The sequence below is a fragment of the Vanacampus margaritifer genome, chromosome 11, assembly GCF_051991255.1.
Source record: "Vanacampus margaritifer isolate UIUO_Vmar chromosome 11, RoL_Vmar_1.0, whole genome shotgun sequence".
NCBI lineage: Eukaryota > Metazoa > Chordata > Actinopteri > Syngnathiformes > Syngnathidae > Vanacampus > Vanacampus margaritifer.
In genome coordinates this window covers 20637469-20925826 of record NC_135442.1, presented here as the reverse complement: position 1 = coordinate 20925826, position 288358 = coordinate 20637469, and the positions used below count along the sequence as shown (strand labels likewise).

The window sequence follows — 288358 nt, the reverse complement described above, 5'->3', positions numbered from 1 at the left end:
GGTAGGACGGCGCTGGGATCCGGTGCCTGTCCACGAGTTGCCTGTTGCGGGCCATCGTGCGGCACAGGGCTTTCCTGGCGTCCTGCCAAACCCTGCGAGCCCGGCGGAGGTGGATATGGACCGAGGGAATGGAAACCTCGCCCTCCTGGGAAGGGAACAACGGGGTTTGATAGCCATAAGCTGTGTTGAACGGGGACAAACCTGTGGCAGAGCACACGAAGGTGTTGTGGGCGTATTCGATCCATGCAAGGTGGGACACCCACGAGGAAGGATACTGATGGCACACACATCGGAGCGCCGCCTCCAAGTCCTGGTTAGCTCTCTCCGTTTGCCCATTTGATTGGGGATGATAGCCCGAAGACAGGCTAGCCGTAGCTCCCAAAGATTTGCAGAATGCCTTCCACACCCGGGACACAAACTGAGGCCCTCTATCGGAGATGAGGTTGGATGGGATCCTGTGGATCCTGAATATGTCCCTTATCAGGATATCCGCTGTCTGCAAAGAGGTGGGCAATCTGGGCAGAGCGATAAAGTGCGGCATTTTGGAGAACCGGTCCACCACAGGATGACAAGCCACCTTTGATGCATGCCCCAACTGCAGCACCTCTTGACGAAGGTGTGCGGGTACAAACAACTTATTTCCAGGGCATGCTACAGGGGTCTGCGTGTTGCTTCCACCACCTTCCGCTCTACCTCCCACTGGAGGGCCCCCAACACTCTGTTCTCTGGTACGATCGTTTCGGGTGGAGACCCTTCGGCGGCTGGACCATGCATGCGGGACAAGGCATCCGGCCGGCTTGGTATATCCGGTATTGAGTCTCTGAGCGGACCGGAGGTACGCCAAGTTTTTGTGGTCCGTGAAGATCTGGAAGGGTTCCGCCGCGCCCTCCAGCCAGTGCCTCCACTCCTGTAATGCAAAACTGATGGCCAGCAGCTCACGGTTGCCCACATCGTAGTTGCGCTCCACCTGGTTGAGCTGACGAGAGAAGAAGGCGCAGGGATGCAGCCTCTGGTCAACTGGGGACCGTTGGGACAACACTGCCCCCACTCCCATCTCTGAAGCATCAACCTCAACAACAAATGGAAGAACCTCATTAGGGTGTGTCAAAACCGATGTTCTGCTAGGTTTCTAGAGAAAATCAAAATGTCGTCAAGGTAAACAAAACAAGTAGTAGTTAAGCATGTCACGCAAGACGTCATTAATAAAACATTGAAATACTGCAAGAGCGTTTGAAAGACCAAAAGGCATAACCAAATACTCAAAATGCCCAATGGGCGTTTTAAACGCTGTTTTCCATTCGTCGCCCTCCCTTATCCTAACCAGCTGGTAGGGACTGCGAAGGTCTAATTTGGTAAACACCGTAGCAGAATGTAATGGTGCAAATGCTGACTCCATTAGTGGCAATGGGTATTTGTTTTTAATTGTTATGTCATTCAGACCACGGAAATGCAAGGGCGTAGAGTCTTGTCTTTTTTTCTCAACGAAGAAAAATCCTGCCCCTAGCGGCGATTTGGAAAGCCGAATAAGCCCGGCAGCCAGCGACGTTGTGACATATTCCTTAAGGGCTTGAAGTTCCGGCTTGGCTATTTGGTACAGGCGTGTACTAGGCAGCGGTGCGCCAGGAACCAATTCTATAAACGCAATCTTAAGGTCGATGCGGGGGGAGAGACAAGGCCCGGTCTTTACTAAAAACTTCCCGTAAGTCGTGGTATTCCGCTGGCACATTTTCCAGGTTAGTAGGTTCTATTGTTGCTTAAACTGGGCCACGGTGGTAGTTTACCGCTGACTGCAGGCAATGTGAATGACAAAACACACTCCATCTCTCTAACCTAGGCATGCCCCAGTTTATGTCAGGGTTGTGTCTAGCCAGCCAAGTCAGACCCAGGACCACTGGGGCTGAACGGGAGGGCATAATGAAAAACTGTCTAGTTTCCACGTGATTTCCCGACAAACGCATGTGTAGACTTTCCGTTCTATGCGTAATCACCCCCAAGAGGCGCCCGTTGAGGTCATACATTTCCTTGGTTTTATCAAGTCTAACCACAGGACATTTCAAGATGTTGACAATTTTCGGGTCAAATATATAATCGTCCGCCCCAGAGTCCACCAAAGCCGTCATCTTTATGTTCACCCCACCCCATGTCATTTCTCCTGACAATTGTAGCCTTTTAGTGTCTAACTTGCTATTTGGGTCACATGATCCCGTGGACTGGGAGTACTCACACTGGTTGTTGCGTTGGGGTTGAACGGTTGTGGCTGGATCGGGTGCGACGTCCCGACGTCTATCAGGCCGCCTCTGACATGTGGCCGATTGGTGACCGGGCCGTCCACAATATAGGCACGACTGATTCCTCCACCGGTTCCTGCGTTCCGCCACAGAGAGCTGTCCTACCCCCAGCTGCATAGGCTCGATGCCATCTCCAGTAGGAGGGCGTCGCCACAAAGCGTCAGGAGGCGAGGCGCTGAAGAAGCACCCCGCGGACGTGGTTGAAGACGGCTGAGCAGCCGTGTCTGCCGCCTCAGGTCGTCGCCCCCCTCCCCCCTCTTCCATTCCCGCTGCCGCTCCCGCAATCTGTTGTCCAAACAAATGGCCAGGTTGATGAGTTCCTCCAGACCGGATGTCTCGTCCCTTGCAGCCAGCTCGTCCTTGATTCATGGGCTTCCTTTTACTGGGTGGTCGAAGACGTTTTCTAAGTTCCGACAGGAAGGCGGGCAATGAAGCTCGGAGCTCCGGATTGGCTTTACTGACTGCCATCGCCCATAATGCCGCCTGGCCGTCAAGTAGGGTCATTACGAAGGCGACCTTGGGGCCATCGTTCGGGAAGGTTTGTTGATCAAGAACCAGACTACACTGGTGAATGAATTGGTCACCCCCACCAATGTCGCCAGAGTAGCGGGGAGGATCGGGAATATTGGGTTCCCGAAGGACAAAGTTACCAGCCGATTGGGACGCGGAGGAGACAGGTGACGCCCCGGCTGGTCGTAATCCGTCCGCAGCCGTGGAGTCCGACCTCCGCTCCACCTTCAAGGTAAGAGACCCGATCTGAGCGGTTAGCGTCGACATGGCTTCCTTCAGTTCACGGAAGAATTGCTGGTGCTGTCCAAGTAAGCGCCCATGGCTGGCCATGGCCTGGCCTAGGCTGTTGGGGTCTGCGGGGTCCATTCTGGTCGGGTTATTCTGTCACGGTTACGGAGTGGAGGACCCAAATGCAGGAAGGTAGGAGAGCCACGGCAGGGATGCAGGTAACTTAAGTTTAATCAAAAACAGGAAAACACAAAATCACGCCAGAGGGCGGATAAAACAGGGAGGAGTGTGGATTACAAAGTAGCTCCACAGAAAAACGCTACTAGTCAAAACACTAGTGGTGTCCACAGCACCCGGAAAGATTGCAGCTAGAACGGTAGCAGAATCACAACATCAGGTCTGGTGAGTAGCATCACGGAGTAATAACCCAACACTCCTCTCTTTTGCTGCCAGGCTTTTATTTTGGCCTGATGACCTAATGGGCAGCAGGTGTGTTTGGCAGGATCCGCCCTCCAGCTGTTTCCCCAGCAACTGCAAGGGAAAACAGAAACAGCTGAAAACCAAACATGACAGAAAATGAACTAAAAGTTTTAATTGGGACCAAATTATGACACTTGAAGATGTGGAGAAGTGCTGCCAAGCGATGCATGCAGCCATCACACAACTAGTGGACAAATTTACAATTCAAATAAAGAGTAAAGGAAAAGAACATACTTTGCCTTGGCATCACAAAGTGAGATTTGGCTCTGAAGAAGTATTTTCAGCCAAATCTTATTAATGATCATCAATTATTCAAAAGTTTAAGAAACAAAGTAGTACACGAACTTAGGAAAGCTCAAATATTATACTAACCTCATAAGCAATGCAAAAAGCAACAATAATTTCTTGTGGAAACATTTAAATAATTTGACGAAAAAAACAGCAAAGTCAAAACCAATTAGAGAACTTACCATGAATGGCAAACGTGTTAATGATTCTGCTACCATGGCAAATGAATTTAACACTTCATACAGTCGGTGAAATAAATAATAAAACATTTTGAGGAAATTGAAACAGTATGCAGATCACCACAACTACCTTCTACTGACTTCTTCTGTATAGGGGAAGGAAATGAGTTAGAAGTCACTCAGATCATATAAAACAATCTAATTCCAAATCAAATGATATCTATAACATGAATTATTGTTTGCTTAAGCGTTTCTGTAATGCGGGGGTGGGCACATGGTCCTCAAGGGCCGGAGTCTTGCAGGTTTTGGATGTTTCCCTTCTCCAACACAGCTGATATATGATCAGCTAATCAGCAAGCTCTGCATAAGCCTGATAACGATCTTGTTGATTGGAATCCGCTTGTTTTGGAAGAGGGGAAACCACCAAAACTTGCAGGACCCCGGCCCTCGAGGACCGAGTGTGCCCACCTCTGCTGTAATGTGTTAGTAAAACAATTTACATACCTCGTCAATTTATTTATAAGATAATGCAAATTTTCCAATGACTGGAAGGAAGCAGTAATCATACCAATACTCAAATCAGGGGGCCAGGAATACACGTGCAACTACCAGCCAATATAAATTTTACCTGTACTATCTAAAATTAAATGAACTAATAAACTAAAATTAAATAAACTAGTTAATTATCTGGAAAACAAACATCTCCTCCACCCTCAGCAGTTCGGCTTTAAAACTGGATACTAATCGGAAATAGCAAAAAAAATCAAAAAAATCATTGGACAAGGGTGAGGTAGTGGGGGCTTCATTCCTCGATCCTAAAAAAGCTTTTGAAACAGTTAACAACTCTTTGCTTTTGGCCAAAATGCCTCAATTTAACATCTCTCTGGAGGCAGTGGAATGGTTTGCCTCTTTCCTCCAGGACAGGAAACAATGTGTGAAAGTTGCTCAGGAGAAATCTTCACTCGTAGGTAATTGTATGGGCTTACCTCAGGGCTCTGTTCTGGGGCCTCTGCTGTTTGGTCTGTTCATAAATGACCTGCCTTCTGCTTATCCAGGTGTCCGCTGCCAGCTCTATGCGGACAATGCTGTTTTTTATGGACCTGCCAAGACACCAGAGCAAGCTGCAAAAATTCTGTCTGCATGCATGGCTGAGGTTAACTTGTGGCTCATTCAAAATAACTTGGTCCTTAACCTCACAAAGACAGTCACTATGTGCTTCTCTATAAAAAAATAAAAAATAAAATTAAAATAAAAAATCCCGGAACAAAATTTTAAAGTAGTAAAATTAGACATTACAAATTGTAAATGAATTTAAATATCTTGGGCTAATTCTGGGCCCTCATTTAAGGTTTGACAAGCACATAAAAAAATATCTAAAACAATACAAAGTAACTTAAATTGTTTTAAACTTATTGTAAAGTACATTCCTACTCGGGCTGCTGAGTTTCACACATATCTCCTACTGCATAACAACATGGGCCCAGACTGCTCCTTCAGCCATACAGCGAATTAGCTCAATAAAAATCATGAACAGAAAACCAATACGTTTCCATCACTGTCACATTCTTAGAAAACATAACTTGCAAGTTTTGACAGCTTTAGTAATTTGTGTTTTCTTAAGTTGTTCTTTAAATGTTTTCATAACCTTGCTCCCGAACCGCTTAGGACATTTATCCAGAGACCAAACAGCAACAATATAATAACACGAGGAACATTGACCCAGCTGAGATGCTCTTTCAAATCAAAAATGTTATTTACAATATGTTCTATTCAGCCCCACTAGTCTAAACATGGTACTCTGATTATAATCGCGTTTGCGGAATATGAATAAAGAAGCAAAATACGCCCATTTTTATCCATCTCAGGGGGCAGCTATTTAGGGTTGAGCTTGCAAACATGACTGAACCCAGAAAACAGGTGAACCGTGATTGGTCACGAACAATAATATGTTAACGATACCGTTAGTCAGCTGGGATAGGGTTTGGCTCACCGTGACTATTGAGAGCAAGCACTGTAGAAAATAAATTAGTGCTGTCAAAGTTAAAGCATTAACTGATTAATTAACCACAAAAAAATATCGCATTGATCATGAATTAAAAGATTAATCGCACTAATAATTTTGACTATAGATGATCCTTCAGCGTTAAAGCGGATCGCTATGTTTAAGGTAACACAGGTTGTGTTTGAGCAATAAACATAATTACATGCATTAAAGTAAAGCATTTAATAAATGTTTGCGTATGACATTTAGAATATTCGTTCATGTCAAAATATTGGGGTCATTTTAAATTATGTAAGTAATTAAATGATTAGAAAAAGAGGAGGATGAGCGTGTCCAGTGGATCCAAAAATGTTGAAGACGTCCTCATAACATTTCTTGTCCAAAGAATTAACACATAACCGGTGCTCTTCAAATTTGGCGGGGAAAATTTTTGATAAAAAAGCCTTTTTAGTTAAGCGATTAGTCATGATTAATCAAAATTCTAAGATGTGATTTTGAAATTTAATCGTTTGACAGCTCTAAAATAAATGGATGAATGATTCTTGTTTTGATAGTGTCATAATACTATAACTTGTTATTTATTTAGTGTTTTTTTTTCTCTTGGTGCACAAACTGACAAATGCGATGATGTTGATGCATCACACGGAAGTCCACATTTTCCCTCCGAAGATTCTATAACTTCCCTCCACGCTGCCAACTAATAAAGACTGATCTTCCACTCCTGATCGATTCATGAGACTCAGCCGCTGCATCATAATCAAAGTTGCTTGCAAACTTCTCGCTGTTGTGCAGTTGTTGTGTTGTTGTGTAGCTGGTCAGGGCGCCGTGACTCATTAGTCTTAAGAGGCGCAGTAAACAAAGCCAAGTGGCAGTGACAGCTCTGCAGGGCCGCTTGGCGTGGGCGAGGATGTCCCTTTCAATCAGGGGTCCTGTCAGGGATCTCGCTAATTGAAATCCTCACCTTTGTTTGCTTTGAACGACACACAAGTGACACGCTTTTGCCTTAACTACAAAACTGTCGCATCTTGTCGTACCCCCCCCGCTGATTTTCAGATTCAAGTATTTGAATTTTAACCTTAACTACCTCAGCTAGTGTGCATCAGATGTCATCGGACTAATCACAACAACAAACTATTAGAAACTCCATGGGGTGATGGATGGATGGATAGATAGATAGATAGATAGATAGATAGATAGATAGATAGTGTGTGTGTGTGCAATAAAAATATATATTTTTGCTTAGTGAAAAAAAGATAAATATATATATATATATATATATATAAATAGAGAAGACAAAAAAATCCATATTTCCACTTAATAAGGATTGACCAACTGGTTTCCATTTCTAGATAATCAACATTACGAATGCTGTTAGCCACCACAAATAACAGTACAATGTCAGTGTAATTAAGTATTTTTTTAGCGCTCTTAATTGGCCATTGAACATGGTTTCGGGAAGACGTTGCGTTGGTGTCGGTCGCAATAGTTTGTGACGGCAATATGAACAGCGAACACACGTTCTGCAAGACGGGTCAAGTCAGCGAACACGCCGCGGCACGCTGCTGGGAAACACTTCAAAATGAAAAGTGTTCCAAGGCATTGATCTCCATATATTAGTTGGTAATTTAATGTTTATTTTGAAGTTGGTCCTGTCAAATATTACCCACAATGTTAACTGTTTACTTCACTGTAAAATCACTCATAGGCAAAAATAACTAATATTACTCCAAAGTCCCAGAGTCCCTTTCAGTAGTTGTGAGAGTGTTGTTTGTTTGTGTCTACATGACTGTATTTTACTACTCTCCGGTAAACAAATCATGCACACTGGAAGGAGCCTCAATGAATTATTCACATTGCAAAAACTTTTTAATTATTTACATTCTATTAAATTATATTGTTACATGTTTAAAAAAATGAATAAAGTAAAAATAAAAATACACATTTTTTTTGTCCTGCCCTTGCTTTTCCTCGTGTACTAATGGTGGATGGATCTATCCAAATACAGTTTCAATAATACCGATACGGATTTTGGTATTGATATTGATCAATTTCGGTGCCATGGGATCAATGCTTGATTTTGTGTTTCTCTCCTGTATGCACTGCTGCAGATTTAGCGAGAAGGTAATGGAGCTGACTGCATCTGTGCGGTAGCTTCTCACTACCTACAACTTAAGTGCTGCTCTGGGGGGTCACAGCACGGAGCAAGCACACTTTGCCGCCCCTCCCCTCCTTTTGTTTTGATGTAGTGCCGCCCTTCACTTGAGCAGCGCCAGCTTAACAAGCAAGTAGACTCAGCCAGCTTGATTCAGCCAGCCAACAGCATGCGCATTGCAAATTAAAGAAGCACACAAAGGCGTGTGCCGCTGTACATTCAGGTTGAAAATGATACATTATAAATCTGCAACATTTGTAAAAAGGTGCTACAACATTGTGGAAGCACAACTAATTTATTTAAACATCTAAGAAATCACCTATTACAAAATAACGAACACCAAGAACAGAGAGAGAGAAGATACATTTTCCACCCCCTGCAGCCTCTTTATCCTGAGAGCTTAAAGGGCATTTTAGTCTGGCAGACAACATCCAGGTCAGTAATAAGTGAAAGTAATATGTTATTAAGTCATCCTCAGCTTTAACTCATGTTAAAAAAGCGCCACTGGCTATTTGCTAGTTATGCCATGTTCTGTATCTGCCTACTGGTGATGCAATTTCCCTTCTGTCCACAGTCTTGTCTGATTCGTTGGTGGGCGGAGCCTCCTAGTCGCAAATGACCTCAAATATAATGATTGTGGAAATAATTTGACAACGATTATTATTGAAAATTTTACTAAGACTAAAGTGTGGTGTAAGCAGGATTTGAACTAGGTAGTCGGTGATGGCAGGTAAGTACACTAACCACTGACCTGCTGAAAGTCATGGCACAGTGCGTGTCTATGTTGAAAATTGCTGTACAAAGCTGAAAGCTAAGATCGACGCTGAATGGGGCTATGTGTGTTATATCATTTAAGTGAAATTATAATGCATTCTCCTATATGATAGTCAGCTTGTATACATTTACATCATTTAGCATATTGGCCATGGATATAGCTGCAATGTACAGTCGGAGGTGGGATTCAAACCCACAAACTCCGGGCTATTAGACAATGCACTTTACCAACGGCGCCACCCAGCAGTATGAGACTACAGGTAATGATGATAAGTTGCATGTATGGAAAAGGGCCTGGAAAGTGACTAAAATGATCAATCTCTGTCCCATTGAAAGTGAATGGGGAAAAGTTGATATTAAACATTAAATTGTGCGAATACAGTAAGTAATGTGAAATCAGACGCTATATTCCCAAGTAGGTTTGAATTTTTTAAGCAAATTGAAATTTGAACGGTGTAAATCTAAAATAGAAAGAATTATGTGGGAGTTATTGCCCGGCAAAAAAGTGTGGAGAACAAAATGCTATAAGTATAATGAAGGTTAGAAATAATAAGTGTGAATGCTATTTCAACATTCACACAATTAAGAAAAAAGGAAATAAACATTATGCAATTGTCCTAAACAATGTGAAATAGACATCAGATGTAGCTAGTGTATTACGTTTAGGTGATACTTCGTGTGTGTGCGTGTCTTCTTGAGTCTGATAGCTGAGGGTAAGAAGCTGTTCATGTGGTGTGAGGTTATGATCTGAATGGACCTTGGCCTCCTGCCTGAGGGGAGAGGGTCAAACAGGCTGTGTCCAGGGGCAGTACGGTGAGCTGTAATTCGACCTGCATGCTTTCTGGTCCTGTTGTAGTGTAGTGGATAGTGTGTTTACCCCATAAGAAGTAGGGTGTGGGTTCCTGACCTGCTGTGGTGCTTTTTTTTTTTTCTTCTCCTCCTTCTTTCCTCTAACCTCTCTGCTCCCCTCCTCTTCCACAATTTATTGCGGCAAGGACCCGTTTTATTGCAAATGTTTATTCAAGAATTAACGGTTTGCATGACCAAACGCAGAGATCTAGCAGCCCGTGAAATTTAGAGTCCATTTAAAAAATCGGCTTAAAACCTGTCTGTATGTTTCGTGGGCAATTTTTTTATTTTTTATTTTAATCTGTATGTTTCGTGGCCGTTGCGCGAAGAAGCCGGCTCGGACGACGCCATGAGAAGGGCGCGGCAGCCACAGGGGGAGAGGTGGTGTTTTACAGAATCGAGCGTTTGACTTCCAGGTAAGAAAAATAGCCACTGAAATAACTTATATTTCATAAGAAATTACATCGCGATTGTGTCAAAGGTAGGATTTCATCATTATATGCCTATAGTTAACTGTGGAAGGGCTTAAAATACCATGGTGTAGTCCCTTTAAATGAACATACCCAATATTACAATTTGTGTGTCAATGTAAAGTATATGAGCATTCTCTCCAACTATATTCATATTGCATTTGATCAAAAATGTAATTTACAATTGAATGCTCTTATAAGAGCACGATCAGTGTTTATCAGAACATGTATGTGAACATAAAATGGGCACACACAAAAAGGACAAAATGGAATCAATAAGCAAATGTACATTAAATGGGAGAAGACATTTTATATTTAACAAGACACCAAATGAAGTAAAGCCAACGAGATCATAACACTGTGCGTCCTGTTATTACTCTTATTTTGAAGTGTGTTCTCACCACTTCTGGTGCACATCTGAGCTGACTGACGCAAACCTGAAGAGAGTAACGGTAATCGTAGGAGACTTTCCCATCATGCTTTGTTGCTGTTACTTGTAACACTTGTGATTTGCCTTTTATGAGTTGTTTTTGTACATACAAGGTTTATTATAGTTACAGTGTTATTGTTTCTATTCGTGTATTAAAGGTTTGCTACTTTTGGTATTAAATTATTGTAACTTGGTTTAACTAGGGTCGTGAGCATAACCCTTTAAGAGCGGTGGGGTAAACCCTGAAGTGGTCACCAGCCCATTGCAAGGTACACATAAACAAACGTATCACACTCTCTCACACATCCAACAGACAATTTAGTCTTCAATCAACCTACCATGAATGTTTTAGAAGTGGAACGTAGGAGGAGACCAAACTACATGGAGGATAAACACAAGATGTCAAACTGTGAGGCAGATGTACAGTGGTACCTCGATTTAACGGACTAATTGGAGGAAGGGGTCGTTCATTAGAGCTGATTGTCCATACAATAGTTTGTGTTCTAAAAAACTAAAACAAAAAGCAAAAAAACATACAGTGCAAAATTATTGTTTTGTATTTTTTCGGGCAATGCTAGGCTAATGTCCAAGCTAACATGGTTGCTACTAGACTTTACAGCGATCTGATCGGCTGAATGGAGATCGGACGATATTTAGAATTTTATGCGAATTCAGGTATCGGCTGTATTTTCTTAATTTGCCTGATTGATCAATAATCTCATTGATAAGCTCCACGAAATAAGGCATTACTTGTTATATTTAATGTTTATCAGCATTTTTTGAAGAACTGAAGGAATATTAAATCACTATATTAAGTGTAATCTTTGCGTGTCCAAAATAATTGTATTCAGGATCTGATGAAGAAGTTTTCCTGCAAGAATTTATTTAGAGGCCTCTAAAGACACAGTCAGAATATCACATCAGAATGCAACGTGATGATTCCAAGTGTGTGACAATTTACAGAACATCGACACATTTATACAAAAAAGCTAAAAGGTTCCTCCTCCTGGCTCATGATTGAACAAAGGGCAGACATGTCATCTCCTAGATTGAACAAAGGTGTAAGGTTGATGGTAAACAGACATCTTTATACAGTTCCCCTTCTTGATTGGGGGAACAGAAGTAATCAAAATCTGACCCCAGACCTTCAGTCCCTAAATGACAAGAGACTCTGACACATCATGCACATTGCCCCTCTAACAGCATTTGAGGGTACAAAGATCAAATTAAGTTCACAAAATCATTACTCCACTGTATTCTATTAAACACTCATGATTATATCACATCTATATGTCTATAAGTAAATTCAAAAACAGTAAACCCACAAATTAAAAATATCAAATGTCTTCAGAACACATTTCAATTGCTGCAAATTATATGTGAACTGTAGAGTAAATATAAAAAATGCACACACAAAAAAATGGAAATAGATATATAGCTCCATCTTCTGATCGAACAGGTGATTGGTCGTCCGAAAAATCGATCAATCATCGATTGATCGTCCGAAAAATCGATCAATCGTCGATTGATCGTCCGAAAAATCCAAATTGTGTAAAGCCTTTGTGTTAAGTATTTTATAAACGAACAAATATCGACCCTATTTCTGTGTGGACATGGCCTAAGAGAACAGCTGTTAATAAGCCACCCGACCCTCTGAATTGTAAGGCAGACGTACCAACCACTAGGTAATTGTGCTGCCCTGTAGATGAATAATTCCTGAATGTTAAAATATTGGTTGAAAATATGTGTACAATTTTGACCGCACCGCCACAAATGGCTGAATATTCAACATCAACCGTGATCTTGCTTCAAGTCAGGGGATACGTTGAAGATGGTGAACATCAATTTGGCGTTTGACCTCAACCATCTTATGTCAAAAATTATGCAAAATCAATACCATTTGACAAAAATCAATAATTCCTAATAGGTAGAGAATGATTGGAAAATGACAGATGTTGGTGGGATGATAGCCAACGTGAACACATTTGTTCTGGGACTGCTGTTATCGCAGCCATCTTGTTTTGACTATCAAAAGCAGCATTGTTCTTGAAAGCTGGATGAGCATCTGTGCTGCACAAGATCTTTAGAATTGTGCACATGCTGTAGCCTACATAATTTGCTGGTGTTCTGTTCAATCATCATAAAGTACAATTGACTGTGTAGACAACGTATGCATTATAAAGCCTTGTTACAATTAGCTAACAAGTGCTCTGTGATGTGCTAATAGCTAATCAATGGCTCTCGAGCGCTGTGTGCAAAGGATCAAATTCCATCCTCGTAGGACGAAATGGCTTAAATCCTTTAAATTCTTTCTACATTAGCATTGTTTCAAGATCAATTCACTCTTGTCCGCATACATAACCGCTCCACTTAAAGCTGAATACCTCATTAAAACCCCTACTTTTTTCCCTTTATTTAAATCAGTGCTGTAAAACTATATCAAGTCAAGAATGCTGTTGATTTTGGATATCATGAGATGCCAAATTAGTTAAACAGGTGCAATGCCAAACGTGCCAGGATGAGGGTCCTTTGTAAGATCAAGAAGCGTACTGGTTTTGCAGCTGAGAGAATCTTCTCAAAGGAAACAGTTTTTAATGTTCAATGAGTTCAAAACCAGAATGTCTTCTTTTGGACACACGCAAGTCTTGAAATGCTTCTGTGTGTACGAGATTTGTTTGAGGAACGAAGCCGGCTTTGCTTCCGTCTGGACGGGGCCTAAAAGTGCATTTAAGATGACTGACATGGTTCTTAATATGGTGGTGTGAGAAAACTTCTAGGTTATGGTCAAAGCATCAAGAAGCTCATTATGCCACAATTAATATAAACTATTGTTATGGAGTTGAATTGCAAAGCCTATCTTAACACAACTAATCAGAAGATATGAAGTGCACCTGAATTCATTTCTCACACCTGGTGAGAATCAGACTAGCTGAGGTAGATGTTCCCTTTTTCTCAGTTAATGGGTTGTCACAGACTTGTATAACAACCTGAGGTTCTTATATACGGCCATGTAGTATGTCCTGAGGGACATCTGTAACCTTTGGTGTCATAGAGTGCCACTTTTCAATCCTGCTTTTCTCACTGTGTCTGGTTGCTAGAGGGGCTTAAAATCCAAAGGATGGACTGGAAGAAGTCCACAATGGTTGACAGAATGCCTTCCAAAGTTCAGAAATGAACTGTGACCAAGATCAAGTTGAAAGGGGTGCCCTGGATGCCCAAATTTTTTCTTAAACGTGTATTTGGGCGATAACGTGACCATTTTTGGACAAACGGCCTAACGTTGAGGATGTGAATTGCCAGATGGATACAGCAAGCCCAATGAATGAATGAAATCCAGGGCAATATTTACCGATTTGCTGGGAAGTAGGTGCATAACACCAGCTGGAGGGCGATGCGAAGGCTTGTTGCAGGTGAAGGCAGGGCAAGTAGAAATGAATTATTTAATGTCTTCATTTAAACTTTTGTTTTTGCTGTAAGATGGGTCTCACCTGTGTTTTTTCTTGTTTGCTCTTGAGGGACTGAGGTGAGGACGGAGGTGCGCATCTGGGAGCAATTGGTAATTAGCTCCCAGGCTCAAGCGCTGCATGCACACTAGAAAGATGCCAGATCGTTCCTTTTGTCCTTTGTTGTAGGGCTGTCACTAACAAATCATTTTAGAAGTCATCCTATTGATTATTCAAATAATACCCCACTGCTCTCACACACACACGCACGCACACACACACACACCGGAATTCATAGTAGTTACAGAAAACTGTATTTTTCCAATGACCGAACATTGGTTACAGCTGTCGGAAATATGGTTTTAAAATTATATATTAACTCTTTCACTGCCACTGACGTTAAATGACGTCAAGTAAAAACCTACGGAGCGCTGCCAATGACGTTAAATGACGTCATCCAATTATTAGTATTATTTTTTTTGAAACGGGTAGAGGGAACCCTTCCGCATCTGTGGTGAAAGTTTCCAGCCGGTCTGTTGTGCCTAATGACTATTTTTGGCCCCTAGAGGGCAGCGATGACTCTCTTTTGACAAGATCGGGTGGGCGTCAGTAGAGGCGGAGCTAGAGCGTTGAGCAGGAGCTGAGAATGAAAGACAAAGGAAAAATGGCGACCGGTTGCGAGCAGCTCACGCCCGAGCCGTTTTTTTCAAAGACCAAAAGCATCGACTAACGCTAAAGAGCACATTGATGACGACGATGATCATCATCGTGGATGATGATGGTGGTGACTCCGTGGATGGAAAGCATTGACGCGGCAGTAGGAGACGTGGGGGGGGGGGGGGGGGGCTAGATGGCTCAGGAGGAAACGGACAAGGAGCCCGTTTGCAAGCAGCTCTACACTTACAAGACGAAAGACATCGACCAACGCTAAAAGAGCACATTGATGACGACGATGATCATCATCGATGATGAAGATGGTGAATCCGAGGTTGACGGCGAAATTGGAAGCGCTGACGCGGCGGCTATGACGGCGTCGTAACGCGGAGCACAACCGAGCATGTTCAGGCGGACATTCAATCGGACGACGGAGAGTGCCCCGAGTCCAATGCATATTCATCAGAGGAGTGTGTACAGTCTGCTACTTGCTATTTATTCCCCGGAAAAAAAGGCCGTCAAGAAAGTGTAACGTTTGCACGCGAAACGGACAAATGCGAAAGTGAAACTAATCTGTTGTGCGAGTCCTGGCACGCAGGGGAGCGTTACAAAAAGAAAAACTGTATTTGAAACATCCACATAATTATAAGTAGTACCAAAGTTGCACACATTTGTAAATAGTTAGCGAAATTGTTTTTGTCAAATTGTTACACTGTTGAATGGAAATAAATGTATTTTGCAAACTAAAAACACTTTTTCATTGTTGGTGAAAGCGTTTTACAGAAGTAAAGCACTATTTAGGTGTTTGTGGCATCATTCATGGACAAAAAGAAGTGTACAATTCACTAGAGTGCATGAAATAACATCGTTTCACAAAAAGCTCTTTTTCTCCGCTTTTTGTTTCAAAACAGAGCATTTCGGTGAAAGTAACCATTTTCTATTGTTGATTACTGAAGAACGGAATAAGGTAGAAACAAACAAAGAAAAGGAGCTATGGTACCTCCCTACATTTGGTGTGTACCAACCACAGAAGCCCCATCAGACACAGATGGTCAGCATCATGTTGGATTTGTCATCGCATTATCAAAACTAGCTCCCCGTCCTGCTCACACCATCCCACTCCTGGAGCTTTGTGTAGCTGTATTACCTGTGGAGCTATATGAGCTAATCAAAGATGAGATGGAGGGCTGGGTTTAAAATATCGATATATCGATATCAAATCAATATTGCTTTTTATAGCCCAATATCGATTCATAAAACCAAGTATCGATACTTTTAATACGGCTTTTTCTGGTAAATTACATGTGCCGAGGCGAGCACCTACTTGTTCAAAACCTCGTGTGAGTGTTGTTCTAATGTGCCCTTCTGTTAATCAGAGTACTCCAAAAGGAGCCCAGTGCTCACAAAGAAAGGAAACAGCTCAAGCATGAGCTGCTCCGAGCTGCTGATTGCTATATAACTTTAAAAATGGGCTGCGTTTTACCGCTAGCGGATCGCATCGCGGGTCCCCCTAGAAAAATACACACATGCAAACACACACTGTTTTGCACTATGGAAAAACTTTTCTTTTTGCAGTAGTTTTAAATGGCTTACCTTAACTAAAATTCTGCGCCACTTTGGAGCCAAAAGTCGAATCCTGATTATTTACTGTGCATCTTGCTGCTATAAATAGTAAATAAGTCATACTACACTATAACTTACACAAGACTACGGAATACTTCTTCTACTTCCATTTGATGGTTGTCAAATACTTTTGATTCAATAGCGCCCTCTTCTTTAGCATAGATAACTATGGCCATGAAGAAGTCCACTGGCGGTAATGAACGACTTCTTCTTTCTTATCGCGGTTGACAGGTGATTTTGGTGCATTACTGCCACACATTATTAAACGGAGTGCATGCATGTGGCAGTAATTAAACTGTACATTAAATGAAAGAAAAAGAAAAAGACTGAACACAAATACCCCCCAAAGAAGTAATGTAAGAAATTAGACATAAAAACACAAAATGTGGATGCATAATTATGCGCTATGACTGTGTCTCTTATGTCATTTGTTTTTATTTATTTATTAACCACTGGAACCTTAGCATAAAAACCATCATAGGAATGTGAATGTGAGTGTTTTTGCCACTTGATTTACATAGTGCTGTAGATGTAATTGATTTTCAATTATTGTTTATGTTTTGATCAGTTCATGTTAAATAAAATATACATGATTAATGTAAGTGCATTAGATTCAATTATAAATGTAAATATTCATTGTCATGTTTTGGTTTTCAATTGTTTCTGTTTTCCCTTGCCGTTGCTGGGGAAACAGCTGGAAGGCGGATCCTGCCAACACACCTGCTGCCCATTAGGTCATCAGGCCAAAATAAAAGCCTGGCAGCAACAGAGAGGAGTGTCGCTATTGCTCCGTGACGCTACTCACCATACCTGACTTTTTGATACTGCTACCTTTCTAGCGGCGATTTTTCTTGGTGTTGTGGACTAGTGAAGGGAAAATGAAGCATCATGAAGCAATGAGGCCTTCCATCCAACTGCTTCGCTCCTGGGCCGAAGCATCATGAGGCTTCATTTGCTCTATTGTGCCATCATGTGGACAATAAATGTCATGACAGACAGAGTGATTAAAATGATACCATAGATTTGATGGGGTCAAAAGGGTAGGGAGTTGTGATGTGAATGAATGTGCGTGTGGTACTTGAAAGAATGATTGCTCTATTTGTTTGTTTTTTTAGACATTGACATATAAACAAAGAACACATTTCATTCATTTTTATTTAGGAAAACTAGCATTTCCAAAGTTTTGGGCTTCAAACGGTTTCTTCTTTTACATAGGATTTCTCCTGCTTTTGAAAATATTCTCTCGCAAGGGACGGATGAGGCCGGGGTACAGAGGAAGGTAATTGCTAGTTTGTAGAGGTTTGGGTAGAGATGTTTGTGCAGCTCCCAGTAGTCCAGAGGGTTTGACACCCTGCTTATGTTCGGTTCCCCCAGGTAAGTGTGGACCTCCACAGTCGCATCTGCATCACTCTGGGTCCTCGCCTGGGTCCTCCTCTGCATGACTGTGTGGTCCAATCGCCGCCACAGTTTGTCACCTAAGACACAACAAACAGACTAACAGCCAACAGGCAGTTCTGGCTGCCCATCGCAGAGATGGGAGCAAAAGAATGCCTTATCCCACAATAATGCACTGCCACTCATTTCCCATTGCTCAATTAACACATTAGAATGTGTCGAATATTACCTTGCGCCACAGGCTGGGAAGCTTCTGATGTGCCCGGTTGTGTTAATGAAGAGGAGGAGGGGGAAGATGCCCTTTGCCAGATCACTGTCGCACATTCAGCTGTGAGCCTCCTCTCAGCCTCTTGTGCTTTATTGGGGCTAAAGAAGCCTATCTTCTTGTACCTGCAAATGACAATGAGACTCATTGCAGTTGTGAACTGTTCAACAAGAGGCAGTTGCTCATTTGTTGGTACTAGTAGACAGATGAGAAAAACAGACAACTGATACAAACCTGGGATCCAGCAGTGTTGCCAGTGACATGATGCTCATGGCTTGGAGGTTGTAGAGCTTGTCCCTCAGTTGCTTTTTAAGACACTCAGCCATTGCTTTGCTCTGCTCAATTTGTATGGCTCCCATGTCATCCTCCAAGGTGTGGTGCAGCATGGCCAAAAGTGGTATGACCTTGGACCCAGACACTCTCCTCTCCTCTGAGAGCTCTACGGTGGCATCATTGAATGGGGACAGCACCTGCAGACTCTCAGAAATGAGCCTCAACTGGTGGGATGTGAGTGGGGTAATGTCAGTGTCAAGACCTGCCAGGGCTGCTCCTACGGCTTCCCTGAGGTTGTACATCCGCTGCAGCATGTGGAAGGTGCTGTTCCAGCGTGTCTCCACCTGAAAATAAAAGGTCATTATTGTTTGAAAGGAGAGTGGAAGCAGTTATGGATGTCAAGTTACCTCTTGAATGAGCTTCAGCACAGGCTCTGTAGGCTTCATTTGCTCCTGCACCTGTGTCAGCCTTGTCTATAAAAAAATAAAATGGGAAACAAAACATTATTAAAGTCATTCAGCATGTAATAAAGGAATTCACCTTTGCAGTCGTACTGCTTTTGAAGTAGCCAACTATACTCCTACACTGAAGACGGATGTCAGACAGCTCAGTGTTCTCTGCCAGAGCCTTCTTCACTATGAGATTTAATGTCGGGCACATGCAGCCATGTTGGCTGCACCATCTGTCACAAGGCACGTAACTTTGGTGGCAATGCCCCATTGTGCCATGAGTGCCGATTTAACGGCAGCCATGTTCTCAGCTGTATGGCGGTCAGGGAAATGGAGCACACCTAACACAGCTGAGTGCAGAGAGGTTTGCTCATCAATGAAATGACAAGTGACTGCCAGGTATGCATCTGTGTTTATGCTGGTCCACATGTCTGCTGTAATGCTCACTGCAGAGGACCTTGCCACAAGCTCTTTGGCCTTCTCCTTTGCCTGCTGGTACCTTTCCTCCACCATGGCTTTCAAAGTCTAAAGGAAAGCAGTAATAACACTATTGGAAGAGCAGTTATAGGGGGGAATGGGGAATAATGATTCATGTGCTCTCATACACACCTGCCTGGTGGGGAGAACATATGTAGGGTCGAAAGCTTGGATAAGCTTCCTGAACCCTGTGTCCTCCACAAAACTGAAGGGCTGGCAATCTTCAATGACCATGTTGATCAATGCCTCCACTGCATTCTTATCTACTGCAAACAGAAACAGAGTAGGCCTATTAATGATAGATGTCATTCATTTAATCTGTCACATTTCAAATATACATGGTGGCTATGCTGTTTTTTCATTGCATGTTGAAAAATGGCTTACCTGGGCGTGGTACTATTGGAGTTGTCTCCTTATTTTCATGCAGGGCCCTATAATGCCTCGACATGGATGAAGTGTTGTCTTGGTATCCAAGATCTTTGGAACAAAGTTTACACTTCGCCTTTTGAAATACCAGCAAGTAGAAGAAAGACATTAAAACGAGGGATACACTGTGTCACAACAATTCACAATATATATTCACACTGGTTATTATAATTTGTACCTTGTTGTCACAACAATTCACAATATATATTCACACTGGTTATTATAATTTGTACCTTGTTGTCACAACAATTCACAATATATATTCACACTGGTTATTATAATTTGTACCTTGTTGTCACAACAATTCACAATATATATTCACACTGGTTATTATAATTTGTACCTTGTTGTCACAACAATTCACAATATATATTCACACTGGTTATTATAATTTGTACCTTGTTGTCACAACAATTCACAATATATATTCACACTGGTTATTATAATTTGTACCTCTTTAGGAGAGATCTGCTCGAAATGATCCCAGACAGGGGATGTTCTCTTCTTTGTCGTTGCGGGTGCGTCCATTGCAAAGCGAATCCGATTAAGGTTTGAAGATGCGAGTTGGGTGTGTCAGTGTCACCTGGAGCTCATTGTCGTCTCGGTGCGCCATTTTATGTCGAATCACCCGCGAAACTATGTGTTGGCGATGACGTAGGAAGCCCGTCTCGCGACGCTTCGGACGTAGCAACGCGCGTTCCGAGGCTTCGGGCGTGGCCACAAGCGTTCCAAGGCTTCGGGCGTGGCCACAAGCGTTCCGAGGCTTCTGAACCAACGCGTAACCAACACATGCCTCGATGCGCGCTTTGCAGATTTTTTTCCCGGTTTACTCGGCACAGTTGGGCACATCACTATTGTGGACACCACTAAGAATTTGACTAGTAGCGTTTTTCGTTGATCTACTTTGTATCCCACACTCCTCTCTGTTTTATCCGCCCTCCGGCGTGATCTTGTGTTTTCTTGTTTTTGCCCACGACGTACACTGTTTTTGTAGTCGTCGCCTTTTGTTGAGGAAGCTTTTTGTCCACGTGCTGTCCTCTTTCCCTAACGATGGCGCCAAGGTCGCCTTCGTATTGAGCCTACTTTCCGGCCAGGCAGCATTATGGGCGATGGCAGTCAGTAAAGCCAATCCGGAGCTCCGAGCTTCATTGCCTGCCTTCCTGTCGGAACTCAGAAACGTCTTCGACACGGTAAAAGGAAAGGAAGCAGGCAGCCGCTTGCTAGACCTCAAGCAAGCCGACTTGTCAGTGGCTGAATATTCTATCTCGTTCTGGGTTTTTGGCCGCCGAGAGCCGTTACGGCGAAGCGGCGCTGTGTGGGATTTTCCGGCGGGGCCTCAGCTCGTCAGCCAAGGACGAGCTGGCTGCGCGGGACGAGACATCCGGTCTGGGGGAACTGATCAACCTGGCCATTCGATTGGACAATAGATTGTGGAGCGGCAGCGGGAGCGGAAGGATGAGCGACGACCTGCGGCAGCAGACACGGCTGCTCAGCCGTCTTCAACCACGTCCACGGGGCGCTCCTTGGGCGCCTGGCCTCCCGACGCTTTGTGGCGACGCCCTCCTGCGGGAGATGACATCGAGCCTATGCAGCTGGGAGGAGGACGGCTCTCTGCGGCGGAGCGCAGGAAACGGATGAGGAATCAGGCGTGCCCATATTGCGGACAGCCCGGACACCGATTGGCCACATGTTGAAGGCTGCCTGGTAAACGTCTGGACGTTGCACCCACTCCAGCCACAACCGTTCAACCCCATCGCAACAACCAGTGTGAGTACTCCCAGTCCACGGGATCATGTGACACAAATAGCAATTTAGACACTAAAAGACTACAATTGTCAGGAGAGATGACATGGGGTGGGGTGAGCATAAAGATGACGGCTTTGGTGGACTCTGGGGCGGATGATTGTATTGTCGACCCAAAAATTGTTAACACCTTGAAATGTCCTGTGGTTAGACTTGATAAAACCAAGAAAATGTATGACCTCAACGGGCGCCTCTTGGGGGTGATTACGCATAGAACGGAGAATCTACACATGCGTTTGTCGGGAAATCACGTGGAAACTAGACAATTTTTCATTATGCCCTCCCAGTCAGCCCCAGTGGTCCTGGGTCTGACTTGGCTGGCTAGGCACAACCCTGACATAAACTGGGGTATACCTAGGTTAGAGAGATGGAGTTTGTTTTGTCACTCACATTGCCTGCAGTCAGCGGTAAACTCCCACTGTGGCCCAGTTAAAGCAACAATAGAATCTATTAACCTTGAAAATGTGCCAGCGGAATACCACGACTTGCAGGAAGTTTTTAGCAAAGACCGGGCCTTGTCTCTACCTCCGCATCGGCCTTATGATTGCGCTATAGAATTGTTTCCTGGCGCACCGCTGCCTAGTACACGCCTGTACCAAATAGCCAAGCCGGAACTTCAAGCCCCTAAGGAATATGTTACAACGTCGCTGGCTGCCGGTCTTATTCGGCCTTCCAAATTGCCGCTTGGGGCAGGATTTTTCTTCAACGAGAAAAAAGATAAGACTCTACGTCCTTGCATCGATTTCCGTGGTCTTAATGACATAACAATTAAAAACAAATACCCATTGCCACTAATGGAGTCCGCATTTGCACCATTACATTCCGCTACGGTGTTTACCAAATTGGATCTTCGCAGTGCCTACTATCTGGTTAGGATAAGGGAGGGCGACGAATGGAAAACAGCGTTTAAGACACCCATTGGCCATTTTGAGTATTTGTTTATGCCTTTTGGCCTTTCAAACGCCCCCGCAGTATTTCAGTGTTTTATTAACTCTTTGACCTTTAATAACGTTTAGTAAAATCCAAATGAGTGCCGCCAAAAACATTAAAAGACGTTAACTATGTTTTTTTTTTTTTGGGGGGGGAAACGGGTGGAGGAAAGCCTTGGCCAGCTGTGCTGAAAGTATCAAGCAGATCGAGTTAGTATAATGGCTATTTATGGGCACTAGATGGCAGCGATGACTCTCTTTGGACAAGATCGGGTAGGCGTCAGTAGAAGACGTGAGGCGGAGCTAGAGTGTTGAGGGGAGAATGGCTGAGGAAGCGAAAATGGCGACCGGTTGCAAGCAGCTCACGCTTGACCATTTTTTTTCAAAGACGAAAAGCATCGACCAATGCTAAAGAGCACATTGATGATGATGATGGTGACTCTGAGGTTGACACTGAAGTTGGAAGCGTTGACGTGGCGGCTTCGATCACGTCGTAAAGCCTCACCGGCTAGCAATGCTAACGCCGCAAAACGTGGCGCACAAACGAGCACTTCTGCACAGGCGGACGTTCAATCGGACGATGAAGAGTACCCCGAGTCCAATGCATATTCATCGGAGGAGTGGGTACAGTCTGATCACGGAGAAGACACTGGTTCTGGACTACGATGCCACCATGAATGGAGTGGATAAGATGGATCAGAACATCTCTTACCACCCGGTATAGGAACTGAAGGACATGAGGAAGCCAGACGTAACACCAGGTCACCGTATCATGATCCTGAGAGTAGACTTGATGACAACATGGCCAAACACACTGCAGTATATACCTGCTACTCCCCGGAAAAAAGGCCGGCAAGAAAGTGTAGGGTCTGCACGCGAAGGGGCAATCGCAGTGAAACTAATCTGTGGTGCAAATCCTGTGTTACAGAAAAAAAAAACATAGTTGAAACATCCACACAATTGTAAATAGTACCACAGTTGCACACATTTGTAAATAGTTTGCCAAATTGTTTTGTCAAATTGTTACACTGTTGAATGTAAATAAACGTATTTTGCTATCAAAAAACACTTTTTCATTGTTGGTGGTAGTGTTTTACAGAAGTTAAACACTGTTTAGGTGTTTGGCATCATTCATGGAAAAAAAAAAAGTGTCAAATTCACTGGAGTGCATGAAATAATATTGTTTCACAAAAAGCTTGATTTCTCCGTATTTCGGTCCAAAACAGAGCATTTGGGCGAAACAAACCTATTTTCTATTGTTGATTACTGATAAACTGAATAAGGTAGAAACAAACTTTTTTTTCCGATGAAAGATGAGAGTTCAATCTTTCATTTGGTAGTATCTGTGTTTCCATAGTCCAAACACAAAATTTTCTGTGGACCTTGAAAGATCAGTCAAAATGCTTAAATCAGCTGGCACCCACATGTTCTCTTTTCTGAAAATGCTTGGCAGTCAAAGAGTTAATGACGTCTTGCGTGACATGCTTAACCACTTTTGTTTCGTTTACATTGATGATATTTTGATTTTCTCCAGAAACCTCGCAGAACATCAGCAACACGTCCGGCTGGTTTTGGAGCAACTGCTGGAAAACCGGCTATGTGTAAAGGCAGAAAAGTGCGCATTTCACACCCGTTTGGTGCAGTTTCTCAGATATATTGTGGAGGAGGGCCAATTAAGAGCTGACCCGACCAAAATCCAGGCCGTGGTCGAGTGGCCAACTCCTACCTCAAGGAAGCATTTACAGAGGTTCCTGGGGTTCTCTAATTTCTACCGTCGTTTTATCCGCAACTACAGTACGAAAGCGGAACCTCTGACTAGGCTTACATCTACTAAGTTTCCGTTTATTTCGACTCAGCAGGCCGAGGCCGCCTTTGTTAAAATGTAAACATTATTTTCATATTCGCCGGTTTTGCCACACCCTAATGAGGTTCTCCCATTTGTTGTCGAGGTTGATGCTTCAGAGACAGGAATGGGGGTGTAGAGCTGGGGAGGTACGGTCGGCCAAATAAAAAAGCACAAAACAAACAAACAGAAAGGCTGCGAAAGATGAACCCGCGAGAAACAAGGAAACACTGTACAGTATTCACAATTTCACCAGAGGGTTTTACATGTACATTTCAAACCGTGTCGCGCAAATCAGACAAGCTACCAACTCCAACCAGTGGTACTACATACCAACACATCTTAACCTTGCTAATCACACCACAAAGCTAATACCAGCAACCCAGACTGTATCTGGGCAAATGCTTCACAGGACCAGACTTCATGTATCAAGCAACCCAGTTAAGACACTTAGATCAGATACCTTCTCACTCATCGAGCCAGGAGCTGATGTTAAGATCCGCTCTGAGGTCACTACTTTGGCAACCAAGTTGTCAGCAACCCTGTTGGGCTCACACCATTTTGAAAGATGTTCAAGTTGGAAGAAAATCTGATGCATCATTGCCAAGCTTGTCCACGTCAAAAGAAAGTCAGACAGTGATGAAGAGAGAGATTGGAAATGCTTCTCAGAAATTCCCACTTCAAAAGAAAGATCACAAGCTTAAGTCGTAGTCATCAAATGTGTACAGCAGGAAGTTTTCCGTGAAAAAGTGAAATGTCTTATAGCCAACGAAGCTTGCCCGAAGGAGAGTGTCTTAAAAAAAACTCATACCAGTGTTGGACAAAGATCGTCTGATTCGTGTTGGGGGTCGCCTGTCCTCTGCCGATCTGACAAAAGAAGAGCGTCATCCACTAATCTTGCCACTCTCTCATCATATTTCCACCTTACTGGTCAGACACTTCCATGTGCAATTAGCTCACCAAGGAAGACAGTTCAGAGATGGAGCCATAAGAGCAACTGGATATTGGATAATTGATAATTGGTAGCAAGCGTTTGGTTTCCGCTGTTATTTACAAATGTGTCACCTGCTGCAAACTGAGAGGGAAATTTCAAACCCAGAAAATGGCAGACCTACCAGCTGAGAGACTCATCCCTGAACCCCCATTCACATCTGTTGGCCTTGACATATTTGGACCATGGTCTATTACAACACGACGGACAAGAGGAGGAGCTGCCAACAGCAAACGTTGGGCTGTTCTTTTCACGTGTTTGTCTACCAGAGCGGTGCATATCGAGTTGGTTGAAGCTCTCACATCAGACAGTTTTATTAACGCACTGAGGAGATTTTATTCCATTCGTAGTCCAGCAAAACTTCTGAGATCAGACAGAGGAACCAACTTTGTAAGTGCATGTAAGGAGCTAGGACTTACCTTAGTGGAATCAGGGGTCAAGAAGTATCTTGGTTATTTAATCCACCTCATGCTCCTCACATGGGCGGCAGCAGGGAAAGGCTCATCGGAGTAGTACAACTGATTCTGGATACAATGTTTCTATGAATGGGACCAACGCCATTGACACATGAAGTCCTGGAGACATTTATGGCAGAGGTGACGGCAATAATAAACGCACGTCCACTCGTGTCCATTTCTACAGACCCAGATAGACAGACCGATGCTCCCTACTCAGAAGATGAATGCTCTGTCTCCTCCCTCTGGAAAGTATGACACAAACCAAATGTATGAAAAGCAGTGGAAGCGGGTTCATTGTCTTGCTGACACATTTTGGAAGAGATGGGAAGGAGAATACCTGTCTACTTTACAGAACCGCAGGAAATGGATAGATGACAAGCCAAATGTCAAAGTAGTAGGGGATGTTGTCCTTCTTAAAGATAGTCAGATCCAGAGATGAATGGCCAGTGGGACTGGTTGTGAAGACGTTGCCGAGCAGTGATGGAAAAGTCTGCAATGTGGAAGTGCGGCTCGTCAAGGATGGGACGGGCAAAGTAAGATTGTGATTCTTCTTTCAGAGGCTTCTTAAATACCTCATAAGTTGTGGAGTGTTTTTTTTTAAATAGATTTTGAAGTGATATAAATTTATTATATCAAGCTGGGGAGTGAGCTGCCTTTAGTTTAAGTATGGAGGGGTTAAATAGTTATTTGGTGTAATCAAGTGTTTTACTGCCACCTAGTGGTCGTTATAATACAGCGAAATAAGCTTGTGACGCAGTTTTGTTTGCAACTCAGTTTGGTACATGCACAGACGATACAGAGCACACGGACACATTATTGCTGCTGAATACTTACTGATACGTTTCTGCCTTGGAGACTAGATGTCTGTAAGTAATAGCCAATCATTTCTTAAATGTCCAATGCTTATGTGTAGTGTAATGAAGAACATCACGTTTTGCTTACTTGGCATTTTTGCTCCATTTACCCTTGTAGCTATCTTGTTTAGCTCCTAGATATCTAGGGTAGCTATTAGGATGAGGTGTGTGTATATTATTTACAGTTCTGTACATTAATTTATGTTTATTTGTATGTTACAGTTTTACAACTATTACAAATGACTTCACTATAATGCAAGAAAGACCAAACCTTGTGTGTTAATTGGAGGGCATTTAACTGTTAGCTGGCTGTTGATCTGCACACAAGTAGACACACAGCATTGGACAGTACAAGGGCCAAAACATGCTTTGTGAAAAATAAACTGCACAAAAAACAACAACTAGCCACCAGGTGCTAGAACTGCACAAATGGAAATCAACCTGACTTTTTTTTTTAAACAGATGTGCTGGTTTTAACATCATGACATGAAGACGACGATATTGTAGCAGTTTTAACATCGCAATATCACGATGTTGGCATTATTTTTACTTCCCTAAAAAATACAGAGTTGATTTGAGTGATGGGAGTCAGCGTCCTGACTGCATGATTTGCAATGCCAAGTTGAGAAATTCTAATCCAGCACAACTAGCAAAACTTAAGAAACGCTTCCTTAAGCAGTGTATGGAGATGGGACACTTTCTGAATTCAAAGTGAAGAAAGCCATATTCATTGAAAAGGCTACTCTCCCTGTACATTTTATTCACCAGTAAACTCTATAGGCCTATAACTATGTCTTGAGGGAGGGGGGCAAAATCACATTTTATTTTCAATAAAGAAGAGTTCGGTGAATGTGCATTGGAATCTGGTGGAGTACCGTAACTCTAACAAGGTTAAGAACCACTGTTCTACCGTAACAGTACTTTTACTCAAGTACAATTTTTGGCTACTGTGCACACCTCTAGTCTAGACAATCCCTCCGTATCCTGTAGAAAGAAAAAGGATCAGTCAGTCGGACACAGTTTGAGTTCCTTGGGGGAAGCTTTTAAAGTCCATTCATCTTCCATAATTAAACCAATCAAAAATTCCAAAACACATAGCGACCAAACAGGCTTTATTAAAGATCGTCACTCTACTAATAATATTAGGAGGCTCTTTAACCTTATTAGCATGTCACAGCATCATGATAAAAAAGCAGTTATTATATCATTGGAAGCAGAAAAAGCTTTCAGCAAAGTTAACTGGTCCTTCCTCTTTGCTGTTTTAAATAAATTTGGCTTTGGGAAGTCATTTATTCACTGGGTGTAAGTATTAAATGATTCTCCTAAAGCTACAGTTACTACTAATGGGATTATATCTCAGAGTTTTACTCTACAGAGAGGCACAAGACACTGCCCACTGTCCCCTTTATTATTTTGCAATATTTATTGAGCCGCTTGCATTAGCTATTGATAGATTACTTGGATTTTGTAATCTATTGCGTGTTCAAATAAATCATAAATGAGATCGATGAAGAAGTTCCTTGCAAGTTTTTATTTTAAAAGCTTTTAAAAGACACAGACAGCTTCACTCCAAAAGTGGTGAAATTTTCCCAATGTGTGCTGGATTTCGAATCTGTAGCATCTTTATACAACAAGTTCTTACATTGAGACCCGCCTCCGCTCTCCTTTGAATCTTTTAGCAGAGTTGTGACACAAAACAGGACTTCCCGACCAGAGTCTTTGAAGTAGAAAGACTCTGGACCCTATCAGATTTTACGACAGGACGACCTGAGGAGCAGAAGCGCTCAGTACTTTAACATCCTCCCGATAAGTCAACAGAAACTTTTTAGCCCACCCTGTTGTTCGGGGAACAGAGAGACTTCAAACAGAGATGAGATCAAAGAAATCATTATCACATCCTCTTCTACATCTGGTGACTGAGTTAACATAGTAATATCTATTTCTACACATGTATAACTAAATTCAAAACAGTTAAAATATAAATTGAAACAGTTAAATGTCAACACTATACACCAGAAAAGAATGATTCAAGGAATTCACTCTGGGGTAACAGAACATGAAATTAATCTATATGCCGATGATATTTTACTTTATTTAGAAAAGCCTGCTATTTCGTTGGGGGGAAGTATTTAACTTAATAACTAAATTCTCACAGTTATCAGACTATTCTATTAACTGGACAAAATCAACACTTCTACCTATTACAGAAAATTCATGGAACCCTGCAAGCCAGGACCCACACTACTCATTTCCTATAGGTAATTTAAAATACTTAAGCATAAATATCTCACCTAAATTAACTGATTTAATTCATTTAAACTTTACTCCACTTCTGGATAGCATTTATAGTGACTTGGAGCGCTGGAATAATCTTCCTATTTCTCTAATAGTTCGAATAGCCACCATTAAAATGAAAGTTTTACCCAAAATAAACAATTTTTTCTCAATGATTCCATTTAAACCTGCGGCTTACTGGTTCCATTTGTTGGACTCAGCCGTTACAAAGTTTTACTGGAATAAAAAAAAAAGCAAAGATTAGTCTATCTACTCTTCAGCAAAGTAAATCCAAAGGTGGTCTAGAGGCACCAAATTTTATGTACTACTATATAGCTAACCAGCTACAATATATCTTTCTATGGGCACAGCCCAACAGAGATACTAACTGTTGGCTGGAACGAGAACAGAAGGATTGTAATAACCTCAGACTTCTAGATTTACTCTTTATTACAACATCGATTAAGCGACATAATTGTTTTGAAAACCCAATGATTTCCGCCCCACCCTGACTGCCTGGTGGAAGGCACTAGAAATTACAAACGCCCAGGTGGAGCCATGCGGGCTCTCTCCCCTATGGCATAACCCCGACTTTCAATTTAACAACCAATCGTTTTATTTAGGTGTGTGGGGGCAGAAAAGAATTACACATCTCCACCATCTCTTCTCAGATAATATGTTTATATCATATACATCCTTGCTCCAAAATGACAAAAATAATAATAACTTTACATTCAAGTTTGTGAAAACGTATTTAAAATGACAAAACACACAAATTTACAACTTATCCAATATAAAATTATTCATAGAACATACATTACTCAGTATATGATGAAGAAAATGGGACTCTCAGATGCCAAAATTTGTCTCCAGTGTTTACAAAACACTACAGACACTTATTTTCATGTTTTATGGTTATGTACTCCGGTTATGTATTTCTGGACTAAAGTCTTAGAAAAACTTTCCGCTATCTTGGACTGTAGGATACCTTTATCTCCAAACTTGTGTTTGCGAGGTGATCTAACAACAACTGACTTACTACATAAACAATTTCAATCTACACTTGTAGCCCTTACTATCGCAAAAAAAACAATTCTTGCGGGCCGTGTTGGGGCGGGGGGCGCTCCTGCTCCTGGGTTTGCTCTCCGGCCGGTGGCCCCTGTGGGGCCCGGGGGTTGCGCTTGCTCTGTCCTGGCAGGGGTCGACGGCTCCCCTCTTTGGTGGAGATTTTCATGCATGCCAGATCCACCACACCGGCATCTATCGAAATTCAGACACAATCTGCTTCTTCCTCTGGTCGTTGAATCGGAGGAGGCTGGTGTCTGTGGATCTCACTCTGCTTCGTCTGTCCTTCCTTCCTTTCCTCAGTCTCTCCTTTGGTCTCTTGAGGTCTCCCTGATTAGTTGGAATTTGGATGTTTCTGGGGTTGGTGAAGAACTCTGGTTGGTGGCCCGGTGGAGGGTGAGTAGAGTCTGGTCAGTGCTGGATTTTCCTTTCCTTTCTTTTCTTTGGTCCTTCCTCGGGTCTCCTGACGGCCTCACGGCTCTGGCTGGGTTCTGAAGTGTTCGGTTTAGGTGAACGATATGGGATTTTTAAATAGGTTTTAGGTGAACTAATGAATACACACTCGCACGCACGCACGCACACGCACATGCACGTACAAATTCTCACCCACATACAAAATAAAAATTAATGAAAATAAATAAATATCCAAAACACACACACACTGACATCTTCCCAGAGGAAAGTGAATGAATAGGCATATACAGAGTGTAACAGCTTTATTAGGCCACTTGTCATAAAGTGACTATATCAAATATCACCAAGCCTCAATACAAATTTTCAGTTTCAGAGGGCTCAAAATGTTATCATTTGGAACAGCAATTCGGAATTTCAACTATAATTCAACCTATTTTATTTTAGCTAAATCTAAAGGCGGCCCAGTGGGCTTCAAGCATAAAATGCAACCACGAAAGCAAATTGCCACTATAACATAGTTGCTGAAGTACAGTACCTCCATGATACCTGTGTCCATGCGTTTCAGTGTGTCATTTTTACCTCAACAATATTCCCAGCTATGTTGCAGATTGATCTTTTTTTTAGTGTGTGTGTGTGTGTGTGTTGATTGTGTGCACATGTTTAATGAAGTGCACCAGTGAATGAAGAGCGGGGAGGCTGTGTTCGCCATTTGGCTCTGACCTCAGCGGCGATTGCAACGTGATGTTGATTTAGCCGAGCCCCCCGAGTGTCACGACTCATCTCATTAATTCCGCGCGGCCTTTAAAGAGCGTCCTCTGGAGTCACTTGGCTGAGGCCAGGCGCCCCACTGTGGGGCTGTATCAGCGTGCGCAGCTGGAGCCTATCTTTCGATAACATTTGGCCCGTCCCTCCTGCTTCACTCTCATTTTCTGATTTGTCTAACTTGGCTTCCAGAGGACAAGACAAACATAGACTATTTGATAGATTATTAATACTGATGAGATGCCTAGTATTAGTTTGGATCAGGAAATTGAGACTGAAATAAAGTTTGGGATTTCACAAAAAACAAACAAAGGGCAACTTTTGGAGCAGTGGTTCTCAATTGTTGTCAACCTGGGATCTGCATTCTCCTAATGTTGCTAAGTCGCAACCCACATATTCTAGAAGTTAAAAAAGTAAAGAAAGTGCAAAAAATTTAAAAAATAAAATAAAATACAATAAAAATACACCTTGAAAATACGTGTATGTCATAATTTTAAACCTAATTGCACATGAAAGAAAATTTGTCACTTAGTATAGACCAGTGGTTGTTAACCTTGTAGGAGGTACTGAACCCCACCAATTTCCAATGCACATGCACCGAACCCTTCTTTATTGAAAAATAAAATGTGATATATATATTTTTTCAAATTCAAGACATAGGTATAGGGTTTACTAGTGAACAAAATAAATAGGGAGAGTAGTCTTTTCATCGAATCTAGCTCTCTTCACCTTGAATTCAGAAGTGTTATGTTTCTTTAGTTTGGCTAGATAGCTAGTTGTGCTGCATTTAGGACGCTGCTTTCCACCGCTCAACCAGATTAAGAACATTTGTATAGACACTTACTGGCCCCTCAGGGATGTGACAAAAGGTGCACATTCATTTATTGAATGTTGCTGGCTCCGGGCCAAAACATCCTGTCACAATTTGATCAATTTCATATATTTTTTTCACAAAATTTGTAGAAAAAAATATGAAAAATAATAATATTTTTTATTTAGTAATTATTGAACAATCACAAGTGTTCAATAGGCTAGCTCCCAATGATGATGCAATGATGAATGAAATTGATGTTTGTGGTGTCTCTTGAAAAGTGATCATTTTGGAGGTATGAAGATTTTGATATTTCATATAATTTTCGTTACTCACCAAGAATCATGATGGCCTTGAAGTGGATTGGTTGTGAACCAGAGGAGGAGAACAAAGAAACGTCTGTAATTAAAAACAAAAAAAGGTTTTACCCGATGTTGTGTTTTGTATAAAAGCGGGTTCCCAAGATGGCAATAAGCAAGTCTTTGTGTCCACATCACATTACTAGCTAAACATTGGTGCATATCTGGGACTTTCTGCTATTGAATGCTGTGTAATAAAATAATGCGTATTATACCCAAGAAATTATGGTATATCTTCTTCTTTTCAGGAAAGTGCAAAATCCATAGTTTGGCTTTTTATTTTTTTCTTTACAAACTGACAGATGCGAAAAAGTCCAACTGCAACAGGTTTGAATGATTATGCTATAAAAAACGCCATAGGCATTTCTTATGTGAAAGGCTGTTTAAATTCTGTGGAAGTTGTGTTTGCCTGTTTGTACCGTGCTAGTTTTCTTCCCGTCTGCATTGATATTCAAATGAATTTGAAGGTCCATAATGGCCTAGCAATAATCATATTGCTTTGGCTTGTGCACAAAAACAGAAAATATGATATGATGGTTCCCTCCCAAATATCTGCAAATAGGCGAATTTGTGAATGCCAAACAGAATGTGGGGGGATTAACTCTATCATTACACCCAATGTGATGTCTGATGCTAAATAACGGGGAATGAGTGAGGCAGGCTGTAAATACATAGTACAATTAAAAATGGCATGTACAGCGCTGAGAATACTTTCTTGTATTATGTCATCATATGTTGTTCTTACACTGGTGTGAAAACTATTTTATTGTTTTTTTTCTTTTTCAAGACAAACAAAGTTGTGCTTTACCTTGACTAGTTTAGGCGACGAATGCCGCCTTCCTCAGCTGTCAAACTGACAGTTGTGACGTGTCTTATCAGCTGATGTTTCTGGGCGTAGCCGGTGTGGCGGAGCGGTCATGTGGCGCTCCTCGCCGACTACGCCCTCCGTCGCTCGATGATCTCCAGAGAAGTGGATCCCATGTGTGGGAAAGTTGAAAAGTTCCTTCGTCCCTGTTTAGTGTGTACGATCCCCGTTTCCTGATCTCTATTGTTTCTGTTATCCATTGCTTCTTTGATGATCGAGCGACGGAGAGCGCCCGGTGGTTGTCCCTTGGCGCTGCCGTGGCCTGGGGGGCCTTGAGGTGTTGCGCTTGCTCTGTACTGGCAGGGGTCGACGGCTTCCCTCTTTGGTGGAGATTTTCATGCACGCCAGATCCACCACACCAGCATCTATCGAAACTCAAACACAATCTGCTTCTTCCTCTGGTCGTTCAATCGGTGTAGTCTGGTGTGTGTGGATCTCACTCTGCTTCATCTGTCCTTCCTTCCTTTCCTCAGTCTCTCCTTTGGTCTCTTGAGGTCTCCCTAATTTGTTGGAATTTAGATGTTTCTGGGGTTGGTGAAAGATGGTGTAACCCGTTGGGTAGTAGGTAATGTCTGGTCGGTGCTGGATTTTATTTTCCTTTCTTTTCTTTGATCCTTCCTCGGGTCTCCTGACAACCTCACGACTCTAGCTGGATTCTGAAGTATTCGGTTTAGGTGAACGGTATGGGATTTTTAATAGGTTTTAGGTGAACTAATGAATACACACGCACATGCACGCACACACACACACGCACATGCACATACACACATACAAAATAAAAATTCATTAAAAATATATATTTAAATAAAAAGAGAGCAATGATGATGACATGTTAAATCTGTAAAATTACAGAATGAACAATACTGAGCTCTCCAGAAAAAGAAGGAAAAAAAAGACACCTCACAACTGTCAGTTTGACAGAGCAAAGTCAAGGTAAAGCACAATCTTTTTTTTTCTTAAAAAAAGAAAAAACACAGGACGATATAGATTTGTATACAAGATGATTTCTTTTTTTAGCTATTTAAGTGCTGTCCATTCCTAATCTTAAAATGTCCTTTAATGATACGGTCGTAAACCAAGGACCTGTATTTTGTTTGTGGGGGCCGTGGCTCAGGAGGTAGAGCTGGTCGTCCAGTAACTGGAAGGTCTATTGTTCAATTTCCGCTTTCTCCAAGTCATGTGCCCTGTCCTTGGGCAAGACAATTCACACATATTGCCTCAGGGGCCACTCACACTGGTGTATGAATGGTGCAAATGTTTGGTGATGGTTGGTAGGCGCACACCGCCACTACAGTGGGAGTGCATGAATAATGTATCCATTGTAAAGCCTCTTTGAGTGTCCTGAAAAGAGCTATATAAATTTGATGTGTTATTATTGTTATTAATAATAAAATTAGCTGTTCTTAACCCACGAAATGCGGCTCCACAGCCCACAGTGCATCCAAAATGACAGATCAATGCAAAAAAGAATCAATGATGACGGTACGTGGTGGTCTTATAGGCCTATATCGCAAAAAAATATTTATTTGATTGCATATGGAACATTTATCCCATAAAATTTGAAGAAGAACAATTATAACTGGTAGACAGAAGTGACAAAGGCTATTTAGAAATTTGACCTCAGCTTCCCTATACATTTAATCTGATTGGGAATCTTGTGAAGAAAAGTGGCTCGGAGAATGAGTGAATGAATGGATATCATTTAATTAAGTGTTAAAATAACTAATAGACACCAAAATAAAATAAAATAGTATCTTTATGTAAATTGATGATTGGAATATAATGTTAATTGTAACATGAGTAAATCCACTAGTAAAACTATTAACGGAGATGCAATAATTTTCTTTCAGCCATGTTGGCCAAAAATTTGTGGGTGAAACAGATAAAGAAACAATAAACATCACACAAAGCATTAAAAATGTGTGACAGTGACAAATGTAACAATTTGTAATGTTGGCGTACTTGAAACATTTATTACAAAAACAAATACAATATTGAATAAGTAAATTCCAAGTACGACTTGAATTTCATCTGCTTAAATATCAATGTGCCATCTGTGATTAAAAAGTGTCCAATTGAGAGTCCCAGTTTGAAGTCTGGAAAATTCACACTTTGACCTGCTTGAGTTGGCTGAAGACAGACCGCCAAGTCAATATTCATTTGCTTAAGTCTCCGAAATCTTCTGGATATTTGCAACCAAAACGGCAACAGAAGGATTGTGAGCAAGCTCAATTATCCTTTTGGACAGTGTTTGCGATGGAGGGAAAACATCACGGTGCTGGGCTGTCAATTTGGATTTTGGGCGACAACCAAACTGCCACCCACAACAAATACGCTGACTGACCAGATGTTGTGTTGCTGGGACATGCGGGAGGGGGAGGGGTTACAATGAGGGCTTGGATTGGCACAGCATACCTGACAGTGACAAAGAGCTGCTACTGAAGGTTACCACGGTCACCGTCGTCAAAGGCCGCCATTCATCAAACCTCAAAATAATCTCACCGCAGAAAACAACACAATGACTATTTTCATTTCCACATTTGCACTGAATTCCCGCAAGGAATCCTCAGAGCAGTTAATTAAGATTCTGCAAGAGGCTGCAGAGCCTATTTTTCCCCCTTGCATTGGGATCAATGTGATATTGCTACTAAACCAACCGGTGCATGCAGTAGATTTTTTTTTAGCCCACAAAGGCAGCAAGATCGCTCACGTTTTCATGCAAAGGACTTACGTCCTTGCAAAGTGGACAAGATGGTGACACAGCTCAGATGGCATGAGAACATGCTGGGAGGTGGCAGGATTTAAAGTGGTACAATTTGGGGTTGGGCTGAAAATGTTCTGGAAACATTTTGCCTCAAAGTCAAAGAAAACTTGGGAGTTCAAACCATCATCATTTCAAATCATCATCTAACTGAACAGTGATGATTATTGTAAAGCAGTGGGCCACAAATACAAATCTTAAAGAACTACAAATTTTTTTTTGTCAAAAGTCCATTTATTGAAGATCTCTCTCTCTGTGTACAGTATATATATATATATATATATATACTGTATATATATATATATATATATATATATATACACCTGCTCTCTCTCTCTCTCTCTCTCTCTCTCTCTCTCTCTCTCTCTCTCTCTCTCTCTCTCTCTATATATATATATATATATATATATATATATACTGTACACACATTCTCTTAGCTGTCCATTGTGTTCGATGATGACGCTTGCTCCAAAGGGGGGTGGAAAGTGCAAATGGGGCAACGGAACCCGGATGCCAGGGGGGTACCAGCCGCCCGTTGGTATCGTTGAATGCGCCTGTTGGATCGTCGGTCTTGGATGGGTTGATGTATTTGTGTAGCTGCAGTGATCTACCAAGATGATCTGTCAAGTGCCAGAGTTTCAAGCTGCGTGGGTTTGATGTTGACGTGCTTTAAGAGGTCCCTGGTGTAGTCCTTGAAACGCCCTTTTTGCCCCCCAGCAGAGCGCTTTGCGCCTCTCAACTGGCCATAGAGGACTTGGCGGGTCAGACGGTGGTCAGGTATGCGGATGGTGTGTCTAATCCTCGGAAGATGCTTCTTAGCCACGGCTGCTTCCATGCAGATAGAGTTACTGTTTTTGAGGATGTCTGTATGGGGGACTCGATTTTCCCAGAACAGGGTAAGGATCATCTGTAAGCAGAGGATGTGGAAGGCCTCCAGTTTAGTGATGTGCCGGCGATATGGGGTCCATGACTCTGCCCTGTAGAGGAGAGTCGAGAGACATACTGCATGGAAATCTTGGTGCTGACCTTGAAGTTTCTGTTTTCAAAGACCCTGCTGCGTAGGCAACCAAAGGATGATGAGGCTCTATAGATACGGGTGTGCAGTTCAGTGTCAAGGGAACAGCATGAGGACAAGGTGGAGCCAAGGTAGGTGAAGTGATCCACTGTGTTCAGTGGAATGTCATTTATATGAAAACTGGGGGGTGCGGAGGTTTGGGTAGTGAGTTGGGACATGACCTCAGTTTTCTGACTGTTAACCTGGAGACCAAGGGATTGGTAGAGACTTTAAATGGAGGTGAGGGCATGCTGCATAGAATCTGGGTTGTGAGCCAAGACAGTGCAGTCATCAGTACTGAAGCTCACAGATTTGACAGGTTTTTGTTTTTGTGTGGGCCTGGAGCCGCCGGATGTTGAAGAGGCTTCCATCCAGGCGGTACTCCACATGGACACCATCTTCATGTGACATGCTACGGTGGAAGAGGTATGTGATGGCGGAGAGGAGGATATTAAAGAGCACTGGAGCCAAGACGCAGCCCTGCTTTACTCCAACGTTCAGCTTGAAGGGCTCTGACTGGAGTTCACCTGTGAGCACTCTGGCTTGCATCCCATCATGTAGCTGCAAGAGGATGCAGAGAAAGTTGGGTGGTACCCCAAGTTTGGAGAGGTGTTTCCAGAGCAACTCACAGTTGATGGTGTCAAAGGCTTTGCTGAGGTTGAAGGCTATGTAGAGGTTTTTGTGATGTTCTCTGCTCTTCTCCATTAGCTGTCTTAAGACAAAGATCATGTCTGTGGTGAATTTGGTCTTCCGAAAGCTACACTGAGTTTCCGGAAGCACAGCTTCCGAAATGTGCTCAACCAACCTGCTGAGCATGATTTTTGCCAGAACTTTTCCTGCGGTAAAGAGGAGAGAGATTCCTCGGCTTTTTCTACAGGCTGTTGTGTCCCCTTTCTGCTTGTAGATAACCACGAAGTTAGCAGCCTTCCAATCCTGTGGGACAGTTCCCTGTTCCCAGATGTGTTGGATCAGGAGATGCAGGCGGCGTCTGAGGAGGTACCCTTAATGTTTGAGAACCTCTGCAGGGATGCCATCGGGTCCAGCGCTTTTGTTATTCTTTAGGCCTGCAATGGCTTGCTGGGTTTCAAAAAAAGATGGTGGGGTGTCTAGGTCCATGATTGGTGGCAGGTCTGGGAAATTATTCAAAATGTGTATATCGACAGGGTTGGTGTGGTTGAGAAGACTCTCAAAATGGTTTGCCCAGCGGGCAAGGATCTCGTGGAGGTCCTTAAAAAGCATAGAGCCATCAGCTGACCGGACTGGGACAATCGCCCGCTTCCTGGAGCCGTACAGTGCCTTGATGGCATCGTAGAAGCCCTGAGTGTTGTTGCAATCTGCCAGGTTTTGGATCTTGTGTGCCTTTTGCACCCACCAGGTGTCCTCCATGATTCGGAGGGCACGCTGGGTTGCTGTTCTCGCTGAAATAAAGGTGGTTTTCTGGGTGAGAGATGTAGGGCGGCACAGGAGAGCTATGTGGGCCTCATGCTTTGTTTTTAGAAGCGACTGAGTTGCACTCAAACCAGTCCTGGTGGCGCTTCTGTGATTGGCCAAGCACCTCCAAGGCTGCACTATGAATAGCCTGGTGCAGAGCTGGACAGTCAGCTGATTGCTCTGGGATTTTGGAGAGGTTTTCAGCAAGGAGCCGCCAAAGGTTGGCTTTGGTGGTGGGGCTGTTCAGTGCTGTTGAGCCTTTTGTTAGGAGCTGTCCTCGGACCACGTTTAATGCTCATGATGAGTTTGGATCTGACCACAAGATGGTCAGTCCAGCACTCAGCTCTGCAGATTACACAGCTGGTAAAGACATCCTTTCTGTCCTTTTGACGGACAATCACATAGTCCAAAATATGCCAGCGTTTCAAGCGGGTTTGCTGCCAGGTGGTCTTAAATCTGTCCTTCATCTGGAAGATGGTCTTAGTAATGACCAGCTGATGTTCTGCACAGAGGGATAGGAGCCAAAGCCCGTTGATGTTCATTTTCCCTACTTCGTGTTGGCGAATGACTCTACTTCATACCACGTGCTCCGTGCCCACTCTAGCATTAAAGTCTCCCATGACTAAAAGCTTGTCCGTAACCAGTGGTTTTTTTTTTCTTCAGGATGGTGTCAAGAGCTCTGTAGAAATCTTCCTTGATGTTGTACTCGGCATCAAGACTTGGTGCGTAAACACTGATGAGTATGGTGAAGCGTTCCTTTGCCAGGAGAATGCACCACGTCATCAGCCTTTCATTGATGCAGATAGGGGATTCCAGGATGTGCTGCAGCAGTTGGGTCTAGACAGCGAAGTCAACTCCATGGTTACGGTGAATGCCTTCTGGGACCCCTTTCCAGAAGAAAGTATACCCTGCACCAGCCTCTGTCAGGGTGTCCTCTCCATTTAGTCTGGTCTCACTGAGAGCTGCAAAGTCGATGTTATATCTTGCGAGCGCCATGGCCACAAGTGCTGTCTTCCGGTGGGACCTGTCAGGAGTTTCAGCCAGGTCCAACAGTGTGCGGCTGTTCCACGAAGCAATGCATATTTTTTTTCTATTCCTTCTTTTGTAGTTTCAACTGCGAGGGGGGATTCTCCGACGATTGCGGTTTACCGTCCGTAGTGTGAGGAGCAGACAATTTTTAGACCACTTTTTCTAGGTCCGTCCCCATCCCAGGGGTGAGCAGTGTGGGACTGCTCGGTCGCAATGGAAGCTGCCGAGGAGATGCACTGCTCCATCCCGCAGTCTCGACGACCATCACTCCATTGGCACCTGTGTGCATGGTTTTACTAGGCACTTCCAACTACATGCTAAGCCTGTGCCCCCCGCCATTCCACATCGCCACAGGTCTTGGGGGGAAAGGGTGGGGGTGGGGCAAGAATCTTGCGCATAAAGTAGGGATTAAGGTGAGGGTGCGCAGTATCACTGATTCCGATACCAAGTACATTTAGGTTCATAAAATATTATGGTATTTAAAAAAAAATTCCTATTAAATAAAATGTTTTTTTTTGCAAATTATACTTTCTTGTTGGGTTCTTAAATATACCATAATGTAATATCCTCAATGGAAACATACCTAGACTGGTGTTTAAAGTTACAATGTAGTAATAATCTTCATATTGTAAGTCCCTGTTGCTCTTGAAACATCAGCCACTTAAATTCCTCTAGTCTAGACACATATTACGATACTTACATGTTGTACTACACTAATACCTAGCTCAACTAATAGTTGGAAAAGCTCAAACGAAGCATAATATACCTCTGTGTTGGTGAGCGTTTCCAATACAAGCTGACCGTGTCGGAAGTGTACCGTGCGGAGCTGCTCGCGGCTCTACACCTTCGGTGGGCCAGAGCGAGCCCAGGACATGACATAAAACACTACGGCAGTTGATTCGGCGGTCGGTCCTGTGATGCCTTCAGTAATGGACATCGGCGAGGGGAAAAAAACAACTTACCAGCCGTGTCTTTTTCGACAAGTGTTCGTCTTCTTCTTCGCTCCCACTGCTATCGGCTTCAAGGGCTTTCCGACAATAAAACATTGTCCTTTTCTTCGCTCTGAAGAAGGCCACATCTAAAGCACCACAAAAAAACTGAAGGCGCAACCAATACAGGGCAGCGTCGTTCTCCATGGCTTCCGTGTTTTCGTTATGTGTTGTTTCCCGCGCTCTACTATTGTGCCGCAGCCGGTTATGCGCTACTGCCGCCCAGCATCCCAGATGCACATTGGAGGTGGAAACACGTGCGTGCGTGGGTTGGGCTGAGCTGAGCTGAGACGCCAGCGAGCCGAGCAGTGTGGTGCTGGGCTCCAGTGGAAATACGCTATTAGTGTAAAATGTCACTGTAAAAAAAAAAATCAAAAACAAATTGTTACCGCTAGTGCCGCCTACTGCTGTCATTGGCGGGCCAACGCATGCGCATGCACTACAAACCCAATTCCAAAAATGTTTGGACACTATCCAAATTGTGAATAAAAACTGAATGCAATTATGTGGAAGCGCCAAATTTTGATATTTTTTTTCAAAATAGAACATAGAGAACAGGTCAAAAGTTTAAACTGAAAAAATGTATAATTTTTAAGGGAAAACTATGTTGATTTTAAATTCCATGGTGTTAACAAATCTCAGAGTTAGGACAAGACCATTTTCACCACTGTGAGGCATCCCTCTCTTCTTTTTACAACAGTCTGCAAACGTCTGGGGATCGAGGAGACAAGTTTCTCAAGTTTAGAAATAGGAATGCTGTCTCACTCTTGTGTAACACGCGTTTCTCTAACTGTTCAACTGTCTTGGGCTTTCTTTGTTGCACTTTCCCTTTATAATGCGCCAAATGTGTTCTATAAGTGGAACAAGCATGCGGGCCAATTCAATACCCGGATCCTTTTCCTACGTAGCCATGATGTTATAATTGGTGCTGCATGTGGTCTGGCATTATCGTGTTGAGAAAGATCTTCTCTGAAAGTAATGATGCCTGGATGGGAGCATATGTTGTTCTCGAATCTGAATATACCTTTCTGCATTGATGATGCCTTTCCAGATGTGGAAGCTGCCCATGCCACACGCACTCATGCAACCCTATACAATCACACATGCAGGCTTATAAACTGAGTGCTGGTAACAACTTGGGTTGTCCTTGTCCTCTTTAGTCAGTATGATATAGCGCCCCAGTTTTCCACAAAGAACTTTGAATCGTGATTCGTCCGACCACAAAACAGCTTTCCACTTTGCCACACTCCATTTTAAATAACCCCTGGCCATGAGAAACGGCTGCGCTTCTTGGTCTGCTTTAGAAATTGCTTCTTCTTTGTACTGTAGAGTTTTATCTGGCAACGGCGGCTGGCACGGTGGATTGTGTTCACCCACAATGTTTTCTCGAAGTATTGCTGAGCCCTTTCTGTGATTTCTCTTACAGTAAGCATTTCTGTTTGCGGTGCAGTGCCGTTTAAGGGCCCGAAGATCATGGGCATCCAGTATGATTTTTCGGCCTTGACCTTTACACACAGAGATTGTTCCAGATTCTCAAAATTTTTTGGATGATGTTATGCACTGTAGATGATGATTACTTCAACCTTTTTGCATTTTTTCGCTGGAAAACACCTTTCTGATATTTCTCCACTATCGTTCTGTGCAACATTGGAGAAATTGGGGATTCTCTACCCATATTCGCTTCTGAGAGACACTGCCACTCCAAGAAGCTCTTTTTATACTCCAATCAAGTTGCCAATGGACCTAATTAGTGGTAACTGGTCTTCCAACTGTTTTTTTTAATAAGTGCAATTGACTTTTCCAGCCTCTTATTGCTACCAGTCCCAATTTTTTTTAGATTTGTTGGCACCATGAAATTTACAATCAACATATTTTCCCCTTAAAATTATACATTTTCTCAGTTTAAACTTTTGACCTGACATCTATGTTCTATTCTGAATAAAACATAAAAATTTAGCACTTCCCCATAATTACATTCAGTTTTCATTCACAATTTGTATAGTGTCCCAACTTTTTTGGAATTGGGTTTGTACTACTACGTGAGGTGCACATAAGAAACCAAAATAAATAAATAAATGCAATGGATCGATAATAGCTCCTTGATTCGATACCGATACTCACTTTAGTATTGGTTCTATTGATAATAGGATCAATCTGCACAGCCCTAGATCTTAGTGTCCCGCTTTGTTGGATTAATTGCTATGGGAAATGGTGTAATGTCATGTAAAAATGAAAGAAACAATAACCATATAAAAAAAAAAGAATTAAAAAAAGATAGAAGAATGCAATATAGATACAATGATACCTGTTATTACAAATTCAGTTTTCTGTTTACACAGAGCAAAGAATTGAAAAACAAGAAATGCAAAACTACTATACTATATATTGTATGCGCCTCTTAAAAAAAGTATTGGAACATTAGGGCCAATTTTTGTTGAATAAAAAACAAGCAATTGTAGCTGTGAGAAGATGGAAAAATTAATCAGAGCCATTGGACATACTTTGGTCATAGCCAGTACAACCACTTGGAACGTTTCTCGAAGAAAAACTGATATGCAAAGTGGCGGACATTGAACGGGTAGACCAAGGACAGCTGTTGACTGCAGAGAAATTTTGAATAACATTGTACACAACCTCCAAAGGGCAGGAGTAAAGGTCATGAGTATGAACAAAAGCGAAATAAATGCTAAAGTTTAATTATGTCACTGGGTCAGTAGCAACAATTCAAGTAATAACAGTGCGTTATTCAATAATATAATACATTTTCATCACATGATGTAATAACACTGCATTTTGTAATAATCTGCCACATTTAGTAATTAGTTGCTGCATATTGCGTCAGTTATCACAAAAAGTGGGACCTGCACCTTATTATAATAATATAAATGTAATTAATTGCTTTAAACATGCTGCCAACATGTCTTCATGTGTAAATCCTTTTAAATCCAGGTTAAAAACGTTACTTTTTTTCTACACTTCTTGTTAAGGTTGCCCATAATGATTGTGTCACCATAGCTGCGCAGAACAATGAAGAATAAACTTTGATGTGCTCAAAAATGTTACTTTGTAATCTCTACTGGCAAAACAAGGGAAATGAAACAGCCTTCCGCTGGACTTATGAGGAATTGAACGAGCCACATTACAACTACAGCACACAGAACTGTGAGAGACATGCTAACCACTTTTTTTTCACCCTGCTACCTTCATCTAAACATAAAGGTAAAAGCTCAGTCCTAAAATGGACTCCATGTTATTGGCACGTACAAATCAAGTCAACATTCTTGGCGTGATTAATGACTGTGACATTATAGGTCTCCATTAAAAAAATTTAAAAATAAATAAATCCGACAGCGGCAGCTGGTCTAAAATGCTACTGCTTTAGTTTCTGCCTGGTATTAGGAAACTTGACTACATCACTGAAAATCTCTACTCTGGCTTCCTGTGTTTAGATACATGTTAAAACTTTAATGTTGGTCTACAAGGCTCAGTATTGTGTTGGACCCAAATAGATGTAAGTTCAAGGGCATCTCTGAACACGTAAGAACTCTTCAAAATCTTGGAACATGTTAATTTGGCCTTAAACCATTGACACATTTTTTGTTTCTTTAACATTTTTAAATGTGTTTTCACGCTTGCCTTGCCTTATTATCCATACTTCAAAATACTAATTTTGTTACGCAATTACAAATGTGGGAAATGTGTGGAGTCGGTAAATCAAATACCCCTCTGCCATCATACTCGGGCCACTGGAAGAGATGCCATCCACTAATATCAAGACAAGAAAGCTTCTTACAATGCACATATGGTTCCACCCCAAGTCAATCACCCTGAGAAAGTACACAAAACGGAAAGGGGGCCTGTGGACTAGTGGGCATCATGGGGACTGTTCTGAAGGAAACAACATGCCTCCAAGAATACATTGATGGCCTCCAGGGATGACCTGCTTAGTGAATGCCTCAGGCAACAGACGCACAATAAGGAGAAGGGGCCAGATGGACTGTCATGGAAAGACAAGATTCTTCATGGCATGTACCACCGACAAATTGAAGATGTGGCTGACAAAACACACCAGTGGCTGGACAAGGACTGAAAAACAACATTACGGTACTAATCATCAGCACAAGAACAGGCCTTATACACAAGATCAATAGAGGCTGTGGTCAACCAGCTCAGACTGGACCCCAGGTGAAAGGCTGTGTAAAGTAGCCCCAGAGACAGTGCAGCAGATCACAGCAGGTTGTAAAATCCTGGCAGACAAGGCATACATTGAGAATCATAACCAGGTAACAGGAATAGTGCACCGAAACATCTGTACCAAATACGGACTAGAGATCCCAGAAGCAAAATGGCAGACACCACTGAACAATCAGCCAAAATCCTGTGGGACTTCCAGAATCAGCCTGACATAGTGGTGTTGGAAGACAGAAGTCGTGAAGGAAGGACTGAAGGAAGAACTAGAGAAAATGTGTAGCATAAAGGGAACAGTGGTGCCCGTAGTGTTCAGGACACTGGAGGCAGTAAACCCCAAGCTGGTACCTCCACCCAACAGATGGAACAATACTGGTAACAGCTAAGATCCTGTGCAGGACCCTCAAGCTCCCAGGCCTCTTCACTTCACCCCTTTGCCACTTCACCTGACCAGACCACGCACCCGCAAATCCGATGACATGACCACAAAGTCAATCATCAAACTGCAGCCTACGGTGTCCTGGTGTGAAGTGCACATATGGACACCTTTATGTTTAAACATGGAGTTTTTAGTTTGGGGAGCGCTCTCCAGGCAGCACACCATCCAATGACTGCAAAAAGGGTGGCTACTCTAATCTGTTGTCTGGTGCATAAGCACACAAAAAAAAGTCAGGATCGGTCTCAAGAAGACTCGTACAAGAGCCTGAGCTGCGTGTGGAGGGGAGCCTAACTATGACTAGTCAGAAATTCTCGACTTCACACACCAGCTTGGGCTCCTTCCTTGCCAGAGAGGTGACATTCCACATCTTAAGAGCCAGCTACTGTATCCAGGGATTGGACCACCAAGGTCCCTGCCTTCAGCTGCCGCCCAGCTCCCATTGCACCCGACCCATATGGCTCTTTACACAAGTGGTCAACCCATGCAAAGGGGGATGCATGTTGACATTCTGGACTGAGCCCGGCCAAGCCCCATGGTCCATGGATGTAGGTCTGACCACCAGGCACTCAACTTTGAGCCCCAACCTCCCGGCTTGGCTCCAGAAGATGAATGGAAAATATATTCATATAATATCATTGGGGCAGTATGGCTCAGTGGTAGAGTGGTCGTCTATTATCCGTGAGGTTGTGGGTTTGATCCTCACCATGGTGACTTTGTTCAAGTGTCCTTGAGCAAGACACTGAACCCCAATTCGCCAGTGGACCTGGCAGCGCCTTGCATGGTAGCAGCCGACCACTGGTGTGTGAGTGTGTGTGTGACTGAGTGAATGAGTGAATGTGGGTCTTAAATTGTAAAGCGCTTTGGGCACCATATGGTGTAGTTAAAGCCCTATATAAAAAGCAGTCCATCTACAATTGTTGTTTATCATCAGCCTCATGAGTCGTGCTTTGTCTGGTCTCTCATCTACGACCTGTTTGCCATGGGTGATCTTGCCTTGCCTTACCCAAAAATGTGCCTTATACTAACTCCCCAGCAACTTACTTATGTTTTTTCCCTTCTTCATGATGCATTTTTTGACTGGTGTGACTTACACTCCGGATTGTTTTATAGTCCAAAAAATACGGTATGTTTAACATCGTTAAACATCTGCAATTGGCTGGAGACCAGTTCAGGGTTTACCATGCTTCCTGCCCAAAGACAGCTGGGATAGGCTCCAGCACCCCCGCCATCATTAAGTGGTATCGGATCATTTTCCTGTGGTGCCTGTGACGATCTCTCACTATATACTAGCGTGCCACAGCACCATGGTTGGGGATCATTGGTCTAGGGCAGGCCATGTTAGCCGGTCAAAAGCCCATGGTCAGTCAATTGGAAAAATGACACACTAACATCATTGGTGAATGCAAAACAAAAATCAACGAGGACATGACGATGTCCACAAATGAGTCTGACAAATGAGATTAATTTTTACTGTCTACTCATGCTCAAAAAGTTTCTGAAAGTTTGTGTAGACATTAATGACACTGACGGCTCTGAGTTCTGGCAGCACTCTACGACAGTGTACAACAAATTAATTGACACCATCTGTCCTGTGTTTTGTTCTTTTCTTTTAGTGTTTTGCTGTTTAATGGCGCTTAGTAAGAAAACTTCTTAACAGCACTTAAAAAGAAGACACACTGTTACTGAAAACAAACGAACTGAATGGAATTCTGCAGGATGATAGACTATAAGGGACGCTAAGAATAAAAAATATAATGAACTTTGAGAATATAATTATTATTTTATTTTAAGAAAAATATTAAACATTTGAACAATTTTTTTTTTATTTTATGACAACAAAGTTACATTTCTTTGAGAAAAAGGCAGACCTTTTTATCTTGTTAAATTTCTCTTAATATTACACATTTTCCCCTCAAAAATTGGACCTTTTAAAGAATTTCCTTGAGAGGAATAAGCGGTTCGGAAAATGGATGGATGGATTCTCGCAACACTGACTTTTTGATCTTACAAGATTAAAGCCATAATTTTTCAAGAAAAAAAATATACACAATATGTTGCAAGAATAAGGTCGAATACAAAAAATCATCAGAATTTATCTAAATAGTAAAACAAATTCAAGGTTATACTTCCTTCAAGTCATATTCTTTCAGAAACTTTTATTCACACGAAAAAATTCTCATTTATAAGACTTTTTCCCTTGTGGAATTGATTGTAATATTATACCTTTTATGTTGATAATACTGTACAACTTTATTGTCCAAACATTTGTGATTTTAAAAATAATGAATTTTATCCTCGCATGAAGTGAAATTTTGTTAGTTTTCTCAAAAATACAACTTTATACTCTTCTGACTACCAGTGCACCTCTGTAGAATTTGTGGCAGACGTGGCTCAGAGTGTAAAGACGGTCGTTCAGTAATCAGAAGGTCGGCTGTTCGATCCCTGCTCTCCCCAAGTCATGTGTCGTTGTGTCCTTGGGCAAGGCACTTCACACACATTTACTCCAGTGATACTCACACTGGTGTTTGGAAGGTGCGAATGTTTGGTGGTGGTCGAAGGGGCCGTAGGTGGATACTGGAATCCACGCTTCCGTCAGCCAGCCCCAGGGCAGCTTTAAGTGTAGCTTGCTGCCACCACAGCGTGAATGTGTGAGTGCATAAATAATGTATCCATTCCTCTGTAAAACGTCTTTGAGTGTCTAGAAAAGTGCTATATAAATTATTATTATTAATTATGTTCTTGGCATAAATAGAAGAGAACATTATCGAAGCATGGACATAAACTCATCATTTCATTTAGAATAAGCCTACGAATGAAGATGTTGGTATCCATGGCAACACAAAACCATTACAGTCCATTACAACAAATGAGCACAGTGTTTACAGCTGACATGTAATGAGGAAAGCCAGTGTCTCTCTCTCTGTCTCTGGAGGACTTTGCTCTATTTTTATTTATATATATATTTTGTTTATTGGCAGCTCTCAGCCTCTCAGCACTTCCAGCGGTGATAGATGAGCCAGGTGGCGCGCTGTCGTCCCGTAGAGGGGGGGAAGAGGCAGAATTGCTGTTCCATCATTTCTGGTGACCTTACATGCCTGATTATGCTACCGCACATCCCCTCGTGCCTTCTTTCCACTACCTTCATTTGCATAAATGTGCTTAATGATCACATTCTCTCAAGGTATGATTGCAAAGTGAAAATTTGGCACGACTTAACATGGCCATATATGAGATGTTGGAACACTTTGTACACAAATTCACCAGACAGCATCTGGGTCTTTCCACAATTGGAGGATATTTTCTGCCCCGCCCCCCCAATCTATGATTTTTTCTACCGAGTAAACCATGCATAAACTAGAGAAACATGCATTTGTGGAAATTACGGTTATCTGGTGACGGACGAAATGTAGCAGTCCAAAGTGATTTTTTCTCTCTCTCTCGTCCCTACCGTTTGATGACCAATTTACATAAGATGAAACAAGTTTTAAATCACTTGCTTGGTTATAATTTTGTTAGTATGTCTTCGTTGTAGCGCTGGGCAACAACATCAAATTAGTTCTTATTAGCTAAAATAAGTTAGGATTCAAATAAAAAAAAAAAGAATTGTTAATATAATTGTAAATTACGTTTTCAGCAATATTTTGGAGGTACATGTTTTTTTTTCTGGTGCCTGTTTATCTGTAACAGTGTTGTGCAAAACAGGAAAATATATGATGAATAAAGTATGTCATAAATAGTGTACTGCTAGTGGTTGAGCTGGACAAATTCAATAGTATGATGGTATAACAAATATACAGTATATATATGCAATACACAGCTTGGTCCCTAAATTGACCTTCAATTCTGGAATGACAAGTTTACTGTATGCCCATGCTTGCCACAAAATGTCTTCCACTTATCCAACCTTTCCCATACGTGTAAATATAGGCATTGGATACAAATGAGCCACTTGGACCAGCAGTGTAAATCCAACCTGTAATGAACTGAACCAGGGACCCCTGTAGGCAACACTTTGTTCTGCAGGGTGAGTCGCTGCCATCACACAAAGCGATTTTTGCCCCATAAATCCAAAGTTAAAAAAAGACCCAGCTTCATATCAATGGCGACACAAACCACGGGCCAATGGTCTGAAGATGTGCTTTAATTTCACACTGCATCATTATCAGCGCTCTAAATGCTAACTCACACAAATGCATCGCAGTGTCTGCGGCCCTCTTGAAGTGGGGACATGATTGAGTTTAAATCCACTGAGTGATGTGAGGGCTTAAAAGAAGCTGCAGAATAATAATAAGGGGTGAAATGAATATTTTGGACACGCGTTCAAATTTTAGTGAAGCCTTGTCTTTCAGCAACGCACAATAGTATATAAGTGTAAATGTGCTGTCACTCAGCATTCACGCAAGGACGGAGCAATGACAATTTGCCCTGCTAGCACACTTTTCATTTTGAAATATTAAGAAAAACAACCAGCTGTCGGACATTTTACAATATTAGGAAAAATAGGCAAAGTATTTTGTAAATTCCCTTTACTGGAAATACTGTGTGGGCCCGTTTGTGCAGCTTATCTTTGAGGGGTAAAATAATAGGGGCTCTCCAACATTATTTTAATGTATTGTTTTTAATGTACCAATCCTCAGTTATCTGCTGAAAAACCTCACCTTTTTGTGCTGTGTAGAGCACTGTCCAATAAAAAAGTAGTGCTTCTGTTTGCCACCATCTCTTGGCATCAAGTAATTAGAAACCTTTTGGGGTTGCGTCATTTACTTGCCTATTACCTATCCACACAAGTAGCAGATGAACATTGTGATACTTCATTCTTGCATCTTTCAGGCTGAATTTACAACTAGCTTAGTGCTATTAGCATCACTTGCGCCGTAGCTTCCAAAATTTGATTACAAAAATATCTGAGTCTTTTCTGACATAGTACTTTAGAATGTAAACCATTTTATTTCCTTCGACAATGCTTCTCAATTATTATCGGTTGCGCCCTCCCCAGGGGAAAGAGAAAATATCCCCCCAACCCCCACACTCTCCAGCACAACTATAAACAGTATAATTTGTCTATAAAATTGTGATAAGTGCACTTCTGCATGACAGTGTATCCTTATTAAAATTACAGAAAAAACTAAAATAAATATAAATCTGCTTAATATCTTTATTAACATTGGTTCTACTACCTGCGCACATTCTGACAATGAGAGCACCACTGCCACCTACAGTATCGAATGTGAAATTACACTTTATTGTACTATAGCAAGTTGGCATTGCACAGTGCTGTCAAACAACAGGGAAGTTCCTTAACTTACTTATTCTTTTTTTTATGTTTAATGTTTCAAATGTATTACATAAACACTGTAAATACCAAAAAAAGAGAGAAAAAAATCATAATTTTCTGCTAAATGTCAACTTCAGTGTAAGCATTGGTTGAAAACTTGGGTATCTGGGCTGGCCTCCTTCATTGCCAGTTTTTGCTAGTTCTAAAACTGAGCTATAAAAAAATCTTTGGAGATAACTTATTTTTATGATTTGAGTGATATGAGTTCACAGAGTTATTAGTTTTTTATGCAGTTTTCCAAATTAGTGAATGTTACTTTTGTTCATTTTCCTAAATACTGCAATTTGCAGTAGAGTTTTTTAGAATTACCAACAATAATATAAGCTTCTAAGGTTACTGATGGTATAGTGGTTCAATTGCCTAACCCATGTGCAGGCTGTGTGAGGTGAGTGTAGATGATAGTCTACGTCTATGGGCTCCTGTAATTGATTGGTGATCAGTCCAGTGAGTAGTCATGCTCTTGCAAAAAGTCAGCTGGTATAAGCTCCAGTTTACCTGTGACCCTAGTGGCGACAAGTGGTACGTATCGGAACTCGTACAATTCGGACTTTAACCATAAAATCTTTGTAAAAAAATGCCTCGGAGTTTGAACTCATTTTTGGAGTTCGAACATCCAAGCAAAGCAAGCTAAGCCAAACATACCTTGAAAATGGGTAGCCGAGTGAAGCCAAGCGAAGCCGAGCAATGCCGAATTATCACGTTGCGGTAGTTGAGACAATGCACTGCTTCCAGTCAGATCATGAATACTCCCGGAGGTGCTCCACACTCGCGAGTCCATTTGGATTTTTCCACGACAATTTTCTTCGCCATGGGCCAAAAGAAAGACAACAGTGCCAGTGGCAGCAAAGAAAAACATACAGTGCTACGAACCACAGTGGAATTACAAGGAGATTATCGCGCCGTTGTAACTACCGTGACTACTTCTGTAAATACTGGCACGAGGATCCCCCTTAGCTGTTCAACAACGTGCCTGACCTTAAACGACGTACGCAAGGACCTGGGGTCTGGGGGCGCCTCCTACCCCCGCCAGGTTGTAAGATGCCCCGCTGGTCACTCCTCTTAACTCACTCCACTAGTTTTGCACAATACACTAGAAATAGACACATAGGGCACATAACACATCACTTGGGGGGTAGGGTGGAGACACCGGCTTCGCCCTGCAACTCCCCTCCAATTTGAATGCACCCCACAACTAGGAGGGGCGGGTGAGCCGGGGTTGGGGGTGAAGGCATTATTTGATTACTTTATTAAGTGTAATCTTTTGCGTGTTCAAATAAATTGCAAAATTGAGATCGTATGAAAAAGTTCCCTTAAGGAGTTTATTTAAGAGCTCTGAATGGCTGAATGGCTTACATTCGAAGGTGATGTTTAAGCCTCAAGTGTGTGACAAATATGAAAACATACAGATGCTTTATACTTGAAAAAAGAATACTCCCGCCCTTAGGCTTGACAAAAAGTAGTGTTCTTAATAAGCAGACATGATGATACTGATATGATTATCTCAGCTCCCCACCAGGCTCCAAGAAATTATGTAGACAGGCTTTGACCTTGGACCTTCAGTTTTTACGACCAAATGACTAATGACATGAGAACTTGACCAATTTTAAAACATACACATTCTTATCTCAAGAGCTGGAAGGGAGTGAAAAGTTCCAATATATTTCACAACAACATTATCACAGTGTTATTCCTTTAACTACACAGGTATATGGTATCTATATACTTATAAGTAAATTCACAAACAGTACAAATATAAATTGAAAATGTTAAATGTCAACAGGTGCCATTGGTTGGGGCAGACCGCAGTATTAAGCAGTGCTGCGGGAACCCATCTGTATTCTCGCTCCGCCATCATGCCCCCCTATTTTTTTAATAGACACACACTCACCAACGCATTTCTGGGAAGCGGGTGGATCGGAGCGAGGGGATATCATTTTCCTCTGCTCCATCTCACCTTCTCCAAATTTTAATGCACCACACACACACATGGCACACTCGTGGCACAGGTGACTGGGCGGCGAGGGCTGGGGTGTTGGTTGGGGGCTGTGGGCCAGTGGGGTGCCTGGTTGGTCTGCCGTGCCCCGTTCTGCTGCGTTGGGCTTGGGGTGCGGGCCATTTTGGGGGTGGGTGGCGCTCTGGGCTCATGGGTTTGCTCTCCGGCCGGTGGCCTCAGCGGGGGCTGTGCACTGGCACTGCCGCGGCCTGGGGGGGCCCTGTTTTTTTTTGCTTGCCCTGTCTGGCTGGGGTCGACGGCTCCCCTCTTTGGTGGAGGTTCTCATGCATGCCAGATCCACCACACCAGCATCTACCGAAATTCAAACAGAATCTGCTTTTCCTTCTGGTCACTGAATCAGTGGAAGCTGGTGTTTGTGGATCTCACTATGCTTCATCTATCCTTCTTTCCTTTCTTCAGTCTTTCCTTTGGGTTTCCCTAATTTGTTGGAATTTAGATGTTTCTGGGGTTGGTGAAAGATTCTGGTTTGTAACTCTGGATTTCACTTTGCTTCATCTTTCTTTTCTTGGATCTTTTTCTTGGTCTTTTGACAACTTCACGACTCTAGCTGGATTCTGAAGTATTCGGTTCAGAAATGAAATTAAAAAAAAAAAAAATGGGGGGAAAAATTGAAGAAAAAAAGGTGAAGGGTATGTGACTTTTAACAGGTTTCAGGTAAATTAATGAGCACAATCTCACACGCATGCACATACGCACACACACACGCTTACGCCCACAAAATAAAAATTTACATGAGAGAGCAATGATGATGACATGTTTAATCGGTAAGATTGCTGAATGAACAATACTGAACTCTCTCCAGAAAAGAAAGAAAAAGAGGTGGCCACCATGCAGCTTTATGCATGAATGCAAGCTTTTGCATGTTTCTTCATTGAGAGATTCTTGGGAATCCGGAAACACCAGCAACTTCAAATACCTGTGGGTTGCTCATCTGTGACTTTTTGAACATGATGCATTTGCCTGACAGAAACCTTCCCTAATACCCGAGTTTGCTCTCTCAGTCACACAAGGATTTTCTTTAACAGTTCAATCATTGTCGTGAAAAATCTTTTTTTTTTGCCTTACATAAGGCATTTGGATTATGCCACTCTTCATCGGCAGAAAGATCCTTCTTTCGTACCTGTGACTAGCTTGATAATGTGAAACAACCGCCTTCAGTAAATGTGCCTTTGATTCAATCATTTTAACTTTAATCATCTGGGAAATGAATAATCAAACATGGATGTACGACAGCGTATTAGGGCCACGTATAAATATATATATTTTTAGAGGGGCAATATTCAGAGAAAAAAACTCATAAATTTGCAACTTTATAGGGTGGCAGATTTGCACGAAAAAAAACTATATAGAAATATACATAGTGTAGGCTCAACTCAACTTTATTTATATAGCACTTTAAAACAAGCATTTCTGTATACAAAGTGCTGTACATGGAACAGAACATGAAACAGAAAACGGTCATGCAGTAAAGATAAGTAAAACAAAAAAACAAAAACCGACCGAAAAGTATTGGCATAAACATCCAAGTTTATGAGATTTTTGCTCGCAAATCTGCCACTTTATACAGTCTCAAATTTGCCACTTTATAAAGTCGCAAATTTATGAGTTTTTTCTCACAAATTTGCGACATTTTTTTCTCTAACTATTGCCCCCGTCTTCTAAAAAACTATATATTTATACATGGCCCTAATACGCAGTCCTCTGGGCTAGTCACCCCCCCCCCCTCTTATTTCTTCAACAAAAACTGTTAAAATGTTTCACTTAAAGACCATGTCACATGGTGTCATCTTCACTTAGCTTTCCTTCTTGTTAGGCTAACTTGGTTGTGGATTAAAGCAGACTTCCTATAATCTAACATTTACATATAGCACATCATCACCACCACAAATGCACAGCCACCTTTATTAGAAGACAATATTTCATAAAAGTATGAGGAATCTCTGCAGCCTTGTCAGACAAGTACATTTATTCTTTCTGTCTACTAAGATCCATACTGTTTACATGCTGCCCTTTAAAGTTCACAAAGTATTTATATTCCATGCACTGTCAACAAATGTGTCCCCTCTCCATTTATTGTTTTTTTCATCTTTGTCTTTATTTGTAGTTTTTCTACATGCGCTGTGTAGCGGAAATCATTTCTTTGGCTAGTATGGCTGAAATGTAAATAGAGCGTCGTTTACAACAAGCATGTTGGTGCTTCATTGACATGTAAAGCTTAGGCTCAGTGCAGTCGATGAACAAAAGCAACATCGTCTTTTTTCTTGTCTTCCCATTTGGTTGTCTTTCAAGCTAACAAGCTAATTATTTTATTGGCATCCCACTTGCAAAAACCACTGAATGCTTGGCAGGCCAACTCTTCAGTGGATGAGAGCATTCGCCGAGATTTAAGGCGTACATGCAGCATTTCATCAAAATCCAATATCTTATTTGACAAATGATGGTTAGCGTTTTCATTATGTGGGGCTACACTAAACTCATCTACTGGGATCAGAGTGGACAAATTGCTTTTGCTTCACACATCAATTTTATTGTTTTTGTTAATCATTGCGACATATCAGTGTTCGTCGTTGGGTTGTTTTGACTAGCAAGTACAAAGGATAAACAAATGTCTTGATTTGCTTGGGCATGTGCACTTTTTAAACGCAAGCGAACAAAAACGTCTGGCAGAGGTTGGGAAATCATCCGGGATATTGTAACACACAATTTTGAAGCCGTCAGATAAAATAGACAAACAAAAAAAGGCAAATATAGACATTTAAAACCAACAAATACACAAAATTCTATCTTGTAACCCTGAAAATGTAACCGAAAAAAATCACATCAACATTTCATAATATTACTAGTCAGACACACAGAGGCAGTCAGCTCTTCTTTCTTTTTCTTTCTTTCTTTCTTTCTTAGGTAAATATGTTTAAACATGTTAATGTATATTATTCCTCTCCATCATTACATTTATTTTGTGTTACATATGCTTGTGGTAGAACAGTAAAATATAGTAGTTAGGTTATCTACCTAATGATTATTGTGGTTCAAATCTCGACAGGATCAGTTAAAGGGATTACATCACGGAATTTTAAGCCCTTCCACAGTTAACTATAGGCATATAATAATTAAATCTTACCTTTGACACCATGGCGATGTAATTTTATATGAAATATTAGGGATTTTGCTGGCTATTTTTCTAATGCGGAACTAAAACGCCTGGTTCAGTAAAACCCGCCTCTCTCCGTGTGGTTGCCGCGCCCCTCTGTGTGGCCACGCTGTGTGGCCATGCAAGACAAGCCAGCCGTTGTAGTACAACCGTGTCTTCTTTACATGTGGAAATAAGATGGATGTTCAATTCTTCAATAAACATTTGAAACAAAACGGCTCTTTGCCGCAAGAAATTGTAGTGGAGGAGGAGGGAAAAAGAGGGTAGAAAGAAATGCCTGGGACTAATTTTATATATATACAGACGCTCCCCTACTTACGAACATTCGAGTTACGAACAACGGTACATACGAACATTTCTGTGCGTGTGTCGGAAAATGTCCGGAAAGAGTTAGATTTTGTATTGTGCACCTTTTTCCGAGTGTAGCGCTTCTTTCCGCCGCTAATACCGACGCTTGGCGCTGTGAGAGTTTACCCACGCTGTGAGAGCTCACCCAGCATCGACCTTCCTCTTCCTCTATTTTTTTTCTCATTACGTACTCATGGAAGAGATGGAGAAACTTCTCACCATTTGGCTCGAGGATCAGCAGCAGCGGCGTATTCTTCTGAGCCTTATGCTCATTCAGGAGAAAGCCAAATCTATCTTTGAGGATGTCAAGGCTAAGGCTGGGGAAAGCGCTGCCGAAGAAACGTTTTCTGCCAGCCACGGGTGGTTTTGTCGTTTCAAATAGAGGGCTAATCTCCACCATGTGTCCGTGTCCGGAGAGGCAGCATCTGCGGACAAAGAGGCTGCCGAGCGATTCCCCCAAGTGTTGAAGGAGATCATTGACGAGGGTGGCTATTCGGCTAAGCAGATCTTCAATGTCGACGAAACGGGTCTCCTCGACCCTCAACTTCTTCCTAAGTGTTCTTCTATTAAGTGTCTCTCGCTCTCTCTCTAGCATTGTACTGTACGTACAGTACTGTACTGTACTGTATTCTCTCCATTTTATTAAAAGTTTTTTCAGTACAAACCAATGCAGTTTATTTGTGTACAAGCCTTAAACATACTTATATAAACCTTCAATATACTTATATAGGCTTTAAACATAAATTAGAATACAAAATATAGCGCTGAAGCAAAATATAGCGCTGAAGCAACTTACGAACAAATTCACCTTACGAACGACCGCTCGGAACGGAACTCGTTCGTAAGTTGGGGAGCGTCTGTATACATATACAGTATATACATATATATATATATATATATATTTATATATGTGTGTGTGTGTGAATATATAGTCTGTGTGTGTGTTTTAGTTGTTTAGCTGTTTTTGCTACAAGATTATATTTAAGTGGTGAATTTTCTTGTCCCAAGAGGTCCAATTTGGATATGCATCATTGCAGTGCCAAGGAAACCAGGTTAACACAAATCGGGTATTGTAAGACAGGCCTCTTCCCAATGTGGCATAAAATCACATATGAATGGTTTATTTGCCATTGCGACTGACAGGTTAGATGTATTCAACCCTGCTGTAAATCAGAACTACAAGGGCAGAACAATGAACCAATGGTTAGCACATCTGCCTCACAGCTCTGAGTCTTTTGTTTGAATCTTGGTGGCCCATATGAGGATAGATTTGAGCATTATTTACACAAATTTGAATATATATTTCCTCTTTTTTATTTTTCTCTACTGTCAATGATAACCTCTTGTTTCCACAACGATAAGCATCATTTGTTTCAAGACAAATGATTTACCTGTGTTCTATCTGATGGTAGCTTATGTGAACTGTAGTGTGGCGTCCGCATCCCAGATTCAGCAGTCATTTTCCTTCTTGAAAAGCAAAGTAATGATAAAGCGTCACAATGCATGACCGCTAATCTCTACTGTATGTGCGCGTCAGCTCAACAATGTATTTTTGCTTGAACTCCTTTTAAAACATCACCACAACATTTGGTACAATAATGTCACCAGATTAAGACAAACAAAATCAGCTTTATGAAAACCATTTGTACAGTACAAAGCTACCTTAATTTAGATCAGTGGTGTTCAAACTCTGTCCTCGAGGGCCGGAGTCTGCAGGCTTTGGATGATTCCCTGCTCCAACACACCTGTTCCAATGAACAGGATCGTTATCAGTCTTATGCAGAGTTGCTGATGAGCTTCAGGTGTGTTGGGGACAAGATTATTTTAGTTAACTAAAACTAACGAAAAAACTAAAACTAAAATTCAAAAAACAATTTCGTCAACGAAATAAAATAAAAACAAAAATGCTTTTTAAAAAAGTGTGTGTGTGTGTGTGGTGGGGGGGGGGGGTGTCAGGGGTGTTATTTGATATAAGAGTCTCTCTTAGGATGAAGCGGAAAGTTTAGGAGACAGTAGTGGTGAGGTTGGCCGTGATTGACGTATTGGAGACAGTGACACTGAAGAAACAACAGGACGTTTTTGGGTTTGAATAAGCTAAACAAGGGGAGTATGAAATCATAAGTAAAAAAAATACCATTTAAAAAAACAGTGACAGGGAGTACATTTCAGATCTGGTCCTTCAGTGGGAATTTGGATGACCTCAATACTACCACTGTCACGTCAGTATCACAAAAACTCAATATAACAATATGTGGCATTACAGAGAGAGAGAGGCATTTCATATATTCAGGATAAATACCATTACTACTAAACCAAGATCTACAGTTAACCATTACAGTATCTTCCTCCAAACAACTTAACCAATATACTACAAATTCATTTGGAGCAGTTCACAATCAATATTTTTCTAACATGGCGAAAACATAAAAACTTCAAATAAAATACGTCACTCTCACCAGAGATGTTGATTATTCAATTCACGGATTAAAAAAAAAAAAAATCCCCTATTTCTGATTTTACACCCTCATACGTGCTGCTCTGAAAGTGCAGAATAAATCCTCCAGCACTCAAAGGTTTTAATGAAAATGAATTTTGAATTGTTTGACATTTGTCCTCCTCCATAAAGCTGTGAACACACTAGGCAGCATAGGGGCAACATGTCTCAGTGATAGAGTGGTTGTATCCTAATCCAGAGGTTACGGGTTCAATCCCTGGCCCTTGTGACCATATCAAAGTGTCCATAAGCAATATACTGCACACCCAGTTGCTCCTAATGCTGCGTCATCAGTAGGTGAATGAGGAGTCAGTGTTGTGGCACTTTGAGTGCCTTGTAGGTGGGAAAGCGCCGTACAAGTGAAAGCCCATTTAGCACCAGGCTGACGTTGGCTTTCGTGGCCAACTGATGGCTGTTTGCCGGGTCAACCAATTCTAGGAGTACAAAAAAATGCCAAATTCACTCTAATTCTGCTAGCAGGCTGTTATTGTGTAAATGTCATGGGCCAGCAATAAATGCTCTTTGAAGGCTCTGGGCAGATTCCATTTAGGTGCCAACAGATAGAAGCAGAAATGTGTTTGGACCACAAAAAAAATCTTCAAGTTCATGTGAGTTGTAAATGGAGGTCAGTGCTACATGAAATGTCGCGTCAGCTCGCATGCTTTTTGTTCGCAACACGAGAGTTGCTTCGAGCGGGGAAGAAGAGTGGCTCCTCCTCTTCTTCCAGCAGGAAAAAAAAAGTTTGAAGACCACTAGGGGTTTGCCACCAGTCCACCAAGTGGTTTGCAGTTCAATTAAAAATGAATAAATAAATAAACAAACAGTGTTGTACCTCAAAGTATTTTCTGGATAAGCACACTATGGTTTGAATTTTTTCTGGTGCTGCGCATTTATGTTTAATGTTCAGTTTCCTGGTGCGTGAATGCTAGTTGTTAGTTCTCCGTTTCAGTCACATTTGGCCTGGTTGCTTAGTATGCGGCAGTGGTGTAGTCCAGGGTATACGCGGGTATATGGAGTATACCCACTACTTTTTCAGTCAGTATTGAGTATACCCTTTTCTACGTCCGCCTGATGCACACTATTCAGCCATGGCCTACCCTCCTCTGTTCCTCGGATTGCACATCTCAGAGGACCTGAGCTGGACTGTGAATACCACCCACATCATTAAAAACATTTGTTGACAAATGTATACCACTGCACAATTGAGAGTGTCCTGATCTACAGATGCACAGTGTGGTATCCCAGCTGCACGGCATCAGAGAGGAAACAACTGCAGCGGGTCATCAAGATGGCTCAGTGGATCACTGGCTTGACACTTCCATGCCTGGAGGAGATCTACTCGAGCCGGCTCTTCCATCGGGCCACAAAGATTCGCAATGACTCCGCCCACCCAGGACACACACATTTCTCCAACCTCCTTTCCAGTAGAATCAGAATCCTTCCACACCAACAGGCTGCATAACACTTTCTTCCCCATGGCTGTGAAGAGACTGCTGCAGGGATTGTGAACCAACTCTCCCCAGCATATACACACAGCTAATTACCCTGCATCTTAACGGACAATATTACATGTACAGCATGCACACTGAACCTGAACTTTACTGCCTCTTTTACAATTTTAGTATTTATTATTAATTTTTTATTACTATTATTTCTCGGGTTATTTATGTCCTTTAACTCTTTGACTGCCAAAAACGTTAAATAACGTTTAGTAAAATCCTACGGAGGAGCGCCAAAGACGTTAAAAGACGTTCACCAAGTTTTTTTTTTTTGGGGGGGGGTTGAAGGAAAGCCTTGCCGATGCTAACGCTGGAAAACGCGGAGCACAACCGAGCACTTCTGCACAGGCGGACGTTCAATCGGACGACGAAGAGTGCCCCGAGTCCAAGGCATATTCATCGGAGGAGTGGGTACAGTCTGATCACGGATAAGACACTGATTATGGACTACGATGCCACCATGAATGGAGCAGATAAGATGGATCAGAACATCTCTTACCACCCGGTATAGGAACTGAAGGACATGAGGAAGCCAGACGTAACACCACCGTAACGTCACCGTATCATGATCCTGAGAGTAGACTTGATGGCAACATGGCCAAACACACACTGCAGTATATACTTGCTATTCCCCGGGAAAAAAAGCCAGCAAAAAAGTGTAGCGTCTGCAATCGCAGTGAAACTAATCTGTTGTGCAAATCCTGCTGCGTCCCCTTGCACACAGCGGAGTGTTACAAAAAGAAAAACTGTATTTGAAACATCCACACAATTGTAAATAGTACCATGGTTGCACACATTTGTAAATAGTTTGCCAAATTGTTTTGTCAAATTGTTACACTGTTGAATGTAAATAAACGTATTTTGCTATCAAAAAACACTTTTTCATTGTTGGTGGTAGTGTTTAACAGAAGTAAAGCACTGTTTAGGTGTTTGTGGCATCATTCATGGAAAAAAAAGTGTCAAATTCACTAGAGGGCATGAAATAATATAGTTTCACAAAAAGCTTGATTTCTCCGTATTTTGTTTCAAAACAGAGCATTTGGGTGAAACTAACCTATTTTCTATTGTTGATTACTAAAAAACGGAATAAGGTAGAAACAAACAATCTTTCATTTGGTAGTATGTGTGTTTCCATAGTCCAAACACAAAATTTTCTGTGGACCTTGAAAGATCAGTCAAAATGCTTAAATCGGCTGGCACCCACGGCATCCCTTTTCTGAAAACGTCTGGCAGTCAAAGAGTTAATGTGACTCGCTGCTGCTATTGAGATGCAACCAAACGAAGTTTTGTTGTATTTTACAATATTAATAAAGCTTCTTAACTTATCTTTTTATTTTATTTTTTATTTTTGAGAGAGCTCAGTATTGTTCATTCGGTAATTTTACCGATTCGACATCATCATCATCATTGCTCTCTCTTTTTAATTTTTTTAAATATTTTTTTTATTTTGTATGTGCATGAGAATGTGCATGTGCGTGTGTGTTTGTGTGTGATTGTGTACTCATTAATTTACCTAAAACATATTAAAAATCCCATACCGTTCACCTAAACCGAATACTTCAGAATCCAGATAGAGTCGTGAGGTTGCCAGGAGCCCCGAGGAAGGATCAAAGAAAAGAAAGGAAAGTGAAATCCAGCAACGACCAGACATCACCTACTACCCACCGGGTTACCAACCAGAGTCTTTCACCAACCCCAGAAACCAACAAATTAGGGAGACCTCAAGAGACCAAAGGAGAGACTGAAGAAAGAAAGGAAGGATAGATGAAGCAGAGTGAGATCCACAGACATCAGCTTCCAGCGATTCAACGACCAGTGGAAGAAGCAGATTGTGTTTGTATTTTGATAGATGCTGGTGTGGTGTATCTGGCATGCATGAAAACCTCCACCAAAGAGGGGGAGCCGTCGACCGCGGCCAGGACAGAGCAAGCACCACCCCCCAGGGCCCCCCAGGCCACGGCAGCGCCAAGGCACAACCCCCGGGCCGGCTGGAGAGCAAACCCAGGGGCCAGGAGCGCCCCCCACCCCAACACGGCCCGCGCCCCCAGCCCAACGCAGCAGAACGGGGCACGGCAGGCCCACCAGGCACCCCACCGGCCCACAGCCCCCTCTCCCCCCACGACCTCCCGCCCCTACCCACACCCGCCACCCACCACAACCCAGCCCCAGCCGCCCCCAAACCCCCTCACCACCCAAACCCCCACCCAGCCAGCCGTATCCCAAACCCCACCCCCAACCAAGCCGCCGCCTCCCCGACCCAACCCCCACCAACCACCAGCCCCCCAAACCCCGACCCCCAAACCCTGGAGAGGGGCCGGACAGCGGAGCGGCGAGGGCACCCGCGCCCACCCCACCTCCAGCCGCGTGGTGGGACGGAACACTGGGGGCGGAAGGGGAGATGGGAGCACTGGGGGACAGGCGGCACCACCGAACCCCAGGCCCAGCGGGGAAAGGCACCGGTCGTCACGCCAGCGTACTTAAGTAAAGCTAACCCTGTTACTGAGTTCGCCAGCACGCCGACTGGCGAACTCTACCCCTACACCGTGGATGTGACAATTGTGTGCGTGTGTGTGTGTGTGGTGCATTAAAATTGGGAGCAGGTGAGATGGAGCAGAGGGAAATGATATCCCCCCGCTCCGATCCACCTGCCTCCCAGAAGTGTCAGTGAGTGTATGTGGTGCATAAAAACTAAAAAAGAGGGGGGGGGGGGGTTGGGGCATGGTGGCGCAGCGGGGATACGGATGGGGGACCGCAGCACTGCTTAATACTGTGGTCTGCCCTAACCGATGGCACCACACCCCGACACACCTGCCCCTCCAGTTGTGGGGTGCATTAAAATGGGAGGAGAGTTGTAGGGCGAAGACGGTGTCTCCACCCTACCCCACCCCCCAAAGTGTGTGTTATGTGTCTATTAACAAAGTGTATTATGCAAAACTAGGGCAGTGAGTTAAGAGCGACCAGCGGGGCCCTTCCCAAACGGGCGGGGGCAGAAGGCGCACCCTCTTATCTTATCTTATCTTATCTTATCTTATCTGCCTCTAATTGGCTGGTACCCATTGCCTACGCTACTTAGGTTGGCTAACTTTTGGCATGAGGACTGATGAGCCTTTCGGAGGCACAGTACGGCGGGTCACGTTGAGAAATACAATCTTTCAAATGCTCCCCCGAGCCACAATGGCGATCCAGAAATTTAGCTCAGGTGAAGTGATTTGCTCTCATACACGGGATACTTGATCGTGATGTGGGTTCGATTCCCGGGGTGGACACTGCCGGTTACGCACTAACTTCATACTCGTGTTAAGTTTTACAGTAGCCAGTAACCAGACTGTTTTTCACTATTTTTCATTCATTGTTCATTGCACACCAAATATTGTCATTTGTTTTATAACATATGCTTTATGTTTGACTCATGATAATAATTCTTACACATCACTGTTTCTAAAAGAGGACGTTCTACAGGGACCACTACACCACAGGTGTGCAGGTTTTAGGTGTGGGCGTGCTGGCGTGTACTTGCTTCCTTGACGGGAGAAAAAAACCTCATCACTGATAATTGGGCACATGTCTGCTCTTTGTGAGACTCAAACATAGCTACTGTGCAAGTTAAGCTATTACCTGCTTCCATTATCTCACGCAGAGAATGCTCGTGTCGGCTAATGAGCTTCCCTTGGCTCTACAAAGCCAGGCACGATTGTTCAGAGACTGCGGGATCCATATTGGCCAGACTATTAAGAAATGAGACAGAACTGCCAATTTCAAACCCAAACCAGACTACAAAGGTTGAGCAATTACACAAGGCTTTATTCGAGGTAGCTCAAAATTGTGAGGAACAAATACTAAATCATAACAACAAAAAAAGAACAATGACGAACATTCAATGCCACTAATTACTGTACAAGGGGAGCCCAAAGTTTTGAGCGTTTTTGTTTGTAAACAAACAATTCAAAACAAACTCCTCCCATGGCTCAACCCGTACTAGCTCAACGTTCACGCCCCCCTGCCTCTGACCGCACTCAGCCCAGCACCGGTAGCTTGCTGTACTGCAGCAGAGGGTGTCTGTGTACATTACCGAGCCTTTTGGCTTAGCTTCCCCTATTGCCTAGTGTAAATATAAAGATATAAGAAAAGTTTGACCTCGTTCTATATTGCCGAGTTACCCTTGTCAATGTGACTTAGCAGCCTAGCATGTCGCTAAATCAGCAAGCTAACATTTTCTTTTCGGTGTTAAGCAATTACCTGTCCAATAGCAAGCAGGCCAACAGTGCGTCGCTCTTCAGCCTAAGCTGCTCCTTCAGGGCTCAGAAGCGGGTAAGTGCCAAGCCAAGATGAACTCTAGTTTCGACTGTATACAGTATATAGTTTGTTGTGGAATAGTTTCTCTTTTTCACGCTGTCCGCCATTATGAGTTATAGCTGAAGCCACTCTGCTCGTCAACATCGCTTCTGCCTACAATGACACGCCCCCCGCTCGAAGCAGACGCTTAAGACAAGTGTCGAGCGCTCGTGGCAGAAGTATCACAATCGGTCGTCCCGATGTCTCGCTGGATCTGGTGGAACATCTAGTGACGTCACCCTCAAAGCAGACGCTCAGCAGGTGTCGAGTGCTCGCGGCAATAAGTGTCTCGATACGTTGTTCCGATGCCGTGCTTGATTCGGTGACCTGGAAAATCACGTGACCACGGAAGCGAAGTGTTGTTACGTCACACGTGCCGGCCGTGACTGTCGTGTCACACCAGGTAGGGAGGGGTCGAGTCTGTCAATTTGATTTTGAGTCAAACGCACAATGCTTCTTGGGGGCAAGATTGAGAGGAGAGCTTTTGCGCGCATTGAAGTCACTGAGAATGAGGAAGGGTGCACTAAAAAACAATGAGTAATATTTACTTGGAGGGGAAAGTGACCCGGTGACCCTCACTTTTCACTCCAAAATTAAGTAAATTTTCCACATAGTGTTCTGAGTACATCTTATCAGTTTTTGTTTTTTTTCCAATGAAAAAAAATCTACTAGGGTTGAGGCACGAACCCACAACCTTCAGGTTGGGTGACAGCCACGCTAGGAGCTGAGCCACGCCACTCCTGCTGTATTGCTGGTGTCAGGTGAAATCCTCTTACCTTCAAGCCATTCTTTTGCTCCGTTTAATCACACCAGAAATACAAACAACAACACTAATAAGGCTGACATGATAGAGTGTCTGCCTTCCAAGCAGAAGGTCATGAGTTCGCTCCTCAACAGTTAAGTAGCTTTTTTAAATAAATAAATGAACTGGGAAAATGTAATTAATTAATTTGCAATTGCACGTATTGTAGGCATTCATTCACACACTATATACACTGATTTATAATATAAATCAAATCACCGAAAGTCATAGGTCATAGGAACCAACTGAAACCCAATGCTGCAGAAATAATGTTTTTCGTGAAACACCCAAATCCCTGTCCCAGTGTCACAAGCATTTTATTCAAATACCATCGTCAATTTTCTGTTGCACAAGCATTTCATTTTTTCATTTAAAACTGACACAAGAGTGTCTTATTTCTTAATGACATTTTTCCCTTTTGCTTAATGTAAATGAAATATATTTTTGTCCAACAGATGTCACCACATTGAATTGTGTCAAATGCCTCATAGCACTGAACCATTTCAACACAATTGCCAGCCCAGAGGTGTTAATTGAGAATGATTTATTTTGTATACATCCAGTGTTCATTTCTGAATGAAAACTTTGGACTCCACCTTTAAAAAAAAAAACTTTAGGCGCTAAGCTAACTTGTACTGCACCACATGAGCATGAGCAGATGGAGAAGCTATAATGCCAATCGCTAAACTAATTGATATACTAGGGTGACAAAACGTCCTCTGCTGCCCGGACATGTCGTGTCCGGGCGTACTGTGGTGGTGGGGGGTAAACGAGGGAACATTGTACTACTGCAGTCATTTCGTCCTTGATGATTCAAATAAAGTGCTGAGCGTTGGCAACGGCTAATAAGTTTAACTCAATGGGAGTCAAACCATAAAGTTTGGGTTTGATCCAAGGCGTCACCGGCAATGAATCTCTGCAAAAAAGGTTGGGAACCCCTAATTTAGAACATTGTCATTATTCATTAATTTGTCAAGTAAGACTTCAAAAGAGTTGTGTTTTTGTTTTGTTTTTCTAAGTATCTTGTCTCGTCTTAAAACATTTTTATTCTTTGGCTTTCGCCTCAGCATTGTTTGAGTATTTTAATGTATTTACCGTCTTTATGTTATTAATTTATTGTTTTAAATGTCCTACTTTGTGTTATGAGTTCGGCAATGCAGAGTAAACTGAATCCCAAAGCAGCCTAAAAAATGTACAAAAAGGTTTATTAAACACAAGGTGCACGAAACACGTGGAAAGAAGAAAAGACGCTCGCGCACCGCGAGGGAAAAGAACAACACAACAACAGCTCGACAAAAGGTCAACCTAAAAGTTCAACGCAGAAAGACTAAATACTAGATACAAAGGATAATGTACTCACGGTAGCAAGGGTATATGCGAAAGACAAAAAAAACATAGCATATAAATTTGACAATAAAGAGCACTAAACACTGACAGCTGACGGGCACATGGGAGAAAGCAAACAATCCTTTGGCAGCAGCACACTGCTGCAGCAACCCTTAAATAGCTGCTGATTGCAGATAGCCGAGGTAGATAACAGGTGTGTTGCCAGGGCACCAACCACCGCTCACCAGTACTCTACAATAGGGGGAGACAAAGAACACCACATAACAGACATAACACTTTGATATGACTTATTTTTACTTAATGTACAGTACTTTATACTATATATATAGTTATGGTATTTAAAGTGCTCTGTAAATAAACTCAAGTTGAGAGTTAAAAGATAATGCGACAACAGCTACAAGTGCTGGTCACATAATTAGAATATAGAGCAAAAGTCAATCTATTTCAATAATTTGTTTCAAAAAGTGAAGCTAGTATGTTACATTAGTTCACCACACACAAATTTAACTATTTCAAGCCTCTATTTGTTTCAGTTTTGATGATTATGGCAGAAAAGCTCAAAAATAAAAATCCGGTGTTTCACAAAATTTGAATATTGTGACAAAGCTCAACATTGTAGGCTTCCTGTGTCACAAACTTGTCAGCTAGTCATTGCAAAACAAAGCAAAGGTTTTCCTCAGCCTTTAAATTGCCACAGTTTGGTTTAGTAGGCTTCGGGATGATGGGGAAGGCTGCTGACTTGACGCTTGTGCAGAAAACCACCATTAACAACCTCTATAAAGAGAAAAGGTCTAAAAAAGAAATTCCAAACGAAGCTGGATACTCATAGAGCACTGTATCAAAGAACATGAACAGAGTGGAAGGGGGAAACGTGGCCGAAAAAGGTGCACATTTGACAGGAATGGAGAGGATGTAAAGCAACGGCGATTCTGAAATGTGGGGGAGTTCCCTAAGAAGTGGACTGAGGCTAGTGTCAGTTCATCAAGAAGCACCACATTCAGATGTCTGCATGACATAGGCTACAGCTGTAGATTTCTATGACTCAAGCTGATCCTGAACCAAAACAAGCGTCAGAAACATCTCTACTAGGCTAAGCATAAAAATTACTGAGGTTTGTTGCCTAGTGGTCCCAAGTCCAAGTCAATGTTGCATTTCATTTGCAGCTGTCTACCTGGAAATTGTCAAGCACTTCATGCATCCCGTTTGTAGACAAGGATTTTATTTTCCAGCAGGATTAGGTACCTGCCCACAGAGCCAAAACTACTACTACTAATATCTGCCTTAATCGTCAATGGAATAATAGTACTTAATTAGCCAGCGAAATCATCTGACTTCAACACCATTGAAAATTCATGTATTGTCGAAAGGAAGATAGATGATGGAACAGAAACCCTGAAATGCTCCACCTTTTATACCTTGCAATTTGTTAATCTCTGCAAAAAAAAGGACTCACATTCACCATGCAGCAATTTTATTGCATGTATACCACTAAAAGTAAGTAAGTAAGCCAGTATGTCTCTTGTAAATGACTGAACTATGATCTGTGAACATATCTAAACACTCAATATGGGTTCTATTGATTCAGTACGGTCAAAAGAAGTGCCCTTCTCATTAAGTAGAAAGCAGGAATATTCATAATTTAATATCAATATTGTAAAATAAAATGTAATTAGATGAGAATGGCTAGATATAGACTGAATGTCAACAGTTGTGTTCTTTGTTGTTATGCTTGTGTAAAAATAAGTCAAACGTAACCTGTTAATGGTTACGAGGGTGCTGGAACCTATCCCAGCTGACTATGAGCAAAATACAGACTACATCCAGGATTGGTCGCCAGAAAGAAACATCCAAACTTTCACTGAGTGGGAACAGAAGCGACGTTGCCTGCGCAGAAGTCAGGCAAGTGTACCACTACGCCATCAATGATGTCTTCTTTCTTTTTTTTGTCTCAAGCTTTCAATGTGAGTGCGCACATTTCATGTAATTTCCTGTGCATACTGTAAACATTTCAAAAAGCAAAAACAAAAACGCAAACAAGGCGAAGAGTTAATAATCCTTTGATACTCTGAAATGAGGTGATGCATGGTCACGGCTCCAACTCCAAAGTTATGTGTGATTTCGGATGTGTTTTTCCAGAAACTTTGGTCCATTTCCAAATAGCATGACCTCAGGGACTTTATGAGGTGTCACAAAACATTAGCAGATATTAAAGTGTACTAATTTAAAGATATAAAAGAGTAAGTATTTTCAATTAATCTTGAATAAATGTGACTTCATCCCACCCCTCTGCTTACTCTTCTATGTACGGCTTTACAAAACGGACTCATACAAAGTCTTTGATTTATGATACGCAAAATGATAATAAATACAGGGTGTCATATTTTCTGCTAACTTTCTGAGAGGGGAGGAAACAAAAGTGTCTCCACGCTGCAGAGGATTTCCTTGTTGTTCAGGTCAAGGCTGAATGAATCTCCATGAATCTCAATTACAAGAGCGACGCTTGTCAGCTTCTCTTTCATCCGCCATGTTTAACGCCGGATGCGCGGAGGGCGCCGGGGAAGGTTAGTCGGAGCTCAGTGCTGTCACGCGCTATTTCTGTCAATGTGAAAGTCGCAATTACTGATCCAATTAAGTAGAAAAGGACATCATCCCCCCCATTATTTATTTATGGAAGGCCTAAAACCTTTTTTATACACATGGTAATCTAAAACTTCCAGACTATTCTCTTCATAACACTTTTTTTGTAAGGTGGATAGACATTGTCCTTTAAATTTGACCTTTAATTCTTCATGTATTGAATGAAACTGGGAATTTTGCTGAAATATACTCAAGAGCATCACACAGCTCAGTGAATTGAGACAGTATTGTTTTTAATCTTTAAAACATTATCAACTATGTTTAAAATATAGTCCAAGCAAAAACATTTTTTTTAAATAATTGAACTACTGTATTACAAAATGAAAAAGCTGATAAGAATGAATTTTAATTCCAAAGAAGTTGGGATTATGTGTAAAATGTAAATAAAACAGAGTACTGTACAATGATTTGCAAATCCATTTCTTTTTTTTCTTCTTTTTTTTCCTATAATTTTTTCTCTGGAGAGCTCAGTATTGTTCATTCGGTAATTTTACCGATTTGACATGTCATCATCATTGCTCTCTTTTTTTATTTTTTTTATTTTTTTATTTTGTATGTGAGCATGTGTATGTACATGTGTGTGCGTGCGAGTGTGTATTCATTAGTTCACCTAAAACCTATAAAAAAAAATCCCATACCATTCACCTAAACCGAACACTTCAGAATCCAATCGTGAGGCCGTCAGGAGACCCGAGGAAGGACCAAAGAAAAGAAAGGAAAGTGAAATCCAGCACCGACCAGTCACCACTCACCACCCACCGGGCCACCAACCAGAGTCCTTCACCAACCCCAGAAACATCTAAATTCCAACAAATCAGGGAGACCTCAAGAGACCAAAGGAGAGACTGAGGAAAGAAAGGAAGGACAGACGAAGCAGAGTGAGAGCCTCCACCGATTCAACGACCAGAGGAAGAAGCAGATTGTGTCTGAGTTTCGATAGATGCTGGTGTGGTGGATCTGGCATGCATGAAAATCTCCACCAAAGAGGGGAGCCGTCGACCCCTGCCAGGACAGAGCAAGCGCAACACCTCAGGGCCCTCCAGGCCACGGCAGCGGCAAGGGACAACCCCTGGGCCCCGCAGGGGCCACCGGCCGGAGAGCAAACACAGGAACAGGAGCGCCCCCCACCCCAACACGGCCCGCACCCCCAACCCAACGCAGCAGGCACTGCAGGCCCGCCAGGTACCCCACCGGTCCACAGCCCCCGCCCCCCATCCACCCCAATCCCAGCCCCAGTAGCATCCCCAATTGGCTCAGTGTCAAGCAAGGATTGGGCACTGGTCACCAATTTGTTAGCAACTGCGGGAGCAAATAGTCCAACAGTTTATCTTTGTTCCATTTGCAGTTGTTTTTCAAGGATGAAGGCCTACCACTGGCCATATGATGAGTTCGAACCCACCCACCATTCGACTGAAATATAGCAAAAAATTACAGTTGGCAGAGGATGTAAATGACAATAAGGAGAATAATTGGAATCATTTGAATGCACCCGACGCGGTTCGTAATGCTCGCTACATTTTGGCCAAAAACTTTTGCTATTTCACCCACATGAAATTATAAATACATGGCCTGGTCAGTTTTGTTCTAAAACACAATGTATAATATATTGTGAATTTGTGACAATGGTAAAGCCGTGCATGATTACAGCATGATTCCATTTGGTGGGGGTAGACAGACCTGTGGATGTAAGTGCCGGGCATAGGTGGGCGTCGCGGCTGGACTCCCTACGTGGCGAGACGATTTCGGGGACATTCCAGATGCTGGGTCAGCACAGAGAAATCTACCAAACATGCTCAACCAAAGCATGCTAGGACATGCGAGGCTTTACTATCGCTACAATGTACTTAACTGTGTTTTGTTGGCTATGTGGCTGACTTTTTTTCGGAGAAGTATTTTAGCACGTTTGGTATGAAATCCTGAACGGGTGCGTGATGTAATTGCTGGTGTGCATACACTGCTGTGTTCAAGTGCGGCATGAAAAATTGCCAACTCTTCAACTCCCGGACAGTCACACCTTATAAAGACGAAACTGAAACATATCGGTGCTCCGTAGTATTGACCCAAATCAGTCAATACCAAAAATAGTACCGTCTTCGGTATCCATCACTACTGCCGTTAGCCAAGTACGTCTTTTCTGCCACAATGGACCTTTTTCATCACCATGAATCTCAGCTCCCGGTCCTTAACTCTAAAAGCAAGATGGATCGCAGAGTATATTGTACAGTATCTCAAGCATTTACTCACCTTTTACATTTTACAAGAAAGCTCCATCAGGAAAAAAAGATGAAGAAAGGGTGTGCATTTTTCCAAAACTCTTTTTGAAACTCATTGAAAAGGCGGCCATCTAAAGCCCTTCATGTGCGAGTATGTCGCCTAAGGTCAGAAAACTCTTATGGTCACCAATATTCACCTACACATCTCTACATCTTATGACTAGTTCAACCTCTGAAAATATTAAAAACAATCGCCACAGTATTTTCAATTATATTGGCATTCAGCCTTTCTCCCCATAGACCCTCACTATAAAAAGCTCAACGTGCTAACTATGACCAATCTCAACCAAAATTGACATGCACATCTCTGACTTATGCCCACACCGATCTCTTAAAATAGCAATATGATCGGCTCAATAGCTTGGATTTTATGGACATTAAGTGTTTTCCTCATTAAGCAACGTGACAAATTTTGAGAGAACGAGAGTCTATGCCTATAAAATCCAAAATACTGTGTCGATCGCTTTCAGATTTTAAGAGATTACTGGGGGCATACGTAAATATATGCATGTGAATTTTGATAATGATTTCTGGAATTAAGCCACGTTGAGCCTGCTCTGTGTGGTCTCCGGCTCTGGACCAACTTCTGGCCCCTGACCCCCTCCTGCTAAGCACAGCCATTTTGGCTGCTTATGCCACCCTCCACCATGTTGGCAGTTTTTCTTGACACTGTTCATGATTACCTGTTCAATTATGCACTTTTGCTATGGTGAAATCTGGGAGGACCTGTGTGGTCATGCACAAGGGAGAGACATTCACTAGACCATTAATGAAGGGGTGCGGTATGACATGTTTCTGGGTTTAGGATAATAGACATGAATGGGCAGAAATCAGTTCTGTAGTGGAGAGTGACGTGACATGACTCGCTTTTGTCTTTGCCTTGGCCAAATGGAATTTTATTATATTATTCACCAATATCGTCATTTTTTTTTTTTTTGTAGAAACGTTCTTAAGAATGTTTAATAATTCTGCAACCTCATAGAAAAGTGAAATGTCACAATTAACCTTGGAATCGCGACTTGAAATCTCCAACTACCTAAATAAAATATTGCTGCCCTCAATAGGCCAGATTAATAATAACTTTGTTAAAAGATTTTCTTTTCTTCACAACAACAATTCCCAGGGTGTCTTATGATTTACAGTATTTAACCAAGAATTACTGTATGTCACATTTTTTACCCTATTTACTCTCTTGCAAAAAACAGTTAGTTTTAGAGACCCACTTCACATACCGCTCGACCAATGGCGAGCTTATTTAATTTACAATCCAATGTGCCGTCTCCTCTTTCACCTCACTCGGCGGTGATTGCTGCAACTGGCTTCTTTTATCAAGACAATGAAAGCATTTAATTTGTGGAGGCATACAATTCACTCCCAAGAATTTAAAATAATTCCCTTAGATGTTTTAAAGAAAATATATAAAATTTAAGCATTTGAATCCATGTAAGCAGAAATTCATTCACAAGATTTTTAAAGCTGCTCTATGTAACAATTTGCTCGAAAAATATCTTTACAACAGCCTTTTTATTTGACCATTTATGACTGAAACATCTTCTCATTTGTAGATCAACGCATTAGCTGTACACAATGTGTACTCCTGCAAGCCTGTGGCCAATAGTTTTTAGACTGGATTCGGGTTCGAATTTCCTGCCCTCAGTCTGCGGATGTGACGTCATGTGCCCATTGTTTACGTGAAGAAGGAGGTGTGTAATTTTATTTTTTGGCCACAGGTGACAGTAGCAAAATTTAATTTTCAGCAGTTTTAAAATAACTTTGCAACTAATTAATAAAAAAAAGTATGTATTTGAACTTTATGTTTTGACCAAGGGACGTATCAAACAATGACATCTGTGAACCGTTACACCCCTAGTTTGTAGTCCTGTTGAGTTTAGTGTGATTGTTTGTTACTTTGTACCTTCCTTTTTGCATCCCTACAGACCTTAACAGAAATATCACATTTGAATGTAACATCATCACTTGAACTTATATAATCGTTTTCTTCTATTAAAGTAAAGCCACACTCTGTGAGCCTTATTCACCAGTCAGACAGAATCCTCATACCTCCAAAATCATCACTTTTCAGGAGACCCCAAAGATAGAATGTTTGTTCACTAATGAACATTGTATCTTCAAAGTGAGCAAATTCTTTTTAACACTTTAGATTGGTTAATAATGTGTAAAAAAAATATTGAATAAAACCCACGTTTGTTTTCTTTCTTTCTTAAGAAAGATTCTTAAGAATTTAAAATGCAATCTGCAGTAATAGAAAAACTGAAATATCACATTCGACCAGTGACTTGACATTTATAACCAAATTAATGATAGACTTAGCAAGGTTTTTTTTTTTTAATTCAATTTTATATAAGGTTCTTCAACAAATGGATTTTAATGATGAAGACGGAAGAATCACAGAAAATCCAGTGACCAATTATTTATTGTTTATTAATGACATTTTGCTTTTCCTTATTTTTATCACGAGGTACTAAGTAATGAATTTAGCATTTGGTTGCAAGAAAATGGAACAATCAAAGTGGGCCTCAATAATGTGTTAATTCACTGTCTTTATGGTTACTAACTGAAAGCCATCAAGGGAAAAAAATCACTGAGGTAGTCCACCAAAAAACATGCTTCACATTTATTATTCCTTGTAAATGTAAATAAAATTATAAAACAGCCCCCTCCCCCACCCCCCACCCCAAATCAAGGCTATTACAATGTTGTCATGCTCAGCCAGCCATTGTGCCTTACCGTTGTTTTGCATGCGTACGCAGGAGGCTCCCGAGGGAGTTTTTTCAGAGGAGTTTAATTAAAGCCAGAGACTTATCGCTGGCTGGGTGAAATGTTTTACGCGTATCAGTATCTGCAAATTACAGTGCTCTAAACACCTTCTGAATAATTAGAATTGTTCCTTAAAAAAGTTAGTGTCGGTTCAACCACATCGCAGCCATGTGAAACCTCGTTACAATTAGAGGCAACTCATTAAGTATTCTCACACATCGCAGCAAAAATAATTACCTTTGGTAGCGGCTGAACACAGATGTTTACTTAAATCATACAAAAGTTTTAATATTGCTAGACAGATATCACAGCTGAATCACCAATAAGGTGTTTATTGAGGTGCAACAATCGTACTTAAGTGTACTTTGAAGAGAAAGATTACAAGGTGTGAAATACTGCAAGATTTGGTTTCAATCTGTTAATTTGAATAATTATGAGCTTTTTTTTTGGGTGGCACGGTGTCGCACTGGTTAGCAGGTCAACCTCTGGCCTTCCTATGTGGAATTGGCATGTTCTCCCTGGGCCTGCGTGGGTTTACTCCAGGTACTCCAGTTTCTTCCCACATTCCAAAAACATGCATAGTAGGCCGATTGACCACTGCAAATTGTCCGTAGGTGTGATTGTGGGTGTGGATGGTTGCTTGTCTACACAGTAAATTCTGTGGAGTACATTTGACTCTATTTAGGCTTGGACCAAATTGACTCAGTTTTAGAGTAATATTTACACTTGGAAGAGTGTAAAATAAAGAATAAAAAAAATTAAATTAAAGTCAATCAAGGTTTGAGGAACGAACTCACCACCTGCGTGACCCTCATGAGGATAAGCAGTTCGGAAAATGGATGGATGACTTTTTATGTTATTTTTAATTTAATATAATGTTATTGAATAATTATATTAATAATAAATTAAAGTGGCTGCATCATCAAATTGCTTAATATAAATGAACGAATTGAGTGTGTATTACTGAAGTATTGCTCCTATACACAGGTATAAATCAACACAGACGTTATCAATATTTGGATCGGGCTGCCCACCATTAACTCTTTGACTGCCAAAAACGTTAAATAATGTTTAGTAAAAACCTACGGAGGAGCGCCAAAGACGTTAAAAGACGTTCACCAAGTTTTTTTGTTTTTTTTTTTGGAAATGGGTGGAGGAAAGCCTTGGCCAGCTGTGCTGAAAGTATCAAGCAGATCTAGTTAGTATAATGCCTATTTTTGGCCCCTAGATGGCAGCGATGACTCTCTTTGGACAAGATTGGGTAGGCGTCAGTAGAAGACGTGAGGCGGAGCTAGAGTGTTGAGGGGACAATGGCTGAGGAAGCCATAATGGCGACCGGTTGCAGGCAGCTCACGCTTGAGCATTTTTTTCAAAGACGAAAAGCATCGACCAATGCTAAAAAGCACATTGATGACGACGATGATGATGATGGTGACTCCGAGGTTGACGCCGAAGTTGGAAGCGTTGACGCGGCGGCTATGATCACGTTATAAAGCCTCACCGGCTAGCGATGCTAACGCCGGAAAACGCGGAGCACAACCGAGCACTTCTGCTCAGGTGAACGTTCAATCGGACGACGAAGAGTGCCCCGAGTCCAATGCATATTCATCGGAGGAGTGGGTAGAGTCTGATCACGGAGAAGACACTGGTTATGGACTACGATGCCACCATGAATGGAGCGGATAAGATGGATCAACCACCCGGTATAGGAAGTGAAGGACAATGAGGAAGCCAGACGTAACACCACCGTAATGTCACCGTATCATGATCCTGAGAGTAGACTTGATGGCAACATGGCCAAACACACACTGCAGTATATACTTGTTATTCCCCGGAGAGCAAACCCAGGAGCGCCCCCCACCCCAACGCGGCCCACGCCCCCAGCCCAACGCAGCAGGACGGGGCACTGCAGGCCCGCCAGGAACCCCACCGGCCCACAACCCCCGCTCCCCCCACGACCCCCCCGCACCCCACCCACCCCCGCCATCCACCCCAACCCAGCCCCAGCCGCCCCCAGGCCCCCAAACCCCCAGACACCCTCCCACCCCCAGCACCCCCCACCCAGCCACCCCCCCCCCAAACAAGCCGTCCCTCCCCCCGACCCCACCAACCGGCGGCCCCCCAGCCCCCGAACCCCAGATCCCGGGGATCGCCCGCACCGGCGCCGAAGAGGGGCCGAGCAGCGGAGCGGAGAGGGCACCCGCGCCCACCCCATCCCCCGCCACGTGGAGGGGCGGAATACCGCGGGCAGAAGGAGAGATGGGGGCACCGGAGGACGGGCGGCACCCCCGAGCCCCAGGCCCAGCGGGGAAAGGCCCCGGTCGTCACTCCAGCGTAAATAGTGAGATTTAACCCTGTTACCAAGTTCGCCAACTCGCCGACTGGCGAACTCTACCCCTAAACCTTGAATGTGACCCCACCCAGTGTATATACAAGTGTGTGCGTGTGGTGCATTAAAATTGGGGGGGCACCCCAGCGGCCCACAGGCCCTGAACCGCGTCGCCGGGCTCTAGAGCGACGGACCACGCCGGGGCGGCGCCGCCCCGGACACCAGGGAAAGCCCCGCAACGCAGCACCCCCCAAGAGACCCAGGGAACGGCCAAGACGCAGCCGCCACCCAGCAGCCAACAGAGGGGCAGACCCGCCCAGCCAGGGGGGGACAGCACCTATAGAATTAACCCCCTGGCATGCAGTGACTCCGAATATTAATCCTTAGTGCCTGTTGGAGGTGAATCTGCTCGATCCTGTTGGCAGCAACTGGTTTCCTGACTATAAAAACACAACCATTAGTTACAAATTGCCAAATACAGAAACATTAATGTAAGTTATCACGATGTGGTGGCTCTCGCTAACAGGCAGAATTAAGGAACCAGAATTAGGTTAAAATATTCTATATACGTAGACCATGCTTCTATAAATTTTGATATTTGGTTTTTATTTGAGGCAGATATTTTTTCCATTAAAATGTGATTTATGAGGAGGTTAGACCATTGGTCGATATTCAGAGTTTGTTTATTTTTCCAGTTAACAAGGATTGTTTTTTTTTGCGATAGTAAGGGCTACAAGTGTAGATTGAAATTGTTTATGTGGTAAGTCAGTTGTTGTTAGGTCGCCTAGCAAACACAAGTTTGGAGATAAAGGTATCCTACAGTCCAAGATAGCGGAAAGTTTTTCTAAGATTTTAGTCCAGAAATACATAACCGGAGTACATAACCATAAAACATGAAAATAAGTGTCTGTAGTGTTTTGTAAACACTGGAGACAGATGTCGGAGTCTGAGAGTCCCATTTTCTTTATCATATATTGAGTAATGTATGTTCTGTGAATAATTTTATATTGGATAAGTTGTAAATTTGTGTGTTTTGTCATTTTAAATGCGTTTTCACAAACTTGAATCCAAAAGTCAGATTCCGGAGCTATAGACAAGTCTGTCTCCCATTTTGAGATGGGTAAAGACATTTTATCAGTATAAGTTTTTTTGTTGTTGCCGGAGAAAGCATGGTAATATCTTTAGCTAAAACAGGTGGTTGGAGCGTACCCCGAAGTGTTGGAATTTGTTTCTTTATCATATTTTTAACTTGTAGATAATGTAAAAAATTTCAGTTTTTTATTTAATATTTTTGGAGCAAGGATGTATATGATATAAACATATTATCTGAGAAGAGATGGTGGAGATGTGTAATTCCTTTCTGCTCCCACACACCTAAATAAAACGATTGCTTGTTAAGTTGAAAGTCGGGGTTATGCCATAGGGGAGAGAGCCCACAGGGCTCCACTTGGGCTTTTGTAATTTCTAGTGCCTTCCACCAGGCAGTCAGGGTGGCGGAAATCATTGGGTTTTTAAAACAATTATGACGCTTAATCGATGTTGTAATAACGAGTAAATATAGAAGTCTGAGGTTATTACAATCCTTCTGTTCTAGTTCCAGCCAACAGTTAGTATCTCTGTTGGGTTGTGCCCATAGAATGATATATTGTAGCTGGTTAGCTATATAGTAGTACATAAAGTTTGGTGCCTCTAGACCACCTTTGGATTTACTTTTCTGAAGAGTAGATAGACTAATCTTTGCTTTTTTTTTATTCCAGTAAAATTTTGTAATGGCTGAGTCCAACAACTGGAACCAGTTAGCCGTAGGTTTAAATGGAATCATTGAGAAAAAATAGTTTATTTTGGGTAAAACTTTCATTTTAATGGTGGCTATTCGTCCTATTAGAGAAATAGGAAGATTATTCCAGCGCTCCAAGTCACTATAAATGTTATCCAGAAGTAGAGAAAAGTTTAAATGAATTAAATCAGTTAATTTAGGTGAGATTTTTATGCCTAAGTATTTTAAATTACCTACAGGAAATGAGTAGTGTGGGTCCTGGCTTGCAGGGTTCCATGAATTTTCTGTAATTGGTAGAAGTGTTGATTTTGTCCAGTTAATAGAATAGTCTGATAACTGTGAAATACTTCCCCTAACGAAATAGCAGGCTTTTCTAAATAAAGTAAAATATCATCGGCATATAGATAAATTTTATGTTTTGTTACACCAGAGTGAATTCCTTGAATCCTTCTTTCCTGGCGTATGGCTAATGCAAGTGGCTCAATAAATATTGCAAATAATAAAGGGGACAGTGGGCATCCCTGTCTTGTGTCTCTCTGTAGAGTAAAACTCTAAAAATATAATCCCATTAGTAGTAACTGTAACTTTAGGAGAATCATATAATACTGACACCCAGTGGATAAATGATTTCCCAAAGCCAAATTTATTTAAAACAGCAAAGAGGAAGGACCAGTTAACTTTGTCGAAAGCTTTTTCTGCATCCAATGATATAATAACTGCCTTTTTATCATGCCGCTGTGACATGCTAATAAGGTTAAAGAGCCTCCTAATATTATTAGTAGAGTGACGATCTTTAATAAAGCCTGTTTGGTCGCTATGAATGATTGTTGAGATTACTGTTTCTAGTCTAGATGTGAAAGCCTTAGTGATAATTTTAATATCAGTGATAATTAGTGAAATCGGACGGTAACTTGATGGAAGGGTGGGGTCTTTTTCTAGCTTTAATAAAAGTTTAATTGCTGCTGTATTCATGTGTGGGCGTATGTAACCATTAGTTTTGATTTCTGTTATTACTCTTAAGAATAGTGGAGCAAGCATTAACCAGAAGTGCTTAAAAAATATAGCCGGATAACCATCCGGGCCAGGTGCTTTGCCATTAGGCATACTATCTAGAGCACTGTACAACTCGTTTATAGTGAGTGGCGCATCCAACATATCTTTATATTCAGTAGTTAACTGAGGTATATTTAAGCTACTGAGGAATGCCTCAATATGCTCAGGGTTAGGCTTGTTAGTTTCTGAGTATAGGTTACGATAATAGTTATAAAAAATTTGATTAATTTCTTCTGGTGATTGTGTGCATTCACCAGTTGTCCCTTTAATAGCCGTTATAAGAGATTTTCCCGATTGCGTTGAAGTTGGTTTGCAAGAAATTTACCTGATTTGTTATTATATTCAAAGTTGTTGTATCTCAATTGTTGTATTATAAACTCTGTCTTTTTAGTTAGCATATCGTCTAACTGTATTTTTGTATTTTGTAAGTCAGTCCATATTTGGTTGTTTGGGTTTATTGCGTACTCATCCGTCAGTTGTTTAATTTTATCTTCCAAGTCTTTTTCAAATTTTTGATCCTGTTTCTTTTTATAACATGAATATGATGTAATTTTACCTCTAATTACTGCTTTCCCAGCTTCCCAGAGAAGAGATGGCGATAGGTCTGGAGAGTCATTTATTTCCAAAAAGTCTGCCCACTCTTTTCTTATAATTTTGTCAAACTCTGCGTCGTTTAGCAGTGAGATGTTAAAACGCCATGTTGGTGGTGGTTTAAAGGTATAATCAACTTGTAGGGAAAGGGAGACTGGTGCATGGTCGCTAATAATAATAGGATGTATTTTTGTAACAGTTTTATCAGCAATAGAGTTATTTGTAAGAAAATAATCAATTCTGGAAAAAGACCGGTGCACAGCGGAAAAGAAGGTAAATTCCTTCTTATTTGGGTTTTTAAGTCTCCAGCTGTCGACGAGGCCAAAATCATCCATATATTCCCCTATTACTTTAGTAGATTTAATATTATTAAAACGGTCTATTAATGGATTTAAGACTGTGTTAAAGTCTCCTTCAATAATAATAGTAGAGTTTGATGCTAAATCAAACAGCTGAGAGAAAAAATCATGGAAAAAGGCCGGATCATCATTATTAGGGGCATATAAATTACCAAATGTATATATTTTATTAAATTTAGTCACCTGAATAATAATGTATCGGCCCTCTGGGTCTGTTATTGTATTATTTAGAGTAAAGAGTAAATTCTTATGTATGAGTATACAGACTCCTCTTTGTCTACTGTTATAAGGGGCAGAGTACGCTTGGCTAAAATTCTTATCAATAAGTAATTTCTCTTCAGATTTTTGTAGCTGAGTTTCTTGTTGGAGGCAAATATCTGCTTTTAATTTTAAGAGATGGTCTAAAGTTTTTATTCTTTTTGCCTGAGAGCGAGCGCCACAAACATTCCAGGAAACCAGAACTAGTTTATGCATACAAACAATATAGACTCAGTCCTGTGTATATATCTGTATAGGCCATTTGTCAATATTGGCATGTTATAGGATAGAATCAAAGTGGTTAGGTGATTTATGTAATTTGTGTAAAATATGAGGTAACGTGTAAGTAAATATAACAGTGAAAAAACGGGTAGGTAGGTGAAAGTGAAGGAAGTTAGCGGGGGTTTAAACATAAAAATACACCAGTAACTGGTAACCTAAGCGAGATTTATTGTTTAAATATACTTTAGATATATTTATGTATTAATATTATATTTATAATATAGCCTAAACATAATGAGTAATCATATTTTAGGTTTTATAACCACATATACAGTATATGTATACATCTAGTAATCAAACCAAGTTTAGTTCCACCAATGCCAATTAGAACAGCCAGGGAGTGGAGTAGGGCTTCCGAAATAGTTGGCCATCGATGTATAGCTTATCAACGACCATCATGGTCCGTTTACCCTCCTGCCTATTTTGTTACCCTCCTGCCTATTTTGAGTGCATGAAATAATATCGTTTCACAAAAAGCTTGATTTCTCCGTTTTTTGTTTCAAAACAGAGCATTTGGATGAAACTAACCATTTTCTATTGTTGATTACTGGAAAACGGAATAAGGTAGAAACAAACTTTTTTTTCTGATGAAAGATGATCTTTCATTTGGTAGTATGTGTGTTTCCATAGTCCAAACACAAAAAATTCTGTGGACCTTGAAAGATCAGTCAAAATGCTTAAATCGGCTGGCACTGACAGCATCCCTTTTCTGAAAACGTCTGGCAGTCAAAGAGTTAATAGCTGGTACAATAATTAGTCAACACTAGCACTACTAGAATTCTAAAATAACTAGATCTCCCAGAGCAGTCATTTTGACGGCTTGTGCTCTCGCACTCAATATAATCGCCTATATGGTTATTACTCGCTGTTTTGAATAACTAATAAAGCCCCTTTCTTGCTTTTCTATGGAAAACGGGTACATTAATTTTGATTATCAGGCTTGTACTACCAAAAACGTCATGACTCCATCTCATCTAGGAGCCTACTTTTTACAATAAGCTTTTACTCTACCTTGAGCTGCGTCGCCACTTCCAGTGGAGCGGTACACGGCTCCTTTTAGCGGAGGTGGGCTGGTCTTGTTTGGACTTGCTGTCTGAAACTACAGAGCGATCCAGCAATCACTGATCGTGATTCGTCAGACTCTCTGTCATCTTCTCAGAATGTAGCTGTGTAAAGTCTCCTCTCTAGTATAGTTTTTTTTTTTTATTCAACATGGTAATCTAGCTTGTATCCAAAGTCAAATGCCTCCGTGCTGAATGGTAGTTGCTATGGAAGCCCAGCAGTGCCAACTACGGAAGCCCAGCGGTGCAACCCTGCGGGTCTCAGGCTCAGTAACGCGAAAGATGTACATTGAAATGAATAGAGCAGTCAAATTGACGGTCGTGGAGGTAAAGTAGTAATTACTCCTAAATATTTTTAGACTTTTAATACAATGAAATGGCAGGGCAGTAATGATATACATACAGAGAGAGGAAATGTCAAATGGCCAGGAACATCATTTATCTATGTTAACAGAGTAACAACAAATCAAATTTTGAGAACTGTCAAAATGACTGCTCTAGGAGATCTAGTGTTAAAATGGTTAAAATTCCACCTCACATTATATTTTATTTTATTTCGCCTACGACACAAAGTAAAATCTAACAACTGAAGTACAGTCGATATGGGCTAAGTAAGAACTATGATTTACAGTTTATGTTTGGAGTGATGCTCTTTGACCTACACATTTTGGTATTGCACATTTCAAACGATCAATAACTATACATGTCTGCCATCTTTGGACTCAAAATTCAAATTTTAACGAGGCAGCATTCTTCCTGTATCATCGGATTCTCATTCTACCAAAGGAAGTGGCTAATCAATCCTATTTTCCTCCTGTACACAACACTACTTAAAAGGGTCGACACAGGCATGTCTAGCACATTTTTGCAGGTGATGAAGCACCCGTAAAGTAAATCCCAGAACCCCCCAAAGCCTGCCTGAAGCCAGCTGGGATGGGCTCCAGCACACTCACGACCCTGGTGAGGAATAAGCCGTTCGGAAAATGGATGGATGGATGTTATTATCATTACCAGGGCTCATTTCTGTGCATTTAATCATAGGTCACTTTTTATTTTGTGAGGTTAGAGTTGGAGTTGGGTGACATTTTTTTCTAGCTATGAAATTTTACAGGTGGTCAGTCAGAAAGTCATCTTTGAATTGCTATGAGACACACTCTTGGCAAGCTAATATGCTAAAGTTAAAGCCGAGGTGCTACTGGCTAGTAAACTGACTAGATGCCTAGAATTGCCCCTACCGAGCAGACATGAAATTGGCCCTGGTTAGTATTCAAAATACTTTTCTGGAGAGTTTTAATTGATTGAATTACCACATCAATTTTTTGACTTGAAAAACAAATGTTTTTTGAATTTTTTGATAAAGTCTTGGTCTGCCTGTGGATCAAAACATAAATTGTGTGGTAACATTGAAGATGGTAAATTGTAAATTGCTGTCTGATGAAGGCAAACCCCTTTAAGGCCATTTTGACTGAATTCTCGTCCCTGTACTCTCAATACTTCGGATCCAAACAACCAATCTCTTGTGTCCATTAAACATCATTTTTCATGAAAGACGGCAGTACTTACATTCAATAGAGTTTAAACAATCAAAGACTAAAAAAGAAAATGAAAAGTATCATTATTGGAAGTTTTAATAAACCAAGTGCCAACAGTCTTAGATCATCAATGCAATGATTCAATCTGATGCAATCAGCAGCTGTTTAATGTTTAATACTTATCATAATTGCGTAATGTTTGAATCTTCGGAACCGTTTCTGATTAATATGGAAAATGAGACAAACATTGAATTGTGCTGTCGTTCTTCCATGTAATTGCTAACAAATGTATTAGACCAGCCTTCAATGCAAGGTTAATTCCACAGCTGCCCTAAATTAACAACAGTCATCACAACCAAAATATGTTTTATGTTTTCACAATGGTTAATACACCATGATGTAATTGTCTAACTAAAGTTATGTTTTAAATACTTTTATATATTTTTTATTGTTATCCATAAATGGTCTCCTTGAAGCATAATATTTTATTTGAGTGGTTAAATGCTATGCCTGATTAATCTTCAGATGACTCAGAAAACCTCTGTGAACTAGCTAGAATTTAAAAAGCAGAATTCAGTTTGAAATTCGTCATTTGTGTTCAAAACCTATAGCTTTAAAGGCTTGCTGAAATGGAAAAGCTCTACATTAAAGCCCATTGTGAGGCTAGATGCCATTTCTTTCCCCATTATATTATGTAATTTTATTTTATCTCCTGGTCCGTGGAAACAACGTACGTATAATTGGACTACACTAATACAAAAACTGATAACACAGATTGTACTGAGTGAGAATAAAAAGTATGGCACATTCTCAATTATATGATACTGGAAAGAGTCAATGAGTGCTTTCAATAATCAAGCAGTGTCTTTGTGTGGGAGGTAGCTCTTATTAGGAGATGCGATTGGGTAATCATGAGGATGCACGCACAATTTCATGTGGTTTGAAACCCCCGCTGTCGCTGGCTGAGTCCCCTGCGACACTGCATCAAGGATTTAATATTCTGTTGGCATAATGGCAAGAGAATATTTTTGTATTCGCACAGAGATTGCCTTTCTTTTTAAATATATGTAAGATGTACTGGCCCTTGAGAGTGAAAAGACTGATTGACTGCTGCCGTTTCAGCTGGATAGCTTCAATCATTGTAAATGGATTTTCTTAATGCCCAAGTAGCTACTTCATAGATTTGGCTTCCGAGGAGGCGCAGCAAACCCATTTAGCCGAAATGTTGCTGACTGCCCAGACACCTCCATGCATTAACAGGCAATTTCCATTGCACCCCGCCCATGAGCCAGAATCTTTGACATATTATTTCACAGCCGTGTTGATGCAGCTCAATTACCGTCACTGTAAGAGTAGACTTATTTTTCATGAATTCCAATGCGCCACCTTTCTCTTGTGGAGGTTCCCGTAGAGAGAAGGGTAATTTTGGCAAAAAAAAAATAATCTTGTCTACAAATCTATATCGTCCTGTGTTTTTACTTTTTTAAGACAAAAAAGGTTTGTGCTTTACCGTGACTAGTTTCGGCGACGACTGCCGCCTTTCTCAGAACAGCTGCGCCACACCCAGGAACATCAGCTGATAAGACACGTCACAACTGTCAGTCTGACAGCTTCTGTAGAAGGCGGCAGTCGTCGCCGAAACTAGTCAAGGTAAAGTACAAACCTTTTTTGTCTTAAAAACGAAAAACACAGGATGAGAAGGCTAATTTGTACATTAGTGCCTCATCTTGCTCTTTGATTTCACCAGTGGAGGAAGGATAACACCGGAAAACATTTCATCGGTAAGAATGCAGTTATGCATTTTCGCTTGTAAAGTATACCTCCAAGTCTGATTCAAATTTTCAAAGTATACACGATTCACGATACTGAGAATCAGTACTGACAGACGGACGATTTGTTGATAATTGACGAACTGATGATTGTCCGTCATTACTGATGGAATGCCCACCGCTGTCTGTTGGTCCTAAATAACAAAGTGATGGCCAAAGAGTGGTTAAAACAAAATAACGGACTGGAGATTATAGTTTGATCCGGCTTAAAAAAATGACGGACTGACGTTGATGGAAGAGTGCGCAAGGCGCTGACGAATGACGAACCAGCAAATCGCCCACCTCTGATAGATAGTCTGAATGGTTCTTTCTTTGAGAGGCTCTCGTTGCTCCATACAAGGATCCTATAACACACACCGATAACAAGGAAAAAAATAACGTAAGTTGTCAGTAACAGTGTCACTGTTAAGATAGCTGTCATCTGGCTTCACCCACAAGGGGCCAATTGTTTTAGTCCATCATATATTCTGTAAGTCCGTGATGCGGGGATAAATAGCTGAGGACCGTGGGCATGTTGGGTTATGGTTAAATATAAATATATATAATATAAAGAAATACATTGGTTTAAATAAGTCTAATTACAGTACTATATTGAGATAAGATGAGTCACAACAGCTGGAGTGTTTTAATGTGTGTGTCTTTAAGGGTGGCAGGGCTTAATGAGTGACATCATGGACATGTAAATGACTAATAAGTGCTTTTAAAAAAGAAAAGAAAAAAAAGGACGCGATTCAATTGAACATAGGTTGAAAAATGTGGGCTAAGTAAGAACCATGATTTAATGTGATTCACATTACCCATTGTCTCAAAATACCTCACTTTCCCCTACCACAAACTATGATTACACAACCCTTCAATATCATTTTAAACTCATTTTACGACATTAGCCTTAAAAATCAGTGGCTTACAGAGGCTTGAGCTTCTTAATTGCCGCTCACATATAAATATGGTTCAATCATCACAATTTAGTTCCACCCCAACATACAATGGTCACAATCTCTCGGTTGCGTTGTATCCCTTCAACATACTTTCTTGACAACAATTACTACTTATCTACCTCTCAGGGCTTGGATGCCATCTTATGGCAATTTAGGGTGTTACAGAGTGAACACAAAACTGCAAATTGGTGTTTTCAGCAAAAAGCTGATGCTAGGTTCCAGAGAAAAAATGCATGAATTTGTGAATCCAGACGGCAAATTGGCAAGAGTTGACTAATCCATTCATCAATCTTGACGTCTGTCAATCTGTCCATTCATTCTTTCATTCATCGATCCATTTGTTTGTTCAGTGATGTGTCCATTCATCCACCATTCTATCATCCATCTAATACATGAGTCCGTCTGTCCATCAAGCCATGCTTTGATTGACAATCTGTCCATTTGTTCAAGCACGCTTTCATCCTTCCATCAACTCATGTATGTTCCATCTTTCTGCCGATTGTTTTGCCCAGCCAACTGGCCACCCATGCAGTATGACTGACTAGAAAATAGCTCAAGTTGTAACCCCATCTCTCGCCCAAAGTTAGATTTTGGTATATTGGATTTATACATGAACACACGTGGTTTAGAAATGTTTTGGATGGATGCATCCATTGATCCACCTGCACACCCACAAAATCATCTTACTCCACCAAGCTATCAGTCATTCCTCCATCCATCCTTTTCGTCTTTCCATCAGTCCACTTGTTTGTCTTACAGTCGAACAATTTGACTGTTTGCCGTTTACTTCTTATCCTATGAAGGAGATTGTATATGAATTGTTAAATGACATAAGGGGGGAGGGAGATAAGTGTTGAGTGTTTGTGAAGTGTCTGTTTTTTATTGTGATGTATGCTTTGTCTATTATGCATTCAAAACACTTAAATTGCAGCTTTAGAAGCTGCTAAGTGAAAATAATGCTTTTGTGAGGTTAGTAAATCTTCTTCATTGGGCACAAAAGAGTTTGCTGCAGACCACCCACCTCCACCTTCTGTGATTTAGTGTTGTGTATTGCAACTGGTACAATTTCCTTCTGATGATCTCTTTTATTTTTGGCATAATTAGTTTCATTGTTCAGAAAACAAAAATGGAAGCCAACTGCATCACATTTTTTCCCTCCAGACACAGGTCAAAAGCTAAGCAGGATACTGGAATATGATTGAGAAAAAGACTTGGATACTCAAGTTGTTTTACTACATTCAATATTGCTTTTACCTTTCCAAACAATCATCTGACTTTGTTAGCGTCGTCCCCTTTATTGATTGAAATGTTATCGAGTGTCTGCCTTTCCTGCTCTCGGCAGATTAGTGACAAACTAGCTGCACACATGAATTCATTGGCCCATCTTCTCTATCCATTAAGAATGATACCGGCATGTGTTTGCACAATATGTTTGAGCCAGAAACAACAAACCTGGTGCGACTCTCAGGAAGCTCTCACACGCAGCCATTTCTCAAATGCAATTTCCTCTTAATAGCGTCAGCCTCTCTGATATCTGGGGAGAAGCAAACATCATTTTAGGGCAGCTCAGTTACACTTGATTAATTGTTATGGGAAGGGGTAGTGATATGACAATCTCCCAGTGCGGGAACAGGCGAGGTTTATTTTTAGAGCAGGCAGCTGCCAGGAGTCACATTTTACAGAGACTCTGCGACTAGGTGGCAGATGTTGCCAATGATATATTTTAATCCAGCACACCTCCAGAGTTGCACAAGCCTGTTGAGGAAGGGTCAGCGGATGCAGTTGGTTCTCATTAATGCACAATTAGAAGTATCGCGTTATAATGACAGTGTCCAGACAATTAGCTTTCAATATGGCAAGTGCCAATAAGAGACCGAGAGTTATCCTATCATGCAAATAAACCTACAAGGTTGAAAGTCTTTAGCTGCCAACCTGCAGGGGTTGGCCGCTAAAGTCCTGCATTAAATGAGGACTGGGACAGAATTTCAGGTCGCAGTGAGCGCAAACATTAGTACCTCAGCTCAGCATGATTTTTTTGGGCCCTTGTGACAGATGTTAAGTGTAGATTAAATAAAACGCAAAGCAAAAAGCAAATACATCACTGCATTAAATAAAACATCGAATACATCACTGGACAGACACTGATGAGATAGAAGAGCTACAGTATATCTTCTCTTACAAACAAAATGTATACAGTATGTGCCTCAGCACAATGTACAGGCAAGATTTTCAGACAGGTCCCTCACTTTAGATTGGTGTCATCAGACAATGTGTGCAGTCTTCTGAACCAAGGAAACTAAACTCAAATGAACACAACATCTTTTCCAAGACGAGGACAAAATCCAGTGAAGCAATACAACTGTCTTTTTTACAAACACAAGGGAAACTGCAAAAACAATAGGGCCGGGCCATAACTAGAGCTGCGAGCAGCTATAAAGGGCCCTCACAGCCCTGGCCACATTTTTTATTTTTTTTATTTTTTTATTTTATTTTTTTCTGGAGAGCTCAGTATTGTTCATTTGACATGTCATCATCATTGCTCTCCTTTTTTTTTTTTTTGTATGTGGGTGTGTGTTTGTGCGTGTGTGTGTGTGTGTGTGTGCGTGCGTGTATTCATTAGTGCACCTAAAACCTATTAAAAAATCCCGTACCGTTCACCTAAACCGAGCACTTCAGAAACCAGCCAGAGTCGTGGGGCCGTCAGGAGACCCGAAGAAGGACCAAAGAAAAGAAAGGAAAGTGAAGTCCAGCATCGACCAGACATCACCCACCAGGCCACCAACCAGAGTCCTTCACCAACCCCAGAGACATCTGAATTCCAACAAATCAGGGAGACCTCAAGGGCCCAAAGGAGAAATTGAGGAAAGGTAGGAAGGACAGACGAAGCAGAGTGAGATCCACAGACACCAGCCTCCACCGATTCAATGACCTGAGGAAGAAGCAGATTGTGTCTGAGTTTCGGTAAATGCTGGTGTGGTGGATCTGGCATGCATGAAAATCTCCACCAAAGAGGGGAGCCGTCGACCCCCGCCAGGACAGAGCAAGCGCAACACCTCAGGGCCCCCCCAGGCCGCGGCAGCGCCAAAGGACGAGCCCCGGGCTCCGCAGGGGCCACCGGCCGGAGAGCAAACCCAGGAGCAGGAGCGCCCCCCACCCCAACGCGGCCCGCGCCCCCAACCCAACGCAGCAAGACGGGGCACTGCAGGCCCGCCAGGCACCCCACAGCCCCCGCTCCCCCCACGACCCCCCCCCCGCCCCCCATCCACCCCCGCCATCCACCCAACCCAGCCCCAGCCGCCCCCAGGCCCCCAAACCCTCAGACACCCCCCCACCCAACCAAGCCGCCCCCGACCCCGGGGACACCCCGCACCCAGGCACCGGCGCCGGGCAGCGGAGCGGAGAGGGCATCCACGCCCACCCCACCCCCCACCACGTAATGGGAATACACACGGACAGGGGACCGCAGCACTGCTCCATACTGCGGTCTGCCCCAACCGATGGCGCCCACCCAGTTGTGTGGTGCATTAAAATTGGAGGGGAGTTGTAGGGCGAAGACGGTGTTTCCACCCTACCCCACTCCCCCCCAAAGTGTGTTATGTGCCCTATATGTCTATAAAAGTGTATTGTGCAGTGAGTTAAGAGGAGCGACCAGCTGGGCCCCCCCCCCAACCGGGCGGGAGGCACCCTGGCCACATTGGAGTATGGGCAAATTGAAATGCTGGCACATTTGGATACTACTACACTAGGGGGGGGAACTATATATATATATATATATATATACTGTATATATACTGTATGTATATATATATATATATATATATATATATATATATATATATATATATATGCCACAATAAATATCTAACATTAAGAATTTTCCTGGTGTGTCTAAAAAGTTTATTGAATTTTCACACATTCTTATCACACATCACCCAGACGTGGTCGAAAAAATGATGTTGATGATGTTTTTGGAACATGAAATGTTGCCAATCTTTGTCAACTGTGGGCCTGTAAATCCTTTTGAAACTCCTTTGTGAGTAAGGGCGGTACAAATAAGATGAATTGACTTAACTTTACTCCTGCATTTACTGTAGGTTTCAACTCTCAAGTTGCTTTGTCTGTGCATGGGCATATCTTAAAAAGAAAATTACATCCCCCCATTTTTAGGCCTTCAAAAACAACGTTGTTTACTTGGCACAGTGTATCGCAAAGGCAGCAGCATTTGATGAATAGAAAAGTTTTAGATAACTTAATTTTCAATATCTTAAGCTATATCACCCAAAAGTTTGAATATTAAATCTTTTGGAGAGTTTCCATAAAATATGGCCTGTTTAACTCATTTGCTCCCAAAAACGTATGAACACCTTTATATTTTAAATATTGCCATGGTCCCAAAAATGTATTTAAAAATGTTTTATGTTTTTTTTATGCTAGCGCAGCCTCTGACCTGAAGAGAACGCTTAAAGCAATGGTAGTTTTACAGAAAACGGCCAGCAGGTAGCAGCAGAGTATAAGAGATCAGCTAGGGCCAAGCTCTTTTTGCCAGTGTTTTCAAGAGGTTTGTAAATAAGGATGAAACTAGCTATATTCTAATGTTAATTGCTGCCAAACGGAAACAGATTTTTTTCTTTTACTTATTTTCCTGATCAAAGATGAGTCTCTAATCTTTCTTTTGGTAGGTTCCATGTTTTTATAACAGTAGAACAGAATATTTTGTGGGCCTTGCAAAATCAGTCAAAATCCAGTAAAGCAGCCAGGAGCAAATGGGGTTGCTTCAGTGAAAATGGCTGGGAGTGAATGAGTTAAAGGTGGGAAATTAAGGAAATTAAAAATAGCGGACTTCCGGTTGGGTTTAGGATATGGCTCCAAAGAGAGTTTTTTTTGTAGGTTTTGGACTGCTATATATGCCTCCCTATTTTTGTAGACCTTGGTGAAGCATAGATAGTAAAAATTTGCAGGGTACAGACATAAAACATTTCATTGTTACAGACGTATTGTAAATAGTACTTCATTTATACAGCACAATTCTACCTTTCACGGCCCTCAGAGCACTTAACATTTTGACTACTTATTCACCTCCTGATGACGCAGAGGTTCAGTATCTTGTTCAAGGATATTTCGACATGGTTGCAATGGCCTGGGATCAAACCCACAACCTCAGGGTTGCAAGATGACCACTCTACCAGTCTGAGCTGCTCCGCCCCAGCATCGCTGTTGTCATGTTCATCATCAGTTTCTTAATATGGTTCTCTGAAAGGCATTTTCAACCTGTACAGTAGCCTAAATAGTTCAAATATGATACACATTCATTGCTTTTAAATATTACATTTTCTTAATTGCTCTTCATGACTATTAAAATGGGTCGCGACTTAGCGATAAGAGGAAATTGCAGGTCCCCGTATGACCACTGTTAAGACCCAATGATCTACAGAGTAGCAATGAATTATGGACCCTCTCTCACATGGACCCATCACCATTGCAATAAAACCGCCCCTCAAGGGCGTACATTCATGGTGACAGATGAAAGCTCATAGTGATTAGGCGTGTGTTGTTTGGAGGCCTTCGGTGCAGCCAGCAGGCCGTCAAGACGTGAACTACCTCCCGCCCGGTGCCAGCCACATGCAGCCCATCGGCCATCAGGCCCGTCTTTTTATGAGGGCTCCTCCTTTTGCTCTCCTTTTCGTTCTCCTCAGGCTCATGAAGGAGGAGTACATTCACGCTGCTCTTACAAGTGTTGGCTCATTCTGATGTAGAGGCTTATAGTCATCAGCTCCCAGGCTTGACATATTGTTTTTTGCAGGAAAAATACCATATAGTTTAAGCAATCTCTGACCAAAGAGGGCCAAATTCAAAAGTCAAATGTTAGAAAGTTTCTTGTCAGTGTTATCCTCTGTTAATCTTTAAACTCCATGATCCATGTCCCCCTCTCAATTCCTTAAATTCCTAATATTTAATCAATCTATTGTCAATATCAATCAGTAGGAATACAATAAGAGATCCAATCATTCCAAAACAACATATGTTATATATATGTCATTTTAAACTGCTGCCAAGTATGCTTCTCCGATGCCAGATAGCATCTAAATGAAAATTAGACGTAATTCAATGAGTTTTTTAGTCATGTAACAAATAAGAATATATTCAAATTTTCGTATTCACTCGTGCACGAAAAGGCTACACCGCACAGTGCAGGAGTGGGTAGGGGTTGGGGATGGAGGTGGGTTTTTTAGGGCGGATGGCAGTCACGGCAGTCTCTCTCTCTCTCTCTCTCCTAGGGGGTTTAACTAATAAAGAGGCGGCTGATAAAATAATGTATAAATATAGTTTAGAATATCAAACAAAATGCTTGAGGGCCTAAACTGTGGCTTCACGGAATTTTGATGGGGCTGTAGGTGCTCACCAGGGACGGTGCGTCCCTGGTGAGGGGTGGAGGAACTCATTTGGTTGCGGTCATGGATGCTCTTAGGTCAAGCCAGGGTAACATACTACTACAGGGTAAGTTCCATAAAAATAGTAAATTTGACTCTATTTGGAGTGGGACCAAATAGACTCCGTTTTAGAGTATGCTAATATTTACACTTGGAAGAGAGTAAAATAAATAATTGAAAAAAATAAAAATACAAGTCACTCAAGGGTTGAGGAACAAACTCAGGACCTTCAGCTTGGGAGACTGCTACATTACCACCTGAGCTATGCCCCTCCTATGAAAAACTGTTTTTGGACTCTTGGAGTTTGAAAGATTCCATGTGACACGAGTTATATTCTAGCTGATCGGCTGAAGGTCGTGAGTTTGTTCCTCAACCCTTGAGTGACTTTTTGTATATATATTTTTCCCAATTCTTTGTTTTACTCTCTTCCAAGTGTTAGTTAATATTAATCTAAAACAGAGTCTATTTGGTCCCACTCTAAATAAAGTCACATTTACTCTACATAATTTACTGTGTACTTGATTCAATGTATTAATTGATGGTTTGTGTGATTATGAGTTAATAGTAGTGGCATTTAAAGGTGGATTAAGTCAGATGGATCCCCAATTAAATCCCATGTACAAAATGCATGGCCTGCCAAAGCATAGGAGCACACACAGTAAATGCTATAAAATTGTAAGAGCTGCTCAGAGTAAAATAATGTCTGCTCAATGGAGTTGTAAAATAGCATGACATAACCACGTTCACCAAAGCATTCCGAAAGGATTCCAATCAGTCTAAAATAGCCAACATGAGTTTGCATAACATCAGCAAGGGATAAAACGTAACAAAATACAAACACAATTGTATGTAATCTACTATTGCCATGCATTGTGCAGCGTTCTTAAAACACGATCATGGATGCAAAGAAACACAGTTGTACACAACAGCTTTAAATGATTTAACCTAAACGGTTTCAGAGCATCATCTAAATTGCCTGACCAGAGAATTGCCTTTTGTTGTATAAAGTGCTCATATCAATCTCTCTACATCCTCATCATCTGATCAGTCAGCAGACACAACTGAGAATACATTTGATAGTGTGCCTAAAGGTTTTTGCCGTCATTACCATACATACAGCTTTCTTAATATTGTACTAAATTTCACACTCATGGCCATATTTAATTCATTCAACAAGGCACTGCAGACATTTGCTCAATGGAGAAAAGACAACATGATCATGATCATCATTGCATTCTATTTGAAAACGACAGTAAAAAGTAAATAAAAACAAGAAAATTGCATTTTAGTGTTATAGTATTTTCACATTGACTTATTTTTGCAAAGCACTGAATTTTTATCCTTGTTATATTTATTACCTTTCCCAATGGCAAAATATTGTATATTACTTACGCAACTGCGTTTTTGCAGTGTTGCAAAAGAATCTGAATCCATTCCTTCAACTCAGTGTTGCATTTGTGCGATTGAAAAAAGTCGTTAAAGCCTCAAATGAGATGTGGATGCATATTGTGACTTTTAGCTGCCACAATAAAGGCCAACACATATCCTTCATTAGCCTCTCTGCATGTATTGGCCTATCCATCTATGAAGTCTGTGCTAATGCCGCCATACATAAAGTATAAAAAGTATTCCCGACAGAAATTATTCTTCACTTTTTTTTGGGGGGGTGAAATGTCATCTTTGCATTTTTTAGCCTCATTGTCTATTTGCCTGTAAAGCACATTTTGCATTGTGTTGCCTTTATTGCTAGAGATAAGGCATTTATATTTTCGCTAAAGCTCAAGTGCAAAGAGAATGACTAATTCTTTGTGGCTGCACAATAAACGCCCTCTGACCAAATCAACAAGGACTTCATAATAACAACACTCAGCAGCTTTTTGTTTTTGCCACCAAACTTAAAACAAAACAAACAAAAATCAGCTACTTGTTGAAGCGTACTTACCAGTATACACGCGAGCACGTTTTATGTCAATTATTTAGGGATTCATTTGTGAAAAATGACCTAAATAGTTGATTATTATACTTGTGCTGCTTAACTCATTCACTCCCAGTCATTTTCACTGAAGCAACCCCCTTCGCTCCCGGCTGTTTTAGTGGATTTTGACTGATTTTGCAAGGCCCACAGAATACTGTGTTTGATTGAGCTTTTTGCAACATGGCCCTGATTAATCTCTTGTACTCTGCTGCCACCTGCTGGTCGTTTGTGTAATAACTACCATTTCTTCAACCATTCTGTGCAGTTGAGAGGCTGCATCAAAGCTAGCTCTAGCTCAAAATTTATAGAAACATGGTCTACGTATATAGAATTTTTTAACCTAATTTTGGTTACTTAATGCTGTCTGTTAGCGAGAGCCACCACATCGTGATAACTTACATTGATGTTTCTGCATTTGGCAATTTATTATTATATTATATTATTAGTATGGGATTTTTTTTAATGGGCTTTAGGTGAACTGATGAATACACACACGTTCACACGCACTCACACACACACATACTCACCCACATACAATATATATATATATGTATATATATATTTAAAAAATAAAAAAATAAAAAAAAAAGAGAATTTTTTTTTTTTATAGTTTTTTTTTTAAAAAAGTAGAGCAATGATGATGTCAAATCGAATGAACAATACTGAGCTTTCCTTAAAATAAAATAAAAAAAAGCTAGCTCTAGCATAAAAAACATAAAAAAATAAATAAAACATATAAATACATCCTTGGGACACTTAAAACATTTAAAATAGAATTTATGTATATGTTTTTGGGAGCAAATTAGTTAAAATATATAATCTGATCTAATCTAATCTAATCTAATCTAATATAATATAATATAATATAGTGTTTTGGTGGAAAAATACTGTTATCAATGCCAAAGTACAGTAGTTTTCCTAATACAGTAAGTATAGGATTTTTCAGATTGAACTATACAGTTTCATGACTAAAGGCAGTATAACTTATTTGGTTCAAATGATGTGGTTTAACAAAGCATTGCTATGGCAACAAGCAGGTATTGCTTTTCCATACAAAAATATGACTGATATATAGACATGGTGTGTCTGTGGCCAAATGAACTATATCATTTTTTTTTAATCTCCTAATGGTACAGTTTGTTCTGGGTTTCTTTTCTGCTGGCATATAAGATTTTTATGCTGGCTTTGAGTCACTAACGGTGCAGTGGTTCAATCGCCTGACTTCATGCTAGAAGCATGTTAGCATGGTTATGTACCCACGCAGTGACAGTGTCTGTTGCTATACTGTATGTTCCCCGTGATTGACAGTCAGCCAGTCGTGGGTGCAGTCTGCCTTTTGCCTAAAGTCAAGTACGATAAGCGGTATAGAAAATGGATGGATGGATTTTTTCATGCAAAAATGTTGATTTTTCATTCCATGGCAAAAGTAGGTTTTGATGATGTGTTTTATAAAACATTCCCAAAAGTATTTACATCACATAAATTGTAATCTTTTCAGTCATTTCTGTGATCACTACACAAAAATGTACCGCAATGCAAGTTTTCAGTTAGTTATTTAGTTAGTAGGGCTGTCATTATTCAATTTTATTTTTTTTATTTTTCAATAGATTATTCTATCAATTGAATAATCGGATACAATTTGGTTTTGCATTAACATATATTGCAAAACCATGTTTCTGATTTGTTATTGTTTATTATTAAAAACAATATCACCATAATGGTGCCGTTCCATTAGGGCTGTGCAATTCGAAATCCAATTACTTTTTGTGTGTGTGTGTGTGTTAATGCTTATTAATTCACCTGAAACCTGTTAAAAATCTCATACCCTTCACCTTAACTGTATACTTCAGAGTCCCGCCAGAGTTGTGAAGTTGTCAGGAGACCAGAAGAAGGATCAAAGGAAATAAAAATGAAACAAAGTGAAATCCAGCACCAAACAGACACCCACTTCCACCACTACTACCCACGGAGTTACAAAACCAGAATCTTTCACCAACCCTAGAAACATCTCAATTGCAACAAATAAAAGGAAAGGAAAGACTAAAGAAAGGAAGGAAGGATAGATGAAGCAGTGAGAAATGCAATTACAATTTCAATTATTACACACCACAAAAAAAAAAAAAATTCAAATAATACTATTTGTTTCATCCCAAAGGATCTTGCATAATTATAGTGTTTTATAGATTGTTATTTGTCTTAATATTGTCTAAATATTTTGACGTTTTAACATTTCCTTCTTTTGTACCAAAAAATATCGTCCTAATCGTAATTTCAATTATTACCAAAATAATCATGATTAATATTTTCTTCATAACCGAGCAGCCCTACGTTCCATCTCAAGTTGTAAGACCCTCACTTTAATGTACAGTGACTCTGTATTGAGCCCCTTGCTGTTTTTAGGCCGAGGAAAGCGAGGACTCCAATGCAATTCCATGTCAGCCAGAGGCCGCAGCTTTTTTCTATTTTTATTATTATTTCAGCAAAGAAAGAATTTTAAATTAAACTCTTAATACACTCGAATCCAGCAGAGCCCGGCAGAATATGTGAAGTGTCACTGTCTTTCTTTTCTTTTCTCGTGTTGCCGCGGCCGACGTCTCAAAGGGTGTTTCATCAAGAGCGAGCATGAATAATGTATTCATTCTGTACAATTGTCGCTGCTGATTGGAGTGAAGGCATGAACCATTTTTTGCATTCTTCCTGGTCACTGAAGGTCAAAGCGCATTAAAGCCAAGCATGTTGTTTCGTCATCTGGCTGATGAGCTCGGCAAAGTCAAATGAACTGACAGATTATGTCGCTTTTCACGGCAAACAAAAGCATTTTTTGCGCACTCGTCTTCCTGCCGCAAATTGCTTTTCTGATAATAATGAAATATGAACGCCAGCCCCAAACATCAATAAGGCGATGGAAAGTGGTGAATTTGAGTTGACTTATCGGGACTGATAATTGCTCACTTTGAGTTTTATTGCTCTCGGACCCGATTCATTTGTAATTGTCACAATATTTGCCAACCCAATACAAAAGTTTTTATTTGGTAGAGAGTGAGAATAAGAATGAGGACAGAAAGTGTTGAAGGAGTGAATCCACTTGGCATATAATGTGTTTCCATGGAAACTAGTCATCCAATTATCTGCAAATTTCCATGAAACTGTATTGTATACATGATTTGCTCCTTTTGTCTTTGTTAGGTGTTTTTGTCTTTGTACTGTGCACAAGTTTAAATGTATTCATAATCAAGTAAACAATAGGAATACATACAGTAATGATTCATAGCGAAAAGTTGGATTAAAAATAGCACTCCCTTCTTCTTTTCCTTTAAGGTCTACAAATAATTTCAGCAACTTATTTTCACTATTTTACCGATTGAGTTCCTCCACATATTGACTCGGTTCACAAGGAATATTACGTTCTCCTTCATCTGACAATAAGCGTAGATTTGAAACATACAAGGGCCAAAAGATCCCTCATGAAAATTTAATTGCTTAAAAAAACTAACCACCAGAAGGTGCTAGAACTGCACAAATGGAAATCAACCTGACATTTTTTTAACAGATGTGCTGCTTTTAATATCGTGAACATGACGACGACGATAGTTTTAATATCGCAATATTGCCGTTATCGTTAAAAAGACATTTTGCGACTTGCTGTCGACTGAAAAAGACTGAAAATTATGTTGAGGGCTCAGGTAACAACCAATCACGGCTCAACTTATAAGCGTTAGGTATGCCGTGATTGGTTGTTACCTGAGTTCTCATTGTTGTCATTTTCAGTCCACAGCAAGTGTCAAAATGTCTTTTTATAGGTGTTAAGTGTACAAGAAAAATAATGACGTTGAATTCATAATAGACAAAATACATTTTTACTGCTGAAAATTGCTAAATTAGTCAAGTAGCCCTTTAACTCTTTGACTGCCAGACGTTTTCAAAAACGGGTTGTCCCCAGTGCCAGCCGATTTAAGCATTTTGACTGATCTTTCAAGGTCCACAGAAAATGTTGTGTTTGGACTATGGAAACACACATACTACCAAATGAAAGATTGGACTCTCATCTTTCATCAGAAAAGAGTTTGTTTCTACCTTATTCCGTTCTTCAGCAATCAACAATAGAAAATAGGTTAGTTTCACCGAAATGCTCTGTTTTGAAACAAAAAGCGGAGAAAAAGAGCTTTTTGTGAAACGATGTTATTTCATGCACTCCAGTGAATTCTACACTTCTTTTTGTCCATAAATGATGCCACAAACACCTAAATAGTGCTTTACTTCTGTAATACACCACCACCAACAATGAAAAAGTGTTTTTAGTTTGCAAAATAACAGTTTATTTACAGAACAGCGTAACAGTTTATTTACAGAACGGCGTAACAGTTTATTTACAGAACAGCGTAACAGTTTATTTACAGAACAGCGTAACAATTTGACAAAGTATTTACAAAGGTGTGCATGTGTGACTATTTACAATTGTGTGGAGTTTGAACTACACAATTTTTCTTTTTGTGTGGTATACAGTGAAACACTCCCCTGGGTGCAAGGGGATACAGCAGGATTTGGACCACAGGTTTGTTTCACTGCGAATGCCCTTTCGTGTGCAGACCCTACACTTTCTTGCTGGCTTTTTTTTCCGGGGAGTAGCAGGAATGTGTTGCAGCGTGTGTTTGGCCATGTTGCCATAAAGTCGGCTTTCAGGATCATTATGTGGTGACCTGGTGTTTTGTCTGGCTTCATGTCCATCCATCCCAACTTCCTCCTGGTCTTGTGGCAACAGCCACCCTCTCACCACCTGCTGGATGAACTCCAAAAAATGTTGACACTTCCCAGGATTTTTTGCTTTGTGCAATATGTATGCATTGAACATGCATATCTGGAACATATATGCAACAAACTTTTTGTGCCACTTCAAAGTTTTACGTGTGAATGGGTGGTATGAGATGTTTTGATCCATCTTGTCCACTCCATTCATCTTGGAATTGTAGTCCACAACACAAATGGGTTTTTGGAAAGGCACTTTTTTTTTTTGTGCCTTCCGCCACACCTCGACTGTCCGCATTTCATCTTCATGAAACGTTGTCACCATCCTCAACAAACGTTTGTCCTGCCATGCCACAATCAAAACATTCGTGTTGTGCCTTACCAGTTTCCCCCCCACCCCAAGGCCAGTGTTGGTTAGGCATGTGATCTCACTGGGTTCACCCCTGTTTTTCCTCAACGTTCCACAAACATTGGTACGTGCTGCCAGGAGACGTTCACACAAAGCAATCGAATTATAAAAATTGTCCATAAATAGTGTGTACCCATTTCCTGGCAGACGATCCAGTAAGTTGAACACTGTGTCAGGGAGAGAACAACTAATACCAACATAGGGTTGCATATTAAAACAATACCCGGTTTGGGAGTCACACAAAATGTATGATTTGATACCATATTTGACCGGCTTTTGGGGGTTGTACACCTTGAACGAAAGACGTCCCTGGAAACTCATCATTCCCTCATCAATGCAGATATTCCTGCCCGGTTGAAACAGTTCCTTGAATTTGCTTACAACGTGATTGAACACAGGACGAATTTTAAATAGTTTGTCGTCTGAACTGTGTGTCTCGTTGTCGTTGAAATGCAGGAAACTCCAGATGAGCTGGAAGCGGTTTCGAGGCATCGCGCGACTGAAAAATGGTGTCGTCTCTATTTCATCCTGAGTCCAATACATTTCTATACTGGGCTTGTTTATATAACCAGTAAGAAATTGCAGTGCAAAAAAAGTTTTGAGTTCGGACACAGACACTGGCTTCCAAGCATGACTCCTGCAGTGTGGCAGACTTTCAGCCCGTTTTTGCATAGACTGGCGTGCATATAAGTTTGTCTGATCAGCAATGTGCTGCAGAAGCTCGTCCGTGATGAAGAGTTGCAGGAAGACAACTGGCCGGGTCGAATTCAGCTCTGCTGCGGCACCTCTCGGTCCTGGCTCCGCAGTAAAGGGGAATGAGTTTGGCTGCCAGCCTGCTTCATGCCAGCCAGAATTTTTGGGATCTGCAAATATACATTTCAATATCATATAATATTCATTTTAGATCAGTGTGATGCTATATATGTGTTTACCTTTTTTCTGGGATCCACTGGTCCTTGGACCTTTATTTTGCTCACTCTGAGAAGTGTCACTCTGAGCTGCAGCTGAAAGAAATATATACAATTACAATAATATCGAAAGACCGTTTTCTTTTGTTGTTGCGGTGTATTGAAAACACTTTTTTTTATACCTCTCTTTGTCGTCTTTGCAGAGGGACGTCGCTGTGAGCACGATCCGCGATCTATGAATGCACATTCACGTTACACGAGGTGCTAACAGCGTGCCGGAAAAGTATCTCATAGCAAGTTTGTGCTTACCTTCGCAGTCTTCTGCGGATAAAAGACTGTCCGTATCACTTTCTCCGTGGTCAGATTGTACCCACTCCTCCGAAGAATATCCATCGGACTCAGGATACTCTTCGTCGTCGTCCGAATCAACGTCCTCGTGCGGAGAAGTGCTCGGTCGTGCACCACGTTTTCCGGCGCTAGCACCGCTAGCCTCTGAGGCCTTAAAACGTGGTCGAAGCTGCCGCCGCGTGTACGCTGCAACTTCGGCATCAACCTCGTTGTCACCATCATCATCATCGTCGTCCGATTTAACGTCCTCGCGTGCAGAAGTGCTCGGTCGTGCACGACGTTTTCCGGCGCTAGCACCGCTAGCCTCTGAGGCCTTAGGACGTGATCGAAGCTGCCGCCGCGTCAACGCTGCAGCTTCGGCGTCAACCTTGTTGTCACCATCATCATCCCCGTCGTCACAAACGTGCACTTTAGCACTGGTTGATGCTTCTCCTTTTTGAAAAAAACGATCAAGCGTGAGCTGCTTCTTACCATCGGTTGCCATTTTTTGTTTCTCCTCAATTCTCATCTCTTCCTCGACGCTCTCGCCCCGCTTTGCCTTTTATACTACTGACGCCCACCCGATCTTGTCAAAAGAGAGTCATCGCTGCCCTCTAGGGGCCAAAAATAGTCATTAGGCTCACGAGACCTGCTTGAAACTTTCAGGATAGCTCCGCAAGCCTTCACAGCACCCGTTTCAAAAAAAAAAAAAAAAAAAAAATGGGAGGACGTCTTTTAACGTCTTTGGCGCTCCTCCGTAGGTTTTTGCAGAACGTCATTTAACGTCTTTGGCAGTAAAAGAGTTAAATAGTTCGGTTCGATTGTTTCAGTTCAGTTCGCATGTGCCTTTGTTGGTTTATTATCTTTATTAATGGGGCACAACAGTCTACAGTAGCGCTAACGGTAGCCGAGGAGCGGTAATGCTATCCAATGGAACCATGCCCATCGTCTAACAGCTGCCCTCTTTGCTGCCCTTTTTGTACTATTTCCTATTTTATTTCTTCAAACAATCATTACACCCCTCAGGAACTTAAAAAGACCGATGACCGGAAACGAATATGTGTTTCGAGTGCCAGAAGTGACAGTGTGAGACCATCGTATCGAGTCTGCATCACTCCAATGCAAGATCTCTAATACATAGTGATCTTGCGATGGAGATTACAGCTTGCTATATGTTACAAACACGTCAATTTGCATCATGTAAGACTTAATAAATACTTAATAAATAACTATTCTCACGAAATTCCCAATGGTGTCTGGTCGTCTCTTCCACTATCCATCCAGTATAACTCGCTGCAGTGCCCTGCCCTCCAGCTTCCAACTGCTTTCCCTGCTTTGCTGTAGCAAGCCCGAACAGGTGCTCTTTGGCCAGCCTGCTTTTACGCACGCTCCCTTTCTAACTCTGGAACTCAGAATGTTCCAAGTTCCCCCCGCGGCCCCCGCTCCGAATGGGCCGCAAAGGTACCTTGTGCTCGGCTCAAGGCTTCTTGACTATCACTGTCTCCAGTGGGAGTTTCGTAACCGGACGCTTTAACCTACAAGTTGTGCACTCTTGCCAGGATTTGCACTCCCTCTCCAAAGGATGAACATATTACTATTACACCACAAGAGTTTTTTATTTATCTTTTTTAGTTGCAACAGCAACTATACTTTGTTGAAGTATTTTTTTTCTTTAGTTTTGGACAAATTCAGTATGTACCCCAGTGTATTTGGTGTATATATATATATATATATATATATATATATATATATATATATATATATATATATATATATATATATATATATATATATATATATATATATATAGATAGATAGATAGATAGATAGATAGATAGATAGATAGATATAGAGAGAGAGAGAATTTTGGGCAATTTTGAGGCGTTTTTGGGATTTCTTCTTTTGATTAAAGACATTTTTATTTTTTTATTCAATTCTCTGACATGTTTGCCAATTTCATGGACATTTTATGGTAGTTCTGCTTTTCTCTTCTTTGTTGAACATTTTATGGTCACTTTTTAGACATTTAGATATTTAAAAAAATGTTTCACCAAAATTTCGTCTCTTTCTGACAACCTAAAAATTTGGACTGACTTTTTTGAATATTTAATTATTCTTTTAAATTTAATCATGAATTAATTTAAAGAATATTTGATAAAAACATTTTTTTTAAATAAATAAATAAATAATAGTTTGACATGAACAAATATTCTGAATGACATACGCAAACATTTACTTTAATGCATGTAGTTATGTTTATTGCTCAAACACAACCTGTGCTACCTTTAACGTAACCATCCGCTATCAAGCTAAAGGATCATCTGCTGTCAAAATTAATAATGTGATTAATCTGTGTTAATACATGATTAATGCGATAATTTTTTGGTGATAAATTAATTTGTCAACGCTTTAACTTTGACAGCACTATTTAATAGTCATTTATCCCGGTCCAAATCACCACCACGCAGGCCCCAATCCCTGCCACCTGTCACCATATCACCTTCCGGAATATCACTAACATTCTTATTCTCACTCACCAAAAATAAACTTATCATTATTCTTATCACTTTCTACGCTGATTTACCCCTAAATTGTGTAATCAATACATTGAATAATATAATAAAAGTCAGCTTACCATGTATAGTAACTTTATAACCTTCTATAAGGATGACTCTCCTGCAACCAAATCTGACTACCATACCGACCTCATTAGATCCATAGATGGAAAAATCAAAACTGTGTTCCCTGCTATCAACACCAAATTCAGACCAGCCGTATGCCTTACCACTGTTTTCCACCACAAAGGGTAACGGCATGACATTCTTCAAAAGCAAATCTTAAACCATCTATCAAAACCTGCTCTCTGTCAACTTTGCATCTAGCCTACCCTACTCAGTCTTCCTTAGCCCACCTTCCTCTACGTTCTCTAATTTACAACTCCAGTATAACTGACATTCAGCATCTCATTAAAAAATCCAAGCCCTCCACCTGTCAGTTAGACTATGCGTACCCACCTTGTCAAAGCCTCCTTGTCGTCCATCATCACCAATTTATTCTGCAATTCTCTCACCACTGTCCTTGTTTCATCAACTCTTAAAACAGCTGCAATAAAAGATTCTATCAACCTTGAATATTTCTGCCCTATCTGCAATGAACTATTCATGTTCTAAATCCTTGGAAAAAATGGTTGGCGAGCTTTTTCACCAACAGTCTGTCTTGAAGAACTCCATTCTGGCTTATACTACACAGTCCAGCTGAAGATGATCTGTAGATGTAAGTAGATTCTGGATTCATAACAATTCTCATCCTCCTTGATCTCAGCACAGATCTATAACCAAGGATGTGGCACGCAGGAATGTATCTTTTTTTTTTTTTGACCGAGCAGTCACGGGCTTGAATAGTGTTATATCATTCTCATTTGCACCATGAAATCTGCGTAGAGGCGGTGGAGACTTAGTTTTGGTATTTTTGCAGACATGCGCAAACTGGCCCAGTGTGTCTCGCCCTCCATATCAATAAGATAAAGATGATGGTAATATTAATAATAATAATAAAAAGGTGGTAAATTAACTTTCTCCAGTGATTCAGAGAGTTTGATGTTGATCAAATTCACCAGGATCGCATTATAATCACTACTTCACAATCAAAATCATCAGTCTCAATCATCTTGTATACAAAAACAGACAAATAATGTGACTGATAGTTTGAGTCATACTAGAATTACAGCTCCTCCGTGAGTCATCACCTTATCGTGGTGGAGGGGTTTGCGTGTCCCAATGAGCCTAGCAGCTATGTTGTCTGGGGCTTTATGCCCCTGGCAGGGTCACCCATGGCAAACAGGTCCTAGGTGAAGGACCAGACAAAGCAAGGCATTAACAGACCTCTTATGATGAGTAAAAATATTGGATCTTGGTTTCCCTTGCAGGTCACCGAGGCCCCCCTCTAGAGCCAGGCCTGGAGACAGTGCTCAAAGGCGAGCGTCTGGTAGCCGGGCCTTCACCCATGGGGCCCGGCCGGGCATAACCTGAAAAGGCAACGTGGGTCTCCCTTCCTATGGGCTCACCACCTGGGGTCGGGTGTGTAGCGAGCTGGGTGGCAACCAAAGGCGGAAACTTCGGTGGCCTGATCCCCGGCTACAGAAGTCATCTCTCTGGCGTTGAAGGAGTCCAAGCTGGTGTGTGAGGCAGATAAATTCCGACTAGATATAGTCGGACTCTCCTTCACACACGGCTTGTGCTCTGGTACCAATCCTCTTGAGAGGGGTTGGACTCTCTTCCACTCTGGAGTTGCCCACTGTGAGAGGCGCAGAATAGGTGTGGGCATGCTTTTTTTCCCCCAGCTTGGCATCTTTACATTGGGGTTCACCCCGGTAGACGAGAGGGTAGCCTCCCTTCGTCTTCGGGTGGGGGATGGGTCCTGACTGTTGACCCTTTTTAGAGTCCTTGTAGCGTGTGCTGGTGAGCGCTCCCTCTGGGCACTCCCTCGTTCTGCTGGGGGACTTCAGCGCTCACGTGTGCAATGACAGTGAGAACTGGAGGGGCATGATTGGGAGGAACGGCCCCCCTAAATCTGAACCCGAGTGGTGTTTTGTTATTGGAATTTTGTGCTTTTCATGGATTGTCCATAACAAACACCATGTTCAAACATCGGGATGTTCATATGTGCACTTGGCACCAGGACACCCTAGGCTGCAGTTCGATGATCGACTTTGTAGTCGTGTCATCAGATTTGCGGCCGGAAGTTTTGGACACTCGGGTGAAGAGAGGAGTGGAGCTGTCAACTGATCACCACCTGGTGGTATGTTGGCTCCGATGGTGGGGAAGATGCCGGTCAGACCTGGCAGACCCAAACTTATTGTGAGGATTTGCTGGGAACGTCTGGCGGATTCCCCTGTCAGAAGGAGTTTCAATGCCCACCTCCGGCAGAACTTCTCTCTTGTCCCGAGGGAGGTGGGGGACATTGAGTCCGAGTGGGCCATTATCCACACCTCCATTGTTGAGGCGGCCAATCGGAGCTGTGGCCGTAAGGTGGTCGGTGCCTGTCATGGCGGCAATCCTCGAACCCCGGGATGCCGTCAAGCTGAAGGATGAGTCCTATCGGCCTTTTTGGCCTGTGGGACTCCAGTGGCAGCTGACAGGTACCAGCTGGCCAAGCGGAATGCAGCTTCAGCAGTAGCCGAGGCAAAAACTCGGACATAGGAGGTGTTCGGTTCACCATTAACACTCTGAATAGTGGAGATGGGGTGCTGCTGATCTTGACTCGGGACGTTGTGAGTCGGTGGGGAGAATACTTTGAAGACTTCCTCAATTCGACCGACACGCCTTCCTTTAAGGAAGTAGAGTCTGAGGACTCTGAAGTGGGCTCTCCTATCTCTGGGGTCGAAGTCACTGAGGTGATTGGAAAGCCCCTCAGTGGCAAGGCCCTGGGGGTAGATAAGCCGAGTGTGAAGTGGTTGGGATGAAGATCAGCACCTCCAAATCCGAGACCATGGTCCTCAGTCAGAAAAGGGTGGTGTGCCCTCTCCGGTTCGGTGATGAGAACCTAAACCAACTGGAGCTGTTCAAGTATATTGGTGTCTAATTCTTGAGTGAGGGCAGGATGGAGCGGGAGATCGACAGGCGGTTCAGTGTTGTGTCTGCAGTGATGTGGACTCTGCATCGGTCTCTTGTGGTAAAGAAGGAGCAGAGCTGAAAAGCAAAGCTCTTGATTTACCGGTCGATCTACGTTCCTACCCTCACCTATGGTCACGAGTTCTGGGTCGTGATCGAAAGAACAAGGTCCCGGATACAAGCGTCCGAAATGAGTTTCCTCCGCAGGGTGTCCAAGCTCTTCCTTAGAGATGGGGTGAGAATCTCGGTCATCCGGGAGGGACTCAGGGTCGAGCCGCTACTCCTCCACGTTGAGAGGAGCCAGTTGAGGTGGCTCTGGCATCTGGTTCGGATGCCTCCTGGACACCTCCCTGGAGAGATGTTCCGGGCATGTCCCACCGGCGGAAGGCCCCGGGGACAACCCAGGACACGCTGGCAAGACTATGTCTTTCGGCTGGCCTTGGAGTGCCTTGGGATCTTGCTGGAGGAGCTGGTTGAAGTGGCAGGGGAGATGGAAGCCTTGGTTTTCCTCCTAAAGCTGCTGCCCCCGCGACCCGACCCCTGATAAGAGGTAGTAAATGGATGGATGGATGGATGGATGGAATTACAGCAACAACCAACTACAACAAAAATAACATTTAGTTTGTATTTCTTTCTTTCTTTATTTATGTTTTTATCACATTTGTTGGTGGGTGAATGTGGTGAAGCAAACTTGCAAGAAAAACAAAGCAAATTTTCTTCTCTCCTTTTTTAACATTATTGTTTAGTTGGCAAAACTGACAAAAGATAAATATTGTGTTTTACTCACTTACTCAATTTCCGTGGCAGCGCAATACAATTTTGCACTGACGCTGTTAGGGGCAACCATGCACCTTTTTGGGTGTTTCAGCGGACACAGCTGTCGCATTTTTGGTATACTGTAAGTGGTGACAGAAAATAGAGCCTTAAGACGTGTGCGTCTCAATTTTCGTGCTGGGTCAAGTGTTAGCAAGTGTTAGTTTAGCGTGTGCCACAGCCATCGACATATCGCCAATTTGGTCACAAAAAATTCTACTGTCTAAAAGGAGGTCTATTTTGCAGTGCATGTGATCTAACACAATTTGGGTGGATTTGATGGAGATGCAGGCGCGTGCCGCAGACATGTGTGGTGGATGTCATCGTATTTCATTCATAAATATGACAACAGCATGGGATAATCCTTCTGAATCATTGTAGAAATCAATTAATTACTATTATTGTTTTATTAAAAAAAAATAATAATAAATTATAGAGGTGGGCATTTCGTCACTGGACTGTCTGCCTGTCTGCTTTTCAGTTTTTTTCTGATGAATGAGGAATGATGAGAACCTTTAATTTAAAAAAAAAAAAAGAGCACTAAGCACTGATGGAAGTGTTTTTTCTTTCGCCAGTGTAATTATCAGTCATTGACTGAAGCCTGTTTCTGCCGACAAATGATGAATGATGAACTGACAGATTGACAGACAGTACTGACGGAATGCCCACCTCTCTCTGTCCCTTGAAACTTTCTGGAACCGGGCTCCAGATTTCAAAATGTGCCTTGTATGTTCCAATTTGGACACCATATGTGTGGGATACTCCTCCAGTTTGATGACGTCTGCTCCAATTCTTGCATGACTGCGCGCGAACCGCCAGTCTCTCAAGAACGGCGCATAGCCATGTCGTAGTCGTTTTGCGCAACCTCCTTAGCTTGCTTTATGCTTTGACAGAAAAATATTTTGCGTGATGTTGTACTGGAATCAACCGCTATTGTCAGTTCTCCTGTGTGTGTCTCATTGATCTGGTTAAACTACTGGATAACCGATAGCTCATACACACCCGTGCAAGCCGTTGAAGTGACAGGGCGGCCACCTTACTCCGCCCATCTCGCAAGCAGACTACTGTATAAACTATACGTATACGTACAGATTAGACGTGTACAGCTCATAGGCTAGTATATATATATATATATATATATATATATATATATATATATATATATATATATATATATATATATATTGGTAATATTGAAATGTATTCATGGTTACTGATGGAATGCTGGTATTTTCCTCCACTTAGTATTATAATTACACCAAGTGGGGAGTGGTCACCAGTCTGGTCACCGCTCGTCGCAGATTGAAAAGAGAGAGACACGCTGCTAAAGCAATGGGCTGCCTGAGCCACGGAGCCAGTGCCACAAGGTTTATTTGAAGTGCGGATGATCAATGTGCCCTGCAATTCATATTATTTCTCAGCGTCGCTCTTCATCGACCATCCAGCCAAGTGATCCACTGCTGTTGTTACAGTTTGGTTGGTTGGAATAGTACATGTTTGTGGTATTCATCTTTAATTTATTTTAATATGTTTTTTTTTGCCCCCCAAAAATGTGTTTTATCATTAAAAGGTGAAATGTGAGGAAAAATGTCATTCATTTCAATGCCATGCAATTTTAAAGGAAAAATATTGTACTGTAATAAACTTGAGACAGAGAATCTTCTCTAAAACATTGCAAATAATTTTTGACAGAAGAAACCGGATCAGTTTTACTACTACTTTTATCCTAAAAGTAGACGCCATTAAGATTTTCAAAATGTTAACTATACACAAGTTTTGTGGATTTTCTAAATTAGAAAGCTCTTCATATATTGTAATCTTTTAATCTTGTAATCAAGCGATTGGAATAATGAATAAGGTTGGCTACAGAGAATTAACTAATTGATTTATTTATAGGATCTGGCATTTTCCATTTTATGGATGTTGTGTATTTAAAGACACTGGGGATTTTTTTGGTGTAGTGAACAATAACCTACCTGCTTGTATTCAGAATTTTTTTTAAACTAACAGAAGGAAACTATAATTTAAAGAGTTTTTATGTTTGAAACATGTAAAGTGAGGACCAACATAAAATAGAGATGATTTTACCTTTGGGTGTAAATTTGTCGAATGGACTTGATGATTATGACGCTGAAACTGTGTACTTCTCTGTTAGGGTTTAAGAAAAAATAATGTAAAATAATTTGCCTGCTTATAGTGCCATTGATGAAATGTAAAACATTGAAGCATTATAATGTGCTTCATGGGACTGTAAAGGATAGGCAATAATTGTCATGTCTGGGGAGATCTGGCTTTGGTTGAGGGCCCTGAGTGGGTTCCCGCCCTTCCGCGGGTTGACCAATCCGGGCCCTCAGCCACTTGTGCCTGGCCCCAGGTGTGGCTAGTTACCCAATTAGTGTGGGTGCATTTAGTTCCCGGGTGCTGATCAGTCCGTGTGGGATCATTGCCGCTTGTCACAGTCACCCCCGGAGTTCTGGCTGTCATTTTGATTTTGTACCTTTTCAGTTCCTTGTTTATTTTATGCTAACCAGTTCCTCGGTTAGTGTTTTCTGTAAAATAAAGCACGCCAGTCTCGCCCGTACTCCTGCTGTGGTTCTCCTGCCTCCCTGCATTTTGGGTCCTCCACGCCACACGCCACACGCCACACGCCACACGCCACACGCCACACGCCACACGCCACACGCCACACGCCACACGCCACACGCCACACGCCACACGCCACACGCCACACGCCACACCACGCCACGCCACGCCACGCCACGCCACGCCGCTCCGTGACCACGCCGTAACAGAATGATCCCACCCGGGCTGATCACCACCCGGGAACTAAATACACCCACACTTATTGGGTAACTAGCCACACCTGGGGCCAGGCAATGGCTGAGGGCCCGGATTGGTCAACCAGCGGAAGGGCGGGAACCCACTCAGGGCCCTCAACCAAAGCCAGATCTCCCCAGACATGACAATAATAAGCCTGGTGCTTCAGCTTGTTCATTTTTTCAGTTAGTAGTTCTGTGCTATGTATGAAACCAAAATAACCATTAATTCAATGATCTTAGCCATCAGAGCTGGGTCTTTGGAAAGAGCCATATTTTTTTGCAATTTGTCGTTTTAATTCTTATTTTTCCAATTGTTTACACACAATTCTGAAAACAAGGCTCTTTTTTTATCTCACAATTATCCCAAAAACACACTTGATTTGCATAATTCCTAAAATGTTTGCAAAATTAGTGCTGTTTTGTTTTCCTCTCATTAACAGTCAAATAATCAGACACTTGCACTCAGTTACAAAGTAACCTTTGACTGGCCACCCGGGCAGTGGGCCAGAGTCCTTTGGGATTGATGCGGTGCTATTTATGTATTTATTTATTTATTTTTCATTTTACCTGAAGAGTAATTTAGACGGAGTAGCCCATTACTCCATTTACAATATAGACAGCAAACGGTGGTAGTCAGCATAGTCGGATACTTCTGTCTCCCGTCACTTCCCGTCATTGTCGACGCCCACCTTTCGGCAAGTGCACACCTCGGATTAATACACGGACTGAGCATCCACTGAAGCACGTTTACGTCCGTTAATTGGGGCGCAGTACAGACAGTCCCTCTCATTCCGTGTATTTTTGCGAGGCTCCGGTGTCATAAACCATTTATCAAATTTGTGGAAGCACTCAGCAAATGGTTGGCCTCGTCAACGACGAGAAGCAACAGGAGATGGAAATGCCCAACTCTGGTAGCCAGGGGAGGTTAGGAGTCAGGCTGGACCTAAGTCAAAAAGCCAGGGGCGATTTACTGTATTTGTGCCATTGCAGCCCTTGTGATCAATAAAAAACACACTTGTAAAAAATAAATAAATACTATTTTAGGAAATACCATGTGCTAGACTTTCCATAAGGTATACAGAGAAAACACTGCAAAAACTAAAATCTTAAGCAAGATATAATTTCTTAAATTTGACCTAAATTATATCATATTCATCTTATAAAAAGAAACAGGATCAAAAATCAGAAAAAGACTTGGAAGATAAAATTAAACAACTGACGGATGAGTACGCAATAAACCCAAATAACCAAATATGGACTGACTTACAAAATACAAAAATACAGTTAGACGATATGCTAACTAAAAAGACAGAATTTATAATACAACAATTGAGATATAACAACTTTGAATATAATAACAAATCAGGTAAATTTCTTGCAAACCAACTTCAACGCAATCGGGAAAAGTCTCTTATAACGGCTATTAAAGGGACAACTGGTGAATGCACACAATCACCAGAAGAAATTAATCACATTTTTTATAACTATTATCGTAACCTATACTTAGAAAATAACAAGCCTAACCCTGAGCATATTGAGGCATTCCTCAGTAGCTTAAATATACCTCAGTTAACTAATGAATATAAAGACATGTTAGATGCGCCACTTACTATAAACGAGTTGTACAGTGCTCTAGATAGTATGCCTAATGGCAAAGCACCTGGCCCGGATGGTTATCCGGCTATATTTTTTAAGCACTTCTGGTTAATGCTTGCTCCACTATTCTTAAGAGTAGTAACAGAAATTAAAACTAAGGGTTACATGCGCCCACACATGAATACAGCAGCAATTAAACTTTTATTAAAGCCAGAAAAAGACCCCACCCTTCCATCAAGTTACCGTCCGATTTCACTAATTAACACTGATATTAAAATTATCACTAAGGCTTTCACATCTAGACTAGAAACAGTAATCTCGACAATTATTCATAGCGACCAAACAGGCTTTATTAAAGATCGTCACTCTACTAATAATATTAGGAGACTCTTTAACCTTATTAGCATGTCACAGCGGCATGATAAAAAGGCAGTTATTATATCATTGGATGCAGAAAAAGCTTTCGACAAAGTTAACTGGTCCTTCCTCTTTGCTGTTTTAAATAAATTTGGCTTTGGGAAATCATTTATCCACTGGGTATCAGTGTTATATGATTCTCCAAAAGCTACAGTTACTACTAATGGGATTATATCTCAGAGCTTTACTTTACAGAGAGGCACAAGACAGGGATGCCCACTATCCCCTTTATTATTTGCAATATTTATTGAGCCACTTGCATTAGCCATACGCCAGGAAAGAAGGATTCAAGGAATTCACTCTGGGGTAACAGAACATAAAATTAATCTAAATGCCGATGACATCTTACTTTGTTTAGAAAACCCGGCTACTTCGCTAGGGGAAGTATTTAACTTAATAACTAAATTCTCACATTTATCAGATTATTCTATTAACTGGACAAAATCAACACTTCTACCTATTACAGAAAATTCATGGAACCCTGCAAGCCAGGACCCACACTACTCATTTCCTATAGGTAATTTAAAATACTTAGGCATAAAAATCTCACCTAAATTAACTGATTTAATTCATTTAAACTTTTCTCCACTTCTGGATAACATTTATAGTGACTTGGAGCGCTGGAATAATCTTCCTATTTCTCTAATAGGACGAATAGCCACCATTAAAATGAAAGTTTTACCCAAAATAAACTATTTTTTCTCAATGATTCCATTTAAACCTACGGCTAAATGGTTCCAGTTGTTGGACTCAGCCGTTACAAAATTTTACTGGAATAAAAAAAAGCAAAGATTAGTCTATCTATTCTTCAGAAAAGTAAATCCAAAGGTGGTCTAGAGGCACCAAATTTTATGTACTACTATATAGCTAACCAGCTACAATATATCATTCTATGGGCACAACCCAACAGAGACACTAACTGTTGGTTGGAACTAGAACAGAAGGATTGTAATAACCTCAGACTTCGAGATTTACTCTTTATTACAACATCGATTAAGCGTCATAATTGTTTTAAAAACCCAATGATTTCCGCCACCGTGACTGCCTGGTGGAAGGCACTAGAATTGACAAAAGCCCAAGTGGAGCCCTGTGGACTTTCTCCCCTATGGCATAACCCCGACTTTCAACTTAACAACCAACCGTTTCATTTAGCTGTGTGGGAGCAGAAAGGAATTACACATCTCCACCATCTCTTCTCAGATAATATGTTTATATCATATACATCCTTGCTCCAAAAATACAATATAAAAAACGGAATTTTTTTACATTATCTACAAGTTAAAAATATGATAAAGAAAAAAATTCCAACACTTCGGGGTACGCTCCAACCGCCTGTTTTAGCTAAAGATATTAACAAGCTTTCTCCGACAACAACAAAAAAACTTTCAAAAATATATAAGTTACTTTCATATACTGATAAAATGTCTTTACCCATCTCGAAATGGGAGACAGACTTGTCTATAGCACCGGAACCTGACTTTTGGATTCAAGTTTGTGAAAACGCATTTAAAATGACAAAACACACAAATTTACAACTTATCCAATATAAAATTATTCACAGAACATACATTACTCAATATATGATGAAGAAAATGGGACTCTCAGACTCCGACATTTGTCTCCAATGCTTACAAAACACTACAGACACTTATGTTCATGCTTTATGGTTATGTTCTCCGGTTATGTATTTCTGGACTAAAGTCTTAGAAAACTTACCGCTATTTTGGACTGTAGGATACCTTTATCTCCAAACTTGTGTTTGCTAGGTGACCTAACAACAACTGACTTACCACATAAACGATTTCAATCTACACTTGTAGCCCTTACTATCGCTAAAAAAAACAATTCTTGTTAACTGGAAAAATAAACAAACTCTGAATATCGACCAATGGTCTAACCTCCTCATAAATCACATTTTAATGGAAAAAATATCTGCCTCAAATTTTAACCAAATATCAAAATTTATAGAAACATGGTCTACGTATATAGAATTTTTTAACCTAATTCTGGTTACTTAATTCCGTCTGTTAGCGAGAGCCACTACATCGTGATAACTTACATTGATGTTTCTGCATTTGGCAATTTATTATTATATTATATTATTAGTATGGGATTTTTTTTAATGGGCTTTAGGTGAACTGATGAATACACACACGCTCGCACGCACGCACGCACGCACGCACACACACACACACACACACACACACACGCACATACACATTCTCACATACAAAAAAATATATATATATATATATATATATATATATATATATGTGTGTGTGTATATGTATATATATGTATATATATTTTTAAAAAAAAATGTAAAAAATTGTAAGATGACTAACCAACATCAAAGGCCCTTGAACGGGGGTTTCATAAATTGAATTTTTTTATTTTAAGATTTTGCATAATCTAGTAATAAGATAAATGGAAAAAATACAAGTATGAAAACAATCAAACAAAAGTGCAATATAGCACTTTATTGTACTGTAAGCATTTTTCTTCTTGTAAAAATCATCAGCTCGTAGTTTCATTATATTTATTAAGCTCATTTCTTCTCTTTCCAGTAAATATAGCATCAGCTCAATGGTCTAGTGGTAGAGTGTTCATTCAGGCCACGCTGGCCAAACATAAGTGAATATGTATGAATTTCAAGAAAATAGTTCTAAATGTTACAGCTTGAAAAAAATCTATATTACTTGGTTTTAGTCTAAAAATACTATTTTTAAGATCACTGTGGTTGATATTGGCAAGTATTATTTTCTTATCTTTCAAAATTTTGCAGGTAAATTAAAGTAAAATTTTAAAGATAATTTTGCCTATTTGAAGTAATAATTTTCGTTTTTTTACTATGTATTTTTTCTTAAATTTCCTACTGTCCTTTTTGCATAGGTAAATAAAAATTACTGCATGAAGTATTTTTAAATTTAGCACATGTGTGCTTCCACACTTATCCAATGTGTTCATTTGTGTGGTCATTGACAAGCCAGGGCTTTGCAATGAGAAGGAAGGAACCTCACAATCTCTATCTGTGTCCAAGGTGTGAAAATGCATGTTGAGTTTTGCTAATCACTGTGTGCAAAGTTTTGCAAAAAGTGTGAAGCTGAGTCTGTGCTTTTTGTTGTTCAATTCTTTACAGGTGTTTTGCTACTTGTGTGTAAAGATTGACTTATTGTGTTAACGTTTTCATACCTTCATCTTCTATCATCTTTTGTTAAAAGTAGCCTGCAAACTAACAGACAACCAAAGCAGAATGTTCTGATCCCTGATTTTTTTTTCCTTATCTCTTTCCCTCCCGGCTCACCCTTGCTGCAGGTGCCTATTCTAGTTATGTGATTACTTCAGTCCTCATGCATTCTTCCACTGGCTGTGACGCTTTGTAGATTACCTTCCATTTTCCTGCATGATGTCTCTGTACTGGTTGGCTTGTTCGCACTGTCTGTCACGATAGCACCGCTTCTGATTGGCCACTCAATATGTGCTCATTCTAACCACTCAGCATCCAGTACCTCAGTCAGTTATATAAGAGACACTCTACAAATCCACCAGGACCTGACTCTGAGGTGCAGTGGCCATCTGCCTCCATCAGGAAACTCTCGTGTTCAGCCAGGAAGCGACCTTCACGATGTGTGAAGCTCTACTGCACTTGAAGCCGGTGGTGGCTCCTGGATGACAGCCAGAGAAGTCCCGTCAGCCTCCAGCGGATCCATCATGGCCGATGGGCGGGTCAGTCTGCCATGTCCCCCATGGCGGCATGTCTGCTTGCCTCAGAGGGAGGGGTCAGTTGCCTCTCTGACCCCCACACACCTCAAGGGAGGAAATGACAGAGAATATGACGGAAAACCTGCACACTCTCTACGCGCTTCATTGTGGATGACATTTAACTCTAATGGTGGCATCTGCTCTATCTAAAAGTTTCAGTTCATTGTGTGCCATCCACATAGCCCTAGTGTTGTGTTTGCTTCTTAATGTTCATGGGCCAATGTGACCTGTTCTAATGTTTAATCATCAAAAATATCACATAGTGCAATGAAATGTTTTTAATATGTTTTTTTTAAGAGGAAAAAAAAGGGAAAGCAGACAGAGTTGAATGTAAGATTTTTTTATTCCTAGATTTTCCAAACGTGTCAATTTAACAGGAGTTAATTTTTGCATTAGTTAATTAGATAAAACTAAGGCCTATGCATTCTATTCTCAACTTTTTACTTTCATGTTGTGAGTTAAGCGCATATTCTACAGAAAACATTTTACCAAAATTTCGGAAATTGTTCTTATATTCATTGAGATTCTGAATAAAATCTTTACAATTTCCAAAGGGGTGTATACTCATATATGCTGAGCAGTGTATATAACAGTCATCTAAACATTTAATCTTGAACAAAAAAATGGGTGAATTAATGTAATTTCAGTTCATTTTAATGGGGAACACTGATTTGATCTATAAGTAAATTGAGGTACGAGCTTGGTCATAGAACAAATTAAAGTTGGAAGGTATCACTGAATCACTCATATTAAACTGAGAAGTTACAACCTGTGTTTCACGTTTCGGTTCTGTGGGGTTGGGTTTTTGTTTGATTTTGGGTGTTCATGTTCTTTTTTGTTTGTGTGTTCAGCATTTTGTTTTGTGTTCCTTGTCTTTCCCCTCGTCTTGTCATGTGTAACCATGTGTGTGTGCCTCGTCTCGTCAAAAAGCTAATTTTTTGTCACAGTCAATCCTTTGTCACACAAGTCTTTGTCACAACCAAGTCTCTATCACAGCCAAGCCTTCATCTCAGCCAAGTCTTCATCATAGCCAAAGTTTTTTGTCACAGTTAGGTCTTTGTCACAGCCAAGTATTTGTCACAACCAAGCCTTCATCGCAGCGAAGCCTTCGTCACAGTCAAGTCTTCATCACAGCCAAGTCTTTGTCACAGTCACGCCTTCGTCGTCTCCGTCACCGCCAAGTCTCCGTCACAGCCAAGCCTTCATCACAGCCAAAAGCCAAAGTTTTTGTCACAGCCAAAAGCCAAAGTTTTTGTCACAGCCAAAAGCCAAAGTTTTTGTCACAGCCAAAAGCCAAAGTTTTTGTCTCAGCCAAGCCTTTGTCACAACCAAGTCTCCGTCACCTCCAAGTCTCCGTCACATCCAAATCTCCGTCAAAGCCAAGCCATCGTCACACCCACAGCCAAGCCATAGCCCCAGCTGCAGCCAAGTCATAGCCACTCCACAGCTCGTCAAGTCAAGGCAAGCCAGGTCCTGTCACGTCACGCTCGTTCCAGTCTAGTTACGCCCGTTTCAGTCTAGTCACTCCTGTCCAGTCATGATGACCAGTCTAGTCACGTCTTGTCCAGTCACAATCACCAGTCCAGTCATGGCAAGCAGTCCAGTCACGTCCTGTCCTGTCACGGCGACCAGTCCAGTCACATCCTGTCCTGTCACGGCAACCAATCCAGTCACGACAACCTGTCCAGTTCAACTACGTTGCGTCAAGCCCTGTCCGGTTACGTCCTGTTCTCACCCATCAACTCACGGTTGTCTGATCTCCCTTTTTCCTGTGTTTTATTAAAGTTCCACGCATTGCCCCTGATTCCTGTCTCATTACCTTATTTCCCTGCATTTGGGTCCACCATCCCTCAACTAATCACATCCACCCTGACCCTTTGCTTGTTATAATCACACTTTTCCATCACTAGAAGTAACCTTCTGTGGTGTCATCACAAAAATAAATAACTAAAAATAAAATCCAAAGAAAAAGTCAATTTTGGAGTTCATCCTATTAAGACCTAGTTTTCAAGAAAACACCAGCGGAAATTATAATACTTCGTGATCTTAATTGAAATCAACCCTGCACCCTCTGGATTTGAAACAAATGACTCTAACCACCATTTGAGGAAATATGTAAAAGAAGGTATGCAAAATGCAATAAATGATTAAAAGTAGCATAATTTAACTGTGAAATCAGCAGAAATATCGCCCATCCCAGAGTTTGTATTTTTTTAAGTAATTTGCAAGGACACAAGCCTGCAGTTAAAAGAGCATTAATCATAACCATCGCTTCAAGTACAATCAGCCTCAACCAAAGCGTCAGCGCGCGACTATATAATACAATTACATATTTAATTTCATTTCAGCTCCAAATGAGGTCCGCACAACAGATTGCATAAAAAAAACAGTTTGATTCGATCCTAGTCAATATTAAAGCTAATTAGCATTGCATGTGTTCCCGACGCCCCCTGTTCTGCGCACACAAACACAAAGAAAGAGAACATGGAGATCTCATAATAATGGAGTCTGATTTAAGATCACAGAACTCCTTGAAAAGTCCGACATGGCTTGACTGGTGTGAGCTACCAGGGGGGTGGGGGCTGGCTTGAAGTTGCCAAAATGCCTGCAGGTTGTGTTGCCATTTACAGCGATATGCTCCAGTTGTCCCTGTTGCTAAAACAGCTTCTGCCTAATTACAGTGATTTCTAAAAGGGGAAACGTCTTAGTTACGTTACTGTAATATGCATTAAAGAAGTTATGTCGTGGTATATTGTGCCCTGCGTAAAACCTGATAGATGAAATATTTATATTTACTTGTATGGAGAAGAAACAACATGGGAGTCTTCTTCAAAGCTTTGGGGATAACATCAGTGAATCAATCCATACATATATTATACGTTGAGTGATTATCTCATGCATGCAATGCCACATACTGATGTACACGAGTGCCTTAGTTGTGTCAAAAGCATGTCAAACGCCTATGAAGAAAATATGCAATATGCATATTTTCTTTTTAACAGCCCTTGTTAAGACCGCTCCTTTTTCAAAGAAAATAACAGAACACAAGAGATCCTTCTTTGATGCTCACTGAACTGAGCTCTCATGAGTGAAACCGGTGCCGTCTGATGTCATGCCTGATGGTTGTTTTGAATTATACTTTTTCAGAAGTGTGATGGTGTGTCAGGCACTGGCATTTGAATCAGATTTACAAATGTATGAGTCAATTAAATTAACAGGCTGATATTAAAAACTGGTAATCTGGTATTTTCTGACTTGATGCTTGAAGCAGATCTTTAAACTGTGGCGTCTTCCTTTATTGATTAGATTCCGTTTTGATTAATAGTTTCGCTTTGAGATTTGTTTATTTTAATTTTTTTTAGGTCATATACAGTAGAGCGTCTTTTATGTTTGGGTTTTTTTGGGAAACAAAATTTTGAAATTCAAGGACTCCTGCTGGTGGTTCATTTTCCTCACAACCTCACCAACAAGTTTGTATCCACTTTCTGAATCAAGTCTACACTTGCACAGCAAGACGGAATATTCCACTGCATGAAGCGGAACAGGGAAGCATTTTTATGCGTTTTAAACATATGACCACACAAAAATAATTGCTTGAAATCAAAGAAACATTCATTATGTTTTAAGTCTTTTCTAAGTGTTTTAGGTCCCTAGTAAAGTCAGAGCCCCAGGAAATTGCTTGTGTTTGCTAATAGTGAGTTCTCTTTTGTACCAAGTACTGACGGCCTCAACTCATGCTTTGTCTGCTATTTTTGCAATCATCCAAACTGTAATAACTTAGCACACAAAAATTACATCTTGACATTAGCCTGACTACTGTATAGAAAATTAGAGTGTATCTTAAAAATGTCTGAAACCATTAAATTAAAGACGTGAAGACAGACAGAAACAGGCACTTGCACCACCTCACATCCAATGAGGGATTTTGGAATGAGAGGTGAGGCTCAGCTGCTGCACTTCATGTCTTGCCTACAGTATGTACCTAATTTGAACAGGAAATAAATTAAAAAAAAATATTTGCAATTGCGTACATTACTGGATTAAAAAAAATATTATAATATAAAACATAGACAAAGAGCTAAAACTAAAAACAATTATATTTAGTTTTTACTCTTCATGATGCAGTTATGGCTCTGCCTCCAATGACAACGCGCTCCTGTTATAGAGGCACAATGTTTTTATTTAGCACATTTAGAATTGTTTTAATTCCTTTATTTAACCAGGTAAGAAACTTATTGAGATTAAAAATCTATTTTCCAAGAGTGACCTGGCCACAGGGGCTTTGTACAACACTTAGATGTTGACTTTTAATATACAACAATAAATGACATTCTCAATCATGCAGTAATGTTTATTTTTTAGGTGGGATTAAATGGCAATGATTGAAATTAAATTAAAATGGATGTCTTCAGCAAATTCCCAAAAGATGGGACAGAGTCATGTTTACCACTGTGTACTGTGTTATCTTTTCTTGTTAATATTGTATTAACAAGAAATAAACTGAACTGAGAAATTAATTGTTGAAGCTTTGTAGGTGGAATTGTTGCTTGATGTACAACTTCAGTTGCTGAACAGTCCACAGGATCGGTTGCCCAATTTTGTGCTTTGTAATGTGCAACACATTTTCATTCAGAGGCGGGTGAGGACTGCTGGCAGGCCAATCTAGCGCTTGCACTCTTTTACCATAAAGCCACGCTTTGCAATACATCCAGAATGTGGCTTGGCATTGTCTTGCTGAAATAAGCAGGGATGTCCCCCCAAAAAGTTACTTGGATGGCAGCTGTTGCTTCAAAACCGGTATGTACCTTTCAGCATTAATGGCACCTTCGCAAATGTTAAAAATTTTGCACTGATAATCATCTTTTTCCTCTTTGGCCTGCAGTACATATTGTCCATGTTTTCCAAAAACAATTCAATCTGTTGACTCATCAGACCACAGCACACCTTTCCACTTTGCATCAGTCCATCTCAGGATGAGCTTGGACCCAGAGAAGCCAGTGGCGTTTCTGTTGCTTGGTATTGTTGATTTATGCTGTTCACTTTTCGTGGTCGAATTTTAACTTGTAGTTGTAGATGTAGTGAAAAACTCTGTTAACTGGCAATGATTTTCTAAAGTCTTCCAAAGCAGTGTCGTCTAACTAAAAATAAGTTAATCTTTGCAAAAAACTATTAACTTATTCACTCCTGGATTTTGACTCATTTCTCCTTTCATCACGGAAAAAAAGTATATTTGTATCTGTTTCTGTTTTGCAGCAATTAGCATTAGAATATAGCTAAGTTTTATCATTATTCACAAACCTGTTGAAAAAACTGGGGAAGAGAGCTTGTTGCAACATGGCCCTGGCTGATCTCTTATACTCTACTGTCACCTGCTGGCCGTTTTTGGGACCATGGCAATATTTAAAATAGAACGTTTTTATAAGTTTTTGGTAGCAAATTAGTTAATAATGTTAATCGGTTTGTACATTAAATATTTTGTTTTTGTATTCAATTGAATATGTTGAAAAGTAGTTGCAAATCATTGTATTCTGTATTAATTTGTTTTTACATTTTTTAAGGCAACTAAACTATAATATGCAGATGACAAAATAATTATTGAGATATAACCTAGGCGAGAGATGCATAATTTTTGTGGTAAGTCATAGAGCATTTTCCGATATATACCAAGTCAAGCTGGGATTCCAATTTTAGGAGATTCTTGTCATGTAGTTACACGACACATGCAGGGGTCCTTTCAGGTGTTGTTTGTTCACAGTTCTGGAAGTTAACACTTGCAGCGCAGCGATGCAGCCAACATACAGAAAAGTGTCCCTAAATGCGCGTCAGGATGTCTTTTTGGTGTTACATTACCACTGGGCTCTCTTGTAATTGGAACAAAACTCAATCAAATTGCAATTGGCCAAACACAAGTGTTGGCCCAATGTCGTAATTCTCACATTAGTTAAGCTTTTTCTTGGCACTCTTACTCATCTCCTTCTATTGGCGTCCACTTTTGCTTGGCTGCCTGGGGAAAGTTGAAGTGAATTATAATATCTTTTAGCGAGAGAGCGAGGCAACGTGCACTAGGAGCAAACCTGGCAACCCGGACAAAGCAGACTGCAGCCGACCTGCCAAGTGTGAGGACACAGCTTCACACATAGACAAACAGAGTTCCGTCTTTTAAGGTTTAAAGGACAATACCCAATGAGCTTGCCAAAGTCGACTGAAGCTTTTCTCCCGGAAAGACAAAATCCATTTTTACTTGGAGGGAAGGGGAGACATTGCCATAGAAACAAAGTATTGGCTGCAGGGAATAGAGTGGCACAATTTACATCTGAAAAATACTCCATTGCTCAATTAACGATGTAACGCTGCCACAGGAAATCACCAAAAACAGAGAAAAAGAAGCCTGTGAGGTGTCAATATATTTAGAACAATCGAAAAAGAGCAAGAAAGGAGACATTTGTGTAGACTCACAACAAGGTAGAACTTTTGCTTTGGAACGAAAGCCCAGATCACAGCTAAAGAACTTCTGACATGGTGATAAACATTGTTGTTGGCAGTGTTAGCATACGATCCCACGAGAACTGGGACTATCACATCATGATCTCAGGACAGCTTTTCACATGTATTCACTCTGGGACCCATTTTCACAATTGAAAGTAGTGTAGTGTTTTTCTTATATAGTATAGATCTCTAAATAATGTTTAGGGGACTAAATGAAGAAAGAACCCCCCCCCCCCCCCCAAAAAAAAAAAACGCACACATTAGGAAACACTCTTCACAATCCAATTCAGTTCCATGTGGACTGTATCTTTTAATCAGTCCAGTACTAGACTTACACCTATTTGAAACTCACTATGCTGAATTTCGTGACCAAGTGCTACTGCTGGGGCTAGCTAGCAATTCGTTGTGCGTGGTTATGTACAGGGGCTCCCCTCGTTGAACAGATGTTTAGCAAGGGTCCACCTGGAGTTTGGTTGGTTTGTGTACCCTGGATAGTTGTTTTCACTGATGTTGTGCTGCTAGTCTGAAGAGGCTGGAGAGGCTAGCAGCTGGAGGGCCTAACAGCTGGAGGGGCTAGCAGCTCGGGAGCTAGCGGCGATTCTGTAAAAACAGTCTCGATCCAAGAATGGGAAAATTCCTCTCTGATATGCTTTAAAGGAAGTCAACTGGAAACAGTGTCACAGTGGAAGGTAACCGGTAAATTATCATCAATATACAGTAGGAATAAACAAGTAGACAGAGTAAAGTATAGTATATAAATAAACTTAGCTAGTATAGCTCAGGGGTCACCAACCTTTTTGAAGCTGAGAGCTACTTCTTGGTAACTGATTAATGTGAATGGCTACCAGTTTGATATGCAGTTCTGAAGAAAAGAATAAATGTGTTCACATTACCTTTATTAATGGTATTATAGGGGCCTGACCTACTGTATTTAAGCGGCCGCTATTAGCTCTTTTAAAATAATCAAAAATATTATTTTTTTTAAATAAATTGTTTTCATTATTTTTATTTATGTAGGCCTATTAGTTTTAAGGGGAAATTAGACTTTGAAGTAAGTTGGCAAACCATGTTTTTGAGTAATACCAATGGCTAAAACCCTTTAAACATATTTTATTATTATTATTTTTTTAATGCAACCCTCCCAGGTTATTGATTTGACCCATAGCAACGCCCTTGACAACGAAAATGCTTTTCTTCGACAACCTTCATAAATCTTTGGAAATTACATTGCACAGAGGAGCTGCGAGGGCAGTCAGCCATTGTACTAAATTGTTGATTGTCTTCTCATTTCTCTAATAGGACAAATAGCCACCATTAAAATGAAAGTTTTACTCAAAATAAATAATTTTTTCTCAATGATTCCATTTAAACTTACGTCTAACTGGTTCCAGTCATTGGACTCGGCCGTTACAAAATTCTACTGGAATAAAAAAAAAAGCAAAGATTAGTCTATCTACTCTTCAGAAAAGTAAATCCAAAGGAGGTCTAGAGGCACCAAATTTTATGCACTACTATATAGCTAACCAGCTACAATATATCATTCTATGGGCACAACCCAACAGAGATACTAACTGTTGGCTGGAGCTAGAACAGAAGGATTGTAATAACCTCAGACTTTTAGATCTACTCTTTAGTACAACATCGATTAAGCGACACAATTGTTTTAAAAACCCAATGATTTCCGCCACCCTGACCACCTAGTGGAAGGCACTAGAAATTACAAAAGCCCAATTAGAGCCCTGTGGGCTTTCTCCCATATGGCATAACCCCGACTTTCAACTTAACAACCAATCGTTTTATTTAGGTGTGTGGGAGCAGAAAGGAATTACACATCTCCACCATCTTTTCTCAGATAATATGTTTATATCATATACATCCAAAATAAAAAATAAAAAAAAAGATTTTTTTTACATTATCGGCAAGTTAAAAATATGATAAAGAAACAAATTCCAACACTTCGGGGTACGCTCCAACCGGTGGGGTGCCTGGTGGGCCTGCCATGCCCTGTTCTGCTGCGTTGGGCTTGGGGCGCGGGCCGTGTTGGGGTGGGGGGCGATCCTGGCATCTGGTTTTGCTCTCTGGCCGGTGGCCCCTGCGGGGCCCGGGGGTTGAACCTTGCCGTTTTCATGCATGCCAGATCCACCACACCAGCATCTACCGAAATTCAAACACAATCTGCTTCTTCCTCTGGTCGTTGAATCGTTGGAGGTCTGTGGAAGTCTGTGGATCTCACTCTGCTTCATCTATCCTTCCTTCCTTTCCTCAGTCTTTCCTTTGGTCTCTTGAGGTCTCCCTAATTTGTTGGAATTTAGATGTTTCTGGGTGTTGGTGAAATATTCTGGTTAGTAACTCGGTGGGTAGTAGGTGATGTCTGGTCGGTGCTGGATTTCACTTTTTTTTCTTTTCTTTGATCCTTCCTCGGGTCTCCTGTCAACTTCACGACTTAAGCTGGATTCTAAAGTATTCGGTTTAGGTGAACGGTATGGGATTTTTAATAGGTTTTAGGTGAATTAATGAGCACACACTCACGCACACACTCACACACACGCACATATGCACACACACACACGCACATGTGCACACACACACACACACATATGCACACACACACACACACACACACACACACGCACATGCACATACTCACGCACACACAAGAAAAGAAAGAGAAAAAAAGCGGTGGAAAGAGAGAGAGCAATGATGATAACATGTAGAATCGGTAAGATACAATACTGAGATCTCTCAGGAAAAAAAAAGGGGGGGGGGGAAGAATTGTTGATTGTCCCCTTGCATTGTTATTCGGTAAGATGACAGGGCGCTGTGTGGCGGTGTACTGTTCTCAGTCAAAACAAAAGTTGTATGAGTGGCCAAAAGATAATAAGGAGGGTAAATATGTATGGGAGCATTTCTGCTGACAGAATACGGAGCTATGCCGACTTCTTGCTTATACAAAGGAAATCCAGCCCTGGTGGAGGACCTGCAGGCATGAGAACCCGATGTGAGTCTATTGCGTTCTCATGCCTTAAATATACTAAATATACTTTCTGTATTGAGCTCTCTCATTGTTGTCCCCGGTGTGACGTATCACTTCCGGGTTTGTCGGTCGCCAGGCTCTAACTTCAGAAAAACGATTATTTTGTCAAATATGCAAAATGTAAAAAAAAAAATCATGCTTTATTTTTTGGACAATGTTTAATTACATCAATTGTGACCCTTTTTGACTTCATGAAATTACATCAAAGTTGGTCTTTATATAAATAAATACATACAAATTTACCAAAATAAGTATATGTGTCATGAATTATTTAAATATTTCTGTATTTATCAAAGTCCAGTACTTAAATATTTATTTTCTAGTTTGTTTCTATAAAGCATCCATTTATTTATTTAACGGTTTATATTTAATTTTATTGCTCTTTATGGAACCTTATTAAAAAAAAATCCATGAATGGAAATACCTTCCCACCTGGTGTTAACAGATGTCTGGAACATTATTACCAACTTCATTGTAGCAAATGTTACTTACTGAACTTATTTGAAGTGAAGAGTGTCAATTGATTTGACAACACAGCTACTCCCGAGAGAACAGTAACTTAACTTAAGGTGCAATAAAAAACAAGTAAGCAGTATGCACATACAATTAATATTACACAACAAGGAAACACAAACAACAGCAAACATTAATAGCAACACACGTAATTAGTTACAACTGCTGTGTTGACACATGCATAAACTTTCCCATGCTTCACCTTCCAGCATGCCTAGCGGCATTTTGTAGAGTAGTGTTTATTGATCATGTTAGTTGTCGTTTATCATTCTCCTGTGTAAGTAGTAGTCATCGTATGTTTTACCTACCTGTAACATAATGTGCTGTCATATTTTAATTTTTACCCATCAGCGTGTTGTCTCGGAACATGTTCACAAGCTGAGATGATGTGTCACCGGGCCTCTCTCCAAGAACAGAAGCAGACTAGTGGGGGGAACAAACTCCCCATACAAAACACTAGAAAACCACATCAGGTAGCACATTTCAAACAAAACAGAAAAGCACAGAAAAAAAGCAATGCCGCTCAGCGCGACTGCATTTGTCGCATATGCCAAAATCCTCAGATAGGTGTGAGTTGCTAGCGAATGAAATAGCTGAGTGGTTTGATGTTTCAAAGCGGGCAATGCTGACCTTTTTCACCATTAAACCCATGACTTTTCTTAAAATATCTGTTATTGACTCACATGGGCTGGATCAGCGCTAGTCCCGCCCAGTGCCCACCCACTAAGTTCAATGGAAGATAGTCAGAGATACAATTATTTTATGAAGCACATGAAGCACAGGGAACAGGAGTGACAAAATCACAGTGAAATAGTTACATATTTAACTCAATAAATAAATAGTGCAAGTGAATATATATTGAAATAACTGAACAAATATTGGAATAATTGAATAATTCATGCACATTTTATTATAATTTTTGGTACTCCATAAATATCACACTTTTTATTTTTGTGTGTCCGTGTTCAATCCACACACTGCATTACGAACAAATTATTAAAAGGTCAATTTAAAAAAAATGACTCATCAAAAAAGAATATCAATATACATGTAATGAAAAGGTCGACTGCATTCACAAATCGTATTTCACCAAGCAAACACCAATCTAAACATTATGCACCTGAAAGCAAATGGCTCATCATGACTAGAATGAAAATGACCGCATGGAAACTTGTCAACAAACGGCATGTTTTCAACTCTGCTGCAAACGTGTTTTTCTTTTATTTTACAGCCAACCATGTTGTGTATCAATTATTCAAACAGTACATGCCGACGAAGCAACCACAAAGATGAAAATGTGTTCTTATGCTGCAGACAGACAAACAGACACACAAACACATGTGATGTGTACACACACACACTTATTGATTCCAGCCATACCCGTGATACAGCACTAGGTAACAGTCTCATTTTGATAAGACATTCTAAAACTAAAAAATACATGAGCACCACAGTAAACATGTTGTGAAATTAATACATTTATGGCAGTACAGTACCTATTAAAAAGGATGTTCAATATAGGGCACCATGGTGGTTGACTGGTTAGCACGTCCGCCTCCCAGTGCAGAGGACGTAAGATCGAGTCCGGGATTCAGCCTTCTTGGGTGGAGTTTGCATGTTCTCCCCGTGCTTGCGAGGGTTTTCTCCGGGTACTCCGGTTTCCTCCCACATTTCCAAAGACATGCGTGGCAGGTTAATTGTACACGCCAAATTGTCCTTAGGTGTGATTGTGAATGTTGATGGTTGTCTCTGTGAGCCCTGCCATTGGCTGGCAACCAGTTCAGGATGTACTCCGCCTACTACCCGAAGCCAGCTGGGACAGGCTCCAGCGATCATTGTGGACAAGCGGTTAAGAAAATGGATAGATGGATGTTCAATATCACTTTTTTCAGCCCAATACCAGTACGATTTGTCAGATACCAAGTACCAATACCATTAGTACTTTAGATACATAAAATTTCCCCAAGAAAAACAATGAAAGAAAATTTGAAAGTAAGATATCCCACGTTGGACAAATCAGTGTTACAATATTTAGAATTTTAATTTTAAATGTACAAGGGGTTTTTGTGCATGTTTTTCATCCATTACATTGCTTACTGTGGAAATCTAATGATCCATGACCAGTGTTGGGAACGTTACTTTAAAAAAGTAATTAGTTATAGTTACTCATTATTTGCTTCAAAAGTAACTGAGTTAGTAACTACTTATTTTTTTTTATATCAAACAATTTGGATTTTTTTAATGTTTTTAAAATATATTATTATTATGGGACTGCTTGCGAAGCAAGCAGCACATATTACTATTCCTAGAAAAAAGGGTTTATTATGGGACTGCTGAGCGTAGCAAGCAGCACATATTACTATTCCTAGAAAAATGGGCTTATTATTATGGGACTGTTCGCTGCTGCTCCGCGCGGAGCAAGCAGGCACATATTGTTATTCTACCTAGGACAGTGGTTTATTATTATGGGACTGCTGAGCGTAGCAAGCAGCACATATTACTATTCCTAGTAATATTCCGCGCAGCACATATTACTATCCTACAGAAAGGGGTTTATTGTTGCGTAAATTATTATTTCACCGATTTTTCCGCTTAAATGCGGCCCGTACCGTAGATCACACCGGGACAAATGAGGTATCAAACGATGCGGCTCGATCGGACTCGGTGCGGCATTATTTTTCTAGGAATTCCCACTTACCATGGCGACGCAATACCCCAAAAACTACCCCAAAAAGTGCCATAGGAATGAATGGGAAATGGAAAGAAAAAATCACACATCAAGCACCTTTTTCCAAGACACGCTGTGCACGCATACGTTATCCGACCGATACGAATTTTAGCTCATTTTGTAGGAATTTTTACCATCTTTAGCTCAGTGTCGAAATTTTTTTTAAGGAATGAAAGCTATCCCCTCTGTGCGGGTTCAAAGACAGTGAGTCATATAGCATTTTAACACACTCTGTTTTAGCAATTAGCCAGAGTGCCGGGAACCAACAAATCTCTTGCCAAAAGTCAAAAGTTTCACTTCAACTCGTCACCATGGCCACAATCTTTTGTCACTAGACGTCAAATTCTCACATTTTGTAGTCACGAGTGTCTTCTTTCAGACAAACTAACTTTTATTTGGCTAAGGTGTCATTTAGTACCTTTATTTTCCCTTTAAGCTCGGACAAGTCGGACCAACTCGCCTATCTCTGCCATGTTAAATTCAGGCGCCTTTCGCTCTTCATTTCTGATAAATCATAAGTTTTCAACCTGCTCTCATTTGGTCATTTTTCATCCGATTAAAAAAATGAGAACATGCTCGTGTTCCCCAAACCCTTGCCGTTCTAACGAGCCATTTCTTGAATCTGTATCTTGAAGAGTTAAGTCGTGGGAGGCTCTTCTTTGAGGTGTGCATCTCTCATTCAATCTCAATGCAATGTGGGTGCGTGACGTCACTTCAACTCGTCACCATGGCCACAATCTTTGCTCACTAGACATCAAAATCTCACATTTTGTAGTCACGAGTGTCTTCTTTCAGACAAACTAACTTTTATTTGGCTAAGGTGTCATTTAGTACCTTTATTTTCACCTTAAGCAAGAGAAGTCGGACTAATTCGCCTGTCTTTTACATGTTTATTTCAGGCGCCTTCCTCTCTTCATTTCTGATAAATCATAAGTTTTCAACCTGCTCTCATTTGGTCATTTTTTATCCGATTAAGAAAATGAGAACATGCTCGTGTTCCCCAAACCCTTGCCGTTCTAACGAGTCATTTCTTGAATCTGTATCTTCAACCGTTAAGTCGTGAGAGGTTTTTGTTGAAGGGGTGCTTCTCTCATGCATTCTCAATGGAATGTGGGGCGCGTGACGGCTCCAAGTCAAAAATGTATGTGCGCTCTTAAAGTGACAGTGACATATTTTTAGATTATGGTTAACTTCCACATTTCTTGACCGATTCCAGTCATTTAAATTTTAAACTGTTCAGCTCATTTACATTTTTTGAAATACATTTTCAGGGACAGTGAGATACTTTTAGTTGATGTTGATTATGGTTAACTTCCACATTTCTTGACCGATTCCAGTGGTTTAAATTTTAAACTGTTCAGCTCATTACCAAAGAGTCAGCAGTTTCATTCAAAATTTCCGCGGGAATTTTTCTAGTTATTATTATTATTATAATTCATTACATTTGGAGTGGTGATATATGTTCTACCACTATCAGTTACTACAGCAATCAGAATAATAATACAAATAAAATAAATACTGGATAGATGGTGATTTGTGGCACATATGTCATCTATAGGTAATTTGTAGACAGTCCTAGACAGTCCCTCCAGGATTTTTTATGATTGTTTCGGACTAAAATAATCAATAATCGATAAAAAAAAAAATTGCCAATGCTACTAAAATATACAGTGCTTAATGCTATCATGGCCAAAATCATAGCCATAACTACTACTATATTTACTCCTCAGAATCATCAGCTTCCACTTGATCTCTCTGAAAAACATATACTTTTGTACACTTTCAAATATGAGAGTATGATGATATATCTTCAGTTTATAACTCTACACATATAAAGACATGTTTAATGATTGATTTACGTCAGAAAACTGCCCAACTCTAGGCTTAACGTGCATCATTCACATACATGAGTGTGAGCATATTTCTTTTAACACTTTTCATATGTTTAGCACTCGTGAAATAAGAGAAATACAATTGTTGACACTATTTATTACAGTAGACGAGCGTGTCGCTATGACTTACCGGTATCTTTATCGCTGTTATGGTGCTTGTGGAGTCGCAATATGGCCCTTGGTGGAACATGATTGTCAACAAATCGCTCCTCATGGCGGCCGTTTTTCAGCAAATCTCGACTGATATTTTTGATTAATGTCACTCTTGCCAAAATTGTCAAATCCGTTCCAGGCGAGGACGTGAACTTTTTGCTAAAATGCTTAAATATATTAAGTCTTTAAGGTCCAGAAGGAAGAAGGACACGTCCGTCACGTCATGACACGCTTCCTGCGGCACCACCAAAATAAAAGTCACTCTACATTTCAGCTGTCAAGACACTTTTATTGTGACGAAGTCCGACAACAACAGTGCCTCTAACTGTGCGCAAATAAAATTTTCAGAGCTAGTCATCGCACAATGTCTTGTAAGCTTACTTACAAGCCTTACTTACAAGCTTACTTACGAGCCTTGAATCTAATAAATAAACGCAATAACGCAACGCATTTCTCATACAATAACGATAACGGCGTTTCAAATATGGGGAGAATAATTAGTTAGATTAGTCCGTTTATGAAAAAAAATGAGTTACCTAACGCAGTTAGTTTAAACACTGTTATTCCCAACACTTTCCATGACATCCATGGTATCGATCTGTCAATGATTTGTGGTATCTATTGCGTCGCAATGTTATCTCTTATTTAACAGTGTCCGTAAATCAGATCGGATCACGGATTTAAGTCACGGATTGGACAATTTTTCGGATCAGCCAAAAAATAAATAAAAAAACTAGAGCTGCAGGCAGCTATAAAGGGCCCTCGCAGCCGGGCCACTTTGGGGTACTTGCACGTTGGGTTACTGGCACATTTGCAGCAGAATTTATTTGAAAATACCATAATAAACCTTTACATATTATGGATTGTTTTTTTTCATCAGGTGTGATGAGTGTGCAAAGCTCAATGAATTTTGGTCAATGTTAAGACCCTCAAAAATCAGCGTCCGTTTTATTTTTTGACAATGAGTTGCCCCGATTTTAAAGTACATATATACGCATCATTGTTAGTTTTACTCATAGCACAATATTGCTTTTATTGTCCATATAGGACATAATAAATGAATGAATAAATAAAAAGTACATATGTATGGATAGTTCTGATGCCACTAAAAATTTTGAGTGGTCGAAAGTTAAAAAAAAATATTCATAAATGACTTAGTTATCACACTTAAAAAAAGTATCAACATTTTGTACAAATATGAAAATACCATGTGTGGGGTAATTTTTTTTGTCGACCCCAAGGGCTAGATGGCGCTATATTTATAACCGCTATAGAGATGCCTTCAGGTCGTGACTATTAACATACATGTGAAGTTTGGGATATTTTGGAGCATGTACCATGAGCATGAGTTATTACGTATTTCATCTTTTATGGAAAAGGAAATATGAAACAAAAAATATGATGCCTCGCCCCCATCATATAGTATTTTTTAAAACTCAAGATTTTTTCCCCCTTTTGTTGGCCTAGATCTTGAGATGGTCCAGGCCAAGTTTGAAGTCAGTCGGATCAAACCTGTAGGAGAAATGGGCAACAGAATGCCCCCTAGAAATGTGCAAAAATCGGCAACAAACGAACATTAAAAAATTCGTAACTCTCTTCCTGTTCTTTTTAGCATATGGGTCCAGGAGACTTTTTGGAAGGTCTTGGGCTCCGTCATATACCAACATTTTTTCGTAGATTATGCTTAAACGTACAACCGGGGCTGCTTCGATAAACATTTCTAGGGACGCTAGTGAGTAATTTTTGTAAAAATCGCACAATACATGCTAAAATATTGCTCATTTTGCCAGGTCAGATGTGTGTGCCAAGTTTCATGAGTTTCTGTGCATGTTTAGGCCCTCAAAATTGGCGTTGTTTTCTTGGTGAACAGTACCTTGCCGCGCCCACAGCGATTTGCGAAAACTCATAAACTTTGTGTTATGACATCATGAAGTCCTAAACACTTCTGAGCAAATATGAGGTAAATCCAGTTAACGTAGTTGGAGGAAAAAGTTGAAGAAAAAATGTAAAAAAATAAATAAAATATTGCCAGTAGTTGGCGCTATCAGTACGAATAAATATAAGTTCGTAGATGTATTCAGACCTGGACTCTCATCAAATGTGTGAAATCTTGAGAAGATAGGATCATCTGGGTCAAGTTAACGCAGCTTTTATTGTCACGGTGAATCATCAGTCTTTGCGGCACCAACACAGCCACACCCTTTGGCAAAATGTTACAATATTGGTGTGGGGCAAGATCAACATCTTAAAGCTTTTCTGACAAAATTCCAACGAGATCCCTCAAACGGGCTCGGCACAATAGATAAAAATGTAAAGCATTACATTTCATAAGCGAATATTATCACATAGATGTTTTCAGGCCGGGGCTATTAAGATGCATGAGAAGGTTGGGATTTTTTGGAGCATGTACAGCGGAGTTATTAAGCATTTCCTCTTTTTTGATGAAGGAAATATTAAAAGCAAAATTTGAGCGCCCCCCCCCCCCCCACCCCAATCATATAGTATTTAAAAAAGTCAGTATTTTTCCCCAGTTGTGGTCCCAGGTCTTGAGATGATACATGCCAAGTTAGAAGTAAATCGGATGAAAACTGTTGGCAAATGGGAAAAAAGAATGACCACAGTGAATGTGCAAAAATGGGCCAAAATTGGACATTCAAAAATTCATAACTCACTTCCTGTACATTTTAGGATATGGCTTCCAATGACTTTTTTTGTGTGTCTCGGGGCGCTTCACGTGCCTGCCAATTTTCCTCGGTTAAATGTGCTGGGATTGGTGCATATTTTTCCACGCTAAGGGGTGCTATATGTTGTTATGTTGTTATGGCAACTTCATAATATCACATTTTTTGCCGAGCCCGATGAGTGTGCAAAGTTTGGTGAGTCTCGCAGCGGTCGCTGCTCGGGCCCTAGCAAGATAAATAATACATTGTCGTCATTTATTTTGTAAAACACTTTTTCCCCTTAAATAAAAAAAATGTCTAATATAGCCGTTTAGGATTTAGGAACACAACTTTAAGTGCAATATCAGTCGAAAACATACATATCCATGTTCCAGGTGTAAAATAACAAGGTATTAATAGCTTAAAGTTGTCTTTCTAAAATCTAAACAGCTATGTTTGACATTTTGAGTTGAGTTCAATTTATCTTTTTTAAAGACAATAATAATAATGAAAATATCTCAAAGTGCCATTTAAGGCACATTGCCTTCTTTTAAACATGGAGAGTGAATTACAAAGCAGCCTTGGTCCACAATACTGAAAAATAATCAAAGTAAGCCAGGTAACAGCTGTCAAACTCATTTACAAATACCAGCCGGGCACTCTGCCACTTACGTCGGAGACTTCTGCCGTATCATCCAATGACGGCGTAATTAATTAGCGGTTTCTTAGTGTCCGAAATTAGCGATTGAATATGAGTTTGGGATAGCGTTGTGTTGCTGTTGGTCACAACTACAATTTCAATCAAAACTACGATAAAGGAATCCTAAACGTCTAAAAGGGAAGTCAAGCTAGCCATCACGCCACGACGTGGGCCAACTTCAAAGTAATAGTGTACTGAGGCTATTTGCATTGCCGTTAATGTATTATTCGGTAAACTTTATTTTGTAGTTAGCCTTAGCATAGGCGGCCTGTTTATATTGAGTATGTTTCAGCTTCCTTGATATGTCTGAATGGTGTTGGCTGTGAATGCGCTCTTTGTTTTTTTTTCCACCAACCAATTCGCGAATCGTGCGCGATCCGAACAGTGGGGCCTGATCTGAACCAACCACGAATCAATGATGATCCGTTGCAAAACTAGTATCAATATGTACATTTAGTACATCACTGGTGAGCTATTTTTAGAACGTCCCCGAAGGCTACTCATGTGGTCCTTGAGGGCTACCTGGTGTCCACAGGGGGACTACAGTATTGTATTGTATCATTTCTTTAATCAAGACAACAAATGATTACTGCCAGCTGTAAATATAGCAAAATCCTTTAAACTAGGTACAGTATCTGAACTTCAAAGTTTCAAGTTGGTCTATGTTTTTGGTTGGAACTTCTTCCTAGGTAAACGCCTTGACTGGCTTATCCAAGGACAAATCTCACAGCTTCATTGTTAGAGTCAGCAGGATTGGATAGATAAGATGACGCACCCATGTCTGCTGCGGCTGCTTTGGCTCACAATAATTATGCCAAACTATGACTAAAGACAATATTAAAATCTGTGGAATCTGCTACAACAGCTCACCAGAACATCTACAGTATCTATGACCGTCGGTTTGCGTTGTCACTGCATGCATCCTGGGGTCAGTAAACACCAAAGCGCTAACCACTGCAGCTGGCGGCCCACGAAGCAGCAGAGTGTCTGACCAGCACAGGCCCCAGAGAGTCGGCACAATCAATATAACTTCTGCACTTGTGCACCTGTGCAGTCAAATGTTAAATTGTTTTACACCGGACTGCACCACGACAGTAATTTTTCATCGTTATCAGAATAGTTGACGTACACACAGGAAGTTTTCTGGTTGGGAGAAAGACCCAAGTGCAGATTTGAAAGAGCACAGCAGTTTATGATGGGAAGATATTTATTGCTTGTGGAAGATATGGTTGTGGATGAAGGGAAATCTTCCCGGATGAGAAGGTTTGGGGAAATCCAAGTTCAGGATCCAGGCATGCAGGGAATGGTTTCCAAAACTGGAGGCATGACCGGAACAGAAATTTCAAATCAGGCAGCTCAGAAAAAAAGTCAGGTGAAAATGTGAATTTACTAAGTGGATGGATGCAACAAACTACACAAAAAGCGTTGTTGATTTGGCAACATGGTGGAGTCCAAGACCAGCAGCTGCAAAAGGATAAGGTGCAGCTGCTGGTTGAATCCAACCCAACTGTGTTCAAATCTGCAATCACACAAAAACACGCGCATACACACACACACGGGGATTTTGGCACAGACAGCAGACCTAACTGTACATGTTGCATTGTGTACGTCCGTGCTTAGTTGAAAGTTGTTGACGGAATATTAAGGGTACTGTAATGTTTGCAATGTTTGTGCAATCAGCTGGCTTCAGAAGATGCCATACTTTTGCTTACTTGCCTTTTCCAGTGTTTGATCATTTGCTTTTCGTTTGCGTTTCGTCCATGTTCAAGCTCTTTTTCCTCTTTCTTTCCTCATGTTCCTTCTGTGGTACCTGTCTTTGTTTTCTTAACTGTGTCATTAGCATTGTGTTCCTTTGTTTTTTAATTGTGTTGTCCTTCTATAGTGGCTCCACCCAGCTCATTCAGTTAGCTTTTTACTGTTTCTTTATTTATCTTGTCCAACACCAGGGACTCATTTTCAGCCCTGGACTATCATGGCTCAGACCAGCCCACTCTATTTCACAACGCTTTAATGAAGATGTATAATTTTACCCTTATTAGGGTATACAAAATAGCTTACCATTCACTCCAAAATTGATGTCCATGTTGTGTTCATATTGCATTTAATCAAAAATCTAAATTACAAAAAAAATTGCTGCCAAGATTACAATCAGTGCTTTTTATATTGGGGAGGGGGGGTCAGTAGTTTTTGTGTCATCGGCACTTTGTATTCCCAACATGCTTTGTTGTGACTGTGTTTAATGTGTTATTTTGTACAGACAGTGTGTAATATAGTTACAGTTACTGCTTTTGTGGGCACCGAGGCAAAGAATGACTTCCAGGCTGCTTTGAAGAAATTCTGGTCCACCATCTGGCATCTCAGGAGAGGGAAGCAGTGCACAATGAACAGTGGGGACGGGGTGCTGATGATCTCGACGTTGTGAATCAGTGGCAAGAAAACTTTGAAGACCATGAGAAAGCAGAGTCGAAGTCTCTGAGATGGGCTTTCCTGTCTCTGGAGGTGAGTGTCACTGAGGTGGTTAAAAAGCTCCTTGCTGGCAAAGCCCCGGGGGCGGATGATATCAGCCCAGAGTTCCTAAAGGCTCTGGATGTTGTAAGACTGTCCTGGTTGACTTGCCTGACATTGAGGACAGTGCCTCTGGAGTGGCAGACCAGGGTGGTGGTACCCCTTCTTAACAAGGAGGACCAGAAGTTGTGTTCCAACTGCAGGTGAATCACACTCCTCAAACTCCCCAGTAATTCAGGGTTTCTCGAGAGGAGTATCCTTTGGGAAGTAAATCTCAGATTCAGGAGTAGTCGTGTGTTTCTGTCCTGGCTGTGGAACAATGGACCAGCTCTACCATCGGCAGGGTTCTCGAGGGTGTATGGGAGTTCTCTCAACAAGTCTACATTTGCTTTGTGGACGGAGCTCCGTAAATATGGGGTACCAGATCCCCTAGTCAGCCCATTGTCAGAGTTTTTTTGGGCATTTCTGGCAGTAAGTAGAACTACTTTCCAGTGAGGGTTGTACTCTGTCGAGGCTGCCTTTTGTCACCGATTCTGTTCATAGCCATAACGTCGATAGAATTTCTAGACACAGCCAAGGTGTTTTGGTGATCACAGTTTGAGGTGCCTGCTTTTGCAGATGATGTGGTTCTGCTGGCTTGTGGTTCACAGCTGAGTGTGAAGCGGTTGGGATGAGAATCAGAAAATCCCCAAATCTGAAACCATGTTAATCAGTCGGACAATGATTGAGTGCCTTCTCCTGGTTGGGAATGAGATCCTGCCCCAAGTGAAGGAGTTCAAGTATCTCTTGCACTTGTTTAATATTGAGGGGTGAATAGATGGAGATGAACAGGGCTTTAGGCAGTAGGCGGGGTACACCCTGAACTGGTTGCTGAGCCAATTGCAGGACACACAGAGACGAACAACCATCCACAATCACACCAAAGGACAATTTAGAGTGCTCAATTAACTGGCCATGCATGTCTTTGGAATGTGGGAGAGCAGAACACCCAAAGAAAACCCACATAGAGAACATGCAAACTCGGACTGAAGCTTGAACTCGATCTCACATCCTCTGCACTGGGAGGCGGACGTGCTAACCAGTCAGCCACCATGCCGCTCTTGTAAAATCAAACCTCGCTCTGCAGCCGCGTGCATAAATGAATGTTAGCTGTAATGTTGCCTGTTTATCGGAGAAATGCGATGTGAAGACGATGCAGACTGCCTTCGTGCTGAAATATTGCTCTTGTCCTTGCTCCGGTGACAGTACAGGGTCCGCTATTTGCTTCCTCTCCTATAGAGATACCCGCCAAAATCCAACAATCTTACAGTATTTACCTGTAATCCACATAAATATGTGCCAAAACATAGTTGCTGTAAAATTTCCATTATTTTACCGCTAATCATACAGCAAATTACTGTACTTTGTTTTTACCCATAATGCATTGTTGTATACAGTTAAATACTGAAATAACAACAAGAAACTGCTGTAATTTTTTATTGTAGATTTTACAGATTTTTTTTACCGTGTGTTCCTGAGGTTTTCATTTTTAGTACTTCTCTGTGTCATTTTAAATTGTTCTAAATAAGAATTTTCTCTGTTCATCTTATTCATTTTGTTTTTAAAATGTACTTCATATGATAATAAAATGTTTGAAGTACTCACTATTTACCATAGTTTTCAGTACAGATGCTTTAAAACAGGCAAATTAAAAACAATGTCAAGTAGTGATAATGGTCGTGATTTACTCATTTATTTTTCTACATTATATACTCACCCACGCCCACCCCTCCAGGCGAATGATTGCCGGTCTGCGAAGAGCGTGGCACAAAGAAAGTTGTATTAAATTATTGCCACTATACAGTCTATAATATCTGCAAAAAGTATTTCACTACTGGTGGTTATCCAGGCAAATTAAGCATGTGACCAAAAAAAAACAACCTAATCTTGATACCGAGTTTGGTTTGAACTGTTGGGGGAGCAGCCGTCCCGCCACCATGCTCAGTGGCTTAATGCGAGCTCACGAGAACAGAGGCAATAGAGGCTTCATTTATTTATATAAAAACAAGATAAACATTGCTGTTGGAGGCTCGGAACAAATTCAGTTTTTCCTTTTCTATTTGTCTGTCCACTTACCTGTGAATCTATTTTGTCTGTCTGTCATTCATATTAGCTGTGTTACTTCAGTATCAAAAACCAACAAATTCAATATTATTCTAACGTTATTGTTATCAGATGCCACGCTTGTACATATGATATCTGAACTATGAATTCATAAACCCATCAATGCTATTTAGTAGGGTTTGGCGAGTACTAATACCAGGTATAATTAATGGGCCAATACACTGCCTTATTTTAAGGTATCGGTTGAGCAATTGGAACAATTAGAAACTAGAAATTGGAAGAATATAAAATTGCCATTAATTTCATGCAATATTCAGGAAAAAGGCCCCTATTGGGACAGGCCTATATACTGTCTTTCTTTAAAATGATCTTTCATTGTTTTTTTGTTTTTTTTTTCTAGGAAAATGCAATTTTAGAAATCATAATTACTAGTGGTATTGGTATTTGGTAACGGTGATTACTCAAAAGTTGATTACCTCTACTCGTACTGGTATCAGTCTGAAATGTGGTATGAGTAATCAATCACATATCATGTTATGGTATAAGAATATAATACAGTATATATTGCATGTCTATAAATGTGATTGTACAGTATATGATTGATCTGATATTAGTGGTGGTATTATGCTAACTATCTACAGTATCCATCTATTAAAATCTAACAAAAAAAAAGTATGTGCTGCAGGCAGGCGTTGCCCCCTCCTCCTGGTGGGTGGGTATTTTTTATGGTGGGAGGAGGCAGGAGGAGGATAGAGGTGGGAGAGGAGAGGGATGCTGCTGACTGAGTGAGGGAGTGAGGGAGTGAGTGAGTGAGAGCGGATGTTGGCTGCCTCACATCGCCGTCGTTGTTGTGGAGGAAGAGGAGGAGGAGGGCGCAGCTTGCCGTCGTCGTGGGAGCGGTTTGCTCTCCAACGTAGCTCTCCTTTCGGTGGACAGAGGAAGATGAGGAGGCTGTCTGCTCCTCCTCGCCAATCGCTCGCCAACTCGCAGAGGATAAAATAACATTTCAAAAAAGGCGAGTGAAGACAACAGAAGAACAAGGAAAGATGACTGGGCTGGCGCACATGCTTGCCTTCTGCGTGACTTTCTGCGCCTTACGAGGAGCGTCTGCTGCCAACAACTGTGAGTAATTGACTGCCTTTAAGGGGAGAGCGAGGGAATAGTTCACCTGTGAGTTACAGCTCATTGCCCAGTCCAAAAAAAGGGGGGGGGGGGGCGAGGGGGGCTGTCTTTGATGTGGGATATAGTGCCATTGTGGTGATGTGATGTGGTGGTGCAGAAGCAGCAGCAGGAGCCCAACTTTAGAAAGCCTCAAACGGAGCACATGAATAAGTTATTTTAATCTTGCTGGGAGAGCTTGTGATGAAGATGATGACAATGATAAGGAAACAGGTGGAAGTCAAATAACGGCCTGTGCAATGCATGCATGTTGCTTTCCAATACATGTGTTAAGGTGGCTGGGTGATTGTGTGTGCGAGTGTGTGTGTGTGTGTGTGTGTGGGGGGGGGGGGGGGGGTGTTCATTAAGGCTGCATGCGAGAGTCAATGTGCAGGCTCATGTTGAGGAACTGCTGAGTGGCCACAAACGCTGCAGAAGGTTACTGTTATTGGTCGGCCTAATGATGCTCCCGCGGCAATGCCCCATTGTTTCCCGCTTTTATTTATCCCGCCTGCATGACTATGTCCTTTTTTTCCCTCTTCCCGAAACCAAGCTCAATTTCATTTGTTAGCCATTTTTTCTCATTTCAGCCATTTACTATAGATCCCGGTGAAAATAATGAATCCCACCGAGCCAGGTGAACATTTCTTTGTCATTAATACAAACAGCGCTCAGATACATCATAGAAAATTGTGCCAAATTAGTTTCTTCTTTCTTTTTTAATCAAGCATAACCTTGGTGTGAGAAATTGGATCAATAAATACACAGCACAGTAAAGTACAGGCCCTAAAAACACACTATAAAAATGAACCTGCTCCTCCATACAATGGCTGCAAAAAACAATAAAAGCTTTATTACTTCTGTCAAAAAGGTTCTGTTCATAGTGTGCGTCTGTAGCTGTCAGACTTGGTGCAAATATATATATATATATATATATATATATATATCATGCAGTGTTAGTTCAAACATCTGGCATTTTTCCTACAAGGAAACCTATATATTTTTTTTGTTTTTGTTTTTTTTTTTGTTTTATAAAACAATAAATTTCTCTCCTTCAGGGTCAAACATTAACACAAAATCTTTATTAACTTTACTGACAATAATTTAAGTGACAAGTGCAAAAATGAGTTAATCAATGGGCACATTCTTAATTGTGGAAAAAAGAAATGAACTATTACAGGTAAAAACAACAAAAGAGTACCATATATGTACTTTGATAATGAATGGTGTCAATGCTTTTGGTGCATATGGTATGCTGAAATCTTACCAGATTTGAATGTGAGTCTGTTAACTTTGGAATGTAATTCGGTGTTGTAATTTTGTGATATAATTTGAAATTATACTTACTTGCAGTCTAAACCAATATAAACACATAATTTGGATTATGTCAACACTTCTGATTCATTATTGGATCCCAGCTAACCAATCGCAAGTTGATTTACATGATGTTTATGTAAAAAATGTTACATATAAGATTGGTAAATTTACGATACGTTACAGCCATGCTATCCTGCCATCTACTATAACAAATAAAAACATGAGATAACCCCCCCAAAAAATTCCATGTTGTTCTTATATGGGAAAAAAAAAATCCAAAATCTGTATAAAAAAAAAGGTGGATCTGAAGGGGTTAAATGGTGAATGGACTGAGTTTAAATAGTACTTTCTTTAACAATAACAGTAGTTATTTAATATTATAAGAAAGTGGTCACAGTATATAAGTTTTACGTTTTCCTACTCATTTTCAAATATTTATACAGTAATTCAACTTTTTTTTATTTATATTTTGTAGCATTTACATATATATTCAAAATAAATAATGCATTCATTCCCACTGTAATGCCACTATTTAGCATGACATTGTCGGTTCACCTTTTAGTGCCACCTGGTAGGTCCACTTTGTGTACATTTATTATTCTTCCATAAGCCTCGTAAGAAAACAAAACAAAAAAACAAAGAGAAACAAGCCACCATCAGACAACTGCTGTAATGCTTGCTTGATCTGACATCAGGTACATGAAGCCGTTTTGTGTGAGTTCATCGGCCAATTTTTCTGTAAAGTATTGGCTGAATAATTATTTATGACTCCTACATGTTCTGTATATTACCTTTTGGAAGCCTAAGACAAGTTGTCTGAAACATACATGTCCTACATATTACTGTTCAGAGAAAAACACATTTGACTAAAACTACAGCGGACCTTTATGATTCAGAAGGTTGGCTATGCTGCATTCAGGACCACATACAAATGCATAATTCATATGAAACCAATAAGGCAACTCAGGTAAATTTCTCTGACGTGAGATTTCAGGTGACCAATTTCTGACATTGGACGTAATCCATCACCCAAAAGCACACAGCACGGGCATGTCAGGCTATCCATCCATTTTCTATACTGATTATCCTTCTTAGTGTCACGGGTGAGCTGGAGCCTATTTGAGCTGTCTTTGGGCAAGGCACCCTGGACTGGTCGCAAGCCTTTCGCAGAGCACATACAGTTTAGACAAAAAAAAACCCGGGGAGAGCCCAGCACACCCGCTACGTAATGAGGGTAAGCGGTGTAGACGCTAATGGATGAATATTGAGAAAAATTTGGGTTTTTCAGAAAACAAATATAATTTCCCGGTGATGCAAACGTGTGGGTGTTTAAATCAAGTCGGAAGAGTGCAATTACAATTCAGCACAGTTATATAAGCGTCGTCTTTCATCAAAGGCTGCATCTTTGACCATGAAAAGTTAGTGATAGTTACATGAAATTGTATATTAAAATAGTCAGTAGAGTCATTCCAACTGAAAATTACGGAAGAGGATTAGGGCCAGTGAAGTGGAAAAAAAGGTTGGCAGTATTCTGACTTTATAGTTAAAATACTGACTTTATTTTCAGAATTTTGGCTTTCTGACTTCCCCCTACAATTCATAGCTCTACGTCACAGTCAGAATTCTGAGATTAAAGTGAAAATTCTCCCTTTAAATGGAGAATTAAAGAGATAAACTCAGAATTCTGAGATTAACATCAGAATTCTCATTTTTAAGTCATAATTCTGAGAATAAAGTGAGAATTCTCACTTTAAAGTCAGAATCCTGTCAACGTTTTTTTCTCTTCGCTGGCCCTAATCCTCATATATACAATATAGGGCCTATATTTTTCTGCCAACATCAAGTCTAATGCAAAGCGTAGTCTCACTATGCACATGGGTGGAGTTTTCTTTCTTTTGGTATTTTCAAAACTGCATTTGCGCCGTTAAGGGCATGAACACATCCGACTTGCTTCCTGGTCAATGAAGGTGGCTACTCTCATTCCTTTTAAATTCAGTGTAGGAGAGGTGCATAGTGTACATGGCTAAAACACAAATTGACTCGCCGAGTGCATGCAGGAGATCAATGCGCGCAAAGTACGTTTATCAGGAACTGCAAGAAAATCTTCACTTGATGTTAAATTGGCCAGGACGATCACAGATCACCATTGTCAAGTAGGTATTGGAGGTCACTTTCCACATCGATCGTTCATGTTAGAATGTTTGAACTCAGTTGCTAACTAAAACAGCAGCCTCTCCCAGGTTACATAAACAGTCTCTATTACAGCGGATGTATTGCATGTTGTAAACTACATCCCTACATCCTGTAGTATAAAAGACAATGCCAACTTGATGACTTGAATATTTATCATTACAGTATTAGTTACTTCTGCCCCATTTCTTGTCTATCACATGCACCATTTTGTTATATTATTTCCACCAACATGTGTATGATGAATTACAACTTGTGATGAAACTGACATTTTTTTTGCAAACAACCAATCTGTTCAGTATAAAATATGATCTGCAGTTATGTGAAGATGCCTTCTACTGTATAAGTCACATTTAACTTCATGGTCACTGCGCAATTATTTGTGCGCATCAATGTTTATATTACTGGAAGGCTACGTGATTTACTAGTTCGACCCAGTCTGCCTCCACCAGACAAGACTGGAATAATCTGATGATTTGCACTTGTTTGTTTGCTGAAAACAATCCCTTGTTTCCCACAATTCCCTGGTGTCATTAGTTTCCCTACCTGGAAGCATCCTGTTGGAGGGAACAATGGCCCTCCAGACAACACATGGCATGGCCACATGTTGCATTTATAGAGGATATTTTCATACACATTCTGCAAAGATATGATGGATGGCTTGCCAATTTTCCTGAGGTCACTTTCTCTGAGGAGAATCACGCTTCACACCATTTCTAACAAGCTCTGCTTTTGTGAAAAATACCAACATAACACCCACGATGTAATCTAATTTGAAATTATAATCTTGTCATTGGCAGCTTCTTGCATGCTACCCGGGGCAGAGATTCTCGAACTGTGGTGCACGAGTGCCCTCCAGGGGATGTGCGAGATTAAAAGAGTAATGGCGGTGTGGTATAATAATTACGCATGGTTTCATTTCTTCTGCTACTTTTTTTCTCATTTCAACCATTTACATGCAGGTAGGAAGTTTTGTCGTGCAACAATAGCAGATTTTCATTATGGATTTACTCGTAAATTTATGTTAGCAAACTTTCGTTATGACTTCACACAACGACGTTGCGTTACCAAGTTACTATAAAACAATGCTTAACAACCATACATTATAACTTTGCATTACAATGTTACATCAAGTTGTTACTTTACAAAGTTACAAAATTGTGATCTTTGATGCATTCATCCAATAAAAGTTACCTCATATAGTGTAGGGAGTGAGTTTTACAATGGGAGGTCTGTAATTGTACAAACTAACTTTGTGGCGAATGGCGAAAATCACTTGTCTAATTGAAGCCTAATAAAATGCACTGGTGAAAAAAATATATATTGTGAACCTGGCCAAATTTTAAAAAAAAAGAAATAAACAAACAAACAAACTGATAAACCTTGAATATGTGGGATGGCTTGCCCCGCTAAAAAAGACAACAACAACAAAAAAAAGAAAATCGGTCAAAAAAATGGGTGAATCTGCAGGTGCCGGACCGCAAGCATACAGAGGTTCACTGTAACCCATCTAGCGATCCACCATTTTCTTTTCATTACGCTGAGGCAGCAGTTTAAGCATAGACTTCCCTTATTCCTATCACTCCGTCCAGCTCCAGGGAAATATCAAGGTTAGACACATAAGGATTTTTCAAATCTTAAAAGATTGTTTTAAATCTTTGGCAGACCCCACACAAAGATAAAAAAAAATCGTCATTTAACAGTTTAGGTCGTTTTGTTTGTGTCGTGCTCTGATAATCTCTACACAGCACACCACACACAAAGATTCAGTTCCACCACCGGTCTTGAATCTAGTCTTCATGACCACCTGTGATTTTAAAAATGCGTAGACGAGATAGCACCAATGGTTGCCAAGAATTTACAAAGAGTACTGGAGGCGAGAAAGTTGTAAGGAGGAGGCAATGCAAGAAAAAAAGATTACTTCAGAAAATACTTACTGCAGCCTGCGGAACCCACGTTTATACAAAAAAGGACAATGGGTTTTCCACCTATCGCCTAAAGATGGCTCGGATAGGCTCCAGCACACCCATCTAGAGGGAATAAGCGTCTTAGAAAATTGATGAAAGGACATTGGGTAGGACATACTTTGTTTTATTCACCGCCACTTCCTTGTTCATCAGTCAGAGAGCTTCTTCGAGTGGCTACTTTCCATTCATATCACAGTCAGCGGAATCAAATGGCTCAAGAAGAGTCAACTTTCTCCACACAAAGATTGTTGGTCGCTAATATTTAACACGTTAAATATTTAAGATTGCCAGCCCAATTAGTTTTGGACCCTCTTTTTGAGACGAAACCACTCTTAAGACACCTCAGATAGATACAAGGATAATCTTTTAAAACTAAAGATTGTTGGGGGTTTGACGCCCTTGGTCAGGAAGAAGCAGAGACGGAACAAAAACTGACTGACTTTATGTGTGTACCAGGCCTAAGGCAGTCCCAGGCCAACCAGTAGAAATATTTCTCCAGCATGTCCCGGGTCATCTCTGGTGCCTCCTCCCGCTGGAACATGCCAGATACACCTCCCTGGAGGCATCCTAACCAGATGCTTGAGCCACTTCATATGGCTGATCTCCTTCTTTACCTTGACAGATTCATGCAGAGTCCGCATCACTCACGCTTTATTCTTTCCTCATGAAAAATAAATACTTGAGCTCTTCAACTTCGGGCAGGACCTCATCCCCGATCACGAGAGGGCACTCCATCGTTCTCCAGCTGAGCACAATGGCCTCAGACTTGGAGATGGCTGATTCTCATCTCAACCACTTTACACTCAATTGCGAACCCCTTTCTCACAAGTAATGAAGATTGCGGCTTGATGATATCAACAGAACCACATAATCTGTAGAAAGCAATACCAAGGCCTCCAAATTCAATCAATTCCATGTCTCAGCTGCACAAAGAATATTCAGTCCATAAAGTTTATGAACAGAATCCATGACGTACGGCAGCAGCCCTTGTGAAGCCCAACCCTCACTGGAAACAAATCCAGTTTATTGCCAGCAATGCATACTAACACCAATAAACTGGGACCAAATAGTTTGTATCAGCGGGTCCAGTACCCCATAATATTGGTGCACACCCCACAGGACTCACCGAAAGACATGGTTTAAAACTTTCCCCAAAGCGTATGTAGGCTGGCTGAGCAAACACCATGCACCCTCCAGGACCGTGTTGATGATGTAGAGCAGGTCTATTCATCCAAGGCCAGGACGAAAACCATAACGATGCTGCTGAATCATCTGGTGGACTTTTTACATACACTTACTACAATTATTCCTCCTGAAGGGAAAATGAGGAGGCTTCCATTTGGTGGAGAGGTGAAAAAATGAAATGAATGAAATTCAGGTTTAGGAGCTAAAAGCAAACAAACAAAAAATAAGGTGGCTTTGGCCTTTTTGTGACCTTTCTTGTCACTTTTAAATCCCCACGGTTCATCTATGAATACTCCCAACGTGACATCACATGTTATGTGATATGACATCAGTGATATGTTGGTCCATCGTTGATGTGTGGACAGGAACATGACTCCTGCTAAGGAGAGCAAATTTGGCATGGAAGTGACCGCTACTCGCTCATTGATGACAGCCGGCTGCTTCTCAAATGTGAGTCGTGATGGCGTCTGACACGTCTCGGCCGTGATGAATAGCCACAATGCTCCAAAGAGCTGCTCTCGGAGTTGCTGGGTGCAAAACAAAACAGGAAGGAGCGGGAGGTGCTTTGGAGGGTTGAACATGCGTCACGTCCTCTTTATGCTATTTCTCCAATTTTGGGAGGCTTTACAAAAAATGCAGTGGAAAGAGAGAAGCAGTGTATACATCAGCGTCTGACAGAGCAGCAGATCATTAACACCCTATTGGACTGACCTTTACTGTAATTGACGAGGAGCCAGAGAGTTATTAGACTATGTAGTCAATCAATAATTTCTCCCGTTACTGTCCACTGAAGTGGAAATTGATTTCTGTTAGTGGGGCGGAACGTCGCGAAGACATGATGTTTTAAGTTAACACTTTGAGCAAACACTGTAGTCTTAGTCTGCAATACAAATAGTGTGGGATTGTTTTACAGATTTGGGGAAAAGTAGTTTTATACTGCAAATATTGTTCCAATTAGGGATTGTTTGGAGTATGGAATGAAGGGTTGAGAAATCATCACCGTCTGTTTAAAAAAAAAAAGTTGAATTTTACAAAATCATGTACACTGCTGGAGAAATGATTGAGACCACCACAATGCAAGGTTTTAGTCCAAAGCTCTAAAAAAAAATTTGGGGGAGGAGCATATTTGCTAACCAATGGCATAATTTGAGGAGCAATGTTGTAACATTGAGGAGCAGTAACCTTAATCAAATGTTTAAATAAACAATAAAAATATGACAATATCACAGTGGAGTTGTAGGGATGCAACTATTGAATATTTTAGCATTCAAGTATCAAACTGAAAATTCGATCAAATAATCAAATTTTTTGATAAATGGTCAATGGACTGCGCTTATAGGGCTTTCTACACCATGGTGCTCAAAGCGCTTTACAATGTGTCACATAAAGTATATTTTTACTTGATTAAAAAATAAATACTTAAATACAAAAAAGAAAAGAAAACATTTAACTTAATAATTAACAACCAGTTGGTTCCCTTTAAAAAAAAAAAAGGCCTTAATGCAACATTGCTTGAGTACTGAGAATTTTAGCAAGTGACATATTAAAGTACGTTAAACTACTTCATACATCTTTCTGCAAAATATCATACAATGACGTTCTACAGCAATATTTAACAAAGAAATTCTAATTATGTCCAGGCTACATAGCATGTTTTCATTGATTTTTGTCAGTATTTATTAATGGCACATAAATGTCTCCCATTACGCAATATTTATTGATAGATATCAACACATTTTGAGCTGGAGTACTGTCATACTCATTGCACGGCTCATCAAGTTAATTGGTGGCTCCAGTGGCAACTTAGAACCATATGACACACAGTCAACATTTTTTTTTATATTCTGCTACATAAATATATAACGAACATTCCACAACAAACATGCAAATACCCACATTAAAAGTCTACTTTCATCTCAATCAATGCTGTTTTCAAAAAGGAGGTAAGTGTCAAACGTGGCATGCTCCCGTCGGCGTTTCAGCTATTTGTTGGGGATGATATCTTGTCGCTGAAGTGAATCCTAGAAGATAATGCCTATCCAAAATAGTAAGATATTTATCTTTTTTCCACAGTCATAAAGGCCCTCTAAGAGAAACCATAAATATAATGTGCCCCAAAAAAAAAAAAAAGACTAAAATTCTCTTTTTAGTGCTAAGTTACAATCAAACAAACAAGAAAATATACTAAAGCATTTTTTTTCTTGTCTGAGATATCACCACATATATTAAAAAAAAAAAAACTTTTATTTTCTTAATTTGTTGAATACATAGTCGAAAATCCATATATCTGTCCAAAATTGTAAACGTGGAGACCTCACGTTCAAGTTCTGCCTGCTGTCTTGCTGTTTCTCTGTTACTTCAGAACAGTTTTGAACTTCACTTGAAATGAGCTGCAGTTATCAGAGTTTAGATTTGTTATTCTTCACTGAAAAAAATGCAGGAACCTATGTTTTGTTAAGCCCATTTGAACGTGGTTGCTAACCAAATCAGCAACACTCATCATTAAGTATCGTAGATGAATTAAGGTGAAGAAGCCTTTACCACATGCTTCCTGCATACAATTGAAGATGATCTTACATGTTGTGAAGAAAGTGATTGTATAACAGCAGACTGACATGTTGTTGCTCTACAATGTTGGCTGTTTCTATTGTTTAATGCACTCTTAATCATGAGTTCAATTATAGTAATATTAATATGAAATTTAACTAAAATAGACATCTGTTTCTTTCCTTTTTTTCTTTTTAAATAATGTTGGTCCACGTGTTTGTTTAGATCATAGATAGAAATCTCAGACAGGTTAGATAATTATTTTCCCATGTGAGCCTAATTAAAGCAAAATCACTTGCACTAATTAGGTACAATAGGGGAAAAGAATAATCTTTGGGTTGATAAATAGTGTGGAAAAATACCATTGTCTTTCAAAAGGAAGAAAAACACTGGACACTTTCAAGAAAATCATCCGGCTGTTAAATAATTTATGGGTGACTCAGAGCAATCGTCCTCGAAAAAAATACAAAATTGAATTGTATGGAAAAGAGCAGCTGTTTAAATGCCACAGTTGAGTAGCAAGTCTCTATTTGAAGCAGCCGGGTTTTTTGGAGAAACACTCATTGCAGAATGCTCCAAAGGCAGGCAGTCATGCGTCCAGCTTTTTTCGGACACCCCGAACCAATCCCATGACGAGAAACATTTGATATAAAACAACAACAGTTGAAACACTGATGAATGTAGGGCTTCTCGATTATGGAAAAAATAATAATCACAATTATTTTGGCAATACTGTAATTGAAATCACGATCATTCAAACAATTATTTATTTTTTGTTACAAAACAAGAACATTTTTAAGCATTTAAAAATATTAAGACCAATTAAAAAAAAAAAAAATAGAAACACTATAATTATGTAACTTCCTTTTGGACCAAACAGAATTTAATATTTATTTATTTAATTAATTAATTATTTATTCATTTATTTAGGCAAAAACTGGAAGTTGGAGTGAAGCTTGTGCACTGTGCAGTAGGACGAGCATTTAATTTTTGGTACAAAACAAGCAAATGTTTGCACTTTTAAAAATCTTAAGACCAATTTAAAAAAAAGAAATACTATAATTATGTAAGTTCCTTTTGGACCAAACAGAATTTATAATATATATATATTTATTTATTTATGTTGGAGTGCAGCTTGTCCAATGTGCAGTAGGACGATCATTTATTTTTTGGTACAAAACAAGAAAATGTACGTAAAACGTAAAAAACAAATAAAAAATATTAAGACAAATAAAAACAATTTAAACACTATAATTATGCAAGTTCCTTTTGGATGAAACAAAAATTATTAAATTAGTTATTTAAAAAAAAATGCAAATTAATAAATTTAAACAACTCAAAATATTTTTTTTAATAATCTTTTAATTTTTAATTAAATTTAATTTAATTGTGGAGTGTAAGAATTAAAATTGTACTTGAATTTCGAATAATTGTACAGCACTAGATGAATGCAATGCTAATTTGGATGGTACCGTGATATTTAGTTCTAGATGGTTAGTGGATGACCAATGACCACTAAATCCTAACAAGTTGTTGGTGAATTGATACATTGGTCTGAAATAATTAGAAGTAAAATAGTAGGGTGATAAATCATACTTTCTATTTGACCATTTACTGCCATAATATAAAAAGAAGAACCAACAAGAGAGCTAACATTGTTTTATATCATTCATACATATTATTACCCGAAAAGACACCTACCCCCATCTGCAGTTGAGGATTAACTAAACCCATCCCCATTATTCACGGAAATATGATGGATTAAATGCGTTGTTAATCTTATTTTCCAGAAGTGAAGATCTAGCAATGATGACACATGGACAAAGTAGCGAACATCTGCACCTTTTCCTCTTCTGCATAACAATAAAAGCATTAGGACAGAAGGCGTAATTGAATGTGAATGTTGAATTCAAGTCATACAAATTTCGGAGACAGCCTGAGGATCTTATTGATTACGTACCTCAGAAGGTTAAATAAGACTTTTACAAGGCCGGTTACGGCAGATCTACTGCCATCCATAATTCAAATTTAATTTAATGCATCCCTGATTTAATTTTCACTGGGTGCATCCCTAATTTAATATCCACACCAAAGTCATTGTTGTGAAAATCTCATGCTACCGCGTCATTTACACATGATTAGACTTTTTATGCACTCCCTCTTTTGATCGCACATTATCATTCGCTGCACAAATTAGCAAGTTATTTTTACTTGAAAGGAAACTTTCAGGTCAAGATTATGGTTATAGCTTCGACACGCCAGAAATGTGTGACATATTTACACACTCCAAGTGCTCTTTTTCATAATTGCATAAATTTTTGATGAGTGTGATTTGTTTGGAAGAATAATTGGTCCAACAATCAGCCCACACGAGGAGTATGTGACAACTGGAAGCAACATCAACAGTTAAAAAATGAATAGATATTTGCATATTGAGTTTACTTGTTGTGTTTAATGTGGAAAAGACGGCAGGTTGCATCAGAGCTATTTTCCTCCAACAATGTATTGATTTTACATTTATATCTGTAAGTTGTTTAATACACGCTACTGCCTATTTGTGAATATATACACATACCCCATACAAGAGCTGGGGTTTTATATTTTGGGATTAAAAATACAAACATTACAAGCCATTAAAGGCAATGTACTGCATTATGGCATTGTATCATAAATGACCGGAGGAGCCTGAGTCTACTGTATCTCAAAGAAGTCGAAATCATTATCAAATCAATGGAAATGTTGCCACAGATATACACTACATGGTAACTTAACTAACCCGCTGTGCACACATTATGCTCGTCTACTAAGGGTGAGAATCATAGAGCAACATGTGATCTGATATCATTGCAATGTTTTGCAGACGATAACAACAGTATTGCAATATGATTACGGACTAATCAATATATTGAATGGCTACAATCAAAACGTGTTTGATGCATGAAGATGCATCACAATATTGATATTAAATGATGGTTAACTACTGAAAATGATAAGTAACATTAATAGTTAGTAATAGTTAATCAATACAGTAACTTTAAAGAATATATTATGCATTAGAATATTGATGTTGGTTTTGATGGAGTATTTTGTGAAATTGACTTTGTCCCATCCCTATCGTCTCAGTCACTGAAACCCAGTGTATTCCTCTAGTCAGAATTCCTCTCGTCATTCCAGGGACTATTCAATCTTTATTTATTTATTTATTCATTTATTTATTTATTTACTTTGTTATGATCACGAAAACAGAATATTAAACCCAGAAAAACAAAACCAACTCAAATAGAGCAACCAAACAATATCTTTGTTTAGCCCACCCAGACAGCATAATATATGCCGGTAATAAAAATAATAAAATAAATAAAAAACACAAAGAATGAAAAACTAGAACAGCAAAAGGTTGATGTGGATGACTAAGGACAGCGAGTAAAAAAAGGAACAAAAGGTTGAAGGTTGAATCATGAGACAAGTTAGACACCGACAAGGGCAAAAACCCCCGAAAAACTATTACACAAAAATGAATAAAGTGGAAACTAGGTGAAATCATTATAATTAAATGACGCAGCAATAAATGAGTACAAAATAGTGCAAGAGGAGATAATCCTACATAATAAAATAATAATGACCACCCAAAAACTGAAATGGATTCTAAACTACACAAGTTTAGAAACAGACAAGATGAACCAAAAAGGAGATAGGTACTAACTTACAAGGATAAATGGCAAAAATAGAAAAATAAATTCCAGAAATACTTATGTGAGGGCAACGAGACTCAAAAATTGCGTGAATATGGCAGAGGGAAAAAACATGTAATCTAAAACTGGCTAATGTCAAAGAGAACCTAAACTAAACTAACTAATGATGATGGTGCTCAGGTGTGCGCTGGACGCTCCACCCAATCTCGTGAAATTTAACAGAAGCAATTCATCACACATACAGGATTATGACATACTTCCTACATTGAAGCACAGTGTTAGTGTTCAAACTGGAAAGTGGCTACGTTCACACTGCAGGGCACAATTTCCATTTTGCATAATCCAATCTTTTTATGTAGACTTTTACATTGCAAGAACAAATGCGACCTGTGAACGTGTAAACGGAATGTGTCCATGAAGTGATATGCATGTGTAAAAAAAAAAAAACCTAAAGTGGCGCAGTTTGCAACAGCGAAGCCCAACCCAAGACACGCTTAGGACTGCCCTATCATTTGAATAACATTTCAATCTGAGTGTCTGCAGCATGAAATAAATAAAATGTGAGAGCAGAGTATTTTTATTTATCGATTGATATTTAATTCTATTTATATATTTATTTGTGTATTTATTTTTACTTTTATATATATATATATATATATATATTGTTGTTGTTTTCCATTCATGTTTATTTTTTTGGATTCAATTTTTGAATGATATTTTTTATATCCGTTTTTATTGTCACTTTTAGTCATTTATTTATTTATTTATTTATTTTTTGTTTTGGCAGTTTTGGTCCTCCATACAACTATACATTTCTTGTCTTATTTCAGATGCGAGTGTACCTAATTAATAGACCTGTGCATCTTTCCCTCATTAGCAGCCTCATTAAAATGTACGTACCTTGAGATAATATGCCTCAATGAGTGCTACATCCGCTTTTATTGATGCTAATCGTCAGCTTGGCATCCCTCAGCGGACCCCCTTTTCCTCGTTGCCATTTGTCAAAAATATCACAAGATGTGCAGAACATCCAGGAACTCTTTTGGCAGATGCACTCAGTCGCTTATAAGCTGTTTGCTACTTCAGTCAAATATCTCACAGGCCTCCCTGAACGCGCCGCCCTGTCAGAAGAGGGATCGGCAGTGGGAGAAATGAATCGCGACAGTTGAACGGGCGGCGTTTCTCAAATAAGTTGTATCGACGTGGGAGTGCTTCCTTGAATTCTGGCACTAATTGTCAGCCGATACCTCAGCTGGCTCGCACGAGCAGAGGTCACCCGACAACGAAGCCTGATAGTTCACGCAAAGTATCAAGTAGGCCTTTATCGATAGCGTGCAAGGGTCCGGGGGCTGCCGCGTTATGCGATACTGTTGCTGTGCCTTTTGATTTTATCGACGCTGCGGTTGGGGGGCCACTGAGCGCGTGCACAGCGATGCTTGCTTGTTGTAGTTAAGATGAGGCTGACACGACGTTCTCGGTTCGCGTTATCTTGATTAGCACAAGATAATCAGAGTTGTGAGTTGGGATATAAAGTAAAATTTTTCTATTCTAGAAAAGTTCCTCGTTTTTATTGTGCAATGTAGCACAAATTACTGGCAAGAGGGGTAATTGTGTTTTATGATGATTATATGACACGTACTGTATATTGCATATATATGGCTTTGATGCAGCCTCTGACCTGAAGAGGTGGCTTAAAGCAATGGTAGTAATTACAAAAATGACCAGCAGGTGGCAGCGGAGTATAAAAGATCAGCCATGTTGCAAAAAGGCTCTTTTCCCCTGTGTTTTCAACAGATTTGTGAATAATGATGAAACTTAGCAATATTCTAATGCTAATTGCTGCAAAACGGAAACAGAGAAATATACTTTTTGTCCTGATGAAAGAAGAGAGGCTAATCTTTCTTTTGGTAGGTTCCATGTTTTTATAGCAATAGAACACAATATTCTGTGGGCCTTGCAAAATTTGTCAAAATCCAGTAAAACAGCGGGGTGGAAGGGGGTTGCTTCAGTGAAAATGCCTGGGAGTGACTGAGTTAATAATTAGAGCAGCTATTGATTATTTGTTGCATAAATTCCTCTTGCGCCTGGACTTTTTTTTTTGGTGGGCTATTTTAGAGCTGCCAAAATTAATCGATTATCAAATTAATCGACAAAATTGGAAAACAATGACAAAAGGTAACATAGTACAACATCAATCCCCCCCCCCCCCTTTTTTTTATCACTATACGAATACGAAGTACGAAATAAACACCAAGCATTGGTTAATAAACAATAATCGGGGGGGGGGGGGGCTAATGTACTTAAATGCAAAATTTAAATGAATCTGATTATTTGATTAATCGATTGAATAATCGATAGAATAAGCGATAGATTGATTTAAAAAATATTCGATGGTGACAGCACTAGGCTATTTCTCTTATTTTTTTCATTTCTATTGTTCACATTGACTGTTATCATTAATAACTGGAAAGAGTAGCCATTGCATTGATTCCATGAAATGTACATTACATACAAGCACAAATCCCTTAACTTTTTGAAAATAATGCAGATTCTGCGGCATTATACATTAGAATTGTTTGGCTGTGGTAGAGGTCGGCACCACACTGTGTCATTCAAGATTACTTTGTTCATTTCTTTAAAGAGCACCTTTAATGTGTTCAGATAGTTGTTGGTAAGGGATTAAGTGACAAGAAGGTCTTATGTGGACTGAATGCAGACAAAAGGTTGAGAAAAACATGGTCCATTTCATCTAGTTGCTACACAAAAGGCCGCTCAGCAAGGCGAATGAAACCAAGAAGCCAAAGAAAAGAACTGATGGGAAGTACATGTACTCAACAAAAACAAGAAAGAGCTTTAGAAGCAGTTCAGTTTCTCCTTTGTACTTTCATTTAGAGTCATATAAAAATGAAAAGTCCTCTGCATCTTTTCTGCCTTGGATATCTACTTAGGAAGTAAAAGTCAAGCCAGCAGCAGTTTGCATGACAGTACTCACCGCCAACGCTAGCACTCAACTTGAAATTAAACCTTACCATCTCAAGTAATATATGGAGATCAGCGTCTTAAAACTCTTTTTTTTAAGTTGTTCCTGGCAACATGTTGTGGAGCAATGGCTGATGTGACTATATAGCCGACACAAACTATTGCGACTGACGTCAACAATACCTTCATCCTGAAATCACGTTCAATCCCAAATTAACTCATTTGCTCCCAAAAACCTATAAAATGTACTATTTTAAATATTGCCATGGCTTCAAAAATGTATTTAAATATTTGTTATGTTTTTTTTTTTTTTAAGCTAGAGCATACAGAAGGCTTTGATGCAGCCTCTGACCTGAAGAGGTCAGTTAAAGCAATGGTAGTTATTTAAAAAAATGGCCAGCAGGTGGCAGCAGAATATAAGAGACAAACCGGGGCCATGTCTCAAAAAGCTATTTTTTCCAGTGTTTTAAACAGATTTGATTCAATCATGATGAAACTTAGCTATATTGTAATGCTAATTGCTACAAAACGTAAACAGATGTCAAATCTACTTTTTATTCCTGATGAAAGAAGAGTCTCTAATCGTTCTTTTGGTAAGTTCCATGTTTTTATAGCAATATAACTGAATATTCTGTGGGCCTTGTGAAATCGGTCAAAATCCAGTAAAACAGCCGGGAGCGAAGGGGTTTGCTTCAGTGAAAATGGCTGGGAGTGAATGAGTTAAGGGCACTAAGACATAACTACGCTGACTTTGTATTGTACGGCGCCTGTTGCCAGCGTTTAGCGGCCGCTAGCAGTGCCCCAACTGTTGGAGCCGTTTCAAAGGCAGTTTAATAGACAAAATAATTACAGCACATAGACCATGATTCTTATGAGGATTAGCAATTCAGAAAATTGATGTATGGATGTACTCTGCACACTTTGATGCTGACAGCCTGGCACGGTTGCCGTTCCTATTAATCAGTTTATTAACAAACCAGCCTCAGTGAAATGTGGTTCTAACGTCACTTTGTCTCATTGATCTAAATCTATGGAGAGAGATGTGTCTAAAATACTAATGTTTCTAAAGAGTAAAATAGTCTAATAATAAATCTAAGTAAAAAAAAAAAGTTGACGATCTAAAAATGAAAACCAGTCTGTCATCCAATTAAGTACAAATGTGTTTTTTGTTTTACCTGATTATTTGCTAGAAGTTTGAGTAGGATATCCGAATACCAAAATATTCGATAGCTGCAGCTCCAATTAATACAATTTTTTTGTTGTTTTGAAGGATGTGCACACAAGTTCCACGCCCTCAAAGCTAGCATGCAAACATAAGTTCAAGTTAATGTTTTTTTTTTAAGTTTTCGCTGACTTAAATATATTTATCAATTTTGTTTGGTCCAAAAGGAACTTACCTAATAATGTTTCAAATAATTTTATTTAATATTTTTCTTTTTACGTTTGAACATTTTCTTCTTTTGTACCGAAAAAATAATCATGATTTCAATTATTACCAAAATAACCGTGACAATTTTTTTTCATAATCAAGTAGCCCTAGATAGTCATAATAACAATAACAATAACAATAACAATAACAATAACAATAACAATAACAATAACAATAACAATAACAATAACAATAATAATAATTATTATTATTATTGTCATTATTATGTTGATAATAATAATTATTGTTTTGATTATTATTATTATTGTTTTGATTATTATTATTATTGTTATTTTCATTATTATTATTATTATTATTATTATTATTACTATTATTATTATTGTTATTATTCTTATTATGACTATTTAGGGCTACTTGATTATGAAAAAAATAGTCACGATTATTTTGGTAATAATCAAAATCATGATTATTTTTTGGTACCAAAGAAGAAAATGTAAAAAGAAAAATATTAAATAAAATTATTTGAAACACTATTTTATACGGTTTTTTTTTTTTAGAAAACTATGTTAGCATCCTAGCTTTGAGGGCTTGGCGGAGAAACTTGATTGCGCATTCCTCAAAACAACTCAAAATTTGTATTAATTACAGTTTTTGCCCATTCTTGAACACTATAGACAGTACATGCTTAAACCCAAGTAACATAACTTGAAGTTGTTGTCACAATACCTTAAATAAAAGTGCTGCTTTACACTTTAGTTGCAATTCTGTAACACACTTGTTCCTTTTTGTAACATATTCACTCTTGTACACTGCACAATTTTTCATGCATAAGATACTTAGTTCAAAAATGAAATTCTAGGTCACCATTGGGAAAACACATCTATTCAAAATATAACATATTGTTTTTTTGAAGATACTTAGACACGCATCTGAAAACACTTACTTACAAAATTTGACTACGTACCAATCAGCCGGCTACAAGAAGGACTAAGCCATTTTGAGAACTTTGCAAGCATGGACCACATAAATACATTCAGAAAACTGGAGCGGTTCTCTATATGTTGTGTGCGTTGAGTAAAGCCATCCACAATATGCATTTTTTGTTACAGAGAATATTGGACATGGATGGAGCTCCCAGACGCATGAATGCATTTAAATTGACGAGGCTGGATTCAACCCCAGCAAAAACAGACAACAGGGACAAAATATGATTGGCCAAAGGGCAATTGTGCAGGTCCTGGGGAAGCGTGGGGGAAATATCACATTGTGTACCGCCATAAGTCTTCAAGGGCTACTGCACCATCATGCCAAACTGGGTCCCTTCAATGCAGAACACATAATTACATTTCTACATGCAGAGCAGCCTAGGTTTGTTGTTGTCTGGGATAATGTTAGTTTCCATCGGGCTGCTCTGGTCCAGAAATGGTTCACCAACCATGATCAATATGGGGTTGTGTACTTTCCCCCTTATTCACCATTTGTAAATCCTCTAGAAGATTTTTTTTCTGCTTGGAGATGGCATGTACGTATATGAGCACATGCCCGTCTGTATGCCTCTTCTGCAGGCAATGGAACGGGCCTGTGGAGACATTGAGGTAAGGTCAAACTAGGGATGGATTCGGCACACAAGTGCATATTTCCCTCGGTGTTTAGCTAGAGAAGACATTGTTTGTGATGTTGATGAGATCCTGTGGCCAGACCCCAACAGAAGGCAGGAGCCATAAGCCCACTTGCACATAGTTGTGTTTTTCTGTGTTCACAGTAGTGCAGTTTGTTTCAATTTTGCTTTAACTGAATTGGCTGGAAAAGACACTACTATAAAGGAATGATTTTGTATTGAGTATTTCAGATTTTGGCTGTTGTAAAAAAGTGCCTTCTATGGAAGTGAATTTAAAAATAAGTGAAAACAAAAGACTGCTGTGTTTTATATAAAATAGACTAGTGTGGTGCTGCTGATCTGAGAGTGTATTCATATGATGCGAGTATTATTTTGTCATCAGAATGACATTTTAACAGAGGATTGTTAGGTTTTGATAGTAGAGTTTTATTTTGACATAGATGTGAAATGTTTATTTACCTGTATTGTCTTATTTGAGTGTGGGTAGAGTTTGGACACAATGAGCCTAATTTTCAACGTGTTCAAGCAATGAGCAAAAACTGTATTATTTTCAAGTTCCATATTCTATCAAGGGGTAAATGAAGCAAGACAAAGGAGAGAAAACAACACCAAAAGTCACAGCATAAACATAATATGAGTAACTACCAATGCAAAAAAAAAGCAAAAAAAAGCAATGGCCCTTAAAATTTACTCGTGCATAAATTGAGTGACATTTTTAGCAGCAGCAATCTGCTGCAAAGTAAAGTGCACTGTCACTAAGTCATTCATGTTTAAAATGTACACACATGCTGCTCAGTGTGTACGCAGGAAAAGGAGACTTTAAGGGGCCGTAATTATGAGAAACGATCATTTTCATAGGCTTTAGAGAAAAGTAGGCCCGATAAAAACTTGACTGAAACCATTATGAGAACATGTAAAACGTCTCCAATTCAAGCGGTGTTTGTTTCACTCACATTGCACGGCTGTATGTCTCCTGGGTTGTGTAATTTGATGCAAAAAGAAGTGTGTGTGGGGGGGGGGGAGCATATCTTTGGGTCACTTGGAGGTTATTGTTATTTTCTTGGTTCAATAAAGGACTGTGGTGAAAAATGCCTTGAAGCTAAGTTTATGGGCGCACCTGTGCATTTAAGACACAGAATTGATCTGCAGGATTAGCTCGCTTCTCGCTCGTAGCCTGTCTCTATTTTTAGTTTTTTTCTTTTTTTCATATCACTGAAAGTACGTTTCCGGAGACTGGATATCTATGTGGAAACGGATGCTTCCTTCTATCTGGTGAAGAAGTATGCTTATCTGATTGTTAGCTTTAAATATTCATTCTATGTGGGCAAGGAGAAGCGTGCACTCGGGGCGACGCAATGGCGAGAGCGCTCAAGATGAATATCCACGCTCCGTGACTGACTGCTCACAAACACTTCATGGCCGCCACAATTAAGGGAAATGAGTGGGTCGTCGCTTAAAATGCAAAGCCTACATAAAGCCAGAGAGTCTTGCTGCTCTGCTCTGCTTTGCTTTGCTTTGCTTTGCACACAGCTGCTGTCACGTGAAAACAACAAAATAGTTGAGCAAACAGAAAGTGAACAACTACCTGCCGACACAAGTTTCATGGTTAGTTGTAGGATTAAGGGTTAAAAAACAACAACAATTGAGTGGAATTAAATGTTAATTAATTATGTCTTGAAGGAAGGTGCTGTTGACTTGTTTCAACCACACTGTGCTCCAAATTAAAATGCGTATGGGAGGTTATTATTAATTGGGGAGTTTTTTGTTACAATTGTCGATTTAGATGCCTGAAATCAATCTGAGACAGGTTTGATTATTACTGGAAAATTCTGTAAATAACACTTTTTTTTGCAAGAAAAAAAAGGATCCCAAATGTGGGGTGGGGCTAATTAAACAGTTTTTTTTTTTGATTTACAATTTTTATTGTATTGTTTACACGATTACCAGTACCAACTTTACATATTGTACTGTACATAAAAAAAACATAAAAATACTACATTTAAAAGAAGCTACAAACCGATTTAAGGAAATTCAAGCAAAGCAAAGAACAAAAAACAAAAAAAACTAACTAAAATTACTAAAATATATTTTCAAAAACATAATTTAAAAATATTGTAAAAGACCATAATCATGTATGGGAAATACATAGTTTGCATAGTTTGAAATGTGAATAAAAAAAATAAATAAGAAAACAACAACAAAAAACAATCTTTATTAATTCATTTTATTCAGTCTGATGACAAAGGATACCAGCAAACCAGGGGATTGTATTATATTATACACAAATACAAAGAAAAACATGTTATTTTAAAGGTGTGTATGTGTGTGGGGGAGTGTATATACATGCCCGCGTGTTATAGAATTTAAAGTTACTTTTCCAGATGAACATAATTGAAAGAAAATCACTTTAGCGGGTTGTTCCGCATTATCAAGCAAGTTACATTTCTTATACACATTGGTGAAAAAGATCTTTATTCTGTTGAAAAGAGTGCAGTATTCAAATGCTGTGTGACAGGAATGAACAGATTTTGTTCATAATGTTAAAAAATAGCCTAACCTAAATAAAATAACCTAAATATGGATGGAGTTCTCGATGGTTGGTGGCTTGCCATCAACTGGCAAAAATTATGCCACCTCAGCATGCAGGACACTGAGTAATGTTTTGGAATGGAATGATAAAGGGGGGAGAAGGGGGGGGGGGTTATGACGTTTTGGTTGACCTCTGCAAAATAGGTGGAGTTTCACCATAGAACCAGAACTGTACCTTGAGCAGTAAAACAATTCTCATTCAAGACAACACTGCGAAAGATACCATTTCTGCTTTGGATATGAAAGGACAAAAAATTATGGCATGGCCTCCATCAATCCACTGACCTCAATCCGATCTGTGGCCCATCCTTAAAAGAAAGATAAATAACGATACAGCAATTCTCTGGGAGGCAATTCTTCCATCCTCAAATGAGATACAGGCAGAAACTATCCATGGACTTGCAAGTACAACAGATGAGGGCTGCTAAGGTGATATCGAAGAGATGCAATGTTTTTATGGTTGAAATAGCCTTGTTTTTATTTTAATCTCAAGGTACTAGCAGAAATACAAGAGATGCTTTTTCTGAGTTCTTTGCAATCTATCAGTTTGCAGTTGAAACACTATATTTGAAGTTATTTTGCATACAAATACATTGTTTTCATCATGGGGATTATGTTTTAAAAAAATCTATAGTCTAACAGAAGTAAAAATACCTGTAGACGGTCCGAAAATTGTATTCAATGTTCACATGGACTGATTAGAGACTGTAATGATCAGCGCTGTTAATGGCCAATGGGAATCACATACACTAAAATGATAGTTCTACATAAGACATCATCAGCATAGTGTTTGCACCCCACATTGGATGATTGATTAATTCATGAGCAAGGAAAGAGGGAATGCTGATATTTGTTCTCTCATCTGTGATTTTCCAACCAGAATAGTTTAGTGATGCAATGGAGCAATGTCAGAAATAACAATTTCAAACAACTCCAAACAGAAGGCGTGAAAGAGTCCCCACCGGTCCGACAATTGCTTTTATTTTTGTCCGCCTCACTTTCAATTTTTAGCATTTTCAGTGTTGATTAGTGTGATGATTCACACAATGAACACAATGGAAGCAGTGGCAGCAGGTGGAGTTTTAAAAACAAATGATTGAGTGTTTAAAATAATTAGACAAACCCCAGTGCTATTTTAGTGCAAACAAGATGGTAAAATTTGACAAAGGAGAGACAAAAGTCTTCCAACTGAGTTCTGATTAGACACCAGCGTCCGTTCTCACGGGCTTTCAAGTTAGCCACTGACCTCTACATCCATTTGAAGCGTAAACCTCCATAGAAGGTTTTTTCGGGGCTTGTGAGCAACCGTCCAACCTGAAAATGTGCAACTTAATCATGTTCATTACAAGTCTTTCCTTTTCCTGTCGCCTCATGATGAGCCACCAGAAAAATGTTTCATATCCGTCATATTTGTCTTTAATCAAGCGGGGCCAGATCTTGACGTTGGAGAAAGGAAGCTTGCAAAACAAAACAAAACATTTTCCTTGTTAAATGCCATTAGCCAAGCCTTGTTGGTAAACCAGCTCCTGGAAAATGACCTTGGGCTGAATCCACTAAAGGTTTGTGGCGCTAAAAACTAAGCAAACAAGCAGTATCTAATTCACACAGCACACAGATGATGAAATGCCAAGATGCCTAGCAGAATACTGCTATTTGCCCATTTTTATGTAAATTGGCCTCACTGATCAACAACGTCTAATTCATTAAACACCATTGCTAATTACCACACGCAGCTCGAGTTACGTATATAGCGTCTATAGAAAGCGGGCGTAAAGTTGGCGCTATCTGTGGATGCGTGCACGGAGCACGGAGAAGGCATCGTTATGCCAGGCAGAGCCGCCACTCCCTACACGCAGATCACACACTGTGCATCGGATTCCATTTTGTGCTGCGGTCTGCGACATATGACCAATGTGAGTGGACTGTATACTATTTATCTTTCTCATCTATAATAAATATACACATAGGTTGCAGTATTATTATTATTTTATTATGTTTTGTTTTAATGTCATTATATTTTGTTATAATGACATAAATATGAAAGTAATTGAAAAAAAAAAGTAACACATAGGATTTCCAAACCATAAACGCATATCCTTAATTTATCAATACAAACTGGTCAATTTCCCAATAACATAAAAAATTGCTAAAGTTGTTCCTGTGTACAAAATTGGAGATAAACATCATTTTACAAATTACAGATCAGTTTCTCTTCTCCCACAATAAATGGAGAAGATTTTTAACATACTAGACAACTCCTTAGAAAAGCATAATTTACTGACCGATAATCGATATTGATTTACTGTAGGAGTTATCGGTCAACATCACAAGCTTTAGTTGAACTAATTGAAGAAATTACCGCTTCTATAGATAAAAAGAAGTATGCGGTTGGAGTACTGTATTTGTGGATCTAAAGAAAGCATTTGATACAATAAACCACAAAATCCTAATCAATAAAGTAGACCAATATGGGATTAGGGGACTGGCACTAGACTGGGTAGAAGCTATTTAGAAAATAGGAAGTGATTTGTGAAAATGGGTGGATACCAGTCAAGATGCTTAGATATTGTGTGTGGCGTTCCACAGAGGTCAGTGTTGGGTCCTAAATTATTAATTATCTACCACAATGACATATGTAAGATAGCACAAATACTCAAATTCATTTTATTTGCCGATGACACAAATATATTTGCTTCTGGTGAGAATTTAGAGCAACTCATGAACATTCTGTCTTCAGAATTAATTAAAATTAAATATTGGTTTGACATAAATAAGCTATCACTAAATTTGAGCAAGACAAAAATTATGATATTTGTGAATAGAAAAGTAAATTATCAAGCACAGGTAGAGATAGAGGAGGTGGAAATAGAGAAAGTAGATTATATCAAATTCCTTGGAGTAATAATAGATGACAATATTTGCTGGAAGACTCATATTAATAAATACATCAGTAATAAAATAACAAAAACATTTAAATAATGGCCATAACACTTACTATACTTAACTTATTGCGTAGAGGTCTGGGGTAATACTTATAAAAGATAGCCACTATTTATACTGTAAAAAAGAGCTATTAGAATAATTCATAATGTCGGTTATCTTGAACACACCAATTTATTGTTTGCTAAATCGGAAATAGCAAAACTTCATGATATCATAGAATTTCAAACAGCACAATTTCTGTATAAAGCCAAAAACAATTTATTACCAAAACACTGACTGAAAATGTTTCATGAGAGAGAGGAAGGGTATGATTCAGGGGAAGGCTTAATTTTAAATTACAAAGGTGCCAGACTACAATGAAAAGATTCTGCATAACACATAATGAAGTAAGACTGTGGAACATACTGTGTGGAATTGAAACAATGTCCTAGCATTAGTCACTTTAAAAGTGAATATAAGCAAATAATTTTTTACAAGATACATGTAGGAAGGGGCCTGAGGTATTATTTGTTTGGGTCCAAAAGGAACTTGCATAATTATAGTGTTTCTATTTTTTTTAAATTGGTCTTAATATTTTTAAATGCTTAAACTTTTTCTTGTTTTGTACCAATAAATAATCGTTTGAATAATCGTGATTTCAATTATTGCCAAAATAATCGTGATTATTATTTTTTCCATAATCGAGCAGAGCGGCCCTAGTTTGTATAGTCTTTTTCCCATTATTTAATGTAGCCCCACAACTACTTCTCTCAGAGATTCTAAATTCTGTGATCTGTTTTAATCAAGCCCATTGGTCAAGTCTTGAATGGAGAAATCAAGCTGATGTAAAAATGCTTCTTCCAAAATAAGTGCAGGTGTGAAAGCACCGATAGTCTTTACTTGCAAAGTAACACATTTAAAGTGAATTTTGTCATTAGGCATTTGGAGTTGTGCTTGCGTTGTAGGTTTCATTTGGTTATCAGATTTGAAGAAAATATGGGGGTCAGCCTCAGAGGATTTTCCATTATCCCTGAGGCTGAAGAGCAGCTTTGCAGGCAAATCGCCTTCATGAGCCATGTTTTGGCAGACGACTCTGTCTGCAGATTGGAAGGGTGCAGCTGAAAAGTCTTTGATGCACACAAATGCTGTCGTGCATCCACTCAGTGACTTGTCATTGTACGGTAATACCTTGAAGTTCGAACATAATTCAATTTCTTGAAGTTGGGTGACCTTTACTATGGACGTGTTTTAAAAAATTTCCCATTCAGACCAATTATATTTGGAATATGTTCTTGAGTCTAAACTGTCTCTACTGTAGCATTTTAGCGCCTGTCCTGACTGTCACACTTGCACTTTTCATGCTTGCTTGCATCAGGTTGATCAAACTGGGGAACAAAGAAATTCTGCTGAATTAGATTTTTATGCTGATTAAAACTTGCAGTCTTCTTTTTTCCATAGTATGTGAAGTTTTTTCTCCACAGTTCACATTCTAGATAAGCAAAGTTTCACTAATTAGCTGTAATAAAAAGAGCTTACACGGATTGGACTGATCTACAGTTACGTGGCAGCTCCCAATAGGTCAGTACGATCAATATAACAGAAAAGCTAGCATGGTGGGAATTAAGAGGATTAGTGCTGGCTTTTCTCTTAAACTTGTAACCATGGGCATACATACATTTTATTTCGGTTTATGCTGTTTGTTAGTTTTCAAAACCTTTAACAATTCCAGCTTTGTGTTTTATATACATGAACACACAGTTATTTCATTTATTTATTTTTTAATAAAACGAAGTTCCTATAGCTCAAAAACTACAAAAAGGGAGTGAATTTAGATAATTTACTGTCTTGGTCTGATCAGTTTGATCATATTGCTTTAAAGATGGGACAGGCGTTTGCAAATTTCAAGTAAATGTTCTGCGTTTATTCCATATTCGATTATGCATGATGTTGTTTGATCACTTGTTTTGCGCATTTGAAGTATTGTCTTGTTATTTGGTTGAGTGCTCGTGTAAAAGATCTTGTAAAAACTCCAAATTGCACAGAAGAGAGCAGTCTAATTAGTCCTCAACTTTTCATTCCGTGATATTGTAATCAATATGCACAAAGAATTACACTCCATTTATTTTTTTTAATGAACAGAGTTTTGGTAAAATTATTAAAATACAAATTATTCAGTTCCATATAACTTGGTTGGGTATAATGTTATTGTATTTATTACAAATCTGTGTATCTGTAATTTTACCTTTGTGTATTTTTTTTTCTTCAATTTTTGTATGGTTGTTTGCTTAACTCTACTTAAAATATTTGTTGATTATTGTTTGTTTTGGATTGTGTTTTTATATGTTGCAATATAGAGTAATTTTAACCTTTGTATTTTGTTGTTGTATTAATCTCCAGGACCTCAGGAAGACTAGCGACCACTTTGTGGAAGCTAATGGGGACCCTATTATAAAATAATAATAAAAAATACAAATTAACGTGTGAAAGAAAAACTGAGATCAGTTTTGGATTCAGCACCCACAAAATTTGTTAAAAAGTTGTCATACCTAACTTAACTAAAATTGTGTTCTCTAGTGTTATTAGTCCCAGTTGAGTTTAAGTTAAAGTTAACCAAAGGCAATTATCCATCCATTATCTGTAGCGCATTGTAATGCTTAAACCAAACTACAAACCAAACGACATTTCTTCTTATGAAAGTCTTCTATCTTAGCTGCTAAATGCAGAAAACTGAATTTTAAATCGCTACTGCCACGTGAGGCCGAAAAATTAAACTGCACACTCTCTTCTTCACGTACACAATGCGCGCATAATGTCACATCTGCAGACAGAGGGCGGGAAATTTACATCCAAATCAAGTCTGAAAACTATTGGCCAGAGGCTTGCAGGATTGTGAACTGCAAAGGTGTTAATCTGCTAATTTGAAGATGTTTGAGTGATAAATGGTCAAATTCCTTCATAAGGCAACTTTAATGTTAACATACTGTATACTGTAATATGAAACGCCATGTAAGGGTTACTTTGATACACATTGAGCAGCAACACATAGAACCACAACAGCAATACTCACAACTATATCTTTTGTCTGTAGGAAACCCGAATATAAAATGTCCTCTTCGTTTTGTGCTTTCTTAAGATGCATCTCTCCCAGTAGAGTTCATTGCTGTGTGGATTTGTTGCAGCACAGTGTAATACTAAAAAGAAGGCGCGCTATTCTAAACTCAGACTTTTTGGTACCCTGCAAAAAAACAAACAAAAAAAACATGTAAAAACTCTTGAGGGCACACGTGATGTAAGGTGAATTATGATGGGAGCTAGCAAGCTGTCGAGGAGCTACAGTCCAAAGCAGTCTACAGCTTTACTCAGACCTCTACAACTAATCCTTTGATAGTGTCTGAAACACCGTAAAGAAGTGTGGTGACATTTTACATGATATGATCATATCACATATGAGGATGGTTTGGGGGAATTTAGGATACCACAACATCATTGCAAGTGGGAACTGCTATAGTCATCTAGTGCATGGAACAAAAAGAAGTCATCACGTTGTGTACTCCACTTTTTAAGTCTACTCACTGACTTTCAGTTAGTTAAACAATACATCTTAAAGTGCTAATACGAGTCCACCAATCACTAAACGGTTTAGGCCCAGGAGACCTCACTAGTATGTGTAAAGAATATAAACAAAGAAAGATCTATTGACTAGGCTGGCTTAAGAGAGCCCCGAGTGCAAACTAAACACGTTCAAGCAGCATTTATTAGACCTGATACAACACACAACTGCCAATGCATGCTGCAATTCAGGCTGCTTGCAAGTCTGGAGCTTGTAAGGGGATGATTTCAAAGGCTTCCAAACGTAAACAACAAAACATGGCTGCCGACTGTGATAAACTACAATTTGTTTTGTTAGTGACCTTTTTGTTGGAATTGATCATTTTTAGATACATCGCCGGATTTGCGTATCAACAACAATCTGTACGTGGTATAACTAAAAATAAAGACTTATATAGCGTATATAAGTCTTTTAATGTATCACTATGTGTGACTTACATTTATCAAGTCAAAGTCCGATTTTTAGCAGTAATTTCTGGAATGCAACACAATCAAAACATGTAGATAATTGTCCTTTCATGGCGGAACCTTTATTCCTACTGTACTAAAAGTTTATTCATATTTTATTATAAAAGTCTTTATAGAATTTTCCCCCATTCCATTATATTTTTTAAATTATTTTATGTGCTATGTACTACAGTTAATTATGTATAGGTATTTTAAATATTCAATTACACTTTTCTTATTTTGTTATTTTATTTCATTTGCGTAAAGCACACAGTTTCCTTTGAAATTGAAATGTGCGATGCAAATAACCTTGCCTATAGCACTCTATGCCAGTACCATATGTGGACAAAAGTATTGGAACGCATAGAGGATTTAGAAAGTGAAGAAAACGCACAGTTGTTCTCCGTTTTGACCTTGTCCTCTCAAGGACAAGGAGCAATCAAGCTCGGTTTATGTGGACCAAAAACCTTTCCCTGAGGAACTCCACTCTAAATTACCTCTGATTGTTATTTCGGATGCCTGTTGGAATTTTGATCTACTTGCTGCTGTACACTAATATGGACATAAATGGAGTTGTCCAACTATTCAATTGTTTTTCCATTACACTCTTTCTCCCTCACTCCCGTGTTTCCGACATGCAAAAACCTTCATTTACTAAGAAATACTGTATAACTAAAGGCAGCACACAACAGTTAACATTAGTATTTCCATGAAGGAAGGAACCAACCTCAAGAAATATACAAAAAAATGCAGAAACTCATTAAAAAAAGTGATTGCAACAAGGCTGTAAAAGAGGGTGAACAATGTGCTGTAATTCTTGATCCTTGGGTTATTTTAATCAAACCATATCACACCGAGCAGCAGCTCATTTTCCTGGATTGCCGCAGCTTTCAAGAGGGCTGTAAAAACAGGGCAAAAAAGTGTGCATTACACAGGACTGACCTCCCAAATACCATCTGTTTTAGAAACTGTAAAGCTGTAAAAAGAGGCTGAACGATGTAAGGCGATTCATAATCCTTGGGATATTTTAATTCAGTCCCACAGAGAAGTCAATTGCGTGAGACAGGACTGCCACCCAAAATAATTGTGATATTAACCCTGTATCGCACTAGCTGTGTCAATCTTAGGTTAGCTTAACATTTAGCATGGCTTTTCAGTCGTTTCTCATCATCATCACCTTTGTGAGTGAGTATGACACTTCGCTCCGCGCAGGTGATTAGTGACTAAGGAGCAACTTCACAACATGTTAAGATAGCCAAAGATGTTGCTAGCTAATTGTTGCTGATGTTGCCAGCTAATTGCTTCTGCATAAGTAGCACAGAGCTTTCATCGACCTCCGACTACCCGCGGTAGGTGACTGGTTCTTCTTCTTCTTCTATTTTCTTTTGATGGCTGTCTCTAATGAGGCGCAAAATACAAATTTTGACCCACAAGCTGCCGCAAGTCTTGTGATGCATATTTTGACCGACAAATAAAAAAAGTTTTATTTTAATGTTGCAAGAGCACCATAATCTTGAAATTTGCAATAGCATTTGAAAACAAAAGAGCTTTTTGAAATTTTAATTAAAGTGGAAGTCAACCTTAAACATTTATTGACACTAAAATGTTTTTTGTGACCTCATTAGTCTAAACATGACATTCTGATTAATATTACATTTTTGGATTATGAGTTATGAAGCAAAATCCAGCCGTTTTTATCCATCTCAGGAGCGGCCATTTTGCCACTTGCTGTTAAATGAAGATGATGTCAATGTTGCTCAGGGCTCAGGCAACAACCAATCAGATCTCACCTGTTTTCTGGAGCTCTGCTGTGATTGGTTGTTATCTGAGACCTGTGCAACATTGATGTAATCTTCAGTCAACAGCAAGTGGCAAAATAGCCTCCCCCTGAGAGAAAAACGGCTGTATTTTGCTCCTTAACTCAAATTCCACCTACGCAATGTTAACCAGAATACTACATTTAGAGGTTAGGGTTAGGGGGATGCAGAGACTATATTATTGTCAAAAGAAATTGGGGGGTTGACTTCCCCTTTTAAACTCATTTATTTTACAAGCTCAATTCAGAAAGAGCCACAGCAGAAAGATAAAAGAACCATATGCACAGGTTGCAGATCGCTGTTCTAGACCCTCGGGATAGTTTGACCAAAGCATTACACAAATATTTGACAAAGACTACTAGGAATCGTTTTAACTCACATAGTCTGTCCCTTTTTAAGGTATAAGCCATAGCAGCACAAACATGCAGCTCAGCCAAGTCTTTACGGTGAAGAGTTGTGCTTGAAAACAAATGGAACGCAAGATAAGACGAGTGAGGCTCATCCAGCATGGGGATCAAAAGTGGGACCCAGGATACTTTTGACAGATTACCAGCCCAGTGCTTGCATAATAACCCCGGCTGTGCTGTGTCAAGATGCCATGCCAGCACTCTCATTTGTCCCCCTCTCCAATGAACATCTGCGAGTGCGGTTGCCGCCCCGCCAACAATTTGAGTCTCGGGATAAGACGGCTTGATCCACTTTAGTCACACTTGGAAATCGGGATTAGAGGAGAAATCTCTCGGCGAGCGAGCGCAATCAAACCGGGTCAGCCGGAATGCGGCGGGACGCTCCAAAATGCAAGGGAGCGCATGCTGTCGACATTGTTCATCAGATGGACGGCCTGTTGCTGGGAGGGAAATAAATAAATAAATAAATGAACTTGACCAAGACTAATATGGCTTTTTGTAGCCTCGAGGCAAAGGCCTCTCAGGCGCACGGTGATGGAGCGATGATTGTAATCAAACTGGCGCCAGTTTTCATTACGCTCTGCCATTCTGGGCCCGAATGCAACAACTCAGTTAATCCAAGCTGGGAAGCGGCTGCTGTTGTTCCACTGGCTGCTATCATTGAGGCAGGGTGGGGGATGTTGGAGACATCAGCAGGGTGGAAGGGAGGAAGGTAAAAGGAGGTGGGATTGACAGGTTTGGATGGCGAGAGTGAACCAGCTCCCGCCTGTTGCGTCGCAACATGGGATGCCGATGTGCACACTCTCACACACACACACACACACACACACACACACACACACACACACACACACACTCAGAGGGAGCGTTTTGTGTCTCGTTTGAAGGGTCATTGCATGGGTTAATAGACTGTTTGAAGCATCTGAGAGCTGGATAAGTGAGGCAGCCTTGTTATTTTCTCTAATCCTCACTTTCAAAGCTGCAACGCCAACGACAGGTAAAGACACTCTTTTCACCAACGTGTTCCAACGCTCACAACTTCCTGCATTTTTTACCCTCAAACTGCAAAGTGCATGAATCACAGAAGTCAGGGCAAACAGTGCTGCTCAACACGGAAGACTGTAAAATTTAACACGGTTTATTCCGAAATGCTGGTTTTGGAAATTTCAAGCGATAATTTCCTATATGAACTCATGGAAATTGGAAATTGCCATTCAAAAATTAAAATTTTACGGGCGTTTTAAAGTAACAAGTCAAGGTACAACTGAGATGTTGACTAAAACTAGGGTTGTCAGGTGATAAAAAAATTTTGTCGTAATTCTAAATGTACAATAAAATGTACGATAACATATTTTTTCTAAGTTTTACTACTCTCGTGTTAATAAAATAAAAAATAAAAGTGGAATAAATGTTAAACTATTAGAAATAAGGCTGCATCTTTTAGACATTCAGACAGTAAATTCATAATAATTCATAAAATTGAGTTGAAATTAAAAATATGTACTGTACGGTAAAAAAACGAGTGTGATATTGATTTGTGTTGAGGTCATTTTTCTGCCACTAGATGGCATAATTGCATCTGTAAGACATTGGTGACAGCGCAGTGTATTTTTCTTTTCATATTAAGAGCTATGTAATCCTTAACATGAAGTAACTTCTTTTTTTTCTAAATTTTGCACATTTTTCAAATTGTAAAATACAACTTGACCCCAGTCTCCACAAATATATGCATTACTATTAAATTTATTTCTGCTAAATTTTGACGTGGACATGTCTGAAAATTCCCCCAGTATAGGCTTTCCAAGTAAGGGGTGGTCATTAATCATGCGTTAAAAAATTTGTGGCACTAAAGGAACTTTAAATTAACTCAAAATTAATACACAAATTTTGACACCCCTAACTAAAATCAGAACAAAGTTGGTCGCCTAGAAGAATGAGGGCATCATTGTCATCATCATGAGCATGAATAAAATCTCAGTGTGATGCAGTGTATGTATGTAAATTGCCAGTAAAAAAAATAAAAATCAAAGGTTTATTCTAATACAGCCAAATTAGAATGGCTTTTTTTGCATCTCATTAATTCCATCCCAGCTCATTTGCATTGTTTACATGAGACTAAAAATAAAAGTCACTGTTGTCACTCTCTCGTTGTTGTTCCCGGCAGATAATTGCAACGGCCCTTTGGTGTCCGCGCTGCCGCGCTCGTCTTTTCAGAGCTCGTCGCAGTCGTCAGTCAGCTACGCCGCCCACCATGCCAAGTTGCACAGGAGAGACGGTGAGTGTCTGTGCTGCCACCAGCTGTTACTTCAGCTGTTGATGTTTAAGGGGGAAAAAAACATTTTATCAGCTGTTTAAACATTAAATTGTCTCTTTATCTCCCCCCCCCCTCCTTCCTCCACTGTGAAATGTTTTCTTTGAAAACATGTGCTGACTTAAACCTCCATCTACAATATCATGCCATCTACTACATTATAGTTAGCTACCTAGCAAGCTAACTAGCAAGTTCCGGATTCAAATTTTGACTCAGGCCTTAATTGTTCTTCCTGTGGTGGCATAGGTTTCTAGTCCTCGCACGTTCCAAACACATGCATGTTAGGTACACACTGAAGGGTCTACAGGTGTGAATGGTGAATGGCTTCATATAACCTTTAAATGACTGGGGACTAGTCAAGACTGTACTCGCCGTGCCTTGTGAAAGCATTAGCCCCTTGAACTTGTTGACCTTTGGCCACATTTTAGGCTTCAAATAGAAAGATATAAAATTGGATTTTTTCGCAAAGGATCAACACCAAGTGGAATGACATTTAGATGATATTTTAAACTTTTAATTTTTTTCCCCATAAATTACTGAAAAGTATGACGTGCAAAATTCTTCACCCCATTTTCTCTCTGTACAGCCAACTGACTCCAGATTATTTCTGAATGCTCATCTAAATGACTGATGATGATGAATCCACTAGCACGAGCATCTGCTCTGTGGTGGTCTCAGAGGTCTGTTAAACGAATATTGAGCAGCAAACAGCATCATGAAGACCAAGAATCACTCCAGGCAGTTTGGGATAAAGTCATGGAGAAGCAGGATGCCAATATAAAAACATTTCACAAGCTTTAAACATCTCGCGGGGCACTGTTCAATCAATTGTATTGAAATGGAGAATGGAGTATCAAACCCGTCCCTCTAAACTTTCTGCCCAAACAAGGAGAGCACTGATCAGAGATGTCATCTGAATGAACTTCAGAAATCCACAGCTAAGGTTGGGGAATCTGTCCAATGGGCAATTATTAGTTGCACACTGCACAAATCGGGCTTTTATGGAAGAATGGCAAGAAAAAATCTATATCTCAAAGAAAACCATTAAAAAAAAAAACGTTAAAGTTTGCCACAAGCCATATGGCTTGTGGCAAACTTTAACTTTAACAGACACAATAAACCCGTGGAAGAAGTTGGTCTGGTCAGATAAAACCAAAATGGATCTTTTTGGGTTAATTGCAAAACGTTATGTTTGGTGTTGAAGTAACACTGCACATCACCCTGAAAACAGCACCCGTGTCATGGGGCTGCTTTTCTTCAGCAGGGACAGGGAAGATTTTGATGGGAAGTTGATGGGAAGATGGATGGAGCCAAATATACAGGACAAGTTTGAGAGACCTGGGCCTGGGACAGAGATTTACCAAAACTAACTAAACATATGCATACAGTAAATTCTATAGAGCCAATTTGGCTCTATTTAGAGTGGGACCAAATAGACTGAGTTTTAGGGTAGACTAAGATTTACACTAGGAAAAGAGTCAAATCAAAAAATTTAAAAATATACATAAATAAAAGTTACACAAGGGTTGAGGAACAAACTCACACCCTTCAGCTTGGGAGACTGCCACACTACTACCTTAGGTATGCCCCTCCTACTGTTTGCTTATCTCCAAGAGACCTAAGACATAGTTTTTGGTCATTTGGAGTTAGGAAGTCCTTGGAATTATGGAATAGCTGCAGCTTACACGAGCGATATACTAACACACAGCAGGAGCTACGTGGGGTCAGGGAGTATATCGGCTGTCTCCCAAGCTGAAGGTCGTGAGTTCGTTCCTCCACCCTTGAGTCACGTTTATTTATTTATTTTTCCAATTCTTTATTTTACTCTTTTCCAAGTGTAAATATTACTCTAAAACTGAGTCTATTTAGGCCCACTCTAAATAGAGTCAAATTTACTCTACAGAATTTACTGTGCAGGTGTTAGAATGACAAAAGTCCAGACCTGAATTCAATTGAGAATCTGTCCAAAGATCTGAAAAATGCTTTTCACAAATGCTACAACTTGAGCTACAACTGTTTTGCAAGAAAGAATGGACAAACATTTCAGTCTCTAGATGTGCAAAACTGATTGAGACATACCCCAAAAGACTTGAAGCAGCAAGTGGTGGTTCCACAAAGTATTAATCCAGGGGAGATTAATATTTTCATACATCTTATTTTCAGTATTAAAAACATTGTTTCAATTCACGAACTTGAAATGTGGCAAAAGGTCAAAATGTTCTAGGAGACTAATACTTTCGCAAGGCACTATATACAGCCATTTAAGTAGCTACTGTCATCATTTTTGAATGATACCAAAAGTTTGCACAATTTCTTTGTCATTCCCAAATAATCCTGGCTGTGTAATCCTGTGGCATCTGACCCGAGATGTTTGACATACCTGACTTCAAAGTTTGCCATGTTCTTTTTAACCCTTCGCTGATTTGTTATCAAACCATTCAAAAGTTCCATCCGATTTCCCACACATGAGAAGTGACATAACTGCAACACGATGCTAGCAGTGACTCAGCTTCAAACCACAAGAGTTGACCAAATCAATGATGCCATCGATTTTTACCGTCAGGGGCCGGCGGCTGGTCTCCGATGGCAAGCGACAAGGAGCCGTGGCTCCAGCTGGACCTCAGGGAGCAGATGGAGGTGACAGCGGTGGCCACGCAGGGATGCTACGACAGCTGGGACTGGGTCACCACGTACGTGCTCCTCTACAGCGACACGGGACGAGCATGGCGGCGCTATCGTCATGACGATGGCACCGAGGTCAGTGATAGGAACATTATCTCGCATATAGTTATCTGTTCTCATAAAGTATCGATAAACTAGCATCAAATATCATTATTAGCTTTGTTTGATGCCACACTTCCATATAGCAAATCTATGATATCTTCATTTGACATCTTTGGTATCGAGTTACACCTTTAATGGATGACAGTTCATTTCCTACTGCTCAACCAGGAAAAAACTGAGGTTTTAGTTGTTGGTCTTGAAGGCCAGTAAAAAAAAAACTGTGGCCAAAACTAGAAGATTTTCAATCCTCACAATTTGTAAAGGAAAGAAAAGAGTTTAATTTTATTCCACACGTCAAGAATGTAAATAAGATACTCTATGTATTGACCATATTATTATTTGCTCCCAAAACGTCTAAATACATTCTATTTTAAATATTAACAGTCTCCCAAAGACGTACTTATACGTTTTTAATACATTTCTTTATGCTTGAGCATACAGAAGACTTTGATGCAGCCTCTGAACTGAAGAGAATGCTTAAGGCAATGGTGGTTATTACAAAAACGGCCAGCAGGTGGGAGCAGATTCTAAGAGATCAACCAAAGCCATGTTAAAACAAGCTGTTTTCCCCACAGTTTTAAAGAGATTTGTGAATAATGATGAAATTTAGCTATATTCTAATGCTAATTGCTGCAAAATGGAAACAGATAGAAATATTTTTTTTTTTCCTGATGAAAGAAGAGACTCTAATCTTTCTTTTGGTAGGTTACATGTTTTTATAGTAATAGAACACAATATTCTGTGGGCCTTGCAAAATCAGTCAAACAGCTGGGAGTGAAGGCAGTTGCTTCAGAGAAAATGGCTGGGGGTGAATGAGTTAACAATTTAGTCAGACTCCACCCATTCCTCTCTCAGGCTAGGACTGTTGCACACTTTTATCTACAGTCATTTCGACTATTGCAATGTCCAATTCTCTCGTCTTCCCAAAAAGAACATCTCAAACCAACAAATATTTCACAATGCAGCTGCTTGTGTGCTGACGAAGACCAAAGCGTACATAAAGTGTGATGGTGTCCCCGAATTTATTTATTTTTTTGCAAGGTGGGGGGAATTTCTCATACACCGAAAATAATTTGCATGGCTTAAAGACTCAACGCCAACCTTTTGTTGCGCCACCGACTGGTTCAAACAAGTTTTTGCTGGCCAGCCATCATTTGCAATTCACACAGGTTAGGGTGATCAAAAGATGACACGATTGATTGCTGCTTTGGTCTGGTGGCTGCACGGCTACTTAGTAGCGGCTAAACTGCTAATGGTACATCGGCAGCCTGTGCATGCTTTCCATATGCTGCTCCACTAGCTTGTTGTAATGATTCAACAGGGTTGTTGTGTTAACTGTTTTTGAGTACTTACCTTGCTCAACGTCTTCATTTATTTCACGGGATTACCACCAGATAAAACGATGTACTTCTTGTTTCTTTTACTTTCTGTATACGTCTTTGACTTGCAAACCGCAGAAGTGAAGGAAAACCTGCTCTGATTGGCTGATGTCACGCACATTTCCATCGCATCTGTTCACTCGCTAATGTTCCCAGCTCCATGTCATTATGATATCACAATTCTTAATCTTGTACCACGAAGCCCTATTTATATTGCCCTTTGCAAAGTAATTGATAGAGTGTGGGATATTTTGAGGCTGATGTGTATGGTTCGAAAAAACTAAATCTGAGCTTCATGAGAAATTTAGGTTCCAATGCGATTTTGGTGCATCTATGACAGATTTTTGACCTGGGAAATAAATTATAAAACCAAGATTCCAAGTACTCCCTGCAATGTGCTCACGTAGTATTTATTTCTGTTTGATACATTGAATGATTTTTTTCTATTTCATTTTTAAATATCTAACTTTATTTCCGATTGTACTTCAGTTTTATCCTGTTCGATTGTCTTTTAGTCTTTCTAAGTTAAACTTTGCTCCAGTGTCTCCCTCCTGGGAGCCACCTGGGAGATGTATTCAGGCATGGACCTGGTGGCTCTGCACAATGTGGAGACTGGTCCACCCTGATCGTGGTAGTCTCTGTGGCAGCATCCCCTCGGTGTGTGGATGGCTCCCACAGGTTGTCTTTCCTCACTCCTGATCCTTAGAGCCTTTTCATGTCTCAACACTAGTCATCACTATATGCTGGGAGGTTGTATGGGTATGTTTGGGTTTGTATGTGGGGATAGGAGGGCTTTTTTTTGTTGTTGCTATTTTAATTATTTGTTTTTATCTCTGTTAAGCATTTTGTGTTTCATTTTTAACATATGAAAAGTGTTATAATTAAAATTTTGTTAAATTTCAATTAGTTTTATATCTACTGTATCTATCTGCAGCTGTCTATCCATACTTCTATCTTTCTTATATGTTCTATGTTATGGTTCATTTATCACTTACACAATAAATATTGATACTAGCACTGTACAGTGTCACACTTGTGCAGTATACAATGTATGGTCAGCCCTGTTCATCAATTCGATTTCCCCCTTTAAAAAAAAAATAAAAAAATCAACATCAAAACATTTGCACACAATTTCTTTAGTGCTGCAGTTTTTATTCATTGAAACCAAATTTTAAATGGTTATTAATGTAATATGTAATAATATATGGTTATAACTTTTTATCATGTAAAAAAAATCTATTTAATGTGGCGTTTAATTTTTGTGTGAAACAAATCAATCATTCTTTGCGGGTTTTGATGAAAAAATAAAGATGACATTACAATAGCTAGCCTACTTGAGTTACTAACTTAAGTCAAGCTACTACAAATGTAAAATAAAAGAATACATGCTGCTTATAAAACGAATTTCTAAAAAAATATTCAAGCCATCAGATTTCCTAAGTAGTATTTTGAAGCGTAAACTTGCGTAAACTGCTACTTTATGCTAACAACGCTGTATAGAACAGCTAATTGCAGGTTCCATCTGTGAGGCGTTAAGATCAATCACTCCAAGTCAGTTCCACAAAACAAACTGGTGTAACGATTATCGTCCGGTTGTCATTTTTGCAACCTCGTCATAGACAATGAATTTTATTCCTTTCTTGGACATGTCACCGTGGGGGTTGCAAGAGAAGAAGGAATTATGAAATGTTATGTTTTTGACATTTTTAAATTTTGTTTGTTGTTTTGTTCCATTGCCGATTCTCCACTTAACTTTCATGTGTGTGCACGTTTTGACAGTTGTCAGCTAGGTAACATTTATTTTGATGTGTTCAACTGTGAGTGTTTGCATTTGATTGAAGTTTGAACTTAGAATATAAGTTAACATGGGATCTAAATTTTATCTGATCATTCTTCACTAAAATTCAACCCAAATTTCCGCCCTAGTCTCTGTGTAACTCGATACCGAACCCCCTGATTGGTTGGTGACCAAGCCCACCTATAAAGGCAAGCTTCCTGCTTGTCTCAGCTTCTCTTTGTTCTTTTTGCCTCTTCTCCTTTGGCTCCTTCACACTGCTGGTTCCTAGCTCCGGCTCCCCTTCTCCGTGGGGGGGTCCATGCTTCATCTGTCTTTGCTTCGGCGCGGTTGCTAGCCGAAGGCTAGTCCAGGATGACCGCACGGCTTGCCATCGCACAGCGACAGGCGCAGTGAAACACACTGCTTTTGGGCCCCTGCAAAGGCTAAACGGATCGCAGCGCAAACAGCGGCGCTCTGAGGCCTCAATCGAAAAGGCCTCTCCGCAACCAACAGGTCGACCTTCCCCCGCTGTGAGGCTCAGCTGCCCAAACAGACTCTGTCTCTCTCTCTCTCTTGCCGACCCTCCAATCCGGGCTTTCTGCGTCTCGGACCAACACAAGACCATTTGCAAGTGCAACTTCACAGACATTAACCAGATTGTACAAATTTGTGCCTCCAATTGGGTTAAACAATTAGGTTAAATGTGGGTTGTTTTGATTAGAAAATCCATCACCTCGTTTAAGACAGTTTCTCCTTTCCTGTTTTTGTTTTTCTTTGATTATTCTATCATTTTAGTTCTTGTTTTATTGCCTATAATAGTAGTTCGTTTAGCTTCTTTTAAGTTCCAAGTAGATTTTCCCACATACGTTAGAAAATAAATGTCCACAAAATCAAAACCTGAATACTTGCTGTGGTGTCATCAATTTATAGTAACCTCTAAGCTGAACAAAGAACTCACAAAGTCGTAAAAAGGGTACAGCCTTCATTTTAATGATTGATCCAACAAGGTTCTCATCTGTTATCATGATAAAACTATCAAAAATAGATCTGGATTTAAATATTAAATTTGACTTAAATTAATGAGTCAATTGATTATTATTTTAATAATTAACAATTATTGATTTAATAATTAATTGGACTGATTTCCCTTACTGGCAACATAGAAAAATCAAAACAAAACCTGATCTCTCTGACAAAGGAGAGAGGGCTTGGCTAATTTTGCTATGGCGCCATTGGGCAATTACACACTCTGCTAATTGGATTGACAGGTAGAAAAAAAGCCACTGGAGAACAATTTACCAGCTTGTTAACAGCTTTTGACATAACTGGGACGAATACAATGAAGACTGGATGACATATGCCAACATTGGGGCTATTTTCTTCAACGTGACCTGAGGCCATTTACACGCTTCAGAATGGCACGACGAAACATGCGAAAAAGACGGGAGAAGATGTGCGAACTGACTCTGAATACACAGACAGATATCACATATTTTGTTATATTAGTTGCATCATTAGCCAACAATTAGCCCTTTCAATCAATTGGGTTTCATTTATTTGATGGGATTTTACCACATTTCCTACAACTTATCAGTTTTTAGCAGTGGTTAGAGTGTCAATGTTTCCATGCTGCCAATACATACCAACTTTGGGTTGTGCAAAATAGGGAGGTTTCTTTTCATCTGTGTATCGGCCCAAGGTTTGTCTGAGCGGAGGGTGGTGGGGCGGTGGCATGTGCAGTAGCTTCACTTCTCGCAACGCTGACTAAGCGGCATTGTTAGTCCATTCATAGATACATCCGTGGACAGACACCGCAAATACAATTACAGAACAAACTGTGCTCAAAAGACCAAGATTCCTTGTGGTCATGAGCAGAACAAGCTGATGTTCCCCTCAAACGAGGTATTCCGATTGTATTTATATAATCAAATGTTTGGGTTTGAAAGGGGGTCTTATTTGGGTTTTAAAAAACAGCAGATAGCATGGTGGGAGTCGCTGCCATTTAAGTCGACAAGTCGTGTATACCAATGGAACAATCGACCAATATCCAATATTATTATCTACTACTTCAACCGAAGTTCGCCTGTCAGTCGAAGTTGCACATTTAGTCGGGACTCATAGAGCGCGATATTTATTTAAGTTGGAGATCGCTAGTTTGAAAACAGCCCTTACCTTCTGTTGCCTGCTGTTTTTACCAAGTTAATCAAATCGCGGACTTTGCCGGAATTCACAGCACACGATCTATATCATTATGTAGTCAATGTCAATGTCTTCTCCGTACACCGGGGCTGATTCAAAAGCTTGTCACAGGCTGAGTCTCTGGGACGTGATTCTATGCTCACACCGGAGGACAATATAGCTCGCAATGCAAAGGTAAAATTTGTTTATCATGCTAACTGACATATTTGTACATAGTCCGTTCTATATTGAAACGCTGTGATGATGTTATTTTACTATGTTTACTAGCATGGAACAAATGACTGTAATGGCAAGCTATGCAGTAATTTCATGAATATGACTCCGGCTCCAGAGTGAGAAACTCCAAGCACAAAGGCGAAATTCCCCATTATTAAACAGTCAAATGCACTTAATAATTTTGAAGAAGGTACATTTTAAAACTAAGCTGTGTGTTCGTGCAGTTGGAGTGGACGCTAACTATCTGGCTCGTTAATGTGATTTGAAACACGTAATTCCACACCTCTGGTCCAATCTTTGTTAGAGTGTAAATTTACTAGTAAAATGTATGAACATTTATCTACTAATTACATTTATCTACTAACCTCGCAAAAAATGATTGCAAATCCGTGAATACTTTGTGGGCTGCCAGTCCTATCTGTTGATTGCTGCTATCAATTGACATCTTTTGTCTTCATTAGTAGGTATGCGTTAAAAAGCAACATTTGGTTTACTCCTTTGTCTGTCTGTACAACCGACTGCACAGCAAGATATTACCATTTTATAAGATAATGGATTAGATAAAGGACTTTATGCTGAACGAGATTCAATGGTTACAATACAGGCAAGTGTCTCTTTTGCCATCCAGCGTCCCGTAGGTGGCGTTCCAATGAGGGGTGTGACGTCACATGCAAAAGGTTTAATATTTCTATCTGTTTCTGTTTTGCAGCAATTAGAATTCGAATTAGTGCTGTCAAAGTTAAAGCATTAACTAATTAATTGATCACAAAAAATATCGCATTAATCATGTCATGTCATTAATCATTAACGCAGATTAAGCACACTATTAATTTTGACCACAGATTATCCTTTAGTTTGACAGAGGTAGCACAAGTTCTGTTTGAGCAATAAACATAGCTACATGCATTAGCGGCAGGGCAATCAAGGTAAAGTAAAGTATTTAATAAACGTTTGTGTATGGCATTCAGAATATATGTTCATGTCAAAATATTGGGGTCTTTTTTTTCCATTTTAAATTATGCAAGTAATTAACTGATTCAAAAAAGAGAAGGATGAACGTATGCAGTGGATCCCAAAAATTGGATTTTTAATCAAAATCAAAATTCTTAAATGTGGTTGGTCTCTTATACTCTGCTGCCACCTGCTGGCCGTTTTTGTAATAACTACCATTGCTTCTGTATGCTCTAGCATTAAAAAAAAACTTTAAAAATTGTCTTTGGGAGCATGGTAATATTTAAAATAGAACATGTTCATATGTTTTTGGGAGCAAATGAGTTAAGTATCAGTAACAGTACCTCTGCTGATTCATAAAAGCCACAAAGTCCATGTTTTCCTTCACAAATATTCAGTCCCTCACCTAGGTTCAAAATCGGCACCACTAAATGGTCGCGTCGCTCCCAGCTCTATTGTTAAAGCCAAACACCGCCCAGTAATTTACCCGTTTTTTTACTTTGGCTGTCAATCAAATTTCTCTTGTGAGTCGCAGAACAGAACGTTGACCTCCAACATTTGTGTATGGTGTTTTACGTCACGGAAAAAGTATCAGTATGTTACATCACAGCACTCACAAATTAATAATTATACACACTCAACACAGTGCTATAAGTACAGCAACGTTCCTCCATTTCTCCACTATGGGAGGTGATACCAGGTCAGGACGGCCGTAACCATGCAACACGTCAGGCTTTCTTTGCCGTCAGCGCCGCTAATGATATGAGATGTGACAATGTGGCCAAGAAACTGTGACTGCTCGTGCCGATTTCTCAGCGTGTCGCTCGTCAGGCCACAAAGAGCTTCGCCAGCTACAGATATTCAACTCGGAGACATGAATTGGACCCATCCATACGCTTCTTTCCATCACATTATCACTTTGTGGGTAAAAACTGAATAGTGGTTTAGAAGATTGTGTGTGTGTGGTTTTTTTGTGTGTATTTGCGAGCTCTCTGATAAAATTACTTTAGAGAACAAAATATGACTTGAATGAACTTGTAAATTTGGGTATCCATTTTTTACCAAATTCAATTGGTAACCAAAAAATGACAATGTAACTGATACCTTATTGTTTTTAATATAACACAAAACAAATGAGAAAATTACAGTTTTTTTTTCATGTATTACTGATCAATAAATTCAAATGTTTGTGTAATTGCGGATCACACCAAATCATGATCACTTGTGACAAATTAAAATGCCAAATAATGTACAAATAATAAACAAAATATATTGACAACCCTTAATAATGCTAAATTTAAGCAAATATAAAAATGACAGAAAAAAATATGCAATAATTTGTTATATATAATTTTAGAAATTATAGTTATTTTTATGATACTATAAACAGCAATAAAACTTGAAGAGACAAATTGAATATAGATGTCCAAATATTTATATTTCATCATCAAACACTCTCTCTTTGCAGCAGTATGTGCTGCTTATCAGATGCAAACACTGTTAATGCTAATCTGTGCCTGTAATAAGGGGTCAATGCAGCTGTACTTACTCTTTACTTTGATGTAGGGTGAATTTAGAAATTCAACCTGACAACCCTAATTCTAAACAATGAGTGTGTGAGTGTTTCAAGAGGACGTTACTTTGAATTACAAAGCTTCTTTGCTCGTCCTGATGCTCTGATGCTCTGTGTCCTGAGTCAGAGCTTCCAAAGTGCACTCCGGCATTCTGAATAACCAAGCAGCACATTCTAAAACACTTTTGAGTTTCCGAGTGTAGTAGGGAGTACCCGGAGTGCATTTCCCAACGCACCTGTAGTGTTCCAGTTTAGTTTGCAGTGACATATGGCACATTTCGGACGTAGGCCTTCAGTGGATTCGTAAATGACCTAATGGGTCTTCAACAACCAGTCCAATGCCTTGAGCCATTTGCGTACACAGAGTTAGACCACACATTTCCGAACTAGATGTATGACAAAAAAAATGCCATTTTAGAAATGGACAAAATACCTGCCGGCCCAGGAATAGCAAAAATCCACATAAAATTGATGCCAATTAAAATACATTTGGAAAACTCGTAGGCGAGGCGTTCCAATGTAACCTTGCTCTCGCAAGATGTATTCTCGCGGTATTTGTGAGTTGACAAACTCCCGAGAATCCATCTTGTACCGCTGCCACCAATACAAACCACTAATGGTTCGGACCAATCACAGAGTGACATTGTATTAGGGGGCGGGATATGCAGCTGTGACGAAAACAAGAAGCGCCGTAGCTGTGGGAAGAATCAAACCAAACAGTGAGACACCAACATTGCTAAACTGACAACATAAACTCAACGCCATGATATCAGCTAGTCACAACAGTCGCATGTCGGTGACGACATTTTCATCCTTTGCCGTAATTAGTCGAAACAAAAGTTAGGTAGACGTGCACACAATTCTGTTTTGTCCAATCAGCTCACCAATAAGCTGTACCATACCATAAAGTGTACTATTGTTTTTTTTGTTTTGTTTTTTATTATTATTATTACAACTGGGCTTTCAAAATGTAAAGACATGTATTATTAATTCAGATTGATTATATAGCATATAATAGATACAATAGTACACAATACTGTAAAAGCACCTCACTATATAGCTCAATATATACAGTAGGAGCATACAGTATAGTTTTAGCTACATGTTTTATAAATTAGGGATATTATGCAGCGTTTGTAGTTGCTTCTTAACCCGGGTCAAGTTTGCGTGTGAATCTCATTGAATATGCATTTGATATGCGTGAGAAATGAATGACAGGTCATCATTTGTTATCTGCAATCTGGTCAACACCCACGCTGACTTGTGTAGCGCTTCTCTGAGACCTTTTTGGCCAACGCCAACTCATGTCTGTCCGTCTGGCATTTTAAGCAAGGCGCTCAAAGGTAAAGAGGCTCCTAGCCAGAAAGTGAACGGCGGGGCACTAATGAGAGCGCCCGAGCTTATCACTTATTCCGCGCTAATGCTGAGCCAAATTATCTCTGTGGAAAATTAGCTCCATAAAAAGGCTAAAGGTCGAGCCTTCTGCCTGCGTCTCCGGCACACTTTAAAAAATGAAAGGAAGGAGAGGGAAAATTTGCTATTTCACTGCTTGATTGATTGATTAAGTTTGTCCTGAGGGGGGCACCAGAGAGGAAAAGGCAAGGGTCTTATTATGATCCGTCCTCCTGAGTGCATAGAAGTGCTGTAAATTGATGAATGAATCTATTTTACTTCACATTAAAAAAAAAAAAAAGTATCATATTTAGGTGACACATTCAGGTTAGATTTGACAGGGGGTGTATTAGTGTATGACAAAATACATTATTAGGGCAAAAGTATGAAGAAGAGCGACTTAACCCCTGGGCGTTATTTGACCATTTTTTGGCTTTTTGTTGGTTATGACCAAGCCATTTCAAAATAAAATAACGCCCAGGGTTAATCAATGAATTAATCAATTGTAGATTGGACCAGATTTATGCATTCCTAATTGGTCCTCTCGATGCAACATCTTCTTTGAAGGAAAAGTTTGGGAAGGCTGTTTTTTGTTCCCAATGCACAAAGCAAGGTGCATAAAGGCAAGCTTTGATGAAATGAGAGCAAGTCCATCAAAAACCTTTGAGAAACATGGACATAACTATTTCAACAGTCATTCCTTCATCCAAAATGAATATTTTCTACTTTTCATACGGTTCTGTGAAGCTTTTGTCCTTTGGAGTAGGTCGTATACTGTACATAAGTCACAGTCAAGACACAATTTTGTGTCAAGATCCTCAGGAAAAGATTTTAGGTTTGTTTTCAATCATGAACTTTTCAATGCTATTATTGTATATAGATGTTCCATGACATATGCTAAATGTGAATTTAAAAAAACCCTGAATGCTTTCTTTCTTAGCAATTTGTACAGAGGCACTATACAAAAAGACTCGAGCAGTAACTGTGTTTTTATGTAAGACGCACAGAGGGAAGAGATTTTTTTCATGAATGCAATGCATTTAAAAGCAGCAATTCCAATTGAGGGCAAAAAAACAAACATAAAAGCAATTAAAGAAAATAAGCATGATGTCGGGCAGGTAGGCTAAATGTTTCCCTCCTCCTCTGTGTCTTCTTATTATTGGAGTAATTATTAAGCCTGTCTTTTCCACTCTTCTCCCTGATGGGAAATGTGAAAAACCTAATGAACCACTCTGTTAGAATAACTGCAATGCAGGCACCAAACTATTGCGCTTAACAACAATGAGTCATTAGCATTTTACTGCAACACAAGCACACCCAAGACGAGTCCGTCCTGGCATGACATCTGTTTTTTGTTTAGTTTTTTTAAACAATGCTACATTTTGGTAACTTTTGAAATATAACATCATCCATCTTATTTCGCTTTGAAATTTTTTATGTACAACACCCATCATTTTGGGCCATTTCCTGTCACTACTAGATGACACTGCGACTACTGATAGACATGATATACGGATTTCCATGAGGCAACCTATGCATACAAATCCCTTTTGGTCATGATCAGAGATTGTGGAGGTGAGTTGTAAGTGTTTAAAGTTTCATGACAAATCATCAAACTTTGCCAATCTCTGCCCACACTCTATGGTAAAAACTCACAATTTTTGCCCATTAGTCAAGCATAGATCAACTCGAGTCACTGTTTCGATGATCAGGACAAGACTTGGCAAAGACTAAAAAGAACTGAGACTTGATTTGGGCTTGGAGTTAAAAACTTGATTTGAGACATGGACAAACTTGTTAGTTGCTCATTTTATATGTTTGGTTTAAAGAAAAAGTGGTCTATTTTTGTGACATGGACAAGTCTGGCATGAGGCATGATCTAAATCTGCACAGGGGCGGTCTAGACTTTTTTGGGGTATTTCCACAGACACAATTGCACATTGCCGGATAAGATGGCTTGGCCAAGCCAGCAGGAGCAGGTGGGCTGCCAGGAGTTATTACTTTTGGATATAAAAATTACAAGTATAATGGCAAAATATGGAATGCAAAATTTGTTCATTAAAGATAACGGAAAGCTGGATTACAACATCGAACATTGGATTTTAAAGATCTATTCGTAAATATCTGTATATTTTATTAGCACATTCTTAAATACAGCAGTAAACGTTGATATAATGATATAACTATAACTTGCTGACAGTTAAGTATTAAAAAGGAGTACATGAAATAAATATGGTTTCAAATTAAGTACATTAAAGTTAAAAACTTAGTGGAATATATTTGTTTTTGAAATTAAGTCATTTTTATAGAGAACGTATTGATGTGTTTTTTAAAAACATGATAACTAAGTTGACTAATAAAAACTAATATTTTAAGAAACTTATATTGTTGTGTGAAAATCCTGGGTAAAATATATGCATTTTGCCCAGATTCATGTTCAAACTTGGCAATTTAGTTCTAAGGCGCATAGCTATTTGAAACCTAGCCTAGCCTCCCTGCATGCAGCCTGTTTGTTGCAGCAAAGTGTAAAAAACAAACAAACAAAAAAACAAAACAAAACAAAGAAATAGCCTGAAGGGGGCCAAAGATTTTTCCACAGGGTTGGGGTGCATAAACAGACGTAACCCCGCAGTGACTTCATTATTTCTATTTGTGCGTGTGTCATTGTGGGACAGCTTCCATCCTCATTAACAGCTCCCTCTCGCTCTCCGGGGATGAGCTCTCATGTGTCCCGTTTTCCAGTTTTTATTTATTTGGACAAAATCTTCCGGGAGCGAACCCCGTCTGCTGGCCGTGATTGACGCCAGGCTGTGTTCCAACACGTCACTGGCCACTTAAAAGAGCCTGAGGGAGCCTGAGAGCTGGGATTTCTTGACCTTGCCGAGAGTCAAACCACTGCGCGTACGCATTTCCCTGGAGGATTTCTATACAGTAGCTAACACTAAACCACCATTAGAGGCAAAACTTCAAATAAGGCTTTTGAAATATAGGTTCCCAATGCACTGCTGGAGGGGAATAAGCCACGGTGGAGCATCTAAGGTCAAACACAATCCATTTCATTTTTGTGGATTATTTCCCATTTGAATTCATAAAGAATAGAAATAATCAATTTCAAGGTCAAACTGTTGTCTTTATTAACCGTAGAAGCAATGTACACAAGTATCACATAAGTGTTAAAGGTCCACTATTTTAACAGTAACATGTAAAAGCAACATAAACAATAAATAAGCCTGTCCTAAATTTAATGACGAATGACATGTAAGTACTATGACGTGACCTAAATTTTTGTAATACAAAAGAAAGGAGTACAAAATTTAGGGCGAAAAAAATAACATAACAACATTAGTCAGAACGTAAGTCATAATTGGGCTATCATCAGCACTACGGGGGCGTTGTCGTGCGGTTTCACATGTTCTTTCTGTTCTTAATAGCAAACCATGGAAAAGACACCCACACACAAGACCACTCTCAGGAACAGATGGCGGCAATGACAAATACAACACATTCAAGTCAATCGTTAACATTGGGTAAATGAGGATTGAATGTGTTCATGTTTGCTCAGAAAAGATGAGGAAGGAATTTGGAAATAGCTACAACATCTTCTGGGAAGGTTTTCTAATCTACACGCACGCTGTATGTGCCTTTTGAATTCATGCATTACCAAACTTTTTCTCCCCATTGAACTCTTCTTCAACTGCCTTTTATCATTCTCATTGTTCCACACCTGCACCAGAGATACAATAAACAGTTCAATATGGACCCAACACACTCTGGCTCCCATCGGAAAAAAAAAAAGGTTATGAGGTTGTTTATTGCCTTGCTGTCGTCCGACATATGACTTTGGACCCCGAGGACGGCTGCTAACTGCTGCAACAATGATTTTTCCACTCTAGTGTGTTCTTTTTCTTCAGCAGTTTTCAGTATGGCTTGGGTCATAGATTGTTTGGCCAGCGGTGAGAATTCATCCTGATTTTTAAGGGGGCTGGGACTCACATTGTTTCTACAGCAGCTTCTTTTCTACAAGTTGGACTCCAGATTGTTTAGTTGCAAAATTGTGGCTAGTTCTCAGGTTGAGGTAGTGTTGTAGTTTAGACCACACCAAACGAGACCAAGACATTATCGAGACTTGAGAGTATCGAGACCGAGACAAGACCAAGACTTTGGAGGTTGAGATCGAATGTTGTAACATTGTTTGTTATTCTGTTATCTTGCCTTTGACAATATCACGCATGCTAACTTGGCTATAATATTAAGTCGCCGATTAGATCTGAACGTTAGCAAAAACAAACAACAACAAAAACGCTCGAGAGAAGAAAATTGCTTATTTTTGCTCTGTGACTTAGAATGGTGTGTTCTGATTTAACTTTATCAATATAAGTAATTTAACGGTTACTTTTCTTGTCTTTATGCTTCCTCTCAATGTGCAGATAAAAGTTGAATGTTGTGCCAGTGGTTTCTGTAAGTAAGTATTACCTAAGATTTTACTCCTTATGATTTTGGAAACCAAACTGAATTACTGATGACTTTGCCGACATTTTTCAAAATTGTCGGGGCCACTACATCGCTGGTCGTCTTCCTTCGCTCTCTGTGTACAGTGGGCATGGCACTCCAAGCCACACTGGGAAATCACCTGCATTCTGCCTTTCTCACTGGTCAGAGTAGGACTGGCCCTGTCTTGATCAAAAAGTCCAAGTCCGCCCTGTCTGAGAGAGCAAGACAAGACCAAGTAAAAATGCCTTAGATTCCTGGACAAGACCCTTAAAAAACAATACTAGTGTGAGGTTGGATCTCAGCAGGTTTAATCCTTTTTTTTCTTGTGGTTAGGCTCCAGATGTTGGTTGTTTGCTTTAGTTAAACAAACCCTGCTTGGTTCTCTCTTGAGGTCAGGCTCCATAGGGTTTCCTCTGTGACCAGGCCCTACCTTTTTCTTTTAGAACTTCATTTTCAGAAGCCTGGTTCTGTGGCAAAACCTTGGCTTGCTTCTACTGTGGCTACTAGGTCTTAGCAGGTTTCTTCAGAAATATGAATTGTGATTCTCCTGAGTTTAATCCCCAGAGGGTTTTTCCAGTGAAGGCCCATGTCTGGTCTTCTGGTGCTCAGGCTGCAAATAGTTTACTCAATTCCAAGGCACTCACTTGCTTCTATATAATGAATGTTCTTGTTGGGTTCTGTAGCCGAAGGAACATTGATTGAACACTGGCTGTCGCAAGAGGTTTGAGGCATAGATTTTGGTTTTGCCATTATAAAGTTTTAAGCAGGAAAGCTTTCGCACATAAGAAGTGATGAGTCTCTGGGTTTAATATTATTATTATCCTAGTTTATTGATGTTCGCATCAGACAATGATAGAGATGTAATGCAACATCACTTTCCTTCTACGTGACCAAAAATTTCCATCAGGTCAGGGTGGAATTTTGTCTCCTTTATTTTATAATGTATATATGAATTATTTGTCTTTGATTTTAAATGTAGGTGGTAATGGATATAGATATATTGGTAATGTACTAATTATCCACATAATGTACGCAAATAATCTAGTAATTTGACCCGCATAGTACTGGCCGACAGCAGTTTCTGAAAAAATGCATTCAGTATGGGTGCTGATTTTGATGTAAAATACTATGATAAAAAGAGTAAGATCATGATTGTCAGAAGTAGACGGAAAACCAACACTTCCTGACTTCCATTTGGCTGGCAATGCACTCAGTGTGTGCAGTGACAAGGATTTCTATATGCAGCGTCTAAAATTGTACACTCAATCCACTAAATCCATGTGCAGACTTCTGTATCCATCAAGATCTCACTCTTTAGATCATATATTGCACATTTTTATATACTGCCCACCTGCGGTGCCATTATAAGCAAGAAAGCATTAGAAAACTCCCAGTGACACGCACGCACACACGCACATGCACATACACATGCTCACCCACATACAAAATAAAAAATAATTTAAAAAATATATATATATAAAAAAATAAGAGAGAGCAATGATGATGACATGTCAAATCGGTAAAATTACCGAATGAACAATACTGAGCTCTCCAGAAAAAAGAAGAAAAAAATTAAAATTAAAATAGAAAACTCCCAGTGGCTTAAAATGACAGCACGAGGCTGCTGATGCTGCTGCTAAAAGCCTGATCATCACCATCATCATCATCATCATCGTCATCATCATCATCATCATCATCATCATCACCATCATCATTATTATTAATTTTATCATTATTATTATCATTATTATCATTATTTGTATTATTATTATTATTATTATTATTATTATTATTATTATTATTATTACTGTGCCATACTGTACTACCTTGTCAAAAAGCTGTACAATGCATATTGTGTATTTTGCTATCATTTTAGAGCTTTACTATATTGAACTGCACCAGGCTTTACTGCTGGGGTTGATATGCTCTCACCTGCTTCCAAGCAGACATATTATACGTTGGCTTATTCTCTGTCATAAATGTAATGGTGGCAGGGCTGGGAGAAAAAAGATAAGCGCTATGAAAGTGTTTATGTTTTGACAGAGGATGAAATGAGCAGCCAAGCTTTCTGAGCCGTTTGCCAAATTAAACTACAGTATAGTGGTACAAATCAACACATTAGGTCTCCATTTAAAAAAAAGACTCATTCCTCTTTGGCAAAAGTGCCAGTCTCGCCCTTAACAGCTGCACGCGGGCCCTCGATTATCTTGCGAGGAGCAGCCGCCGTATTTAATGATGCCGCGGCTCTGCAGCGTCCCGCAGGCAGTATGCGTCTACCAGACAGCAAACCACGCCAACATTTCTGTCCATGTCTTGACTGTGAACTTGTTACAAATGACACAAGTAAAGATCTATCCTTTGCGGCTCTTTGCTTTGCAGCGTGATTCCTTTTTGATTGAATATGTCACCTGGCTAGAATCAGTTAGAAGCATCATTAGTCTTTGGAGAGACTCCATTGTCTCTCTGCCTCAGCCGCTCTCTGTTTGCCAGTCTACAGTATATCCCTTTGGCTTTGTTGGGAGCAGAAAAGGAAAAAGACAAATGATGCTTCACAAATGTGCTCCGTGTTTTGTTACTGGATGTGAGAATGCTTCTTTTTTTCCCCGTGGACACATATGAAAGGATATATCTCGACCACATGATGATTCTTATCTTTCAATTGTAAATAGAATAGTGGCGTGTACTTCAAAAGCAAAAGCCAAGAGGAAAGACCTCTTCCTGTGGTTTGCCTTGGTGTCTGTTGATATTCTGCCTCTAGTTTACGTATTCATCCTCTGCTACCTCATCTCAGGCTGCAGCACATGATGTGCTTCAAGTGACACATTTTTGATTTTGTACATTAAGTAAAGGTGTATGTTATATAACATTATCTATAGTATAAATGCTACAGGTGTATACATCATAAATAAATGGAATATAACCCTATAACGTCAAATGTATCATATAAAATACAAGATATTTTGAGCCCTCAGTTTAATGAGTATAATGTTTTTTTCCCATTAAAACCCTTACGTATATGATCTGACACATGCATTTCATGGATAATCCATTAGAGGCCAGTATCACACAGCTCATGGTTTTTCCAGCGACCGTGCAATATCAACCCAATTGAGAAAGGAGAGACACTTATACTCTATAATAGTATAATTTTTTTTCCAGATTTTTGGACATACTAATATGTTTTAATATTATATTTTTTACAGTTATGAATGTACGAATTTAAAGCATTGTGACCAGATGTATCAAACATGAAACAAATCAAAAGTCATATGTGGAAGTTGATTTTCCAAAAATATATTTATTTATTTTTGTTCAAAAGACCAATAAATATTCTATTCACAAAGAATCAGCATTTTCTCTCATATATTTCATGGTTCAGGCTTGATATGGTTAAATATGCTGTAAATAGAACATTCAATATTCAAATACAATACATTAGATTACTGACTTTGATAGAAATATTTCATATTAGAGTTGTGTAGAACATTAAATATAATCTAAATATGGTACATTGGAGCTTTATACGATGATTAAATATGATATAAGTGTGCACCATTAGAACTGGGCCTCCTTACTACTGGTCCTCGAGAGCCGGAGTCCTACAGGTTTTAGATGTTTCCGTCCTCCAACACAGCTGATTCTAAAGATCAGGATCATTATCGGGCTTCGTCAGAGCTTGCTGAAGAGCTGATGACATGAATCAGCTGTGTTAAAGGACGGATACATCTAAAACCTGCAGGACACCAGCTCTTGAGGAACAGAAGTGAGGAAGCCTGGTATATAACATTAAATGTATAGACATGGTACATTAGATGTGTATAGAATAATTAATATTATGTAGGTTAACTATGGGCTTCGTCAGAGCTTGCTGAAGAGCTGATGACATGAATCAGCTGTGTTAAAGGACGGATACATCTAAAACCTGCAGGACACCAGCTCTTGAGGAACAGAAGTGAGGAAGCCTGATATATAACATTAAATGTATAGACATGGTACATTAGATGTGTATAGAATAATTAATATTATGTAGGTTAACTATGGTACATTAGAAATGTGTGGATCACTGATCATGACATAATTAACAATCAAAGAGCGGACTATATATGTCCCGATTAGGAATGCACACCGACAACCACCCTACCGAAAAATCAGTACTACCTTGAACTGGCGGGAAAAAGGTTGGGGACCAGAGGAAAAACATCCATTAACCTCAGTGGTTTGTTAAGGTGACAAAAGCTGTACTCAGTATTGGTTCCACAGTACAACATGGCTCATTTTCAAGAGACCGGACCAATCACTACCCAAACAAGCTAGTAAGTTCAAAGGGGCTTAAAACAATAGGGTATATTGGTGTTGTGATCATTTGATGAACACGTCACAGCTATTCATAAACATGGCAACTATTTTAAACTGTGGCAGGGTTTTTGCTTCCTGGACCTGGATTTGCCACCTCTGCAGTATCTCCTTTAACTGTGAAAACAGTTGCCAGCCTTAATACTGATGAGTTGTCATAAGCCTACATGTCTTGTTTCTGTCACAGACATTGGTGGGGAATATCAATTCGGAGGGTGTTATTCAGAACAAGCTCTCCCACTATGTAAGAGCCCGTTTCCTTCGATTTGTCCCTCTCGACTGGAATCCAAGTGGCTGGATGGGCCTCAGAGTGGAAGTCTACGGCTGTTCCTATAGTAAGTACCATATACCGTTCATCTGCATACCTTGCCCTCTTCTATATTTAGGGACCAAAACATGGACAGATACTTTTGGAATGTTAATCCTCCAAGTTTTACATAATAGTAGATGAACTGATTGTTAAGAATTATTGTAGGGAAAAGACCTGATTTGAATCACAAGATATTCCATGTATTATTTTGTTTACACTACCGTGAAACTCATTTATATCCCTTCAGAGCAAAAAATTTGAATCCTGTCACTTGAATCATGCAGTGAAAATTCAGCCTCAGAGACAGAGAGACTGCATGCATGGAAGTCAAGTGAGGAAGGTTATTGACTTGAAACTAAGATGTTTTATTTTATGCCTGAGTAAACTCTCCAGTGTCAGTGTCAAGGGGGGCATTCACAAGCACCCACCCTACAGTGACGAACTGTGCCACCTCTGACCCTGCCCCCTGCAGTGTAACCTTACTTTTTTTTTATCAATGTGTTTATCTATTTATTTAATTCACTAATATAGAGCGGGAGATAAAAACAATAGATATTATAATGTAATCAAACTGTCCATTCCAGGGCTTTATATTCATGCTCAGTGCAAGTCTGTCGTGAAGTGTGGTCGAAATGTGCACACGGGCGGGTGACATCAAGTGTTGGTATTTTCACAGACGCATGCAACTTGGCGCAGTTAGAAATATACGGTTTACGTCCTTGCAGGTGTAAACACAGTCAACTTGATTTGCAGCCAATCAAAGTGGCTACTCCCTTTCCCTTTAAAATCGCCATACCGTCCCGCCAGGGCACAGATGGCCACGAAAAATCAAGATGTGCCCGTTTTTATGCTGGAGCGATCATGCACTGTCTATGAAAATAGTAAAGCCACAACTCTTTCAGATCGCAGGCACACAATCCCCTTTAAAATAAAAGGCCTAGTTGTTTCAGCTGGCGTTTAAGAGAAACGCAATCCGAAAATGCACAAACGACTGAAAGGACACCTTAGCATTATATAACTATGCACACACTCGCTGCCTACAACTCTTGTAAAGCAAAGCCATGCATTTAATTTACCTTATAATGTGCGTGCGTGTCCACTGAGATTGCCAATATCTGTTTACCGCAGTCTTTTTCTAGCCATGCAAGTGCATGTTTTGGTACAAGAGATGGATTAGTGTATTAGTTGTTGACAGAAAACTAATATTGTAAGCATTTATTGAGTGGCAAAATGTACCTATGCCCCTCGGTGAGATGTTCTCTGATGAAATCCAGCAACACTGAACTCCACTGCTAAACCTACAATCTTCATATGCTAATGTTTGACTTTTAATTCTGGATTTTAAAACTCTCATCTTATCTTTGCTCGAGGTCACAAGATAGCAAGGAAATGGGAGCTAAAATCATGTATGGAGTTCTTTCGCTCTGCATTGCGTCAAGGTGCACATGCTATTGACATACCTGACGCGCTTTTAAAGAGAAGGCGTCTGGTGTGTGACAGGAGATTGATAATCTCCCTAAAGGGAGGGCAATGTGCATGTTAACGTGATGCCGCTGTGCTAGGCAGCTGATCCCCCCACCCTCCCCACACACAGACACAAGAATATGTGCATCCATAGTTCAAACTTCAAATTAGTTTTCTTTTATTAACTCTTTGACTGCCAGACGTTTTCAGAAAAGGGATGCCGTCAGTGTCAGCCGATTTAAGCATTTTGACTGATCTTTCAAGGTCCACAGAAAATTTGTGTTTGGACTATGGAAACACACACACTACCAAATGAAAGATTGGACTCTCATCTTTCAGCAGAAAAAAAAGTTTGTTTCTACCTTATTCCGTTTTTCAGTAATCAACAATAGAAAATGGTTAGTTTCACCCAAATGCTCTGTTCTGAAACAAAAAACGGAGAAATCAAGCTTTTTGTGAAACGATATTATTTCATGCACTCTAGTGAATTTGAGACCTTTTTTTTCCATGAATGATGCCACAAACACCTAAACAGTGCTTTACTTCTGTAAAACACTACCGCCAACAATGAAAAAGTGTTTTTTGATAGCAAAATACGTTTATTTACATTCAACAGTGTAATAATTTGACAAAAAAATTTGGCAAACTATTTACAAATGTGTGCAACCGTGGTACTATTTACAATTGTGTGGATGTTTCAAATACAGTTTTTCTTTTTGTAACACTCCCCTGCGTGCAAGGCGACGCAGCAGGATTTGCACAACAGATTAGTTTCACTGCGATGGCACCTTAGCGTGCAGACGCTACACTTTCTTGCTGGCTTTTTTTTCCGGAGAATAGCAAGTATATACTGCAGTGTGTGTTTGGCCATGTTGCCATCAAGTCTACTCTCAGGATCATGATACGGTGACGTTACGGTGGTGTTACGTCTGGCTTCCTCATGTCCTTCAGTTCCTATACCGGGTGGTTGATCCATCTTATCCGCTCCATTCATGGTGGCATCGTAGTCCATAACCAGTGTCTTCTCCATGATCAGACTGTACCCACTCCTCCGATGAATATGCATTGGACTCGGGGCACTCTTCGTCGTCCGATTCAACGTCCGCCTGAGCGTGCTCGGTTGTGCTCCGCGTTTTCCGGCGTTAGCATCGCTAACCGGTGAGGCTTTATGACGTGATCATAGCTGCCGCGTCAACGATTCCAACTTCGGCGTCAACCTTGGAGTCACCATCATCGTCGTCATCAATGTGCTCTTTAGCATTGGTCGACGCTTTTCGTCTTTGAAAAAAATGCTCAAGCGTGAGCTCCGCCTCACGTCTTCTACTGACGCCTACCCAATCTTGTCCAAAGAGTCATCGATGCCATCTAGGGGCCAAAAATAGGCATTATACTAACTGCTTGATACTTTCAGCACAGCTGGCCAAGGCTTCCTCCACCCGTTCCCTCCCCCCAAAAAAAAAACCTTTGTGAACGTCTTTTAACTCTTTTACTGCCAAAGACGTTAAATGACGTTCTGCAAAAACCTACGGAGGAGCGCCAAAGACGTTAAAAGACGTCCACCCATTTTTTTAATTTTTTTTTTTTTAAACGGGTGCAGGGAAGCCTTGCGGAGCTGTGCTGAAAGTTTCAAGCAGGTCTAGTGAGACTAATGACTATTTTTGGCCCCTAGAGGGCAGCGATGACTCTCTTTTGACAAGATCGGGTGGGCGTCAGCAGAAGACGTGAGGCGGGGCTAGAGTGTTGAGGGGACAATGGCTGAAGAAGCCATAATGAAGGTTGCAAGCAGCTCACGCTAGAGCCGTTTTTTTCAAAGACGAAAAGCATCGACCAACGATAAAGAGCACATTGATGACGACGATGATCATCATCGATGATGATGATGATGGTGACTCCGTGGTTGGAAGCATTCACGCGGCAGTAGAATATGTTAGGCGGAGCTAGATGGAGGAGGAAGCGGACAATGTTGCAAGCAGCTCACAGTTGGGAATTTTCAACGCTAAAGAGCACATTGATGACGACGATGATCATCATCGATGATGATGATGGTGACTCTGAGGTTGACGGTGAAGTTGGAAGCGTTGACGTGGCGGCTATGACGACGTTATAAAGGTTCACGGGCTAGCGATGCTGACACCGGAAAACGCGGAGCACAACCGACCACGCTCAGGCGGACGTTCAATTGGACGACAAAGAGTGCCCCGAGTCCAATGCATATTCATTGGAGGAGTGTGTACAGTCTGCTACTTGCTATTTATTCCCCGGAAAAAAAGGCCGTCAAGAAAGTGTAACGTCTGCACGCGAAACGGACAATGAAAGTGAAAGTAATCTGTTGTGCGAATCCTGCTCCCTCTCCTTGCACGCAGGAGAGCGTTACAAAAAGAAAAACTGTATTTGAAACATCCACATAATTGTAAGTAGTACCACAGTTGCACACATTTGTAAATAGTTAGCGAAATTGTTTTGTCAAATTGTTACACTGTTGAATGGAAATAAACGTATTTTGCAAACTAAAAACACTTTTTCATTGTTGGTGAAAGCGTTTTACAGAAGTAAAGCACTGTTTAGGTGTTTGTGGCATCATTCATGGACAAAAAGAAGTGTACAATTCACTAGAGTGCATGAAATAACACCGTTTCACAAAAAGCTCTTTTTCTCCGTTTTTTGTAGAGGTAGAAACAAACTTTTTTTTTCTGATGAAAGATGAGAGTTCAATCTTTCATTTGGTAGTATGTGTGTTTCCATAGTCCAAACACAACATTTTCTGTGGACCTTGAAAGATCAGTCAAAATGCTTAAATCGGCTGGCACTGGCGACATCCCGTTTCTGAAAACGTCTGGCAGTCAAAGGGCTCCTCCGTAGGTTTTTACTAAACGTCATTTAAGGTTTTTGGCAGTAAAAGAGTTAAAAAAAAAAAAAGAAAAGCACTCTAAAAAGCTCCAAATATAATATCGGTCCAAAAATAGATATGTATGCATATTGTATAACAATATGCACTCACTGCTACCCTAATAGGTATGCTGTCAAATGAGATATGGCACACAAGCTGGATCAAAAATTATGACGAATGAAGATAAAAATTCTCAGATTGATTTATTATGATAGTGTATAAGGAACACATAGTGAGAAAAAAAATGAGACAAGACGAGATATAAAGTTGTCATGATGAGATTTAAATTTCAACGTGACTGGTTGCCTTTAATGCTGCCGTAGACATCGTACTTCAGGATTCTCAGGACTGACTCATCGTGACATGACTCACCATACTGTCATCTCATCCTCGCGGTGTTGACTTTAAATCTTATCATGATTACTTTAAAACTCGTCACGATGACTTTAAATCTTTCCATGATGACTTTAAATCTTGTCCTGACAACTTTAGATCTCACCCTGAAGGTTTTGAATCTTATCACGACAACTTTAAATCTCATCATGGTGACTTTAAATCTCATCACGATGAATTTAAAAGTTGTCACGATGACTTTAAACATTGTCATGATGACTTTAAATCTCACCATTATGACCTTAAATATCACCATGATGGCTCTAAATCTCGTCACTATGTCTTTAAATCTTGTCATGACAACTTTAAATCTCATCATGGTGACTAAATCGTGTCACAATAAATTTGAAAGTTGTCGCAATGACTTTAAACATTATCATGATGACTATAAATCTCACCATGATGACTATAAATCTCATCACTGTGTCTTTAAATCTTGTCGTGACAACTTTAAATCTCATCCTGATTAATTTAAGTGTAGTCCTGATGACTTCAAATCTCATCACGATGACTATAAATCGTGCCATGACGACTTTAAATATTGTCAGGATGACTAAATGTTGTCATGCTGACTTTAAATCTTGTCTGAGGACTTTAAATCTAGTCTTGCTCTCATTTTTTTTTTTCTTGCTAGGTGACCTTAATACGCCATCATAGGTTATTAATTTAACAACAGATTTATCATTGTGGTTGCAGTTTGTAGTGTCATTTTTAGATCTGGTTCTAATATTTTGGTTCCTTTATTTAGGTACAATGAACAGCTCTCACTAGGATGCAGCATAGCTGTAAACCCCAAACAAAGATGTTAAATTAGTATCTCAAACAGCACATTAGAATCCCAGTGAAGGCATTTTGGGCTGTTATAAATGCAGGTGTACTTAATGATGTATCCCATGAGTTCACATGATAACAGTTTTCCGCAGTTGTTAAAAAAAACACTTCCAAGGGATTCACTTGAAAATGAGGCAATTAAAAGCAGTGAGCGTGGTGGACAATGTCACAATGAGCAGTTTTATGGCGTCCGGCTGCCTCACACACACTTCAGCGTCAGTGTTAGACAAACATAAACGCTGTCTGGCCATTGCCTCTGCCGTCGTATTCTTCAGATGATCAGCTTCAGCCTTCAAAGGAAAATGAAACCGGCCGCTTTAGCAGAGCTCATCTGCAGTCACATTGTCATGCACGGCTCGCGTTGCCATGTTGGAGCATGACGTCTCTCACAAGAAGGATTATGTTGAGGTGACGGCCAAAATGCTGCCTCGCCACCAATCGATTGTACACTCTATGAACGATGAGGTGCACAAATGATGAGAGAGGATGAGGTGTTCTTCTCAGCCGTTACGGCATTAGGGAAGACATTTGTAAATTGAAATGTCATTTTCATTGTGAGCGTAACACTTTGCTTTTCTCGCAGAGATCACAGTTATTGTTATTAAAATTGAACGCACCACAGTCGGATCAACTGCAAACAACGACCAACAGCACAACAGGGGTTGGCATCAGACAGTTGTGATAGGCGATAACATGTAACACATTATTCCCTATAAAGGGGACAAAAAAAGACCCCTTAATTGCCTGTATACAAATAGTTGGATCTCTGGAGTGCCTGAAAACCCATCAAGTGCGATATTAAACAATAAAGTAAATCTGTTGTTATTGACCTAGTTCTGAAAAGGTTGCAATGAATGAGCGGTAATTACTTCCACAAGGAAAAATACAATCCATGTTATCTTGTCCGAGCTTGTGTGTTCCTTACTTGGAGTCACTTTCTTTTTTTTTTTATCTGGGGCTCTAAGTACAGCCACCTCTAGCACCGCCCATATAGTCATAGTAACCAAGTCTGTACTCGCCATTGGTCCAGCAGTCTGTGAAATGGTGTGTGTAGAACGCAGTATAATAAATAATCCCCTGCGGTATTTTTTGAAATCATGTCACAAACATGTTACAAAGACATAGATTTACATCATGTACAAATGTAGAATCGTTGATAATTATTTTATTTTTTATTTTTTGTCAAATTGTCATGTTTTTTATTATACCTTGTAAATGTATTTACTCAAACACTTTGATGGTGGCCACAAAATATTTTAGAATTACTATCAAATACAATCAACCCCTGTCTACTTACGGTTCAGCATCCTCGGATTTGACATACTCATTTTTTTTTTTTTTTAAATATGTATTTTGTTTTTTGGGGGATGATCTCACCCTCCCCTATTTTTCATTAAAAACGTATATTAAATGTCTTTTGAAAATTGCTAAAAATACTAATAATGAATGATAATAATAATAATAATAATAACAATTAGAGGTGTCAGGTGATTACAATTTTTAATCAGAATTAATCGCATGACTTCAATAAGTAACGTGCGATTAATCGCAAATTTTACATCTGTTCTAAATGTGCAATAAAATGTATAAGAAAATATATAATATAAATACAACTTGACCCCAGTCTCCACAAATATATGCATTATTATTTAATTAATTACTGCTAAATTTTAATGTGGACGTGTCTGCTACGTTGCGACTGGAATTCCCCCATTATAGGCTTTCCAAAAAGGGGGCGGTCATTAATCGTGCGTCAAAAAAATGTGTGGCGTTAAAGGAACTTTTGATTAACTCTCTAATAATAATAAAATAAATATTCAATATAAAGCAAAACAAAATTAAATGAGTGAAAATGTTTGTTTTGCTTGGTAATGAGTTATTTTTATCATTAAGTAATTCAATTACTAAGTCAGTTACTGAAAAAAAAGAAATAATTGGTAACTATAACTAATTTTATAAAGTAACATTCCTAACACTATTAGCATTGAGCCAACCTCCAATCTATTTTGGAGAGCGATTCAGGCGGCGACTACCCACAATCATCCTGGCTAAACTGTAGCTTCTGTCCAACACAACTCTGAACACAAGACAAATGGTTGGAAACGTATGTATGTATTGCAAATGTAATAATTGGTCCACCGTCCAAGTGCCCTAAAATGGCGCGCCTGTGCAGTCATGTAGGCCTTTTGCCCCGGCGATCAATCCAGGATGTAGAGCAGTCATCTGGGACAGACTCCAGTTTCCCTGCAACACTAAACAAGATAAACAGTAGAAACTTGATGTCTGTATCAAGAAATTGATGTTTTGCTCGCACCCCAACTATACAAGCGCAGCGCCTGTGCAGTCACGCGGTCCTGCTTTTCACTTGATTCATCGTAATTGTTGTAATTAGGACTCCCCGGGTAGCAGGATTGACTTTATTTTAGCCAGTTACTTTGATTAGTCTGTTTCGGTTTGTGAAGAAACAGCTTGTTAAAAAATATTATGTTTGCAGCTTTTTTTGTGTGTTTTTTTATTCTCCCTCCTCTGCGGAGAGAGCCGACTGTGGCGGGCCACGGGCGCAGTCGCTTGCATAGCATTACTTTGTATTTATGGAGCACACCGTAGCGCTCCAGGCTACACAAAGTGCTTCACAGATCACAAAACAAACAGGAGTGGTATAAAACAAACAAGAGGCCTGCAGAGTTAAAGCGCACGGTTGAGGAACAAGTTGCCCCCGCTGAAGAGTGTTTTTCGCTATGTGTGTCATGTTAGTTTCCGAGCCATTGTGCACCTTCAGGAGATAAGCAGCAGGTCCTGCAACCGCGTGCCCCACGCCTCAGGGGAGACATGAACATTAACACAGATAATGACCGATTCTTTTGCCCCACAGCCACTGCATATTGGAACCATTTTTCACATGCCGCACTGTAGTAGACCATGTGGGCATTCTGACACCAAAATAGCCTTTTTCTGCGAGACACTAGAAAAGTTTTGTTTTGTTCCGCCACAAATAACAAAAAACAATACTTTTAGGAGTTAACGCCATAAAAAGGGGACACATTAGTTTTCGTGGAATGCTAAAGATGGCTAATGAGCTTTAAAAAGAATTAGCAAATTTCAAAATGAGCAGAGGTGCAAAATCCAGGTCCAGAAAGTAAAAATCCTGGCACAGTTTGGCTTTAGCCTCAAGTGCTAGTTAGCTAGCTACCTAGCAAGCTCTCATGGTGCTTGTTTACCTGCTAGGCAGCTAGCTAGCTAGTACCCATGGTGCTCGTTTACCTGCTAGTGAGCTAGTGAGCTAGAGCACTAGGGGCTAAAGCCAAACTGTGGCAGGATTTTTATTTTCTGGACCTGGATTTGCCGAAAATTAGATCATAAAGATCATTTTGACTGCAGGCGCACTCCACTTTTCATTGTCATGTTTTTCCAAGCTGTCACACTGATCAAGCATTGCTGTGTTTTCCCCCGTTCCAGAGTCCTACGTGGCAGACTTTGACGGCAGAAGCTCCTTGCTGTATCGATTCAACCAAAAGTCCATGTCCACCGTGAAAGATGTCATCTCGCTGCTGTTTAAGACTCAGCAGGCTAGTGGGGTTTTGCTGCACGGCGAGGGCCAGAGAGGCGACTACATCACTCTGGAACTCCACCGGGGGAAACTGGACCTCTACCTCAACTTAGGTGATGCATATTTTGTGCTATTAAAACTTTAAACTAAGAGGCTGTACTGTATAGCCACAGGCTGTATAGAGACACATTCTGTCACTTAAGCATTCTGGCATTTTTTGTGTTTTGTTTTATAAAACACTATAAGAAAACAGTATTTGGACAGACAAAGCTTAACAAATGTATCACAATCAATTTACAAAAACAAGGACAGCATCCAGAATCATGAATAATTTTGAGTCAGTTTCGGCTTCTCAGAGAAGTTACATTAATGAAGCATTTCAATTTCACAAATGTTTCTGTTAAGGAGTGTTGATCAATAACTGTAATTTGACATCTGTATCATGAATAGTCATGCGCTTCACTATTTCCCCCCCTTTTTTGTGACACAGTATTTTAAAATTCATGTGTTTACAATAACAATTCAATTTCAGCTGAAGATGTTATATATAATAGTGTTATGTTAACCCTTACAGACCAATTACAGTAAAATCCAGTGAGTAACTTTTAAGTTAGGGTAGAAAATATTGAAACATTTTCACAATGTTTAGACCTTTACCAATACATACAGGTAAGTATAGGGTTTGAAAAAAATAAATAGAATAACAGATTTCTAGCACATTTCATAAGAAAACAGATCTCAACATGCCTCACATACTGTAGTTAAAAATACATTTAACAGCAGCTGTTGACGGGATTAAAATAAAATGAAGCGATTTGTGAAGATCTTATTAAAATTACGTTCAGTGCAAGAACAAGATTTTCAAAAGCATGTTTTACAACTTCTTAAAAGTTATCTAAAAGAGCATAGTTTTAACTTTAAACTTTAATTTTCAAAATGTTACACTTTATTGGTATGTTTTGATTTTTTGTACATTCATTCATTCAGTCACTCTGATAATAAAGGATACCAGCATATTGGGGCACTGTATTATACCCAAACACAAAGAAAAAAAAGAAGACTTTATAAGGGTGTTTTCATTTTTTTATTATACACGGGTGTGTGTTGTTCATGCAATTTTACAGTAATAACCGAGCATTTGGTTCTTGCCAATGCTGTTGACTTGGCGACAACTTTACATTGTGTGCTGGTTCAAATGTCATTTTTGTATTTTAGAGATGGGATTTGCAGGGTAACTCTCCATTTGATATTATCTTGAAGTTTTACCAGTGGGGACACCATTATCGTATCTCATCTGAAAGGATTTGCGCTTTGGAACCGCGCAGTTTAGGTGGAGTCCCGCTGCGGCCAAAAATATTGGAACTAGATGTTGGAGAAATGGGGGTGTGCTTCCTAACTACTTTGAGGTGCCCTTGAGCAAGGCACTGACCCCACCCCCTAGCTCAAAAGATGCAGCACTGTTTGTGCACCCCTTCACTCTTATATCTCCCCTTGCATGCATGCAGGTGTCTGATTTGGTACTCCGGGTGGTGTGCGCCACAAAATATACAGCAGACTATAAATTGAATTTCCCGTTTAGGGATTTTAATCAGTATAATAAATTGTAATATATAGATATATTTTCAAATGAATCGATAAATACTGCAGTTGGCTGGAAAGCAGTTTCGCCCCAAGTCAACTGGGATCAGTTCCAACTCACACAAGCAGTGTCAAAATTGGATGGATGAATAATCAAGAATGGTTTTACAGTCCATTAAAAAGCCAATTTGTCAGGTTAACATTTTTTTAGGACAGAGAGAAAAAACACAACATGACATTAATAGAAAGAAATACTGTAAAATATACTGTATATGTACTGTATATATGATGCTTTCCTTCACCTCGAAAAAAAGACATTATTGATATATGAACTGCATGTCCTCTTTTTATACTACTACACCATTATTTGTTGTCAGGAAGCAGAATAATTTAATTAAATTTTATCATACTATCTATTTTTCTCTTGTGAAATATTAATGTTGAGTTGTTTATCACTAAGCTATTAAAAATCTTAAGACAGAAAGGTGTGATTTTATTTGACTAATGGCCATTCTCATTTACAACAGCCTAAAACAGCCTGACTGAGAATAATTTTGTGTGCACACTGCACAGGCCTAAATGCAACAAATATGTCAATGATGGTATGCAAAAGTCCCGCAGATTTTTCAAAGTGAATCTGCAAGTTGTTGTTTTTTGTGTGGCAATAATGTGGCATGGCATGTGTGTAAAATACAGTATTTACATAATTGTAGATAATTATAGAGCCTGCGATGGACTGCACATGGGACAAAGTCAAACTCAGCATAAGCGTGAAGAAAAAAAAAGGTTACGTCGCTTAATATGTCAGAAAACTGAAATCACCTAAATGTTTGTGGACATTTTTACTTGTGACTACACCAAACCCTAGAACTATCATCATGATTTCTGCATTCGAGGATGGTCGGAAGACTTTTCCGACTTCAGACCAAGTGTGTACGGGAACTCGGGAATTCGATTTTGCAAAGTCGGAAAACAAAAGTGCCCCGACTTCACTGTCGGACTACAAGTGACATCACTCTACAATGGCGACCCCTTTAGAAACATAGACCGTGAATGGTAAAACACAATTTTACCCGAATATAAAACTAGATAGCTGTCTTCATTCATAAATAATCAACATAACTTCACGTAACACAACATACAGTACGTGACAGTATGCCGCTATCTCCCTGCATGAAATTATACGGTATGGTAACGGTATCATCAAATATATAGAGCAAAGTACGTACTGTGCATTTCCAGATCCGAGGTACTGTACTCTTTAAAAACAGTATTGTATAAAATGTGTGAGCACACAATTTTGTTAAAACAAATTAAATAAAACCCATGCCAAAAAAAAAACAATTGTACAAAAGGGTATCACTGCAGGGAACTCTCTTTATGAAAACAAAAATGAATTGTAGCCCTAATTAATGCTAACACTAATGCCTTCGTATTTACTGCTGTGATAAAGGTCATAAAATCAACAAATCTCTTTCTGTACACAATCTAATGGGCAACATGGAGTTCATGGGTAGGTGTCGTTGACGCTACTGACCTCACTTGCACACTTTCAAATCACCTAACACCACACCACCACCCCCTGCTGTTTTTTCCAGACGACAGCCGTCCGAGGTTGAGCGCCCCCCGCATTGCCGTCACGGTGGGCAGCCTTTTGGACGACCAGCATTGGCACGCGGTGCACGTGGAGCGCTTCAACAAGCACGTCAACCTCACAGTCGACGCCCACACGCACCACTTCCAAACCCAAGGGGAGGCCTACTCGCTGGAGGTGGACTACGAGGTTAGCAAATTAGCATCAAGTGCTCCGAATCGGTTTGTAAAATGGAGTGCACTTGATGCATTTATCCCATAAGCAGAGAATTGCTAACACCACGCATGTGAGAAGTGGTTGAAGTCTTCCCTCTCTAGCACCGCAGAGAGAAAAAAAAGCTCAACATTTAATAGCGGAGGAAATGTATAAAGTATGGATTGAACACCTCCATGCTCCTTCTGCATTATGCATGTGGCCGAGTGCATATTCAGGATCCCTTTAAAGCCTCCTCCTTTTAAAAGTAGTCAGCCGGACATAATGCTTTCAACTCATGCAGCTAGCATTAATTAGCGGGCCAAAGCTGATAAAATCTCAACTGTTAAAAAGACGTTTCAAGCGTGCACGGCGCGCAAGAACTGGCGGGCATAAGTAATGGCTCAATTCCTGAAAATCTTACCTTTTAATGACCGCATACTCCATCCCATTAATAATCAGATGCTGGAACAGGCACAGCCTTCCCGGAAAATGTTTGCCAAACGGCTGTGGGATTTGTTTTGCAGGGAGCCGCATCATCTAAGTGAGCTTGGCTTGCATTCCATAGGTTCAGTGATATGAGATGGCATGAGCTCTCCTCTCAGTTAAGTCTTGGAACGCCTTTTTAGGGGTTCTCTTCAGGGAAATTTACTTTTAATAATTAGAAAAAACTGGAGAATGTGACATGTTTTTAAACATGCATGGGATCAGTCTGAGCATCCTCCGCCTCTTCCATTGAACCCTTGAACCCTGGAGGTTGAGTTACTAGCACTGCTTTAACCACTCAGACAGCCCAACTTTGAGTTTGCATGTTCTCCAAATGCATTTGTGGGTTTTACCGGGTTTGCCCCACATCCCAAAAAACCTACTATTCCTCAGGCATAAATATCTTAAATTAAGCATTTTTTCTCCATATTTTTGTCATAGCTGAGCTTTGGTGGAATCCCACTTCCTGGAAAGCCTGGCACGTTCCTCAGGAAGAACTTTCATGGATGCATGGAGAACCTTTACTACAATGGCATCAATATCATAGACCTGGCCAAACGACGCAAGCCACAAATACACAGTGTGGTAAGTTTTTACACAGTGTGTTTTTTGTTTAGTCAAAACGGGCTGCGGGCTACTATTTAACTTTTTAACTTGAAAAAGCACCCCTTCATTTAGGGCCAATCAAAAATACTAGCATTAGAAGATATTGGGAATACCCCAGATTTCATTCCTAGGACTATTGTTCTGTTTGCAGTAGTTGTGGGCGGATCGATTCAAATATCAATATTATCGATACCAAGTCAGTATTGATATCGGATTGATACTGGCACTATAATATTGATCTAGTAGTTTAGCTTCAGTTTGGCTCTTTTATGCACTGCTGCGGTTTGGTCAAACAGATAACAGGCATGTCACAGTAGCCACAGGCTCTCCCTCCTCCACCCTGTGTTTTGATTGTGTGCCATCACGTGACGTAGCATCTCATCTTTGTAGTAGATTGCATGAACACATACAGTATTGTACTTGAATTTGTTTTTTTTGGTATGTTGTTTTATGTTTTATATTTTATATTTGTTGTCATCTTGTTTATTTAGGTTGAAAAAGAAGTGATGAAGGCAGAATTTGTAGTTCTTTTTAGTATTTGTAGTTTCTGAACAGTATACTGATAAAGTATCTGTTTAAATTTCTTTTCCTATGGTCACTTTGTGCACTTTGTTTAAGAACGTAAAAAAATATTTTGTTATGGTTGGAATGTTTCTGGAGGAAAAAACATTGATAAAGTATTTTCTATTTGGCAATAAACGTTGTCTTGATTTTCTCCTTTGTTTAAAAAGGAAACACATAAAGACTTAAAGGTTGAAAATTGATTGTGAATAAGCAATTCGATAATACAGCTACCTTAATAAAAAAAAATGTATTCCATAATTTTCAAAAACTGTTGATATCGGTATTGGCGATACTGGCCCTGTATTTACTTGGTATCGGATCGATACCAAAATTTGCAGTATCGCACACCACTATTTACACATTTTAACCTTCACAGCTTTTCCACTCATGGCAGTATTAAAAGCAACACTAAGGAACTTTTAGTTTACGTTGATTATTGCGGTAACGTTATGCCTGAAGGAAGACCACATTTCCCATGAGGACAAGTGCATTGAGTAATTTTTGAGCTCACACACATTCAAATTGACTTCCGTCTTTGTAACAAATGGGTAAAAGGGGAAGTGATGTATTCTATAAAGCAGTCAACACATTTGTAGTTTTTTGGCAGTGTTCCTACCATTCTCCTCAAAGTTGCTTAGTGCCAGTAAAAATGATACAGACCCCTTCAGGCCATTGCAAAGGTACCGTTCAGCTAGTTTTAAGTCGATGTTTTATTAGAAGATTTATGAAAATATTTTATTAAGGTTGAAAAGTTCCTTAGTGCGTTGCGGAGTTTAAAATGTAAATGTTAAAGATTTTTCGACATCATGCATGCTCCACCAATGCCCAGATGTGTACAAAGAGCCCTGACTTGTAGAGCTCTAAATGAATCAACTGTTTTCGCGCAGGAAAGACATGAGGAAGAAAGTGTCATTGTTAATGTTAGTTAGGGTTGGTCAGACTACAGCAATTTAAAATGTTCACACTTTATGATGGCTTGCTCAAAATCATACAAACTTTGGTCATTTTATTTGGATTTCTTTTTATTATCCCTCCTAGTTTTTTTTTTTTAAATATACAAATATTGCTGAAATTGAAATGTTACTGAACCAGACCTTGTTGTAGCCTTAGGATGACTCCACCTAGTTGTTAAAAAGATTATTACTGACAGATTATTTGTCCAAATGAATTATTGAAACCTATCATCAGAACCTGCACTGTACCTGTACTGTATCTGCAAAAACATCAAGTTCTTACTTCTCCCCATTATTCAACCTTGTTTTTTTAATTTTATTAATTAAATCATTTGTATTTGATGGTTGGCCTCAGAGATGAAAGATTTATAAACAAAGCACTTACTTGTTATCTGAGGTACTTGAAAATACATTTGTTTATTGATCCACCCAGATGCTTTCACATAAACTCATTAGCCAAACATAGATTTGTGATGTCACGGTGAAAATATGCATTTAGAGATTTCTGGGAAGAAAATATGTTGGAGGAATCTGTAAAGCGGCCATCATTTCCAACGCGATGAAGAGATGTGGAGGGTCCGATAATCAGACAGTAACCTCTGCAAAACTTCATACAGCATCTCGCCTGAGCCAACCCTCGGCCTTTAAAGTGTGATTGGGGCATTAAAAGTCCTTTACTGACAACAAAAGCAGGGAGGCGGAGAGAGAGCAGCTGCCGTGATAGGAGCTGTAATGGAATTTCAATGGGACAATCTCCCTGAGGTTGATGGAGGGGAATCTCATTGCGAGTCAAGGAGCTGTGATTGCTCTGCACTGCCCTGCAGGCGCCGATAAGGCCTCGGCCCACTCCACTGCCACCGGTCGCCCATCCCGGACATGATGCCTGCCTGCACTGTGCAGGATTGAACCCCAGTTTAAATGTAACTCATTTGGCTCCATGGCCGATAAATGAAGTCATTTTTGTCAGCTCTGGAGGGATTTTAGAGTCACTTCGGTGAGGTTTTTCATGTCATTGTCTGGAGTTTTACTGATGTCATTCAGATGACTTTTGTTGGAAGACCTTGTCAGAATACAACCTTGATACCACTTGTCAAGGAAGTGCATTTATATAACCTGATGATGTTGTTTTTTTAACATCAATGAGTCTTGAAAAAAAATTGAGATAAACTGCCAAAAAGCGTTGTCTCTCCACCTGCCACAAAATAAATGCATAAATTAGGGGTGTCAAAATGAGTGTGTTAATTTTAAGTTCCTTTAACGCCACTATTTTTTTAAATATTTAGATAACCTGTACTGGGGGAATTCCAGTTACAAAGCAGCAGACACGTCCATGTCAAAATTTAGCAGTAATAAATTTAATAATAATGCATATATTTGTGGAGACTGGGGTCAAGTTGTATTTTACAATTTTAAAAATGTGCAGAATTTCCCAAGTTACTTCATTTTAAAGATTAGATAGCTCTTAATATGAAAAGAAAAATGCACTGAGCTGTTACCAATGTCTTACAAATGCAATTATGTCATCTAGTAGCAGAAAAATGACCAGCACAAATCAATATCGCACCCGTTTTTTACAGTACAGTACGTCTTTTTAATTTTAACAAAATTTTATGAATTATTATGAAATTACTGTATCAATGACTAAAAGATGCAGCTATAGTTCTTTTGTAGAAGAACAATTTTTTTTCCACTTTTATATGAAAACTCAGAAAAAAATATTTTATTATACATTTTATTGTACATTTAAAATAGATATAAAATTTGTGAATCATGAATTAACTATTGAAGTCGTGCGATTAATTACAATGAAAGATTTTAATCGCCTGACGCCCCTAGCATAAATAAATGAAAAATTTTAAACAAATATATTTTAAAAATTTAAAATATTGAAAAATATGGGAATAGGTGAATCTGCGAGTGTACGGATGTCCACTCTGTACAATTCTGCAAAATATATTAAAAAAGGCAAGGGATGCCTTTTGTCACAAATTCTGTTCATAACCTTAATGCACAGAATGTGGCGCGTTTGAAGCGTTAACGGGGTCAAGTTTGGTGACCTCAGTAATGCAGATGATTTGATTATTTTTACTTCAAGTTACAATCTTCAACTGAGGTCATTGTTTTAAATCAGAAAAGAGTGGATTGCCTTCTCTAGATCAGGGATGAGATCCTGCCATAAGTCGAGACATTTGAGTGGGATAAGAAGGGCGATCGACATTGGTGCAGCAACTTTTGTGATGTGGACTCTGTATCAGTCTGAAAGGCCGAAAGCTCTCAATTACCGGTAGATCTTGGTTCTCACCCAAGCTGTTGGCCGTGACTTGAAGAACAAGATCACAAATACAAGCAGCCTAAATGAGTTTCCTCCGTAGGTTTACCGGGCTCTGCCTGAGACATAGAGTGAGAAGTTTGCTTATCTGGGAAGGGCTCACAGTAGAACCGCTGCTCCTCCGCATCAAGAGCCAGATGAGGCAGTTCAGTCACCCAGTTAGGATGACTCCCTAGTGGAGTGTTTTGGGCACATCTCTAGGGACCTGGGACAACCCAAGACATACTTTCGTAGGGGTCTCAAACCTGCGGCCAGGGAGCCATTTGTGGTCCACATGATAATATTTTGTGGCTCCCTATTTGACATCAAAGTTTAACGTTAGTAAGGCCCCCACCTTTTTAGCCGTGTTGTTGCCCTCTGTGTTTTTTTGTTTTTTTTTATCACGTATGTGCTACCATAGGTCAGTCCATGAAAGCTTTCAGCGAAATGTAATTATGAAGTGACAGCAAGTAGAACTGTAGAAGAAAAACATACCCTGTCACCCAATCATGACTTTTTTTAAACCTGCAGTGAAGCGAAAGGTTGGCGACAAGAACAGACAGTTTCAAGAAAAACAGGAGGCATCATGTTTATTTGTTGAGCACAAGGACACCCGACATATCTTGAACGCACAGACAAAGTTGCGGAGCTCAAGAAATCAGACATCATTCAGCATGCTGAGGAGTATGCAAAGTAACCTGGAGATGAGAGAGGGGACTGGTTGAACATTCTTATTTACGTTCTGAAGAACTGTTAAAGTTCTGAACTGTTATTAATAAAGATAGAGAAGATTGGATTAGCTACAGTATATTTTTTTGGAATGCTTCAACCCCTTTTATTGCAGAATGTTTAATGTGGCCCGCTCTTTAAACGATTGCCCCTGCAACCCAATCCCAGATAAGAGGAAGAGAATGGATGGATGGAAGGGTGTCAGACTCAATCGCACAGGGGGCCTAAACTCAAAGCACACCTTAGGTGTGAACATTTATTGAACATACTAAAACTATAAAAATGAAACAGATAGCATACAAAACATTATTTAAAAAAAAATACTCTGCATACAATTACCTCATAATTATACAAATTCAAAATATGAACATGTTGCAGAAAAAAAGTGAATATATAAGAAAGAAAAAAATGTTTAAATAATTATAAATCTAAACGTTCAAGTTTCTTTGCTCTTCTGCCATTCTATCAGCGCTGGACATTTGGCATCTTTTCTTTGATTTTCAGGATGGACTTCAGGTCTTCATTAATGAAACAACTCCTATTTGATATTTTATTAATATTCATCACCAAAACAACTGCTAACAGTAACAGATAATATGCTCCATTTGTAAATTTTTAGATGCTACAGTCTTGGTGCGAGAGACCAGAATGGGAAGTGCAGGTGCTGGTGTTGGTCGCAAATTGATTTACTGTATAAGAGTTAAAAGATGTTAAAGAGTTGAGCTATCGCCACGATACATGCTGCTGTTCCTGGTTTGTTTGCGTTAGAAACGAACATTAAATGTGCCACTAAAGAGAGCTGCACTCCATTATAGAATTTGTAGTCTGTGTGCCATTGTCTTCACATCACATCATTTAAAAATATATTTTGGTTTGTTAATGGATACCCAGCATGCATTGCTGTAGTTGTAATTATCACCTTTGGTTGTTCTCAGTGCCTCTTGACAGTTAAAAAATATGTGTTGCCGAAAACTGCAAATTGAAGAGCCTGCCTTTATTTGTTCAAGCATACAGGGTGGTCTTATTCCAAACTATTTATTACATTTTTACGCAGGCATTATTGCATAATGGGCCAGATGTTGCCCGTGAACCGGACGTTTGACACGTTATGAATCCTGTTTTGACAAAAACACGTTTTTAAGATGTGTGGGAACTGTTTAAAATTGGGATTACAAAAGCATAACATGTCGCGTTGAGGGTCATTTGAACTCTGTTGCTCGTGAAAAACAGCAGCACCTACAGAGACACGTAAATGTTCTTTCAGATTAAGTGTTTTATATTACTCCAAAAATGTGTTGGAATGCCACTTCCCAAATTGAGGCATCCATATTTTCCTTTACAAAACAAAAAAACAAAATAGATTAGTGTAATTTTCTCTCTTCAATGACGCTATTGTTCATACACGGTCATTAGAGAGTGTTGTGATGAGCCCATTAACCACAACAGCAGCAGGCAAAGGAAAAGTCTCTCAGATGAATTAAATTGTGGAGACTTACCTCGTGCTGCAAACGACTTTCTTGCACAGTATTACAGACGATCAAACATTATGTGGAGACGGCTTCGTTAATGACGATTACCATTTCAGCAGACTGACGTTGGTCCACAGTGTTGTGTGTGTCCATGTTTATGCGCCGGGGAACTGGGCGACTTTTATGTCTCTCCCAGTTGACTCGTTTCTCTGCACGATACCAAAAATTGTGTTGTGTTTTACAAATACTGTACAAATACTGTATATGCTTCTTCCCTGCTAGAAGCCTCGCCCAATGTGCAGTTGAGTAAAGGAAGTTCCCCAGTCACAATTTAATGATAACTAGAATATCACGCTGTACACAAAAAAAATCATGGTGCGTCATATTTGTGGTTTGTTTGTCCATCTGTTTATTAAGTTGTTGGCAACTTTCTGGTTCATTAACACAGAGCGCTATTATGATTCAGATAGGAGGTTGGCTGCATCCTCCAATGCCATTGTGATGGTAAAAAACAATTCCTGCATCTGCATCTTTATCCAGAGCCTCACCAAAATATAAATGTCATGGTGTGTTGTGGAAATTGTTTTCTTATTTTTGGGTAATCTGAACGGAAAGTGCCCTACTACTATATAAATTCAGAGTTCAAAGCAAACATGGTGCATCAGCATCAGCTGTTGTGCAGCATGTAAATGAAATAAGCTACCAACGGAACTGAAGTTAGTCCTAAATATACATGCTTTTAAATCCATGTTTAAAACTATGCTTTTTCCCTCATACCCATGATTTTGGTCTTTTTGAGCAGTTCTGTAATCAATTTATCAAAAATCATATTCTTACGCTGAAGAAAAGAAATGTAGTAAACTGCTTTTTATTTATGTAATTTGCTTATAAACATCTTAAATGTCTTAAATAATGTTTCCCTTAAATGTTGTAACTATGTAAATCACATTGACTTAAACTGTGTGTGTGAAATACACTATATACAGTAAATCATAGGTGTCAAACTCCGGTCCTGCAGGTTTTGGATGTTTCCGTTCTCCAACACAGCTGATATATGATCAGCTCATCAGCAAGCTCTGCATAAGCCTGATAATGATCCTGCTAATTGGAATCAGCTTGTGTTGGAAGAGGGAAACCTCCAAAACCTGCAGTACTGCGGCCCTCCAAGCCCGGAGTTTGACACCTATGATATAAATAAAGGTGTCTTGCCTTCCCTATTTACTGTTCTACTATGTCAACATGGCCGTGTATTTAAACATAGACAGTGGTTGCAGAAGACACTCAAGTCTTTTGTTGTTTTGTGACTTTAAAATTCACCCAAATTAGTGGATATTTAAGTGTATTTATTTTGTTTATGTTCTGTTCTCTTAGCCCCATAAGGTTTGCAGTTTCACATGTCGGCTGAAGCCCCTCCTTACGCTGACTTTATTTGCTAGATATTTTTCACCCCATCTTGGAGGATATTGATTTTTAGCTCCAATTAGCACCTCCTGGGAATGACGGAGGTGTTGTAGATGTGAGAGGCTGGCCTGGACAGACCATCTTCCCAAATCAGCTAGAGGTGTGAAAGCTTTAAAAAGATGGTGTTACAAAGACAAGATCAGAGTTGTATTTGCAATACCAATTAACTCAGCCTGCGCGAATAGATTAGAGAACAACAGCTGTGTCAAAGCGTCTGCCTTTACAAAGATAATAATGCACAGTCTTGATGGACAATTAAAACAAATTGCTTATAGACCTCTTTCATTTGATTTTACTGTATTATCTACCAGTCCAGAATCTTGGGAAATTAGTTAGTAAGTGTAGATCAGACCCTTTCAATTTTAAGTAGATAACAAATGTTTAAATTAACAGTTTTTGCCTTGTTTTATTAATAAAAAACAACAATCCAAAACAAAAACACAGATTTTAAACAGACATTTCAAGCTAATTTTTACACGTTAACTATATTGTGAACTAAAAGATACCTTAAAGATGGATTGTGGAGTTTAAAATGTACATGTTAAAGATTTTTCTACATCATGCATGCGCCACCGATGCCCAGATGAGTTCAAAGAGCCCTGACTTTTTAACTGTGACTGCGCCTATCAGCTTGTATCTTCCCTTCAGTGTGCAGTGTTTGGCGCAATGCCTTGCACAAACTTGACACAGAGGCTGCAGTTGCGCTTTAGTTAAAGAGGGGGTAGGCATGAGTAAAAAAACAGACAGGTTCCACAATGCACCTTTAACCAAAAACAATATTCTATACATTGAATTTGCTTGAATTTTTAATCGGTTTCCATGATGTCCATTTCTTATCCATGTTAAATAGTAACTTTCTTTTTGGGTACATTAGTACATCAGTGGCTCAGTTTACTAAGAAAAAAGAGGAAATGTTGATTTAAATTACGTTTTGTTTAACAATTCACATTAACCTTTCTTTTTGTGTTGCTCTTGACCAGAGCAACAAGTTTAACATTTGTTTAGTTTGAATGTTCAACATATCAAACTGTATATATCAGCTACAGCAGAAGCCTGAAACATTAAATATATGAGAGAAAAATCAGATTCTTTGTAACTGTGAGGGAGCAATCCACCCTCCCTCACTGGAAAGGTGTGGAGCACTTGAAGCATGGAGGCCGCCCATGTGAGTGCAGACCAGGTGCACCTCATTCCAGTTGATTGGACTGTCTCAAGTGGCAGCCAGTGAAGCAATGTTTATTTGAGAATTATTAACATGATTTGTAAAAACACAACGTTAACTGCATTTCTATTATGTGTATATATTTTTTCAGTGATGTAGATATTTGTTAAGTGTTTTGTATGTGGGTGGGGTAACCCTTCAATTAAGGTTTTGGTTGAGGCCACCACTTCAAGAGGGTTTCAGAAATCTGTTTGTGGAAGAGAAGCCTGTTGTATGTGAGGGGGGATTCACTGCTGTACACTGCTGTGGTGATTAAAGCAACAATGAAGAGCTCGCAAACCTTTTTTCAGTTTTTTTTTTTTTTTAATCACCAACTCAGAGGCCACAACAACAAAAATCTTACATTAACAACCCCCCCCCCAAAAAATTTTGGGGGGTGTTGGGGGTTCAAGTTCCAAATATGACTTTTGATATGTGTCGTATTTAATACATCCGGTCACAATGCTTTAAATTTGTACATTTATAGCTGTCAAAAATATAATAAACAGACATAACAAATTGGGTCAATCTTGTAAGATCGCTGTAAAGCCATCAGCTGGGTGATACTGCCCTCTAATGGATTATCCCTGCAATGCATGTGTCAGATCATATACGTTAGGGTTTTAATGGAGGAAAAAAACATTATACTCATGAAATAGAGGGCTCAAAATGTCTCGTATTTATGATGATACGTTTGGCTTTATAGGGTTAAAATGATGTATATAATCTGAATAGTCTGTCATTTTGTAAAGAGATTTGTTAAGATGATATGATATGGATGACGACCCTGACTGGCTGTTGCTGCATAGGAATATTCCACAAAAAAAGCCTTAGATTTATTATATTATAAAGGTGTCATGATTTTGCATCAAAGTCTTACAACTTCATTTGATGAAATGACTGGAATTGAATTATTTCAGTCCGGGTGAGAGTAAGTCATGTATCCAACTGACTTCACAAAAGGGAATAATAATATTCCACCAAAAGTCTTAGATTTATGATGTTTTAAATATGTCAGGCATTGTATCAAAGTCTTACAAGCTGATTCATTGAAACAGTTGGACTTTAATTATTTTGGTCTGGGTGAGAGAAAGGTTTCACTGGCGGCTCTTTAGCCATATGTTCCGTGCCCGAGCATGTCAACTCGATTTCCATACAAATAGAATTCAATCTCACATGAGACACGCTGTCCTAAAAAGAGGTGTAAATTGGAGCCTGTGTCACACTGTAGGGCAACGTGACCTTCTCGTGCTCGCAGCCCCAGCTGGCGGCTTGTACCTTCCTGAGCGCCAACAGCAGCTTCCTGACACTTCCGTCAGCAGCGGCGGCGCGGGCGTCTGCCACCGGGGGCTTCTCCGCCCGCTTCCACTTCCGCACGTGGAACGCCGAGGGGCTGCTGCTGTCTGCGCCACTTGGCCCAAGGCCCCAGAGAGCACAGCTACACATCCACAACGGCCGGCTGCAGCTGACCCTGCACGCCTCCGGGCGCAAGTCGGAGGTCTCTCCAGGTGAGCTGAAAGGTGACACGCAAACAGAATTTAATCAGCTTGTAAAAAGAGTGCCGTGAAAACAACATCAATTGCCGTATACTCGTTGCCGCCTTGAGCGGCACGTAGAGCGGAAAGACAGAACAAATAACTCTTTGGCTGCCATCTCATTGGTTCTCTTGCAGATTACACAGTCAATGATGGATTGTGGCATTCCGTGAGTCTGGAGACGAGCAATTTCCTCATCCGTCTGACGGTGGATAGCGAGCCGCCGTCTGAGATCGAACTGTCGGCGGCGCTGGAATCGAGAGGCAACTTTTACTTTGGAGGTTGGTGTGTAGACCTTTTCAAAATGTTTGTAAGCAATAGACTCCAAGGTTAGGGTGACTAGATTTTCAAAATTTGAAAAACTCCAATTTTAAAATGAAATATCCAATAAATGTCACCAAATTTAATGGTCTCATAGTATGAAAATGCACTTTAGTGGTGTTTTCTATCAATAATATGCATCACCGGCCTGTCTACATCCCAAACAGGTATGAAAAAAGTCCGTCCACAACTTCTTTAGCTTTTTCCTCCTTTCTAAAATGTGCGCTTCAAATGGACAGATTCAACTTCCGTGACATGGTGACGTCAACAAGACACGGAAGTGCACTCGACCCCGCCCCCTCGGGTTAGTGGCACCGCCTCTGGTAAAGGTTTGTCACACCCACAGAAATTCGAGACGCTAGCTGCTTCTTTTATTCCCCTGCTCGCAAATGCCCTGTGGAGAACAATGAGGAAACAACGATCGGGAAGAGGGGTTGCTTTGTTTTTGGCTTCACAGTGCACAAATGAGCATCCCAGTGCTTTTCCACGTCCAATTCTTCGAGAAGACAATGGATTAATTTTATTTTTGAAGGACTGTTTCGGACAACTTTTCTCAAAGGACCGTTTTGTTAATGAAAGCCGGTGTGTGACGCGACATGAAAGATGTAAGTTTAACATTTTATTTTGATTTAGCCTTCCTTTCTGTCTTTTCAATTAGAGATGTGCCATATCATACCTTCTACTATATTACCGGTGTATTTTTAGTGCCTAAAGTGGGAGCTACATTTGTCGTGTGTAGGTTGTTTGGTTACAAGAGGTCAGATATGATAAAGCAGATGGTGGTTGGATAATACTGATGCGGTCGCGTATTGTTTTGCCAAGATACAATCCGCGGTGGTTATTTTGCCGTGACTGGCAACTCGCCACCTAGTTGACGTGACTTTGTGATAGTAACCGGCGGTCAAGTGGTCTCGATGAGGCAGTTTACACGTTGCGACCGTGCACATTTGTGTTATTCATAACCACTTGTAAATGTCTACAAGCATTCACGGCAAAATAACGCTTGCAGGAGAGTTGCCGGTTACGGCAAAATAACTACTGCCTAAACAATCTCAAACTAATGCTACAACATAGTAACGTTATGTTACTTTTTCTTATGATAAAATGTTACGCCACTTTTCCACATATTAAAATAGTTCTCAAATGTGTAAAAGACATGTCTGTCTGGCTCAAATTGGTATGGTTGTACCACACTGCTTCTGTTCCCCATTAGCACATTGGCTACTGGAGCTGAAATCACACATTTTTTTTGCTCATTTAGGGACAGCAAAACTATTAGATCCAAAGTCATGACAGACATGTCTTTTACACATTTAAGAACTATTTTAGCATGTGGAAAAGTTGACTAGTATGAGACCTTTAATTCTCAATCTTCGTCAACAGGTTGGAAGGGTGCGAAAGGCCTCTGACATGCGCCGACGGGATGGTGGGGGGAGCGAGCAATCGCTAATGCTAAATGCTATCTTGGTTGACAGTTCACTAATGCTTAACAAGTCAATGTAACTTACCATTATACAACCTTTTTTGCTCTCTCCCGACAGTTATGGGGAGCTGGCTGTGCCGTTTAACTTGCTCCGGCCAATCGGCCATTCATTGTAACATTGGACATGTAGCCTACTGCTAGAAAGTTCAACTTGCATCGTCTGACAGAGTGGCAGCGACCGCAGTGTATCGTAGGACTACATTTCCCATGATTCTTAGATGTTACAGCAGGAAGTAGTTCTAGTTCCGGTCAACGCTTGCTACTGTGCTACCGATTCAATGCGGATGCGAATGAGAACACAAACATGAATTTGGAAATAAATATGAAGGAATTTAACTGTTAAATTCTCTTTTAATGGGTTTATTGTATGAATCACTATGGCAACTGTGGGATTGACATAGACATGGCAAAAAACAAAACAAAACGTGGCGCCAGGACGGGACCTGCCTAATAACGGGACAAAACAATGAGGTTGACGAAATCCGCTGGGATGTGGGACTAAATGCTAAAAAAAGGCTCCAGCCAAAACGGTACATCTGGTCACCCTATCCAAGGTATAATGACTACCACTGACCTAAACTAACTATGACATTAGCTTATGTTTGGACTAAGATTTAAAAAAAAAAAAAAAAAGTGGAGACACATGGAAGCACTACAAAATCTGACAGCACTTCTAACCCGTGGTAAGTCTGAGCCAGGCTTGCAGCTCCGTGAATGGTCTATCACAGCCCCTTTACACGCTAACACTGCAGGGAGAAAGAAAAAACTAGCATAACACAAGACCTGACCAAAACTGAAAATACTGAAAAATATATTATTAAGCTTTTTCTCACAGGAATGTATAAAATGTTTGGTTGTGTTGCTGTGTTCTTTAGCAAAATGTAACAGCTAGCTTACTAGCTAGCCTGCTTGCTAACGTCAGCTCTATAGTAGGTATTTGACCCAAAAAATGAAAATCTTTTTCTTTCTTTTTTTTACAGCAAAACCAATGTCACTGAAAAGAGCTTAAATAAAGGAACAAAATGTAAAAAATTAAGGAAATTAAGCTATTTTAAAGACTAAAAAAAAACTGGCAAAAATGACCCCTTGTTTCCTGTGATCAGTTTTTGAATCTGAGACATTGAGGCCTCACCGTTTCCTTAAATGTGGACTGAATTATAAAAAAAAATAAAATAAAATGAGGTACCATTCTCACAAGCTATTTTGCTACCGGCGTCCCACACCATTATTCGCAACATACGATGGGACTTATCCCGTGGGACGGCAACTCCGGCACCGACATCTCCATTGGGTCTCGAAAAACAGTCATACAAACAGAGCATCATAAGAACGCCATCTTGAAAATACAATATTAAGAATAAATTCGGTATGTGATAAAAAAAAAAAAAATGATGGCATCAGACTATTTTCGTCAGCATTGTATAAATAAAGTAAGGCTTCATCAGCATGTCCTTCAATACCTCAAAATTAGTTGAGATATGTCGCTACATTAAAAAAAAGAAGCTACCTTTCAACACTTTCGTGGGGTTCAAAGATGACTTAATAAGCCGTGCCTGTGATAGACATCAATTTACTGCCTGCAACTCAAGAAATGGAAAAGGGGACGAGAGAGGATATTCTCCTGTGCATCATACCTAAGAAAAGAAAAGAAAATTAACCAGCCAGAGCACATTTTTCTGAGAGGAGATCAAGCTGACTTGGTGTGACGTGATCACACAAAAATAGCGCCAGCTATTGTCACCTACCTATCTATAGTTTTATCATGAAAAGAGCGTTTGTGCCATTAATCCTAGTACAAAAAATGAATTAGCCAGTCCCTCAATGATCATGTTAATTACAGTGTTTCAATTTCCACCACGTCTATTTTTTAATCAACTTACCTGTTAAAATGTAAATTACAGCTTCCCTTTCAAGCAATTTACCTTGTTTAATATCTTATTTTCATTTGACATGTAATACATTCAAACTAACGTGGTAGAGAAGAAGGCAAATATGCCTACCATTCAAGCCATTTACCCTCTTACTCAATCACTTTGTCAAATGGCATAGAGTTTTTTTGTTGCTGTTTTTTTACTAGTGGAAGGCTCCATCTTCTGCCACCCAGAAGTACATGTGACATCATGGTCACATGATGAAAATGAAAATAAAACTCAAAAACATACATGGTGTCATTACCTTTCAGGCTGTCCAGCTGCTGACTGTCCATCGCCGGCCTTCCAGGGCTGCATGCAGCTCATCTCCATCAACGGCCAGCCGGTGAATCTCAGTCTCGTGCAGCAAGGCATGCTGGGAATCTTTAACCATCTTCACTTTGACACGTGCACCATCACAGACAGGTAGACGCTAGTTTTGATGTTGTGTTTTTTTTTTTTTTCAAATAATGACCTCCACTCTCATTGGCGCCAAGTACATTGTCCACTTAACTTATGTCCACTGAACAAATTAACACCTCATCTCCCACTTTTCCACATTGGAAAGAGAAAACAGGTCTTTAGTGTAATTACTGATTGTTCACACATGGCTAAGCCCATTTCCACTTTGAACAAAACAGCGGCACCTACTGAGGCACCTACACTGTCCCTCAGATGAACAGCATGTTACCACATGTTGCAGAAAACTTTAAAGCACATTATTACGGATGATCTGACTTTATGTAAACGACAATTACCATTCCATTAGACTCTGGTGTGCGGCTTTGCCACAATGTTGTGTGTATATGTGTCCATGTCCTGGGGAGTGCTGTTTCTATGCCCCCCCTCCCACTAATTACGTTTTTTAACTCGAGTTATATAGATATTCAAGTCAGAGTCTTATCTATTGAATATAATGGAAACGGGAGTGTTTTTCTCTGTGGTTGAGCTCATTTGACGTTTGTGCCTATCTTTCCTTATCTTTTTATCCATTTTATGGCTTTCTTCAGGCCTGTAATTGTCTAAAATGTTGTTACTGCTTGGGGTTATGATGCTAAATGTTGCTTTGGCATGCACCTGACAGCCTGTAAATATTAGCGGCTTGCTGTACATTTGGTACTTGATCCTTCTGTGAGGATTTTCCTGACTTAATCCATCTGCACTATTACGTCGCAATTATAAAAACATCAATACCATACTGAACGCAATCTAACTGCATGCAACCATGTCCCACACGTTATCAAGAGCAGTTCAGAATCAACATTTTTCTAATACTTTGACATAAATACAAATGAATAAATAAATCAAATAAATCATAGTCGACAGAAATACTATTAATGTGTGCAGATGGCTGCAGTAGTGTTCTTTGAGTCAAAGTTAGACGTAGCCAGTTTTGCTCCAATCAAAGTACAGAAAAATGGCCCTGTGAGGATGAATTTGAAATCTCATTGGTTAAAGCAACCGTCCCGTGCCGAATACAGTTTAAATTACATCGGTCAGCACTACAGTTTCTAAGAGGGCTTGGGCTGATAAGACTGTCACGTCAGCACATACTGTAGAAGCTGAAATCGGATTAGACCAAAAATCTAACATTCACAAACAAGTTCTGGAAGCAGTGCAACCAATAGAAACGCTCCGAATAGGCTGTTGGGAATAATGATGAGTTTCACGTAAGAAATCGTCGCTTGGCGGAATACTCGCATCTCTAGGATCACTTTTCAGGAAATCAAAAGTGGCATGTTTCTTGAGTTACCCAACACCACATTACAACCAAACATCAACACAACACCTCCCAAAAATCATGTTCAGTCGCTAATTTAATTCACTGAAAACGCAAATTTAATTTCACCATCATTGATAAGATGGTACAGACATGAGCGTCACCACTGCCAGCAGTGCCCATCAAACACAATGCGTTCGCAGGCAATGCCTACTCTAAATGAGTTACTGCATACACCCTACTGGCCCCGATCAATGCGGTGTAGCTTTTTCGTGTCAAAAGTCCTTTGTTTAAATCTATGAGTATGTTAGTATATAGTAGAGTATGTAGTTATGTGTACAACACCTGACTTTCCAACGTGGCTTAAAATTCGGTGCTTCCACTGCAATGTCCACTTATTTTTTTGTATATAGATAATTGTTATTTATATTTAGTGCTTTCACTCCGCAAAATAAAAGACCCATTTTCACACCAGCGCATGGTTTGGTACAAAAAGCCAGCTGAAATATCAAGCCTAACTATGTCCACTCATTATTGTCTATTGAGAACTTCTTTCTCAATATTCTTACTGTGACTTTAAATCTTGAGGAGACGTAATGCTGCACGGCTTCTGAAGATTGAAGAAGAGGTGGAGTGTAAAATTGACATATTTGCTTTCAACCTATTCTCTACGGAAGAGGATTAGGGCCAGTAAAGAGAGAGAGAAAAAAGATTAGCAGGATTCTGACTTTATTCTCAGAAATCTAACTTTAATCTCAGAATTTTGACTTTAAAGTATCAGAACTCTGTCTGTCTCTAAAGTCTCTGACTCTATTCTCATAATTCTGATTTAGAATAAAGTCAGAATTCTCACTTTAAAGTCAGAGTTCTGACTTTATTAGTGCTATTATTCTCACTTTAAAGTCATAATTCTGAGATTGAAGTCAGAATTCTCACTTTAAAGTGAGAGTTTTTAGAATAAAGTCAGAATTCTCACTTTGTGACAATTCTTACTTTAAAGTCAGATTTCTGTAATTAAAGTGAGAATTCTAAGAATAAAGTCAGAATTCTGACATTAAAAGCCAGAATTCTGACTTTAAAAGCCAGAATTCTGACTTTAAAGGGAGAATTCTGAGCGGTTCGCAGCCGAGTGTGAAGCAGTTGGAATGAAGATCAGCACCTCCAAATCCGAGACCATGGTCCTCAGTCGGTAAAGGGTGGCGTGCCTTCTCCAGGTCGTGGATGAGATCCTGCCCCAAGTGGAGGAGTTCAAATATCTTGGGGTCTTGTTCACGAGTGAGGGCAGGATCGAGCGGGAGATCGACAGGCGGATCGATGCAGCGTATGCAGTGATACGGACTCTGTTGTCGGTCCGTTGTGGTGAAGAAGGAGCTGAGTCCAAAGGCGAAGCTCTCGATTTGCCGGTCGATCTACGTCCCTACCCTCACCTATGGTCACGAGCTGTGGGTCATGACTGAAAAAACAAGATCCCGGATACAAGCGGCCTAAATGAGTTTCCTCCACAGGGTGTCCGGGCTCTCCCTTAGAGATAGGGCGAGAAGCTCAGTTCTCCGGGAGCGACTCAGTGTCGAGCCGCTGCTCCTCCACATTGAGAGGAGCCAGTTGAGGTAGCCTGAGCATCTGGTTCGGATGCCTCCTGGACACCTCCCTGGACAGGTGTTCTGGGCATGTCCAGGCCCGGGGACGACGCAGGACTCTCTCGGCTGGCCTAGGAACGCCTTGAGATCCTGCTGGAGGAGCTGGTTGAAGTGGCTGGGGGGAGGGAAGTCTGGGCTTCCCTGCTAAAGCTGCTGCCCCCGCGACCCAACCTCGGATAGGCGGTAGAAGATGGATGGTTGGATGGATGGATGAAAATAACAGAACAAGTAGGGACTGACCAATATGATTGATTGTTGAAAAAATATTAAATTGTTCAAACTTGGACATAGTAGATTTCCCATGGATAGTAATGGTTGTAAATTTGGGTCAGTGCTTGTCATACTGGTGAGTACAGACAAATGCTCGTGGTGTGAAAATAAATGGATTTAAACAAATGGCAAACACAATACAAGATGGCAGCAAAAGTGTACAAGGTGCAGTGTGGAAGTCGACTGGCGAAACACTCCCCGATGGCGGCGGCAAACGCACTGACAGGAACATCCAATTAAGCGGCAACAAAAAGTGGGTGACAGTCTTCCCTGGCAGAGGTCTATGCTAACGAGCTTGCTACTCGCCGCCTGGCGTGCCGTGCGCCATCCCTCATTAGCTCGCTCAGCTGCAGGGCTGCTGAAACAGGTGCGACGGGCCGACCACCTTCGCGAAGGTCCGGATGTGACTGGGAATATTCGTAAAGATGCTGTTTTTCCTCCTCGTTAACTCCCTGGGGAATGTTGCCGCCTTCCAGCTTCTTCCTTTTTGACACAGGGACTACCAACAGATATAAATGTACGCATAATTTTTTTTAAATCCCTTTTTTCTCTCAGCTATACCTTTTGATTTACTGAGAAATTTGAATACAATGTTTCAAAATAATGACCTCATTAAAATTGAATAATGTTATTGTTTTATATATAGTTGGGTTCAGAATGATGGTAATGTATATATATATATATATATATATATATATATATATATATATATATATACTCACACACACACGTTATATAGCATCATCATAAATAATAGAAAATAGAAAGTCACAAGAAAAATATATTTACGCAAGGATTGCTGACATTTTAACAGTCATTGCACACCATTTGGATCAAAACTATAATTACTCTGGATGAGGAGGTGTTGATTTTCACATACTACCTTAATGTCTAGTGCTAACTTTTTCCAGTATTATACTTGATCAACTGTTTAATCTGGATATGACATTCATTCTATTGTTAGCACAACTGTTTCATTCGTTGGTTCAATTTTACTTGAAAAGATTTGTTGAGGCTGGCTGGAATCTTCGTGGAATATTTGAGTACAGAAATGTGTTTTCTTAACTGTGCATCTTAACCTAGCGCTTTAAATAGACAATGGAATTGAACCAAATTGACTTGTAGCTTTTATTTCCATGCACACAATTGGATTGGAAATACTGCGCTTGATATTCCAAATCAAAACATCGAGAAAGATCAGACGATCAACAAACTTGTAATTGAAGCCGCAGTCCACTGTGAAGACAGTAAAGGCGCAAGCAGGGTGGTGTTGGAATATTTCTCATGTCAACAAGTCACAAGTCAAGTTAGTCCAGGCGCTTAGAGCAAGTACCTGCCACCACGGAGAATCTGGATTTAAACCCCGCTTGGACCACATTTTAGTATATTCGATGGTTTGATACCAATTGACTATCATATCAGAAATGGATTATAATTTCACTGAAATGATTAAATACGTTAGCATTTAGCATCAAATGACACTTTTTAACATAAATACGCCATTAGCCATGATTTTGAACAAGTCAAGTTAGTGGTTAAAGCAAGTATCTGCCACCCGGAGTACCTGGGTAAAAATTCCACATGGAAAACATTTTAGTAAATTCGATGGTTGGATACCAACTGACTATCATACCAGGAAATGGATTATAATTTCACTGAAATTATTAAATGCATGTTAGCTTTCAGCACCAGATGACACTTTTAAAAATAAATACGCCATTAGCCATGATTTCAAACGTCAGTCAAGTTAGCTCAGTGGTCAGGGCAATTGCCCTCCACCATGGAGTACCTACCTATGTTCAAACCACATTTTAGTACTTTAGTAATTTCCTGGGTTTAAACCCCGCTTGGACCACATTTTAGTACTTAAGTAATTTATCTTTCAATTTGCTTCATAAGCACATGCATCCAAATCTTAGCATTCAGCTAATGGCGCTCAGCTTTTCAGCATTCCCCACGCATTTCTGCAGAAATTGCACTTTGTCTAGTAATGAAAAAGTATTGTTATCAGCGATACTGGACCCAATAATTTAATCCAATACAGAACTTGAGTTGACACAATAAATGCTGTTTTTGAGGTCAATACCAAAAAATGAAGCAGAATAAATATTAGTTTAATGATTGCAGAATAACAAAAACACAGTATTCAAGTTTTTTCTCCAGTAAATCCTAGAGTTCGCAAAGAAATGCATGGCAAAGTATTAAAAGCCTTTTTCTTCATTTTCTTAAAGGAAATTTAATATATTTTGGTAATTTTTTTTCTTCATGTGATGAACTGGATTAGAGTGTGCAGTGTTCCCAGTGTATTTATGGAGCTAAGGTTTTTCAGCTCAACACACTTTTTTTTAAACAGTCTGCTATTATTACACCACTGTAGGTGGGAGATGCATGTTATATTTATATATATGCCGCCCTCCACAACAATAAATGTGTACTTTTTAACGATTGAAAAGTGAGGAAATAATTACATTAAATAACGGCAAGTGTACACTTTATGGCTTTTAGGGCTATTGCAATGTTTATGGGCCATTATGCAGCAAGAAAGTGAGGGCCAAAAGCAGCACCTAACATAGATAACTATTGTGTAGTCCTCCATTAAGGCTTATTTTTAGCTACAGTTGAGGCCACCTGTGGTGTTAGACTGCACTGCAGGTGTTCCTAATATTTTGGTGACCTTATTCAGTTGCACAAGAGGGTCAACACATTAGAAACAACTATCAGCGGGATGCAGTGCAGCTCTACCTAGCTATAATGGAGGTAATGTGTCTTCCAGGAGATAACACACATAGCATTAATCAAGCCTGGCTGCTAATGTAATGCTAATATTTCCGCAGCGGATAAGATATCCTTTGTTAATCATGTATGGGAATTTAATGAAAAACAATGTGGCTCCTCTGGGGATTGAAGCCAGGAGATGGGACTACTGCTACTCTATGGATCCTACACACATACTGCATAATGCCCAACTTATACCCAAAATATTACGAGCGGCGACTGGTGTGGAGTTTGCAGGTTCTCTCCGAACATACCAAGTATTCCGGTTTTCTCTCAGATCTCAAAAACATAAATTCTAGGTTAATTGAAGACTCTAAATTGCCCTTTCGGTGTGAATGTGAATTGACGTTGGACTATACTGTATGTGCCATGCGATTGACTGGCGATCAGTTCAGGGTGTACCCCAACTCTTGCCCAAAGTCAGTTGGAAAAGGCTCTAAAACAGCCAAACCCTAGTGAGGATAAACTAGGGTGATCATATTTTGTTTTCTTAAAAACTAAAACACTTAACCCGCCCGAGATACATAAACAAACAATACAATACAACAATACAAATGAAGAAATATTGACATAATTTTTTAAGCCCAACCATTTTTGCTCCTGCGATCAACATTCGTGTTTGTTTTTTAATGGGGCAGCAGCGGGGATCGAACCCACACCGCAAACACGTCTCCAGTTTGTAGAGTGGTACTAGTGACCTTAGGACCTTTTTTGAATGCTCAGGAAGTCAGGTACATAAAAAGCTGAACTTTTTTTGTTTAAAAAAAAATTAACTATAAAAATAACATGCACACACAAAACTCCTTTTGTTTCCCTTGACCCCTTTCAATCGATTTGAGAGCAGTCCGGAGCCTACCAGTTGCAATAACAACATGGTGCATTCCATCTCCTATTTGTCCCACAATGAAATCTTGGCCTTGTCATTATTTTATGAGAAAAAAACAAAACAAACAGAGGCCCAGAAAAGACATGTCCGCATTGCGGGCAAAAGTGAACATTTGGTCACCCTAGGATAAGTGGTACAGAGAATGGATGGAAAAGATTAGTACACTACTTTTACATCATTTTATCTGAATTTATTAGTAAACATTGGAGAAAAATTAATGTTTTAGTCTATAAGCTACTTAAAACAGGACTTGAAAATTCCAAGCAAAACTATTGTCACCTTTTGCATTTATTTGCTGAAAATTATATATATACCCACACAAAAAAAGTCTATTGTTGTCTTTCAATATTTTTTTTTCAAGGGCTGTATCATAATATAACATTAAGGAGCAGTTAAAAGAAAAAAAACTGAATATGGGACAAGATTTTAAAATATGCCCTGCGATTGGCTAGCAACCACTTCAGGGTGTACCCCGCATACTGCCCGAAGCCAGCTGGGATAGGCTCCAGTGCCCCCAACCAACCCACACCCCCCCCCCCCCCCCCGCGATCCTGTGAGGATAAGCGGTTAAGAAAATGGTTGGATGAATTTTTAAATATTTTAATATGTTGTATTAAACAATATATTATACATGTCACGATGAACGGTTACTTGAATCAATACATACTGTATTGAACGAGTATTTCATGGATTTTGAATTACGTGCCGAAAATCTTCCCAGCAAGGCAATCGCCAAGACCAAACCGGATAAGATATAATAGAGCCACTTTGTTTACTTGCTGGCTGTGTGTGTGTGCATGCATGTGTTTTTTCCCCCCTACTGATTCATTTCAATTTTGTAATTCATTTGGATTATGCCATCACGTAGCGTTGCTGATTTTTGTTCTAAGCGACTAGAGGATGGCATTAACCTCTTTCAGTTCCTCTGAGGTGTGATTTTAAGCAAAAAAGACTGAGACATGGAATGGTACCTGCTAGGGAAAAAAAGCATCACTCAAAATCCATTCAGAAAAGACAATGAAAAGCTAACAACTAAAATCTGTTAAGTCACACACACACACAGAAAAGTGGAGTACTCGTGGCTGGTCACCTCTCGTTCCTGTGACTTAACAGTGACAGTGGAAGACAGATGAATGAATGAACGGGACGTAATTTAGCTTTTTCAACTGAGGCTTTATTCCATCCCATTTCATCAGCTACGCTACCTGATATGAATAAAAGCAATTGGGCTTAGCATCAAGACGCTAGCTTTCAGCTAACGTTGGACTCGTCCACTACTACTGCGAGCTTCATCGCCCATAAATGAGCAGTAACATGTTATGTCACCGAAGCGACCAAGCGTTACGCTGCCAGATATGAATAACAGCGATCAGGGTTAGCTTCAAGACTTTAGCGTTAAGCTAACGTTGGATTCCTCCGCTACTACGTTACTGGAGTATTGGGCGTAACGCGGCAGGGTTTGGTGGTTTCAATAACAAAATATGGACAATCCAAAACACTTGGCAGCTCTGAAGATGGTAAAGCTCACTTCTCACTTGTATCACTACATTTAATTTAAGATAGCCGTCAGTATAACACCGTCGGACTCTGTAACATATCTACAAGATCGATGAAATTATGAGGCATGTTTTGCATGAGTTTTCTGCTTTAAACACTGCTGTGTCCTTGGCTTTAGTGTACTGTGAGGCTACTTCAATTAAACAATAAAAACGTAATTGTTACTCTTCCCCTTGCCATTATTCAATCGTGGTGGAGGGGTTTGTGTATGCCAATGATCCTAGAAGGTAAGTCACCAAACAGGTGCTAGGTGGGTCCCAAACAAAGAACATCTATGAACCCCCCACGAACAAAAACATTTGAAGATGTTTAGCCATGCACAGAAACACGTCACTTGGAGTTGGACCAGCGTCTGCGGACCGGCCAGCGTGAGGTAATGTGGATCTCCCTTCCTGTGAGCTTACCACCTGGTGTTTGGGGTCGAGAAGTTCTGACTAGATGCAGTCGGGCTCACCTCAACACACTTGGTACTAGTCCTCTTAAGAGGGGTTGGACTGTATCTCACATTAGACTTGACCCTGTTGAGAGGCATCAACATACTTATTGCCCCCAGCTCAGTGCCTGTATGGTGGGATTCACCCAAGTGGACAACAGGTCAGGATAGCCTTCCTTGTGCTGTCCGCCAAGGCATTGACAGTGAGACTTGGAAGGGTGTTATTGGGATTTGTGTTGTCTGTGAGATTTGTAATGTTGTTTCTATCATTAAAACAGATGGTCAGAGGGAGTGATGTCATTCTTCTGGTGTGTTTTACTCACTCAGTCAACTAAACAGATGTTAGTGACTTCACTGTGGCCAACAATGCATGCTGGGTATTGCAGGGAACGGCGGACTGAATCCATCTGTGTCTCCCAAGACAACGACTGGAATAGCTCGTAATTAAGCCGCAATCCGATAGCTGTGTCGTTTCTGACGCCTCACTTGGGCGAAAGTGTTTGAAATTACAGATGTGTGCTTTGAAAACAAGAGATCATGTCAATCAAGAGGATGTAGGACTTACTCTTTGTGTTGAAATCCAATAGGCGGCTCTTGTGGTGTCAAGGTGAGGGGAATTATCTTAACAAGATCAGCCTTTTACCAAAACTGGACAAGGACACTGTGTGAATTATTGTGCTTTTTTTTAGCTGTGCTCCAAAGGGGAGAATAAAGAATGATAGTCAAGAGGGATCCTGCAGATTTGGTGCCAGGGCCAGCGTGAATAAACAAACAATGGAGTTTATGCTCCAGAGAACAAAGAAACTGAGCAGTATTTATTACTTATATTAATTATTTTGATAACAATAAGTAGATATCCCAAAAAATGTCTAAATGAACTTGTGACATCTGGCTTGCCCTGTTGAACTTTTTCTGTTTAGTATTTTTTCATAGGCAGATGTTGATGTGCTGGAGCTGATTGAGATACTTTGAATGGAAACATGCTAACAGTTTGCATGCTGGCATTTAACAAGATAGCCACCTGATAACAGAATGAACTATGGAAGCTCAATAGGTACTTTACGTCATTCCATTAGTGAGTAGAGAAGCAGTGAAGCACTAAGAATGATAACGATCAAAAGTTGAATATTATAAAATTATGTGGCTAAAAGGCATATTCTGGATTGTATGGCAATGTATAATACATTTAAATCCTGTGAACAAGACACTTTTTTTCCCATATAAAATGATATAAAATCGTCCCACTGTACTATACACAGAATCATACAAAATCCCCCCAATTTTTAAAAGTCTTAAAAAGTCAAGCTATAAGCAGCAAGAATAGTTCATGCTATCCATGACGGTACACGCAGAATGCAGTAATACACTGACTACCGTGCCTTGGTCCCTTTTATTTTGAAGTTCTTCCCGGCAGCGTGTTACAGCGTGACCAGACTTTACTTGTTTTTTGAGTCACTCTGGTTGTGGTGTCTTGCAAACTTTTGCCACAAGTGTCACATCAACAAACAACGTTGTCAGTCGTGAAATCAAGTTTATTGCTAATTAAGGACACCAAAAATCTTCCATGCTGACATTATTGGATTATACGGCGCCTGTTGCCAGCTGTGGCTCCAGGGTTAGCCATTAGTTGTAAATTATATTATACATGGGATTTAACTGTAATCAGTGGTCAAGGGGAAAAAAAGATATTGTTTGATTTTGTACAAGTTTACAAAACTTAAATGGAAAATTATGAAGTTTAAAGTCCCTATTTTAGGAAATGAGGCAACTTACCAAAAGTTAAAAAACAACAACAAACAAGCAAAAAACATTTGAATCATCACAGTTATTCAATTATCCCTAGATATCATGTGACTATGATGCCCTATTAGCTGAAAGCAGTATAAGGGATGACATAAAAACAACTTTTGGCTTCTTGCACCAAAATACCTATCCGATGTTAGTTCATTACAAAATGTATGAATGTTACATTGGAGTAATCAGTTGCATCTTCAAAATATCCATCCATCCATTTTCTATATCTTGTCTGTTCCGGGTCGCTATCCTAGCTTGCCTAAAGGCAGGATTAACCTTGGGCTTGGGTCGGCAGACAATCAATGACACACACATTCACACATCAGTCAGGCCTCCACGAAAGTTAAGCGACTGAAACCTTTCATAATGGGTTTATATTATATTTTTACAGTATATAAGGCTTTCCCCGCTGGGCCTGGGGTTCTGGGTTACCGCCCATCCCCCAGTGTTCCCTCCTCTCCTTCCCTTCCCAGTGTTCCGCCCTTCCACGCGGCTGGAGGTGGGGTCTGTGTTGCTATGCTACCCCCGGCGCCGATTCGTGGGGGCGGGGGGCCCCCGGGGTGATAGATAGATAGATAGATAGATAGATAGATAGATAGATAGATAGATAGATAGATAGATAGATAGATAGATAGATAGAAATTAATATAATTCTATCAACATAACATAATTTTTTTTGTTCATCACCAAGAAACACACTGCAGTTCCAATACAAGAAAATGTATTTACTCAAGAATTGCTGACATTTTAACAGCCATTGCGCACCATATGAATCAAAACTATAATTAGTTCATATGAGGTGTTTTGAGCTTCATTTTCTACCTTAATGTCAAGTGCTAACTTTTACCTGTATCATACTTGATCAACTGCCTAATCTGAATATGACATTTTATTCTATTGAATGAAACAATAAGTATTCTTAAAGCATAAAACATGATGCACAATAATAATTATATGCAATCTGTTCCATTATAGATGTTTTTTTTTTTCATATAGGAAATAATGGCAATCGTCTGTCTGGGGCCAAACTGTTGCCTTCACTTTTTTTTTTACTAACCGTGCATGCCATGTTTGAAGTCACATTCATTAAGTTATATTCTTAGTGGTTATATATATGTATTTAATTTAACCAAGCACCGTACCATAAAGATAAATAAAAACAAATTAACCTAATTATCAGTCATCCTTTGAAGATGCCTGACAGACATGTAATTAAAAGTAATGGATAGCAAAATAATATTTTATTGCTAGTCGTTATGCAGTCTGCTTTTTATGCTAGCTTCTGCTTGGCAAATATAATAATAAACTGTTACGCAAGTCTACAAATACATTAACCAACATTAATCGTAAAATGTATACACACTTTCCTAACATTGATGATTAACGTGAAATCTGGCAATAAGTCTTGTTGCAGATGCACTTGTCTGATTTTATTAAACATTATTGATTGTCACAAGTCGACCACTGTTAATATTAAACTTAAAAACAACACTTGGTCTTAGCTTCAATGGCATATACCAGAGGTGGATTAGATAGCTAGCTCCTGTTGACATTTAACATTTTCAATTTATATTTTTACTGTTTATGAATTTACTTATAAGTATATAGATGCCATATAACTGTGTAGTTAAAGGAATAACACTGTGATAATGTTGTTGTGAAATATATTGGAACTTTTTACTCCTTTCCAGCTCTTGAGATAAGAATGTGTATGGGAGTCAAGTTCTCATGAAGATAAGAATGTATATGTTTTAAAGGGAGTCAAGTTCTCATGACATTACTCATTATGTCGTAAAAACTGAAGGTCCAAGATCAAAACCTGTCTACATCATATTTCCGGGCTGGTAGGGGAGCTGGAGTAAACATGTCGGTATATCACATGTCTGCTTATTATAATTACTAACCCTTTGTCCAGCCTGAGAGGGGGAGAGAAAGCTTTTTCATGTATAAAAAGAGTGGGTGTTTTCTATTTGGTACACACTTGAGGCTGGACATTGCTTACAAATGTAAGCTTTCTTTTGTGTCTTAAGAGCTCTTAATAAATCCTTGGAAGGAAAACTTCTTCATGAGATCTCAATTCAATTATTTTGAACACGCAAAGATTACACTTAATAAAGTAGCTAAATAATACCCTTCACTCCTTAGCTAGCTCCCATGGTGCTCGTTTACCTGCTAGGGAGCTAGCTAGCTAGCTAGCACTAGGGGCTAAAGCCAAACTGTGGCAGGGTTTTTACTTTCTGGACCTGGATTTTGCACCTCTGGCAACATATTACATAATGTAATGTGAAGGGGAGTCATGTCCTTTATGGCAACCGTTAAAATTAAAACATTTAAACAATAAAACTAACTATTCACATTAATAATGAGTAACTAGTTTATGTTGTGCGAGTTGAATAAGACTTGCTCTGGCCAACCGATTCGAGGATGAAAAATGCTGACGTCAACGAGGGCCAGCTCTCAGGCCTTGTGAGAATAAATGTGAAATCTGAATGGTCAAATAAGTGCCTCACAGTCTTATTTGTAATATAGTTTACATTGGCAGCATACTGTATGACCGACATTTTCCAATGTGTTGCTGTGCTGGTGTTGTGTGACAGGTGTGTTCCCAACAAGTGCGAGCACGGTGGACTTTGCTCGCAGACGTGGAGCACCTTTTCTTGTGAATGCTCCGGAACAGGCTACTCGGGGGCGACCTGTCACGACTGTGAGTTGCTTTCATTTTTGTCACCTTCCTAGCTGCCTGTTCAGATCTACATTCCCTGTTGCCACTTTATTTTTGCTGTTTGGGTTTGACATCAAAAGATCAACACTCCAGCATTTATGTACAGGTCTGCACATTTCGATCAGTGACATTATTTGGAACAAAACACCACCTTTCTAAATGAGCAAAAGTAGGGGTTTACAACCACCGGTCCACGGCCTCATTTGGTACTGGGCCAGACAGAGAGACAGAAAAACAAAAAAGTATTTTTATATTTTCATATATAGTGTATAAATTAACTTTTGCTCCCAGAAGCTATGTCATTCCATCAACAGTGAGACATACTGTAGTAACAAATCCGGATTGTACTTGGTAAGATGACTTTGTGGGTTTGTTGTGCAGGCAATAAATAGCATTTATTTATTTTTTTAGACTTCCCTTCTCTTTTGACATATTTGTTGTTGTTGTTGTTGTTTTTAATATTTATATATTGACAATCTGTATCATCACCTTGACATTTGCCATGCAGATGCCTGTATCTCTTGCTCCAGAATACTGATTCACTTATTTTTATGCTGCCAAACACAAACCTCTTTTCTTTTATTTTTTCAATGTGTGTGATGGAACATGACAGACGGGAGCATCCCTTGAATTAAAAATAGGCAGAAATGAGTATGTATTAAAAGCACGGCCGCCGTGGATGACTGGTGAGAATAAGTAAAGCATCTTTCTGAGAGGCACATATAGGTTACATTTTTCAAATCCTGATACTTCCACTCTTATCTGCTGCTCACTTAAGTACCGTAAACTCTAGTGACCCCTAAAAGCAAAACTTTTCCCACTAGTGGCTGCTAGGAAAAACCAGGAACGTTGCTAAATTAATGCACGCCATTTGGGGGCAAAATCATTTTGTTTGAAAAATCCAAAACCTTGAAATTATTGCACTTTGTGGCCCCAGCATTAGAAACACCTGAACACTTGGTTGGTGTGTCTAATTGCTTCAGCATTCCCACAGATGTTTTTGTGGTTTTTATTCTCCACACTTTGTTTGCCGTGAATAAACTCCAACATAATACTTCTGATTTACACTGATTAAATTTTAACTTGCTTCAAAAATTCACACCTCCCGGGGTATATATCGTCTGATTCCACATTACTTACAGTATTTGCACAATTTAATGTTGAATATAAACTTTTCCCCATTCATTTTCAATGGGTACCACTTTCCATGCCCACTTCCATACATACAACTGATCATCATTGCCAGTTGTCTGATACTGCTATCAGGGAAATGGATAATAATTTATCTGAAATTATTAAATCCCACCCTAGACAGATTGTCGTTCAAGTTTTCTTTTTATTCATTTGTCATTTAAATACAATTAAAAATGTGTAATTTTCACATAATTTATCTTTAATTTTACTTCATAAACACATGCATTCAAATCATAGCATTCAGCTTTACAGAATTCCCACGCAATTTTTGCAGGAATTGCACTTTGTCTAGTTTTTACAGAGTTTTTTTTTCCAAGCCCCTAAACATCCAAAATATTTGAAACAGCTCATAGGGCAGTTCCATGACCACAATAATTAGTATACAGTGAAACCAATAAAGTGAAAGAATCCTATTTCATGATTCGATTATAAGCTACAACTGTAAACTGAATACACAGAAAAGACCCTAAATGGAGAGTAATGGATAGTCCAAATGTAATTGTCAGGTCACTTAATGCTAGCTGTTTAGCTACATGCTATTTATATCTCCTTGGTAAAATGAAATTGTGTATGTAATATTTATTTAACGAATTATCATTTCTGTGGTGGCATCTCAACAAAGAAAAAATAAATCACATGTTCTGACGCTGTAAATTCCATTGAATGTCATTATATAATGCTCAGGCTACAAGTATTTTAAATGCATCTGTATAATATAAGATTAATGCAGTTTTGTGTTTGTTCTTACTGAAGCTTGCAGTTTGCCAGTTACAAAAAAAAAAATAATAATTGTTATGTGAAACTGCCCATCATCTCCTAGCTTGGAGTAGAAAAAGAAACAACTCCTGGATCAACATCAAAAATCACCTCAAGTCTTCCCTGGCTTAATGCCAGGAGCTTTCATCTTAATCCGCTCAGAACTTTTTGGATACATCTTGTTCAAACAACAAACAAAAAGCTCCTTGCCAAATAAATGTAAATGTAAAGTGTGTTATTGATGCTGAAGCTTCCCAGCAGAGTATACAGCCATCACAAGTGAACATCAACATTACCTTCTATTAGGCTGTGCATGTCCTATTTTGTATAGTCATTCTCCATGAGAACGTTTGCTTCTTTAAGTGCAGCAACATTAGGTATACCTGCATAAAGGTGAGGCAGCCCTCAGAATGACGCAATCTATTTCAACACCACAGCAATCTACAATTGCAAAAATACAATGGCCTAGTCATTTGTGTCCCATTTCTAAGAAATTAACATTGGATGTATATGTCAAAAGTAATTGTAAAAACTATAAAACTATTTGTATTTGACTTTTTGAATCATTGTGTTTTTCCCCCTCCCTTCTTCCTCATTTTTCCTTTTTTCTATCTAAGAAACTTGAGGCACCGTCTAGTGAACCACCAGGCTTCCTGTTCTGTCTCCCTGACCATGAAGACAAATTCCTTGTGTGTTTTTAAGAAATCTGATTCTCATTCTCATAATGAGCTTTGCAAATTGTGGCTTGTGGGTGTACGCGCTGTACATAGTAGTAGTTTCTCTATTGCTATACTTCAATTGCAAGTACAGTATATAAAACTCATCAGCAGGCGCTGCCCTCTTTCAAACTTGCTGTACAAAGACAGAGGTCAGCCACAAAGTAGCCGTAGAAGATATAGATCAGGAAACGGTCGATGAAATCACATCAGGGTCATAAAGTCCTTGTATTATTTTTCATTTTGAGTTAATGGGACTATTAGAGTTTAAAATAGTTCTACCTTTTCAGCCATCTACGAGTCATCCTGCGAAGCCTATAAGCTGGCCGGCGGCTCCTCTGGCTTCTATTCCATCGACCCAGATGGCAGCGGACCCCTAGGGGCCACGCAGGTGTACTGTAACATGACAGGTGAGGACTCCCGTGACGAGGACAACATGATTCCAGATCTTAAAGTGTTAAGTGTTTTTTTTTTTTTTGGGGGGGGGGGGGGGTATTAAACCAAGGACAGAATTTGGACAAATTGTATATTAAAATAGTTAAGAAACATTTGAATAAATACAACACTGTTTCCCGCATATATTGTCCAAAAAACAATTTATAATAATATATTTATTTTTATTTATGTATTTATTTATGTTGGCAAAAACTTGAAGTTAGAGTGCAGCTTGTGCACTGTGCAGTAGGACGATCTTTTTTTTGGGGGGGGGGTACAAAAGAACATTTTTACACATGTAAAAAATATTAAGCCCGATAAAATTAAAAAAAAGAAACACTAGAATTATGTATGTTCCTTTTGGAACAAACAGAATTTCTAATAATATATATTTATTTATTTATGTTGGCAAAAACTTGAAGTTGGAGTGCAGCATTTGCAATGTGCAGTAGGATGATCATTTATTATTATTTTTTGGTACAAAACAACAAAATGTTTAAACATAAAAAACAAATTAAAAAATATTAAGACAAATAAAAAAATATGTAAACACTATAATTATGCAAGTTCCTTTTTTGATGAAGCAAAATTGTATTCATATATTTTTTTTTAATTCTGATTATGCTGATTTTGTAATTGTGGAGTGTAATAATTGAAATTGTAATTCAATTTCGATTAATTGCACAGCCCTACTGGCCAGAAAATGTCTCAACTTCACAAAGTTAGACGCACCGCAGGAGACAAGATGCCACTGTCTCTTCTGTCTTTTTTTTTTTTTTGGTCTTAGCTTTACTTCTATGACGAACGATCCCTCGACTTGACCTCAATTACCAAATACATCCCGGATGCAAATAGCTCTCAGCATGACGACCTGATATGCATAATCATGACGTGAGTGGGGATTTTCTCTAAGAACGAGTAAACATGCACACACCATGTACTGCAAGCACAGTTAAGATGGACTCCTTGTCTAATTTTACTGTACAAAGAAAGGATTAGCTAGTTAGAAATATTGTTTGTTTGCTATTTTCTTTCTTAGTTTTCATAAGGAGGCTTGCAGGAGGGGCGGAGGTGTACTGACAGGTGCAGAGGGGAATTAATTAGGTTTTGCAGGGATGGTAAATGTCAGCGAATGCCCAGATGGGCCTCGTCTGTGATGCTGAGATATGTCTGCATTACAAGCTAGCGTCATCCTCCAGGCTGGAGTACAAGCAATTTATGGTGACATTCACTAAGTATATCCAGGATGATTTACAGATTTGTATTTATTATTAGATAACACATAGAAAAAGACAATTCAGTCCTGTCGAAGAATGAGTAACGGACCGCAACACTGAATGTGTTACTGTTGCACTTTTCTTTTTCTATTTCTGAGGGTTATTTATGATGACCGGCACCTTGATTCGAAAAGATACACAAAGTTTAATGCACATGCACATGTGTGTATATAATTATGCAGTCACATCAGTATTTATAACTGCCACCAAGCACAATTGAAATAATCAGGAGATTTTCGATCGGACCGATACCCATAATTATTGTATTGGTCAGATTCTTTGGAGGTTTCGGATGATAGAGTTCAAACCTTTGGTCCGCGAAATGTTATGTGTTATATATATATATATATATATATATATATATATATATATATATATATATATATATATATATATATATATATTAAAATAATAATAAAATAAATATCATGTGTGTGTGTTAAATGAACAGTGTTTGGAATATACAAAAATTACGACGACATATTCGTAGAAATACATATTTTTTAGAGCGCGGGGGCAATATTCCGAAAAAAACTCGTAAATTTGCCACTTTTATAAAGTGACAAAATTGTGACTTTATAAAGTGGCAGATTTTTGAGAAAAAAACTCAGAAACTAAAAATAAATATTTACTTGTACATTTATGTTTCCAGAATTATTATTTACACATTCTTACATTTTGGTATTTTTTTGTACAAGTATCAAAGTTGATGTGTCGAATCTGCTGCTCTCCGTCATTCATTCACTTGCATTTACCTCAAGTATGCTAGCTTCTGATTGGTTAGTGTTAGTAAGCTAGTAGGGGATCAGGAAGTGTTGTCGCTCTAGCTGCCGTGTATGACGAGTTAAATTTAAATTAAGAATTAATCCGTCTCCATCCTGCCTTTTCATTTTATAAACAGCAATATAGCAACGCTTTGTGTATTTCTTGAGTTTCACGCTTGCAAATCTGCCACTTTATAAACTCGCAAATCTGCCACTTTATAAAGTCTTTGCAAATGGCCTTTTTTTCGAGGAATATTGCCCCCACCCTCTAAAAATATGTATATTTATACGTGGCCTTAATACGCCGTCGTAAAAAATGACTCGAGATTGTGAAAATGCTTTGTTACACCTTATACAAAGTCATAAGCCATCCCGTGAGATTGGTCTTAGGTGAGAACCATTCACCAATAGACAATGTAATATACACCGCAGCTGTCAGTTCACTCGACACCTCTCTCTGCTGGCAGTCGTTACAAGATTCATGACCAATTAATTTATGAGTGGACTGCAGAATTAGATGGTGCAACTGAGCCGAGTAATCACATTTGAAGCGTAGCGTTATAAAACACACAGCTGCACTGTGCGCAGATTTAAAAAACGCTGGATGGGAAGGTTAATTATTTAATAGAAGTGACTCGGTGAGTCAGACCTGCAGCAGTAATTTAATTGTTGTTCTGAAACACAAACCTGCTTGAAAATGTATATTTTTATTTGTAGGGAAATTTGTAGAAGTTGTTTGAAATGTGTTTGTGGTCTCACATAAACTTGTTTTTTGTAGAAGAGAAAGTTTGGACGGTATTGGCCCACAACAGCACCGCTCCAGTCCGAGTCCAGACCTCATCACTGCAGAGACCTCACATCATGGTGCTCGACTACGGCGCCTCACCGGAGCAATTGCACACAATCGTGTCGAGGTCAGAGCACTGTCAACAAGAGGTGGCTTACAACTGCAAGCGCTCCCGTCTCTTTAACACAAAAGGTGAAGATTGTTTTGTTAATCTGATGACATTGTACAATTTCTGTCTTAATAACCTTAGTCACTGTAGTTTAATATGGCAGCTCTTAAATTCATGCAACTCAATCAGGAAGAAGATGACTTTGTGTAACACAAATACGAAGCACATAACTTCCTGTAACCCATTCAATTACTTTCTGTAATCCCAATGGGAAGCACTTTAGTTCAGGTATCCCAAATAGAAAGAACCTGATTAACTGTAATCCAACCAGGAATCACCTTACTCAGTCTGACCCAATCAGGAGGCACTTGACTTTCTGTAAGCCAGCCAGGACGAACCTGACTTCCTGTAACCTCATAGCGAAGTAACCTACTTCTTTTAACACCACCAGGCACATTACTTCTTGTATCCCAATCAGGAAGCATGTTCCTTTCTATAATTCAATCAGGAAAGCACTTTTGTTGTTGCAACAGTCAAGAAGCACTTAAATTCCAGTATCACAAACAGAAAGAAACTGACTTCTGGTAATCTAATCGAGAAGCACCTTACTCAGTCAAACCCAATCAGGAGGTACTTGACTTTCTCTAACCAATCAGGAAAAATCTGACTTCCTGTAACCAGATCATTTCTTCTGATACTTATTTTTGCATTTTTGCTATCATTTTGAGTGAGATGATGCGAAAGTCAGTAAAAAAATTTTTTAGGAAAGGTGCCTGGATCTGTCCTTTAAGCCACCTTCAGCAAAGGTTACTCCTGACCAACCTTTACAAAAGGAAAGGAGTTAAAATTACCCACAATTCTTTCTTGCGGCAATATTTGAAGCAACAGTGCAGTGCACCGACATTGTTGACAGACGAGATGTTCAAGCAAAGATGTTCATGCCTCACACTCAAGGCTTAAAATTATTTAAAAAACACAGGACTTAATACACTCCTGTAATGAAATCAGGTAGCACCCCCTATATCTTAAGCTTTACTTCTTTAAACCAATCAAATAGCACTTTGATCGCTGTAATACAATTAGATACTGGTTTCCACCCAAAAGGCACATCAAGCAACACTATTTCATAGTCAATACTTAATCACTTAGCTCATTCAAACTTAAAAACGTATAATTACGGTTTGTAATACTTTGTCCTTCACTCCCAAAAACATAGTTACACGTTTTTTAATGTTTTTTTATGCTAGAGAAGAGGTGGGCATCGAGGGCTTGAAGCAATGGTAGTTATTATAAAAACGGCCAGCAGGTGGCAGCAGAGTATACGAGATCAGCCAGGGCCATGTTGCAACAAGCTCTTTTTGCCAGTGTTTTCAACAGGTTTGTGAATAATGATGAAACTTAGCTATATTCTAATGCTAATTGCTGCAAAACGGAAACAGATACAAATATAATTGTTTCTGATGAAAGATGAGACTCTAATCTTTCTTTTGGTTCCATGTTTTTATAGCAATAGAACACAATATTCTGTGGGCCTTGCAAAATCAGTCAAAATCCAGTAAAACAGCCGGGAGCGAAGGGAGTTGCTTCAGGGGAAATGGCTGGCAGTGAATGAGTTAACAGGTTACTTCCTGTGTAAACCAGTCAGGAAGCATTTTAAGTCTAGTCAGGAAACATTTTAACCACCCTTGTAACCAAATCAGGAGACACTATTCCCAGAGAACACTTCACTCTCCTGTGCCCAATGAGGAATGCTGAGAAATCAAGTAGTTGTATTATTTTTACCATTAACCAACAGGGTAGCATTTAACTCTCTATAATACTCTCCTAATCCATCTTTCACTATGCCAACCAGGAAGTGGTTTGCTCAGGAATAGCATAAATCAAGTCTGCATTTCATTGAAATCAAAACCTATTCTTCCTAGGTTGGATTGGGACACTGTGACCCATACAGTTTGATACAGAGTAGACGGGAGAGAAAGTTCTAGCTCCAAAAACACGGTTTCTTAGTTGTATGTAAAGATGCCTTTGCTTCAGAATCCAAAGCGTCTTTGTGTGTTGCTTGATTGAAACTTTAAGACACAAAGAACATTTCTGTGCCAGGTAAACACTCTCCCTCCGACAGCATCAACCGACTTTATGGACGTTTATCGCGTTAATTTACAGGAAAGACAATCAACAACAGCTGTTGCAACCAGCCTGCCGGGTTTACAGATGCCTTCCTGTGCCAAGAACATCTGAGCTCGCATCCAGGCAAACTCAGCTTGCTGAGTCGAGGAGGCTGGATTACGTGACCTCCTTCTGCCAGCTTTCCCTTCAGCCTCTGCTGTTCACTTAAGATGCAGATGTTGTTCAGACATTTAACGTCCACGCTGCTAGGCTCGACTGTGGAAGATTCGAGTAGCAGGTGTTACTCGCCTTGTCTCGTCTGTAATGACTGACGTTCGTCAGTGGGGGCCATGCGGTCGTCATTAAGACAACAGCGAAGAAGTAATTACCTTCCAGAATGCCGCCAACATCCTGCTGCTATATTTAGAGTTATTGTGCAAGTGCTGAGAATCGAGCATTCACCCTAATGATATTGTATGTCAGATTTTTCTTCTACTTATTGTGCAAATTCCGGATTGCAGTTGTGCATACAAAAATATCTTATTCTTCCTCTTGTTTTTGTTGAGCTTGATAGCAGCTCAGTTTCTTTAATACATTGAAAAAAGATTAAAGAACTTTGGCTATTTAGATGAAACACTTTTCAAAAGTGTATCCAAAATCGAGGTGAGAAACGCAAAGGTACTACGGCATTGCTTCAGGTTGTTTACTGAGAGTCCAAACGGCTCTGATGTCATCATCTATGCCGCTCTCAGCCATTAGAGGGCATATTTAGGTGCTAGTTGAGGGTTGCATCCTAGGGATAACACTTTTTGAGGGGGAAAAATAAATATATATTCTTCTTCGTAGGCGTGATTGTGGGTGCGAATGTTTTTTTGTCTATGTTTGCCCTGCAATTGGCTGCCGACCATTTCAGGGTGTACCCTGCCTACTGCCCGAAGGCAGCTGGGGTAGGCTTCAGTATTCCCGCGACCCTGGTGAAGAAAAGTGGTTCGGAAAATGGAAGGATGATTTATAGCACGTTTCATACGCAACGTATGCTTCTCATACTGTAATTAAAAGTACATAATTTAAAAGCAGTAACAAACAGAATTAAAGAGATTTAAAAGCAAAGTAAATCAATAAAAAACAACTGCTTACGAAAATTACTAAAAGAGCAAACTTTTCCACAAGACAATTTTAAAAATACTTTGCATGAAATACCTTAATCATAGGTATGGGAAAAGAAAATAGTTTTTAACTTGGATTTAAAAACATTTACACTTTATTGGTATGCTTTGAAGCTTTATTAATTTATAAAAAAATTAATACTTAAGCTCAGATAATAAAGGATACGAGCAAATCAGGGGACTATATTAAACACAAGTACAGATAAATAACTCTTTTCAGGTGATTTTGGGCGCCGTATTATACACGGGTGCGTGTTAGTCACGGGATTTATGGTATATGAAACAAATGATGTCTTGGTGACGAGTACTGTATGTGCATGTTTAGTTAAAAAATCCAAAATTGAGCGGATAAAGGAAATTTCTCAGACTAAGTAAATAAGCAGCTGATTTAATGGCTGTCGATGGTGTGCTATTTAGAGAAATACAATCTGAGGATTATTTGTCATCCTCAATTTGTTTAATCCTATTGGCATTTCGTCTGGATCACGCTGAAAGAATTAGCACTTCCTCATTCCCTATAACCTCCATCGATTTTTACAACCTGATCGAAAAGCATTTCGGTTTCATTCGTCTTACTTTTTTTTTTTTTTGCTAGAGGTGAGCATTTTATTTAGTAAGCAGAAAAGCGGGCTCTCCAGTCACCACCAAAAGGTTGACATTTTAGCTGCATATCCAATAGAACAGCAAGCATGAAACTGATTAGTTTGCAGCTTGTATTTTGAGGATTTTTGAAGCGACAACCACCCAGATTGTGTTGTGATAAACACCACAGGGCTCTGCTAATGGAGCTTGGAGCAGCACTCATTCAACAAAATCAAGCTTCTCATTCATTAATTTGCCGTCCCGCCAAGGTTATCGCGACATCTCGTACAGGAAGTATTGATTGTCGCCTTTTCCTATTTTCGGGGGGCTGATTAGTATTTTTAAAATAATCAGTAAAGTAATCAAGACAATCAAGGATGGCAGCTGATGCTAAAGACAATAAAGAATGTTTTATTTCCAACCTTGGTAGCGCAAACATTAGCTTGCATGCTAATGTTGCTCTCGCCCACACACTGCTTTTCTGCTGTCTGCTCTTTTGCCATTGCTTACAAAGGAACTTTTTCTCATTTTGGTCTTAATAAGGCATTAGACTGTTAGTCATAGGTCATTGCATCCTATTCAGACGTGATTTCAGAGAGAATTGCCGGTGTCTGCGTCCCGCTGTGTGACTTAGACTAATATGACTTTTGTGGCCATACATAAATGCGCTTCCTAATGCGGCTCTAATGCATGCTGGATGGGCAGAGAGCACTGCAGCATGTGACACTTGATTATGTTTAGTGACAAGAGGCTTAATGGGCTTTTCCCTGCATACCGGCTTCATTTGCAATGCAGGCTTACGTGTGTGAGCGATGATTGAGGCCGCCGTACTTAACCCCGCAGAGGAGGTGATGAAAGGTCTTTTTTTTTATGACGTGGCCCTTGCTACAGTTACATTCGCAGGGGGCTTGTTAAGTATCGCTAGCTGTTGTGGTGGCTTCGACAAGAGCGTTCTTTAAGCACAATCTTTGTGTTTGTGGAGTCGTGATCACTTTAGATTTCAAGGCCCAAAATGCTAAACTGAAGCAGATTTTATTCTCAAAGTCTTGCAGCTGCATTTAAGTATCAATATTTTACGAGCAAATGAACCTAGTGAAGGACTTTAAACTTTAAAAGAGTTCCAGATCTCATCGCTTCTGTCTAAATGCATTGGTATAAACCCTCTGTGCATGCATGCTGTGCAGATGTTAAAAGCATTTTCAGTATTTGCTTCTCTAAATTTAAACCATGTGAAAAAGAAAAGAAACTTGAGATGGACAAAGCCTAAAGAAATACAGTTGAAGGTCAAAGTAATTCAGTATTCTCTTTGAGCATCCTCTCGGGTTTTTGACGCGACAGAAATAAGGGTCAAAAAAGGTGAAAAACAAAAAGACAATTCCGATCAAGTGCAACAATATGCCAGATGGTGTCTGAATTCCATCTCTGCATGCTGATCTTTGGCCCGTTGCCCAAACTTATAAGGTCGAAACCGCCGTTTTGTCCTTGCGTAAGTAACAACTGGGTCGCGCTTGGGGATGTCTGCTGGGAATCAGTGCACAACCCGGGTGCAACTTAACAATGGATGTCCTTCACCTCTTCAGTTTAGACATACAGTTGCTCATTAAACCAACCTGGTGGCTCATATACCAAAAATTGCTGAGGTGGGCCTTTTTAACAAAATTTAGTGGTCCGTTATCGTCGGTCTGTCTTTTTTTTTTTTTTTAAGCCAAACCAAACTGTTATCGTCAGTCCATCCTTTTATTTTAACCATGCTTCCTTCACCACACTGTCACCACTATTTTAGGACCGACAAACGTCGATGGGCATTCTGTCAGTACTGTCCATCATTCAGAAAAATGGGCTTCCATCAGTGATGGCCTGACGATTACACTAGCTGCGTTTCCATTACAGTTTTTCGCTAAAATAAAAGCGATATTGCCCTATTTTGATAAAGTACAATTTGGACTTGTAGGTGTTTACATTGAAGAGCGTTACACTTCAGAGGTGTAAATCTACTAATGTCCCGTCTCGCGAGATCTCGTAGTTCTGTAGGAGGTGCTCATGATGTTTACGGAAGACGGACGACCAGAGTTGTTCGGATTACTTTAAAAACATCTTTCCCCCCTCACCGGGTGGGATCGGGCATTTGGTGTTGGTGCTGTGTGTATGCGCACTTATAACTTGTGTTATGGTGCGGCTGGATAGAACGGATACGACGTGTGCCGTATGTCGCTCGATTGCTCGTTGCACGGGGGAACGGCCATTTCTCATGCAACAATATGAAGCGTGCATAGAATGGCGGCCTTGGCTCTATAGATAAATAACTTTGTGCTTAAAAAGACTTGTTATCCCCTCGGGAGGCAGTTCCGACACAAAAGCGAGTGGCCCCGTACTTCCTACTCCCTTCACTCTATGACCGGGCGGGGGTCACATGACTACAGGGAATGCGCAAAAATTGTTTCCATTACCTTTTTACGAAATACTTCTATTTCGATTTGTCTCAAAAACCACCTCATGAGATGGTAAAAACATTTTTGAGATATTTGAGTCTTTTTGAAAATCCTGTGTTTCCATTACCAGCTTGCTTTTGCGCAAAACTGAGGGTAATGGAAATGCACCTACTGACGGACAACAAAAAAAAACTTGCGTCAGTGCCTTTAGTCCGTAATTTTTTTTTTTTACAGGTTCTTATCCTTCGTCAGAAAACCAGGCATCCGTCAGTAGCGACGCAATGCCCGCCTCTGCAAAAAAGGATAAGATAACCGTGCTGGAAAACCTTTTTATTGCTAGATTTTGTCATAGAACTAGTAGATGATTCTTCCTGACTGCCTGGTCAGTCTCTTTTGATGCTAGTTTGTTATCCTGACATGGCAAGAGGCAGGCCTACTGGAGAGGCTTAATTCACACAATGTATGCCCAGTTTTAGAGGCTTCAGTATGACAAGGACAAATTGTTAATGTAGATTCCTGAAAGACTGCAAAATTCTCACATTGGTATACAATTTAGTTTGTCCTAGAACTAAATGATAGCTGTCCGGTACATTGCTGTAGATTGCACTCTGTCAGTTGGTTTGTTGTAGGGTCCGTACCAAGGATGAATTGTTGGCATGGAACCATGTACAGAAGATGATTGTAGGCACTTTGTTATGAATGTAAAATTTTATTGATGTACTAGACAATCTCTGACTGACTGGTACGTAATTGCAGATGGCAGTCCAATGTCTTGGTGGCTGGATAGACGGGGCGAGAGGCGGAGCTATTGGGGAGGCTTTCTGCCGGGAATCCAGCAGTGCTCCTGCAGCCTGGAGGAGAACTGCGTGGACATGAACTACTTCTGCAATTGTGACGCCGACGCAGATGTCTGGTATGTTAACAAGAACTCTGTGACTCGCAGTGATCTACTGTACAGATTTGTTTTCATTCACCTTCATTTAATACTGTTTTTCTTGAAAAATGTCAGTAAATGCTTATGATATGCATGCTAACCTAATGGGATAAGTCAAGTTTAAAGTTGGACTCTAGCCAGTGTAGAAGATAAAGATAATAATGAAAACTATTTGAAATGTTGCAAAAAGCAGCTAAACCTTCATTTGAATTTTGCTGTATTAAATGCTTGAAGTGTCTTTGCATTTTGTGCGTTAATCCACTCCAAACTCCAAATCCAGCCTGGATTCAGCTCTGTTTGCATATTTCCAAAGGCGCTTGTCTCCCTCGTGATGAATTGCTTTAATGTCTTTACTCTGCCTTCTGCGCTAATGCAGAAGAATGGGAGCCTTTATCTCGATTCCCGTCGAGGCGTCCGGGCCCTGAGGGACACCCTCCGCCCCCCTGTGTTTGTGTTTGCTTATTCACTCATTTGTTCGATGTCTGTCACAGGGCCAACGACACAGGCGTCCTCTCCTACAAAGACCACCTACCAGTGAGCCAGATAGTGATCGGAGATATCGGCAGAGCCGGCTCGCAGGCTGTCTACCACATCGGCTCTCTGCGTTGTTATGGAGACAGTAGGTGATCACTCATATACTGGATGAAAGTCTTAACCACAGGCAGGAAAGGACTTAGGGAAACTTGACTTGGTCACTCACAAGTAAGAGACTGTAGAATTGAATAACTCATTTGTTCTTCTTTCTATCATGGCTGACGACCTATTCTGTTATAGCCACATTTCCTCCTACTAGTACAGTTTGTGGATAACCATACAAGAAAAACTGTATTTTGAGAATAAAGTCAAAATACTGAAAGAAAAGACTTGGATTTTATTTTTATTTTTATTTATATTACAATCACAGTATGATTTAATTCTGATAAAATTAAGATTTTTCTGACTCATGATTAGTAGTGCTTTTTCACTGGGAAAAAAATGCATTTTTGTATTAAAATTAATTGGACTTCAATGTCATCCTATTATGTCTATTATGTCTTAAAAATATATGGAATATGTGACTTTGCAGTATCTTCATTTTTTTCTAAAATAAATAAATAGATACAGTAAAATTTCATTTTCATAATATTTCAACTCATTTTCTTAACCAAATACAGCTTAATTCTTGTAATATAGGGTTTAAGTATAACTTTTTAAAAATATACTTTTTTCAAAATAAAAAAATACATTATTTTTAATGTATATAATAAGACATTTACTAATAATATACAGGTAATGACTTTAGACAAAGAAGCCAAAAAAATATGACTTCATTCTTATTATTGTGATTTATTTTTCTCTGAAAAAATCCAACTTCATTTATACAACTAGTTTTCCTATTTAAAAAATGTGACTTCTAAAACAGGAATGATCAACTGGCGACCACATCTAGAGTGGTTCCCTGATCAACAAACTTGAAAAAGTCTTCAAAAATCACTGATAAACATTCTATATGACTTTCCATGAAAAGCTGAGGGTAAATGGACAAAAAAATCCCGGGAAGAAACATCAGCGAATATATGAGTTTGCAGGTGCCGAATTGCGAAAATATACTGTAATTTTAAGTTGTAATATCACCATTCACCTCTAGATGGCAAACATGGCTTCGTTGCGCTTGCTTACACCAGTTCTTACTGCCCTATACTAAAGTATAACATGAGTAGGCCTAATATACTTCTCAGTTGTTAGTCCTTTACAGTGAATGCTCTAACACTCATCTTTCTCCATCCATACCTGATTACATGTACTGTATGGATGTATTTTTGTCTGTTTCTCCTTCAGAGTCCATGTGGAATGCAGCCACCTTCTACCAAGAGTCGTCGTACCTCTATTTCCCCACCTCACCAACCGAGCCTGCCTCAGACATCTCCTTCTACTTCAAAACGAGCACTCCCTCAGGAGTTTTTGTGGAGAGCTTGGGCCTCAAAGACTTTGTCAGAGTGGAGCTCACCTGTGAGTCAACAGTCATGCGCCAGAACGAGGACAACGAGGCACTAAAGCACCACAGCATTCTTGTATTATGTTATACTGGCGCAAACTATACAGTATAAATGTTTAGGGCTTCTTGCACAACAAATTAAATCATATTTGTGGTAATGCAATTTTAGTAAGCTGCCTTTTCGAAATTTGAAAATAAGTGCAATTTGTACTATTAAGTTGAATTAGCAAATCTTATGATTATTAATGTTATTTAATTTTAAAAAAAAAATCATGTAATTTGTTTTGCTTTTATAATTACATTTAATATTCAATAAATATTTAGATTGATAAATTTATTTTGTTATTTATTTATAATTCATTCATTCAGCCATCTATTTTATCATTCTATTTTACTCTGCCAGGCATGAGTCAGTTTACAAATTTTGTAACACACACACATATATACAAATAGTATACTGGTATGTACAATATAAATACAGTGTATATTGTACTGTATATGTACTATATATTTATATTGACATACATATATACATACATATACGCTCACACACACATACATACTATATATATGTGGATAGGGAATACTGAAAATCCTTGTATAAGTCAGGCCTATTTAAAACTTCTCATATGCATTTTTCCATAAAAACAGGGGCTGCCCCCCTCCCCTTGCATAAAAATAATATTGGAGAAAAAAAATCTGTAAATAGGTGAATCCATCGATGCCGAACCACGAGTATGTGGAGAGGTCTACTGTATAACAAAACAGAGAAGAAGCAAAAAAACACTATCTTATATTCTACCCTACTATTTAGTTTTTACCATGACAACGCAAGTACTTTGCAAGGCAACATTACTGTACATACAATATATGTGTGTATACATTTATAATATACCTCGGCTGTATGGAGGGAAAATTTAGAAAGTGCTTGAATTTGACCTCGATAAAGGCATACAAAGCCAGCAAGAGCATTCGAATATTAGAAGCCTCCTTTGAGGGTAATGCAATCTGCTATGAAAATGTATGTAAATAATGAAAGAATGCACTTGGGGCTCTGTGAAGCTTGTTCTTGTCTGCCAGCATGACAAATGCACGGTGCATTTCTATTCAAAAGCAGTTGCAGCCGTGGAGTGTTTGTTGTAGTAGATGTGCTGGTGTTATTTACTGTTGATTACAGGGAAGCTTTGTCGACAAATCTGAGCGGGGGGGATTGTGCCGTTGTTTGTGTTGAGGGGAGAATACTCATCCCAGTCTTGTTCATCCTATTACATTTGTGTCTTTGTGGCCAATCAGCTCCGTCCATGGTGTCATTTTCCTTTGATGTCGGAAACGGCGCGGTGGTCCTGTCCGTCAAGTCGCACATGCCGCTGAATGACCGGCAGTGGCACTACGTCAGGGCGGTGCACAATGTCAAGGAGGCCTCGCTGCAGGTAGACCAGCTTCCTGTCCGCTTCCTGTCGGCTCCTGTAGACCGCCAGCTGCCCTTAAAGCTAAGCAGCCAGCTTTTTATAGGTAAGGTCACCGTCTTTAAGCCAAATCTTAAAATTTCCAGTAGACATATCATGCTTTTTACTTTTACTTGATTGTTCAGCGAAGTTGTCCTCGTGAGGGCTGTGTAGATGCTGATGTGTCCACTACATGCCCCACATACACAGATCCGCACACTAAATTGACAAGCGCAATTTGGCGGCTTGGTAATGAAGCACTTAATCCGCTAGTGAGACTCATGGGGAGAATCAACGAGCAACAGCTTGGCGCAACTGTGGTTGTGTTTGCAGAGGCGGATATCTCCTGCTTTGATTGCAGCTTGGAGGAAGTCAGAGTCTCCAAAAGTTGCTCTATTGGTCGCTAGTCACCTCCTGATAAAGGGTCCCTTGTTGAAAGCCAACAGGGGGAAATTTGATGTACCTAAAACGTACACAGTCCTGAAAAGTTCTGAAGGGAACTTTCACCGTTCTTTTTTTTTTTTTTTAATGCTAATGCTCACTATACTAATAATAACAACCACAAGACTACATATTCTCAGTTGAAGTGTGCCAGAATGATTGAATACACAGCTGTAGAGCACTTTCTGCTGGATGTGGAAGAAGGTCTAATCTGTACAAAATGGTTCCTAATCTTATACTATCTTGCACAACCACCCCAAACCCCCAGAAGAGGGTGACACTGCCTAGCCCATGTGACAATGTGTGACTCGATGGTCTTTTTTGGTTCGAACTGTTAAGTGTGAAAGAGTGCAGATAGGAAGATGCCGAGCCAGGAAAAAGGTCACAACCGCACAACGGCCTAGGTCAAGTCACCTATCTAATCATATACGCCAAAGAGACTTAACCTATACCAAGGGCTCCTCAACTGGTCATCATTAAGTTGTGGCCTACTTTTTCAACTACATAATTTGTTATCATCTTTTTTTTCCCAATAAAGATACACATTTCAGAGCATGTTAAGGAGTAAAATTTAAATAAATTAAGTCATAAAAATTATTTTTAATTTTGCTTCTAAAATGCTTTATTCTTGTCTTATTAACACCAACTTTAAAGAAGCTACGTGATTAAAAAAAAAATTTATAACTTGATTTAGTTTTTCTTTAAAAAAATAATAAAGAAGTCATAAAATTAATTTTAATTTTTCTTCTAAAAACACTTCATTTTTGTATTATTAACACCACCTACAAAGAAACTTAATTAGATTTTGTTTTCTTTCAAAAAAAAAATGAAGTCATAAAAATTATTTTTAATTTTGCTCCTAAAAACACTTCATTCTTGTATTTTTAAGACCATCTACAAATAAACTATTCATTAAAAAATAATATAACTTGATTTTGTTTTTTCTTAAAAAAAAAGAGAGATGACATTTTCATAATACTCTTTCTGTTGTTATAAAATGACTTTAAATAAAATAAAAATAAAGTCAATTTACAAATAGACCTACAGCTAATAAAAAATAATGTAACTATAAAAGTAAAAAAAACAAAAAAAAAAAACACCCACAATTCATATTAGACATTGGAGTTTAATGGCCTTTCTATTCTCAATGTCGAAAGGCCAAATTGTCTTCCACTAGATGCTCATATGAGGTTCCACTGGCTCTTTTTACTACAGCTTGGGCAAAACTGTAGAGTTTCTGTTTGACATAGTGAGAAGCAGATTGATTTGGAATGATCCAAGCCAAGACGTGACAAAGATAATGAGATATTATTACAAATAAATTCCTACATTGATCTATTTTCTTACAGTTAATTATGAATCCACAATAACCATAAAATTAAGTAAATCAAGTAGTTAATTCATCACGACATGCAGCTAAATCGCTGTCATTGCAGGCGGAACGACATCGCTGCAGCGGGGCTTCTTGGGCTGCATGAGGAGCCTGATGGTGAATGGGCGGAGCTTGGACTTGGAGGAGCGGGCCAAGGTGACGCCGGGCGTGAGCGCAGGCTGCCCCGGGTACTGCAGTGGCTCCAGCAGTCTGTGCCACAACAGGGGTCGGTGCATCGAGAAAAGTAACGGCTATGCGTGTGACTGCTCCCAGTCGGCCTATGCCGGGACCTCATGTAACCAAGGTAACGCTCCATTTACTGCATTATGGTTAAGGAGCTTGATGTTGCAGTGTCCCATATTGACTGTTACAATACAAAATGCATTGGTAGCAATATTCTTTAAAACCTCTCTAAAAATGTTCTCTTTTGAATATTAATGCTGTCAAATAAAAAACACAATTGTGTTCTTTTTTGTCACAGCGACAATATCCAATTGAAAACATGTTTGGCATTTTTTTTAACATTGTCTATATTTTCTTACAATAGTATTTTGACATTGATTGGCATTTTTTTTAACATTGTCTATATTTTCTTACAATAGTATTTTGACATTGATATTGTTGCTGTCAGATAAAAAACAAACATGGGCATCTACTACAATATTCTCTGTTTATGTCAGCGGTGCGTATTGTAGCAGTCCATGAAAATACTGATACTGAAGGAACCGTTTTTAAATTTGTGTTTTGGATAAATATGCAAAAAAATATATATAAAATTTTTAAATGTGACTTATTGGACAGCGATGATATCCAAACTCCTAAAGAAAAGTTAATTGGACATTTGTTTTTCATCAGACTCAATATTTACTGTAAAATTAAGAGAGAGAGTATTGTTGAATTGTTGCTGTCGGATGAAAAACAAGTATGGGGATTGATAATCTCCCCCATGTCTCCTACCACTCACTCGCGGCTTTGCCGGAGAGTGATGCTGCATTCACACCAAAACCGGGGGGGGGGCCCTTTTGGCGGCGCGTTTGCATTGTAGTCAATGTACTTCGTGTGGACCGAAACGAAAGTGCGTGGGGTGGCGCGGAGGACGCGTTTGGAGCGCTGAAACGCGGGGCGGTGCAGCAAAATGCGCACATTTGTGACGAAAATCCGCATACTCGCATGTTTGCCAAAGATTTTAACTTTTTTCACATTTCACCTCGCGTTAGCCAATCGACTTCGAGTACCGGCTACATCACACACAGCGTCCTGTCTGTTGTCACCCCGAGCGCAACAACACGGCCAACCGGGACCGAATGGTGAGCAAGGAAGTAGCATACAAGTGCTGGTAAGTGTATGTACTTGCTGTTGAACTGTACCGAGGTAGCAGCAGTGTTTACCATCCATGCCAAATGTTATTTCGCGGAACTGCCGGCCTTCGGATTACCACTAAAAAAGCGGAAGTGCTATCACGTACCTCAAAAACCTCTTGCTGCTGGAGAAAATAGTGCCCAGGAAAAAAGTGGAAGTAGTCGGCAGTGCTCTGTTTTTGTTGACTGGTAAGGTGCTCTATACACCTCCTCTCCGGTGTACACGAATGCATGTATGAGCGGCAATCATTCCAAAAAACTTTATGCGGTGGTAAAACGCTAGCGAATGAAGCGTTCCAGATGCCTTTTCAGTTTTCGTGTGAATGTAGCATGAGTCTGGTCAACCGCCCTATCAGTCGCATTTCTGAGGTGAGCGAGAGGCAGGGTACGCATGCCCGAGACATGTTGCGGCTGTCCCATATTTTGTTACGGGCAGTTCCCTTCTGTTGCACTGTACCACAGAAGTCGAAAACGTTCCGAAGATGACAAGACGACATGCGCGGCCTGTTAGTGGCTGAAGTAAGATTTGGCCTCTACTAACCAATCATGATAATATTTATTGATGTCATTGCATCTCCTCATGTACAAAACCAGACTTCCGGGAGTCCGCAGCTGTAGCTGGCTACTAGCTAGCGTGATGGATATAAAGCAGCACCTCCTTAAAAAATCCCTCCATGGTGGTGAATAAGCTGACAAGTATCATTAACACTAAATGAGAACAAGAAGAAATTTATTGGGGAAGACATGCTAAGACTAAGTCATGCTAAACCAGTGCAAAGCTATCAATAAATGCCATCACGAAACACTGGATAAAATGATAATTATAATACAGTGTGGCGATGCAGTGAATAACGAGGCGAGGAGATGAAGGCAGGCCATGTCTGTGCTTTCCACCAAAAATTGACAAGTTTTGAGAGCAAGCAAGCAGCAAGTATTGTTTTATTTTAAAGATACGAAATTTAGTGATGAATGAAATGTATTGGCTATTACTAATATACATACAAAAAGCAGTTTCTGAGCCTAAATTGAACACAACTATACAAGCTTTTTCATCAAACTATATTGTGCCTTGTCAAGAGTGCATATTATAACTATCCAATGAAAATGTGCAACTCAAACTTAAAAGATTACGGTGACCAAAAAAAGCTACAAAAATATTCCAAATAATGAGCAAAAAGTAGCTCTCTTATTTTAATTGTATGTGCGCTAATTTTTGTAGGAAAACTAGGATACTGATTTTTCAGTTAACTAGATATGATAATGTATCATGGATGCTTTTCTTCCACTAGTGCACAGTATGTCCATTATTGCTTCGTCATAAGGTTTTTTTTCCCTTCCAAATACTATGATAATATTATAATGTAACACTTGTGTTGGAGAGGTTAGGTTTTAAGCTCCTGTGTTTAGTTTAGCAGTGTTGTTCCTATTTCCTCTGCTATGTTAGCTTCTCACGCTATGTACTTGCTAGTTAGAGAAAGGCGTGGACTCCCACTGCAACCTTATTGGCAAAAGTGTTTCATGGCTACTTAATGTATCCAATCCTTTAACCCCAAATTAGGGATACATGTTATATAAATGCCCTTCTTTGATAAAGCAGCCAATGAGATCACAACTTAATCGTCTTACTAGACACAAAGTGTTGACAAGCGAAAAGTGTAAACATTTGCCCCCACTTATTACTGAAATGTTTTCAATGAAGCCCAGCTGTCACCTTGACGACACGTTACACGTCATATTTGTGTCCTCTCTTGCCACCGTCCTCTGCAAGGATTAAGGCAAGCTTCTTATTTCTCCGGAAGGCCGAGTCCAATCATTTGTTCCCCTTTTTCCCTGCAGTGTGGAGATTCTCTCGGCCATGTTCCTTTTTTTTTTTTTTTTTTTTAACAGCCCTGTTGGGCTCCATTTATTTTATCTACCGCGACTCGCTTCTTTTATCTTGGCGATTCGGTCAGTAGGTTCGCCTAAACGACTTACTGTTTCGGATCATTGGCTTTTTTAGTCCCTCCATCCCTTGCAGGAGCAGACTCTTGAGAGAGGCACATGTTTGCTTTCTTGTGACCACATTGTTACCAAGGACCATTTCTGCTATAAACACCCTGATGGCACTCTATCAGATTTAGGCTACAGAGTGCTACAAGGCAGGCAGAAGCTCAGAAAAAGATTGTTGGGGGAAAAAAGTAAATAATTGTTTATTCAGGTGGAACAGCATTACTATCTGTCCCACAACTATAACATGAATAGCAACAACAATTCTAATCCCTAGTAAGAGTGACCTGACTGGCTTCCAGCAAGAGGTTGTGTACACCCTGGAATGGTCACCAGTCAATTGCAGTGAATTACAGTCAATCCCTGTCTATTTCGGGGACATGTTTTAGACTTCCCATGCCACACCTTTTTTTGTTGTCCTTTGTTTGCATTCTCATAGCAGACATGCCGCTGCAACCCACCACGCAAAGCGGTCCCAACCCTTAGAGGGAGGGCTGTCAATACTCACGCATTGAGCGTGACACACACGCATTTCTGTCCATTCTCACGCTAAGAAAAATCCATGTGAATGTTTGCCCACCATTACCTGAAATACGGAATTGTCCTATATTTAGAAATGTAAGCGTCGTCAAGGAACGCACTTTATCCCGTAATACCATGAGATCCCAAAATAGTCCGTAAAATATTAATGGAATTTAATGAACAACAATGCCCTTTATATGACAATTTACAGTAACGTTCCTAGGATAGAGTATGACGATATAGAATCCGCTCGTCTTATTGGTCGACTTAATGTTGCTTGCGGAAGTATATAGCGGAAGACAATGCGCCGCAATTTGACAGTCTCGGCAAATCACACTCACGGAGGCGATGGGGTTGAGGTCGGTCGGCCATAACAATGAAGGTGAGAAACGGTGCGTAGTTATATAATTATATAATATTTGTATATGAATAATGCATGTTAAGCCTAGAGTTGGACAGTTTTCTGACCTAAATAAATTATTAAACATGTTTTTAATGTGTACAATTATAAACTGAAGATATATCATCATACTCTATTAACTAAAAGTGAACAAAAGTATGTTTTTCAGATAGATCAAGTGGAAGCAAGACGATTTTGAGGAGGAAATGGAGTAGTAGTTATGGCAATGATTTTTGCCATAATAGCATTAAGCACTGCATATTTCATAGCATTGGCAATTTAAAAATATATATTTTGATTATAATGTGCATGTATGCACTTGTAATGTTTGCATTCTTTTCAATTTTCCAAGTTATGTGAACTTGTTGTTTAATGATGAGCTTTTCAGTTTGTAAGCTAAAAAAAGTGCTTTAAAGTGAAAATTTGTTAAGTTTTCTACCTATTTTCATTAGATTACATATTTAAAAATATCTGTTGCTTTTGCAAACACCTCTTGTAAAAATCCACTTAAAATTAGCAGAAAAAGTGTTTGAGCAGCAGCAAAGAAATTGCAACTTTTATCACAACTTTTAAGAAAATTGGCCGTGAAATCAGGCATCCTGCAACAGTCATAAAAAATGGCCGCGAAATTCTTAAAATCTGCATAACATTTTGTGCAAGGGGACACATCGCGACCGAGTGTGCACGTGAACGCTCTGACATGTTATTGACATGTCGTTAAAAAACACACACCCGCGCCTTTGATATTGGCTAAAATAAGGTCTAGGCACCACTGGGCATTTTTTTTTCTTAATTATTACAGGAATGGTACCCTCAAAGGCTCTTACTTTAGTGCTCTTGCTGCTTCCACATTTTAGGACCATACCTGTACCTTTTTGGCTGTGGAAAAATGTACAGCTACTTAAGATCCATAATTACAGTTAGGGCTGTGCAATTAATCGAAATTCAATTACAATTTCAATTATTACATTATGATAATACTAATTTTGAGTTGTTTGAGTGGTTTAAATTGATACATTTGCACATTTTTAAAATTTTTAAAATAACTAATTTAATAAATTTTGTTTCGTCCAAAAGGTACTTGCATAATTATAGTGTTTCAAAGAATTTTATTTGTCTTAATATTTCAGACTCAGTTTTATTGTCATTCAGCAAACATAACAGTTTAAACATTTTATTGTTATGTACCAAAAAATAAATGATCGTCCTAATCGTGATTTAAATTATTACCAAAAATAATCATGATTCATATTTTCTTCATAATCGAGCAGACCTAATTACAGTTGATTCTATCTTGAGTCGTACCCTTATTTCAAACAGTGTAAGATGTTGAAATGCATGAAATGTCCTCCTGGAAGAATGTCTTAGTCCTCTCACCCAGCCTGGAGAGAAAATATGGCGCCCAAGCCAATGATGTCTGTATGTAGAGAAAACAAAGCCATGTGGTGTGGTGGGAGGATGATATAAATCAAGCGTGACTTCACAGCGTGACGACAGTTGTTCGATTCTCATTTGCAGCCGCTGTCGTTGACGGCAAACAAATTGTTTTTTGGGGGGTCGTGTTGGGAACAAAAGAACGTTCTGTGCTCCCGGCGAGAACGTTTTACGATGAGGCCACACTTACATTTTATGTGGAACACGAGACCGAGCGCTTTAATGATGTTGTTAATGATGCTTCTTCTTTTCACATCTAATGAAGTTGGGTTGAAGTTCAATAAACATGTGAACTCTACTGGAGTCTAAACAAAATATATGGAAATTAAAGGATTTATTATTGAGCATAAAGGAGGCAGAAGCCTGTCCATAGTTCAATTAGGGTGAGTTTTTTTGGGGGGTGAAAACATTCATTCAGTACCGGTACTTCAAGCTGTCACAAAAGACATGTAATTATTAGTTGATTAGACTTTTTTAAGAAAACCATCTTTGTAGAGATCCGTTGTTCTACACACTTTACAAGGTTTTACAAAAATGCATACATTACACTAATTTCATTGTCTTTAGTGTTTGTGAAAACACTACATTACATTAATAATTTCTTTAAAGAAAATGAAAAAAAAAATCTCATCTTTGATATTTACAAAAACACGTTGAGTATGATGAAGGCCCTAAATACTCTAATTCCCAAAACACATATGTCAAGTTCAAATTAAAATCAATTGTCTTCACAGTTTCTTCTTTAAAATGTAATAAAAATATCTCTTATCTCTTGGAGGCTTTTGCAGAAGGTCAATTGGATGTACACTGTACAGTATTTATACATATGTGTCCAACATTCTCTTTAAATGTGGGACAGCACATGCAGGAAAGTGCTTCTGGGACAGAATGACCTCGACACACTCATGAAAATGAGTTGGAAGTAGTTTTGTCACAGGTGATATGGCATGACTGGCTGTGACACGCAACTAAGTCAGCCCATAGATCTCAAATAGAAACTCAAATTGCATTGCTGAATAGATGATATGGCGCAATAATTTGTTTTGGCATTTCAAAAATATTTGCAAGAGCAGAGTTCTCCCTGCCGCCTCTCACTATGCCTGCACTACGCTGGTACTTCTTTGCATGCTAGTTTTCAGATGTGCTATTTAAAGACACAAAATCAGCCAGTGTAAATCAGATCTGTTTTATAAATCCCTTTACGCATAATACATGTATCTTTTTCTATATACTGTACTCCACCTACAAAATATGCAATCCTGGTTGTGCACATTTATAAAAGTAAATCATAGTCAAATGATCTACTGGTGACTTTACTTTTGGTGAGAGCTGTGAGGTACTTTTATGAGTCTTTTGTTTTCATTTTCATGTCCCAATGTTGTATTGGTGTACGTGTTTTTTACCAATCACCCATGAATTGTGGTTGTGGTGTTTTTGCAGAGGTGTCCGTGTCTTTCGACAAAGAGTCATCGCTGACCTACACACTTCAGGAGCCTTTCTCTGTGATGCTGAACAAAAGCTTGCAGGCGGAGAGCAGCAGCAGCAGTCGGGCCAGAGAGGACTTTTCATTCAGCTTTATCACCTCGCAGAGTCCTGCCATGCTTTTGTCCGTCAGCACCCTCAGCCGCCAGTACATTGCTGTCATCGTGGCCAGGAACGGTACGTGCACAGATTGGCTCACATGTACTAGTAGAAGGTAAAAATTGTTTACCTTTTACCTGTTTACCTATTGTCTGTGCTGGGAAAATTTTAGAGTTTTTTTTTTTCTTGTAGCCATCTATACTATATTTAAATATAACTCCGTAGCACGATCAGGATTGGACTGGCCCGGCCCGCAAATAGCAACAATTTACGAACAGTATAACTGACGCCAATTGAAATGCGTGAAAAACAGTAGTAGTTGAACCCGAGGGGGAATTTTATTTAAATTTTTTAAACATCGATAAACATTGAATATAACACGCAATGTCGTATTTCCCTACAGTCAATCACCGATTTTGCAGAAAATATCAGCTGATACCGATCCAGCTAATCAGATTGGTGGAAAGTCTCCTCTGTATTTATGTTGAAAATTTTAATTGTCTTCAGTAATTACAATTACACTAATGTTGGGTTAATTGAGCATGAAATTGTTTTCACGGGTATTTTTTTTTTTTAAAGACCAACATTTCTTGAATGTTTACAAGGCGAAAGACAAAATTGTCCTCAAACTTACCAAAAACAAGTATTGGGTATTCTGAATTGTTTTCAATTTTCGTAAAACGGCCTATACTAGGTTCTTTGAAGACTCCCACGTTAAAAAAAAAAATAAATAAATGATTGTTACTCTAAAATTGTCTTAAAAGTTTACAACAAACATCTAAAAGACTTATCTTAATAATAGGTCCATTAGATACAGAAATTGTGAATGTTCACAAAACACTATGTTAGGTTTGTTGAAGATGTCTTCAGTGATTATGAAAACACGTACATTGACTGTGATTGTATGACTAAATTGTATTTAAAACTTTTTTTTTTAAACGTACTTGTCTTCAATCGTTATGAAAAACATGGTAGGTTCGTTGAAGACTAAATTGTGTTCACTGTTGATGAATACACTCAATCGTCGTAATTATTTACAAAAAACACATTAAGTTCTTTGAAGACTAAATGTCAATATTTTTTTATAACAGTGGCTCTTTTCTATGCACATTCACCGAACCCTTTTTTCTTGATTTTTTTATTCTAATTGAAGACATACTGTAGGTGAACAAAATAAACAGTGAGAATAACCTTTTCATCGAATCTTGCTCTCTTCACCTTGATTTCAGTGTTCTTCTATTCCCCAAACACATGCAGCTTACCAAAGCGTTCCTTTAATTTGCTAGATAGCTAGTTATGTTGGACTAGAATTGCTCAACTCGGCATTGCAAATCATGCAGTTAAGACACTCACTCCCATCAATCAACTCAACTCTATTTCTATAGAGCACTTTAAAGCAACAACCATTGTTTTCTTAAGATACAGCAGATACAATAAAAACAGCACAGGCCCCAGAATAGAATCCTGTAGAACACCATACGTTTCATTATACATGCAAATTCTTATTGCAGATATTTGTCCAACCGGTTACTTTTTTTGCTCAACATAGTAGGTTACAGTAATGAAGAAATCACATGACGTACCACCACAACAGCCACAATATGACTACAGAGCACACCAAATTCCCTACAGCACAGACAGACCAAGCAATGTAGTGTGATAACCTGCAGCCAATAACCAAGCAGGGCATATCATCACAAATCATTTGAGTTGGGATTGTGTCTTGACCTCCGCCAAACCCTTGAGACTGACTCACCGAACCCCTATGGTTCAGTCGAACCCAGGTTTAGAACTACTGTTTTATAAAGTATAATCTAGGTTCTTTTAGCATTGTAAATAGTACAAGTGCCATTAATGTTTGTTAGGTTCTATGAATGACTTAATTATCATCATTGCTTCCAAAAACATACTGTCGAGTCGGCTAGGTTCTATGAAGACTAAACTCTTCGATTTTTACGAAACCTTAGTTTCTTTGAAGACTATACATTGTCTTCATTATTTACGAAAAACATGTTTGGATTTGTGGAAAGCTAAATTGTCTTTACAAAAATAGAAATGCTGAGATCTTTCAAGTTGTCTGTGATGCCGGTGACATTTTCAGTATTGGATTTTTGAAGACTAAATTGTCGTTAAGGTCTACAAAAATGTCCATGTTTGGTTCTTTGAAAACTAACTTGACTTCATTTTGTACAAAAAACATATGCTAGGTTCCTTGAAGACTCTGACCTTAACTGTTTAAAAGACATATTAGGCTCCCTGAAGACTGACTTGTCTTCAGTGTTTACAAAAACACTTACATCTGCACAGCACTGGCGCTTTCTTATTTCCTCACATCACTTGTTTTTCACACTTGTTAGTTCCATCAGACAAAAGCGAACGTGACATAAATAAAGAAAAAAAGGGGCCACGCGGTTCACATTTGTGCCTTGTGTCCAGGGAGCCTGCAGATCTGGTACCACCTGCAGACGGACAGGAAGCCAGACGTCTTCTGCCCCGCTGCCACTAACCTGGCAGATGGACGACTCCACCGAGTACGAATCCACAGAGTGGAGGAGAAAATCTACGTACAGGTGAGGCAGACACACGAGGGTGGACCCGTGTTCAAATGTCGTGCTTTTATTCCAGCAGCAATGTGGTGTCTGTCAGAATGCATTAGCATTGATTAATTACTTTATTATGCAAATTGGGACTTTTTCACAAAGGCCTCGTGGCCTGGTATTAATGAGGCTGGCCGGGTTGTGAAAAAAAACTCCCCCAGGAAGAACTTTTCAAGTGTTTAAAAAGTGCTGTGGGGCATCTGCAGCCAAACACTTTGAAAAGACTTAATGACAAATAGAGGATGTAATGTGTCCTGCTGACTAAGGGCAGCAGCTTGGACGGCCAGTTTAGTTTATAACTTTGAAGAGTAGCCAAACATCATGGAGCTGTTACAGCTTCAAAAGGTGCCAAGGATAACATGAGTTATTTCCACGCTGGTCGTCGTAAACAGGGTCTGGCTCGGAACGCCAAGTCAGCGCCTCGGGTCGGACGCTAATGCTGTAAGATAGCTAGGCGTTCACTACTTTATTGTCATCCATAAGCCAGCTATTATATTAGGACAGGATGCTTTGAGACAAGCATTCAATTTTCTTTGTTATAATCCTTCTACTTGTTTTTAAAGGATGTGTAAGATGTATTTGGGTCAGGTAGGTCATGTATTTTCAAAGATGTATTCTTTGTTTGCAACACACTAGGTTGATCAAAAAGAATAGATTTAAAGTTTGTGAAAACACGTAGATTAGATTTGTTGAACACTGTTCTGAATTGTTTACTAAAACAATTGTTAGGTTCATTGCACCTTATTTCAAAGCTTCCGGTGTTTCATTATCATCCATCATTCACCAAGCATTCACACTAAAATCAAAGAATCTATCAGCTCAGTATTCACAAGTAGCTCTATATTTTGCACTTGTTACTTTACTTTGTTTTTTTCTCTTCAAACAGGTGGACCAGGACATCCACAGAAAATATACCCTATCCTTTGATGGAGAACTAGTCTTGATCAGAACTTTGACGTTGGGTAAAGTCATCAGTAAGTCCTCCATTTTGTTCAAGGTGTTAACCAAGAGCTACAACCTTGTCTGAGCCAAACATATATAACATGGCTCGAGACTGCGACCAATATGCTCGCACATGCATGTTTTAAAGGGGAAGTCAAGCTTTTTATGAAACGATATTATTTCATGCACTCTAGTTAATTTGACACCTTTTTTTTTCCATGAATGATGCCACAAACACCTAAACAGTGCTTTACTTCTGTAAAACACTACCACCAACAATGAAAAAGAGTTTTTTGATAGCAAAATACATTTATTTACATTCAACAGTGTAACAATTTGACAAAACAATTTGGCAAACTATTTACAATTGTGTGGATGTTTCAAATACAGATTTTCTTTTTGTAACACTCCCCTGCGTGCAAGTGGACGCAGCAGGATTTGCACAACAGATTAGTTTTACTGCGATGGCCCCTTAGCGTGCAGACGCTACACTTTCTTGCTGGCTTTTTTTTCCGGGGAATAGCAAGTATATACTGCAGTGTGTGTTTGGCCATGTTGCCATCAAGTCTACTCTCAGGATCATGATACGGTGACGTTACGGTGGTGTTACGTCTGGCTTCCTCATGTCCTTCAGTTCCTATACCGGGTGGTTGATCCATCTTATCCGCTCCATTCATGGTGGCATCGTAGTCCATAACCAGTGTCTTCTCCGTGATCAGACTGTACCCACTCCTCCGATGAATATGCATTGGACTCGGGGCACTCTTCGTCGTCCGATTGAACGTCCGCCTGAGCGTGCTCGGTTGTGCTCCGCGTTTTCCGGCGTTAGCATCACTAGCCGGTGAGGCTTTATGACGTGATCATAGCCACCGCGTCAACGCTTCCAACTTCGGCGTCAACCTCGGAGTCACCATCATCATCATCGTCGTCATCAATGTGCTTTTTAGCATTGGTCGATGCTTTTCGTCTTTGAAAAAAATGCTCAAGCGTGAGCTGCTTGCAACCGGTCGCCATTATGGCTTCCTCAGCCATTGTCCCCTCAACACTCTAGCTCCGCCTCACGCATTCTACTGACGCCTACCCAATCTTGTCCAAAGAGAGTCATCGCTGCCATCTAGGGGCCAAAAATAGGCATTAAATTAACTAGATCTGCTTGATACTTTCAGCACAGCTGGCCAAGGCTTTCCTCCACCTGTTTCCAAAAAAAAACCCAAAAAACTTGGTGAACGTCTTTTAACGTCTTTGGCGCTCCTCCGTAGGTTTTTACTAAACGTCATTTAACGTTTTTAGCAGTAAAAGAGTTAAAAATGAATTTTTCCATTTGCTGTCGATTGAAGATGACATCACCTGTGCTGAGGAAGTAGGTAACGACCAATCATGGCTCACCTGTTTTATGGGTTTGGTCAGCAAACTGAGCAAACTTCCTCAGCACAGGTGATGTCCTCTTCAGTCAACAGCTAGTGGAAAAATTATTTTTTAAAGGTATTAATTGTGCATGAAAAATAATGAAGACATCAAATTATTAACTTTTTACTGCTGAAAATGGCTAAATGAGTCAAGTATCCCTTTAATGCTCCCTCTGCGGTCACATTGATTAAAACATCAACGTCGCCATCTTTTTTACCACTTTAGCCAGGCTCCTCCCCTCCACGCTCCCATTGCAATGAGAGAGCACCATCTCCATATCTGTGGGTGCGTTCAGAAATATACTCTGAGCACACTCTGCTCCACTCTGATTGTTCGGAAACGCTGACCGTTTTCAAATGTGCCATTCGGTTATTCAGTGCCACAAAAAAGAAGTGCCGGCGTGCACTCTGGGTGCTCCACATCAGGCAGTACAAATGGAAAAGGCTTCAAGCTGAGCTGCTGATTGGTTTATAACATATATTAGGATGCGTTTGGAGTTTGCGTGTCTTGACCAGGAAGACTTTCTTTTTCTGCCGCTACATATTCGGCTGTTGCTGCAGTGCCATAAAAGTAGCAGTAGCAGAAAAAGAATGTCTTCCGGTTTCAAGGCAATGCAAAATTTGAGTAAAAAAAATAGTTTTGTTTTCTGACTTGTCTATTGTTCAAAATGGTATCCCCATTAGTTTTCACCACGGTGAAAACCTTTCTTCCTGGGGTTGCTCACAGAAACTACAAATAAAATATTATTCTTTACAAAATCAGAATCATTATAATTGATCATAATTAATCATTTACCTAAACTTTCCAGAGTGGATACATAAAGTAAAATAAACAGACCGACTTGTGTTAAATAAACACATTAGAGAGGATCAGAGAGTGGCACGTTTTTGTTTTTTTTTCCAATTTCTAATTTTAAAATGAAAAACGGGAGATGTCGCTGTCTCTTAGCAGAATGTTCAGAACATGTTTGTGAATATCTCTAAAACTGCGTGACATCTGTCTGAAAAATTAATCTGTTTGTGGATCAGCAGACATGTGCACCTTTAACAGTTCACAAGCAGAATTGAAGATTTGCAAATGATAAGTCATGATAAATGCACACAATAAAAAAAATGTGGCTATATTTGTGAATCTGACATATATTTGTGTGAATAATTTTGAATTATTGTTGAAATATTATTGTTCCAGTTGTTGAATGATTCTGTGAATTATTGAATTACTATTTAATTTAAAATATTTTTAAATAAAAGTAAATTTTTAATTTAGAAATTTTAAGTTAATTTTGAATTTTTGTGTGTATTATTGTTGAATTATTATTACTCCAATTGTTGAACTATTGCATTGTTGTGTGAAATATTATATTGTATAAACTATCTGTATCTGCACAGGGTTGGACGCATTCCACGAGGAGGTAGCTGAGGCCGCTTCGAAGGGTTTTGTGGGCTGCCTATCATTGGTGCAGTTCAACAACGTGGCACTGCTAAAGGCGGCGCTCACCAACCCCGGAAGCTCATCGGTCACTGTCCGAGGCCCATTGGTCCAATCCAATTGTGGTGCGCTGGCAGACTCTTCATCGCGATCTTTGCAAGGTGTGCTGAACACAGGTTGACGTTCAAATTTTGTATCTTTGTAACATTGCCTGAGTTCTCAACATGGGCTCAAAATGGTATCAAAATTATGTTCAAGTTATTCATTTTTTTCCCGCATTGAGTCAGTTTATGCTGACCTTGTTATTGTAAACTAATTGATTCGGGCCGGGGGGGTTGTCCCTTGGCGCTGCCGTGGCCTGGGGGGCCCTGGGGGGTTGTGCTTGCTCTGTCCTGGCCGGGGTTGACGGCTCCCCTCTTTGGTGGAGTTTTTCATGCATGCCAGATCCACCACACCAGCATCTATCGAAATTCAAACACAATCTGCTTCTTCCTCTGGTCGTTGAATCGGTGGAGGCTGATGTCTGTGGATCTCACTCCTTTGGTCTCTAGAGGTCTCCCTAATTTGTTGGAATTTAGATGTGGGGTTGGTGAAAGACTCTGGTTGGTAACCCGGTGGGTAGTAGGTAATGTCTGGTCGGTGCTGGATTTCACTTTTCTTTCTTTTCTTTGATCCTTCCTCGGGTGTCCTGACAACCTCGCGACTCTCGCTGGATTCTGAAGTATTCGGTTTAGGTGAACGGTATGGGATTTTTAATAGGTTTTAGGTGAACTAATGAGTACACACTCACACGCACGCACACATGCACATACTCACGCACATACAAAATAAAATAAAAAATATATATATATTAAAAAAAAAGAGAGCAGTGATGATGACATGTCGAATCGGTAAAATTACCGAATGAACAATACTGAGCTCTCCAAAAAATAATAATAACAAAAAAGAAAAAAGTAAACTAATTGATTCGTTCAAAAATGGTACCTTTGCATATCACTGTTATCCAATGAAAAAAACCTTGTATATCTAAATTGCTTTTCCTGTATTTATTTATTTATTTTTAATGATCCATCCACACGTTCTTAGTGGTTAATAAGATAATATTTACTCATCAAAATTAATTTAATCAAATGACAAAAGGTGTATTTTGTGTTGGTTAAGTGAGCTGCTATTTTTTTGTTTCATTCTATTTTGAAGGCTCTGTTAGTTTGTCTTTGTTTATTTCTGCAGGAAGATTTAATTAGATTCAATAGAAATAAATTGTGGGGACAGGATTTTAATTGGATTCTCACAATTAAAACCTGTACACTTTAACGACTGAGTTTTCAGCACATGACACGGTTGCTTTTCATTGGCCGGTGCAAAATAGTAGGCATTTCATAATTTATTATAGTCATTTATTTCATTCTACATTAATTTTATTTTTATTCTATTTTATACAGTAATTATTTTTTTCTGACACGCAGTAAGTAATGACTCAAGTTTTCACAGCACTTAACTTTTTCCACATTTTATGTTACAGCCTTATTCCATAACGAATTCCTCAAAATTCTACACACATGTCATAATGACAATGTGAAAAAGGATTTGAAAAATGTGTTACAAAGAAGAAGAAGAAATCACATACATACACATACGTAGCCTTCGCCATGAATCACAAAATTGACCTCTAGTGTCTCCGATTTTCACTGATTATCCTTGAGATTTTTCTGCATCTTAATAGAGATCCGAAAGTTGACGTCACGCGTCCCAACGTGGTGCGTTAGCGAAGCCATTTTGGCAGCATAGAAAACGCGTCTGCCACTTTGAATAATTGGCAAACGCCACACTTTAACAATGATTGACAGCTGTTGTGGACCCGCTGCCACAACGGGAAGAGGCAAAAAAGGATTTAGCATTCTCCAGGCTACCAAAAGAGGAACCAATGCGTAGACAATGGAGCACTTTGTACATGGTGGCTAAATCAGCAGATGCTAACAGTTACCACACACAAAATGTGGGGGAAATAATCAGTTCTGTTCATTTGTGCTGCTATGGTTTAATAAATATTACACAGTTGAATTTAATGACTGACCAACACCATAAAGAGGACTTTTTACGGCATTAATGACGGCGGCCGCGGCCGAATTAGCAGCTGCTAAGTTGCTAACATACATAAATAACACTGCCAAGACTTTTGTGAAACTGTTAACTTCGATGGCATATTGCGCACACATAAAGGGGAAATAAATCCGGATTGTACAAACTTGTAAAGCCTTTTGTATGATCAGATTTGAAAGCACTCACCGGTGTAAGAGAGGGTCTAATTCCACGTAGCAGCGCCGCCGAGTTGGGGAAAAAAAAGCTTTCCACCTCGCGCATGTATATCATGTCCTTTTCATCAAAGTGACTGTCAATGCTCTTGGGCGGAAAGTCATTTCAGTCCATTAACGCTGCGCCTCTGCTTTCCTGCCATAGTGAGGCGTGTACAGAGAAATAATCACGTGATGTCCACCGATCTCTATTGGAGTCGAGCTGCGTTAAATTCAGTTGATTCAACATGATGCAGAAAAGTACTCACCTTTAAGATCGCACAGTTGACACAACCAAGACTGAAATCCCAAGGAATTAATTTTCTGTCGACCTCCAAGACAGAATTGTCACAAGATGCAGATTTGGCGAATAGTCAATAAAAATGTCTGCTGCTTTGAACGTCCCCCTGAGCACAGCAGACTCCATTATCTTCCGTCCGCAACACACCGCCACCAAAAGTTCAGTTCAATTCGTAGAACAATGAGAACGTTCCAGAAGGGTAATCATATTTTCAGCAATCCACCAATTAGGCCTAAAAAGTAGAGTGGCCAGACTGAAGCCTCTCATTAGTAAAGGGTTCATGTTTACCTGTCTGGAGTTTGCCTCAAGGCACCTGAAGGACTCTCAGACGATGATCGACAAAATTCTCTGGTGTGGTCTGAGGAGACAAAGAGTACATTTTTTGACCTGAATACCTGAATGTTGGAGGAAATCAGGCATCACTCATCATCTGACCACTGCCATCCCTACAATGAGGAGTGATGGCAGCATACTGCTGTGGGGATGCTCTTCAGTGGCAGGAACTGGAAGATAAGGAAAAGCTGAATGCAGCAATGTATAGAGACCCACTGAATAAAATCCTGCTCTTGAGCGCTCTTGACCTGGCGGAAAGAGTTCATCTTCAGCAGGACATCGACCCAAAGCACAAAGCCAAGATAATCAAAGGAGTGACTTCAAGACAACTCTGAAAGTCCTTGAGTGACCCAGCCAGAGCTCAGACTTACACTAAATCCGACCAAACATCTCTGGAGAGAATGGCTGTGCATCAACGCTACCCCTCCAACCAGATGCAGCTTGACAAGTACTGCGTAGGAATGAGCAAAACTGCCCAAAGATTGATGTGCTAAGCCTGTGGCATCAAGGAAACATTTTTACTTGAGCCTTGCTGACAAATGAATATCAACAGTTTTGAACAGAAGTTGTACATATTTACATTCTTATTTTTTTTTCTGCCAGAAAAGTCCTTATGAGGTATTCAGAACTTCTACATTAGATTAAGACAAACTGTTTAGTTAAAACTGGCGGCACAGTAGCTGACTGGTTAGCACGTCCACCTCCCAGTGCAGAGGACAGGAGATCGAGTCCAGGCTTTGGCCTTCCTGGGTGGAGTTTGCATGTTCTCCCCGTGCCTGTATGAGTTTTCTCCGGGTACTCCGGTTTCCTCCCATGTTCCAAAGACATGCATGGCAGGTTAATTGAACACTCTAAATTGTCCCTAGGTGTGATTGTGCGTGAATGGTTGTTCGTCTCTGTGTGCCCTGCGATTGGCTGGCAACCAGTTCAGGGTGTACCCCACCTACTGCTCAGAGGCAGGTGGGATAGGCTCCAGCACCCCCGCGACCCTTGTGAGGAATAAGCGGTCACAAAAATGGATGGATTGATGGATGTTTATTTTAGTGCTGTCTAGCGATTCATTTTTTTAACTAATCAACTCATTCACTCCCAGCCATTTTCACTGAAGCGACCCCCTTCACTCTCGGCTGTTTTACTGGATTTTGACTGATTTTGCAGGGCCCACAGAATATTGTGTTCTATTGTTATAAAAACATGGAACCTACCAAAAGAACGATTAAAATCTCTTCTTTCATCAGGAAAAAAAGTATATTGGTATCTGACTATGTATTTCCATTTTGCAGCAATTAGCATTAGCATATAGCTAAGTTTCATCATTATTCACAAATCTGTTTAAAACTGTGGGAAAAAAGCTTGTTGCAACATGGCCCTGGTTGATCTCTTATACTCTGCTGCCACCTGCTGGTAATTTTTTTGTAATAACTACCATTGCTTCAAGCCACCTCTTAATGTCAGAAGCTGCATCAAAGCCTTCTGCATGCTTTTGCATAAAAAAAATAATAATTAAAAAAATAACCTAAATAATGTGTTCATATGTTTTTGGGAGTGAAGGACAAATAATTAAAAAAAAACGTGTTTGTACGTTTTGGACTTTGAATTAGTTAATTTACACACATTTCCAAAATAATAGCGATTAATCACATCTTCCTACAATTCTCAGATCGTCTTACTTCCAGGTTCAGTTGTGGTCAGAAGTAGTACTAAGAGTTGATTTGCGAAGGCTTTGTAAAGTGCACAAATTACTTGAGATTGAGATTTTGACAAGTGTCAAGTAAAACTACCTATAGTCCATGTTTGTCCTTCTTCGTACCAGTGGCTAAGTTTGGCTGCAGGTTATAGGTCGTAACAGGAAGTTAAAAAAACAACAACAGAGTTTTTGTTTTGTTTTTTTAACGCTGTAAAGAATTTAAATTAATCTCCAGTTAAAGCTTTAATTTTGACAGTCCTAGTTTTGTTTTAGTTTTGTTGGTTAGGTTGTTTTTTTTAGAATTTTCAGAGGATTAAAAAACAGAATTAAAGGCTTTTAACCCTCCACTTAAGGAACAATTCAACATTGAGCATTCCTTTGGGGGGGGTTTGTTGTTGTTGTTTTTTTGTTTTGTTTTTTCAAAGGTGCTGATGCCAGAGTAATTGTACTGTAATGTTTTTTTAATGGATGCTTCTCTAATCTTATTTGAATAAAGACTATTAGTGTCGTTGCATTGAGTGTACACACCAGTCCATACAGAGAAGCTCCTACTAAAGGAGATAAATGCATGTTGAAAATGACACTCAGGAGCTAGACAGTGTTCAAATGCACTCTGGTGTTCAAACAGCTGCATGGAGAGTCAGATTCTAGCATCAGCTAGCAGGAGGAAGCTAATTTCATTCTTGTCATGTTGATTTATGAACACGAGGCTGTTTACACCTGGCTGAGATGCAATCGCAGCGTGAGTGAGCCTCGGTGCGCTGATATACTTTTTCCTCTCATGAAACATACAAATATCACATTTTACAATAATAAGTCGCCATTGAGGAAATGTGTTTGGTGTTTTTCCAGATCAAACTGTGACAACGAATAATGGAAAGAAGAAGCACGGACGAGATACGCAGAATGATGTGGCTGTCATAGCAGGTATGTCTTTACTATTCGCTCAAAATGTATTTTTTATTTAAAAATGGCATGTGTATTAGTATTAGTGTGTACTCACCATACATTGATATGTGTTAAAATAGATGTATGTCAGTATTGGTGCTTTTAAATGAAGCATTAACTCATGATGCAAAAACTATTTAATTTGTTACATTTTATTTTTACCATATTATAACGCTGTTTTGTAAAGTACAATATTCTAAAGTAATACTTATTAAAAACATATTACAATGTTGTTGTTTTTTTCTATAAAGGCTAGAATGGATTAATGGCATTTCAATTCATTTCAATGGGCAATGATTATTTGAGGGTTATGTTAACTGAAATTTTATCAGTAAAACAGATGGATACCCAACCCTGTCGCCAGCGAGCTTATTTATTCACAACTATCATTTTCCACTCTTCTATAATTTAAGGTTATTGCTTCATCAAAATAGTCACTTTGAGCCAGATTGGCTGCCATTATTGCAACAATTAACCCACAAATGACTGGAAGCTGCACAGCCAAGAAACACTATGAAATGAAGACTATAGACTGTTGGAAGTAACTGAATACAATGTCATCTATGTTTTAAATACTGGTCAATGCTTTTAGTAATGTTTTGGCCAGCGATGGCTTTGAAGTCATCAGATGGTGGTTGACTTATGATGGCTAAATCTCTATAAATTTTTTTATTTGCAGTCTCCTCAGTCATCACTCCTCTGTTTAAATGTTAGCTTTTCCCAGCAGAGATCCCATCAAGAAGTCCCCCACACCACTTGCATATAGTGCATATTAGTAGTGACTCGTAATATGCAGAGATGGGCATTCCATCAGTCACTGACGGATACCCGTTTTGCTGATGAATATACAGGAACTGACTAAACAGTGTCGGGAAGTGGGTTTTCGGCCATCACTGTGATCATCACTAATTGGGTTAAATTCCGATGGACGGACACCCGTTTTGTTGACGAATGATGGACTGCCCACCTGTGTCTTTCAGTCCAACACAGCAAAATAGCCAGTGTTAGAAAATCTAACACTTGAAAAGTGTTTGTATGTGGCCACACCAATGAGTGTAAATCTTACACTTTCAAAGTGTTACTTCTTTCACACTTGTGTTACTTTAACACTGTATAATGTTAAAAATCGGCACTGGTAAACACTGTAGTAGTAGTAGTGTTGAAAGTAAGTGGTAAGCATTTCATTCTGCCAAACTACACTTAACTCTGGTGTTTAAACACTTATGAGTGTATTGCACTAGAGTCAGTGTTAAAAATTTAACTCAAACTACACTTTACTCTGGTAAAAGGTACTTCACTTATATAGCATTTTTCCTCCTTATAAGGCCCCCAAAGCACTTAAGATGTTGACTACTGATGACATCAGGTGCAACTGGACATTCAGTATTGTCACGGCTTGAGAAAGGAGGACCCAGATGCAGAGAGGAAGGCGAGCCAGGGCAGGGATGCGGATAACTTAGATTTAATAATAGTAATAAATGAAAACACAAAATCACGCACACAGGCGGACAAAAGGAAACACAAACTCACGCACACAGGCGGACGAAAACAAACACAAAATCACGCTCACAGGCGGACAACAAACAAAACCAAAATCACGCTCGATGGCGGCAAAAAGGCAAGTCATGAGAAACAGGAGAAAATTCTTGTGGGAGCGAAACCAGTCGGGTCAGGAGAGTAGCGTCTCGAGGTAATCACCCGACACTCCTTGCTGTGTCCATCAGGCTTATATTGAGGTCTGATGGCATGATGGGCAGCAGGTGTGTATGGTGGGTGGAGCCCACCAGCTGACCCAAATCATGACAGTACCCCCCCCTTAACGACGCCCCTAGGCGGACCACCCGGCGCCGATGGGTATGCTAAATGGAAATCCCGAACGAGGGACTGGTCCAATATCCAGGAGCGGGGAACCCACTGGCGGTCTTCGGGTCCGTACCCCTCCCAATCGACCAGATACTGAAACCCTCTGCCCCGCTTTCGAGAGTCCAGAATGTCCCTTACTGTGTACACCGGCTGCCCCCCCACTACCCGGGGAGGCGGCGGGGGCGCGGTCGGCGGGCACAAGGGGCTGGCAGAGACAGGCTTAAGCAGGGACGTGTGGAACACTGGGTGTACCTTGAGAGTAGGGGGCAGGTTGAGCCGGACCGCTACCGGGTTGACCATAGCGTTGACCTCAAACGGGCCGATGAACCGCGGCCCCAGCTTCCTTGAACTCCCCGCCAACTGTAGGTCCCTAGTTGAGAGCCACACCTTCTGACCCGGTCGGTAGAGCGGTGCCGGAACCCGGTGCCTGTCCGCGAGCCGCTTGTTGCGGTCCGAGGTGCGGCACAGGGCCTTCCTAGTGTCTTGCCAAACCCTGCGAGCCCGGCGGAGGTGGGTCTGGACTGAGGGAATGGCAACACCGCCCTCCTGGGAAGGAAACAAGGGGGGTTGATAGCCACAGGCCGCGTTGAACGGGGACAGGCCTGTGGCCGAGCACTCGAGAGTGTTGTGGGCGTATTCGACCCAAGGGAGGTGGGACGCCCACGAGGAAGGGTGCTGATGGCACACACATCGAAGCGCTGCCTCCAAATCCTGGTTGGCACGCTCCGTCTGCCCATTGGATTGGGGGTGGTAGCCCGACGACAGGCTAGCCGTAGCCCCCAAGGACTTGCAAAAGGCCTTCCAAACCCGGGACACGAACTGGGGCCCCCTGTCGGAGACGAGGTCCGCTGGAATCCCGTGGATCCTGAAAACGTCTTTTATCAGGATATCCGCCGTTTGTAGCGAGGTGGGCAATTTGGGCAGGGCGATAAAGTGGGCCATCTTTGAAAACCGGTCCACCACCGTCAGGATTACCGACCGCCCGTTGGAAGTAGGTAGTCCGGTAATGAAATCCAGGGCCACATGCGACCAAGGACGGTGGGGAATGGGCAGGGGTTGGAGCTGGCCGGATGGCTTCAGGCGGGAGGACTTATTACGGGCACACACCGTGCAGGACGTGACATAGTCCTGGACGTCCTTGCGCAGCCCAGGCCACCAAAATCTCTGTGCTACCAAGGACAGCGTGCGCCCCACCCCAGGGTGACATGCTACCTTCGACGCATGCCCCCACTGCAGTACTTCCTGCCGAAGGTGTGTGGGCACGAACAACTTGTCTTCAGGGCACGCGACCGGGGTCTGCGTGTCGTCCGCTGCATCCGCCACCTTCCGCTCCACTTCCCACCGGAGGGCTCCCAATACTCTGTCCTCCGGGACAATGGTTTCGGGTGGAGACCCCTCGGCGGCTGGACTGTGTATTCGGGACAAGGCGTCTGGCTTGGTGTTCCGGGCTCCTGGTCGGTAGGTGATGGTGTAATTAAATCTGGTTAGGAACAGGGCCCAGCGTGCCTGGCGGGGATTCAGCCTTCGGGCGGACCGGAGGTACGCCAAGTTTTTGTGGTCAGAAAAAATCTGGAAAGGTTCCGCCGCGCCCTCCAGCCAGTGCCGCCACTCCTGCAACGCAAGGATAACGGCCAGCAGCTCCCGGTTGCCCACGTCGTAGTTGCGCTCAGCCTGGTTGAGCCGGCGCGAGAAGAAGGCGCATGGGTGTAGCCTCTGGTCCTCCGGGGACCGTTGGGATAACACTGCCCCCACTCCTGTCTCTGAAGCGTCGACCTCGACGATAAAGGGAAGAGTCTCATCGGGGTGTGTCAACACCGGGGAACGCGAAAATAATACTTTTAAATTGACGAATGCGGCCTCTGCCTGTTGGGTCCAAACAAACGGAATTTTGGTGGATGTCAGTCTTGTTAGTGGTTCTGCTTTTAAGCTGTAGTTGCGAACGAATCGACGGTAGAAGTTTGCGAATCCAAGGAACCTCTGTAGGTGTTTCCTGGATGTGGGAGTGGGCCACTCGACCACGGCCTGGATCTTCACTGGGTCGGCTCTCAATCGACCCTTCTCCACAATGTAGCCGAGGAATTGGACTGAACTGGCGTGAAACTCACATTTTTCGGCTTTTACATACAGCCGGTTTTCCAGCAGTCGTTCCAGGACCAGCCGAACATGTTGTCGATGTTCGGTTTGATTTCTTGAAAAAATCAAAATGTCGTCCAGGTAAACAAAACAAAAATGATTGAGCATGTCGCGCAGGACGTCATTAATGAATCCCTGGAACACGGCGGGAGCGTTTGAGAGGCCAAACGGCATCACCAAGTACTCAAAATGCCCAATAGGTGTTTTAAATGCTGTCTTCCACTCATCGCCCTCCCTTATCCTCACTAGATGGTAGGCACTGCGAAGGTCCAGTTTGGTGAATACCGTGGCTGAATGTAAGGGAGCAAACGCTGAGTCCATTAGCGGCAACGGATATTTGTTCTTGATAGTTATGTTGTTCAGACCACGGAAATCGATGCACGGGCGTAGGGTCTTGTCTTTCTTTTCCACGAAGAAGAACCCCGCCCCTAGCGGTGACTTGGAAGGCCGAATCAGTCCGGCCGCCAGGGACGTGGTGAGGTACTCCGTGAGGGCTTGACGTTCCGGCTTGGCGATCTGATATAGGCGTGTACCAGGCAGCGGTGCCCCAGGAACCAGTTCTATTGCGCAGTCATAAGGTCGATGTGGAGGGAGAGACATGGCCCGGTCCTTGCTAAACACCTCCCGCAAGTCATGGTATTCTGCCGGTACCTCATCCAGGTTAATCTCCTCTAACGTGGCTTTGGCTGGGCCACGGTGATCATCCACTGCTGACTGCAGGCAATGCGAGTGACAGAAAACACTCCATCTCTCCACCCTGGGAATGCCCCAGTTAATGTCCGGGTTATGCCTGGCCAGCCAAGTCAGGCCCAGTACCACTGGGGCCGACCGGGATGGCATAATGAGGAACTGAACGGTTTCCACGTGGTTCCCCGATAGACGCATCTGTAGGCTCTCCGTTCGGTGTGAAATCACACCCAGGGTGCGCCCGTCGAGGTCGCGCATCTCCTTGGCTCTCTTGAGTTCAACCACCGGGCATTTCAGGATGTCCACCATCCTCGGGTCAATAATGCATTCATCCGACCCTGAATCCACCAGAGCCGTCATCCTAGCGTTTACCCCCCCCCCCCCCATGTCATCTCTCCTGAGACTAGTAGTCTCCTTGGGTTACGTTGGAATGGGATGGTTGGGGCTGGAACAGGTGCGACGTGCCTGTGTCTCTCAGGCCGCCTCCCACACTTGGCCGCTAGGTGTCTCCACCGGTCCGTGTGCTCCGTTGCCGAGAGCCGCTCTCCTCCCAGCTGCAAAGGCTCCGCGCCATCTCTGGCAGGCGCACGTCGCCATGAAGCGTTGGGAGGCGGGGTGTCGACGAAGCGCCCCGCGGACGTGGCCGACACCGGCTGAGCAGACGTCTCCGCTGCCTCCGGTCGTCGCCGCAACCGGTTATCCAACCGGATGGCCAAGCCGATGAGCTCCTCCAGCGTGGACGTCTCGTCCCGTGCCGCCAGCTCATCCTTAATCCGCGGGTTTAGTCCCTGCCGGAAAATTCCGCACAGCGCCGCGTCGCAGTAACCACTCTCGGCGGCCAAAACCCGGAAAGAGATGGAGAATTCCGCCACGGAGGAGCCGGCTTGCTGGAAGTCCAGTAAGCGGCTGCCTGCTTCTTTCCCTCTTACTGGGTGGTCGAAGACATTACGGAATTCAGTCAGGAAGGCAGGAACTGAGGCTCGGAGCTCCGGGTTGGTTTTGCTGGCCGCCATCGCCCATAATGCTGCCTGGCCGGAAAGCAAGCTCATAATAAAAGCAACTCTGGAGCCGTCGTCCGGGAAGGTGTACGGCTGTTGGTCGAGGACCAGGCTACACTGATGAAGGAACTGGTCACACCCACCAATCTCGCCAGCGTAGCGGGGGGGATGCGGAATATTGGGTTCCCGGAAGACAAGATTGCCTGCTGATCGGGAAGTGGGGAAAACAGGAGACGCTCTGGCAGGTCGTGAGTCTTCTGCGGCCGTGGATTCCGGTCTCCGCTCCATCTTTAAGGTGAGCGATCCAATCTGTGCAGTTAGTGCCGACATCACCTCCTTTAGATCCTGGAAGTATTGCTCGTGCCGGCCGAGCAAGTGTCCATGGCTGGCCAGGACCTGGCGCGGGCTGTTGGGATCTGCGGGGTCCATAGTTGGTCGGGTGATTCTGTCACGGCTTGAGAAAGGAGGACCCAGATGCAGAGAGGAAGGCGAGCCAGGGCAGGGATGCGGATAACTTAGATTTAATAATAGTAATAAATGAAAACACAAAATCACGCACACAGGCGGACAAAAGGAAACACAAACTCACGCACACAGGCGGACGAAAACAAACACAAAATCACGCTCACAGGCGGACAACAAACAAAACCAAAATCACGCTCGATGGCGGCAAAAAGGCAAGTCATGAGAAACAGGAGAAAATTCTTGTGGGAGCGAAACCAGTCGGGTCAGGAGAGTAGCGTCTCGAGGTAATCACCCGACACTCCTTGCTGTGTCCATCAGGCTTATATTGAGGTCTGATGGCATGATGGGCAGCAGGTGTGTATGGTGGGTGGAGCCCACCAGCTGACCCAAATCATGACAAGTATCATACTCAAGGATACTTTGACATAGATTAGACTGGGATCAAACCCATCCTCTCAGGATCGGGAGACGACCACTCTACCACCTCGATGCCACCTCGGAATGTATATTTATCAATTATATATTTTTAAATGTAATTGACAAGTTGAGTCAGTGGGGGAGCATCTGATTCTGCTCCACTGTAAATTTCTAACTTGGAAACAACTTTACTGATGCACAACCACCAGTAGATGACATCATTGCCCCATTTTAGACATGATATCACCACAGTTTGAGAGTACATTGGATAAATGGTTGCGTTTTGTGCAACCTACCTTTTTTCTACTGTTGATTTTTATTTTATTTTTTTAATTAAAAAAAAGGCAGACAGGAGAAAGTCTATTCTGTTATTTGGTAGATTTTGGTGTAGTGTATATATAATCAGGATTGGGGAATCCATGTCCAGAGAGAACAAACCCTGAAACAGTTTGACTTTAGCCCCAGGTGCTTGTATGAGCTTGTTTACCTAATTGATTAGAAACACCTGTGGCTAACGCCAATCTGTGGCAGGGTTTTTACTTTCTGGATCCTGAACTCCCAAACCCTGTATATAATCATTGAACACAATATCATATGGGCATTGAAAGTTTACAAATGTTCTGGTTGGCAATGAATGAGTTAAGTTGAGCCCCAGTCTCCAGCACGACTAGCTAATTTACGATGCATCCAACTCACATTAGTACAGATGGTAGAATTCAACATAGGAAATGATGCAGTGAGATTACAAACACCAACATTTGTGCTCTTACTACTGCCTTTTTTCCAACTGTGAAAAGTTGAGTCTTTCTATCACCACTACTGCGTGCAGTTTTTAGTTTCTTTGGAAGCGTACGATACTTGTGGTTTGTGATGCATGGAGCAAATGATGTTTATGAGGCGCGGCAAAAAGCTCAACTGAGCTTTTTTTGCAGCCATTCCAAGCCTCTTCATAAACCGGAAATAATGTGTAAACCAAAACAATATTTATTCAGAAATGTTGTTTGGAACCAAAATTGTTCACAATTTTGCACTTGTATTGATTAAAATGTCTACGCATAGATTACTGCATTTGTTATTTTTCTCCATTTAGCTTAGATTGAGTGCTTGATGACAACATAGTGCCATCTGCGTTTTTTGGACGAGTGTCTCTGCAAATGTCAGCAGAGAAATTGTTCTTGTTTGAGTGGGTTGAAGAAATTCAAGAAAATTGATTCATAACTGTGGCTTCTATAACACAAATATGGATTTTTGCGCCAGTGAATAAATGAAGTGCCACAGCTTTTTGGTTGCTCTGGCCCACCTCAAAATACTCAATAAAGCGTCGACTTTAATATGGAACACAAAGTGGTTTCTCTGCATATTCCCATCAATACTTCATGTCTTCAACATTGGGACTAGTTGACTCATTTTATGTGTAGATCCGAAACAAAATGTATCAAAAATTCTGCTTCTACAATTGCTTCAATCAGTCACTCACTCAAAACAACAAAATGTTTTGGGATGAACAGATAAAAGTTTGTGCACTTAAGATGCGGTATTTTACAAAAACGCAAGACCAAACGCAAGGGCAGCATTTTCCAAAAATGATTTGAGCTCTTAAAATGCTGGTTTCATGTTTGATTATGGTTGATTGCTTTGTAAGTGAGCAAACTTTAAAAAAAAATGCATCGGGGGTCAAATAATGATGTATTGCTTGTCATTTTAATTACCGTGATCTCTTTTGAGCATTAGTTCCATATTAAATGAAGTCTTTTGATATTAAAACTAATTCTTGAATACAAAAAAATGGTCTAAAATTCAGCTGAAACTATAAATACAATATGTATGTACTGGAAACATTTGTAGACAGCAAAAACAAAAACGTGTTTTTTTGCAACCCTCGGGTCTATTTGCCTTTTTAGCAACATTTAACACGCCATATAGTGAAGCTTGCAGCTCTACATACAGCCTGTACGGTATATTAAGTACAGTTATGTTGTATTTAGCCTTATTGTACTGTGTATAATACATTTGCATTTAATCTAGTTCTTAAAGATTGCTTGTTTAAAAACTTTTATAAAAAGCACTTTTTTTTTTCTATGTCCAATACATTTTAATGGAATCATTATTCTTCCTATATTTAAGCAATGTCTAAACTATAATAATTAAACTTTTGCAGAATAAAACCTCTACACCATTTTGATGAATGCTTGTGCTTGCTGCATACAATTATTTTAATTAATTAAGGCCCGGACAGTCACCGCTGTGAGGTCCCTACTGTTTTTAGTTATTATGGTGGTGCTTGGAGAGCATGTATTTTTTTGAGTTAGTACTTGTTGTAAAATGTGTGAGAAGCACTAGTTTAAATCACAAACATATCTCGAACGATGATCCCAAACTCTTTAATTGCATTTCAAATGATACAAAACATTTTCAAATATCGTTGTATCCTCTAAGATAGTGGTTCTCAACCCCAGTCCTCGGAGGCCTCTATACAGCCTGTTTTCCATGTCTCCTCAGCCAACACAAGTGATTCAAATGATTAGTTAATCAGCCAGCTCCGGGGACGCCTGATAATGATCCTCACCTGTGTTGGCTGATGGAAACATGGAAAACAGGTTGGATAGGAGCAAGGCCGTGCAGTGACCTTCGGAGGGGCAGGTGCTCAAAGTAAAAAAAAAAAAAAAAGGGGGGCACATGATAATGTGCCTGGCCTGCACTGTCCACTCAAAACTTCGAACCCATGCCATTGAGCTGCTGTGCGTGGGGCGGGGAGCTGGGGGTTATGAAAAATTGATAGAGGGTGTGAGTATGTGTGTATGTTTGTGCGTGCGTGCGTGCATGTGAGAAAAAAAATCCATTGTAAAATTCTGGCTAATAATGGCTAAACAATATGACAAAACTGTTATTTTGTTAAAAAAAAACAGTTTTACCATTTGTGCATGAATAATCAATTATGAACAACAAATTTACATACATAAAAATGACTATGTAAAATGTACATACAATTTACATTTTATATAAGACAAGTAGTGCTATCATGAATTTACTATAGTGCATGGAGAAAATGTCTTATTTTGCATTTAGCTTGATTCAGGTAATAGCAAATGCCCTTTACTATTTGTCTGTGTAGATTGTCAATCTTTATTTATTACAACTGTACTCAACAATTAACTGCCACATCTAGGCAAGCTAGATTGTTCTTGAGAAAACGCTGTGATTATATTTTATTTGATTCTTCATTGTCCCGCTAATTTCTGAAAACACTGCTACCTGTTTCTTAGTACTTCACTCTGGCCGCAAACCCCACCAATGTTAAAAAAATAAATTTAAAAAAAACGTCTATTTTTTTTTTTTTACAGGACTCTTAGCGCTTGTTAGCCGTGGGACAGTACAAGAAAACATGTAACTATAGTGTTTACATGATTAGCAGATAGCATCAATTCGATGTCTGCCTTGTAAGATCCATCTGCCTTGTTGAGTTGGAGATCAGACTTCAGGAAGAGGGTTGATTAAAACTCAGACTCTGACTTAGATAAGTAAATGAGCTGAACAGTTTAAAATTTAAACGATTGAAATCGGTCCAGAAATGTGGAAGTTAGCCATAATCACCATAAACTAAAAGTATCTTACTGTCCCTTTAAGAAACATGCACATTGACGTATACGCATTGGACTAACACGTTGGAGAGAGACGTCGCGCACCAAGCCTCTCACGACTTAACGGTTCAAGATGCACATTCAAGAAATGGCTCGTTAGAACGGCAAGGGTTTGGGGAACACGAGCATGTTCTCATTTTCTTAATCGGATAAAAAAATGACCAAATGAGAGCAGAATATGAATTACCATTAATTTCATGCAATGTTAAGGAAAAATAATATATTGGGATATAACGGTCCTTTTTTTAAATCATCTGTCATTTTTGGGTGGGGAATTTTATTTACTAGTGGTATCGGTATTTGGTATCAGGATCGGTCACTACTCAAGAGTTGAGTATTGGTCGGGAACATCCCTAATCCTGACAATGCGCTATGACGTGCATGTATTCTGTAAATTAACTGACTCGCTTTAATTTTTTTTACAGGCAGCATATAATACTCCCATGTTCCAATAATAATAATAATTACGATGGTAATTGTTCCAATAAGAATATGACTATTATCATGTTAAAGGATTCATCCATTAAAACGATTCTGCCATAACATTTCACAAGTGGCAACTGGGAACTATCGGCCACTGTTTTTTCCAGGATTCTTAATGTCAATTTCCGTTGCATGATGTGACGTTTTACAGTACAGCCCATCAAATGCACAGAAGCTTTCACATATAGATGAAAAATCTATTTCCACGGTTTACCAGGAAGACAAGCAAGCACCCGCCAGACTGCAGGCATCATGTCAAATATGCACAATATATATACAAACTACTTTGACAAACATTTTGCATTTCCACCGTGATGAAATATTGCCGTCATGATTTCGCTACGCAAATTTCACAGAGAGCTCATTCATTGTGAATGCAAAGCACAAATGGAACTCACCATCAGTCTCATTCATTTTGGACACGTCTCAGAATCAACGGCTAGTAGTCCTCACTCAACCGGGCAGCTGAAGGCTTCCTGCGGTCCTTAAAGCCGCCATACCCAAAGCTGGACCCATGACCATGGGACGGGCGAGCACCAAGGGAGGCTCCGTGCTCGGCTGGCTGTAGCCCGGTTTTGTGCCGTCAGCCGCGACCCGCAATTTCCTTTTTTTTTTTTCATTAAAAATTCATCCACTAGTACATACATACATAATTCGGCGTTGTTGTAAAACACTATTATGTTTATTTTATATACTGTGTTTTGACTTTGGCGATGATGGCTGGACCAGAAAATGGCCGTGTGCAACGGTTGCACCGTGATCTGTTTCTTCTTTGGTATACTAGAGTAAAAAAAAAAAAAAGGCAGTTTCTTCTTCGGTTGTTGCTTCAGGTCTTTCGCTCAGGCTGGAGGCGGCGAGCAAATTAGGCGGTGGCAGCCGCCTCCAAATTTTCTACATAGAAAAAACCCTGGATTCACAATTATAAAACACACATACACACATAATAATTAGCATAACGGAAATAAAGACTTAGATTCAACTTACACAAAAGTGTTGACAGACACAAAATAAACTAACCTCATTGGCTGTGTGCAATGTCCAAAAAGGAAACTAAGCTTGTTTTCTTTCTTCTGTTTTAGTTTTTTTGTTGTGATACTTTCTTACTCTCATTCCTAAACGTTTCTTCTGCTCACTTATTCACAGACATAAACACATCCACTCCACTACAGCGCCCTCTCTGGTGTGGGTGGTGACAAACAGCCAAAAGCAAAGAAAGCAAAATGCCCCAAAAATGTGGCAGTTACACAGAATGTAATTCTTCTGCATGGTTAGCAGGAGTTAAATCAAATCACATTCATTCCTTTTCTTTATTGGATTGCACTCTCAGCTATTAAATATCACTTTTGGAAATCTAAAAATGCATAAATGATGTGTTGTGGTAGAAAACACACACAAAAAAATTCAAAAGCTGTGTGTAGAAAAATCCACAGCCTTGAGATGTTTTGCTACCTTTGTATTTACACAGCTAAAATTGTTTGTTTTTTTTTAAGAAAAAAGAAAGTGAGATGGACACAGAACAGACCCGAGGATATGTAGATATTGTGTTGATTAGAAAACATATCACAGTGTTATGCAGTCAGTGCAAACCACAATAATAAACATTATTGAATGAAATGAATACCTGCCTGCATTCTTGTCTTTGTAATCTACAGCCAGGTCGGCATTGCAAATGAGAATCTGTTGTCTTACCTGGATAAATATGTATATTAAAAAACTGAATGCACCTCTTGTATTAGCTATCACTATCAGTGTATTTAATGTAGTACCCAATGTTTAATTTGAACCTGAACGTCTTGCATGAGTTGCTTGGAGAAAAAAACAGTGTGTGTAATAATAGCATTAGATGCATCAGAGTGGTACGCACATTGTGTGAAATGAGCTGATCCGTGACGACCTCTCAAGCGACGCAATAATCAATAATCATCCAAGCAGCTCCAAATCATTTCCATCATCGTCAGTGGCGGCAACATTTGCTCGCTCTCCCGTTACATCCCTGCCGCTGCCGCCGCCATTTCCCCCCTCACATCCTGGCCTTTTGTACAGCTTAACAGCGCGCCATCCTAATTGACTTTCCACGCTAGCGTCGACGGGGGCGACAGTCATTTCACGCAAGCTTTTATTTATGAGATTGTTAGCAAAAGATGCCTCGCAAATGCTGATTTAATGATCTTTTTCTTTTGTACTAATGGATCCTCCCCCGCTGTTTCTTAGGAGTGGTCACGGCGGCGGCCTTCATCGGCGCGTGTGCTCTAGCCGCCACCACCCGCCTCCTTTACCAGCGGCGGCAGGCACGGCGTGACGACGTCGTCAAGCGGGAGGGCGCCCCCGCTGTCTACATGGACTACAGGACTGAGACACGCCCCCATGGCCCAGTGCGGGACAACATGAAGGAATATTACATCTGATCTTCGCCTCGCACAAAGCACCAAAATCCGGAGCGCTACAAACACCTTGACGCTCGCCTCAGAAGTCTCTCAGACACATCCCCGGATTAAAAAATTTATTAATTAAAACTAAAGCCTGCAAGCTGGAAAGAAAACCATCTCGAACGTATTCCAGCATGCGTCTTTATTTGATGTGGGTGGAACTGCAATTGCAGTTTCTCTCTTGTACACAGCAGAAGATGAATGTTAGCCTTGAGGGGACAACGCCGGTGCAAAAAAGGCGCATTATAAGCTTTCCGACGTGCCGGATATTCCCGCATTTCCATGGGAACTCCTGAGGGAATGCACAAGTGGCTGCCGTCAGAGAAGGAATAAGGTCAGCGCTGACCTAAAGTGTACGAGTGCCTCATTTAAATACCAACCTTTTCGAAAAGGAACATTTGAGTTTTTCTGCCCCGGTGACGCTCGCCCTGTTTGGACATTCTAACGAGCAGAGGACGCCAATTAAATCCGGGAGGCTCAGCTCTTTTGTTGACCTTGTGCACGGATCCAAACCCCTTCATGCTTGGGAGTGTTTCTGGGTTTCATGTCGGCTCCCTCGGTATTCCTGAACGCACCCTCCGGGCTGCGTACCTTTCGTTGTAGGCTGGCAACTCCTGAAAGTGTGTTCCACCTTTGATAGCTGTGCTCCTTCTTCTCCTTGTGTATACTTATTTTTCCAGTACAAGAAAAAAGATGTATATTGTATCAGGAGGGCAACAGTGAGGCAGATCATTTAGCAGAGTAATAAAAGGATTACAGTATGTGAATAAAAATGAGCAAAGGACTTGTGACACGTGAGCGTTTGTGAGTGTGGTCGTCGGGACAGACCAGGATATCGTCCTGCTGTACGAGATGGTGCCTTGACATTTCAGGATTTGTAGCTGATAGGGATACACTAATAGGATGAAATGTGGCAGCAGATGGTGAAACCAAGAGTTCGACATCTGGTCAGGCCTCAGACCAAGCCCCAACATCTGACAGGGCCTAAATATTTGACCAGGTCTTGACATCTCATTAGGCATAAAACATCTGAACAGCCCTTGACATCTGACCAAGGCTGAACAGACAGCAAATGACTAGGCCTACAACATCTTAGAAGACCTTGAAATCAGACTAGGTCTAAAACATTTGACCATGGCTCAAAATCGAAACCAACTTCAACATTTAAATTTTTAACATTTGTCCAAAGCTAACCATTCAAATATCTTACCAAACTAAAACAAATGTGACCAGGCAGTGGACTTTAAAAAGTTGCTGACAACCAGTGATGGGAACGTTACTTTATAAAAGTAATTAGTTGTGGACATATGTTGTTGTGATTTTTATTTACTTACTATACTATACTTTACTTATTTCTAATTACTTTTTTTGCTGCGTAACAACTCCCAGATAATACTTCCGATTTACACCATTCAAATTTCAACTTTCTTAAAAAAAAAAATCACGCCTCCCGGGGTATATATCTTCTGATTCCACATTATTTACAGTATTCACACAATTTAACGTTAAATATCAGCTTTTTCCCCATTCATTTTTAATGGGACAGACATCGTAATTTTTTACATCAGATGACACTTTTCAAAATAAATACGCCATTAGCCATGAATGTGATCAAGTCAAGTTAGGTCAGTTCTTAGAGCAATTGCCTGCCACCATGGAGAACCTGAGTTCAAACCTCGCTTGGACCACATTTTAGTATATTGGTTCGATGCCTAGTGACTCTCAGATTAGGAAATGGATTATAATTTCTCTGAAATAATAAAATCCCACTTTAGACATATTGCAGTTCAAATTAGCTTTTTAGTCATTTATCTACAACTAAAAATTTGTAATTTTCACATAATTTATCTTTCAATTGACCTCTTAAGCACATCCATTCAAATCTTAGCATTCAGCTAATAGCATTCAAATTTTTAGCATTCCCACGCAATTTCTGCAGAAATTGCATTTTGTCTAGTTATAGTTACTATTTGCTCAAAAAAGTAACTGAATTAGTAATTGAATTACTTCATAATAAAAGTAACTAGTTTCACTACTTTTTAAAAACTAAAAAGTACATTACATTATTATTATTTATTATTTTTTTATTTTTTGAG

At 40.0% G+C, this 288358-nt stretch overlaps 2 protein-coding genes across 2 annotated transcripts; one reads left to right on the top strand and one right to left on the bottom strand.

The window, feature by feature from the left end:
• Positions 1-17205: 17205 nt before the first annotated feature.
• Positions 17206-19407, bottom strand: LOC144060462 (zinc finger BED domain-containing protein 4-like). Its single transcript, XM_077580052.1, has 8 exons — positions 19362-19407; positions 19200-19267; positions 18888-19102; positions 18711-18776; positions 18265-18647; positions 17995-18155; positions 17567-17845; positions 17206-17234 (listed from the first exon to the last, which is right to left on the bottom strand). The coding sequence occupies exons 4-8, from the start codon at positions 18747-18749 to the stop codon at positions 17206-17208; spliced, it is 891 nt and encodes a 296-aa protein (XP_077436178.1). The 5' UTR covers positions 18750-18776; positions 18888-19102; positions 19200-19267; positions 19362-19407.
• Positions 19408-139351: 119944 nt separating this feature from the next.
• On the top strand, positions 139352-287053 carry LOC144060422 (contactin-associated protein-like 5). Its single transcript, XM_077579967.1, has 24 exons — positions 139352-139695; positions 172572-172682; positions 175282-175475; positions 194021-194168; positions 203175-203378; positions 206442-206626; positions 207557-207700; positions 217638-217914; positions 218079-218222; positions 221928-222081; positions 235325-235431; positions 238406-238525; positions 241370-241570; positions 248527-248683; positions 249196-249323; positions 250523-250693; positions 251973-252191; positions 254002-254241; positions 261078-261296; positions 263655-263788; positions 264702-264789; positions 267553-267753; positions 273057-273131; positions 286048-287053. The coding sequence occupies exons 1-24, from the start codon at positions 139620-139622 to the stop codon at positions 286239-286241; spliced, it is 3891 nt and encodes a 1296-aa protein (XP_077436093.1). The 5' UTR covers positions 139352-139619; the 3' UTR covers positions 286242-287053.
• The last annotated feature ends 1305 nt before the right edge of the window (positions 287054-288358 follow it).

Bases quoted from the DNA above. Each gene is read 5' to 3' on its own strand.
- LOC144060422 (XM_077579967.1), top strand. From the start codon at position 139,620: ATGACTGGGCTGGCGCACATGCTTGCCTTCTGCGTGACTTTCTGCGCC. The intron at 175,476-194,020 runs GTCAGTGATAGG...TTTCTGTCACAG, and splicing joins GTCATGACGATGGCACCGAG to ACATTGGTGGGGAATATCAA. The intron at 235,432-238,405 runs GTGAGTTGCTTT...CTACCTTTTCAG, and splicing joins GGGGGCGACCTGTCACGACT to CCATCTACGAGTCATCCTGC.
- LOC144060462 (XM_077580052.1), bottom strand. From the start codon at position 18,749: ATGAAGCCTACAGAGCCTGTGCTGAAGCTCATTCAAGAG. The intron at 17,846-17,994 runs GTAATATTCGAC...GTTGTGTCTTAG, and splicing joins TTCCCAGCCTGTGGCGCAAG to GTGACAAACTGTGGCGGCGA. The intron at 17,235-17,566 runs GTTTGAAGCCCA...TCCCTTCACTAG, and splicing joins CCTATGTAAAAGAAGAAACC to TCCACAACACCAAGAAAAAT.